The sequence below is a fragment of the Hippichthys cyanospilos genome, chromosome 9 (assembly GCF_059441005.1).
Source record: "Hippichthys cyanospilos isolate Australia breed blue-spotted pipefish chromosome 9, RoL_Hcya_1.0, whole genome shotgun sequence".
In the NCBI taxonomy this organism is placed as follows: Eukaryota; Metazoa; Chordata; class Actinopteri; order Syngnathiformes; family Syngnathidae; genus Hippichthys; species Hippichthys cyanospilos.
Genome location: NC_142377.1, coordinates 11,256,188 through 11,540,256, shown reverse-complemented (window position 1 = coordinate 11,540,256; position 284,069 = coordinate 11,256,188). Strand labels below are relative to the sequence as shown.

General features: G+C 40.5%; 21 protein-coding genes and 1 pseudogene across 39 annotated transcripts in view; 12 read left to right on the top strand and 10 right to left on the bottom strand.

Moving 5' to 3' along the window:
• Window positions 1-7,528, top strand: part of eps8l3a (EPS8 signaling adaptor L3a) — a 7,588-nt gene extending 60 nt beyond the window's left edge. The window contains exons 1-20 of one of the 2 annotated variants that reach the window (XM_088423949.1): window positions 1-29; window positions 508-586; window positions 808-881; window positions 965-1,029; window positions 1,718-1,876; window positions 1,983-2,132; window positions 2,906-2,946; window positions 3,012-3,094; window positions 3,172-3,320; window positions 3,934-4,039; window positions 4,122-4,195; window positions 4,270-4,344; window positions 4,491-4,636; window positions 5,682-5,832; window positions 5,912-5,976; window positions 6,100-6,196; window positions 6,284-6,391; window positions 6,666-6,751; window positions 6,945-7,080; window positions 7,164-7,528. The exon at window positions 1-29 is cut by the window's left edge and continues 60 nt beyond it. In XM_088423949.1, the coding sequence (XP_088280075.1) occupies window positions 522-586; window positions 808-881; window positions 965-1,029; window positions 1,718-1,876; window positions 1,983-2,132; window positions 2,906-2,946; window positions 3,012-3,094; window positions 3,172-3,320; window positions 3,934-4,039; window positions 4,122-4,195; window positions 4,270-4,344; window positions 4,491-4,636; window positions 5,682-5,832; window positions 5,912-5,976; window positions 6,100-6,196; window positions 6,284-6,391; window positions 6,666-6,751; window positions 6,945-7,080; window positions 7,164-7,175 (1,842 nt within the window). In that variant the 5' untranslated portion in view covers window positions 1-29; window positions 508-521 and the 3' untranslated portion in view covers window positions 7,176-7,528. Of the gene's footprint in view, window positions 30-476; window positions 587-807; window positions 882-964; window positions 1,030-1,717; window positions 1,877-1,982; window positions 2,133-2,905; window positions 2,947-3,011; window positions 3,095-3,171; window positions 3,321-3,933; window positions 4,040-4,121; window positions 4,196-4,269; window positions 4,345-4,490; window positions 4,637-5,681; window positions 5,833-5,911; window positions 5,977-6,099; window positions 6,197-6,283; window positions 6,392-6,665; window positions 6,752-6,944; window positions 7,081-7,163 lie in introns of those variants that run through there. The other variant, XM_088423948.1, reaches the window with a different exon arrangement.
• A 1,941-nt stretch (window positions 7,529-9,469) lies between these two features.
• Window positions 9,470-29,731, bottom strand: dstyk (dual serine/threonine and tyrosine protein kinase). Its single transcript, XM_088424479.1, has 14 exons — window positions 28,922-29,731; window positions 23,455-23,864; window positions 18,852-19,358; window positions 18,531-18,726; window positions 17,777-18,015; window positions 17,571-17,654; window positions 16,857-17,033; window positions 14,438-14,567; window positions 13,248-13,404; window positions 12,785-12,917; window positions 11,641-11,754; window positions 10,758-10,872; window positions 10,544-10,678; window positions 9,470-10,174 (listed from the first exon to the last, which is right to left on the bottom strand). The coding sequence occupies exons 1-14, from the start codon at window positions 29,148-29,150 to the stop codon at window positions 9,987-9,989; spliced, it is 2,814 nt and encodes a 937-aa protein (XP_088280605.1). The 5' UTR covers window positions 29,151-29,731; the 3' UTR covers window positions 9,470-9,986.
• A 1,829-nt stretch (window positions 29,732-31,560) lies between these two features.
• nuak2 (NUAK family, SNF1-like kinase, 2) lies at window positions 31,561-41,253 on the top strand. The gene is made up of 6 exons (XM_088424270.1): window positions 31,561-31,890; window positions 35,312-35,432; window positions 36,314-36,465; window positions 37,410-37,475; window positions 37,617-37,869; window positions 38,709-41,253. Exons 1-6 carry the CDS (start codon window positions 31,666-31,668, stop codon window positions 39,761-39,763), a joined length of 1,872 nt encoding a protein of 623 aa, XP_088280396.1. The 5' UTR covers window positions 31,561-31,665; the 3' UTR covers window positions 39,764-41,253.
• ccnd3 (cyclin D3) lies at window positions 37,445-47,223 on the bottom strand. Of its 7 annotated transcripts, XM_088424275.1 has the most exons (8): window positions 47,077-47,133; window positions 46,857-46,906; window positions 46,286-46,495; window positions 46,002-46,217; window positions 44,602-44,776; window positions 41,943-42,076; window positions 41,700-41,789; window positions 38,154-38,307 (listed from the first exon to the last, which is right to left on the bottom strand). In XM_088424275.1, exons 2-8 carry the CDS (start codon window positions 46,875-46,877, stop codon window positions 38,188-38,190), a joined length of 966 nt encoding a protein of 321 aa, XP_088280401.1. In that variant the 5' UTR covers window positions 46,878-46,906; window positions 47,077-47,133; the 3' UTR covers window positions 38,154-38,187. The 7 variants fall into 7 exon arrangements, with proteins under 7 accessions (XP_088280403.1, XP_088280401.1, XP_088280397.1 ...); XM_088424277.1 differs by lacking the exons at window positions 38,154-38,307; window positions 46,857-46,906 and adding an exon at window positions 37,445-37,836 and having other exon boundaries at window positions 47,077-47,223; XM_088424271.1 differs by lacking the exon at window positions 46,857-46,906 and having other exon boundaries at window positions 47,077-47,223.
• Window positions 47,224-47,329: 106 nt separating this feature from the next.
• Window positions 47,330-51,921, bottom strand: bysl (bystin like). The gene is made up of 7 exons (XM_088423614.1): window positions 51,525-51,921; window positions 50,309-50,468; window positions 50,038-50,176; window positions 49,774-49,907; window positions 49,543-49,703; window positions 48,258-48,360; window positions 47,330-48,004 (listed from the first exon to the last, which is right to left on the bottom strand). Exons 1-7 carry the CDS (start codon window positions 51,784-51,786, stop codon window positions 47,650-47,652), a joined length of 1,314 nt encoding a protein of 437 aa, XP_088279740.1. The 5' UTR covers window positions 51,787-51,921; the 3' UTR covers window positions 47,330-47,649.
• Window positions 51,922-52,119: 198 nt separating this feature from the next.
• Window positions 52,120-53,744, top strand: med20 (mediator complex subunit 20). The gene is made up of 4 exons (XM_088423886.1): window positions 52,120-52,222; window positions 52,667-52,812; window positions 52,991-53,244; window positions 53,332-53,744. The coding sequence occupies exons 1-4, from the start codon at window positions 52,131-52,133 to the stop codon at window positions 53,551-53,553; spliced, it is 714 nt and encodes a 237-aa protein (XP_088280012.1). The 5' UTR covers window positions 52,120-52,130; the 3' UTR covers window positions 53,554-53,744.
• A 902-nt stretch (window positions 53,745-54,646) lies between these two features.
• Window positions 54,647-64,419, top strand: usp49 (ubiquitin specific peptidase 49). The gene is made up of 7 exons (XM_088423424.1): window positions 54,647-54,756; window positions 56,277-56,391; window positions 58,287-59,756; window positions 60,891-61,098; window positions 61,696-61,804; window positions 62,033-62,238; window positions 62,309-64,419. Exons 3-7 carry the CDS (start codon window positions 58,356-58,358, stop codon window positions 62,410-62,412), a joined length of 2,028 nt encoding a protein of 675 aa, XP_088279550.1. The 5' UTR covers window positions 54,647-54,756; window positions 56,277-56,391; window positions 58,287-58,355; the 3' UTR covers window positions 62,413-64,419.
• Window positions 64,420-64,690: 271 nt separating this feature from the next.
• tmcc2 (transmembrane and coiled-coil domain family 2) lies at window positions 64,691-71,244 on the bottom strand. Its single transcript, XM_088422784.1, has 6 exons — window positions 71,012-71,244; window positions 70,699-70,831; window positions 68,511-68,918; window positions 67,099-67,715; window positions 66,559-66,694; window positions 64,691-66,403 (listed from the first exon to the last, which is right to left on the bottom strand). Exons 1-6 carry the CDS (start codon window positions 71,242-71,244, stop codon window positions 66,104-66,106), a joined length of 1,827 nt encoding a protein of 608 aa, XP_088278910.1. The 3' UTR covers window positions 64,691-66,103.
• Window positions 71,245-72,842: 1,598 nt separating this feature from the next.
• Window positions 72,843-77,410, bottom strand: cdkn1a (cyclin dependent kinase inhibitor 1A). Of its 2 annotated transcripts, none has more exons than XM_088422386.1 (3): window positions 77,262-77,410; window positions 74,768-75,209; window positions 72,843-74,264 (listed from the first exon to the last, which is right to left on the bottom strand). In XM_088422386.1, the coding sequence occupies exons 2-3, from the start codon at window positions 75,198-75,200 to the stop codon at window positions 74,209-74,211; spliced, it is 489 nt and encodes a 162-aa protein (XP_088278512.1). In that variant the 5' UTR covers window positions 75,201-75,209; window positions 77,262-77,410; the 3' UTR covers window positions 72,843-74,208. The 2 variants fall into 2 exon arrangements, with proteins under 2 accessions (XP_088278512.1, XP_088278511.1); XM_088422385.1 differs by lacking the exon at window positions 77,262-77,410 and adding an exon at window positions 75,388-75,424.
• A 2,987-nt stretch (window positions 77,411-80,397) lies between these two features.
• srsf3b (serine and arginine rich splicing factor 3b) lies at window positions 80,398-84,483 on the bottom strand. The gene is made up of 6 exons (XM_088422455.1): window positions 84,322-84,483; window positions 83,455-83,665; window positions 83,224-83,364; window positions 81,197-81,235; window positions 80,977-81,063; window positions 80,398-80,889 (listed from the first exon to the last, which is right to left on the bottom strand). Exons 2-6 carry the CDS (start codon window positions 83,655-83,657, stop codon window positions 80,862-80,864), a joined length of 498 nt encoding a protein of 165 aa, XP_088278581.1. The 5' UTR covers window positions 83,658-83,665; window positions 84,322-84,483; the 3' UTR covers window positions 80,398-80,861.
• A 374-nt stretch (window positions 84,484-84,857) lies between these two features.
• Window positions 84,858-94,767, top strand: LOC148418823 (S-adenosylhomocysteine hydrolase-like protein 1). 2 transcript variants are annotated; one of them, XM_088422453.1, is made up of 17 exons: window positions 84,858-85,355; window positions 87,186-87,297; window positions 87,454-87,597; window positions 88,091-88,191; window positions 88,397-88,499; window positions 89,154-89,248; window positions 89,327-89,433; window positions 89,528-89,644; window positions 90,327-90,390; window positions 90,540-90,628; window positions 90,780-90,850; window positions 90,934-91,028; window positions 91,130-91,228; window positions 91,327-91,395; window positions 91,968-92,046; window positions 92,188-92,308; window positions 92,445-94,767. In XM_088422453.1, the coding sequence occupies exons 1-17, from the start codon at window positions 85,176-85,178 to the stop codon at window positions 92,449-92,451; spliced, it is 1,653 nt and encodes a 550-aa protein (XP_088278579.1). In that variant the 5' UTR covers window positions 84,858-85,175; the 3' UTR covers window positions 92,452-94,767. The 2 variants fall into 2 exon arrangements, with proteins under 2 accessions (XP_088278579.1, XP_088278580.1); XM_088422454.1 differs by lacking the exon at window positions 92,445-94,767 and having other exon boundaries at window positions 92,188-92,312.
• A 29-nt stretch (window positions 94,768-94,796) lies between these two features.
• On the top strand, window positions 94,797-102,536 carry strip1 (striatin interacting protein 1). 2 transcript variants are annotated; one of them, XM_088422452.1, is made up of 20 exons: window positions 94,797-94,887; window positions 96,261-96,330; window positions 96,419-96,493; window positions 96,629-96,763; window positions 96,960-97,080; window positions 97,716-97,891; window positions 98,009-98,136; window positions 98,245-98,427; window positions 98,628-98,848; window positions 98,935-99,000; window positions 99,076-99,139; window positions 99,222-99,293; window positions 99,386-99,460; window positions 99,654-99,751; window positions 100,016-100,142; window positions 100,223-100,323; window positions 100,390-100,456; window positions 100,564-100,668; window positions 101,100-101,304; window positions 101,822-102,536. In XM_088422452.1, the coding sequence occupies exons 4-20, from the start codon at window positions 96,682-96,684 to the stop codon at window positions 102,067-102,069; spliced, it is 2,139 nt and encodes a 712-aa protein (XP_088278578.1). In that variant the 5' UTR covers window positions 94,797-94,887; window positions 96,261-96,330; window positions 96,419-96,493; window positions 96,629-96,681; the 3' UTR covers window positions 102,070-102,536. The 2 variants fall into 2 exon arrangements, with proteins under 2 accessions (XP_088278578.1, XP_088278577.1); XM_088422451.1 differs by lacking the exon at window positions 94,797-94,887 and adding an exon at window positions 95,349-95,471.
• A 1,226-nt stretch (window positions 102,537-103,762) lies between these two features.
• LOC148418821 (sodium-dependent neutral amino acid transporter SLC6A17-like) lies at window positions 103,763-117,138 on the bottom strand. Its single transcript, XM_088423347.1, has 12 exons — window positions 117,033-117,138; window positions 113,615-114,031; window positions 112,234-112,391; window positions 110,505-110,631; window positions 110,171-110,352; window positions 109,987-110,097; window positions 109,121-109,362; window positions 108,820-109,012; window positions 108,555-108,747; window positions 108,173-108,332; window positions 107,906-108,068; window positions 103,763-107,091 (listed from the first exon to the last, which is right to left on the bottom strand). The coding sequence occupies exons 2-12, from the start codon at window positions 113,895-113,897 to the stop codon at window positions 106,684-106,686; spliced, it is 2,220 nt and encodes a 739-aa protein (XP_088279473.1). The 5' UTR covers window positions 113,898-114,031; window positions 117,033-117,138; the 3' UTR covers window positions 103,763-106,683.
• A 5,292-nt stretch (window positions 117,139-122,430) lies between these two features.
• Window positions 122,431-128,620, top strand: LOC148418820 (RNA-binding protein 15 pseudogene; annotated as a pseudogene). The gene is made up of 2 exons (XR_015866687.1): window positions 122,431-126,775; window positions 127,742-128,620. The product of XR_015866687.1 is annotated as an RNA-binding protein 15 pseudogene (transcript).
• Window positions 128,621-130,356: 1,736 nt separating this feature from the next.
• LOC148418819 (amphoterin-induced protein 1-like) lies at window positions 130,357-135,487 on the bottom strand. The gene is made up of 2 exons (XM_088422444.1): window positions 135,294-135,487; window positions 130,357-133,983 (listed from the first exon to the last, which is right to left on the bottom strand). Exon 2 carries the CDS (start codon window positions 133,943-133,945, stop codon window positions 132,461-132,463), a length of 1,485 nt encoding a protein of 494 aa, XP_088278570.1. The 5' UTR covers window positions 133,946-133,983; window positions 135,294-135,487; the 3' UTR covers window positions 130,357-132,460.
• Window positions 135,488-141,253: 5,766 nt separating this feature from the next.
• Window positions 141,254-146,906, top strand: LOC148418818 (G protein-coupled receptor 61-like). 2 transcript variants are annotated; one of them, XM_088423706.1, is made up of 3 exons: window positions 141,254-141,376; window positions 143,174-144,289; window positions 144,503-146,906. In XM_088423706.1, the coding sequence occupies exons 2-3, from the start codon at window positions 143,388-143,390 to the stop codon at window positions 144,762-144,764; spliced, it is 1,164 nt and encodes a 387-aa protein (XP_088279832.1). In that variant the 5' UTR covers window positions 141,254-141,376; window positions 143,174-143,387; the 3' UTR covers window positions 144,765-146,906. The 2 variants fall into 2 exon arrangements, with proteins under 2 accessions (XP_088279832.1, XP_088279831.1); XM_088423705.1 differs by having other exon boundaries at window positions 143,174-146,906.
• A 3,938-nt stretch (window positions 146,907-150,844) lies between these two features.
• On the top strand, window positions 150,845-176,947 carry LOC148418817 (AMP deaminase 2-like). Of its 4 annotated transcripts, none has more exons than XM_088423357.1 (18): window positions 150,845-151,064; window positions 164,082-164,212; window positions 164,578-164,708; window positions 165,054-165,122; window positions 166,127-166,238; window positions 166,313-166,499; window positions 167,263-167,404; window positions 167,486-167,575; window positions 168,536-168,665; window positions 168,778-168,972; window positions 169,067-169,198; window positions 169,654-169,817; window positions 169,982-170,108; window positions 170,191-170,354; window positions 170,449-170,569; window positions 171,268-171,441; window positions 171,544-171,654; window positions 172,736-176,947. In XM_088423357.1, exons 1-18 carry the CDS (start codon window positions 151,016-151,018, stop codon window positions 172,949-172,951), a joined length of 2,445 nt encoding a protein of 814 aa, XP_088279483.1. In that variant the 5' UTR covers window positions 150,845-151,015; the 3' UTR covers window positions 172,952-176,947. The 4 variants fall into 4 exon arrangements, with proteins under 4 accessions (XP_088279483.1, XP_088279484.1, XP_088279482.1 ...); XM_088423356.1 differs by lacking the exon at window positions 150,845-151,064 and adding an exon at window positions 152,480-152,691; XM_088423359.1 differs by lacking the exon at window positions 150,845-151,064 and adding an exon at window positions 159,233-159,580.
• A 924-nt stretch (window positions 176,948-177,871) lies between these two features.
• Window positions 177,872-234,684, bottom strand: celsr2 (cadherin, EGF LAG seven-pass G-type receptor 2). Of its 2 annotated transcripts, none has more exons than XM_088424015.1 (34): window positions 231,150-234,684; window positions 211,203-211,907; window positions 205,832-206,054; window positions 201,800-201,915; window positions 200,569-200,657; window positions 195,282-195,439; window positions 194,762-194,925; window positions 194,400-194,525; window positions 193,099-193,265; window positions 191,900-192,079; window positions 191,713-191,826; window positions 191,015-191,171; window positions 190,790-190,931; window positions 190,580-190,700; window positions 189,232-189,415; window positions 189,038-189,139; window positions 188,797-188,891; window positions 188,157-188,366; window positions 187,896-188,079; window positions 186,711-187,023; window positions 186,438-186,605; window positions 186,226-186,349; window positions 185,206-185,406; window positions 184,959-185,133; window positions 184,636-184,748; window positions 184,480-184,559; window positions 184,284-184,410; window positions 184,071-184,181; window positions 183,778-183,908; window positions 182,648-182,736; window positions 182,415-182,579; window positions 182,194-182,349; window positions 181,657-181,897; window positions 177,872-180,130 (listed from the first exon to the last, which is right to left on the bottom strand). In XM_088424015.1, exons 1-34 carry the CDS (start codon window positions 234,682-234,684, stop codon window positions 180,106-180,108), a joined length of 8,991 nt encoding a protein of 2,996 aa, XP_088280141.1. In that variant the 3' UTR covers window positions 177,872-180,105. The 2 variants fall into 2 exon arrangements, with proteins under 2 accessions (XP_088280141.1, XP_088280142.1); XM_088424016.1 differs by having other exon boundaries at window positions 177,872-180,127.
• Window positions 234,685-236,633: 1,949 nt separating this feature from the next.
• On the bottom strand, window positions 236,634-246,571 carry capzb (capping actin protein of muscle Z-line subunit beta). Its single transcript, XM_088424109.1, has 9 exons — window positions 246,339-246,571; window positions 242,112-242,201; window positions 240,502-240,623; window positions 240,051-240,164; window positions 239,831-239,972; window positions 239,606-239,722; window positions 239,456-239,521; window positions 239,286-239,362; window positions 236,634-237,571 (listed from the first exon to the last, which is right to left on the bottom strand). The coding sequence occupies exons 1-9, from the start codon at window positions 246,339-246,341 to the stop codon at window positions 237,484-237,486; spliced, it is 819 nt and encodes a 272-aa protein (XP_088280235.1). The 5' UTR covers window positions 246,342-246,571; the 3' UTR covers window positions 236,634-237,483.
• A 726-nt stretch (window positions 246,572-247,297) lies between these two features.
• LOC148418814 (MICOS complex subunit Mic10-like) lies at window positions 247,298-251,538 on the top strand. Its single transcript, XM_088423697.1, has 4 exons — window positions 247,298-247,373; window positions 251,084-251,131; window positions 251,206-251,315; window positions 251,391-251,538. Exons 1-4 carry the CDS (start codon window positions 247,313-247,315, stop codon window positions 251,400-251,402), a joined length of 231 nt encoding a protein of 76 aa, XP_088279823.1. The 5' UTR covers window positions 247,298-247,312; the 3' UTR covers window positions 251,403-251,538.
• Window positions 251,539-253,118: 1,580 nt separating this feature from the next.
• nbl1 (NBL1, DAN family BMP antagonist) lies at window positions 253,119-262,090 on the top strand. Of its 3 annotated transcripts, XM_088423808.1 has the most exons (5): window positions 254,554-254,809; window positions 254,907-254,928; window positions 256,645-256,825; window positions 259,460-259,571; window positions 261,537-262,090. In XM_088423808.1, exons 3-5 carry the CDS (start codon window positions 256,653-256,655, stop codon window positions 261,807-261,809), a joined length of 558 nt encoding a protein of 185 aa, XP_088279934.1. In that variant the 5' UTR covers window positions 254,554-254,809; window positions 254,907-254,928; window positions 256,645-256,652; the 3' UTR covers window positions 261,810-262,090. The 3 variants fall into 3 exon arrangements, with proteins under 3 accessions (XP_088279935.1, XP_088279934.1, XP_088279933.1); XM_088423809.1 differs by lacking the exons at window positions 254,554-254,809; window positions 254,907-254,928 and adding an exon at window positions 253,119-253,258; XM_088423807.1 differs by lacking the exon at window positions 254,907-254,928 and having other exon boundaries at window positions 254,555-254,809.
• Window positions 262,091-266,516: 4,426 nt separating this feature from the next.
• tmem88bl (transmembrane protein 88b-like) lies at window positions 266,517-275,162 on the top strand. Its single transcript, XM_088423745.1, has 3 exons — window positions 266,517-266,721; window positions 268,352-268,646; window positions 273,203-275,162. Exons 2-3 carry the CDS (start codon window positions 268,353-268,355, stop codon window positions 273,428-273,430), a joined length of 522 nt encoding a protein of 173 aa, XP_088279871.1. The 5' UTR covers window positions 266,517-266,721; window position 268,352; the 3' UTR covers window positions 273,431-275,162.
• The last annotated feature ends 8,907 nt before the right edge of the window (window positions 275,163-284,069 follow it).

The following is a 284,069-nucleotide window of genomic DNA, read 5'->3' as shown; positions in this document are numbered from 1 at the left end:
GAGTACTTAAACTGAGTTAAACACTGAAGGTAAGAGCTTTAAATGTTAGTGATGTTGGTGGCTTCATATCTGTAGCTTTCTTTCTGTATTTGTAGAAATGTTATGGTAATTCAATCAAACAACATTTTGTGCGTGTGTGTGTGTTTGTAAGTCATTTTCACATGCAGCAATATGATGAAAATGAACTTTTGTGTGTTGCTTGGACATAATAGTTATTCATCCATCCACTCCAGTTATAGAAATCACCAAAACTCTACAGTATTTGTTTCCGACATGCTTACGTTTTTAAATGTACAATTTAGTATTTCACCCCCCAAAATTGTTTTTTTTGCCATGTTAGTGCCATTCAGCTGATAATCCTTTGACAGACTTGGATTTACAACATATTGAAAATGCAATTCTACCCTTTGATTTTGAATCCGTTAAAGTTGTTTCATAATAACAACTAAATATCGCGCAAAATGTTGTAAAGTTACCTCGTTTTATGACATTCATGTGACATGGCAGGTGTGTGTGTGAGGATGTTCAGGAGTGACAGCCCGCTGAGGAACGATACCAGCAGTTATGCAGGATCCATCCAGTCCAGGTATGTTTACCATCCTGTAGCAACCAGCCAACAGGGATGTAGTCAGATGTTTAAACACAAATATTTTGTTCCTTAAAGTCACAAGTTTTTGTTCCTCTCATAAAAAATTGGAGCACCAATAAATTCAATCAACCTTGTTCAGTATACTTATCGTAAGTATGGAGTATGAAAATGTTTTCCGCGGCCGGCCTCAAGTAATTTGCTCTTATTTGTTGGGGCAGTGGCTACTCGATCACAGATGAGGTGTCATCGCAAGCGTCGGCTGTTTCCAGGCCCAGTGCAAAGTCAATATACTGTAAGTAATCGCGGCGTACGATTCGAGCAATGATATCAAATGAGTTTTGTGAACCGATGCGCTGTTTGGTTATATTTCAACAGTGCAAAGGAAGGAGTATGCTGCCTCCATAAACAAGACTATAAAGAATTTCCATTACAGAGTGGAAGTAAGTGACTGAGTCATTTTTACACTCCAGACTCAATACTGGCCGTAAATCATGCAGCCTTTACATGTACTTGGACTATTATAGCAGTGTTAATGCAAGTGCAATGACATTTCCCAAGGCTGGTGATTTATATCTGATTTTCTAATTTACAACTTTAAGAACATAAAACACAGTTTACATTAAACGTTACCCTACCTTTACGCGACTGAAGGCTTATTATTGTTTTGCTCCAGAAAATTATTAAAATATAGCGTCCTGTTTCGGGGTTACAGTAGAGATCTGTTCACAAAAATACATAATTAACTTCATTATTAATAAATATTTGTCCCCCCAAAATTAATCAGCTTTAAGTGTCAGATCTGTTCTCAAAAAGAAACAATTATGAATAAATATTTGTCCACAGAAAAATATTAACTTTTGGGATCATATTAGAGATGTGTTCACAAAAATAAATCATTAAGTTGACAGGTAACGAGCGGTGGCACATGACAAGTTGGGTCCAACCATTCTAGTTTGGAGGAGAATCTGGCTTTTTACAATGAAATTGAATAACCTACTGAACATAAAATTTGTTCATTTTCCCATCACGAACTGTGTCTGTACATGACTTAGAATGGTCAAGAACATGCTGAAAAGGTAATAAACTCAAGCAAACCCCAAACATTAACGTTGTGTGGTTGTGTGTCAGCATCTACTCACATGCGACCTAGATGGCAAGGAGCTGCAAGGCCTCACAGACTGCGTGGAGAGACTCAACCTTCTCGACAAAATGGGTCGAGTGTGGGGCCAGAATATGCTGCTGGAGGTCAACGAATCTGACCTCCTGCTCACCGACACGGAGACCAAGGTCACTCGCGGCCGTTCCTACCGGACTTGTCATCATTTGGGCTGCGAGTAGCTTTGTGGCGACAAAAAAGGAATAAGAGTAACAGTACTGTTGGATGGTCTCCCAGGAGGTGCTGGAGTCCATTCATCTGTGTGACGTCATTGAGCTGACGGCCGTGTTGGACGCTTCGGCGTCAAACTCGCTCCTTGCAGTGACAGTCAAACCCAGCAGAAAAAATGTGATAAGCGTCTTCCTGTTCCACTGTGAGGATGTCAGGGTGAGAGGAGCCTGTCCAAGCATCTTTTAGAAGAATGATTATCAAAACATGTCCTACTAATGGTGTGTACTCAACTCTATGTAGATTTCACTTTAAAACAGGCTTTGATGTGTACAAAGTGCAGTTCATGCAATCACATTTGTCAGAGTAAGGGTTAAACCAGATAAAATAATAATAATAATTGCAAATATATTAAAATTAGAAAAAACAGTACAGCAGTATGCATTTTAGGTTTTCACTTGTCTTAAACTTTTGACTAAAATGAAGTGTTTACATTTTTAAAACTGAAGTGCAATTTTATGTTTCACAATTGAGTATTTGAAAAATGTCCACATTTTTTTAGTAACGTTATTGATCAAACTGCAGACTTCAGTGACAATAAGCAAGTTGCGCAACATATCTGTGTATACGTGAGATTCAAATTGGAAAAAAAAAAATTGAGCTAACACATGTGAGTGCTCGTTTTGAATGCTAAATCTCGAACAAAAGGTATATAACGAACTTTATACCTTAACACTTGCAGGCCTTGTTTAAAAAGCTTAAGCCTTAAGTGACCAAATGAGAGGTGCACTTTGTGCCATGTTTAACTGCTCTCATGAAATTTATAAGCTTGAACATGGGAAAAAAATACACCTGTGCAAAGTTTCAACAAGTTACCCGTAAACGCAGTTGTAAAATTTTGCTCATTTATCACACGAAACTCCCAGAATGTAAAAGATGGACTCAAGTTAACCATCAGCTCGACGCTACAGAAAGTCTCGTTTTGTTCACAGGCCGATTACGTTCAAAAGGGGATTTCACAGGCGCGTTTAAGGTAGGACCAACAATCAGTAAAAACCTGCCGAGTATACTTTGGATTTGACACCTTTGACTGGACAGTGCGTCAAATGAAGATGTGGAACCCCGACGGAAAGTTGAACCCAAAGAGAAAACCCCTGAGTGGGCCCCCCCTGATTACAATGGTGAGACTTTTACATGCTGCTTTGATAATGATAACAAGATTTTTTTTTTTGAAACCTGCTTTTGTTCACTTATTTAGAGGACACTCTCTCGGCTGTCACGCTGAAAGATGTTGATGATGAGGAGGAGGAGGAAGAGGATGAGCAGGAAGAAAAAGAGGAGGAGGCCTCCATCAGAGAAGAACCTTTGCAGCCCCCACGACCATACACAGAGTTGGACCGGAATGTGGTATGTAAACAAAAACGAGAATTATTAGTTCTATCATGAAATTATATGCATCAAAAGCATAATTGGTATCAGCACTTTGTATCGGCGATTGAGGCTTCAAGCTATCGAGAATTTTCATTTATGAGCACAACATTTTCTATCTAGTTTTATGTCGTTATTTTTCTTGCAATTTGTTTTAATTTTCATTCGGACCAGTCATAAAAAAAAGAAATGCAATTTTATTTTCAAAAAATCATCCTGTACTACATAGATTTTCATTTATGACCATATCCATTGCAGGTTCACCTCACTATCTTTTTGATATTTTTCATCCTTCTAAGTTGGACCAGTCAAAAAAAAAAAATATTCATTTTATGTATTGGTTACATTTTGGTGTTGACTTCCCGAAACCACCAGGTGGCACTAGCGGCTAACTTATGACATCGATGACTTTGACGACTGGCTTAGCCTGGACGCCCATGATCACCCATCATGCATAAGTTTTCAAAAGTTATAATACTCTAATTATGATGTAATAAATATTCCTAGTTCAATTTTATAAGTATATAAATATACAAACTCTATGTTACTGTTTTTTACTTACTTCAGCAGTCTTTCAACTCCTACATTCCAGGACATCTTGAATCACATCGTGAGCGACATTGAGATCTTCATGGGCAAGGTGGCAGCTGTAGCGGCCAAAAATGCAAAGAAAAAAAAGAAAAAGAAAAAAGGAAAAGGTTCGTAAATTACATGAGCAGTCCAGCTCGCTTGCATACTTAAATCCACCGAAACAACTTGCTTGTGTTTTGTTTTCATCAGAATCGTCCGGTATGCCCCCAACAGAAGAGTTTGCCGAATGTCTTCAGAAGATCAAGTGTGGTCTCAATCTTCTGGTATGTACCCTTCTTATTTATTTCCTGCAAAAACAGTTTTGATTTTCTTCATTGAATGCAACACGTGTCTTCAGGTGGAGCTGAAGGGAAAAATCGATAATCCCGGTGTGTCCGGATTTGTGCACGCCTTCTTCTCCGCATTAGCTTTCGTAAGTTAGACTCTAAATGGATGACAACTTTCAATTTAAAAATGTAAATCATTACACAAATGGCAAATGATCTCATCTTAAATCTCAAAGTTGCTCCGAGTGTGCAGGTATGTGTCATTTTGTGACCCGTGCCGTGCGCTCACCAGATCGTAAGTCATTGCTCTGAAGACTTGCCTCCGAGCATCGTGGCTCCCCTGCTGACTCCTCAGTGTATCTGCCTCCTGAGTGAGGAGGCGTCCGCCGAGGAGGACCAGCTGTGGCAGTCTTTGGGAGACGCGTGGAATATCCCAAGGTAGGTCACCTCATTGACCTACGATACAGTTTTCAAAAAATGATTGTTAAAGTCTGCATGTAACAGAATCTTACCTCTTACACGATGTTTGGTCAACAATTACAATAATGATTGTAAGGTTCACGCTTATTGGAAAATATAACTACTAACTTATATATAGTTTATTATAACGTAAAGAGTATCAGGCCCACACTCAAGGACCAAAAAAAAAGTTAAATGATGGGCTAATCAATTAAATAGTCCATTGCTTGTATGGTTTTGCTAAAGTGTAGCTTGAAAACATCCTCACCGGTTCTTAGCATTAGATCATATATATTCAATTTACAAATTTCCGTTTTTTGCTCTTCATTTTTTTATTCAAGTTGTAATATTGTAGCTTTTTGTTTTGCAATATTCTTACTTTGATGCCGAGGTGCAAAAAGCACACCCGATGGAGGGGACCCCCCCCCTTTGTACACCACTGTGTTTACAACTTTCTTAAAAAAAAAAAAAAAAAAGTTAGTTTAATTGATTAATACTGTACATGTTCATTTCATAACATTTGACTTTTTTGACATCTTATGACTTCCCTGTTGCAGTATGTTTTTTATTACTCTTTGTAAATGTCTTTCAAAAGTGGGAAAAAATGCACTTTTTTAAAGTTAATACATTTAGTGTATATAATTTGCTGCAACTTCGTTATAAAAGTATTTTCTCTTTCAACAAATATTACAACTTAATTTACATGAAATTGTAACTTTTTCCAAGTCATAACACTGAAACGTTTTCGAGCAGTAATCTAAAAAATGGCGACTGTTTCCACAGAACACAATGACTTGATTTTTTTCTTTATTTTAGTTCTAATTCCTGTAAATTAGTACTAATATATATATATATATATATATATATATATATATATATATATATATATATATATATATATATATATATATATATATATATATATATATAATTTGTTTGCTAGCTAGGACACAAAGTGGCTGCAATAATATGATATATGGCCAGGGTGTGGAAGGACTTGAAAGTGTTTCCTACTTTGGCGCAGCACCAAATGGCCCGAAGATGACGAGGACATCCCGACATACACTCTGGAGTTCTTTGATGGCTGGCAGCCTCCTGAGCTGAGGGAGGTCCCCGCAGCTGCCAATGAGACCCCAATGAGGGTGCAAGAGGTCCGACAGCCTTCGTCCAGCGCGGTGAGTCAGAGCCTCTCTTAGTGGACTACAAAAATGGATTAAAGAAAACATCAATTGGTCATTTGCTGTCTGTGTGTAGACAACCACCAAGAAGACACCATCACCTCCTGCACCTGTAACACAGCATGCAAGGATACCTGCAAAGTACACATGCAAGCTTACCATTATACTCTACATTGTACAGTTTGTAAATTCTCAAAGGAGTGTTTTTAAACAGTTTTTTTTAAATATGCTTCCACTCAAATTGTTTTTTTTTTTCTGTCCCAGGTTGCGGGAGAAGAAGCTGCGTCGTATGCGAGTCACGCATGACTTCATCGCAAGGAACAACAGAGAGCTGACCATCAGGAAAGGCGAAGTTGTGGAGGTAAAACATTCTCCCATCTCTTGTAAACAAAAAAAATTGTTGACATGATAAAGATGAAATGAAAAGTACGCTTGGTCTATTTTGTAGTTGCTGGACGTGTCCAAGCAGTGGTGGAAAGTGAGAAACAATAGAGGAGAAGAAGGTTTCGTCCCCAACAATGTCCTCACGGAAAATGAGGAACAAGCTGAAGACATGGTGACTTTCTGCTATTAAAAAAAAAGAAAAAAAAATACATAAAAAAAAACTTCAAGTAACTTATAGTTTGTGCTCAACAGACTGAATATTTAAAATGAAATCCTCAATATTTTCTTTTACTTTCTTCACCGCCAGCCCGGTTAAAACGGATTTTTGACATCGAATGAATGACAAATAAATCCACCCTCATCCTCATATAATGTCAGCATAATTACTCCAATATCTATACATGAAATGACCTCTTTAAAGTTATATTTTCTCTCTTCGTCATCAGCCTATTGGAAGTTCTCCTGTCTTGAGCAAAAAGTCCAAACCAGTCGAGGTGAAGGCCTGGCTTGAACACATGGGTTTTAGCAAGATGTGAGTACAGTTCTACAACACTAGACCTGCATGGTCGAACAAGCACCGCCGTCAATATGACACAAAGCAGTTCTGCATTGTGACTGAATTAGCTGAATGTATCTCAACTCACATTGCATTTAAATCTGCATTGATTTCCAGGTTCAGACACATGATTGTCATGTTTTTTCTTCTTCTTCCTCTGCGCTTGCAGCACGGTGCGCTGTCTGGGCGTGCTGAGCGGCTCGATGCTGCTGAGCATGACCCGAGAGGAACTGAAGACGGTGTGTCCAGAAGAAGGCGGGAGGGTCTTCTTCCAATTACAAGCGGTCCGTTCCGCCGCCCTGGCTGTAAGTGGCAACTGGTCCATCTGTTTCCATGGAGACCAACTACAAGACAAATACTTACTTTTGTGTTTCCTTCACAACTGTAGGCTGCAAATTGAGCTAGAGGGTTGTCATGGGAGAGAACATCACAGCAGTTGGAGGTGGTACACAGTCAACTCAAAACACACAAATGTCTGTAATCTTTACACTGGCACTTTTCACATTGGATATGTCACATGTCATATATTTGTACATTAAAAAATGACTTGGATTTTTACCTCATTGTACACTCGCCGGACTTTTAAAATGCGACATTTTAAATACAGTGTAATAAAGCTAGCATTTGATTGACACTGTCAGATGCATCAATTTAACAACATGTATTTTTATCAGTCTGCGGTGCAATTTTTCCATCCATTCGATTTCTGTTCTGCTTATCCTCTCTAGGATTGTTGGTGAACTGGCGTGTATGATATTTGACTATTACTGTATATTTTTAAGAGCAAAATATGACTTCGAGTATGGGAGAATGCAAACACCAACTCCATTAATGAATAAATATTCACATTGTACAAACAAGTTACCAATGACGGATTCAAACTCTATTAATAAATATTCATATTGCAAGAACAAGTGCTCACGGGTTGTTGCTCTTCCACCTACATCCTGTAGATGTCGGTATAGCGTTTATTTCAAACAGGTGATTGAAACACTTCATGAATACCGCTGCTATTTTTCTTTAATCATTCTTGTGAAATCGGAGCACCTGTCTCCCAATGACATTCAGATACTTAGTTAACACAAGGAAAATACGACCAAACTTTGTTTCTCTCGACCTTCTTTTTATCGTTGCTGCTCCAGTAGCATACAAGAAAAAACAGGCAGAAGCAGGTTAGCAGCAGAAGAGGAAAGGGGAAACAAATTACAATTATATTTTGTTTCACCACTTGTTGTAAATAAACCCGTAAAAAGTTCATATAGAAGCGAATTTTCGTTTTTCAATATCCAATTTTTAAACTACAAACGGGCTTGTTTCTCTTCAAGGGAAACAGCAACACTGTCTCCTAGCGGATGAAGAAGGGAGCGCTTTGTCAACTGTTAACAGAAGCGAACAAGCGAGTGTTCCAGGCATGTGTGCGACCCTCTGCGAGACATAATAGTCAATCTTCTCGTTAAGGACATGAAAGTCAGACATTCATGCCTCAGCTCATTTTCTCGCAGCTTGCCAAGAGGCCAGTGGAAGCAATTGGATATACACAATACGATGCGATTAGGCTCACAATGACCTTGAATCGCCATGCGTTTGTCAGCATCAGCTGCCCTCTATTTTCAAAGGCTCGCTTTTGTGCTCATCAAAGCATTCCTACAAATTAACATGATGAACCAATAAGAGGAACTAATTCGCCTATTTACCAGCTGACGCTTTGGACATTCGAAACCAGACGCTCTGACCTTAACAGTAAATAATAATGCTAATTGATGATTGACATGGCGTGAGATTATTTCATTTTAAAATAGTTATAATACGATTCTGGCTGCCGTTTGTATAGCATACTCGAGTTTGTAATGGTTTAGCTATTGTTCAACATTGTCAGGTAATATACATTAAAATCTGCATGTGTGCGTAAACAATTCATGGACAGGAATCAAATGCTTTTTTCCCAGGTTCCCCTGGTTTAAATTAACTATTTTAAATGGACTAGTGTGCCATTGTGACTAGTGTGATTGAAACTGATGAAACATGACTCATATATCATAAAAACCTGATGGACATGATGAATATATGTATATTGAATTCATTTTTTTACCCTATAAATAACTTATGACGATTTCGTTAAATGTCGAAATTAATATTTTCAAAATATCTTAGATCTACACTTATATGTTCGCAATATTAGAGGGTCTCTACATTTCTTTTCTCTGCGAGCAAGGGTTCCTGAACCCAAAAACGTTTCTTTCAAACTACGATATAACCAAAGGCCACCAGGAGGCACTCACGCTTGCTCTGCAGAGTCGTGCAGACCACAGATGTCATTTCTCTCTAATAGTTTATATTAACCTAAAATATGATCAAAACCTGTTTTAACTGCAACAGCGTTTATGGCTAATATTATTTTTTGTTTTGTTTTTGCTGAGGGCAAATGTTAAAAACGATTGACAATATTCCTCACTTTAAAAGTACCAGACTGCATTCGTTATTAAATTGCTTCCTCTGCAGAGAGGTTTCAACTTTGATCTCAAGGTCAGGTTCTCATGGACTTGGCTCAAGCCACCTTCAACACCGACAACATATATAGCTGCTTCTTACGTCTTCAAAAACAGTTTTTTGTTTTTTTTTGCTACACAACCATTTACATTAACAAATGAGAAATAGTGTAAGATCTCAACAGAACGGGAAAAGGACGAAAGGGGGTAGCTTGAAGTATCTTCATTTGTTCCAGTGGAAAACTTGAACAAAGAAAAAGTCTGTTGAATGTCATGTGACACATGACAGAAAGACAGTAAAAGTATTTCAATAGCAATAGCTCCTGACTTGTAACAGATCCTTTTATTTAAAAAAAAGGTGTTTTTGTAGATGCAGACATTAAATACAATCTAAAATGTATATTTTTATATATTTTTTTGCTCACAATACTTGTAACGAACGACATTTAAAAGTTGCATCTAGTAACGTTTTCTGTGAATGAGTGGCCGTTAGCATGAAGTCAAAATGTAGGACTTCTATACAAATAAACAATAAAACAAACTTCTCTGCAAACATCCGTATCCCCTCATAAATTACATTAATCCCACGTGAATAAGAAGGATAACGTCATGAGTCACAAATTGTGGCCATCGAGCATCCGTTCATAAATATGACAAAAATCACTTTGAACGACCGACGGCGAGCCCTGTGGTGGTGTGCGTGTTAGTTTTTGTCGGGAGCGTTTTCAGTTCGAGTCCTCAAGGCTACTGCTTTTCTGCTCCGAGTCGTAGTTGCACAGACGGACCATGATGCTTTGCAGGCCGGGCTCTACGATGCCCAGCAGGGGCCTTTGGGAAGGGTCTCCGTTCCAGCAGGCCTCCATCAGCTGCCAGCACTCCTCGTCAAATGAGGACAACCGTTCGGGTCGTGCACCTGGAGGCCACACGGGTATGTGTGAATGACCGAAACAGTTTTGGGAGGGGAATAACTTTTGAACTTTAAAAAGTTTTAAATTAAGTTCCCATCGATCGCAAAGCCATTAATAATGATGTACAAAATGTTTAATATCTATTATTTATGTCATTACTGTAAGTTTTCAAAATTGTGTTTTTTTTGTTGTTGTTTTTTTTAGGGGAGCTTGAACAAATTATTGGCATTTCCTTTCATTTCTTTGGGTAAAGCAGATATATTTTTTAATGTATTTATTTTTCTTTATTTTTTGAAGTTATAAGCAAGGTCACCGAATAAATGGAAAGTGGCATCACTGTATCAATCTAAAGCATCTGTCTAGCGCTTGATCACCTTTTTTGACATTATTCCAGAGTTGGTCCTTGCTGGAGCATTTTTCGAAGGCTTCCGGGAGTTTAACGGAACCGGTGCAAAGGTACCAGAAGAGGATCCCAAAAGCATAGACGTCGACAGAGTTGTCATACTTTCCTGTGAGGAGGCATCATCATCAGAAGAGGCATGCGTTTGTATACGTATCTTCACAAGCGGTGTGACGACAGAGCAGTACCTGTAAACAGCTCCGGTGCCATGTGGATGGGGGTTCCGACGATGCTGCCGGACATCATGGCCTCTGGTTTACAGAAGCCCAAGTCCGTGATCTTGGCACGGTTCTGTTTGTCCAGCTACAATGTGGAAAGAAGGGTGGGAAGAACAGTAAACCCAAAGAGCGCTGTCATGCGGAAGCTGCAGTCGATTAGTCTCACAATTTTCCATTGTCAAAACGCATAGGTGAAAGGACTTTTTGCCAGTATTGACTCAGCAAAATTGCGAGATTAACTTGGATTGGGCACCATGTGACCAAGAAAATGGCGTACAGTGACTGGGAGACAATGGAAAAAAGACCGGTTGTCAACGATCACATCTCTGCCCCCTGCTGGCAAGTATGGCTATGGGCATGCTGTCTCAACAAAAAGATTTACCAAGCCATAATAAGCGGTGTTAATACAGGGTATTCCAGAAGTCCTTATGTCTACTGAACTGTAAATGGTAGTAAGATGAATCACGTACCATTTTAAAGGTAAATCTAGTACATTTTTATGTTACATTAATGATTTTCTCCTAATGACATTTACAACCACAAAAGGAATTTTTCATCCTTGAATATCTTCTGATGTGTGCTGTGTGACCAGTGCCACTCATGTTGAACACCTTTGAACATGGGGGGTGTCCATAGTGATACCACCAGATTATTATAATATTAATAATAAAAAATAAATGAGGGAACACTGTAGATCAGAAAATAATCGCATCACAGTGTAGTTGAAAAAAAAAAAAAAAGTGAATCTGAGTCCAAATATCCACGGTTTATCAGATCAAGCCCAACAAATACTTGAATGATTCTGATACGATCGTCTGTGCTCAAAAAAGGCAAGCCAAATGTTTGTACTTACCAGAACATTTTTGAGCTTGATGTCTCTGTGCAAAAGGCCCTGGCTGTGCAGGAAGCGGATCCCCTCCACAACATCCAGAGCGATCTGCAGTCGCTCCTTCAGTGACAAACCGGCCTGACGTTAACCAAACAATGTGGACACAAAAGGAAAGTTCATTTAGTCAAGTTGACCGACGACCATTGCGCTGCCTGAAGAATCATGTGTTTTCATGCCTCGCTGTTCTGTACGATCTGCATAGACAGAAAAAAGGGGATTTTCTGCCTTTGGGGATGAAATCAATCACAAAGGCAGAAGGGCAGAGACAGATTCCTTGTGGTCTGTTGCAATTATCACATACTGTTGTTGCATCCAAATAATTGTTCAAGAAAATACTTCCGTAATGCAACTGAAATATGAAAAGGCAGTATTGTGAATTCAAGCTCATGAGTTTCAATTTTTCAATTGACTACTGGAATCTAATTTTCCACTGGAATCTATCACTCACAGGTTAATAAAATGGTACTGATTCAGAGTTTATCTGGTAACATACAAGAAAGACTGAACAAGAAAGATTTTGTTGTTCCTTAGACTCCTTAAAAAGAAATCTTTGAAAATCAAGTGGCGCTGCCTGTGGTTCTGTACTAAAAAATTCAAAACGCTGGGCTTGGGTCATGTGATATGCTTGCTTAAAAAAAAAAAAAAAAAAAAAAAGCCTGCAAGCAAGCAAAAACAATGAAAAAACTGATATCATTGGAGGGATTCTCCAAAAAGAGAAGGCCAAATTGTAAGAGAAGAGGAGCCAAAAACTTCCAGGAACATCAATGAAAAGAAAGCTGCATTTCAGAGTCTATCAATGCAGTCCTACTTAAAATACATGTGATTGTCACGCAGCAAGCCCACTTTGTAAGGTTTGGAAAGGCTTCCAAACAAGGTCATCACTGAATACCTAACTTGACATTGACTGTCTCCTATTAAGATGAGCCAGACTGGGCTCCCTCTAGCAATTACATTTTGATGGCTGTTCACAATCAGATTAGTGATTGTTGACCTAACTCCTATGTCCCGCTTCCTTAAGTCCCAAGTAGAAGGCAAAGGCTGCGGGTTTTCTAATGCAGCAGCAGCAGCAGCAGCAGCAGCAGCAGCAGCAGCAGCAGCAGCATATCACCTTGAGGCCGGTGTAGAGGTCTCTGTGCAGCCGCTCCATGATGAGCAGCACGGCAATGCTGGAGCCTTCCCCGTACGTGTGGTCGATAACGGAGCCGTGCAGGTCGACGAGCCGCTCGTGCTTGGGCAGCGACCTGAGCATAAAGCGTCATCTGTTGTCAGCGACTCGTGCCGCGAGACTTGTGCGCGGTCCAGCTGGCGGCGGGACTCGCATTCTTCTGCTTGGTGACACTTTACGCAAGCGCCTACTGAGAAGACGCTTGGTGCAATACAGTGTGTTCGTAGGAAAGCATCAACAACTCAAAATCTGAATTCTTGGAAACAGCAGAGTTGGAAGGGTACTGATCACATGATATGAATGAAGAGCTGTTTTTGTTGACAGCTCAGCTCGGGGGGTAGGGGAATTAGAACAACATTTTGGACTGGCAGACCTTCAACAATGCCCTCTGCTGTTACAAACTGACCTTGTATAGTGAAACTCCAAAGCCAGATCGTTCCAGTGTTTATCGTCCGGCGGCACCACAGACTTTAGGGCGCATGGATAGCGACCCCCCCAACTGTCGCACAAGTATACAACTCCGTACTGGCCGCGGCCCAGCTCACGGCCTATTTTTGGTTTACCTGTAAGACAACATTCATCTATCACAAAAAAAAAAACCTTCGAAGTTTGGAAAGGAACGGTGAAGGGATACTTTACATATGAAGTCATTTTAAGCAGCATAAAGTATATATATACAGTAAGTTACTCGATAGATAAATAATTTATGTCCCAGATTCCCACAAGATACCCAAAATAAATGAAATCTGTGAAGTAGAGGTTGATAGTTTTAATTGTCTTTTTGTCAATTTTAAATGTTTGTGGACCATTATACATTTTTATTTGATTTTTGTATTTATTTTTCTCTTGCTTTTCATTTATTCCACATATTTTCATTCATTCTCATGTAGATTTGTTTTTTAATGCATTATATTGTTTTATTTTGTGTAAAAGCCATCACCATCACTTCATACACTTTTATCATTAACATTTTCTCACATTTTCCTCTGTTTAAAAAAACGCAAATGTTTTAACTGATTAAAAAAATTGAACATGAAACTGCTGTTCATACTTTTAAAAAACATTTTCCATTCGCTGTTGACTTTTCTGGGGTTGTTCATGTCTGCAAGATGAGCTGTGATTGGCTGAGCACAGGGCACATGTGAAAGCGAGTGTCAGAATTTGCTTTTTTAAAGATATTAACTGAATGTGAGAAATAATGTTGTTAGCAAATTAATTATGAACAAAATATTAACTTTACTGCTGAAAACTGATAAATACGTTTACTGTCACTTTAGGTTTATCTTGTGGATATCTTCAGGATATCGTTGAAAGTTCAAAATAGGTCAAATTAATAATCAATGAAATCTCTAGAACACTCCTTGTTCTGTGGGAGTCATGTATCTTAATGCCTCCTCAAGTTTGAAAGCCCGGTTGTTTTTTTGAATGTTTGTTTAGACACGGAACTAAGACTACAACTATTTTTGAAAAATCTGTACAAAAAGTAATAAAATGATAACAAAAACTAACACACTTGCTTTGAAACCTCATCAAAACTAACGCAAATAACAAGAAACAAAAGTAAAAACAAAATTTGACGATGATAACCCCGCTCACCGTGCAGCAGCACATCTCGGAGAGAGCGACTTTCCAGTGACAGGCGGGCCAGACGAGGGGCGTGGTCCTTCCTTACACGCAGCCACAGGTCCTCGGTGCGCTCCAGTCGTCCCGTGTGGCCTTCCTCCAACTGCAAGCGGACGCACACAAAATGCCTCATGGTTAATATTCTGAGGTCTATGTTAGTTATTACAACTTCTATGAAACAACTCTCCCGGTTTCTGTAACAAAATCTTGCCACATATGTTTGCCTTACTGCTCAGTTCCTTTTATGGGACAAATTCATTTCAACTCAATCACTGCCAATGACAGCTATAGATGTCAAAGGTGTATTTTTTCTGAACTGTCAGTGAATATGTTAATTACTTGTCTTTATATGTCATTAGCGTCTATCATAATGCATATTACAGTAAATAACCAACCTATTTTGCCGTTCCATGGAGGAACATTTAACTCATTCACTGCCAATGACGGTGAACAACGTCACAGGTCAATTTTTACTGAGCTGGCGGTAAATAAGTTAATAACCACGGCCCTCCACTGCTCACTGGCAAGCAGCATTTGACCTCCTTGATGTTGTTGCCATTCGTCAAATTAATAAATGTGGCATCTCTCGCCAACACAAACTTACATTGACCAATGTTATTTTTCTAAGAGGACAGCCACCATCAATCAATGTTTGTCCAAACATCTCTTTTTATAAATTCCCTCCTACGAGTCGGCTCTCTCGTCCATCTTGCGGCAGACCCTCAGTGGTCATGAGAGCAATCTTGAAGCTAAGTTCACACCACTGGAATTGCAGCAGTGTTTGCACAACTTCAAAACTTCAACTGCATGTAATCGTTCTTTAATGTTCTTTTGACACCTTCACCACCTGCTGTGCAAATATAATGGAAAAAAACAAAACCGCCACCCCTGTAAACTTACTGTAGTAATATGTACAATACAGATGATTTTAAAACCTATCTGAAAGAGTCATTTAAAAGTAAGGTACAATTCCTTTTTAAAAGTGGATTTTTAAAAAAAAAAATTCTATTGGAATTGTTAGCAAAAAGTATATGCGCAGTGCTAATCAATACTGACACTCTAGTCCAGACCAACACGAAGGCTTCCCTTGTTCTTTGCTAAACTCACATGTCGTAGCTCAGTTGCAAAGTTGCAAAGCAGCACTTCACTGAGATTTACTACACCTCCATGATAGCATGCGGCACATGACATACCTAAGCACCTTCCTATTTGTGGCCAACTTTTTTTTTGTTGTTTTGCTCTTGCTAACAGTGACATGATGACAATATCAGTAAATCATTTTAAATAGATTTGCCAGGAATCCCATTGATAAAAAAAAAAAAAAAAGCGCAAAAAGTCCATTTGTAAAACGTGTGTTTGAGCATCGTGGGGTTGTTAAAAAGCCACACGAGCTTTCATGTGATAAAAGAAAGAGAAACTTTGTACAAACTATTTTGTCTGGCCATTGAAGAGTTAGATGCAGTCATTCAAGCAATAATCAATTCGAGCTTCACTAACCACGAGTGATGAAAGATGTACTGAGACGTATGGGGATGCTGCGCAGCGGCTCCTTTATCAGTTACGAGGATCTTCCGAATAGCTCTGCGTGAAACTGCTTAATCAGCAGAGAATTGGCGTAAGGCCTCCAAAATGGAATCCGTGACAGCGTTAATCTCTATTATGAGTATAGCGTAACAATCTAAAATGAACACGTGATTTTGTGTATGCTTTAAAGATGCAATGTCTAGATTTAATCTACTTGCACATCAGAAGGTCTGAGGCGGTTTTGCCTTCCAGGAAAGAATGGCATCGCTATGTCCAGATTCATAGAAAGGCTTCACGGCAATAATAGGTAATGTAATTGAACTGATATCACAGTATGACAAAGTGTGAGGTTTCATGACCTTTTACTGTGGCAAACACAAATTTGTATCACTTTTTTCACCCAGTTAAAGGGGGAAATCAAGCACAAAAAAAAAATTCTCAACAATAATCATGGATGGGACGAGATCTGGTGCGACGAGATCCCCGGAGATTAAGATGCCACGAGATTTCAGATACTGGTTCAGTCTGCTCCCTTCTTTTATTGAAGATAATGCCGTAACAACCTAGGCTAAAACGCGCTGCACGATGGCCTCTATTGCATTTGTGGAATATGAATTAAGTAGCAAAAACCAGCCTTTTTTTTTATCCATCTCAGAGGTGTACATTTTGTAACTTGCAGTCGACTAAAAACGACAGGGCTCGGGTAACAATCAATCATTGCTCAGCTTGCGTACGTCTGACCAAATTCCTAAAACAGATAGGCCATGCAAGTTTGTTTTGCTTTCCCAGAATGCTGGTTGAAAATATGGTTAGTGATTTGGTGTATTTGAAGTAATCGTTGTAACAAAAGAAACATGGACATGTTAACCTGTCGCAGGGATGCCGCAAAGGCCTCATGGGAGCTGTTGAGCCGGGTTCTGAACTGGGAGCAGATGCTTCGGGCCAGTTTGGCGGCGCTGAGACTTTCGATGGCATCCTGGGCCACTTTGCGCTTCCATTCGTGCGAGATGGCAGGTGGGTTCACAAACGTTATCCTGTGGATGATCTGGGAAAGGCATATGATCACTGAGGAGTGATGCTGGGAAAGGTTGACTGTCGAATAAGTCAACTTTAACACAAAGAAGACTACAAACATAAAGTATAAAGCAAACATTTAATCATAAAGGCTCATTACTGTAACCTACTTTTTTTTCCCCCCATTCTCGTATAGCTAACACAGACACGGCATTTATTGCTTTCATTATAAGGCTAATAGAAGGCTTTCAATTTTTTTGTGGCTCCAGACAGATGTTTTTGTTGTTTTGTTTGTTTTTTTTGCTTCAATATGGATATTTCAAGATTTCAGGTTGACAATCCCTGGTACAGAACATATTAAATGAGTCGTATAAACTACAATTGACTTTCGGTCTTAGTGGATTATTAAAAAAAAAAAAAAAAAACTAAGGTTCAACTGTAGTAGATTATTTTTTAAAAATTGGGGTGGATTACTTGATATTTGAAAAAGGTTTGATATTGACAGCCCTAAACAGGAGGCACTAATAGTCGAGTGATGACAAACGTGGAGTGGTCTTGAAGGATTTACCTGTTTGATTTGCTCCCAGACAAGTCGTGTGACGGACGATCCTGAATGAAAGGTGACCTCAACGTGGTAGGCGGCGTTTAATAACTACAATACAGAATGGGTACATTAACATTGAGGGAAACTCACACAGATAGTTGCAATCATACTTAGTTCAGTTTATTGCGTGTTTGCTTTTTCTTCTGTGTGATATACTACTTGCCGCGCACCTGTTTGAGGTGATTGGAAGTGATGTTGTGCGCAGATGAGTCGATGTGGGACTTCTCCAGACTGCTGAGACAACGTTCCAGGGTTCCAACAAAACTTTCTCTCAAATAGTCCACAGAGCTGATGAGCTTGTTGGCTACGGCTTGATTCAAGCGCAGCACAATCAGCTCTTGGATCTGGTGGATGCAGGACTTGATTTCTTTTGAGGTAACCGGCTCGCCATTGGTTGTGACTATTATGTCTACAGTAAAAGGAAAAAGCAGCACTTTTAAGTAAGCGATTACTTAGGTTGAACATCTGAGCAGCAGTCGCCCAAATGCATTCAAAGTGGATACTTACTTCAATACCATTCAAGTCTGATTATTGTATTTGGAACAATCCCCATACTATGTTACTAAGTTAATTGGTTACTTTAGTACTTTATTAACTACTAATGTACCTGAAGTGTTTGCTTAATGTATAAAATAACTGGTTACTTCAGTGCTCACTTCATTTAGTACCAGCCAAAAATTGAAAATTTTTGAAAAAGGGGGCCTGAAATTGAATGTCTTGTGCGGATAATATGTATTTGAAATTGAATGAGTTGAAGATGGCTGTACTGGACCTTGCCCGTCACAAAAAAAACAAAAAAAAAAAATGGACAATTGTCTAAACATGGGCAAATTTTAGAGAAACAAACTGATACTATAAGTTTTTTTTTTTCTAAAATAAAGACAAGCGGCCTTTTCATAGCTTGTCTGGTGCAAAATTACTCACCCGTAAACTCCAAGTTGGCAGCATCCTCAAGCAATTGCTCTTTCATGCTACTAAGTGTCTCCACAATCATTTCCTTCATCTCCTCCTGTTTGCGGTTAGCGATGGCCATGAGCGAGGTGAACAATTCCCCCTCTTTCTCACGGGTGTATTCCAGCCTGCGGGGGGTTATCTGCAGGTCTCGCTGCATGTCGAAGGCCTTGAGGGCGTGAGGAAGAGCAAAAAGTGCAAATGCCGCTTACGGTTTATTTCCTGTGCATGTTTAGGAGCGCTTGAAGGAGCACAACTACCAGCCATGTGTTTTTAAGGCAGAACTTAACTGACCTGGTTGATGAAAAGATCGAGACAGCGACAGTGGAGCCCGTTGAGCAGGCTGGCCGCTTCCACCTGTTGGTTTTGAAGCACCTGCCTCGTAAAAGGCACCAGGAGCCTGTGTAGTCTATCGAAAGTTTCACCAAGCGTGCTTTGAGGCTTGGCACCCGGGGCGGCCATTTGTGTGGGGGCCCCGCACGAGCAATTTCCCGTTGGGCTACTGAGAAAACCGAGGGAGAGTAGCTGCTTATGAAGGGCGCTCTTCTCTCGCTCCCTCTCCTTCTCTGCTCGGCGTATAGGCTCCGGCGAGGCTGCGGGCATCGTGTCGGGGAGGCGGATAAAACAGATGGGAAAGGAAAGCATCTCTTTGACTTTCCAAAGCTCGGCCACCTGCTCCGTGTTTAAGGAGTCCTCTTTGATGGCATAGAGTATGATAGGAATCACATTGCGAGTGCAGTCTTCTAAGGCCTCCTCCATGGGCTGGACGCTTGCACAAGGCACTACCATGACCTTTGCCTCCTGATGGGGGAAAAAAACATTTCAGGCTCATTCATGTTTGCAACTAAGACAAAAGCTGTAAAAGCACAGACATTGTACAAGCGCCTCCAAAATACTATAATACAAATACAGTCACACTTTTTTTTTTTCATACATTGGCTCGTCCTGTGACTTATATTAAGGTGCGATTCGTATTTAGGGTGATCTGATTGAATCCATGCTATCTGTATCGACCCCGATCCAGGCCAAAATAACTGGATTGGTATGGGATTGTATTTGAGAACCAGTCCAAGCCTATCCTTAACTTCATTTTACGTGACAAGCTAGCCAGCAACTCTTTCAGTCAATCTGATAAGTAAAGTAACATTAAAGTACAAACAAAAATGAATGAAATGAATGAAAACTGTATGCTGCAATGTCATGACACACCCACATTACACTTTTCCATTTTCTGTCTTAGCTCTCTGTTGTTTAATGACTCACCGTTTGACATTCAGCAGCCATTTGAGAGACACGTCTGACAAAGCTGATGTAGACAAACATGCAGCTAGAGAACAAGATAATCTCCTTTGCGAGGGAGTTGAGAACACATGAGGATAGTGAATGCACGGTATAATTGGCTTTTGAAAGCGTACAGTATGAATACAATTTAATCACATTAACCCAAATGGTAAATATGCATTAAGATAACAGCTACCCAGAAGCAGCCACGCTTAAACATAACATTTCAACAGGTAAAATGGCATACATTTTTAGAACGGCACTTTTTCCCCAATGTTGTTCTTTTTGTTCATTCGTGTCTTTTGTTCCTCAAATGATAGAACTTTTGTCAAACTAAAAATAAAAGTGTATTGAAAATGTCCCTTTTAATTGTATGTTATTTCTATATATCTATATATGACAAAATAAACAATGAATTTTGAAAACATTTGCGATTAATGGATTACGTCGGCCCTTAGCCTTTCCACGTTGAATCCATGTTCAACTTGTGGGAAGGAATTGACTAAGTACTGTAGATTGACTAACCCTTGGATAAATAAAAAACAAAAACAAGCTTGGGAGCGAGGTCATGATGGTAAAGAGGCAGACATAGCAACACAAAGGAGACAGTCAGTCCCATCACCAAGAAACACGAACTGAGCTGCCTTTCTGGAACAAAGATAGCCTGCAAGCATCCAGATCAATACAGTGTTTGAATCTTTTTAACTCAGTTTCAACAAAGACCATGCATGAAAAAGACAGTGTGATTGGCCTTTTTTTCAGTGCTGGGGGGGAGAGAAATTAAATAAATACATCTACGAGCTAAACTAAATTATCAATGTAAGCCTGGTAAAGCTTGCACCTTCACACAAAATGCTCTCGTCAACACATTGCTAATCAATAGAAAGTTAATTATTTCCTGGCCAAGAAAAGGAGGGTATTAATTTTTATTTCCATTTGTATTCTTTTTATTTATTTATATATCTATTACAATATGACCCAGTAAGATAACATTGCACTTTTTTTTTTTTTTGCCTGATTGTTAAAGTTGCAGGCATTCGTTAACAAGTTGTCTATCTTGTGTGAATTGGTGGAGCCCTGCCAGGCTTTGTACCTTTCAAAGAAATACGAGGACACGTTTGGACCCTTTGACCTTTGGATGGCAAAATAGAGCCACGTCGGGACGAGGAGGACTAATTAGCGAGTGCCTGCTCATCTGCAGGGGACTGCGACTGTGGCACCAGTATGTGAATACCACAGTTAGCAGAGAGATTCTGTGCCTTCACAACAGCCACCCAAACACGCTAATCTCTCTTTCATTGAGCAGAAACCTCAGGCTGATTTAGTCCCTAAGAAGGAACATGTGCTCATTAACTGGCGCGTGAAAATCTTCCACACCTTCTTAAAAGCAAACATCTAGGCATTTCCATCAGCACTGGCTGACAACGTTCATCAACTTCAAACGCACACAGCTAAAATCAGAATACGCTGTGCTAAATCTCTGATAACGGATTGCGAGCAATGGAAAAAAAAAAAAAGTTGTGACCCAAATAAGGAATCCTGTATTTTAAGCAACATGTGATTATGAAAAATATTCCAGCACTGAATTTCAACTTCTTTTCATTGTTTGGCCTCTAAGGCAATCGTGAAGAAAACATTTTTCCAGATGCCAAGAACTATGTTGTATCTATGGCAACTATTTTTCCAAGCAAAGGGGTTTGGGAATTTATTTTTTTTTTTCTACACGAACTAGTCATGTGAATCGCACCAGACCAGCAGCATTACGTAAGAGGGTTAGGCGGTTGGGCTGCCCTGGGCAGTCACCAGGCCTGGTGTCTTGAAGTTTGACATGAGGGGGCTGGAGTGACAAAAATATCCCGCATCACACGTGACTGAGCACTGTCCATTCTGTAATCAATTAATTCCACTCAGCTCATTTGGATTTTCAGCTTGATCACCGCAGGTTTGTAAAACTCTGAGCCATTCCAAACTGAACTCACATAATTTCACCAGTTAGCCAAAACTACAAGACAATTCATGCATTCCTGGAACACAAAAACAAGTCAAATGTATGGGTATACATTGTGGAAATTCGAATGGCTTCTTTCTGTCAAAAAAAAAAAGTGTGACGTGTGTGTATTGGTGACTGTGATATGTCTTAATTGGAATAGTTCTAAAATTACATGGTTCAAATTCAAACCTAAAACATGAATTTGTGAAAAATATGTCTCTTTAAGTCAAGTGGAAAATGAGGTCGGGTCACCATCACGCCTGACGTCATGTGAGATGTCAGCTTATCTTGTGAGACCTTGGCAAAAAGACGACTTTACGACGAGTTTTTTTTTTCTTTTTTTAGCTTTGTTTGAAATTAGGCATAGAGAAAAATTGCAATGGTGGCCGCAGAGCTAGAAATTGAATCGGTTGCATTGTTGGAAAGTTGTGAACAAAATGATGACTGCAATTACTGCAATTAATACAACCGGCAGTTGTCAAAGGGTACTATAATACTGCATTTGTGTAAAAAAAAAAAAAAAAAAAAAGAAGGCAGAAACTCTCAGATACCAAAAATGTCTCCTTAATGTGGGGGTGGTCAATAGTGGCCACAGCGTGACAAGGGATGGCCATGGCCAACCCTGGTCACCACATTGCGCCGCCCATGGTGAGGCAAGACTAGTCTCCCCTAACAAAGGAAAAATACAAACTTGAAATTTCTCCAACAGATCAGAAAATGGGTTGTGGTCCTATGAAACCAATGTTTAACCTTTAAAGCTACCTTCAGCACAAACAGTATTGTTCTTCACCCCAAAAAAAAAAAAAACCAACGAAAAAAAACCACATCATCTATCTTAAAGGATGTGTATGCCTGCTTTATACTTTGGGGAATTTCCCTCAGAAAACCGAGCACTTGAACAAAGGTGCGAAGACTTTATAGAGTGTATCCCACGACCAGCTGTTTAAGAGTGATCACAGGTTAGTGAGAAAAGACTCACCTTCCAAGCACATGGTGTAATCCTTCCCCCTTTCTTGTTCATCATGTCTCATCAGTGAGTATATATGAGTTCTTTTCCTACTGTGGTTTGCTCAATTTTCCTGCACAGTCCACTGTGCATTCTTGATTTTTATTTCCAAGTTGACTCGTGTGAATCTTTTTTTATTTTAATTTTGAGTTTGGCTTTATCACACAGACGTAAACATACATTACAGTTAATGTTCAAATACTGCCAACAGGGTTAAGATTTTATAATGCCGAGAGTCATAACCCTAAAAAGGTTATGTTTAATTAAATTACATTTACATGAAAAAAAAATTAAAACTAGAACTAATTGGAAAAGGAAGAGCATCACAGAATGGATTATGGTTATGTTTAGGGGGTTCCACTTGACACCAAAATACGTTTGATGTAAAATGCATGCATAAAATGTTTCACTCTTCAAACATCAATTGAATTTCATCCACTGTTTGCAAAGTGAAAAATTCCAAACATTCCTCAAATCCCGACTCACTCGAGATGAATAAAAGCTTGCGTGGTCGTGCGCAAACCTAATGATATATTTTTTGAGGCTAGTTCATTTGACTTCGCAGTCAAGGAAGCGACTGTTGCTACCTGATGTAGACGGAGTTGGAAAAAACAACTTACCTGAAGTAAAGGGTGATGCAACGTGATCTCCAGCTCAGCTAGCCTATGGGCTGGATCCTCGCATTCCTCGTGGATTTCCAAGTCTTCACGGGGCACCGTATCCCAACGGCCCCGGTTGGCAGCCAACTGGTGCACTAGCTCATACTGTCCGGGCAGCGCCAGACTGAGTCGCGTCTGTCTCCCGTGGGTGAAACACAACTTGCGCCTTTTGCACGAAGCGCCCTGGACGCCTCCACAAGGCTCGCCGGCCTCAGGGCCCAGCGGTAGCAGTCTCTCCCCGAGCAGGCAGTTGAGCAGCTGGTAGCGGGCAGTGCAGTTCTGGCCCAGGACCAAAATGTATGGGGCAGCGCCCACGGTGTTTCGAAGGAACTCTTCTTCATGGCTGGGGAAAGCGATGCAGCTCAACTGCCCTGTGGGGAGAGACAAAATAACAAGGTTAATGAGCCCATAATCAATAAAGTTTTGGCACCATGTGTCTTATTATCCAATTGTGGGATTCTGTGTCACTATTAGAAAGAACAGACCATTAAGTATTAATACAATGGTGCCCTGTTTTCCTTTAATTTGATCAGACCTGGAACTTGAAACGACTGTATATCAAACCATCTTTTCTAAGTTTTATGTTATGAGGAGTTTGGGGGCCGATCAGCGAGTTTTAAGAAAATATACAATAGATTTTTTTTTTTTTTTGCTGGGGATAAAGAATATATTTCTGTGACTGTATAATGATAATCTGTCTATGTGTGTTACCACAACATCTGTGTTCAAGTACCCGTTGCTTAAATAACAAAAACCACCAAAACATTGATGCTGGTTTTGTTAGCATTTTGTTGCGTTTTGCTTGTGCTAGCATTGATTTTTGATGACATTCCTTAGAAGAAGAAGAAGAAGAAGAAGAAGAAGAAAAAAGTCTGACTAAAAGACAGAGCAGATCAGGCACAGTCTCACTGAACAGGTCCATTCTGAGGGAACTTCAACATATAGGACACACAAGATTATAAGACGCACCAGGTTATAAAGCAAATAACTGCACATTAAGAGAAAAGATGTTAAATGAATAGGAAATCAGGGTAACTAAAATTCCACATCTATACATAACATCCATACACACTGATTATAAAGAACACTGTCAAATGTTGAGAAAATAAATGAATTTATTTAAGTGTGCCTTATAGTCCCCCTAAAAATACAGTGACAGATAATTAATAAGTTGATGTCCTGGTGTGTATCCAGCTTCGCTGTATCGAGTGTAAAAACGGGATGAATACCACGTGACCACGTGATGTTACTAGGGATTTTTTCACAATCCCTGTGCAAATGAAGCAATATATAGACAGATAAAATTGGATTTTTGCTCGGATCAAGGTCATTATACAAGGCTATCCAGCATACTGACTGTGCGTCAGTGTGACTCAGCACTTAACCGTTACATAAGGAACAGAAGAAAGTGGCACAAGACTACAAATTTTTCTTCTCACCTCCATATCGACACATTACTCGTTTTTGGGACCGGTATGCATCCCTGGATTTACCGCAGCACAGAAATGCTTCAAAGTGGGAAGCGCATATTGCAAATTTAAGCTCCATAAACTGCAAGGAAGCAGGCGGACTAATTAGTAGAACAATCGCTTGGCATCATGTGATCCAAATTTATGTCGAGATATGTAAGGCCGGATGAATCTAGTGCTGTAGAAAGTGAGGACACGTGTTCTGCTGCTCCCATGAAAGGGAGCATTATCCCATGCTTTCTGTTGAGTATGACTCATCTAATGTTCAGCACTGCTCAGCCCAAGCTGAAGAAAGTTTTGTTGATCTGTTGGATGAGCATGATATCACCGAGGCTTTCGTCTTTAAACGCAGGCACAGCTTTTGCCGCTCGCAGAGAAAAGGGGGGAAGATATCATTCACTATGCATTTAAAAACAATCATCTATCTGAGTCAATATCTCAAAATACATCGCCTCGGGAGGAATGACTAAACTGGTCACAACAGAGCTCACATGTGTAATCTAATAGGCAAAAAAATAATCATTTGTAATTGTCCTCGTTAGGGGTTGTGGTCAAGCCAGGGCCTATTCCAGCAGACTGTCTGAAGGCAGGAAAGACCCTGAATTGTTGGCTAGCCAAACACGGGGCAAATACAGACAAACAATCATTACACTCATATTGATGAACCGATAAATCAAAACTGCAGTTGAACAGAAAATTTAAAAAAAGAAAACGTCATATGAAATCATAATTTGTATAGGTAAATAAATAACAATAATCACATGATGTCATGTCACTTCGGTTTACTTTGCCAGAAAACACATGAAGTGATGACAAAAAAAATGATGACATGAAAAACAGGATACCTCGCATGATAAGAGAGGATGGACAGGAATATACTGTAATTCGCAAAGATTACAAATCATCATCTGTTCTTTACTTGCTTGCTGTTTCATGAGAAAGACTGCATTGACATTTAATCTGTAAAACTCCAGCCGATTGTTATTTTGAAAATATCTAATATATGTAACACATTAAGGGGTCACCGACCTTTTTGAAAGCTACTTCTTTGGTAAAGAGTAATACACTACGAAGGGCTAACCGTTTATGTGAAGACACCGATCATGTTAATGAGTTTCACAATCATTAAGTAACAGCTGTAGTAAATATATAAATCCAGTGGAATATGTGTATTATGAATGTAATAGATGTATAATTGTTTGTAAAATTAATTAGAAAATCACCAACGTTCTATCTCTTATAAGTTATTTGCAGAACGGGCCTGCAGGATACTCATTTGATCCTCGCGGGCACCACGTCGGTGAACCCTGTAATACATTATCGGCATTAGGGAAAGACGTACTGGGCGGAAGTTTGTTTACGATGGCAGCTATCTGCTATCACGGAAAATGACTGATTACAAAATCTGACTTAAAGGCAAATTCATTCGTATCTTTGAATGCTCTTATGTAGAGGAGTGTCTGTCCACTTATAAATAATGATTCAGCCTGAACAAAAATCTGCGGTGGTTACTCTCAATGAGTCAGCCCGTGTTGCCCTCAAAATGTCTTTTCTGGAAATTGCGTGACATAGTGTGGACCAGTGACCAGAAATTATGATGAGCTCACAAATTTACAGTATTTAGTGCAAAATCTGGACCAGTTTAGTTGAACTCTAAACAATTATATTGATGCATTGTGTTTAATTGATTACAGTACATGAACATGCCTGAAACCCAGCACATTTCGATATTAATAAAAGATTTTAAAAAATCTAGTCCAGCGCCCAAAAACATTTAAAAAAGAAAAAATGTTTTCTAATATTTTAGACATGCAACAATGATGAAAGATGAAATCGATTCTAAAACCAACAGAAACTTTGTTTAATTTAAAGATGTCCAAATCCTTCGAATTCCAGCCACTCAAAAGTGATCATTCTCATATTTCATTATTCCAAGAGAAACTTTGTTTAAAATCGTACAAATCCTTTGAATTCCAGCCTCTTAAAAGTGATCTTCCTCTGATTTCTTTTTTCCTTCATGGCAGCAAAATGCTTAACTTAGTGATATTTCAAAATAGAAAATTGCAAAAAACTGCTTTACTTTACAAAACAATGGTCAACATTGACTGTTTTCTGACCAAACCAGTAACTTGAATCATAATTTATTTGTGTTTGTGCATGTTCTGCACAGTGAGTTTGCAATTGCCTGTTCTTGAATAAAGGGAAAGATATTAAAATGTTTTTAATTAATCAATTAATACAAAATAAGAGCATATTCATAAATTGATCAAATAACTATCGGTGGTATCCCTTATAGAATGTAAAGAATTAATACATTTTAGACTTTTTTGTCTTCAATTCAATGGACTGTGCTGCCTGTTTTTGGTGTGCTTGCCTTGACATGTTTTTTTTTTTGTATGTGAACTGTTTCGGTGCATTTTTTTAAAGCATTTTGGGTGTTTTCATATTTTTCTCCCCCAATAAATCTCAAAAGAAGTCAATTATACACGGACACTCGTATGGTCCCTTCCTTGCTATATTGTCTGTCTGCATGTAATGTCCCACCATTTGTGTTCAGAAATCCATTGCTTACAGAGTTATGATTGTGCAATGCCAACTATATGTTAGCCCATTTTCAGGTGTTTTGCAATGTTTGCTAACATTAAGCTTAACTGACTGATGGCAAAGCTACGTGGCTATTTTAAACAAAGGTGTCATTCTCTTTGTTTTGTTTAGTTTGATGGACAGTAAGCTTAAACTGGGTGTGGCTATTACTAGCTTTAAGCCTCTTTTTTGGAAGAACGCTTCACGAGCTGCTAAACTGCTGCTTGTTATGATGTGAGTGGAATTCACCACCATCATTCAGCACTCGTATATTTGCTCAGAGGTAAAGCTAAAATTTGTCTGAATGGTTGTGAATATCTTATAATGATTCGAAGGAGAGTCACTCATATCTCAAGGCTATTCTGTTGCATAGATGTATGCAGGTGAGTATAACAGATGGGGTGTGCCAAAAAAAAAATCGATTCACATAAAGAATCAATCCTTGAATTCCCCGTTGGTGGAATTCAAGCCTGCACAGCAGGACATGACAAAAAAAGCAATACAGTATATGAAAGCAAAGATGTGCGCCCATACAGTGTAATGAAAAATGGTACAGACAAGCGGAGCAAAGTGACACTATAGCATCCCAAAACATTTTCAACTGAGACAACTGCAACAAGCTTTACAAAGAGATTGAAAGAAAAGTCACCAGTGCATGACCAAAAAACGACTAGAGTGCACACAGAGTATTTTTGCATTTTGAAAACTCAATTGATGCACTAAAGCCACACAGACACTGATGTGAATGCCATGTTTCACTCCGTTGCTAATGAAAGGGGGATCTGGTGATCGTGATTGATAATGTTTGCTATACGTTCACAGGAACAGATTAACAATCTGCCACACATTTGATGCTTTTCCCATACTCTCAATTTAGCTCATCATATGAAAACGTTTCTTTTCAGATCTTGTTTGTCATGAACATACAGAGAATTATTACAGGGTGAATATTAATGTATGTATTTTAAATTTTCCATAGTAAAATATATGAAGATAAATTACATTAGGCACATTTGATTTGATTTCTTATGAAATGTTTTTTTATGGTAGCAAAATTTCTAGCCAGAAAGTGAAACGTCTTGTATACTGAAGACGCACTTCTTGCCGTGTGGCTGCCTTGCCCCGTTCGTGACATCTTTCAATGGCGTCAGAATTGAATCGAAAACCGTTTCGAATCGAAAATCTATTCTGAATCGAATCGTAGACCCCAAAATCGGAATCTAGTTGTGACACAAAGATTTCCATCTCTAATACACAGTTATCACTTTTTTAATCAATTAAGTGGAATTTGATCAACTACTAGATGTAAGTCATCAATAACGTAGAAGTATGTGCGTGTTTGCAAGGATGCTGAAGATGGCAGGATGTTGACCCACCTGCCTCGAAAGAAGCCGACTCAGAGCTCATGGCTGATGCACATGCGTTGCTGTAATTCTGTCTGATCTCCCGGAAGAATGCATTGGTCTCCTTGAGATTCTTCTTGAGCAGAGCCGAGTGTTTGTTGTAGCTGCTGAATATCCGCGTGAGCTCCCGAGTTAGCGGGGTGCTTTTTTGCTGCAAGTTCCCCTCCATGGCCAACTTGTGTGCTCCTAGCTTGTGCGACATCGCAGCGAGAACGAGAGCTAGCTTTACCGACTTGATCAGTCTTCACGTGTGCATTCTGTCTCGGTTCTCTGGGTGCCAGTGAAATGTGTTTGTAAAAGATAAGGTGGGGAAAACGTCGAGAAATTTGCTAGATGATGCGCTCCCGCATGGTAATCCCCGCCTGGGTTCGCGTTTTGCGTTGTTAGCCGGTTGGCATCACCTCTTCGCCCTCGCCTTGGCCGGGCACCACACTCATTGCCGTTGAAGTCCTGTAAGCGCGTCCTGGAACAAGTCGACAGCCATAAAGCTGGAGGATAACCGCCTCTGTCTCCGGACCACCGCCGTCCAACTGCTGAAGAAAAAACGTGGGAGTCTTCCTGGTGACGTTTCGGGGAGAGAATAGCCTTCCTAAACTACCGCCGACAAAAGGGCACCAATGTAGAGTTTATCGACACCGCCGCGAAATTAAAAGTCGGTTTAGTGTCTCTCGATGACGATGAGGAAGCAAGGTGGTCTGATGTGGTTGCAGGAAGGGGGAGCAAGGTCTGCGGCAAGCCACAAGCCAACAAATCACAGCAAAACAGAAAATCCGTCAGACTGAAGTTATGGAAAGTAGAGGGTGGGTCCCGGTAACGAGAAGCACCATGGGACGTGTAGTTTCTTCAATTATATACAAATACGATGTAATTAGGACTATTTCGATCGCCCTTCGACAGATGATTGCATTCCCAATACCTCCAAATACGGCTGTCTATTTTGGAACTCAAAAGAATCACAAAAGAATTGGTACACACAGCAACACACGTTGCTAATGCTCGTTTTAACATTAAACGCGTATAGCTTTGACAACAAACTTTCAGTTCCGCCATTGTGTCAAATTTCCATGTGCTGTTTAGCTCTCTCTATTGGCAGACTGGCCAAATTACAAAAACAACACCAACATGAGTAACGATAAATACAGTGATGCCAAAATTAAATAAACGACTAGAATCACTAGACCTTTAAATAATAACTTCATTGCGTCTTTAAAATAACTAAAATTGGATTAAAACATTTATGTATTTCATTGTAAATGAAAACAATGTTATTTCAGATGTAGATAAAATTACAGATTGTGTTTTTAAGCGTTTAAATACAATTTAATTGAAAGTAAATGTAAAGTTCACATTATACGTATTCATTATAACTGGTGTAAACGAGTATGTATTTAATTGTTTAAATAAAATTAGAACTACATGCACGTGTTTTGGTGTCTTAAATAATAACACATTATTGTATTTACTGTATTTCATTATAATTAGACGGTCAACAGGGTTTGTCAAAATCATCACGTACAGTATTTCCAAATTACGTACTTATGCCTATAAAGAACAATGATTTGCTCTTCCGCTAGATGGCAGAAGGTACCCGCCTGGTGAATTTCATACATCTGAATACAGTGCTGTATTCATATTACTTTATATTAGACTGAACAGGCCCACATCTCAGACTAATCCATTGTAAATACATTGAGAAAATATTGTTATTATTATTAGTATTGTTATTATTATTATTATGATTATTATTATAGTACTGTAAACTATGGGGAGGTTTGTGGCGAATTGTTTCTCGTGTAAAATAGGTGCTTTGGGTGTCAGGTTTGTTAAAAAAAAGAGAGTCGAGCTAACAAAATAACGAGGCTTAGATGTTTTGATGATTAGATTTTAAAAGTTGCTTTAGTGGACTAGTGTAAGGGCTCTCTTGTGGTCCAAAAAACAATTACTGAATGAACCTATGCACGTTGTTGTTTTTAGTCGTACCTTTGCTTTTTCGAAACTTCTATATGCAAGAATCCATGCAGTTTTTCTTCACCTATTTTACGTGTCAGCACAAAAAGCCAGGCATCTAGCCTGGTTTGTGACGAACACCAGCTTGCTATACTAGCGAATTTTGAATATTGATCGTTGTGCTGCATGAAAAACAAAGTATCTTGTAAGGTGGTGCTTTGTTGGAGTTAAACGTTTGAGAACCCGTTTTGATTTGGGCTACGACTTCACTTTCTCGCACTTTTTCCTCCCTTCGTAATGATAACACCCATCAACCTGTTTTTTTTTTTTTAACCGATTTGTTTGTAGCGGGTGTTGAGTTTGTCGCTCACAAGTATCAGTGCGCTTGAATTATGATTGACGCACCCCGGGCGTTCAATACCTATGTCTAGAATTATGTCATTTATAGAACGTCACTCCAGAAAAACATGGACATTACGTTAAAAACTACTAGAAATACAAGAAAACGTGTCAATTAAAAACACGGCGAAAAATGAAAACCTTTTATTATTGAAGTTTTATAATTAACGCTTGATCGGTATTGCCTGGTATAATAATCAAGTGCTTCTTCCGGTACTAGCCCCGCCCCTCTTCTCTATGATGTGAAATGAAAGAGCATGCGCCTCCCAACCGACTGAGGTGTACCTGTTGGTGGTAGTTTCTCCGCTTTCAAGTTTCGCTTTCTGCCTCAACACTCGTCTCTGCAGTCTTCGCGTTTAAATCCGTTCAGGATGGAGGGCTCCAGCGTTGGCCGACTCTCGTCAAGCTCTTGGCCGCCAGTCGAGACACTTTCAGCCGAAGCGAAAGCTCCGCTCCCACCGGTGCAGGTGAAGAAACAAGCCGTGAAGCGACACCACCACAAACACAACCTGAAACACCGCTACGAGTTCCTGGAGACGCTCGGGAAAGGGACATATGGCAAAGTGAAGAAAGCCAAGGAGAGATCAGGCAGACTGGTGAGGCTCTCCTCATTTTTTTTAATGTATTCTCAAATGTGTGATTAGTTTGAGCTTATTGACAACTTGCACCCGCTCAGACATAAAAATGCTATTTGTGGGACAGCCGTTTGCACAAGGCGCTTTCTTTTTAACTGCCCTTGGAATAAAAGTCACAAACAGCTTTATTTTACATAAATCCACAAAGAGAATATTGTGTGAATGTTGTGTATTTTTAGGCATCTTGTCCTTCCCAGTATGTCACAATCTGATGGTAATTCTGTCCCACGGTGTGACCAACAGACTCTGAAACGTGTGAAGAATGTGTTGGTATCACAAAAGACTCCACAAAAAGAGATTGAATGCTGCTTGTTAAAGTGTCAGTGCACACAAAGCTTTCTCGTCTCCTAAACTCCCCAGTGCCTTGTAATCAACTAGCAAAGGCATTTGGGAGAGTGAGGCACTTCAAAAAAATTAAGTGGTGCGTTTGTTTCTTTGCAGAATTAAGTCACATTTGGCCATTCGGAAAAATAACAAAAAAGGAATTCAAAACAAGTCACAATTTCTGATTCTATAGGTCATTAGAAATCATGGGATGTCATCCTCCATGGGCCATTAAAAGTGTATGAAAAAATATGGCACGAACATAAACATGTAATTACTTAGGGTGGTGCTCACTTAACAATGAACATCAGTGTCAGATGAAAAATATTATTCAAAAACGAGGCTTCAAGCTAAGTTCACCATCAAACTAAACCCCAAAAACAAAGAGAATGACGCATTGTGCGTTTTAAAACATCAAACAACTTTGCCAAGAGGAATTCCCCCACTGGCTTATGGCTAACAGAATGGAAAAATGCCTTAGATCAGTTAACAATAACTATCTATAGTCGAGATGTTATAACCCTATAAAGGTTATTTGAACACAAACTCTGAGCAACACATGCGAATTGATGATATAACAATACACATATACATACATGCATATTCTTTATCCTCTGCAAAAACTGCACTCCTAAGTAATCTTGAAAATGGTTAATCTTAAATAGTGATGATGTATAATATTCTTGAGACCCTTTCCGTTGAAATTTTCAGGACTGTGTTTTACTATATTGTTTTATTAGCCATGTTGGAAGAAATGTTTGTGGGCTCTTAAAACATTTTGTTTTGTTTATTTGTTTTCACGTTTGATTGCATTTTTTTTTCACTCTCTATGGCAGCGCTGCTTAGTATTGCATATATCAGTGCATCTTCCATTTTGAAAGCCTTTTGTCTCCACCTTTTCAGTTTGCTTTTTAAGATACGGCTGGAATGCAAAGGGTTTTCCACCTTTGCCTTTTTCCAGATACGCTCTCTACTTCATCATATGCATGACCTAAATGTTTCATGGGAGTTTCTCTCTCAGAGAAGTTCATGTTTTGTTTTATCGCCAGCGCTCTTGTTTATGAGTTTGACGAGAAAGTGCAATCAAAGATGGAATTTCCCTTCTTGCGTCTGCGCTCGTCTCGTCTCGTCACGTCACGTCACAGTACATGTTGAGTCGTGTCCCCACACACACGCACACCGCAGGATGTGAGTTGGTGTCTTGTGTATCACCCCTGCCGACGTCTTGCTGAGCCTGCTGTCATAATACTGATAAGACCAACCAAGTGGCCGCTGGAAATGTGCTCCAAGCAAGGTGTTACCTAAAGAGTTGTAAATACAACATTCCTCTGCTTTGTTTGTATTTACCTGCCTTACTACTGATAGCACAAAAGCGCCTCAGCGTTTGTAATTTGACACAGGGAGACACACGAGAAAAAAAGCGATATCTTTGACTTGAACCATACATGTCATGAGTGCATCATCCTAAAACAGGAAACAGGATGACACATCACAGACTTCTGTCGAGGCATAACAATCCTTATTTGGATCAGCCCCAACAAATGAACTGGCACTAATTTGGTATTTCACATATCCAGAAAAACAGATCAAGGAGTAACTCATTCTTTGATCGTTTCCCTTTAAAAGAACAAAAAACAAATACTTTTGTTTTGTTTTTTTTAGTTAATGTAGAAAGTGGCCTGTTATTGGCTGTCCCCCAACGTTTTGCCAAAAATAATCTGACATAGGGTCAGATGAATGTTTAGGTGTTAGTACATAGACACTTGCGGGACAATGTGTGCAAACAAAAATACCATTCAGAAGAATTGAAGTTCCAAATTCAATACCTATATTTTTCTGGGGGGATAGACTGATAATCTGTGGTCTGGCCACTATTCAGGAATTTGATGATAATCAGCATTTTTGTTTAGAAGCCAATGACTAGAATAGATCGACGTAAAAACTGTGTTAACATTAGGAAATATTTATTTTAATTTCCAGTTGACTTCATCAGATTCTGTTGACCATTATGCACCTTCTGTTATTGTTTGAAATGTAATGAATGTTTAACAAAACAAGTTTTGAGGAACTTTCTTTAGTGTGGGGAAAAAATACAGAGAGCTATTTACTTTTTATTTAAACCTTTCAAGACATCCTGCAATTTTGTGGACAATTAAATAATTAATTGTGTAAAAGTCCCAACGTCAATCAGAACTACCTCCTGAGAAGGCCGAGGGTGGCATGAAATGGTTGTCAACTTTGTGGGTGGTAGCGCAGTCGCACTCTGGTTGTGTTTGCGCAGGAGCCCAAAGATTTTTTGGCTGTGGGTGCCGAGTGCGTAGAACAAACTGACGGTGACAAAGGGTGCACACACTAAGATAGCCTCACAGGGGTGTGAAGTCATCATGAGTCCAGCAGTCCCGTCTGACAGCTAATCAAACAAACGCCGGAAACCTGAGTTTGCAGAAGTCAGGAAAGGGAGTAGAAGCAGCGTGAGCCCCACAATGACGCACACCGCGCGTCCAGACCAGACGGTGAATCACGGCTGGTTTGCCGGGTGAAAATGACATGACACGACTCCACTTTGTCCGCTTGTGTCTCGGATAACCCGGGGGATTCGCAAATGAGAAGGCGACCCCGAACACCATCTGGTGCCTCATGATGACGCTTCCTAACCTTGAGGGCTGAGCGGCGAGGAATGCCCGGCATTCCAGATCCCACACATGGATACAGGCTTGTCAAAAGCCTTTTATTTTCAAGACCTGATTTAGTATTTGCTAAGAGTCTGTACGGAGGCTGAGCATTGATTAAATGAGTCTTTACACAGGACAGTACTTGATGCATCATGACCACAGCAGCTTGTCTGTTCAGTAATCAGGTTATTTTATTTTGTTTCCTTTCGAATTGTTCTCATGAGTTGGATTAGCTCTAAACACATCACGCTCCTCTGTAGACAAGATCTCGTGCTACTCTGCCTTGTGTCTTGTCTATATGGTGCTTCATTAACCAGATGGACATCTCGTAAAGAATATTTGTGTCTGTTTCAAACATCTTATTGTCATTTTCGTGCTTCTTAAAGGTTGCCATTAAGTCCATCAGAAAGGAGAAAATCAAGGATGAGCAAGACCTGGTTCACATTCGCAGAGAAATTGAGATCATGTCATCACTGTGTCATCCACACATCATCACCATATATGAAGGTATGCGCACAGTTCATTGTATTGAGCGTAGTTCCTTTATTAGATCGCATGTGAAGAGCAGAACGTGATACTCGTAAACAGAGCTATCTACATCAGTGTCGGATTGTTTGGATTTGGAGTGTGCTCACGCAAGTCTTTTGTGGAAACCGATGCTCTCGTTACATAAGTGCTGACTCCACGTTGCATCACAACAGCGGCCTTGTGGGCGGCACACATGGCCTCGTGTCTTCCAGCGCCCCTAATCAAGATCGCCTCAATGCTCACTTGTCAAAACACATAGGATTTATTCCAATTTGTTGGGATGTAAAAATAGGGACAACAACAATCCAATGAGATGTCAAAACCTTTTAGTTTACAAAAATAAATGCAAGAGATATTCGTAGTGAAGTAATTGCAATTTGGGGGAAAAAGGTGACCAAGTTGGGTTTATCGTCTTTTAGATTCGGTGGACTGATAGATCTGCAGCAAAGCTCCACAGGATCATGTTTGTGCAGTTGTTTTCTTCACGAATCGTTCTTGCAGCTGCAGTGTGCCAATGGTGGTCAGAACGATAGATTGTGAAAACGCATTAGCATATATATTTTTTTATTTATTTAATGGAATGATTGATAGTGACGGTCCTAATTGCAAATTATTCAGGTGACAAAAAATCTTAAGTGTCTTGGGACTTAGGGACTCAGGACTTGACTTGAGACAGGATGAGGTTTTATACATATATTTCACGTTTTTATGAAATAATACCCATGAGAAAGAGGTTAGCAAATACCACCTATAGCAAGAACTGTTACACGAATACTTTTCTGGCTGAAGCCATTTTTCAAGTAGTTCTCAGTTTAGATACGTACAAAATCCTGATGCATGGTTTAATCTGTTCTTTTTAGTCTTTGAGAACAAAGACAAAATTGTGATCGTGATGGAATATGCCAGCCGCGGGGACTTGTACGACTACATCTGCGATAGGAGGCACCTGTCCGAGCGGGAGTCCAGGCACTTCTTCAGACAGATTGTCTCTGCTGTGCACTACTGCCATCAGGTAAGGATGACATATTTAATGTGATTTGGACTTAGCAGACATTTGCATTACCCCATATCCATTCCAAGCACTTCCTAATGGTTCATAGTATGTGTACACGAATGACACAGAGCTCCCCTCGGACAAGTTACTCAGCTCGTGTTCCTTTCAGGGCACCAGAATCCCCCGCTGTTGCATAATGAACATTATTAACTGTCAGATGACTGATTGGAACAGGGATGTTGTGAGAACAATGCAGAGAAAAATGAACATGGCTGTAGAGAGCAAGAGAAGGCGGCGTCAGGGCTCAGGGCCAGTGGTCCCAACACACACATTCACGGTCACTAATGAGGGCGTGATGGAACAGAACAAGCACACTCGCACACAATCGGCCCACTCCAGCCGTCCAAACGCTTCAGCAGAGGTGCTTTAGATGTGGGCTAGATAATATTTACATAGTAAATTACCCTGTCATGTTCCATGCTCACCACCAGTTTTGATTTTATTGACCCCTGATATAAAGGGCCCATTGTAAACTGTTGGGATACATTTGGCCCAACTTTGAATCATAAAAAAAATACAGACAATAGAGCGTTATACCAAATTCACCCAACTTTGAATCCTAAAAACTACAGACAATAGATCTTTCTACCAAATTCACATTGCACTCCAGAGATCATGTCCCTGGCCATGAGTCCATTCCATTTAAGGAGTGGATGACCTGCATTTTTTTCAAGGCAAACATTGGTAGAAGGCATGCCCCCCGCAGAGTCAAGGACAATGAAGCATAGCTGACGCACCAGGAAAAGAAGAAAGAATGTGTTCCAACCCAGAGGGGGAAAAAAAATCCTTTTATGTAGTGTAGACAAACCTACCAGAAAATGACAAGAAATTGTTAAATATATGGAATTGCTTTGATAAAATGTTCTGAAAATAATTCATATGAACTATTTCTTTTCTTCCAGAATGGGATAGTTCACAGAGATCTGAAACTGGAGAATATTTTACTAGATGGCAACGGCAATGTCAAGGTATACAGCTTTGTAACTTAATATACAATTGTTTTAAACAATAAAAAAATGTCATCGGTTTTAATTGACCAACTACGTTCTAGGTAGTTAGTAAAAGACTGAAAGTTAGATAAATATATGTATCTCACGCTTTTGTTCCAGATTGCAGACTTTGGCCTGTCAAACCTTTATCACAGAGACGAGTACCTCCAGACATTCTGTGGTAGCCCATTGTACGCGTCCCCAGAGATTGTGAATGGCCGTCCGTATCGTGGGCCGGAGGTGGACACGTGGTCTCTTGGGGTGCTGTTGTATACTATGGTTCACGGCACCATGCCTTTTGATGGAAACAACCACAAGGCACTCGTCCAGCAGATCAGCACTGGAAATTACCGGAAACCAAACAAACCCTCGGGTGAGCGTTTCAGCATTTCTTGCAGCGAGCGCTGTACCACAGACAAGGAGTTTATGCATTTCTATTTTAAGTAGAAATGTTTGGAAAAATAGGTTTTCCAATAAATTTAGTTCAGAAACCACACATCTAATCTGATTTGAATACATTTTATGTACGCAGGGTGTCAGAAAATGCTCTGGGACTGAGGTCACAAAAGCTAGATTTCAAATCCAAACTACATTTTTTTCCTTTGAAGTTATCTTTCAGTCAGTGCACAATGTTTTCTCGAGGATGTGCCACAGTTCGGTCATTATAGCCATCTTGATGTTGTCCAGGTCTTCAAAATGGGTCAGCTTGAATGACCCATTTGAACCTGCAAATGTGGTTGACTGGAAAATCCTGTAGTTTGCCTTTTGAAGTATTTTTTATTTGTAAGGCCAGTCCTGGAACCTTGTATTCCTACAAATAGCAAATCCAATTCATTGGTTTTAAATTCTGTGACATAACTGAAGGGTTTTCCTTTTGAATTAAGAACAAATTAGATGGAATATTAAGCAATTAATTGATGAAATGTACTTCAGTGAGTCATTTATTTTAAGGTCTTTACAGATCCACATAATAATTTGATAATAATTTACCAGTAGATGAGCCAGAAATAAAACTGATGTTACAAGAGTAATCTTCTGAAGTTGCTGAATAAGATGCCCCAAAGTTTTTTTGTTTTTTTGTTTGTTTTTTTTTTCAAACCTAAAAATGCCAAGTTCCTAAATATTTCTCAGGGGTATGTCATTGAAAAAAAGGTTGTGGGCCACTGCTGTGGTCAAATCTAAACTTTGTTTACTCCTCCTATTCTCAATCAGATGCCTGTGGCCTTATCCGTTGGATGCTAATGGTAAATCCTGAGCGCAGAGCTACAGTGGAGGAGATAGCGGGACACTGGTGGCTTAACTGGGGCTACCAGCAGTCCCTCCTGGCAGAGACAAAGGCCAGCCAAGTTGAGGAAACCGCTTCAACGACCTCGCCGTCCCCGCAGCACCCGGCCGGGCTAGCCAGCGTCGCCAGCTGGTTACGGCGAACATCAAGGCCTTTGCTGGAAAATGGTTCCAAAATGCGCTGCCTGCTCCGCTCGCAAGGTAGTGGCGGGGGCGATGTGGTGCGCCAACGCTCTCTGCGGAGGTCACGGAAGGAGAATAATGTCTCACAGCCCATCCACGAAGGCGGGGCAGACACTCGGCCTTCCAAAGGGATTTTAAAAAGACGAAACAGTGTGAAACAACATAAGGTGATGACCGAGAACCCTGTTGACGGTCCAGCTGAGCAGCAGAACATTTTGGGTTTGTCCAATCCAGCCAGTGACCCACCTAATGCCATGCTACCTCGCAAAGGTATCCTCAAGAAACCCACAGAGCAGGAATCTGGCTATTACTCCTCCTCTCCCGAAAACAGTGACTCTGGCTGGGTCCCGCAATCGAAAGCTTGCCCCTCAGCATCAACCCACAGGAAAGGCATTCTCAAGAGAAACGGAAAGTTCTCCTCAGGTGGGCTCCAGGAATTCGGCTCATTGGATCAGCTGACCGTTTCGTTACCCAGCAGGGGCGCCCGGGTGAGATCAAGTGGCGCCATCAGCGAGGACAGCATTCTGTCCTCGGAGTCATTCGACCAGCTAGATCTTCCAGACCGCGTAGGACTTCCAGCACGCACAGAAAAAGCTGGCAGGCCCACCATGAGAGGATGTGTGTCTGCTGACAACCTGCTGGACATTCAAGAAGAAGGCATCCTCGGAGATGGGCTGCAGAGGCAGTGGAACTGCTTTGAGGCCGGAGTGGCAGACAGCGCCTTCTCCATTACGGACTGTGATAATGTCACTGAGGCTTACAAGCAAGCCTTGATGATTCACGGCCCTGCTCCGAGCTGAATACCAAGATGGCGTTGTCGCTAACATTTGCCAAAAGCCATTCTGACAAAAACATCAGCGCACATCATCTTAATGCTCAACATCAGGATTTGCGCATTATAAAAGGGAAAAGGGAGTGATGCTTTATGGCTTGGTTTGGTTTCAAACGTGATTGTTTTAAAAAGTCAAGGTGGAGTCTCGGGTGATCGAAAAGTCACCCCAAAACCAAAAACCCTTGAATTTAAGTTATTGTAGAACACTACTCATTTGAGGACATGTGAGCCTGTTAGATAACGAGATGCTTTTTTTTTTTTTTTTCACCCAGACATTGAGAAAAGTATTTATGACTTCATGGCACTTTTATCATTTAACGTCATTGTCAGTCAGGTTTATCTTGAGTACTGCCTCTATCACGCGCTGCAGCTTTTACTGCATTTCATGATCCAAGCAGACTTCAATATTTCATGATGCCAAAGAGTGAGCTTCAGCAGTGGATCCTTTTGTTTGTAATTAAAACTGCACAAATGCTCAGGGCAGATTATTTACGATCTATGTTTTCTTTTTTGAAATGATGTGGTCCAAGATTGACATGAAAAACAACTTGACACACTGACGCATCACTAGTGTAACCTGTTCAACCTGCTGTAACACCCAAATCTACACTGGTGCACGTGCACAGGTAGCCACTGTCTTTCAACAGGTGACGTTTTTTTCATCACAATCCGGGAAAAACAGCATTTGTTTGACAAACAGTGCGCTTTATTAGCAGAATGTTAATATGTAACTGCTGAAATAAATGATGGCTCATGGTGCTTGGGTGTCTTTTGGTTTAAGGAAATATTGCAGGAAATTAGCTGAAGTCAGATAAGTCCCTTTTTTTTCCCCCTAACTAGTTTGCATGTCAATGCTGTTTACAAATACAGTAAACAGACATGTGCACACTGGAATATGCTAATGAAGTGCTTGTTTATAATTTGACAATTATACTTTGCTTTTGTTCCATGACATTCAACGGTGATTAAAGGTAACTTCTTTTGTTGTTTCTTATTTCACATGGAATTCCAGACATTACTTTCTAAATCACAACAACGAATAATATTTCAAAGTGGCAAGTTGTAAAAATGTAGCTGATAGAAATTACTTAATTGATTGCATTGTAAGAAGAAATGACGCCCAAAATCCAACCAGTAGTCTCTCTTGAAACTGGAATGTTGATATGATAAATGTTTGTCTCTGAACCTGACCAAGAATGTAAAGCAGATGTGAATGTGTTCATAGTTCATGCAAAGCTGAAATTTTCAAAATTGCAGCTCGTTTTTGTCATTTCAAGAATTGAAGGAGCAGTGTTCATTAAAGCAAGTGTTCATATTTTTTTGGTACAATTTCATGTGCATTCAGGTATTTCAATACCTTTGGTTGCAATTTTTTTTCAATGTGCCAAAGTTATATTGTCTTGTAATGACAGCCTTGTGACTGGGATAAGGGCATCAATAAAAATGTTTTAAAAAAATTAAAAAGTGCTGCCTCATGTTATTTCATGCGGTCCTTTTATGTCAGTATTAACACAATTATGGTAACAATGAAGCTGAGACACTTAATATTTGAACAGTTTTTTTTTGGCAATATAAAGAATTTAAAACTACATATTACTGCCAGTTTTGAGTAAACTTTAGCTCGTAGTAAGATGCAAAATAGAAAGTGCAACAATAACTTGTGTTTGAACGTACCAACAGGATGATCATTCGAAAACAGAAAAAAACATTGAATCACATTTTTGCTCTGATGCAAGTCACCTAAGTGATCAACTCGACAATAATTTGCAATGTGAGCAAAAACACATTGAGGTGTGCAAGATTCACACTTGACTGTGGCGGCAGGGAGGAGTTTCCAACTGGCTTTCACCAGGCGTCACTGACGTCAATAAAAGACGGTCAACATCAGCGTGAGTCGGACTGACCTCTGATCTGCAAACAGCGGCTTGGAAAGGGGAAGGCAGGATGAGCTCCACCGCTCTCTCAAGCTGTCTGTAGCACAGGATAATGGAGCCCTGCGGCCCATGTGGACCACAAAAGAAAGGTTCAACAGCAGGCCACGGACAAAGTGAACAGCGATTGATAAGACATTGCGCAATGTTGCAGATCAGTCCTGATAACTGAGTTTCTACTGTAGTTGAAAGTGAAACTGTAAACACAATGCTTACCCGATCAATGACCAAGAGATTGGCCAAAAACTGGAACAGTGAGTCAGGCGAGTCCACCAAATTCAGTTTCAGTGCTGCAAGGCTCACACAGGCACAAGCAAGCGTGGAGGGCAAAAACTCAGAAGATTTCATCTCTAAGAAATAAGAAATTTAAAAAAAAAAAAAAACATATAACAAAGTGTTTGGTATAACTGGCAACATACAAACAATCCTCAGCAGAATTTATTAGGAAGGTTTATTGCTCACAATAGCAATGTGTCAAAAGTCAAATGTTTCTATAAAATACCTTTGACATAAATTCACACACAAAAAAAAGCACACAAAAAGAACATATTGGAATTTTGAACTGGTGGATATTTTTAACTGAACCTTGCCAGCCAATCGGAGAAATTGGTTCTCAAGAGTAGGTGACGAAACGGAAAAGGTGAGATTAACGTTGAGAAATAATGAAGTTATACCAGTTTGGTCTAAATGATTTTCCGCATGCAATATAATACAAAAGTGCTCCCTAAAAATAACATTTTTCTCTCAATCAAAAGGCTGGTTTTCCAGAGTTATTCATCCAATGTTTCAAAGTTCTTTTCACGTTGGACTCAGGTTGGGGTGTCCTTTCCCAACACACTTTGCATCTTGATAGATTTTCATTTTTTAAAACCTCAATCATGTTGCTACTTTCCTCCAGTTTACTCCCATGTTTACAGACATCCATAGACATTTTCTCTGGGTACGTAATGCAGAAGTCAAATTCAAGAATGCAGAAGTACAATTTCAGAATGCAGAAGTCCTTTGTTTTGTATGCATGGAGATGACAACAATGAAATTGTCTTAATCTCAATATCCATTCAGCATGCAACATAGACTGACCATTAGTTTTCAAACTATTTTTTTTAATAAACAATAGTTTCTACTTTTGGCATTTTCTGTTTCATTCCTCTCTCAATACAGGTCATTAACTGTGATTCAGATTACTGCAGTCGCTTAATTCTATTATAGCTCCCCAAATAACATTAAGTGCAGTAAGAAGAGGAGGACACAAAGATAGTAGATAGTAGACCGTTTTGTCGACACACCCTGATGGAGAAAAAAGCTCTTTAAAAGCCGTCCTTTATGAAAACATGACAATCTGACATATTATCTTCAACGCCTCAGGGAGGAAAAGTGCCGAGACACCAAGTCTACCATTCTAAGCTTCCTCGCACACCTCTGTGAATGGGTCGCAAAGTCAGGGGGTTGTCATAACTTTTTGCGGGGTTTTGTATGTCACAGAGGGTCCAAACGTTGTGGCAACTGTTGCCTGTGGCAGCGCCACAGAGCTTCGTGAGAAGCGTGGGCTGAATAGGGGGACAGCGGTCATTCACGGCACACAATACTGAATTACACAAACTCAGCTCTCTGTCTCCTAAATGAACTGCTGACACAACACAATCAAACTTATAGCTGCGTTGTGTCCGCTGTTGCCAATGGCCAAAGTCATTTTATTTCCACAGTGAACAGTCGATTTGGAAATGGCTACAAGGACAGAGAGCACACACCTGCGGAAAATCTTAGAGATGCGCTCCAGTTGAACTTGATCTGGATTCGTGACTAAAATGTCATAAATTGTAGAAAATGTTAAATGGGTTACTTATCGTTTGCTGGCATACCAAGCAAGGCAAGCAGGTAAATATTAAATATACTGTCTACTAAACATGTGACAAAGAAATGTGGATAAAGACTTTCAGTATAATAAAATACTTTTGATCTGGATTTTATAATCTCCACATTAATTTAATTGAAGCTATATTGGATTGTTTTATATATTTTTTTTCCCACTACACAACTTTCCAATGTGATCAGATGGCTTGACTCAAAATCTTGTTTTACTATATGGTACCTTACATGGCTTGCAACAGCCTTACATTGCTTTTGGTTTGGGGCGGTTGATTGCTTCTAAATAGTTTTAGCTCATTACAGTAGTTAGTTGCGGGTACCACACCTAATTAGTTGCATCCATTGGAATGAGGCACGTTAAAGGGAAAGTCAAGTCATACATTTTCCTTACAAAATGCGTAATATGTTCTATGCCCCCCCCCCGGGAAAAACATGGCATTCTGAATAATACTAAAGTTGATCACAGATAACAACCAATCCCAGCTCACCTGTTTGGGAACTTAATTCATTTTCCATAAACGCAACATTAATCTGAATACCTTGTTCAGACTAGTGGGGCTGAAATTTGAAAACTCATTGAACGGAAATGTTTGACTTGACTTTCCCTTTAAGTGTGTTGTCGACTTGTAGCACTACTTTAAAATTGACTCATTAATTTGGCACTGGTTCACTGGCTCTGTTAGGCACCGGGGTAACACACCAGCAGCAGCGTTAAGAGAGAATTGTAGCTATTTGGTGCTCTTTATTGGGGACTGGAGTCTTGTAGTAGTCAACCTAACTTAAAATTAAGGCATGGTCCACCCTTCCACAAAGTTAAATATTTACCAAAGTAAGTAAGAAAACAAAGGGAGATTAAGATAGCCTTGCAGGATGTAACGGTAAAAAGTCCTCAATTGCAAGAGGTAAAATGTCAAGCAATAAAAAAATATTAGTTGGCACTGTGATCTTATCAGCACACAATTCATATTGACATTTTCCGGATTTTATGTAACTCGGTTATGCAACTCACCGATGGCTGCCAGTGCGACGTAGGAGTGAACATGTCGGCGCACGTTGGGAAGGTGCCGGGCCGAGAGAAAGGAGAGTGCATGAAGAATCGGCTCCAGGAAGTCAGACGGCAGCACGGGGGCCAGACGCCAGCTTAACCTGGATACCACCAACACCTCCAACTGCTGCAACACACACTTTTTTTAGTTATGGTTTTAGTTATGGTGTACTTGTACACAACTAACTCTAAATGTATGATTATGTGATTAATAAAGACTTCAAATTCATTTCTGTCCATGAACCATCAACAAATGCCAGTTGTGCCCTGTTTAACTAAAGAGCGTTATTCAAGAGATCCTTTCAGAGAGTCAAAGGATGAACGATCCAATTGATCGAGAGAAGAAAAAAAAACATTGGAGTAATGTTTGTACAGCTCAAATATGTTTTTCTGCTGTGTTAGCCTATTAACCTTCAGACCCTGTCGTGACAAGTTGGGAAAGAGTGTTGAGTAAACGATCTACCTACTATTTTGGTGAAAACAGGTCATGAATAAGTCATTCCATTTTTATAGAGTAGTATTCAAAAAAGTGTGTTTCTAACAATATGATTACATTGTTCAGCTAGGATGTTTGATATTTAAAAAAGACAAATAAAAACAAGGGTCATTTTTGCTATATTTAGTTTAAGTTAGTTTTCTTGATGTAAGTTTTAGTTATTTTTCATCCTTTGAAAACTTTTATTTTTTATTTTCTCATTAATACTTTTTTTTTTTCCAATTTTTGGTTAACTATATTAACCTTGGGTGTCAAACCTACCATTAAAAAATGCGAACTTACAGCTCATACTTCCATTTTCAATGATTACATCTTTAGGACTCTTTAGTAGCATAGATTGCTCATCTATATACCGCGCATACCTTAATATGACACTCTTTTGCCATGATATTGTTATCGTATCATAGTAAACACACATAAGAATTTTAGGCTTGATTATTTGGCAGCTGACTCCAATCATAATATCATATCTAGCACATACTGTATCTATCATCATGTCTAGCTGTGAGGCAAATTGTAGGCACTCACTGATGTTTCAGCTAAAGTGAGCCAAGCTATAATCTGTCAAAGGGTCATTAAGGGAAACAGTCTCACAGTTATGCGAGGAGGACTTTATTAAGTGTAGGGATCGTACTTGTTTACGACAGCCGCTTTTTCATCGTGACGTGTTTCTGAGACAACTTTTTAGCCATCTCCTGAGCACGGTTAGAAAAATTAGAACATTTCTAACAGCTCAAATTAACTGATTATAGAGTAACACAGGAACAAAGTCAGTCTATCACTCTTTCCATTTTAAGTGTAGAATATGGATGTTGATCGATGTAAGCCTGAATGAACGAGTGGTTGTATTTCCGGGAAACACATTTACCATGATTTCTGGCAATGAAATGGAAAAGTCAGAGTAGATGCAGAGCTTGCTGGCAGTCAGAGGAACAGTCTCTCTCATCTTGGATGCCAGGAACATGGTGACGGCAGCCAAAAGCTGCAGTGTAGAGTCTTGCACAACATAGCGGCTTAGATAAGAGTCCAGGTAGCGGACCGCCAGTGGGAACACCTCCTCCTCACATTTCTGCTCCTCACATACCTGGAAGAAAACTTTATTGACGCCACAGAATTTGTTTTCAACTCATACATAGAAAATATTTGGGATACCTGGAACATCCATATGACCAGTATCCTCCTCTTGTAGGGCTGGATGTCCTGCTGGTTGCCTGGCAAGTGAGAAGACACCATGGAAGTGGTGCCCGTCTCCAGGGCTCTCAGGTTCCGAATGGCTCGGGAGTCACCGACGAATATCAGGTCACAGCCAGCACGCACAACCACGTCATAATCATCCACCAGTTCAGGGACACAATATTTCTCCTTGAATAAAGTTCCATTATGAGAAAACCGTCAGTTTTCCCAAAACTTAGAATCGTTTTAAAGGTAGTTGGTAAACTAAAATATTTTTTTTTAACTACATGAAAATATGAATCAGCATATCTCCTTTAAACTTAACTTTTACACATCTCTTAAAAAGTTGTCATCTGGGCGAAAATTAGCAAAATTATGTCTAAACAGCCATTTAGCTCTTAGCGTGTTTGAGTTTCCTATAGTAATTTAACGATAAATACTTGCACAACTCAAATTTTTAATCCCTTAAAAACCCACGGGTCGCGTGGAAATAAAAATATAAATGAAATACAGGCAGTTGGGAAGTATATTTGGAAAGGGCATAACTCACCGTGCTAACAGGCGTCGACATTTTAGCACGTTAACTCAAGCATTCAAATGCTGCTCAGTGCACAAACAAGTGGTTCAAATTTAGCTCAAATAAATGAATGTTCCTAAGTAAAACTCTAGTAATTAATTATAATATTTAAACCTCTCAATTAATGCATCTCAATTAATAGTCTTGCTTGTAATGAAGACGTCTGTTCTGAGGTTCCATATTTGAATCTCACCTCGTGCCTAATTGTGTGGTCGTGAAACTCTAGATTGTCCATAGAGCTGAATAGTTGTCTGTATGTGTCTCGCAGTTGACTGCTAAATAGTCCACGGTGTACCCTGCCTCTTGCCCGCAGTCATGTGCATCAAAAATGAGGACAAGGATGATTGAAAAATGTTCTCATCCATACACAGTCCTCATATGGTAGTTTGTTTTTTAATTTTTGGAAATGATAAAATATACACAGTTGATAAATAAGACAATGTACATTCTCAATTTTTAAGGATTGATAGCTTTTAATACAAATTCCTGTATTCTATTGTAATCATCATGAAATACATATACAGAATTTCTTTGCTGACACTGCAACTTCTGGGGGAAAAAAAAACCTTTGCATTTGACAATATAAATTAGCACTGATGTACGTTTTAAATTCCAAACAGTCAGAGTCAACACTGCTTAACATACTGTGTTCAACTGATTTTTAATGCAGAAAATTATTAGTATGTTTCCCGTGCTAAAAAAAAAAAAAAAAAAAAAAAAAAAACACAAGATACTTTCACGGAAGAAAACTCCAGAAACATAATTCTTAGTCCATATCAATGGTAGCCGGGATCCCAATTTCAATATCCCGTGACTCAGAGTTCTGAAGTTCTCTACGAATCTCTGCTGAGATCTGAGGGTGCGTTTGTATCTTGAGCATCTCCAGCAGTGCCGCCTTCTGTTCGGAGGCCAAGTCAGGCTTGTAGCGCTGAGCTAGCGTGAGTAAACTCTGATGCCAGAGAACAGGAAGTACTCGTTGTTCGTTGCGGAAAGACAGGAAGTGAGCCACCAAGGCATCGAGCACACGGAAAGGCAGGGCGTATTTTTTGTCGAGCAACAGTCGCAGGAAAATGCTATTGGCGCCGTTGTACTCCATCTCTGCCAATTTAAGCATGGTGGCGCTGAAAGGTATATTAAAAAAAAAAATCATGTTACGCAATCTTTCACCGCAACCAAAAAAATAATCATTTTTGGGTCATTATACTCGACAGTAGTGAGGCTTGTGTAATATTGTGTAATAAAGTATCTATCTATCTATCTATCTATCTATCTATCTATCTATCTATCTATCTATCTATCTATCTATTATGTCGTGTGATACCGTAGTGGACACTAGGGCAGTTATGAACAAGTCCAAGGAAAGCCAATGCTTACCTGGAGTGGAGCACAGGAACAGAACACTTGGTGAGTATGCTTCCGATGATGATTGCCTCTCTAAGAGTACATGTCCCAGATTCACACAGAGGTATCAGTATACCTATGAGACATAGTAAGATCAAATACACTTCAAATACATTGCATGCATTTTGCATTTTAAGAAAATACACAATTAAGACACATTCCAGAAATATGGCTAATTATGAACGTTAAAAAAAAAAGTCATAAAATGATAAGTTTCTTTTATGCCATGGCAATAAATTCCAACGGCTGGGTCAACGAACAGCCACGTAGAACACAAGGGTTCCAATTTGTACAGTGTTGATGGGGTTTATAGACCTCAGAGCATAGACATTCTGGACTCATGCCATCTCTAATACTTATTCATGCTTTTCCCATGATTACTGTAAATTCAAATTTTATATGGTGAATGCTTTTATAAACCTAATGTAATTTAAAAAGACGATGGTATGGTTCTGGAGTTGTTTACATTAAATTACAAACATGAAAGCATAAAGACTGTTTTTGAATGTAATTGAGTCAATATCCTAACATATTTTTCGAACTCAAGTAAATGAATCAAATCTCTTGAAGAAAATTAAACCCATTCCCGCTTGCCACATACCTGTTTTTGTACTTAACACTGCCATCGCGTGGACATACATTACAATGACGGTTTCAAAATATGGGTCAATGAAAAATTCCACATATTAAATTATGGCATAAACTATAGGATTTCCGCGATGTAAACAATTATTTGAACTTTGTGTGTGAAAAATTAATTCATATAAGAGGTAATTCTGTATTTTTTAAACCCAGTTTGAACTACACTGCTGAGGAAGCTGGATACCATTATTGTAACTATTTTAACTCCGAACATACAGTAAATACAAGTTAATTTTTAATATATATTTGAGAACAACTTTGCAGGCATAGATAATCACGTAAATGAAAATAATATATTTATAAAAAAAGTCATGTTTTCAAGTGATATAGAAATAGAATTCATATCCAAAAACCCACATTAACAGAGAGATTCTGCTTTGAATGAAACCTTCACAACTGCACAACAGAGGACTTGTACTTATATTTTGGTAAACTCAATTAGCAAGATAAGAAAGAAACAATTGATAGGTTTGGTGCAGTACATGTACACCACTAGAGAACTGGAATATACAAACATACAGCATCTTAATAAAACTATATTAACTCTGAAAAAAAAAGACTGACATTTTGGAACCGAAGAAAATGTTATTAGCATGGCCTTGAGCAAACATCTCACCTTTAAACCATGCCCCTGGTTTGAACAAGGCCTTCTTGAGAGCACTATAAAGATGAAAGTTGAGTCTCTTATACTCCGCAATATCATCTCGGACTCTGGGCAACAGCACCAAGTTGTAGAATCTTTGGGCCATTCGCTCCTTTAGGTTGGAGGAGAATATTCTAAAACAAAAGCAAATAATCATGCTGAAACCTGTTCTTTTGGATAAAACCCTCAATCATGTCAACTGACCTCGTTGCTTGATACATAGCGGCTGCCGTCCATGTCTCGGGCTCAGTCAAATAGAGGATCTGCTCCCAGTTTGAAAGCGCTGGTATTATTTTGAAAGCCTTTGGCAACTTTCCACTGCGATATTTTGACAGGACCTGAAGTAAAATCAACACAAGACAGACAGCCAAAGATGTTTAGATGAGATTAAATTCTAGCTTCTTTTCTTATTAACTCTTACTGAATTTGTGGGTCTATGTGAAAGTGTATAATTTTAAAACAATTCACCTTATTAACACCTCTGTACACTTCTACTATCCTAGGGTCAAGTTGTTGCATTGGACAGCCAGATACTTCTGACATCACAGTTCCCACTTCAGTCTGTTTTTCTGTTATCTTCTCCATAATGATGTCAGCTAGGGTTCGTCTGCAATGCATTATAAATAAATAAATAAATAAATAAATAAATAAATACACACACACACACACACACACACACACACAGAATATTTGGGTATGATGATGTACATTTGAAGATAAGATTGTGCATAGGTCTTGCCTCATTGGGGGGTTTTTATTCATGAACATCTCAATGGCCTTCTCATCATCGGGGTCGACCACAACTTCTGCGTCATACACAGCGCCAGCGTCACCTTTACCAACGGTCGCTCCCAGCGCTGGCCACTCCTCATCTGAATCTGCATCCTGAGACGAGGAACCTGAAAAGTAATTCAGAATATTGTATTGGTTATGTTTGGTGAACATGTCCACATCATTGACTTGCGTAAAGAACCTTGCCGTCATGATTAACAGACCTTTTGAACTGGATAAACAAATCAGAGCAGTGATGAAAGCAAGCTCTTTTTAGCTGTGATTGATTGTCAAAGTGAAAACCTGCTTGCCCCCAGACAAGCTAGAAAAAAAAACAAATTGATGCATTTATCACAGCACGTTTGGACTACTGCAACCCGGTATATAACAGCCTGAATGCGTCATCCATCAAATAATTGCTTGCAACAAGTTCAAAATGCCGTTGCTCGTCTTCTGACAGAGAAAAGACATTAGATCACATTACTCATGCATTGCAGTCACTTCACTGTCTTGCTGTGTCTTATAGGATTAATTTCAAAACGATATTGTTTATGTTAATTTCTCTAAATGGTCTGACTCCTTTATATTTTTCTGAAACTCTTTTATGTTCCTTGATGCTCACAGTCCTGTGACCAGTTTTTACTAATCTGTTCCAGATTTACCTGATTAATGAGCTATAACATATTACAAGTTATTACAAAATATTAAGAAGTTCAATGGGGACACAAACGTTATTTTAATAACAGCGTGACTAGTGTTCGCTATCTTTGTGAAATTTTCTAGAACATAGAATGATCATTCCAAATGCGTCTATACTGCTCCAATAATAAATAAATAAATGGATATTTTGGAAATGACCTGTTCTACTAGCCACACTACTTTTCCCAAAGAAAATCTTCCATCTTCGATAGTGAGACAAAAGTTCCTTGTCTAGAATGCTTCAACCGATTTTCCAAATTCTTGGTACGTTAAACACAGGATTAAGTGTCCTTTCCAAACACTTTGCTTACTGACCTATCACTCTGTCATTTTGTAATCGCGTGTCACGTTCCTATTTTACGTCCAACCATGTTAAATGCAAGAAAGACTAAAAAAAAAAAACTCAATATGCACTTGACGCACCTCCCAACTATTAAAAAAAACTGTTACTTATACTGTTTTGATTTATTAGCAATGCTTATTACCGAGAACGGTGACGGGTGCTTTCTTTTTAGGTAGCAGGCCATATTCGCTCTGGAGCTCTTCTTGTTGAATCCTGGCTTGTTGTAAGATCTTTCTGGACAGACGTTCGTCCACGTACTTGTCTTCACTCTCGATCCGATCGTCCCGAAGCTTCACTCGGCCTTTTTTGGCTCGAACCGTGTCGCCTTGTAACATCTGGTCAACCAGCGTTTCCGACTGCACTCGATTGTCACCTCCTCCTTTAGATTTTCTCACTTTCGGCATGGCTGCTGTTTGTTGAATTTGTAACAAAAAAAGTTCATATACTTGTACACGAATGAACCTTGGTGAAAATCGTGTAAACGGTGTAAACAGAAGTTAGCTAAACACGTGCCAGGGTATTTTAGAGAGGAAGCAACGTCACATTACGTCATAACCGTTTTTTTTTTAATTATTTTGTCTATTGTCTTGTGAAACTATATCTTTCATACTAAATGTATTATCACAGGTACTGCGTCGATAAATAAAAATATACTATCAACAGTACTGCGGCGATGTGCGTAAACGTTACTTTATTTTTTGTTTTTTAGTTTGACTTGTTTTTACCGGAAGACCACATTTCAACGCCAATGCAAAAGACGAAGAAGAACTTCACCCGGATGTATTCGACCTACTACGAAAACGGCGTCTTGCGACAAATAATAACAATGGGCGTCACTTGGTGAGGTTTTATGTTTATTTTGTAAAAACCTATGGTTGGAATCGTCATTTTTTAAAATATGTTCCGTATTAACGCACCGATATTACTTTGTTCCACATTATCGTTTTGTCCAGTCACTAATGTTGCTATGCAGTGATTCCAAACCTTTATTGGGCCAATTAGGCGCGTGTTTTACATGACAAATGTTCACAGTACATTAGCGTACAAAATGTAGCAAAGGTTTGTATCTTTCTTTAATAAAAAAGAAGTTTTTATTTTCGTGTTCGTGTTGTTGTGAGCATGCCACGACCTATTCTTTTGTACGTATATGATCAGGTGGTTACACAGGTATCTAGTGGGGTCTTTTAAATGTATGACTTATTAATTACAGTTAATAACTAATAATTTCAGATTAACTCAATTAATGATCACAGTTGTCCGTGTAAAACAATGTTTGTGACTCAGTGTGTGCCAGGTGCCCGTGGCGGAGGGTAAGAGTGTGCAGCAGACTGTGGACATGGTGCACAAGAAACTAGAGCAGCTGGGAGCTGTGAAACAGGGCAGCTTCTGTGTGGACTGTGAGACATACCATGCGACTGGAAGTGTCAGTGGTAATACTTATTTCATTTTGTGACACATTCCAGTTCAAACATGCAAAATGTGCAACAAGGACAGCTCCTTCTTTTTTGTTCTGTACTGCCAACAGCAAGCAAGACCAGCCTAAGAGGAGCAAAAGTTTTATAATGCTGAATGTTAGTCAATCCTGATAGTTTCACCTCTGTGTTCCAGGTCAGTCTTCCAAGCTCTTATACGTGATGCACAACTCAGAAACTCCACTAAGTTGCCTTGCTCTGTTCGAGAATGGGCCCTGCCTGGTAGCTGATGCAAATTTTGACGTTCTCATGGTGAAGCTGAAAAGCCACTTTCAGAATGCAAAGGGCCACAAGGTGGAGTGTCGGGGGTCGCGATATCGCTACTGTGACTTCCTGATCAAAGTTGGCACAGTGACGATGAGCTCAAGTGCCAGGGGAATATCAGTAGAAGTATGAGCACACTGTCAAGTGTTGAAAAAAAATATAAAAAAATAAAAACACCTCACTTTGTTGTAAGCACACTCACTCTCTTTGCAGGTGGAATACTGTCCCTGTGTGGTTCCAGGGGACTGCTGGAATCTAATGAAGGAGTTTATGCAGTCATTTCTGGGCCCCAGCGTCCCAGAGCTGCCATCTGCATTTGCTGCTAAGCCTGAAGGCATTTTTGCACCGGCTGACTGCGTTGACACCATGACACAGTACCTGGAGTTGTTCAACAAACTGCGTAAACTGCAAATTCAAGGAAGTAACGTCCGTTGAATCGACGCTTTATTTTCCTACTCCTGATAATATTCATCAATTCTGGTCCTGTGGATCAAGATGCGCTCCAGGCATCCAAGAAAGCTTGGCCACTTCATCATGTATTAACCTGTCAGATACTGATTTATTGTAAAAAAAAAAAAAATACTTTTTCTAAAAGTCTGAAGAACAAAATAAAAAATATCTGTTTATTCAACTATCCTTTTATGGTGTTCACACACACATGTCACTAAGGTATGAGAAAAAGAACAAAAGACAAATCGATGAAGGATAAGTTTTGCATGATTATTCTTGATGGTGTTAGCCTCAACTTGAGCATGTCTTCCTCACCATCTTTGCACTTGAACAACAGATCTCCAAACTTCTTAACATGCTGCGAACTAGGCATTGTACCTAGAGGGTCAGACGTCCAGCTACTTTTGTAGGCTTTCAAAAATAACCCATCTGAAACAATAACAGATGTAATTTGCATATATGAAGAAACACAAAAACAAAGAAGATTGTTACAACTTATGACTATTTTAATTATTTTATAGCAGGTGGTTATTTTCCAAGCACCCTTGTAGGTCTGAAAGAAAGTGCATCTTTTCAAAGCTTTTTAAGATATGGGGGATGGGTGGGCGCAGGCCTACTTGTGCCTGGATGTTTATTTAACATTTGTGAAAGAAAATGTTTGTAAATTCTGTTCATATTGTTGTTTTTTGTTGGCTTGTGGCCATATGTTCTCAAATGGGGGAACAAAAATAAGAAACTTGGTTCCAGTGTGGATATTTGCCCAACAATATTCAAAACATAAGTCTTCGCTGTGATTAATGGTCGTTAGAGGATTTGTTTTCATGTAGATATAATTACAGCCCAGGATGTTGCAGCTTCTTGAATGGAGCATATCTTAAAAACGTGTCATGAAATGAAAAGAACCGCATGGTGACACCGAGGTCAGGCTCCTCCTCGTCCAATTTGGGGCTCGGGGCCTGGGTTATTGTTCCATGTGGCCTGGGTGGGTGGACCGACGGCCGGTCCATCCTGCTGCCTGTTGTTCCGACACTCGGCCAATGGGAGGCCGGATACCGCTCATCCTTGGTCCAATGAGAGCGCCGGGGTCCGGGCTCGCAACGAGAGTTGGGTTGTTCAATCTGAGTGAGGACAACAACCAGAATTTTTTTCTCCTTCTGTGGTGTGCCGGATGGATGCGTTCTGGCGATGGTAACGTTTCCCCCGCTATGTACATTTTATCCCGTTACTCGCGATTGGCGAACAAAGCGTCACTCTCCGCTGCGGATGTCAGCGGGGAGTTTGTACTCAGCGGTGCAGTGCGTTAGCTAAGCGGGTAAATGAGCGTCGGCGACCGACAACAGCAGCTAGGTCAACTTCAATTAACACGGGGGCAAGGCGAACTACACTTCCACGTTCTTAACAACAACCCCGTGACTCTGCGACTCGCGCATGTTCATCTCCGACAAAACGCCCTCGGAGACGCCGCCGCGGCTGCTCATTGCCAGGCGAGCGGCGCCGCTGCGTCCCCTTCTTGGCCAGGTTAGCACGGAGCGAGCGCGAGCTAACTTGGTGGCCGCGCCGCCCCAACAAAGTTGCTGGATGTTCTGAAAAAGAGAGGGAGAGGGGCTCTTCTTCTTCACGCCCCTTTGTTCTGCCTCGACGCGGAGGTGGAGGCGGCGAGGTAGCCTAGCATGGCGTTTACGAGTCGGCTGGAAAGAACCGCTCGAACAATCGGGATTAAAACCACGGCAGGCGTGCGGACAATCAGATAACGCGCAGTACAGTAAAACAGAACGATTAACGACTGCCGTCCAAAAAATCCGTCGTTTTATTCCACTGGCAGTGTAGTAAAATTCTACATATCAGTTTCTGGCTCAACAGATGTGATTATGTGCTTTAAACGAGCACATTATCATGACCAGTCATCACCATTAAGCTTTGTATTTTCATCTAGTTTGGATGACAATGAGATGGAGCTTTTTTTTCAACAATCCATTCTAAGGTTACCCTAATTTTATTTCAGAATTTTATCAAAACAACAACATCAAACATTTTCATCTGTATGATTTGCACCAAAGTATGCCCGAGGCTGTTTGGGTCATCTTTTGTATAACCGAAATGTGTTGTCCAAAGCATTCGATAGTATCTAATCTGAGGTGCATCAAGTGGTTTTATGTGCATTTGCAGAGCAAAGTCAGCAGCTGTCTCATTTGCTTTATGTAGTTGACAAATGTGAATTTTCAGATTTTTTTTTCGTCACTTTGCATAAAAAGCACATCATTCAATATTTCATCTGGTTTAGATTGTTAGCTGAAAACCAAACATATTTCGAGTAACATTCTTCCCCCAAATCACTCTTATTTGAGAAGAAACTGTGATTTCTCTTTCTTTTGTCCTCAATTCTTGTTCATCTCCCCTTGCTGAAGAAGTCGACGCTGACCTTTTCCTTGTGTAAAGTTGAATTGCACTTTCTACAATAGCGCCACTAATGTGACCCTTTAAGTGGCCACATGATAAGCCGCATGGAGTTCCACCTAGTTTGTTCAAATCCTGCTCGAGGCACAGAGATTAAACTCAGGATTCTTGAAGAACACAGACACTCCAATAGGAAGCGTGACATGTATTTGACGGCAGGGGTGAGGGGATTTGAACGCAGAGGACACCTTTTAAGTTTGTGTGCATTTCAAATTCTATAACGCCTACTCACTTTTGATTTGTATCTCCCTCAGAATGTTCTAGTGGGTGCTGCTGACGACAGTGGATATGGATGATACAGAACATTGCTGTTCTCTTTGAAATCTGTGATGTTTTGCCTGAAATCTGACCAAGCCAACTATTTGTACAGTAAGCACAAATTTTCTTCCACTATATCCAGACACAGATTTGATAAATTCAAGAGCTTTACCAAGATTTACAGCAATGACTACAAATTGAGAGCTACAAAGTATAGTACAGTATAGTAGCGTAAATATGAACAGTCATGAATAATGTACTGTATATTATGTACAGAATGGTAACATTCACTAGTGCAGTGTTCACTGTGGAGAGTTGATAAAGTTATAGGGGATGGTTTAAAAGATGATGATCTAAATCGTTATTTCTGGCTGCAAGTCTTTTCAATAACGAGCTTTAAACTGCTTGAAGGTGTCACAGAGAGAATAACAACGATTGTCCTTGACGAATAGAAGTTTGCTCAGATATTTTTGGCCTTCTTAATTATTATTATTTCTTTGTCAATAGACGAATGGAAGCAAATAATCAAGAGATTCTTCATTTGCAAGGGAATTACTCATTCGCTGCCGGCCCAGTAAAAATGGATCTTTGTTGTCTATAGCCATCAAAGGCTGTGAATTAGTTAAATGTTCTTCTGTGAAATGGCAGATTATGGGCAGTAATGTTTGCGTACAGCCAGTAATCTCTTTTTTAATGCTTCGATTTATGCAAGGGACATATAGTGACTGGTAGAATAATGAAATCATCCATGCCAGCCATGTAAAATGGATCTTTGACTTCTATAGGTACCAGTTGTAGTGAATGAGTTATCTGTACTCCTTCTACATTGGTAATACGGCAGAAAAAGTTTTTCAAAGCCCCCTTTTGAGCCTGGTTTATTTACATTTAGTGGTTTCTCCCTCTCTTATCAAAGCGCCACGTTCAGAAATAGAAAACAATTTAAATTAATTAAGGTGACAGACTAATTTCGTTTTGTGCACTCAACTGTTACTGTATGCAGCTCTGCCTCTTCCCTTGATGCAAAAACATTAACTAGTCAGCGTCAAGCTCTACTGTAAACGTCAATGTGCAGGATAATAAAATTGATTATTCGGCTCGTCTGTAAAACCCTTAAGTGTTGTGGCTTCATTTTCAGAAACTTTTAAGTATTTTATTATATGACTGTCAATCACAGTCATTCCCAGGTGTGGGTTGCTCATTATTATTTTATTACAAGCGGTATCTCATTTACATTTAATTCCAGCTCATCTAACCTGCCATTGTGAAGTACTGATAAAAGTGAAGGTTGTTTGTCTTGAGGCTGACAAAAAGACAGCAATAATATCAAATTTTCAGCTTGCAGAGCTTTGTTGACCCCCTGTGAATTAATTAAAGATTGAGGATGGTACAGCAGAGGAAAAATCTGATAGGTGTTTGTGGTACGCTCAGTGTGTGGGCCTTTTAAGCTCAAGCTCGTCAAACGGAAACGTATGCGTAAGTGTGCGTGTGAGTGGCAGCTGGTTTTTATCAGATTTATTTAAATGACGGTACATCATCAAATACAAGTGCAGCCGGTAGTGGAACCTCAAATGTTGAAGGCCACGCTTTTGGGGAAGATAAACAAATCAAAAAGTCGAAACGAAGACTGCAATCATGCAACCTGGTTTAGGTCGGCTTGGTTACGATCCATTTCCCTATGACCCTGAACAGGATAAGTGGTAAAGAAAATGGATGAATCAATAAACGTCCGTACTTTATGACTAATTTACAACAATGTTCAAATGTTACCTAAAGTGGTCGAGCCAAACATTTTCTTCTCAACAATGTTCAATGTTCTCAAAAATAGTCTTATCTGGGCATTATGATAAGTCATGAACATCCAAAAAGATCTACTTTTCAAGCTTTCGAGCAGAGAACCTCCCCGCCCTGTTTGTGTGTGTGAATGTTTGTGTGTGTCCGCGTGCGCGTGGTGGGGTTAAAATGTGAGAACAACTGATCTAAAGAAACGGTGTGATTCCAACCTGCAGAATGACCTGCTGCTCGGCTGGAGGACGTGCCTCCTACCTCTGAGGGGCCCCCCATGTTCATGTGGAGAGATGGATCGCTGTAAGCACGTGGTGCGCCTTCGTCTGGGCCAGGATCACTCCATCCTCAATCCACAGAAATGGCACTGCGTGGACTGCAGCACCACGGATTCAGTGTGGGCTTGCCTCAAGTGCTCCCACGTGGCCTGCGGACGCTTCATGGAGGAGCACTCGCTCAAACATTTTCAGGAGTCCCATCACCCACTGGCCATGGAAGTGCGGGAGCTGGATGTATTCTGCTTCGCCTGCGGAGACTATGTACTCAATGACAACGCTGAAGGAGACCTCAAGCTCCTCCGAGGGGCCCTCTCTACTGTCCGGAGTCCCGGGACGCGCTCGCTGCGCTCCTCGGCTTGGCGAGCGTACACTCACCGGAGCGGGGAGAGCGGGCCGCAGCCTGCCATGCAGGTGGCCTTGCGTCACAGGAGAAAAACCCTCCTCAAAAAAATGCTTCAGAGGTGGACGAGCAGACATCAAGAGCTGCAGATGGAACGCCAAGAGAAGCTGGAGGAGGCAAAAAGACAAAAGAAAGAGGTAAAAAGGAGACTGTTGGAAGAGCTGGTGAGCGTGCCCCCCAGAAAAAGTGCCCGACTTCTTACTCAGGGGCCGCGTTCAACCATCACACTCATTCCTTGTAAGTTTCGAGACCCTCCGGAACGCCTACCTCCTCCTCCTGCTCCCCCCAAGAAGCCTTCTCTCCTCGCCTTGTCACGAAAACCCCCACAGAACGGCAGAGCTGCAAAACTGAGGCGGTACTACTCTGCCCACTCGGCGAGCCGCCGACGGCTCGCTCCAGGGGTCACCGGCCTGCGAAACTTGGGGAACACATGCTACATGAACTCCATCTTGCAAGTGCTGAGTCACCTTCAGAAATTCAGGGAGTGTTTTCTCACTTTGGACCTGTGTGAGACTGAGGAGCTGTTGGCCAAGACCAACCACTCGCAAGAGATGAAGGCGGTAGCCGGAAGCGTGGTCAGCGGCGCTAACGTGCCGCTGACCTCTTGTCCCTTAGGACGAGTGGGAAATCTGACAGTGGGCGAAAAAGAAAGCACCCCGCCGGCTCCGCAGACTGCAGAGTTGGTTCAGCCCAAGGAGACTCGTTGCTCCACCCGCCAGCAGATGTCTCTGTGCCACGAGCTTCATACTCTTTTCAGGGTTATGTGGTCGGGCCGCTGGTCTTTGGTGTCCCCCTTCGCCATGCTGCACTCCGTGTGGAACCTCATCCCGGCTTTCCGCGGCTACGACCAGCAGGATGCGCAGGAGTTCCTGTGCGAGTTGCTGGACAAGGTGCAGCAGGAGCTGGACACCGAGGCCTCCAAACGGCGGATTGTCATCCCCATCACCAAAAGGAAGCTCTCCAAACAAGTGCTCAAGGTGCTCAACACCATCTTTCATGGGCAGCTACTCAGCCAGGTGAGTGTGGCGACAAGTACAAGGAAAGTCATACCTCCTCATTTTTTAACCGGCTTTCGTTTTAACTCATTCAATGCCAGCTATTTTCAGACTCCTTTACCCTAATATTTGATTTTCAAATAAGTACTGTAATTAAGTGCTTGGGATTTTATGACCAGCCCAGTAAAAATTGCATTTTGAAGTCTGTCATGCCAGCGAATGAGTTGAATGTGACGTTGGCATTTGATCTTCCCGTGACCTAAATTTTGGTCTGTAAAAATCACTATGACTTTGTCGAGAGTTGACTGTAGAGTTGAGATACAAATTAAACATTATTCTGTATGATTGTAAAGGCAGAGTTTGTGACAACTGTTGTTTTGGATCCAGTTTTGGGCTGTTGGGCCAGCAAAACTTTGACCTGATCCAAACCTTTTCTTCTACTTCTGGAAATTGCTTTGATTTCTTTTGTACCTACCTACCAGTCTGATCTCTGCATTTTGTTTCCACTGTTTCCACTATGTATCCAGTATATAGAAATGTAAAAGGAAAAATGTAGAACTAGATATCATTCTATGTAGTCTTGTTGATGTTGTAATCAGTATGTAACTTAAACGACATTTATTAATGGGATACTCCTCACAGCACCATTTTATGTCTGTTCAACTAGCAACATGCAGTATGAAACAATCTGTTGGAGAATATGAATACATTTAATATTTAGCATCTCTGTGAGTGTGATGAATATTTATTTTGAACTGGCCCGGAATATGTAAATGGGATCGGTGAGTGCTTTTCTGTTACATTTTTGTGTTATATTGATGTTGTGACATGATAGTGGTGTTATGCAAAAATAGCTGAGGTCGATTGTCACCATTGAAGGCCCAAGTACCAAATCCTCAGCTCACCACTGCTTAGATTTCAAAATATTGTTCAGAAGTACCCAACAAAGTGTCCAGCAAGATGTCCATTATGTACAAAAAGTGAGGCTTTACAAAACGAGGGTGTTACCGTAGTTATTCGAGAAAGTAAAATTTTGGAAACAATGTCTCTGTTATTATGTGATTGCTTGTGACATCTTAAACCTTTTCTAAAAAGCCAGACTGTCCTGCATTTCATGACTTAAAAGCAAGCTCTCTTTTTCTCATTTCTTACTAGGTGACGTGTCTTTCCTGCAAGCACAAGTCAAACACAGTCGAGCCATTCTGGGACTTGTCTTTGGAGTTTCCCGAGCGCTACCACAGCGTCAATAAAGGTTCTGGCTCCACGGCCTACCAGCGCAGCTGCACCCTCACCGAAATGCTGTCCAAGTTCACCGAGATGGAAGCGCTTGAGGGCAGCATTTATGCTTGCAACCACTGCAACAGTGAGTGCGGCCTTTGGATTTGAACTCACATATACTACTCCTATGATAACTTTTCAGGAAGTGAAGCTTGGCATTCATATCCATTTTCTAACAGAATTATTATACATGTGGTTATTGTACAAACCTAACTGTTGCCTGAGTTCCATTTACACTGCAGATCCAAGTTCTTATTTAGGATTTGAAGCTTTATACAATATACAAAATTATTAAGATAATTTTGTGAATTGGTGCTATATTTACACAATAGGCTGCATCTATAGAGTATTTTGTGCATTCAGATATCCTACAGAAAATTCTTACTGAATATTGAGTATTCGAATAAAAATTAGCAGCACACTGTCTCCAAATGTATCAGCATAAATTTTGTTCTATAAGACAAATTTGCCGGCTGAAACAGCACATTTGACTCAGCAGGGTTTGTTTAAAAAGTGATCAGAAAGAACAGCATCCGTGTCAGGCTTTCAGCATAATTTTTTTTTTTCAACCAATGTATTCGAATTAATGAGGACTCGTTTCAGCCCTACATCATACTTTATTTCTTTAGTTTTCTTATTTGCATACAATAATTTGCAATCTCTTTCTCATGTCATTTGTCAGAGAGAAGAAGGAAAACATCCCACAAGCCTTTAGTTCTTTCAGAAGCCCACAAGCAGCTTCTGATCTACCGTTTACCTCAGGTTCTGCGGCTGCACCTCAAGCGCTTCAGGCAAGTGCCTTTGTATACCACCGAGACGTAATAACTCTTTCAACATTGTGTATTCTTTCATGTATATCAATAGCCAACAAATAAGCGACTCTACAGCTGTACCTCCCATTCACAGGGCTCTACCGTTCAAGCTTATGCTTACATTGAGAGTATACAGCTTACCACGCTACCTTGACCAAGAACGGAATACCGATGACTTTGTAACAAAGCTCCGTGTCGGGCTTACAGGTGGTCGGGGAGGAACCATCGGGAGAAAATTGGCGTCCACGTGGCCTTCGACCAGGTTCTGAACATCAAACCCTACTGCTGCACGGGCTCAGGTCACTCTGTCCACAGAGGGGGCTACACCTACGACCTGTCGGCTGTGGTGATGCACCACGGCAAAGGCTTTGGCTCAGGGCACTACACCGCATACTGCTACAACACAGAAGGAGGTGAGGATGCCGGATGTCCGCCTTGTCACGGACGTAACGTCAAATCTAACCGGTTTTGTATGCTCTTCAGGTTTCTGGGTCCACTGCAATGACTCTGAGATGAAGGTTTGCAGTGTGGAAGAAGTGTGCAACACTCAGGCCTACATTCTCTTCTACACACAGAGGTCTGCTTAGGGACTTCTCTCTGTCAGCCTGAGCTTCTTTTATGAGATAGTTGAGCACCCAGATGACACCAAACACTCACTTGAAATTTGCAATTGGGACTTACCGTTTACATTATGTTCATGGCGGCCACGGCAAGCATGTTTCAGGTCACCGAGGACCTGAGACATGCCTGTGGGGCAGCCCATACAGTAATTGCTTCAGAGCCAGCTAGACTGGGTTGCCGTGGCCATTGGGAACATGTAAACATACCAAAGCAGGAACTGACAAATAGAACCGTTACATGAGGAAAAGCTTTCTGTCTTTTGAATCGAATTACCAACAAATTGTATGAGGAGTTATCAGGGCCACACTCCAAAAGAAAACAATATAATAATACAATAATAAAGTCATACAATTACAAGAAGTTGTAAAGCAAAGCTTAAAGTTGTTGTTACGTCCGACTTCACTCATTGAAGGCTGCCACAGCGAGTCACTCTAATGATTTGTAATCCTAGAATGAAGTCATAATTTCACAAGTTTACGTCCATGTTGGAATTTTAAATGGCCTTTACTTATTCGCTTGATTCTTACAACCTTCCAAAATCTGCTTATTGGACGTATTAAATTGTCCTTAGGTGTAATTGGGTGCGTGAATTGTGGTTCGTCTTTGTGTGCCCTGCAATTGCCTTGCAAACTGTTCAGTGTGTCCCCCAAGGACTTCCTGAAGTCAGCTGGGATAGGCACCTGCAAGCCTGCAACCCTTGTGAGGATAAGCAGCTTTAGAAAATGGATGGATATGTTTTTTACTGCCAAAAATTGGCATTGACATATAAAAAAAACATACTGGTCAGGCTCTACTTAAAACTACATTTAAAAACGTTTTATCATGTTCCAATTGGATTTGAATGATTATTTGATCTTGACTCTGTATTTTTGTTCCACTGTGGCTCTAATCATAATAAATTAAATACAGTTAAGATCATTTGATAATTAACCACTGGGTTTCACAAAGATACTTTTTCATAAATGAAGCTACAGGTCAGTCCGCCTGTGGGACCAGCAGACTGTGCGTGCAGGTTTGATTTTGTCCTGCTGAACATCCAGTAATGTGTTTGCATTTAAGAATAAAAAAGAAATGTATTGTGTGAGATCAGAGCAGGCACACTCAGCTCAAACTGCATTTTAAATTGAGCATAGTACAACACAGATTACCTGGATTTCAGGACTTTTTGTTATTGTTCTGTTTTATCCCTAGAGCTGTTTTATTTTGTAGCTTTACGTTCAGCAAGAGGGGGATCAACTGTCCCCCAAAATGAGCCAGCTTACTTGAAAGAAGATTCAGAGATGTAAAGACTGTGTTGCATCTGGTTCAGATTTTTATTTTTTATGGTTTTTTAAATTGTAAAATGTCACTTTTCCAACTCCTCTTGCATAGGCTTACATCATGATATTGTCTCCTGGCTTGTATGTTCATTTTGTGTTGGGCTGACTGAGAAGTGATGGAGGCTATTGGGGGGGTGCGTTGGTCCTAGCTTTGTTCATCTTTTTTATTTTCTTGCTCCTGTCTTGTTTGTACATGGCAGCTCCCAACAACCTCCTCTCTTTTTTTGAGTCCATGTGTTGACGAGGCCCGCGATTGGAAGCAAGCCACTGCAGAAGTGATGAATGTTTTTATTTTGTTTTAAGAGACATTTGGTACCTTACGTTTTAGCACCTGAAAGCAATATATTGTAAATCTTAAGCCTTGAGGGGAATTTAAGATTAAATCAGGAAAATGTTTTTTTTTTTTTATTTCTACTCTGCTGTTTTTATCAAAGTCTTTACAATTTGCTAGCTAATCAATAACAAACAATTGTGTTTGATACGAGTCCAAACCACATTACATTTGTCAACTCCAAGTCAGAAACAATCCTAAAGACGATGAATGTCCTACTGTTTAGAGGTCAGGTGAGTTATGTTGTGTACTGTAAGAATACGTCATCAATGTAATGCTCATATGGGTTTGCCTGACAGTTATTAAAAACATAAACCAATGAATTGCTTGTGTGAATTTTAGCCAAAGGTGATTTTTTTTTTTTTTTTTTAATTCACCTTTAAAGATTTGAACCTCAAAGAAATGCAGTCTAGAAAAGACTCAACTAACGACAGAGGATTAGTTGTAAATAATCCTCCGGATCACTCCTCTTATGAACCCTTTTCTCTGAATGAGAACTTCCGTTATCCTTATTAAACCTTGTAGTCTCAGCATAGGCACAAGTGTATTTCACACGTTTTGTAATAAAACAGCAATATTTATTTGTTAATGTTTTTTTTTTTTTTTTTTTTTTTGCAAACTGGATAGAAACATTGACACAAATTGACATGCCAGTTCATTTGACACTGTGGGCAGAAGCAGATCTACAACAGTGGTCATGAAGTATCTCAGCTATGGAAGGAAAATAGTTTACAAGGTGATAAAACATTTTAGCAGTTAAACGCTTTGTTCAATGGCAGCTAGGGGAAAACAGCCAGAAATGTGTTGAAATAGCCTCCCTGCTACAAACTAGGAATGACACCGATTTAACAAATGAACATTTCATTAGGTAAACCCGTATTATCAAATTAGGAAAAAATGTATTTGCAATTATCAGTAATATTTTCCTCTCAGTTCTTGTGCAATTGTTTGTACAGGTGTACCTAATAAAGTGTCCAGTGGATGTGTATCCGGCATAGAGTGAAATCCATATTGTCATTTGAAATGTCAATTGGTGCCAGTGCACACATGCATGATGAGCACGTAGACATTCATGAGAAAAAAAAAATCCTCCCAAATGAGCTTCACACTGAAGGTCAGCCTCAATAGTTTTGTCCTGCTAAGTATATACGTAATAGTACATACATCCAAAAGGAAGCTTTAGAAAAAAGATGAGGATGTTTTTGGTGGCAGCAGTGTAAATAAATGATTGGTCATCCACACCAAAAGGTCGGGGATGTAGAAGCTTGGCAAGATGTTATTTTGTCCATGTTTCCATGTGTGGTTTGTTCTGACAGTCCAGAAGAACGAAGAGCAGCTCACATTCTCTTGCAGGTCCTACTTAACCTTTGTGCGCTCCTCTGGCAATTTTGCACAATTTTCTGGTTTTGTTCTGATTTGGTGAGACTTGAGACAAGTTCTCAATCCCCCAAATCCAGTGGCCATGTTTCGCATTCGCCAGTCACGTCCAAACTCATGTTGAATGGGAGTCAGCCTGCCATCAAGTTAAGTGCCTCTGATAATCCCCCAATAAAGTTAAGCCGTTCTATTAAGCTTTTCCTGACTTTATTTTCTAAACACTGATAGATTTTTTCAATGCGGCTGAATGCTAATAGGACCAAATCCAAAACAGGTGAGCCGTGATTGGGAGATAACTGAGCCCTAAGGCACCGTGATTTCGTTTTCAGTCTACAGCAAGTGACAAAATGGCCGCCCGCTGAAACGGATAAAAATTGATCAATTTTGCTGCTTAATTTCTATTCCACAAATGCAATGTTAATCAGAATATTGTGTTTAGACTAGAGGAGGCGGCTACACTATATTATTGTAAATAAATTATGGGTCTACCCTTTTAAGCAAATCTCAAGGTGTTTGATTTTTAAAATGAAGCGGAAGAAGAATGCCCTAAAGGATTCCAAAGAGGGCACAAGGGTTACAAATAAAACCTAGCAGATAGACACTCTGCTCTGGTTTCTCACTCAGGACATCTCAGCTGGGTAGAAGCCAAAGCTCCACAAAGTCCCAGTGCTTCCACAAAACGAAAAGCATCACGGTGAGCAAGACGGTGGCACCCACCCGCGCCCGAGTCTTCATCAGCGGTGTGATGAAATTTGCCAGCGTGGACACAAACACCAACAGCACGGCCATGAGCGCCAAGATGACGTTGATGAGCTTGCCTAAGAGCGCTCGGGCATTGGCATTCTCAACGCCCTCAAGCTGGACCACCTGCTGCTGCTGCTGCTGCAGTTCCATCTTGGTGATACGAGTCAGGCATGACTCCACTGCCTCCTGCCAGCGCATACAAACGCATGCAAAAATACAAACGATCAGCACACATGCAGTTTTGCCCTCATGAGAGCTTCAGTAAAAAGGCATCAACATTTGCTTTTTCTTCCATCACCCACTGATTCTCCATCAATATTCATCCATCCATCCACACTTACCTGAATGTCTCTTGCTCTCTCATAGGACTGATAGGCCACTTTCTCCTCCATGCTAGCCAGTTCCTGTTTGAGATTGGTCATTTCGTTCTGATGAAGCTCCGTCAAGTCACTCAGCTGCTCCTCTAGTCGTTCATACCTGAATTAAAACAAAAACGTAATTGCCAAAGTATCTTTTAAATATGATTTTAGTGGACGTCAGGATTCGAAATTTCTTTACTTTTCTTTTGAACGAAAAAAGCACTTTGGTAGAAAACCGATCTACCATATTTCAAAGTATGGCAAAAGGGGGCAATTATTTACTTAATTGTGCCGAGCTTTTCAGGAGTGAGGTATTTATTTATTTTATATTCTTTTTTAAGCACGGAAATTGTTAGAGACGCTATTTGAGAAGTTTAGTATGAATGTTCCATATGGCATTTTCATGATGGGTTTCAATACAAAAAAGGCGATAAATTATTCCTATTCTATCCAGGGTTGTCTTTCTTAAAAGTAAGGTTCAAAGGCATTTTTGGGAGTGGGTAGGGGATGGTGTGTGTGTACCTGTATCTCTCCTCTTGCAGGCACTGTGACATGTAGGAGTAGTCACTCTGCAGTTGGCCCTTCATATCCTCAATGGTGTCCTCCATGTGCGCCTGGCTCGCTTTGATCTCCTGCAAGCCCTCCAGGAGGGAGTCCCACGAGCTGTGCATGTGATGATGGTGGTGATGGTGCCCGTCCATCCTGGGACTCCCCATCGTGGGCCCCAACATGCCGCCTCCTCCTCCACCCGCCCCTCCCGAGTTGCTCCCCGGGGCCGAGCCGGAAGTGGCGCTGGAGCACTCGTCGTCACTGCCGTACTTTGGGCTCGAAACCAAAGTCGCGCTGCCGCTGAGCGCGCGGGGAGTCGGGGTGTCGTCAGAGTGGCCCACTCCGTCCTCAAGCGTGTCCTTGAGGTGCGCGATGTTATCGGCGCTGCCGAACTTGTTCCTGATGAGAGAGGCGAACTCTCTGGGTTTAGAGACCACGGCGGTGTGAGTCAGTGCTGACACACCACCTTTGACCCCTTCCACTACGCCTCCTCCGAAACCGCTTATCCCTGCACGGACGTTGGCCCCCACGTCTTTTAGTCCTTGCTGCATGTCCCGCAGGACATCCTTGGGCTGCCGGGCCGGTCCATTCTTGACCGAAAAAGAACAGCACAGGAAAGAAGTCTCAAATGTTGGTCTCAAGTGGTAAACATTATGATGATGGACAATGGAAACAAATCCTGGTTTCAAATATAGTCAAGGCTAGGTTAAGTAGGAGGATAAAGAATATATGCCTGTGAGTAGTTTTATTATCTGTCTACATGTGTTGATGCACCGTTTGTGTTCAAATACGAATTGCTTAGAGTGTTATAACGCCGGCAGATAGATGCTATCTGCTAGCTTGTTTATAGTGTTTTCCACTAGGTGTTAACCTTACGCTAGCAAACTTAGAGAGACAAAGTTCTCTGGTTGTTTTTAAAACACACAGTATGTTTATTCTTTTTCAGTGTGTTTACTTAAGTCCACAGACTCACGTCGATTAGACGTGTTGAGCGCAAATGTGGTGAAGCAGGCTGTGATGCTGCACACAAATGGAATAAGCTGCCAATAGTCCTGAACATAAATGCATTTAAATCAGGTTAAAAAGACTCTTGCTTTGCTTTTTCCAGCAATAGCTGTGATTAAGTTTGTCTTTTTTAAAACCTGACAGTATTTTCATATTTTAATAATGTTAGCATTAAACAGCCTTAAGCCCCTTTTTGAAGAATTGTTTTCTATGCGCCAAGCTGTTCTGGAGTTTCGCTTGACTGTATGTAAAGCATATTGATTTGAAATTCCCTAATGAGACAGTACTTAAGAAAATGGATGACTGGATAGATGTCACGGGTGTCTGCTGTTGTGACCCTTGACCTTACATTTGATTATTTGTGTGAAATGCCAACTCACCTGCTCTATCTCCTTTAGCTTCTTGTGATAGTGCTCGAGCTTCTTGTGCAAGTGTGCAATGGTCTGTGCGGACTTTTGGTTCTTCTTCTCAAACACCTGCTTGATCCTGGAGGCCTGCTGCTTGTCGGCATTGTGGGCCAACTTCAGGTACTCGGCCACATTGTCATCGCGGGCCTCTTGCTCCACTCGGATCTGCTCGGTCACCTTTAGAATCTTCTGCTGCAGGTGCTCCAGAGCGGCACGCGTGCGCTGGGGCTCGCCACAAGCCGCCCCGCCCTCTGCACCGCTGCCGGCAGCCACGCCGATGGAAGCTGAGCCCGCCACACCTTCTGAACTGATGTTGCTGTCAGAGCCTCCATGGCTGGCGGTGGAAGGGAGGCTGAGAGTTGTCACCTCGCTCTTGTCAAGCTGGGAAGACGACAAGGAGATAAAGAGAGTTACACTGATGTTTAATCATCTTTCTCCACTGAAATAAATGGAGTGCTATTGATCCACAGGGATTATGGCAGCAGCAGTAGGAAAAAGAGAGAAAAAATGATAGAGCCATCGATTTTTTCTTCAGCCGCTGATCCTCACGAAGGTTGCTGGCTTGCTGGTGCTAATCCCAGCCATCTTTGGGCAGTAGGCAGGGGAGACCCTGGTGCAATTGCTAGCCAATCGCAGGGCCCACAGTGACGAATAACCATTTATACTAACGATCGGAAATTACACAATTTGGAGGGACCAATATACATTCCATGCATGTTTTTTGAATGTGGGAGGAGACCGGAGTACCCGGAGGAGACCCACGAGAGCACCGGGAAAACATGCAAACACAAGGGGGCCAGGGTGAGCTGGAATGAACCTGGGACCTCTGCACTGTGTGGGGGATGTGCTAACCACTCCTCCGCTGTGCCGCCCAAAAATAGATCATTACAATAAAAAAGGAATAAATACATTCGAGTGGATTTGGTAAATAAAGTTTTTAGTAAAGAAGTGGTAAAACACTGAAGACTTATAACGTTCACATCCCTGTGTCTCGCACTTTCTGTTCTTTTCCATGTTTGTGTTTTTTAAAACCAAAACACTTCCAGACATTTGCTGTCAAGCTTGCAGATTTCAATGATTCCGCCACGATGTTTTGATACTTTCGTCTCGCGCGGAATCCATTCTTTATTTTATGAATTGAAAAGGAAAACTGATTCAATATCGATGGTTCTATTAATCACAGTTCACCTGTTTTCTAAGTTTGGTCATGCAAAGTTTGTAAGCTGTTATCCAATTGGTCATTACCTGAGCCCTGAACAACCGTGATGTCGTTTTCAGTTGACAAGGGACAAAATGGCTGACCCATGCATCGGATAAAAATGAATGGAATTTGCTGCTTATATATGTTCCACAAATGCAATATTATTCAGAGTTCCATGTTTAGACAGGTGGAGATGCATAGAACATATTATTGTAAATAAAATTGGGGGGGTTGAGTTAACCTTCAATAAACTCGAAGAATATGCCAGTAACTCTTATATTCTTCAATGTTTCTGTATGTAAAAAGTTGAGACACCCCCGGGTTACATAGAACCACCAAGAAGACATACATATTTTTGGTCAAGACTTGATTGATACAAGAGGGGGGATTCCCTGGACGGGTATATGGGCGGCCAGGCAGATGGCGCCTATTCTTATGCCCGCCTGCTTTCACCAACCCGACGTCAAAACAGTGTAATCAGAGCCTGCAAACATGAGCTCAGAGAGACACATGACACCGAACGTCTCGGATGCCGTGCTCTAATTTCTCTGGACGGGTCAGTGGGAGGATTTATCAGCGTTTGACTGGCATGGCGACGTGATACTGATGGATCCAAAGGCTCCCAGGGGCTATTAGCTAACAGGCTCCCTGCCCCCCTCCTTTTAATGTAGGTTACAAACACGTTGCGATGACGATGAGAAAAACAGACGAGCGCCAGTAGGAGAAAGTGAGATGCAGAGGATGCTGCTTGACTCCGAAGACACACCGATGCAGCAAAAGGATGAAGCCGAGGCATTACTGTCTTTTCCTAGCGCAAGCAAAAGGATGGAAGTGACACCCGGCGTGAAAACAAGAGGACGCAAGATCGGCAGGGCCGGGACATGACAGGGGTGGATGAGGACATGAGGATGAGGATGAGTCACGAGTAGGCGAGGAATCGAATACGAAACGTTACCATACTGCTTTAATCCAATTTGTGCCGTTTGCGTTCCAGGCCCATTCTCCTGCTGCCCCCCTCCTCCTCCTCTCCTCACCTCCTCTTCCTCCCCCTGAACCCCCCACCCCGCCCCGCTCCACCTGGAGTATCTTCACCCTCAGCCGACGCCCGGCTGACGATCACCTCAGCGTGTCCTATGCGGCTCCATTGTTGCCGGCGTCGACATCTGCATCCTTCTCGCCTCCTCTCTCTATTTCTCCCTCCCTCTGCCGCTCTGATCTAGTTTTCTCTCTCTGTCCCCTCCCCTCCCATCCCCTCTTTCAGTGCAAATGCTGCCTGTCCTGCCCTGTAATGGAGGTGGGAGCAAAGGAGCAGATGATGGCGGGGGTGGGGGTGGGAAAGAGCTTAGCGCAGGCGTAGCGCCGCCACTGTTGGAGGAAAGGTGTGGGAGGGGCAGAGGGAGCACAGAGCCTGTGGCGAGCTTCGGAGGGGGGCTGCTGCAGGAGCAGGCCCTCCAGTAGAAAGCCAAACAATCTGGGCCATGATTGCCAAGATGGTAATCGGATCATTGTACAAGTTGCGTTTAAGAAAATAGTATTATAGGAAAAAAAGGTTTTTTCGAGGGGAGGGAGGTATTAAAAGACCTGTGCCATGGTATTTTTAAACTTCATCCCCATCCATCATCTTGACCCCTTATCCTCACGAGGGTCGCTAGAGCCTAACCCAGTCGAGTGAATCGAGGACCCAAACCAGGCATTTTACAGACATTAATATGAAAAAAAAAAAAAGTGTTAAGTGACAGCACTCACTGAGAAACCAGTATTCAATGAATTATTTAGTACTGACGTTAATTGTTTGAATGTGCGTTCCCAAACACACATTTTCTACCAGCATTTTCGACATGAAAACATTGCAATTGATAAATGAAACGTTACTGTTTACTTGGCTGAATTGTGTAAAATTTTAAAAGCTCTCCTCCTCAACTCTGGAAACCAAGCGAAACTAAAAGATGTGGATAAGGTCATTGTGTATTCTCTTGCTAGGTGGTTCAAGGGCTTGCTCTCGTCATCAGGCTTCTCGTAAATCATGTTAATCTACTTGGGTGAGGTTGGTGCTGAGAGCAGGGAATAACAAAGGAATGCTTAGAAATGCGTCAAGGTAGGGAAATAACACTTGGGGGGTGTATAGGGTAAGAAATCAACATCGTAACATGGTAAAAATCTCGAAAAAATTTAACTCCCATGATACAGCCCCTTTAATCTTGATGTACAAGCTGTTTGAGTATTGTATTTAACTTTATGATTGCAATATCTGTTAAATAAAGCACAATAAAAATTAATGGTGGTTTTCAACTCGCTTTATTTTCTAAAAGATGAACAAATAAACTGAAAAAATTCATATGGAGTGCATGCTACCTTAAGAACTTTAAAGACAATGTATCCCAGTGGGAAGCCATTACTTTTCAACCATTGGATTGTATCTTTGAAAAGATTAAAAAAAGTCCCCCTTGCTGTCGAGCAAAGACACAAGTGTGATGACACGGTCATTATAAAAATTCTCTGTTTAAAATAGAAGTTGGATTGACAGAAATCAGGTCAAGTGGTAAACTTCAAAAGCAGAGAAATACTGTACTTGTAGCTCATTTGGAAGGGTTAGCAGTTGCCATGGTGACACTCAGTATTATTTTGCACAGGGGACCGTGATTCATGATGATTTAGTTTAGAGACACAGGTTGTCTCTGTGTGCCCTGCAATTGGCTGGCAACCAGTTGTGGGTGTCCCCCACCTGCTGCCCGAAATCAACTGGGATAGGCCCTAGCAAGCCCGCGAGCCTTGTGAGGATAAGCAGCTCTAAAAAAATTGATGGATGGATTAATTATTGACAAAATATTAACTCTTATTGGCTAAAATGTCCAGATAAGTTGAAATATTAGTTGTACAAGATGGGGTCGGAGAGCGCAGATTTTTTTTTTTCTTTTTATTAGAGTGTTGCAATCAAGTAAAACATTTTTTTATCAAATTAAACATAAATTCAATTATAAACGAATGAACCAGCAGTTAGTATAAACTAATTGTGCGACTGCAGTGGTTCAATTTTTTTTTTTGCACTCAACAATCACCCTTCGGATGAAAAATATTTAATGCAACTAGAAATGAAAACAGACACATTTATTTCAGGTGTTTTATTACAATTTTGAATTCCTTAACAGAAATCAACACAAGGTACAGTACAATAAATAAAGGATAGAATTTTCATTTGTAGCTTTACACATAAAACAGTATGCCGTCGGACCTGTGCACGAGCGCTAATAAACAGGAAGTGCAGTCAACATGTGGGCTCATCATCATCTCAAAGTTATCGGTTTGTGAGCTTTAGCATGACTTTTTTCCCACGCCCATTCAAATTAGCCCTAGCAGCAGGACTGGCAACAGAAGACAGACATAAATAAAAGTGAAGACAAATACCATTTGTTTTCTAATGCACTGAATAAAAATTAGTGTATGAATTGCACACATTGGCGCAATAGGAGAGGATTTGGCACTTCATTGTAGCTTAGTAAATAATATGCGGACTTAGGTTGTGAACACGCTTGTGATTGTCGAGTAGCGAGAGACGTGCCAAGAAAATACAATACAGAATGTGTGTGTCCAGTACATGCATGTGCAATAGCGCAATGGGTTTACGATTAGGCTACTTTACAGTGATAGTCTATTAGACAACTCTAGATCTATTTCACCATATAATCATTCTTAATTTGTGTTGCTCTACAATATCTGGTATGGTATATATTCAAGCGGGGATGTTTATTTTTAAAAAAAAGGAATGAGAAAGCAGAAAATAGAACATGCTCGTGACACATCTAATCTGAGCAAAGCAAATGCGCAAAGAGCACATTAGAACGCTTTAAGCATCTTTCCTGCATCACTCAGCAGCAGGATATATAAAGTATAATACAAAGTAAGTGCTTTTTGGGGTAGAAAAAAAAATGACAAAAATGAACATTAAGATGACTTCTTCCAATCATAATGAAGAACAACAACAATGTAAAAAAAAACAGTAAAAATAAGTGGATTCCAGAGAGGAGGATCTAAAAGGCCTTCCATCAGTCATTCCTTAATTTCGCCGAAGCAGATTACGGTTACCTGGCGTCTGTGTTTCAAGTAATGCTCATCTTACTTCTTTCTACTTCCGAACAGATCGCACGTAACGGAACGCGCAGAAGGAATAATTCAGTCGACACGTTGCACATCCGCTTGATCTTAATGAGTATAAATCCACCAGTGAAAAGATTAACCATAATCTCCGCAGATCAAATGGTAATATCTTCACATCCCCACCCCCTCTTTACAATGAATACAGTACCCAGATTAAATTTAAAAACACAACGACTGAGGTCCCTTATGTTGTCTCCCTAGGAGCTAACTGTGCAGTCTGTGCCCAAGCTAGCAATCCTGAGCGTTTTGTGAGGTTCTGTTGGAATATTGGCACACTTTCAGGAACGCTGCATGGATGGAGGAAAAAAAAAAGGAAGATCACTCGCCAGATTTAAGCGGCATTTCCATGGCTCTTCTCTTGGGCTGATAGAAATCTGTTGGAGAGAGGATGGAGGAGGAAAATTAGAAGGCAAAGCTTGGCAATTCTAACTGCAGAGAGGCATCGGCCTTTTTGTTGGCCCATTTGTTGATATATTTTATTTTACATTTATACTATTTAGATTTCATGAGGACTATGGTCATTGAAATGCCATTAATGCGTTTCTTCCATTTAAGAAAAAGTGTTTTTTAAAAAGCAAAAAACTCTCATATTACAATTTGACATTACAATTGAATGAATAGACCTTGTGCTTAATGTTCTGGTGTGTACATTTTGGCCTGAGTACAGTACAGTATATTAGATCTACATGGAGCCGGTTCTGATTCTTCAGAAGAATGCAGTGCTATTCGTCATTTTTCACAAAGTACGCTTTTTTTTACGCTTACAGTAAACGTCAACATAAAATCTGATGACTGATCATTTTTAATTGTCAGCTGATGCGTTTGTTTCCAGTCACCACTAAATAATTAGAGCGGATGCCACGTGTTGAAAATGTACCTGTAATGTTAGTTTGTTTCCTCTTGAGTCCTGCATTTTCCTTCTTCCTTGGCGTTTTCTCCACTTTGATATGACATCTCTCCGACTTGTGTTCAGGGACGTTCTCCTTCTCATTTTCTGGCGACCCCGCCCTGACTCTTTTGGGACTGACCGTCACCTCCGCTGGCCTTTGACCGGCCGCCTTGCCCACCATACAGGATCTGTACAGCACAGGCATGCTGGCACTCGGGACTTTCTCCCAGTGGAAGTCGCCGCCGGCCAGAGGTTGGTTGGATATGAAGTCGAAACTCCAGCGCCGGGACGACTCTTCCAGGTCTTTCCTCAGGGCGGCCTGGTAGTCCACCCACAGCTGCGCCCTGTCAACTGGGCCGAACAGGTTCCGCCGTGTGGGGCCTTTCCCCAGAGAGCTCAGGATCCGCTTGACGTTTGCCATCACTCTACACTGAAAAGCCAAGCATGGTGTAAATGTATTTGCTTCATAAACAAACTCAAAACTACACTAAACTTAAACAGCCATTTGAAACAAAAACGAAATTCTTAAAGAGGAACATTATAGCTTTCTAAATTTAAAACAAAGCAAAATCATACCTGAATCTTTAAAGTTCAAAAAGATATCTTACCATTGTTCTAAACTTCCCCACTGAGTACAACAGAGCATCTGAGATTGGTGTTAAACTGGGAGTCTATTTATAACGCCCAGACGTGACTCACAGGTTTCTAGGCCCTCCCACATTAGTGGGACTTGAACATGCCCAGACATAATCTCACTGGAGACATGTGAGGGCAAATCCTCAGGCAAAAATTGCTTGACTGCAGATGAAAAGAGCCACCACTAGGAGGTACTCTAAGGCCATCTGCCTTGAAGAAAGTGGAACGGTACACTGGCGAAGTTCTAACATGGGGGCGTTTTGGGTCAGTAAATTGAGGGAATAAAGCAACATGGTGATGACGGACATGATAAACTATTCGTCGAGGGGGGTCACTGGCATGTTAGTTTTACACTAAAAGCTTCACAGGAAGGAATCTACTGCATCTTGGAAGAATAATGAGCCATTACACTCATCCAGGAAGGGTTGGGCAGGTCTTACGGGCAATTTAGAAACTCCAATTCACATGACTTGACTGTTTTTTTGTTTTTTGTTTGTTTGATTGTTTTTTTTATGCGGGAGGAAGCATAAACACCCAGAGAGCTGAAATTCGAACACATAACCTCCCACAACTCTTGGACTCAAATATCAAAAGATCTCAACGTTGGCCGTTTGTTGTGTAACGAATTCTTCTTATTATTATTATTGTTATTGTTATGGTTGAAGGGCTTCGCTTTTGAATTAAAATCATTATTTTATACTTTTGGATACTTGCTATACAGTCAAGTAGAACATGTGCATTACTCAATTTGGCCACATGGTGGAGTCAAACTAGACTGGTGCAATGTGGCATTTTTCCAGGAATTGGGGCCCATTCGTTTGAAACTCTGAGGAGAACATGCATGTACTGCATTGTCACGTGTTTTGAACTAAACATGTTGAAGCTGACTCTGAACTAGTATAACAATATATGGATTATTGCATTGACTGCACTCAAGAATTCTTGTCTCACTCACCTATCTTTTGGGACTTTCCCAAGAGTACTTCATTCAAATTATTGTTCCTGTACAATACATCTATCACTATGCCAAAAAGCAATTGGATATTCATTCCTTTGTGATCCAGCAATTCAAAAAGGCATTCAAGTGGTTTAAGTAATTAAAAAAAAAAATTAAACTGGGAATAACATTTGAAATTTGAACTTTTGACTCCCCTAAGTCACACTGCCACCACCCACCCACTTATTACATAACTGGCAAGATAATACTTGTGAAAATTGATGTTTTAATGAGTTCATTTAATAATTACTACTGAATGTGTTAGTAAAATTATTATATGATAATTTCCACACCAGTTTGAAGAGAATGTGAAATGTTTGGGTGATTGGTACTACATTCAAAATGATATTTCCCCCCATTGCATGTCTCCATAAAGCGGAAATGGCGTGAGAAGACCGCTTGATGGGCGGACCGGAAAGTGTGATTCAAGGCTGTGGCGGGAGAGTCACAGCCCGCCCACTTACTATGCCGGTACACGTGAGTCCTAAACTCGTGTCGGCCGGCTATGAGTTGTCAACTAAACTCGGCAACTCCCTTCGTCAAACAACAACAACGGAAAGTAAAGTTTTTTGTGTATTTTTCTGAGAAGTCAAACACAAAAGTACTTTATAATGTACTACTAATATATATATATATATATATATATATATATATATATATATATATATATATATATATATATATATATATATATATATATATATATATATTACAACTACTATGTCACTCAACCAGTGGAACAAAAACACTTATACTGTACATATGCCATTATGTGAACTCGGCAGCTTTTAAAGTCAAAAAAATATCTCAAATATCTACAGCAAACTTAAAAAAAATGCATTTACTTACATTGTCAGTCTACAGTCAACCAAATGGAGCCTGGTTCTGCGGTACTTGAAGTCTTTTCGCGTTAGCCTCGAAAATAGGATGCCCAACTTTGTGAGGACACCTACAGAGTTTCAAGATGGCTTTATAGCTTCTCAAGTTTTCTCACACTGGTGGACTGTCAGAGGGTTTATGAAGTCCAGTGGGTGGGGATCCCTGTTTCTCGTGCAGGAAGGTGTGGCCTATGGGCTCCCACACGTGGATCGAGCCCGGTAAACACATGAGCACACGTGACACTTGGATCAGTGACTGGAGGAAATTCCAGCACAGCAGAGGCCTTCAGTGTTCATGCAAGGTCTGCATGTAAGGTCGTTTGGTTGGCATTTTCTCCTGAATGTGTGGCAACAATTTGAAATACAAAGTAAATGATGCACATTTATGCACGTTTAAGTGTACAAACACGATGATTTAGCTCGTGAGATAGGAAATAGGACATGCCACATTGTGTTGGTCAAACCTCTTCACATATTCTCCTGCATCTCCAAAATGTCATCGTAGTCCTTGTGTTTGTCCAAATATTCACTTTCAAATGTATTTCAACTAAATATTTGCATTAATTAAGGGTTGAATGTGTGAGTGGAGAAGTCGATACAACTCGGCACTGACGTGATGTTTGTTGAGCTCAAGTCAGTAATTTTATTAAGATGTCTTAAGATGGTATTCTGATTAACATTGTGTTTGTGAAAATGAATTAAGCAGGCAAAATCCACTCGTTTTTATCCATCTCAGGTGGCAGCCCTTTTGCTACTTTAAATGAATTAAATCCCTACAATAAGAATGTACAAAACTTACAAAGGATCCAAAGAAATGACCATAATAAAGTAAATAAAATCATGTTCTTTGAAGTGCAAATCAAGAATTCAAGGATGTAGGATGTAGATTGATATAATCAGATACTGTTTTTTTAGCTGAATTTGGGCCGATATCTATACAGGGTCAGATCAGCCTATCATTTTTATCTCTATGGGATCATATACATTGGTAAATCATTAAGAGTTAAACTTTTGATGTTTGTGCAAGAATCGCTGAAAAAAAGTTCAAATCTGAATTACAAAAAAACAATAAAACGAAGGTACAGCTAGACATAGTCTAAATATTGAGTTAAAATCTGCTACATTTGATACCATCATTTAGAATGTTAACTTTTCAAGTACAGTGGACCTACACCTTTTAATGATCGTATTTAAATTTTACTTTACTAAAACTAATTGTTGGGAGGTTAAAATGCACTGGGTTAAAAAAAAAATCCATCATTGACTGCAGATGATGAAATGGATCCTGACTTTTCTACGTGTCCCCTCTGCGTGGACGTCACGTGATCTCCATCGGATACTATTCACGTTACATAACAGTGGGTGGATAGTATACCTTAACTAACATTACTGTGTGGATTCCCGCGAGTTTCTCAAGCGCGAGAGCCGCCCCCGTGGAGACCCGTGAGTCACGGCCCACGATGATGTCACTCGGGTTTGAGCCATTCATAGAACGCTCTGCGCAAGTCTTTGGAGAGGCGCGCAATTTTGAGAGACCGGCCCTGAATACCCGTGTGTGTGTGTGTGTGTGTGCGTGTTCTGGCACTTCACGTGGGATGTATGCGTGAAACCACCATCCGTGGGACTGAGAGGGGTGGAACCAAAAAAATGCGATTGGACTGTAGATTGAGCGGCAGTGGAAAAGCGGCCCGTGGGGAGGGCCATTGCGATCACAGGGCAAGAGGAAATTCGCTATACAATATCATTGAATGAACTCTTCCTTAGGCACATCATGTGATTGCTTTCTCAGATTGCTTTCCCATTATATTGATACTTTGTAATAGTCTTTTTTGCTGGAGAAAAAAAAAGTATGGGCAGCAAATTAACTCTGCTGTACATGTTTGTGTAGAAAAAAAAAAGTGTAAAGTTGCATTGTAACTGTCTGGACCCCCTTTGTGTAAATTTGTATTATTTAAAAAGGACACCAATACATTTTGTCTGAACCTTGACCACTATTAGTCCTTTCAACGTCTTAGGAGGCCCATAGCTGTGTATATATAAAACAAGCTCCTCACAATAAAGTTCAAATAAAAGTTCTCAAAAGTAGTCAAAAAGGCCAAAGCCCAAATAAAGCCTGTTCATACTTTTTTCTAGCTTCAGTGTTCGTTTCTTGTTTAGTAAATCTTTTCATCAAGACCCCAGTCCTTCCCTTTTTCCGCTTAGCCAGGTCTGCTTTTATCAGGTAGTTTAAGCAGCAACACCTGCTGAGGTCGTGATGCATGCTGGGCGATGTAGTTCCTGGAATGTCAGACTTTTTGGGGTGTGGCATTGGCTCTTGAAAGGGGAAGGAGTGTCCCTCCACCTCACGTTTCCTTGTGAAGCCACAATGTTTGTGTGTGTGTGTGTGTGTATATATATATATATATATATATTATATACAGTATATATAAACCATCAGGCAGTTAATGTAACAAGTTCTAAAAGTGTACACAACGTACAAGTGTGCATACACTTTTATACCTGCCAAAATCTCTGTTAAGAATTGAATATTTAAACTAATCTCAAATGGAAGCCAGCATAAATCTGCCACCTTTTCAAGTGTCTCCAATTGACCCCAAAGAAAGTTCATTTACCAGAAGTAAAATAGCCAAAGAAAATGGCTACCATAAGAATGCTTCACAGTAGGGTAGGTTCATTTGGTGGTCAATTTTGACCTTAATGTTCTTGAGTTGTACAAGGAAGAGGCCAAATTAATTTTAGGAAGAAATTTTGAAATGATCACTTGTTATACTCATTGTATGTGTTTAACCAGATATATAGCTTGTAAATGACCTACCTCTTACACATGTGAAGAACTCCTGTAAGTGACTTCATCATCTACATAAGAACACTTATTTGGATGTCTCATCTATTTCTAGGGAACGAGTTAAAGAGGTTACAAAGGACGCCCAGATTATATCCATCAACCTATGCGCACAGCGAAATGTGTGCGCGAGAAGGAATAATCAAGATGCAAGGAAGTGCTTACCTTCTGTGATAGGTTGCCCTAAAGCACTCTAGAGGAAGTAACGTTTGTTTTAAATGACTGTATCTTGACTAAACCAAGACAGAGGAAAAGCATTGTATACTTGTTTTAAACAACCAGTATTTTTAATTGAGAGACAAGTTCACGTAGTATCAAAGTACAGAAAATGAAAAACTGATTCAGGTATCCAGATTCATTCCATCCTTGTTGATCACATAGCCACATATGGATGGAAACCTTTACGTATGAAAGTAACAAGATACACATCAGTTGGCCTTCTAAATCACATCTAGGAAGTTACTTATAACGAATCATATTTCTTCCTTAATTGAATAGACACAATGAAAATGAACTCTCACTATGGGTCAAACTACACATATTTGTTTATAAAAACAAAGAAAAGATTACTGGTGGAATGCTGGGCGGTGCACTTTCAGGACTTGTATGAGACTTTACACCTGTGCACACCCAATGGCGACTAAAACTTGACGGATAAAAAAAACAAAACCAACGACCATCACGTGAAAGCAAAGCACAACAGTTTTCGTCATCCCTCATCCTGTTCTTCTACTTTCGGTCATTTGATCTGGAGCGACTGTGGGAAGAGAAACAAATGTGCAATTCAGTAAATGGCCGCAGAGTACATTTGCATTCATCTCGCTAAACATTCAAAACTACCTACCTCCTTGACCGAGAGAAGGACCTTGATAGTTTGTGGTTCCTGTCCCGAGAGAGGGAACGCTCCCTCCTCCTGTCTCTGGAGAAGGACCTGCGTAAAATAAACATCCAATTAAAAATTGGAATTGCGCCACATAGGACATAGACAGGGTGATTGTAAAGGTAGAGAGGCCACAGATAATTTTGGAAAGATGGGCATGATCGATGACGTAAACGTGACATACCTGCTGCGGCTACGACTGAAGCTCCTCCTGCGCGGAGATCTGTGTGGGCAAAAATGAGGAAATGTTAAGAACTTCAACTGACGCATCCACCATCGCTAGACCTTTACACACAATTCATGTTAGTTTGTGGGACCCCCATCAGAACTGCGGTAAATATATGGGTTTATAAACTATCAACCACTATCATTGGGTCATACGCCAATAGACCCCTCAGGTCTCACCTAACCCACGGTACAAAGTCTGGTCAACATCTACACCTAAGACGTGCAAATGAAGCCAAAGCCTGAAGACGAGCCAACTAACACCAACAGCCCCGAGGTGAAGATGACATACTTGCACCGTGGACTGTCACTTTTGTCGGATTAACATCTACCTGATCCACTGCATTTTTCACCAAGACCTTAGGGATACATTAAAGGGTAGCCAAGTTAACAGGTTTCCGGTACAATTGAGTTAATAACTATGCTCAAACCGCCATGTAGAAAAGCAGTCAGAATCTCTCGACAAGTTCCAGACATTTGATGGTGGGCCCATCATCTTTGGAAACAAGGAATTACAGCAATGGGTGAGGACAAAATGACACTTATGTACATGTAAAAAAAAAAAAAAAGAAAAAAAAGGGGGGAAAAGAACAACCTTTGTAAACCAGCTGTCTCGTCACTTTTAAAACTGTTATCAGAGTACTGAATGAAGCAGGAAAACTTACTAGCATTTTTGGTTTTCAACAAGCTAGATATGACGAAAGGAAGGCAGACTGTCGGCCGGGTAGGAAGAATTGGCAGAATAGGCCTGGCCAGATGCTGCGAGGTGATAAGGTGGCAGGCAGGTGGGGGCCGGCTGCTGCTTTTTTCCTGCTTTAATTGGTTAGCCGAAGGCTGCTGCTGGTAGGTTGTCGACATTTGGGAAACGCGATACGCTGATTGGAATGTGAGGTGGGCCGCTGCCGTTTGGGTTAAGGTTGAAGGAGGAGGTGGCTGAGAAGAGCATGATGAGGAACCAATGGCCTGGTGCAACCTGACGACTGGCCATGCTTGGGTCATGTGACAGCACCACTCAAGCTGATTGAGGCACGATGGTCAGCAGTCACATGATGCTGAAAGAGGACTAGTTGATTGACTCTGAGGGTGGTGAGAAGAGGCATGGTGGTGGCTCTGCAACGGGTTTCATTCTTATTAATATATATGAAAAATAAAAAGCATCCTCAAACAAAAAGGAAAAGCATCACATTTGGCACTCTTACCCCTTCCCAGTTTTAACAACATGTCTTATTTCAGACAATAAATGCGGAAATCTCTTGAGACAATTGCACACTCTGTACTTAAAGCGCACAATGTTTTTTTTTTTTAACGAAAATATTGCTATAGACTGTGCCGTCCCCGCAAAGTGATCACTAATTACCTTTAAAACAAATTCAAAGTAAAATACATTTAAAACGAATTTAAAGTAAAATCATAAATCAAATGTTTTTAAATAATACATTTAAAGTGATGTTTGATCTGCATTTATTTCACCATTTTTTCTCTCTATCAGACTAGTTATTCTCTATGGCATCTATTTTGATATGTTTTTTTTTTTTTTTAATCTGGAAAGATTCATTGGTTTTTACATAAGTGCAAACGGGAAATGCACCAGCTGTGCATTATTTGTTTTAGTCTGACTTTTTGGAGGTTCTGCCGCATAGTGATTATCAGTAACACCACTAAAATGAACATAATTCTTGGTCTAAAAAATTAGCAGACCAATACATACAGTGTGTGATCTATACACTTTGCAGGGACTAAATGACAGGCACTTCCACTTTAACCAAATTTAATGGTACTTAATAATGTTGTTTTACTGTCCCTATCGAATGTCAGTCAAACCGATACCTTGGGCCTTACACAAAGAAACCACTAAGAATGCATAAAAAGACAACACAGGCTCCAATTTGTAAGGTATAGCGTGAATGAAAGTGCAGTGCAATTGCCGGGATTACGTTACAAATGTAGACTATGGTCCTCCAATGTCAAAAACATCCTGTAGGTCACCTTCGCCTTGCTGGTGGACTGCGCCGCCTGTAATCATCTCGGTCTCGGGGGCGCCTGCTCCAAGATGGCGGGGCACCACGGGTGCGACTGCGTTTCTCCCCATTGGACAGCTCTACTCGCACACGGCAACCACACAATGTTCTAGGCAAAACAAAAGACATAAAATGTGACGATTAGTGCCCACACGTTTGCCGTGATTGCGTTCCACGTTCAGCTGTGCTCATGTCCTACCTTCCATCAAGCTCTCGCACTGCATCAGTGGCATCTCTGGGGTCTTCAAATTCTACAAAAGCAAAGCCTGGGGGGTTCCTCGCCACCCACACACTGCGGAGAGGCCCATAGTAGCTGAATGACCTTTCTAACTCTGTCTTATTTCCATTGTTGCCCAGATTTCCAACATAGACCTTGCAGTCAAGTGGACACTCGCGATGCATGACTGGATCTGTAAAGGGAACAAAGGAGTTGTTTAAAACTTATGAGCACGATCATTTTTGTGGTTAATTTACCCCTAAATCTAGTTTATCCGACCACAAAACGGGTTTAAATAAAATCAAGCGAGAAAAGCGAAACAATATTTATAATAAAAAGCAATCTCTGAACCAGTCACAAACAACAATTAATGAGTGGATAATGCATTAAAATATATCTTATGCTAGATTACTTCAAAATATACGTTAAAGTATCTTACAAACAAAAATGTAAGGGCCCATTATTAATCACATAACGTCGTGTAGAGGCGATCAGGGAGGGCCCGGGCCTATTTTTTCTATTACCGTTACGCTAACCTTAGGGCGAAAGTCCGTTGTTCCAACTCTCGTTAAACAAAACATCCACGTGCGAAATATCAACCAACTACAAAACGGACAAAAAATTGGCACCAATGCATCTCACGCATTATAGAATTGATGGGTGGTATTTTTCATCGAATCGAAGCTAAACGCTAGCACGGGGCAACTAAAATGGCCGTCGCCTGTTTCAAGGCCTCAGTCTGCGTTCGACTCCCAACAATAGATCGCATCTTTACTTCGACTTATTTAACCAGGAAATTGTGCACGGTTAGAATCGTATTTATAATATGCTGATACAAAAGACCCATACCTATTTGGTGTTGGTTAGGAGTTTGAGTTGGCCACCGCTTCGTTGGAACGTGATGTTCACTTTCGTTGGTCGAAGGAAAATGGCGTGTTATCTTCTTCCAGAACCCAGTTCGGAGGGCGGGGCAATGTTCTTCTTCCGCTGTCACAATCCCGGCAGTGTAAAGGCTTCATGGCGTGTTATTGCCGTTGGTTATTGAAGTCCCAATTGTATCGCAAATGAATTTAAAAGAAATACATTCTCGAATAAAGGTTTATATTATGTATAAACTACACCCTTGCCTTTAGAATAATCCGGTGGTTCTCATTCAGTGAACATTTTATTTCCTTGCAATTTAATTGTTAAAAAATGGGAGGGATTGAGTCATTTTAATTATTCCTCGGTTTTGTTTATAATTTTGGCGTCCCCGTTTTAGCATTCGCCAAGTTGAAACGTCAAGATACTGAGAATTCCAAAATTCCCGCACTCTTGGGCTGTATTGAACGCTGCTTGTCGGAGGAGACGCCCCCTGGGCCCGCTAGTCACCACCCACAAACTCACTCAGCTGGGGCAGCAGGTGACAGTTTGAGTCGGGCAGAGGAACAACGCAACCCCACACATGCTAACAACATAACAGCGACAGCCACAGCGCCAGAAAAAGCAAGCAAGCAAAAAAAAAAAATCGACTTTTCTTTCCATACTTGACATTGCGTCTTTTGAGAATCCATTTCCTCTCGTTAGTGCCTCGTTGCCTGCCAGCATTTGCTCGGACATCGATGCCATTTGTTTCTGACGTTGACAAGCAGAGAAGACGAAGGACTTAGCGACACGACGTCTACCGAAGACTTACGTTCCTGTCCTGGTACCGACTTGCAACAATGTCAGAGCCGACCGTGGAGGTGAAGTTGGAGGTGAAGCAGGCGAGCAAAGAGGTAAAAGAAAGCGAAAACGTGGCCGAGAAATACTCTGTCATGACGGTGAGCAAGAACACCGAAATGAACATGGAAGAGCTGTCGTCCGCCTTCAGTGCCGTGCCAACTCACAAGCCGGTTAAAAAGGTAACGACCGTCCCAAGTTCCGAAACACATTGGGGATTGTTACTGCGGTATTTTGCAACCTATTTCAGGCAATAATCGTTTAATGAGCGTTTAACACCCAGATAAGCTAAACTCTTCAACTGGATTTCTCTCCCTTTAACTAAGCCTTGTAATTAGGTCCTGCTACACCTTAAGCCTATAAATAATACAATGAAATATCTACTTACTTAACAGGTTTTTTTTCTAAAGATATGAACTTTATATTGTTTCTAAGTATACTCCACCAATCCACTATTAGTTAAAGTAACCTTTTTTTAAATTATTATTATTTTTTTTTTACCAAGCTACACCACAGCCTGCAAACTGAGTAAAAGCCATTACATTTTATTGACATGCCATATCTATCTCTTGGTCCTGTATTTTTGGCTGCTCGACTTAATATATTTCCTGTGACTCAAAGCAGGACACTCACTATGGAGACAGTTATTCTGACACCTCACAGCAAGAAAAGTGCAGATAAACCCACGTTTTCAAAGTTAGTACAAGAAGAGCAGTGCACAGGCATGCCAGATAATTGATGGGTATCAGTAGTGAAGTTGTAAATGCATGGTAAACAATTTTATGAAGCAAACACGGTGCCCGTTTGTTCCGCATCATCAAAGATTAAGGAAAAATGTCACTCAAAAGCCTTTAAAAAGGAAACAATATATTTTGGGGTGAAGCTGGAATGTTGGGTAGGAATACGTTTTCACAAGGTTTTTGTCATAAATCTGTGTTCAATCTTGTTTTGGAGTTATACTTTCACATCCCTTTTTCTTTTGGGGAGTGACACAAATGCATTGCATTGCTGATCCTGGAACACAATGATTTTCTATATATTTTTTGACAGAATCAATTTTTTTTCAATCAGGGTCTGAATTATCTCGACTAAATCTGAGGGAAATGCTTTGGATTGAATTAAATTGTATAGGAATAGCAGAATTTGTCTGAATGTTTGCTTTCTCCTATTTCTGTAGTACGTCAGTTTGTTCTTTTTTTCTCCTTCTCAGTGCAGCATTGGCCAAAGGCACAATTTTTTCATCATTTAAATTAGATGAGGGGCTCAATGGGGATTATATGCAAATGCTTGAAAGATCATGATGCAAAACGTTATAATTGTTGGAAAAGTAACATTGACAGTATTTATTAGATTGGTGATAACAACAACACATTATTTTATTGTCATAAAAATATGACTTTGCAGTAAAAAAAACTGCTTGCAGTATAGAAAATGAAGATCACAAATCAGTTAAGGAGTTTTAAACGGTGCCATAGCTTTAAATAGCTCTATATTACAATATATTCGTTCTGAGGGTAACAAAACCCTGGATTGAAATTTGACTGTCAGCAATTATGTGGTGAATCATACTGGTGTCTTCTCAGACATATCTAAAGGAAACCACTTCCTTTTGTTCTTTGTTGCCACAGTATACTGTTTACACTGGTATGCAGAGACTTTAGTGGTAGTGCCTAGAAACCAGAGATGGCACAACTTGAGAGTTGAAGCTGAATGACTGGGGTAGCATCTCACTCAGTCCTCACTTGACTGGTCATAAGAAACTTTATACTGTTGTTCAGAATGTTGCGCCATGGTGTGAGTATTCCAGTGTCTACTGAGTTTCGGAGAGGTAATTTATGATGTGGGCCGATGTGCAATACTCTGCTATGTACTAACAAAAAGTTAATAGCACACTCAATGAGCCTTGGTATCTTCTAAAGTAGTGCATGACCCTTGGAATCAGGAATCACAGATGCTTTGAACTTTCTTTTTTTTTTTTAATTTTGATGCATCAATTTATATTTGACCTTCAGCAAATCCAGTTTGTGGAGGACAAGCAGGAATTCAGTCGGTTCCCCACCAAGGCTGGCCGTCGATCCCTGTCCCGCTCCATTTCCCAGTCGTCCACGGATAGCTACAGCTCAGGTAAGAAGCTGTGTCAGTCCACCCCTTTATCTAAATTTAGTCCTAAGCCAGACAGTAATGTCCTTTTTTTGGAATTGTTCACTTTTATGCCTCGTGTTTTTTTTTTTCAATTTAGCTGCATCTGTCCTTTTTTGAAATCTTTGTTGTATTTCCCAGCTGCGTCCTACACTGACAGTTCAGATGATGAAACTTCACCACGGGACAAAACACAGGTCAACTCCAAGGGCAGCAGTGACTTCTGTGTCAAGAACATTAAACAAGCTGAGTTTGGAAGACGTGAGATTGAGATTGCGGAACAAGGTAAAACAACATGTCATTTCAGTTAAATTTCTCCATAGCCTTATTGCTTGTGTAAAGCAGTCCACATCAATCCTATGAATGAATGCTGAATTTATTTAAATTTTTCAGTTAAACAGGTCGTGAACATTTAGATTGAAATGGTAAAAATATATAAATAAATGAATAAATTCAGAAGATCGCAACAACATTTATGTTTCATTGGTATGAGGATTGTGAGAAGGTCTTTGGAAAAAAACTCATCCTTTGGTGAGCGGTCACTCAACCAGCCTAAATTCAAGAACACCTGGAGTAGACTGCTTCATACTGGGAGGTGTTTCTTATAATAGCAAAATAGAGAAAGGAAATGCTTTGGTTCTCATTAGATATGCAGGTACAGCCAGAGTCTTTTTCTATCCAGTCCCACACTTTGTTCCAAAAGCGCATACTGTATGTGCATCTGCCTACAATACTGTTCTATCGCTCCCACTCATCCCTCTTAACGTTCTGTTCTCAGACATGTCAGCACTGATCGCTCTCAGGAAGAGAGCACAAAGTGAGAAACCTTTGGCAGGTGCCAAAATTGTGGGCTGCACTCACATCACTGCACAGACCGCAGTAAGATGTTTGTTTTTCAAGGAATAGTTTGATCATTAATCAAAATAGGAATTTTGCTAATACATAGTTGACCTATGCAGCGTTTGTTAACATAGTACCAGATAATGAGTTCAGGATCTGGTATACATCTGGAATAAAATGAGAGCTGCAAATATCATTATTGTCATCACTTAACTCTTTTTTTTTTTTTTTTTTGTGATTTCAGGTGCTGATCGAGACTTTGGTGGCTCTTGGGGCACAATGTCGCTGGACTGCCTGCAACATTTACTCGACACAAAATGAAGTGGCTGCTGCACTGTCAGAGATAGGTAAAACACTAAAGTAGATGAAGCACATTAAAGGTCACTGCTGTGGTGCCATAAATACTTTGGCTTGGATACAGTACAAATAGCCAGGGTCCCACATTATTACTTAGTAGATAAAGTGTTTTTGTGGACTTTTGTACCACTGAACCTTTTTTTTAAATGAACGAATGAATCGTTTCATGTTAAGATACTGTGATGGGAACCCTGGATCTTCATGGGAACATTAAGCATCAGGCGGTTGCTATGTTTTGGTCCAAGTGTGTAATTTATTTCACTACAGATCATTTGTGATCTGTTAATGGTTTGCTACAGAGTAGTAGCAAGCCAGAATGAGGACATATGAATCTAGGGGTAGCGGGATCGGCATGCTGTTTGGGGAGTTACAACTCCAGCACAGTTTTGATGTTGTTTTTTGTCTTATTTTTCTTTTAAAAAAAGTGAAGTCTTACAAAAGCCCTTTAGACCATTGTTGTCCTATTCAATGGTAATTTCAGAAATGCAGTCCAGTAGCTCTCTAAATTAATGCTATAATAATGACCCCATACTGCATTTTTCTGCATACTTTTTTTTTTTTTTTTGCTTAATTAACCCAATGCCATACAATCATTAGGTTTTAATTGTGGGGAATCTGGAAATCAACCATGTGGTCCATTTCAGGTGTGGCTGTTTTTGCCTGGAAAGGGGAGTCTGAGGATGATTTCTGGTGGTGTATTGACCGCTGTGTTAACACTGAGGGATGGCAGCCTAACATGGTATCATAACATTTGAGGCTATCGTAGAACATTTCCAGTATATGGTTCGACTGAGAAATAAATGTTGTTCTCTACTAGATCCTGGATGATGGAGGTGACCTGACACACTGGATGTACAAGAAATACCCAAATGTATTCAAGAAGATCCGTGGCATTGTAGAGGAGAGCGTCACTGGGGTTCACAGGTTATCTATTGCTAATATAAATAAACAACTGCAGCACTCAAACACAGCAGGACTGTCCAATGTGAGGTCAACAGACTGGGTCTCCTCTTTTCAGGCTGTATCAGCTCTCCAAAGCGGGAAAACTGTGCGTTCCCGCGATGAACGTAAATGATTCTGTGACAAAGCAGAAGTTTGATAACCTTTATTGCTGCAGAGAATCCATCTTGGATGGGTGAGTGAGTGATAAGTCAGTCCTTGTAAGCTGATTGAGATTGTCACATCCAAACAATTGCTCAGAATATTTATTTGGCAGCTCTATAGATACATCTGATGCTATGTGCAATCACTTATCACTTCTAAGAAAACATGTGATGTCAGCCATTGAAACTATAACCGCTCAGTTAATTCTCACCAAGACTGCTCATGAATAGTTCAGGACTCTTGCACTATCCTTCTACAGCGCTGTGTGTGATGGGTCAATGCTTTCCAACTATCGTACGGCCAGCTCTTGCCATTTACCGCTTCTCTCTGATTAATAATCGGCCAGACAGACTCTTGACTTGTAGCAAATGTTCCATCATCAAATGGCACACAGCAGAGTGCCAAAGCCAAACAATCCTGATTGAAGTCAGCCTTCATGGTTACCATCTGCCTTCTTATGACAGAATTGCTTTTTTTTACATGGTCTTTATTTAGATGCTGGTAAATGTTAACAATATGATAAAATTCAGTTTTAGGGCCACATTATCCAAGAACAAAGTTATGATTATAAAAAACGTAGACAAATTAATTAGAAGTACATTCAGCGCTAGAAGACTGATCAGTGGAATGCTGACTCAGCTGATTTAGATTCACTGACAGACAGTTTGCCACCTCCACACAATGTGTTAATTATCTGCCACTGTGTCTTTAAGCTTGAAGAGAACCACAGATGTCATGTTTGGAGGCAAGCAGGTGGTTGTATGTGGCTACGGTGAGGTGAGATGCTTCATTTAATACATTTCTGATTCTCCGTCACACATTGACAATATTGAGGTTTGCCCATATCTTAAGTGCTATCATTTTTAAAGTGCTGTTGAAATATATCTGAAGAATTTGGTGTGTAGTACATGCTTTTGTCATTGTAGGTTGGAAAAGGTTGTTGTGCTGCATTGAAAGCTCTTGGGGCTATTGTCTACATTACAGAGATCGATCCTATTTGTGCTTTACAAGCCTGGTGAGCAAAGCAGAACTTGTCTGTTTGTGTGTTAAGACTTTCAGGAAAAGAAAATCACAAATCAAGTCAAGCTATCCAAAATTATTAATGTAATACGTAAACTGCATTTGTCATTGGGCTGGTGCATTGTCTTTTTATTGCGTGTCAACAGCATGGATGGATTCCGAGTGGTCAAGCTGAACGAGGTCATTCGGCATGTTGATATTACCATCACATGCACTGGTAACTCCACTCAACACCCCCCTCTCACCGAGGCTTCGAGCCAAGTAGACCGTGTACGCTCACTCTGGTGGACTTTTCCGCAGGAAACAAGAATGTGGTGACCAGAGAGCAGCTGGACCGCATGAAAAACGGTTCTATTGTTTGCAACATGGGCCACTCCAACACTGAGATTGATGTGGTAAATACCTCTGTAAAAATGGAGCATTTCTTTCTACCTCAATATTTATTTGAACTGTCACACACAATAGCACCGTGTTAATCTGATCGAAACTCCTCCAGGCAAGCCTTCGCACCCCCGAGCTGACATGGGAGAGGGTGCGTTCACAAGTCGATCATGTCATTTGGCCTGACGGCAAGAGAGTCATTCTGCTGGCTGAAGTGAGTGGACATGCAATATATACATGCATCACTCTTCTTTATATTGTGTCACTATTTGAAGGAAACGATACGGACTTTAAATCTTACTGCTTTTTTAGGGACGCCTCCTCAATCTCAGCTGCTCCACTGTTCCTACCTTTGTCCTATCCATCACAGCCACAACTCAGGTAACCACACTGTTTCAAAGCCTTTATCTTGAATTAAGTCCTGTCAAAAGATTAAAAGTGAGACATTAATTCCTTAGGATCTCCAATTAATTGCTCTAACTCTCACATAAAAAAAAAGAGAAAAACCCTCAACCAGATGTTTTTTTGTGTAGATACAATGTGTTACTGTTGTAGACCCAATAATTCATGGTCATTTATTTTCTCATTTTCTTCATTTTAAGTGATGCAGTCGTAATCCTATTTTAGACTCATCTTAAGTACTGGCTGCAACCTTTAGTTTCAATCATCAAGAGGAATGGTGCTGTTTTGTTTTGTCGGTGTCTAAATAATTCGAAAAAAAATATAAAAATCGTAAACTGAACTCTTGTCACATTGAAACTGAGTCCAAAAAGGATAAAAACGTTCTTTAAACCTTAGTATGTGCATCACAAACTTTTTTTTTTTTTTTTTATAAAACCACAGGCTCTGATTCTGAATCTGAAATGCACAACAGCAGCACTATAGAAGGAAACAGATATGTAACATGATCATTCTGATATTAGTTTTAGATTCCAATTTCTCTTTTTTTTCAGGCCCTGGCCCTGATAGAGTTGTACAATGCTCCAGAGGGACGATACAAGCAAGATGTTTACCTGCTTCCAAAGAAAATGGGTAACTGTACTATGGTGTAGAGTACATCACAAATAAATTACCGTAAAGCAGTGTTGTTTCTAGTTTCAAAGAAAAACGTGATACTTTGTGACAGATTAGGATTATATTTTAATCTTTAAATCATTTTGACCTGTGGTTCAGATGAATACGTGGCCAGCTTGCATCTGGCAACCTTTGATGCCCACCTGACGGAACTCAGCGATGAGCAGGCGAAATATTTGGGCCTGAATAAGAATGGTCCTTTCAAACCCAACTATTACAGGTAATTGTTGAATATCTTTCGAAAGAAATATGATTTGAAATTGCTTTCCGATTTAATGGCAGCTCCTCAAATGTACAAATCATTAACTTTTCAATCAGGCTTTTTTCCCAAGTGAATTTGTGTTTGGTCTACACAGATATTAGCCTGCCACAAGCTACACCCCAGCACACCCATGTGTTGACGACCGCCAAGACACAAGACCTCTTGGTGTATCATCTACTTTGTTTTCTACACACAAAGATTTTGGCGTATGTTCATCTTAATCTCATCGATTTTGTTTCACAGAAAAGCTTGTGATAGTATACATGAATACACAAATGTATTTTAAGATTATGGTGCATCAGTATTTTGCATCAAAATTAATTGTTTTAGATGGTTGTGCCAAATAACTGTAAGGGAAGAGTTACAGTTTAAAAAAAATGACTGTTCAGTTTATGTGATGAAAAGAAATGAATTAAACAAATCTCTGGGAAGTGAAGTTTCATAACCTTGTGCAAGGAAATCTCTGAAAACTTTTAAACTGACTGATACCTTTAATTGGTCATCAACCTTGTGGTTGAGATAAATGGCGACTGTCGATGGCAGGTGAAATCTTGCTTAATAAAAAGCCATAGATCTATGGACCAAATCAAAGTTTTGGTTCATAAATATTATCCAACTCATTTCATCTGGCGAGCACTGTAATTGTACTGCGCATGCTCGATCTAGTCTCTAGTAGCATGTATGCATATAAATGAGCCATAACGTCTAAGATGTTGTTTTCAAAATGCAATGGCACTTAATACCGTCCCAAGTTTGATTACTTAGGTGGTACTGCTGACCGAATACATTCCTCTTGCCTCTGTAGTGTCAAGGGAACAATCACTGCATGTGAGTTAACTAAACATAGTACTTTATGATCCTGAAAGACGCTCGGTTTGTTTTGGAAGTAGAATGATAAGATGATTCATGAACCTCAGAGCAGTCACAGCAATGTCTATCATGGAGGTCACCAAACTTTTCGAAACTGTTTGTCTACTACTCGTGGTCCGTGGGGGTCACCAGGCGACCGCGTGCGCCACGTTGGTGACCTCTGAGCTATCGCATCAATGTCATTCTAGGGATGTTTCCAAATAGGTGAAATTAAGTAGTCCACTGTGAATCCATTCTGTTGCAACTGATGTAAATTCTATACTGCATGCTCTGCAAAGTCTAGAACAGTGTTTGTACTGTATACACGGCCACCATAAGCTCGGAACAGTGGCACTATCAAGACACAACACAAACATGCTGTACACGTACACAAAATACAGTATGTGTTGATTTGTCTATAGATTTAGGCAACATTCTTTTTCCACCCAATTTTTAAACGTCTGAAACAATAACCAGCTGGTTCATTTTTATTAGAGACGGTATAGTTCGTTGTTCACTGCTTTCTCGTGACATTTTTTTTCCGTTCCACCTGCGAATATTTGTGAGGCTTGCAATTGCACCTATTATACTATTATTCTTCTACTTGCTCTTGTGCTTGAAATTTAAGGACCATGACAAATGTTTTATTTAAGTCTTGCTTTATGTATTCCAACATGTGTTGATCTCTCATATGTTAGAGCCACATAATTGTACCAAATGTTAAAATCTACTCATTTGACCTTTTAACAAAACCATGACGTATTCCTGCATTGAAAATATTAGGAAATTGAAATGTTTCTTTTAATTTCCAGAATTTTATTTAAAAATTGCCTTGCGTGGTCTACTGTCAAATTTGCATTTGAAAGAGTATATGAACCAAAGGTAGCTTATCAATGAGGACATCATTGTCATGAAGCTGGGTGCCGTAACCATGGTTACTGGCCAGCTGACAGTGCCTTGTGACTCACTTAGTACACTTTGTATCAGCACTACATGCATGTGTTTTTGCAAGTATTGCTGATGCTCCAAATGGTTGTTTTGCTATGCAGTTTTCTTCTGTCAAAATGATTGAATCCTTCAGCGGCGGAGATATGTTACTCATGTATTCATCACAATAATTTTAAGTGACTACACAGTATATTTTTCTCCCATCATACAGCCCTTGTAATGTACCTCTCTATAATCGTAGTGTTTTTCCATGTATTCACAATCAGGATTTACACTGATATTTTCCCTATAGAACTTAAAGTACCTGCTGTAGTAGATTCACCTTGCTTTGATTAATTATAACTATATTTGTACTTGGGTTGTCGAATAACAGGACACACAAATGTTTTATTTGTTTTGCTGATGGTTGTCAACTGGATCATTTATGCACACCACTGATTTTTACAGTTGTACAATTTGTTCGTAGTTTTTGGTGTGGACAGAGTTAGGGATACGAGTCATTAGCTTTAGAGGAGGCTTTGAGCACCACAACTAGTTTTGAGACTCAATCACAACAGTATACTGTATGCTGTGGCAAATCCATGTGCACGGTTCCCTTTAATAAACTGTTGGTAACGTAACACATGTCTGGCAAGTCATTTCATAAGAGGCAACTAACGTGTTGTAAGATGATTCCTATTATTCCATGTTCAAAAACTGCAGTAAATGAGACGAGCAATAAAAAGGTGGCCCAGAAATAGGTACAGTATACTTTTTTTGGACGTATTTGAAGACGCAGAGTGGAAGTTAATAAGCAAAATTTGCCTTGTAATTGCAGTATATTGTTAATGTTTCAGCAAAATATTTCTGTAGTTTGTTTTGAAAGGACATACAAAATAATTTCTTGTTTTTTGAGGGGTTCTGAGACTTAAATCGGGAATGTTTGAGCACCTTAAAAATGGACGCGAATCGCCCATGCTGTGTGAAAAAAAAACAAAAACCTTATTCTGGTTTACTCGGTTGTGTAATAAATATATTCTCTGTTCAAAATTGTATTTGAATACAGTATGTTTTAATGATATACGTACATAACATTCAAGTATAATACCAAGCATTACATTTAGAGTGTGTTGTGGTCGCGTCTGGAAAAAAGTACAACGCAGTTCACGTTCTTCGGACGCTCAGTTTTTGATGAGATCTCGTCTCGCGAGAAGATGCTGTGGCCTCGCAAAAAATGGAGGTCGGAGGAAACGGCGCTGGGCTAGTTGTAAACAATAAACAGAGAGCTATGCTGCCAAACAAGAGTAAGGGCGATTTCACACGCAACCAGAGAAAAGATTCGGAGGTGAGGTTACACATTTACGAACAGTTTAAATGACCACGTCTGTTGTAGTTTTCACAAAAGAATACGGACGTACAAGGCCAGTTTTTTGCTGCATACTACATCCTTAGCTAGCTCTGTTAGTTACTCTAATAGCTTCTACAATTGTTAACATTACGGCCTTTGAAGCCTACCGAAAACATTTCCCAGTTTTCGTCTAATGTCATTGCTGATTTAAGTGTTCTGTCACTGACAATGATATAATGCCCGACGGTGTTATATCCTAGCTTAGGCTAACAGGCTACTACTGTACGCTAGGAAGAGATACGATGTGAAGACGTTCAGCTGTCACGAATCCGCACCTGTTGAAAATCAGTCATAATAACTTGAGTAGGAATTCAATTTTTGACTTTTCAGTCAAAACGAAATTATTTAAAATAGGGGAAGCGATCAACGCATGTCCAATGCCATCCACTTCTATGGCTTTCTGTCACTTTTGCGGTCTCTCAGCATCTGTGCTGCAACCCACTGATGCCTCTGTGGCCACATCACTATATGAACAGACTTTTTAAAGCCTTACAATGGCAAGGTCTTTTTGGTCCAATGTTAGATGTCATATATTGTCTAAATTTGAACTGTATAGTGATGAGTTTTCTTTAAATACCAATTCTAAATGAACCAGGAACTTTATTGGTTGACAACAACTAGTTTTAAGCACTGATCAGGAATTGTCCACCTCAGTAATTAACTACAGTCTACCTGTCCATTATCTTCTAAAGCATGAATGGTATGAATGTTTCTTTTTGTACTTAGGGCCTGTCTGATTCTTCAGACCTTGAGTTTGAATATGCCGATACAGACAAGTGGGCTGCAGAGCTGTCAGGTAAGAATACATTTTTTTCGACTTTTGCTTTTGAGGCCCTAGGGGGTGTCATATCTTAATGTTTTTCACTCTATACTGTGTTTTCTAGAGCTGTATAGTTATACTGAAGGGCCAGAGTTCTCCCTCAATAAAAAATGCTTTGAGGAGGAATTCAGAACACATGGTATGTGGTCAAGTATCGGCTTGAGAAAATTCAGTTTCATTACATTAATGATTTAATTACATTAGATTTCATTACATAAATTAAACGATTCGAATATATGTATGCCTCAATTGTCTGTGTGCCATGTTCACTCAGTGGGGGATAAGAAGTGGACAGAGCTTGATGCACCTCATCACAGGGCCCATGCTATGCGTATGCTGGACGGCCTGGAGGTGACCGCTCGTGAGAAAAGGCTGAAAGTTGCTCGAGCCATTCTTTACATGGTGCAAGGTCAGTTGTTAATAGCTCTAATATGTACATATGTATCTGGTGAAAGGTCAGCCATGAGTGGCTTTTATCAAATCTTAATTTTATATACATATATATATATATATATATATATATATATATATATATATATATATATATATATATATATATATCCATCTACCCATCTATCAATAAATCATTCAAACAATCAATTCAGGAACCTTTGGTGAGTGTAGTTCTGAAGCCGAAGTGCAGCATTGGATGAGATACAACACCTTCCTGCTGCTGGAAGTTGGAACATTTTCGGCTTTGGTGGAACTGCTCAACATGGAAATTGAGTAGGTCATTTTCTTATCATTTCCGTCATGTCAGCCTCTTGATAACAACTTGTTACGAACTGCAAATAGTCCAAATATAATACTGCATTGTCCACACTACTGACATTTTCAAGAAATCAGCTAAATATGGGCGCGCACCTGCCACACACATGTCTCAACAAGGACGTTTTAACTGAGAATGATGGGGGGATCATTCATGTAGGCGGACTGTTATTTTTTAGTTATTCATGAATATCACACTTGAAAATCAAGTTAGAGTACAAGTAAATTTAATAAATACATTACCTTGCTCTATAATTCATTGATCAGATAACAACAAATACATGATACACAATGTATTTTTTCATTTATAAATTTGGTGAAAGAGGTATACTCTGGTGACTAGTGATCTAGAATATTACTATTAAAATAAATAAATAAATAAATAAAGACCACAGCGTGTGGCAAAATATTTGCGTGGTCCGTCTTTTTCCTAAAAAATCACGATCAGTTCTGGGCTGCTCTGTACTGTCATAGGATAATTAACCACTTCAAGTAGATCTTGAAAGACCTTTTGAGACTTGACATTCTTATGACTTACAATTATTACTCCAAAAAATAAATGATCACAAATGTACTTCTTTGTTCTCCCTCAGCAATAGTGCCGCATGTAGTAGTGCTGTCAGAAAACCAGCCATCTCTCTTGCTGATAGCACAGATCTTCGGGTACTGCTCAACATCATGTACCTGATGGTAGAAACCATTCAGCAGGACGACCCAGCCGACATGGCTGAATGGAGAGTTATCAGGGAAACCTTTAGAGCGGAACTTGGTGGGTTTTAATAAGAAACGATATGCTGCTATAGCATCCTATGAAATATAGAGCTTCCGAATCTTATGATATTACATTTTTAATTGATGGACATATTGTGTTTGTTTTGAATTTCAGGTTCTCCTTTATACAACAACGAGCCCATTGCGGTCATGCTCTTTGGGATGGTTACCAAGTTCTGCAGTGGCCATGCACCTCATTTCCCTATGAAGAAAGTGTTACTGTTGTTGTGGAAGAGCATACTGGTGAGGCACGTGGCCTTCTGTATGATATGACAGTAGCCACATATTTTTCCATTCGTTACTTGGAGAGTTACAAGCGAGGCATGGAAGTACACCTCTTTTTTTATTCAGTTCACACTTGGAGGGTTCGAGCAGCTCCAAACCATAAAGGTTCACAAGCGTGAGAAGCTGGGTCTTCCTCCTTTGCCAGAAGACAGCATTCGGGTTGTGCGCAGTATGAGAGCCGCTTCCCCTCCCGCCTCCGCCTCTGACCTGATAGAGCAACAACAAAAACGGGCGCGGCGTGAATACAAGGTACCCGTTGTTGTCGGAATTGGTGCAATGTGGAAAAAAAAAACAAACAAACAATAACAAAACTTTAAACTTGCAACCTGTGTAATATTTTTATCAAACCACATCTCATGCAGGAATATACCGATCATAAAAAAGGATTTAGAGATGCCAATTGTATGAAAGTCCACACTTAGGAGCTCACCTATTTTCTCTGCATACAGGCACTGATTAAACAGGACAACCTTGATGCATTCAATGAAAAGGACCCTTACAAGGCCGACGACACCCGAGAGGATGAGGACGACAGCGACGACAACGACAACTCGATCGAGGCAGAGACCTTCCCGTTGGAAAGGGACGAGGTGATGCCTCCGCCTATTCCTCATCCTCCATCAGAAAGGGTGTCCTTCCCCAAAGGATTGCCGTGGGCCCCCAAAGTCAGGTACTTCATATCATATTCTCCTTCAGGCAATTTCCCCCCAAAAATCACAGATTACCCACTAATAGCCATTTTGTTCTTTTTAATAGAGAAAAGGACATAGAAAATTTCCTTGAATCAAGCAGAAGTAAATTTATAGGTTACACACTTGGCTGGTAAGGGCAATAAGATTTTTTTCCCACGTACTCAAATAACTGCAAACCAACCATCTTTCCGTGTTCATCTGACAGTGACACAGACACGGTTGTCGGTTTACCCAGACCTATTCATGAGAGCATCAAAACACTAAAGCAGGTATTGCAGCTCTTTATTCCGAAACCCTCCTCGAATCTTGAATTCTTTGTCTCCCAATATTTTGACATGACCTTCTTTTCAGCACAAATACATTTCCATCGCTGAGATTCAGATTGCAAAGGAGGAGGAGTTTCAGAAAACCCCTCTGTCAGGGGTGAGTTCATTTTGGGGAAAAAAAACAAACTTTTAAACCGCTGGACGATAACATATTGCTCATTATATTTGTTTGTGCTTCTTGGTTTTTAGGGAGAAGAAGAAGTGGACATGTGTGCCACTGAGCTGCTCTATCAGGGAATTCTACCCACATTACCTCAGTACATGGTCAGTGCTCAGCTGACATCAACACATTTGTCACCATTTTTCCTATATTTTCTTAATAGCATCTTTGTAAAGGCAGTTACTCAGCACTAAACGATGGAAACTCTCTGGCCACCTCATACGACTACACGCTACCACTTGGTCGAATGCCATGACATAATGCGTAATTGACATTTCTCCTCTTGCTGGCATTCAGATTGCCCTGTTAAAGATTCTCCTTGCGGCTGCTCCGACCTCCAAGGCCAAAACAGATTCCATCAACATCCTGGCTGACGTGCTGCCGGAGGAGATGCCGTAAGTGATGCATCTTTTTTCCTGCTGCTCTTGCTCAGAAGATGGAAGCGCTTCTAATTTTAGTTGCATTTTATTTCTGGATCTGGAAGATAATCTCCCTGAAAAATGTTAAGAATAATTTGTTTATTTTGCGCCAGAGATTGGTTTATTTATGTATTTTTTTTAAATCTCCGAACCAAACCATGTAAAGAAAAAAATTGTAATTGGTCAAAAATGTCAAAACATGTTTCACCGCACATTGATAAGAGATTGGTCCTATTTCAGGACCACCGTGTTACAGAGCATGAAACTTGGTGTTGACGTCAATCGACACAAGGAGATCATCGTGAAGGCCATTTCCGCCATCCTGCTGCTGCTCCTCAAGCATTTCAAACTTAACCACATCTACCAGGTACAGTAAACATCACTTACACTGCCATGCAATTTGAAGTCGTTAGCTCCATATCACAAAAGACTTTTGTGTGTTCTCAGTTTGAGTACATGGCACAACATCTGGTGTTTGCCAACTGCATCCCCCTCATTTTGAAGTTCTTCAATCAGAACATCATGTCCTACATCACGGCTAAGAACAGGTACGTCCTTTTACAACATAGTATCACAAACTGTTATGGAATGTAATCCCACTTTTGTTTTTGCAGCATTTCTGTGCTTGACTTTCCGTACTGTGTGGTGCACGAACTCCCGGAATTAACAGCGGAGAGTTTGGCAAGTGTTGCATGTCATCTTTTTTTTTTTTTTCTGGCCTTTGTTTACTCGAGTCAAATGAAGTCTTTCGCTCGTCAGCATTTCATACTGATGACCTGTTTTTGCAGGAAGCGGGCGACAACAACCAGTTTTGCTGGAGAAACCTGTTTTCTTGCATTAACTTGCTGAGGATCCTCAATAAACTGACCAAGTGGAAGCACTCAAGAACGATGGTAAAGAGACACTCGCGCGATCTTCAAGTAATTTGATCCCTTCTCATGCTTACTACCATAATTATATTGTCTCATGCTGCAGTTAGTGTGGTTGCAGACATGCACTTTAACAAAACTCACATCAAAATGGACCCAACATATCCCTCAAAGAATGACCGTGAGGCTTTAAAGATGAACATAATCATAGATACTTTGCTTCATTGTAGACTCCTGTAGCGTGGCTTTTTTGACCCTTACAAGGAAATGAAGCCCAACTTGCCACATAGACCACAGTGCTTCACCTTTCTGTAGATTTTTAGATTTATGAACATTTGTACTGCAACACTGTAATTTTAAGCCATCTTTACCAAGTGAATATACGTACATGCAAAAGTCAATATGCCTCAAGTATAATGGCAAGTCAGACACGCAAACAAATTCATGTCTATCAGATGTTGGTGGTGTTCAAGTCTGCCCCCATCCTGAAGAGGGCGCTAAAAGTGAAGCAAGCCATGATGCAGCTCTATGTCCTCAAGCTGCTCAAAGTGCAAACCAAATATCTTGGGCGCCAGTGGCGGAAAAGCAACATGAAGACCATGTCGGCCATCTACCAGAAGGTCCGACATCGACTTAATGACGACTGGGCCTATGGAAACGGTGAGATTAAAATGGCGCCTCGGAATTGTTGGTGCGCTTTTGTTAAGTTTTTTTTTCTGTAGACAGTGCACTGTTGTTGTTGTTTTTTATTCTGTAGACATTTAATTGGGCTTCTATTATAATTATTAATGGATTGTGCTTCTATTATAATTATCAACGAGGGCTACAGAATTGATTGAATTTAAATTGCGATCGCGATACTGACTGCCACGATTAATTGAGCTGATCCTTTGCGATATTAACATTTAAAAGCCGGCTACACTACATGTCAAATCAATCACTTTGTCATCCTAATCTTTACAGTGCTAGCTGTCAATTGAGACCCATTTTGGAAAATCCAATGAGCAAAAACATTGGAATAAATTCAGTTTGAAACGACCGAAAATGACATTTGGCTGCTAATTGAAATTTGCTAAAAAGTAAATGTGCTTGGTTCTAAGTAGGCCTCATTTGTTGCATTGGTTTGCTTTGAGGCTTACATGAATTGTAGCCATAATTTTTCCTCCACCGCGGACAGATCTGGACGCTCGTCCCTGGGATTTTCAGGCCGAGGAGTGTGCCCTGCGTGCCAACATCGAACGCTTTAACAGTCGCCGCTACGACAAGAATCAAAGCAACCCGGACTTCCTTCCCGTGGACAACTGCCTGCAAAGTGTGCTGGGGCAGCGGGTGGACCTGCCCGAAGATTTCCAAATGAACTATGACCTCTGGCTGGAACGAGAGGTCTTCTCCAAACCCATTTCATGGGAAGAGCTGCTCCAGTGAGACATGGGCAACATCGTCCATCTTTTATCAAGGAGCGGACTCTTTTTGAGTGTGGCGGTCAGGCGCTCGTTGTACAGGTGTTTTGAATGGATTTGGTCACTTTCCCCACTGAGCAAAGCTGGAAAAAAAGTCGTTCATCTGTGTAGTCACCAACAAATTATTTAATCTAATGCCTTGAAGAGTTAGTAATAAGTCATTATAATGAGTTTAATAGCTAGTATTGATTTTGTATTTTAGTTCTGTTGGATGCCACCACTGATGCAAGTGTACAAATGCAGCTGTTTGTGGACCTTTACTTTTACAGCCTCTCTCCCCTTTGACCACGTTTCACCACATCACTACACATTTTAAATACATTTAGGGGAAATAAATACAAGTTTTATCTGTACAACTCAGGCCGGGGAGTGCGGGCTGTTTTTAAGTCTTTTACAACATTTTAATAAATGTAACATTCCGTGTTCATCGTACGAGCTTTCATTTTATTAGACTGATGAGATTATTTTAGCACGTTCATTTACACGAAATAAAAAAAAAGTTTTTGTCTTTTGCGGCACCAAAATGTTTACAAATTATTTTCGTTTTATTTACTTTTTTTTTTTTTTTTTTTTACAATTCTTGAGTACTTGCTTTGTCTGTACAGAGACGATCACACACCTAGAAAAAACACCTTGCACATTTTCACTTAAATTTTATATACACCCAAATACTCTGCTTTTTGAAAATGTATTGCTTTTCATAGACTACATCACTTAAAGAAACGACAAAAAATAATAAAAGGTCTCCAGAACAAATTCTCTGTCTATCCACTTGTCATAGCATATCACTTTTATTTTACTTTACATAGACGTCAGTATTCTAATATCTTACTGTCAGCTTTGACCTATTAATAATTCAATGAAAATTTTAATGCATTCTTTGGTATGCATTTATTTATTTATAAGTCTAATTATGCATTATGCATTTACAGTACTGTAAAATGACAAATGTGCATTAGTGTTTTCTAGTACAAGAAACCGGAAGAATCGGGAACAGGAAGTTACACGATATGAATCCGTTGTATGAATCTATTGTGCAATCGAGGAAATGTAGATTCCTCATTGCGTCCCTCACCGTGCGCAAGAACATTAACCTCTCTGTAAAAAATGGAATTTGGTGTGAAGTTTGCACTTCACGAGCGCTCCTTCATGTGTGTGCCTCTTAAAGCCACTAGAGGGCGGTGTTGAATTACGGTACTAATAAAATACAGAACGGTAGCAATCTTCAATTCCACATGATTTTACAATTGCAAGTTATTTTATGACATTTTTTTTGTCAAGCGCTTTGCTGTATCACGAATTGACTCTGGCTGCTCAATTGATTGTGTCTCTCTTCTTTGGAGAAATATGGATTCTGATATGCATTCTGTCAACACTAGATCGTGTGACTGCTAGAAGTCCTCCAATATTAAAAAAAAAAAATTCTTTCAATTAAATGGCAAGACTGGTTGTCATTTTCATGCGAAGCAGATTGATCGTAATGAATGAAGTAACTCTTAATTTTTCAGACAACTAATCAGTAAAGTAAGTTACTTTTTCACAGGTTACCGGCAGAACTTTTTATAAAGGAATAGACTGGAAATCATCCTTGAGAAGTAAAAGTACAAAACTGGAAATGTACCTTGTAACAAAAGTAATACAAAATAAGCAACACAACATTGAGCGGTCCTTAAACCTCTTTTATTATCATATTCCTCAATATTTTCAGTGAAACCACACTTTCTTTGCTCAGTAATGTTTATCTTAATACAATCATCATCAATGAGGAGAATGGAACTAAGGGGAAGTATGCTCAGCAAGACCCTGCAGCTACAGGAAATCTTTTTTATAAAGTGCACAAACACACACTCACCGGAGCATATGTAAATCAGGAATATCAATTAAGCTATAATTTTACCCCATCATATCATTTTCCCCCCTGTGCCACATTTATTCAGCCATTTTGTTAATGCCTGTGCACAGACGTCTGAGGACAACATACAGTAGAACATACTAACACATTTGTATCTCTTTGTGCATTCATAACATTCATTTTTCTATGATGCAAACACATACTGATAGACGGTGATCAATATTCTAAACAAAATGCCATCGCAGTCGTATATTCCACACTTTCAAAGTCTATTGAAAACGGGAGGCAAAATAAGTTTTGCTTAGCCACACAAAAGTACCCCATGAGACTAGCTTTGCTATAAGCACACATTGGAAGATAAACAATAAATGGAAGCAAATAAATACAATCTTTGCCTTCCTTGGCGCTTTCTCTGAGAAAGAAAAAGTCAAGTTGGGCCTCAGTGTGACAGACATCACTTCCACCAGCCAACAACATGTACACAAACTACAAAATAGACTTTAAATGTATAATTAAGATGAAAATATACACCATATATAAGATATTATTCATCACATCTACATATGCCGCAAATATACAGGAATATAAATATAATCCTTTTAATAATAGCACAGCACAGCTTTGAATACACTGACTTAAGAAAATAAATGTTTCTGTAACAGAAGCTTCAATGTGCTTGTTTACAATCATCAATTATATGCAAATGCAATGTGTGCAGAAATGAAATAGCCGGCTTTAATCATTCACATTTGACATTTGTGAGCTACATAGTGACAAATGTAATACGTTAACAACAGATTGGACTTGTCGCTCCAAGTGTTGCAATTTTGTGTGCATTGGATCAACGTTTGATTACATTTTGAATATAATTTGTGCTATGCTAACTGCCTTTTGTGTGTCTGAGCAGAGTACTGATTGTGCTACAGGTCAAAGGTTGGGCTAAATAATTTTTTGTGCATTAAGTGATTTAAAAAGCAAGATTACTGCTTTGAGAACATCATTCGTGCATTGGAGTGCACAGTTAACTCGGAAATCTTTTGTGCTTTTGTTGCACGGAGTAAATTTAAACATTTCAAGTGTTATGATGTGTGCTTGTAATTCTTTGGTGTATAAAATGGTATTCATAAATTCCTGATATATTAATGATATGATAATGATATGATAACACGAACTACTTTATTGTACATTATATTACAGGTGGTCCCTGCCTCCGCATTGAGCATTAGACCGGACACAGGAAAGTGATAAAAATACTGAAGTTCATCAAATAGTGGCCTCCACTCCATTTGAATATATGAATGTTGATCCTCAAATAATTGCCATAACAAAAAATACAAAGTATTGCGTAAAACAGTACAAGTCTCAAGTGACTGATCTTTTTTGTTACTATCAAAATGAATAATACTTTTAAAATGAACACTTACGAGTCATGTATGATATTGAAAAAGATGAAACGAGACTTTACATTGATGTGATCAGCTTGATTGTGGTCAGCTTATTTTTTTTATTCTTTTTTTAATGAAAAATCGGTGATCGGCTGTAATGTCGTAATTTGCGGCGCAATCACTAAAATCATTGATCGTTTCTGCGAATTGTGTGTTGTATGAATGTTTTGTGGTACAACATTACGTCCTTTATTTGTACTGGTTTATTTTATTTGTTGCTGTAAAGCAATGTTTTTCAACCTTATTTGAACCAAGGCACACTTTGGAGGCACAAAACCAGCCAATTTTTAAAAAAATTTGCAACCTAACTTAATATAGTCATTCTAAGCAAACTTGTGACAAGAATCAAATAAACATTATTTAACGACCCTTACGATCTTGTCTCAAAGTATTGTGCTGTCACCTATTGGCAAAATGTATTCATTACGTGATTACGCTGCAACAAACTACTGTACTTTCGCTTAGTTTATGGTTTAAAAAAATGAAATTGGATAATTTAGTAATTTAGTATCTAAAGTCGATAATTTTCTTAGTTATTTTCTTAGTTCAATTATTTTTTTTTAACTCTTCTTAATTCACTAGGCATATTTAGCCAAACACTTGGAAAAAAAGGAAACATACAAGTACATGGGATTGAATGTCTGGACTTGAAAAAAAAAAATAAAGTAAAATTTGTCTTTGGAATCAAATGACTGATAGTATACTGTACTGTATGCTCTTACACTATAGAGTGAAGGTTCAACAATTATCATTATAACTAACTTTTTAAAACAGGACAAAACAAAAAAGGAGATAAAGTAAATGTTTATGTAAATTGATGCAAGATCATAATTACCTCGGTGTTTATGTGTATGCAATACTATAGCATTTGTGCTTGGTGATATACCTCGAGAATTTTCGAATGTAAAATCTGTGCTGGGTGGCCACTATTTGAGGAAGTACAGTTATTATGAGAATACTATAGTTTATGATACACGATGAGAGCTTAGCAAATATATACAATGAATTTTCATCTGATCAGAGGTGCTAGAACCTACACACACACTGACTTCACTGCATTGATAATCTTGTCTGTGTTGCAACACAAAGTCAAGACAGCCTGTCTGTTTGGTACTAGTGAGTGATGCGATTATTTCTGAGGTTCCTTGTGCTAAGGCAAAGGAAATGACATCCTAAGTGCATGAATTCAGTGATTTGCAGCTATATAAATAATGCTTTTTTGGAGGGCAGTGGTGGGGATTTTTGTGCCCCTCTGGTGGTAAACTGAGCTAATGAATGACAGTCAAAAGTCAGAGTCAGGTGTGGCCGGAGTGGTCGGAGTGGTCGGTGTGGTTGGGCTGATGGCGGCATTTTGGTAGCCTGTACCATAGCAGCTTTTAGGAGATAACGAGTTGGGGTCCAGCGGTTTGTTTCCACCGGGAGCCAGGTAGGCTTTACGTGCCGCCAGTGTTGCAGGCGCTTCGCCGGGTTTGGCGCCCAGGATGAACCTGGACTCGTCCTGCTCCTCCAGGTTAGAGATGTCCTTCATCATGCTCTTCCGGTAGGAGACGGAGAGCTTGTTGGAGCCGTCCGACATCAGATTGAAGTGACGGGCAATGAAGACGATGGGGAGGGGGAGCATGGCCAACACGATGAGCGCGAAGCACATGACTAATGCCCACGGGGGGTAGCTCTGGAAGCGCTCCTGAGCCTACGCACACAGATTAACGTACAAGCGTGAGTCATTTTCTGGCTTAGGAGAAGAATTACAATTGAAATGTATCCATTCTCGTAAGCCGAGAAGAATTGATCACAAGCCTGCCTACTTACAGTGGCTATAAACAGTTTACAATCCCTTGTTCAAATGCCAGTGTATTCATATATATATGTTTACACACACACGCACAAGTCATCACTTTGCATTCTAACAGCCTGTTAATAGTCGGTCTTATTCTGTCGCAAAGGAAGGCACTTTTTCTTAAAACTAAACCACTGCTCGTCATTCTACATCAGGTCATGGCATTATATAACAGCGTTTTGGCAACAACTCTCCATGTGGCTGTAAGGGGGGGTGGGGTGTGCGTGGATGCATGATTGAATAACAGGGAGAGTTTCTTTCTTTCTTTCTTTCTGCCAAAATATGGCATTTCAACAAGAGTGTGTAGACTTTTAATTTCCACTATATCCAGCGACATACAAATTGATCAACCATCTAGTTCACAGGTGTAAAACTCCATTCCTCGAGGGCTTTTCAAACTTTCTCTCTCAAACACACGTGATTCAAATGATTATGATCATTTTCAAGCTCCCAAAGAGCTTGTTCATATGATGATCATTTGAATCAGGTTTGTTTGGGAGAGAAAACCGGAAAACAAGCAGGATACCGGCCCTCAAGGACTGGAGTTCGACACCTATAATCTCGGTAGTTCATCGCATGGTTGCGTGTAGGTGGAATCTCTGCGTAAATGCATGTAACTAACAGCCGATCCTCAACAACGGCTATCATAAAAAAAGACATGACTGACCAATTCTTGCACCCACGCGTTGTATCCAGGCGGGCTGATAGCCATCTCTATGACAGAGGCCGAGATGAGCACAATGAGGCAGATCGGGGAGACGTACTTCCACAAGTAGAAGTAAATGATGTTGGGCCGAAATCCCAACATGTCTTCCAAATCCTGCATGAATCTGTCGGCAACAGAGGAGCAGAAACATTAAACGGTACATGAAGAATCCTGCCTCTGGAAACAATCCCCCACTCACCTACCTACACTCATCTGCAGTTGATGTACCTTTTAGTGCCATAAATCCAAGCCACCGATATATTTTCCAGGATGACCACCACAGTGAGAGGCAGGCCGGCGGAATAGTCGTCAAACATGGTGACAAAGTAATTCCCCGAGCGCTGAACAAACAGCAAGCCGCACAGGAAGGCCACAATGCAGCAGCACACTGGAGGAGTGAAGAAAAAAAAAGGTTAGAAAGGACACAAAAGGGGACACTTAACTGGGCATAATATTAGACACAGCTGCACAATGTCAAGAGCAGTAATAAAAATTCTGTCTCGATAAAGCTAAATTGTTAAGTTTTAATGAATATCGCCAAACCCGAGAAATCGTGTTACTCTTATCTCAAGGCGCAAGTGTGTAACTGTCAAATAAATGACTTATTTACCTGTAAAAAGCTCCTTCTGGACCTTGTAGGCATCAAGAACAGGCGTGGTAATGCCGGTCATGGTGCCGATCATGCTACCCAGTCCGAGGTTGATGAGCATGAAGAAGAACATGACGGACCAGAACGGCGAAGCGGGGAAATGTGTCATGGCTTCTGTGAAAGCGATAAACGCCAAACCGGTGCCCTGAACAGCCTGTAAAGAAACGGTTGAGATATTGAGTTTGTGACATGCTGTGCGTCCACATCTGGACCTGTTTTGGCTCACTTTGTTGAGCTCATCCTCCAGGATGCAAGGATCCAGATCCAACTGAGAGAAGCTGCCTTCTTTCACCGTCTTGATGACCTGATACATCTCAGCGTAGTCGGAGGTGGTGAGGTGAGAGAAGTTGACGTGCGGGGGGATCAGATCATGACTCAGCATATTTGAGTTGAGGTATCCCACAATCTTCTCAGCGTTTCTATGTAGACCACATTTTGTACACTTAGTGAAAAGAGAAATCAAAACACAATAGCTACTGGAGCAATGTACACACAATGTAAACAAGAAAAAAAGCTCCAGAACGTACTCCACCACACATTTCTCATTCATGATATTGGCTTTGAAGCCCAGAACGGCAAACACCACCAGCGTAGCCAGGATGGACGTCAGGAAGTTGATGAAGGAGACGAGCACGGCGTCAAAGTGGCAGTTGTTGTCTATCTTGTTGTAGCTGGAAAATGCTATGACGCCCCCGAAGCCCAGACCCAAGGCGAAGAACACCTGAGTGGCCGCCTCTCTCCACACCTGGGGCTCCAACATCTTTTCCAGCTGGGAGATGCAATGATATGATTTAGCATCAGGTAATTTTCCAGATGAGAACGCAAATTGCAATGTTAATTCCATAGGTCTCAAACTCCAGTCCTCGAGGGCCGCAAACCTACATGTTTTCCATACTGCGCTCTTAAACACACCTGATTCAAATGATTAGGATCATTTTCAAGCTCCCGCAGAGCTTGCTGATGAGCTAATTATTTGATTCAGGTGAGTTAGTGACAGAAGCATCAAAAACATGCAGGATTGGGACCCTCGAGGACTGGAGTTTTAGACCTATGAAATTACCCAATTAAAAGTCAAAAAGGTTTCTAGGTGTTTTTAGGGTGTGAGTATTTTGTCTAGATTAGGTTTTTGGTTGCGTTTGTTTTTTTTTGTTTGTGTGTGTTTTCACTGTCAAGAATTGGGTGAATGTGAGAGTTTATTCTGGTGAGTGTAAGGTTTTTGATAAAAAAGAGAATATTTTGGTGTGAGTAAAATAGTCTTTGCTGCTTGTGAGAGTTTTTTCATGTACAAATTTCTTTGGTGAGTGTGTGTTTTAGTGAGAGTTTATTGGTGCATGTGAGAGGTAAATGTTCATCTTGTCCTATGCAACATTTGATACAGTTCCCCTGAGCTCACCTTTGGAGTGAACATGTGAGCGATGCCATCCACGGATCCCTTCAGCATCAACCCTCTGACCAGGAAGCAGAAGAGCACCACGTAGGGGAAAAGCGAACTGAAGTACATCACCTGTGAGACACGATTAACAGCCTGTTGTAGCATAACAATGTCCCTCACGTCTCCTGCTTTTGCTTTGTCCTACCTTCCCAGAAGAAGCGATCCCTTTTATGACGGCGAGGCATACGATGATCCATGCGGCTAGTAGGGATAAAGTCATTTTCACGTTGAGGCCACCGCTCTCTGCGATGGTGCTGGTCGTGTTTAACGTCTGGCGGTACCAAAAGTAGGTAGTGGCCGAACTCTTCTCGCACTCTGGCTCCACGACTACATTTTTGGAAGGACAAAAACAGATGGAATTAAAGACTTTGCGGCAAAGGCAGGTTCTCACTGGTGCCGATATTGGTACTACCTGCAAAGTGGGCAAACTTCTGTGTTCCAAGAATTTCAAAAAATTGATATAGTGTACAATAACTCACTGGCAAGTGTCCCATTCTTCCTGATTGGACACTCGCTCCATGGCAGAGGATACTGGAAGGACTGGAAAAAGTAGAAGATGCTCCAGCCTATAATCACGTTATAGTAGAGCCCCACAAAGCCGCACACCTGGAATGGACAGATTGATAAGAAATTTTGGCCACTGTTGTCTATTTTGCCTCACACAAATGCACAAGTGCATCATAAATGTGTGAGGAATTTTGTTAGATCCGGATCCAAACGTGTGCATTTACAAAAGGGCGGTTTGCGCCAATGTGGGTGTGAACACGGCCGCTTCATTTACCGCCTATAAAAGTCACTTTCTTTTCTGTCAGCAAATTGGCATCCTGCTAGGCTTATCCTCAAGGGCTCACCCATGGAATGCCCGGCATGGCGCATCGGTCGGCAAAATAGTCAACCAGGCTCACCTGCACATTTATTCACACTCTGTTTATTCGAATAGAGCCTGCCCTGCACTGGTCTGCACCGACAGAGGCACAACGAGCCTCATGTTGCCACCAGTCATGCAAGACATTCCGAGGCTACATCGGGCTGGAGGGAGGCGTGAATAATTAACATGCTCTCCTTTCAACTCAGATACTCTCAGAGATATTTTTAGCTACATCTGCACCAGTCGTGCGACTCGACAAAAAGGCTTCCTTTCACTGCCGAACATGTCAATACCTCCCATGTACTCAGGAAGTTGTTCTGATGGAGTAACTTCTTTCTGTGTGCATAGCAGCACTGTACTTCGTTGCTATGCTTTTGAAGCCTGGATTATTTTATAACAGTAGTGCCTTGAGATACAGGTTTGAAACACTTCCTTTAAAGTACTTGTACCTCAAATCATCTTCTCCCATTCTAATAATTGTAAATGCCTCCACCAAGCAAAACTGTTGTGTTGTTTTTAATGAAAGAAATATCACTATGATGTAGTACATCATCAAATTTAGTATAATCATAAAATTCAAGAAGAATTCAACTGTGCATCAAAAGTTGATGCAACAAAGCCCTTTCGTTGTGCTCCTTTTGATGTGCTCACCTTGGCCACAGAGGCAGTTATACAGACAACCCTAACCCTAACCCTATGAAGAATTGTAGTTCTACTACAATTATTTCCGGAAGTGACTCAATACGGTGTTGTAATGTTTGCATTTTTTTGCAGAGAATTACAGTTATACTGTATGCTTTTGTTTATTGTATTGTGTCTAATTGTGTTGCTCCACCATTTGTGTTCACATATCCATTGCTTCTAAAACCCCAACTATCGATGCTAATCGTAGCATGTCCATTGCATTTTGCAATGTTTTTAGTATCAAGTCAAACAGATGTTTCCAAGTCAAAGCTGTGGATGTCTCAATTACGCATTGTGTAATTTGCTTTGTTTTAAAGTTAATTTGACAAAAGTCTTCAACTAATAGTGGCTTTATTAATTTTGTCCACTATTAATTTACCAAACTGCTGCTTATTTTGAAGTGAATTGACTTGACTTCCGCGCCCATCCCTCAACATTGACAGAACTCATAAGTTGGTCATACGTATCTCATGGCACTATTGCATGGTGCAATTTATTGCTGTTATATGGATTGTATGAAAAATGCTAATTTGATATCGGAGACCATGTGGAATTGTGGCAAATAAATATTAAAGTAGATATCTTTTCAATTAATTCAAGTCTTTTGAAGAGAAGGAGGAAGAGATACGGAAAATAATGGAGGCGCATAGTTCTACCAGCAAACTGGACATCCCGATCCCGCCTAGACGTGGGCAGACATAGTTCCACACTCCAATGCTCCCGCGTCGGATCTTCTGTCCCACAGCAAGTTCCAGGAAAAAGAGCGGGATGCCGATGACAAGCAGGAGAATGAAGTACGGGACGAGATAAGCGCCTGAGAAACACAGAGGCTTTATGACTTACATGAAATAAGACACGCAGCATAATAAAGTCGATTTACAGAAGACATTTTACTCTAATTGACATCATGATGGGCAATTTTCTTCAATTTTTCTACAGCGAGAAAAATTCACCCAAATCCCCCTCCTCAATTAGTGTTTCAATCCCTAGTCTAAATTTGTCCCTTTGCGGCTTAATCCGCTGAGATATAATCAGGATGGGCTGAAATCGCGTCAACATCCGGAATGCAACGATTTATGGCTGTAAATATGAACTGCATTAAAAATAGCTCACATAGAAGTGGATGGTTATTGGAGAATAGATGAAAAGGATGGATGGAGAAGAGAGGGAGCAAGACGAAGAGTTGGAAGTAAAAAAAGAAATGACATAAGTGCTCGAAACATTAATTGACATGCACTGACTTTAAATAAAGAAAAAAATCAAAATGAAGTAAATAATTCAAAATCCCAAACTATTATAACGCAGCTGTGTATGCATCTAGTTACATACATCCCAGTCTACAATCATCTTTGTATTGATTATGTTTTTCTGTTTGTCTCAGAATGGTTTTACACAGCCTGCTTTGCCAGGAGTTGAATCGATAGCGCAGCTAAATTTAGACAACTGGTTTTTATTCACACTGCAGTCAGCACACTCCAGGCTGCTGTGAAGTAGTGACTGGAAAATATAGGTATGGGCCAATAGAGTGGGACCACTTGGTGAAAATGAAAATTTGTTTTAGTGATTTCTTTCTTCGTTGTACATTTTTCATTAATTTTTTTCATTGTACATATGAACGTTTGCAGCCTGAAATGTAGTTTGATTCTGTATTTCATGCTTGGAATTTGTAGACTAACTTGTAAATGAGCCAATATGGGTTCCCTGTCTTCAACATTGTTTCTTGTTTTTCATTCTTTTCTCGCCCTACAGTAAATTTTGTGTTTTCACCAAGTCGTCCCCTCATACTGTCCCATACCTGTAATTCAAAGCAGTGTGCAAAATACCAATACAAAATATGCATATGGGAGGCAGGCGTTCCCTTATTTTTGCCCCCTTGGGTTTACTATCCCAATGCTTCTATCTACGCTGTCGCATCTGAGGCTTTGAATGAATGTGTATCAATTTAACAGCCGGAGTTTTGCGTGTTGATTTTAGTTATAATATTACTTTTTCTTCACTATAATAATCATTTGTCACCCAAAACACAAGCCAACTCACCTCCTCCGTTCTTTTGGCACAGGTAGGGGAAGCGCCACACGTTCCCCAGGCCCACAGAAAAGCCCACCTGCGCCAGGATGTACTGCAACTTGCTGTTCCAGGCCGGGCGCCCGTCATTCTCCGGCACCTCTATCTGCGGCGCTTTCTTTCCGGCCGCGGCGCCGACGTTTAGAGAACTGTTCTTGTAGTCCAGAGGCTCCTCGTGCGCGAGCAGGTCAGCCACCGACTCTGTGACGTGCTCATGGCTTTGCTCGCGCTGTGTCACCTTGCTGTTTTTAGGCATCGGGGAGGCCGAGGGTTGGGAGGGGGACGTCGGGGGGGACTGGTGGGAATTGGTAAAGACGGAGGCTTAAAGAGCTTTTAAAGCAGACGCTGAAGATTGACAGACTCCTTCGTCCTTTGTTTGGACCTCTTGTCCTGTATTTGAAAAAAGCAAACACACAAAAAAAACAGAACACATCAACTAATTGTACTCATTCAATCCCAAAGACATATTTTTACGTATCTAGCCGGATGAATAAAAGACAGTAGAGGGACAGAAGAGGATGGGAGCAGAGCAAAAATTTAAGGAGACACTTTGCTTCTTTAGCCATTTTTAGTTCATATTTTGATAGCAAAAATATTTTTCATGTACAATTAATATCTTTAAAAACACATTTTAGCTGACAGATGTCGACTGAAAATGATATCAAGTGCTCAAGGCGCAGGCAATGACCATTCACGGCTCACATGTTTTCTTTTTCTGGTCATATAACTTTCGCAAGCTGAGCAATGAGTGATTGTTACCTGAGGTATTACTTTCAGATGACAGCAAAATGTGTTCTTAATGGTATTAATCCTGGTTGCCAGCCAATCGAAGGGCACGGAAAGATGAACAAACATTCACTCTGACAAATGCACCTAAGGACAATTTATAGTATCCAATTCAACTACAATAGATGCTTTTGAATGTGGGAAGAAACCAGTGTAGTTTGCTAGGAGACCAGAGCAACCGGGGAAAACCCACACAGGCACGGGGAGAACATGCAAACTCCATGCAGGAAGGCCGGAGACGGAAGCAAATCCACAACCTCTGAACTGTGAAGAGGCTTGGCTAAACTTCTTCCACCATGACACCCTCCCTTTAGACACCCCCCTCCCCCAAAATAATGAATGGACATTGACACTGTCAGTAAAAGACAATGATCCATGTGAGAACTTGAAAGGTTCCCTGTCTGCTTGTGATCCATAAATAACACTTGAAAAAGTCCACAAGCATGCCATCATAAAGGCAAAACAAGTCATCCTGCATTTCATGGCTCTCACAAAAATTCCCAATCGTGCAAATTGCAAATTTAATTTCCCTGTTCTGCGAGCTTAACTTTAGCGAAGCTTCCCTCCCACCCCCTGTAAATCCCCTAATCCCCTCAAGCCTGGTAGACATCCCTTCTCGCTCACCCACCCCTCTGGCAGGGAGATGCTGCCACATTGCAACCTAATGGAGGACAGGAACACGAGGCATTGGATATGCCCACCAAATCCGCAAGGGAACCCACAATCCAAAGTCCAAAAGAGTCAATTGTGGATACAGGAAATTTCCACCTCATCATATCCATCCTGACTGTTTTAATTCATCAAACACTCCAAGCCCCTTCGTGCTTGACCGGGGCATACTTTCTGCTTCGGTTTTAATTCTGTTGTCATTTTATTGCATCTCAACATCTGCATGCATGACTCGTCTGCATGTCAGCAGGAGACCGTGATGTAATAATCCACAGCCATTCACAAGTCTGCGTAATCCGACATGCATTAACAGCAAAGCCTTCATCCTGTCTTGTCATTCAATCCCGCACTACAGCACATGAGACGTGTACAGGCTGCGACATCCCAGATGAAAACATCAACTTTGCCATCCAATAATCCACATGATGATTCCCCTCTGATGGTCTGACGAGTCCTATTTGTGCACAGTAATTTTGTTTCCATGGAAGGAAAATGACTTTCAGTTGTCCTTTTTAGTGCTGTCAAATTTAAAGGACCCCATCGGTCATCATGTCCCGTGAACATCTGACAGATGTTGTCCTAATTAGCCTTTTATGGATCGTTATTTTGGATTCTGTTCACAGTGCTATAATGTCTGAGAGATGGAACCTAGTGCACTGTAGGAAAGTCATATGTATGAGTGTTACCAAGATGGTTTAGCAGACAATTGTAAGAAAAGAACAGAATAGATACTGTTTTTGTGTTTTATGCTGATTTTATTAGGACAACCACTGTTTTTTTCAAGGGACAACTACTCAAAATAGGTTTCAGAGTGGAATAATTGCAATATATTGTAATGGGGCCTTTGGTAGCTCAATAATTCATAACCATTGATTTTAATGGAGTTTTTTTGTGGAACAAGGAAACTTCAACAAAAAAATAGCACTAGAACCACTTGGGGCCACAAATTGTCCCTGTTATAAAAGTGTTTAAATAGCATACAATATTTTTATGTTTTAGCTTTCAATGCAAATTGTTTTCAATGATATCAGATTTAAATATAGATTTAAACGTTGTCATTTTTTATAGCTCTTTTTCATGATTTATGGAGGTATTTTATCACAACAGCCACTGTTTTTTCAAGGAACAAACACAAACATTTACTGTATTTTTTACCTCAAATCAAGTAAATCAAGTATCAAAGTTGAATATTTCAGATCCGCATATGTTACACCCCCGTCTTGCATTATCAAATGGTAAGATTGTTTTATTGTTGTCACGTGACTTAAAAGGTCCATGGAAGAACACATATTTTCTGACAATTATTATTCTTTACTATGAACAAAGATTAGCCAACATGTAAGAACAGCCTATTCGACCTTGAAGGGTCCATGATAACAGATTTGGACTTATTTGGCACAATTAGGAAAAAGTGTAACAGCAATATTTAATGATGTGGGAAGAGTTTTAAGAATTTTATTTGAACAATGACTGAAGACGGTGATACTTCTCTTGTCATAAAAATCAATAGTCCCTCATTAATAATTCACTTTTCATGCTGGTTACATTCTAGGTCTTGCAAGGTCACAAACGCAAACATTAATTTAGAACAAAACCACGCATTTGAACAAAAACTACACCTTCTACTACACACCTTCAAAAGTGTTTTTGAATTGAATACCAAGCAAATATACCCTAGTAGCCCAACATCTCACTGAGTACTCCATGCATGCATCCGATCCGCATTCAAATCTAAACATAAACAACACACTTATTTTCCCTTTAGAAAACAGAAATCCCAAATGACAATGTGTTCAAACTGGAAGATCAGACACAACTTTTACTTAATCTGATAAGAAATTACTTCAACGCTTAAGTGCTGAGAATGATGTGTGATGATGATTCAAAAAAAAAAATACACACACACACACACACACACACACACATAATGGCTTACCGTGAGTCTTTTACCGAGATCAGAAATATCCACGCATTTGTATTAAACTGCCGAAAGAAAGCAGCATGGGAAGCACATCCACTGTGTGCGTGCCTGAGTGGGGCGGGTGGATGACTGAGGAGGAGTGGGGGGGTGTTAGGGGAATGGGGGCGGGACGCAGCATCACGCAGGGTGGGACAGGGGCGCGCTGTGACGCACGCAACTTACGGCATTGTCCACGCAAATGACAAACGATCAACTGCCATTCATTTGTGGTCGGATGGGGACGGTTGGATGCTGGAGGGGGGGCTGCAGGGGAGTGGGCTGTCAAGGTCACTCCTACTTGAGGACATGATGGAGTGACGCAGCTTTCGTCTTATCGTCTGTTTGAAGTGAAAATGAGCCTGAGAGATTCTCACATGGATGCTGTAGCGGAATCACACAAATAACACCAACAACCTTTCACACCGCAGAACATAAAGATATTTCTGTTTTAAGACACTTCGAAATCGTTATGTGCTAATGCCCTTCATTTGTCACCTGTCCGATCGCACTGTTGTAAAATGTTAATCTCGCCTGTAAGTGCTCAGTCGAGTCTTATCATCTCTTTTGTATGCTCAATGTCTGATATTGAATCGCTGTAACAAACTGAGGCTGTTTTTTTTTTTTTGCGTCAGTGTCTTGCAACTGAATTGTCTTTGTCTTCTAGGTCATTTTTTTCTATAGAGATGCAGGACAAGAGCAAACAGCTACCATAAATCATGCACCGTCTTGGAAAAGAAAACAACAGCAACTCGGCCTTGACACCAAGATATAGAGAATACATCTCTGTTCAAATGCCATCATCATTATCATTTTTCATGTGGGAAATGAGGTGCAAAACATGAATACAAAATAAAACATCTCTATCACAATGTAAAAAAAAAGTGTAATTCAACTGGGTAAAAAAAAATCATCTTTGGTTATAATCTTATAAGATGAAGCACTGTCTGTTTCTCATAACAGCGCTTAGTTTTTCTGTATGACTTTGTAATGTATTGTACAAAAACAATAACAATAATACAGAGAAATCAAAGCGTTATTAGTGTTACATTTATTATTTAATAAATTTGAATGTATGTGTAGCACCTTAAAAGCTATGGTTGTTGAGTTGAGTATGTAAAAAAAATTAAAACTTGACAAAGTGACAACTCACATAATTTGGGACATTTCTACAAATTTATAATGAATGAAAAAATGTTGCGGTTTCTTGACAAAACATCTGACTGTTTTACAATACTTTCCCATATTGCGCAGGTGTCAAACTCCAGTCCTAGAGGGCCGGTAACCTGCATGTTTTCGAACAATCTCTCTCAAACACGCATTATTCAAATGATTAGGATCATCTTCAAGCCCCTGCAAAGCTTGTTAATAAGCCAATCATTTGTTGGAAAAAAGTGGAACACATGCTGGTTGCCGGCCCTCGAGGACTGGAGTTTGACCCCTATGCTATTGCGTTTATTTAATTTGACATCAGACATAAATCACATAATTGAAAACTGTACCTCAGTGTGTCATTTGATTTTTTCCCCTTTAACAGTGCAGGGTTCCAGCCTTGTCTGTTTCTCCTTCTCGCCCTTACTAGGTGACACCTTCCTCTTCTGGCCGACTTCTGGGAACAGTTGCCACAGCAACAGTAGGGTCATATGACACTCATCGCTGTGCATCACTTCATCTGTGGGGTAGAAATAAAGAGAAAGCTTTCATGAGGTTGCAAACTGAACACATACAGTAGTAAGCAACTATAATTAGTAAACAAGTCACGTATGGTGCCAGTTACTTTGATAATGTTATGAATGTAAAAAAAGTATTTTTTTTCTTAATGGGACCGTGTGTTGCATTTAGCAAAACAAATCTTCATTTTAAAAATCCACAATGAACTTCAGTAATATGCAAAAAAGGTATCACATCATCATTTTTTAAAATTGTAATCATGAGTCTATTCATCTGTAATTATGTTACATAGGTGGAGCCTGCCTAACAGAGGCATGACATTCTTTGTGCTACAGATTCTCTCAGGGATGCACTTTGTGAACATATGAAATGGCAGTAGGCTTGCAAAGAGACAATGGCATATACATGCTTCAAAGTTGTTACAATGTCTTAGTTCACACTTAAATGGCGCTAAATTCTACACGCTGTCACTTTAAGGTTGTGTTCAGGTCAGACCAGTGTTGATTTCATTGTTTCGTTCATTCAGTCTGACTTCATATACACTGATGAATTAATATATGGAATGGACTTTAGGAGGATAGTGAACTACAAAGTACTTGCATGGAACACAAGCCAAGATTTGAACCTCCAAACTGCTTGCTGTCAGGCAGAAATGTGGATCACTTGCACTCATGCAGTACCTTTGGTTCTGCAAATGAAAGTCACACCCAACATTCTTCAGACTCACTGAGATTTTAATTCCATAATTAATGTTAGCATGTTGACATTTAGTGTGCAAACCATCCATCTGAATGTAAGAAAAGGTCAATGATCTTGGTCAGATGATTTCTATGTCGCATCCAAAGTATATTCACAATGTTAATTCGAAATGTAGGCAACGCTTGTGGAGTAGAGGTACATTTTCCTCACAGTTGATAGGTTTTAGTTTTGAAAGCATGATAGTGGCAACAATTTGCTTTGTTGCCTTTTTCCGCTGGAAAGCACGCTGGAAAGTTGCAGATAACACAGCCACATGCCAGTTACAGGAGGGTGTGTATACATGCGCAACCATATGATCGCTTCCTTCATTGAAAGAATTTGAGAAAAAAAAAAAAAACAATTGCCAGGTTAGTCCCATTAATGGTGGAAAACATGTTGTAATCATGCTTTTCTTCATCATAAACCCTGAGATTTGAACAGAGGGTGTGTAGACTTTTTAATGGCCACTCTAGCCTCTTGTGCACCGCGATTAATTGTCTTCCAGTTCAGGGTGTGCCTCGTTTCTTGTCCCAGCTCACCTGCCACAAGAGAGTGGATAAACACTATTGAAGAACATCAATCTGATGCTTTCACGTTTTAATGATCCCTTATTTTCTTGTCTGACACTCCGGAGGGACAGCCTAACTCGGTCTGTTCTCATCGAGCTGACGTCAGCACTCCTCCGCTGCTAAGCCGTTCACCTTGGTCCGCCATGTGATGTGTTTTTTTTTTGTGTGCCTTCCTTCACACTCACTGATACTCACGTGAGCTCATGCATTGTGCATCTGCACCGCCATATCCGCCCAGTACTTTTCCTTTACTCCAGTCTCATTTAAATTCCTCCCTCCCTCCCTCGCGCTATCCTTGCTGTGTTTCTCCTCTTGTGTTTGCATTGTCTGGGTCAGTCTCAGCTGCTAAAAATAAGCCTCGAGCCTGAGCTGTGATATTATCACATATCAGATCCATTATTCTCAGGATTAACACTCAGACAAACATAATTACAGCTATTGAATTTGCACAGATTATTGATTTGGTTGCTGCAGTTGTTTTTTTAAATGTTTCTTTCCCACACATGCAGTTTTACCATTAATCTTTCCCATTGTGTTTTACCCATGTGTTCTAGCAGGAATGGGCTTGCTGCTTCTGTACAGGTGTTCAGACCAAAGAGAAAGTGTGTCAGGTGCCGTCATGACACACAGACTGCAGTGCCTTGACAAAGCCGGCCGTAGGAAGATGGTATATGCCCTCCAACAGTTGTTATTTTTTAATTACCTAATAGCTACACAACAATAGACTCTCTCTTGAGTCTTCATTTTACGTTGTTGTGATGATAATTTAACAATGCAAAATGTACGTACTCCATTATTTGTTGTTTTATTAATTGAAATTTCACAATTTCATACATGAATGATGAGTGTATTTGAGATACACTAAGACACATTATAATGCTGGTGGCAGATTGCCTCTCCCACAAGAACATGTGATCCACCATAGAGGAACTTCACCAGATGGTCTCTCAAAGAGGGGCCAGCCCAGGCCAGCTCACAGGGTTGAGGGCAAAGCTGCCGTTCCCATTTTTCGGACACTATAATCCTCTGAGACTATCCTGTAGCAAATGATACTGCACGGTTGTCATTGTGATGCAACAAGTAACTGGGTCAGTTTATCATTTTGAGAAAAATAAATAAAAGTAAAAAAACAAAACTGGGATTTAATTGAACAGATCATTTATAATGGGGGGGTGGCAGTTTTTTTTTTTTAATATAAAAATAAAACTGTACACATTTCACACCCTGCTGTGGCGCAAACTGTAATCCTTGTGTGGGAGTGCCCTACATACATGCCTCTGCATTTGAACCTGTTAAAAAACACTGTAAAACCAACACATCAGCAGTATCTACTAAGTGACCACACAGCATAATATATTGAGCGAAACTACTAGCATGCTTATTAAAAATTAGCGACAAGCACATTTAAAAGTAGTAGTCAAAGTAGAAGTAAGAAGAACATATATTTTGAAAAAAGTTTGATATTATAATTCAGAAGAAGCCAGGCTGGTTGAATTGATAAAGTTGAATAAAAAAAAAAAGTTTGTAGCGTTTCATACATATGTAAAACAGACTGAATTCGAATTTTGCAATTCCACTATTTTAATTGGGAGGACCATTGTTCCAAAAATAAAACAGATATGACAAGATGTGTACGGTATATGCAAATGTATATATGGAATAACTGTTTTTTAAATGCTATAAGGACTGATCAGTCATACAAAATAATGCATCAATTAAAGATCACTTTCTTTCAAAGGACTAACTTAGTAGGATTCATTTTATAACTCAGGTGTCAAACGATGCTGCTCTCTAGCGGTAATTGTAGTTGCAACAACCACAAATAAGCAACGTACCGTACTTTTGTTTGTTTGTTGCTTGGTTGAGTAAAAACGATTACTTGTTGATTGTGAGTTAGAAAAATACATGCAAGAGCAAATGCATTATTTGTTGTTATTTTATTGTCATACGGGAAAAAGGCCGAGAGGTAGTTTCAGATCGTATACCTAAAAAAACGAAATTCAAGTGAGTTTTATTCATAACTTCAGTGCCCTATCACCAGCCCCTAAAATTCCTTGAAATACATAGTATATTTGCGCAAATATTTGCCCATTTGGTCTAAATAATTTTAACAAAGCGCGAGAGCCAGTAAGGAAAATAAATGTCGCTCTGCGGCTGATGCTTGCTGCTAAATATTTATTTGAATTCCTTGAACCGTAACAAAGAAAAGTCGTAACGTTTGCCTCGTGTCACAATCGTTATCTTTGTGCAATTTTCAAATATCCTTTCGGGGCGAAGTCGCAGCCGCACCCTTGTTTGTGATAGGCTGACGCACTTCCTCTTGCTTTGAGCGACGTCCCCACCAAGCCAATCAGAAAGCTCGACAGACACAAAGGCGTGACTTCCGGTACATTGGAAGAGTATTCCAACATGGCGCTCGCGTATCTCGAGTGAGGAGTCTCCTTCGGCCTAGTTTCAAGTTGTAAAAGTTTCGTTGGATTTCTGTTAGTAAGACGCCATTTTGTGTTTCACCTTGTGTATACTGGCGTTTGGAAATGAAGGAGAAAGACCGCTCGCCGGTGAGGAAACGCTCACGGGTGCCTGACGATGGCAAAGAGCGAAGAGGAAGCCTTGCTAGCAGGAGGGCCGGAGAGCTGCTGAGCGTCGCCAGCAACAACGGCAACAGCTACGTCCCCGTCGGCGCCTCCTCCCGGAGAAGCTTACCCGGTGACAAAAGAGACAGTTATTCGGACATTCGGACCGGCAATGGCTACGACTACGGAGCTCCACCTGGAACCCACGGTGGCCCCGTCCTCGCGTCACGCAGCGACCCGCGATCCCCGGAAAGTGAGTACAAGACTCTTAAAATTAGCGAGCTGGGCTCGCAGCTCACCGACGAAGATATCGAAGACGGACTCTTCCACGAGTTTAAGCGATTTGGAAACGTGAGTGTGAAAATGAGTCGGGAAAACGACGAGAGGGTGGCGTTCGTCAACTTCCGGAAGCCCGAGGACGCCCGGGCAGCCAAGCACGCTCGCGGACGACTGGTGCTCTTCGATCGGCCTCTCAAAGTCGAGGCGGTGTACATGAACCGTCGCAGGAGCCGCTCCCCGCTTTCCAAAGACAATTTCGCACCGGGGCACAGACACGTGCCCCCTCAGAGACAGCTCTCCCCCTCTGGTTTGGGCTACAGAGACTTCCGGTTACAGCAAATGGCGCTGGGCCCCCTCCCTCCTCCCCCCCTGCCTCACCTCACGGATGTCGAAAGAGATGCATATTACTCCCTATACGACGGCAGGAATCACGCCGCATTCCTTCCAGAATTCCACAATGACAATTTGTCCGATGGCGAGCAGAGGGCAAACAGGACGTTGTTTCTCGGCAACCTGGACGTTGGCCTGACTGAAAGCGACCTGCGGCGAGCGTTCGACCGTTTCGGCGTTATAACCGAAGTGGACATCAAACGTGCGGCGCGCGGACAGAACAGCAATTTTGGATTTGTCAAGTTTGAGAATCTCGACATGGCCCACCGAGCTAAAGTCGCCATGTCGGGGAAGGTGCTGGGTCACAACCAGGTCAAAATCGGATATGGCAAACCGACGCCCACCACCAGACTGTGGGTGGGAGGCCTCGGTTCGTGGGTCTCCCTCGCCACCTTGGCAAAAGAGTTTGACCGCTTTGGAACCATCAGGACTATCGACTACAGAAAAGGCGAGGCGTGGGCGTACATTCAGTACGAGAGCCTGGACGCGGCGCAGGCCGCGTGCTCGCACATGCGAGGCTTCCCCCTTGGTGGTCCCGATAGAAGGCTCCGAGTGGACTTTGCAGACACTGAGCACCATTACAAGCAGCAACAGCAGTACAGTCAGCTCCCTCTGCCGCTCCCACGCTTCGACTTGGTCCCGCCGCCGTTCGATCACCGCTTCACAGACTCGTTGAGAGAGCGATCGCCGCTGCTGCCGGCGCCCCGCTTCCGGGACCGGGATCTTTCCTCACCCGCCGACTGGTCGGGCGCGGGCGCCCACGAAAGGATGCGAGGGTCGAGTTTCCCGCCCGTGACTCACCTGGAGAGACATTCCCGTGAGCACTGGCCAGTGGACCGTGAGTGGGAGTTGCAAAGAGGAGACGTGAGCCGCCGCAGACGTCACTTGGAGCACGGGTGGCGTCCCGATCGCTCTCCGGGCAACAACGGCGCGCCGCGCGCCGGCAGCCCCGCAGATGGTGGCGGCGATAGCGACGGCGAGCACTTGCCTCGTTCTGGTCGAGTCTCCCCGACTCGAGGTCGCCCAAACAGTCAGGACCGAAGAAGAAGAACTCTCAGTCCGCCCGCTGTTACCTCATGCTCTGACAAGGAGCGCAAACGCAAACCCGGTGACAAACCAAACAGTCCGGCGGGAAAGGAGGACATCTTGGAGCGTCCGTCCAACCAGAAGCTGAGTCAGGTGTGGCGAGGTGTCCTCCTCCTGAAGAACAGCAGCTTCCCCACTGCGCTGCACCTTCTGGACGGCGATGCGGTGATGGTCTCCAAGCTGCTCCAGGGAGGCCCCGGCGGCACCCAGGCCTCTCAACTGAAGATCAGTCAGCGCCTGCGAATGGACCGGCCCAAGCTGGAAGAGGTCTCCCGCCGCATCAAAGCCGCCGGCCCGAGCGGCCACTCGGTCCTGCTCGCCATGCCCGACAAACCCGAGGACGGCGCGGCTCCGGACGGCAAAGACTCGACGGAGCGGCCGCTGAAAAACCTGGTGTCCTACCTGAAGCAGAAGGAGGCGGCCGGCATCGTCAGCCTCCCTGTCGGGGGCGCCCGTGACAAGGAGCACAGCGGTGTGCTCCACGCTTTCCCGCCATGTGAGTTCTCAATGCAGTTTATGGATGAGTCTGCAAAAGCTTTTGCTAAATCAGATGATGACTACATGGTCATGGTCATTATTAGAGGAGCATCATGAGGGGGGGGAAAAAAACAACAGCTAGAGCTTCATAAACTGTGTATGTCGTGTGCTTTGTAGAAGAGGTTGCCTAAAGTGTTTCACTCTTAATTTTTAATCCAGGGGAAGTCAAGTCCAAATATTTCTTTACAATAAGGATAAACATGAGATTCAGATTAATAGTGTATTTGTTGAACATCAATTAAGCAGCATATGTATTTTTATGCGAGAGGTACTGGCATTCCCAAACTTAGCCGTGATTGGTCCTTACTTCACTACCGAACAATTGTGATGTTTTTGTGGTGGATCTTGTGTCCTAATTCATATTTAAAAAATGCAATGAAAATTTTGACTTGACTTTCCATTTAACAACTTCAAGTCACTGATTTGAAATAATTTCTTCTTTAAAAGGATACAGAAATTGCTCCTTCTGACTTTGTGATTAATCTAATTTAAGCGCAGAGCTTTGGGGGGTTGAGTCCTACAGAGAAAGTCTTAATCATATTTTTTTAAGTCAAGCTGATATATGGACCCCCACAAAAATGTGACCATACATAATAGTGTTAAATTTGAATGCCTTTGCTAGAGACACGTCACAGTGATAGTGTGACAAGTAGCCAATCCCGAGTAGAAATTTGCAGGAATGCTTCAACTTGTTTTTCTTTTTTTGCTAGAAATTGTGTCATAGCATATTTGTGAACTGCCTCATCTAATAATTTACTTTCTTAATGTCAACCCTAAGAGTCAACATTTTACACTGTAAATCAACAGTGAATAGTGTGAACGTTTTGTTTTTAGTTTTGCACTTTGTCAGAAAACCTTTTCATTTGTTGGGCTAAAACTACCTAGAAACACATGACAGAATCAATCCAATAATGCCAGATTGTCCTTTTTGGGGGGGGTGGTAACCAACACCAGACTGTATTGGATCCCAAGGAAAAAAGAAAAAAAAAAACACACATCTGGAGTGTGATTGAAACAATGTTGCTTGTTACCTGGATCAGACTCCTTTGATGAGTCTAGATCAGAAGGGGGAAGACGCGCTCAGCTCTCCTCACTCCAGATGGGACTTGTCATTGTTTCTCGCCATGTCAACTTTTATTGTTTTCAAATGGAACGCATGTGTGCCGTGTACTCAGGATATCTGGACACGCACACGGAGAGCGGCCGTGCTCATGGGAAGTAAACAAAGTGCACTTCGCAGATTGTGTCTCAATAAATTTGCTCATTCGTGGGAACCTCAAGGAAAGACTACCTTTGTGACCTTTTCTGTTCTCGGATTTGTCGATCCGGCTCGAAAGTCTCACACGGGCCTTTGACAGTGGGAAGCGTCCCAGCAACCAGGAGAGGAAGCGTTGAGTTCCCAGGAAAAAGAAGCACTCGATTCAGTGCGTCGATTACGATTGATTGACCTCTTTTGCAATGTGCTTTCCAGTCCATCTGCACGGCCTGTTGTCGGCCTCGGGTCTCGTCTGGACCGCTGCTGCGGTTTCCGTCCGCACGGAGGCATGTTTGTTAGCGTTGTTTGCACTCTCGCATGAAGAACCTGGTGTGACACTTGACACATGCATCTTGTCTACACCAGAGAGCAGCGTCGCCTTTATCTGACATTAACTGGAATGGATCGAAAGCAGCAATGCATATGAGACCTTTATCTTTATTACCGAGGTGATGAGTTACATAATATTCTTGTTACAAAATATCCCAATGGCATTGACGACGATTCAAGATCAGGATGTCAGACATTCATAGTCCTCATCTTCATCACATGGGACCAGACTGACTCGCAGCGACTCAAGAATTCCCGATGCTGTCATTTGGGCACGTCTGCTTCTTTACAGAGGTAAAAATGCATACACTCAGCATTATTAGGCTATTAGCATCATTTTTTGTGAGTTTTTTTTTTAAGGAAGTCACTTGCTCCACTTTAGTCTTTCTGAATTGTCTGTGATGATTGACAAATTTACAAAGTTGTAAACTAGGCTATTATGCTGGTATCTTACTTCTTAACAGTCACTAGTAGTTAAATTGGGTACTCAGGAGATTCACAAAAAAAAAAAAAACAGTCCTTATGAATTAAATAATGCTCAGTGTTTGCTTTGATAGCCATTTCACAATGTCTTTGTTCACCTGGCTGTAGTTTGCGGTGGTGTCATTGAGCCTCATTGTATGTGGCGAAATTTTCTCGTATCCCGTTTGAATGAAATACAGTTAGACTACAATTAGGTTACATAAATACTTTGTATAAACACTCGAGCGTTAGTGAATGCGTTTCATTTTGCGTATTTGAAAGGGACAATGCACTTTGATAATCGCTGGTACTAAACCTGCATAAAACGTGAGAAAAGTTGCATCCTGATAATTAACATTTGTAAACAGCAGGAAACAAAAACAGACATCTAATTTCTGACGCAGCCTCGTTTAATCAAACGTATAAAATGCTAAAGTTCAAGTGGTAAATTGTATGACATATTTAAAAGTGCTGCAGTTCCTAATTTAGTTTTCTCCTGTCCCTTGAAGACGACCAAAACATGGTGTAGAAAGGCCTATTTTGAAAATGCACACTTTTATTAAAATTGCCAAGGGTGAATGGCGTAAACGGTAAATTAACCAGGCCTCATGTGTGTCAGATATTTAAAAAGTAAATAAAACCTATGAAACATAACATGTAGAAATATCTATTGGTAGAAGATGCTATTTTTAAAAAGTTTGTATTTGATCGTTTAGCATGCACTATAGTGAATGTTCGAGGGACTACCAGAATGAATCGCTATTTTTGTAAAGTTGAAATGCTTTCTCCTCTCCACAGTTGACACTTTATCAGCCACAGAAGAGCCTTGGCGATCTGAAGGAATTTCTTAGTGGAGGTAAGCCAGTCACTTGAGTGTTGAACTTTTTTGTTGTTGTCTTCTTCCCTTTCCAGTGTTGTGTGATAGCAAAACAGATGATGATAGCAGATGAGATGACATCAGCAGTCCGCTTAAGGTAAGTGAAGTTGAGAGTTGTGTATACCTGTGCCTGAGATTCGTTACACTTATATTGTACTGTATTAGGTTTTTTTTTTTAGTTAAAAACAAATGTAACCAGAGGTCATCTGTAAGCCATGCTTTAAAACTAATTGCCACGCTGCCTGTTGTAAAGTTTGCCAAGCACTTGATTTCTTTTTAAAAGTTATTTGCTTTCTCATGCAGACACTAACATATTAGAAGTGCCTGAGATAGCTCATTTTTTGAGTCTAATTAGGTCGCCATGTGCACTTGAATCCTCAGAGTAAAGCATGTATTTTTATTGATCTGGACCTGTGTATGGCTATCAATTGTTTGAACATGTTATTTCGGTGGGCGTAGTTGTGTTTGTGAGTGTTGCAGGTGATCACATCATGAAAATGTGACAGCAAATGTGTTTTAGTCAACTGTGATGACGCTGTGGCCATGCGCTGGTGAGTACAACTTAAAAGTGTATAAATTCCGGTTGCGCCCTGCAATTGACTGGCAGTTCAGGGCGTTCCCTCCCTACTGCCCGGAGTGAGCTGGGATAGGCACCAGTAAGCCCGCGACCCTTGTGAGGATAAGCGCCTCTAGAAAAGAGGTGAGTGGATGGGTGGATGAAAAAAACGGTTGCATTTGTATTTCTGTTCTCAGTTGTGCTTTTCATTTGTTAAATAAAGTCAGTTGTTGCAGAAAAATCACATTAGCCTAGCCCTTTTTTTTCCTCCCAAAACTTTTTTAAACGTATTTGATCACGTGACAAAATAGCCCGCAATGATTTTTGCTGACCTTAATCTGAGCGCTGTGTTTTTGTTCCAACTCCACTGATTGTCTCCAGTCCAAACAAACTCCTTTTTAGGTTGCGTAAGAAGAGACAAAATCTGAAAATGTTTATGATTCATCTTCGTGGTATTAAGCACTTCAACCTCGCACTCTGCTGAACACTGTGAATTGAAAACGTCGCTGAAATGTCCGAATTAATGCACTAATTCCAAAAAAATCATTTGAATCCCTAAAACTCCCAGATGTAGACTTTAGCTGCACTTAATATGTTCGCCACTAGATGACAGCAAAATCACTCGAACGTTTCATATACCATTGAGGACACCTTTCATGCGAGAGTCTCGGGAGGGGTTTAGAGGAAAAGATGAGTCATCTTATTTAAAATTCAAGACTCAAAAAGAACTAAGCCTAGATCATTTAATGAGACCAGATGCCGATTTGAGACTTCATACTCTATAATGTATGACCTGTGAGGGTCCTCATTTTTGATAGATCTGAATCATTATTTCAATTGAAACAAAATGCTAGTGACTTTAATGTGAACGAGGTGCCTTGTCCTTTTCACATTGTCGACTGTGGTGCAAACAGTGACTGTGTACTCCCCTTTGGGTAAACATGGTAACATTAGAATGCAGCAAGACACAGGCTGCTTCAATCATTAATCCAGCAGCTGCTGAGGTTTCACACACGGGGATGACCACTAACAATTTGCCACACAGTCACGTTTATAATGTGACGGTTTGATGGTGCGAAGATGTATAGATGTAAGATCCGGCGATTTACGGTTCAAATAAGGCTGCATACACAGTAGAAAATGAACAGAGGGATACTTAAACTGAGCATTTTGCACTCCAGCCATCTGCTTGCTCTCCTGTTTCACTCTCAAGTAATCAAGACAGTCTGGAGTAGTGTAATATAGTAACATGAACCAGTAAGCGTCCACGCCACTTAGCAGATTGAAGGCTGATCTACACACGCGTCAGGTCAGCTCTGCTGTCCAACATGACACTTTTTGTTTTGTTTTGATTTGAACTCTGCAAGTGTGTCAACATGAGTCTGCAGAATGTTCCAGTTGGGACATAAACACACACCTGGTTAAAAAAAAAAAGGGGGGGAAACTGAATTGTTCCAGTTTATAAGGTGTGTCAGGAAAATTTCCGGACTAGTGTCACAAAATGTGTTTTTGAACAAAAACATAACATGATTTCCGGTGTGGGCCAAGAAATTAACAAGCAAAAGAAGTTTTGATCAGTGTAAGGTGGACCACATTGAGATGGCCCAGATGACTAGCAAAGAGTAAGTCAAGAAGAGATGGTGAAGAAGGCTGGGAATTTGTGTCGTATCGATTACATCGAAGGGTATAAGTGGTTGTTTGAGCTGAAATATTATTTGTTAACATTAACAGTCCTAAAACCTCTCAGATACCTCACAGATGCAAAGGCAGTAAGAAGATTTTTCTCCATTTTCATCAATTCCTGTGCCACCAGATGTCCCACTATTTTTGTCTTTAGAGGTCAGAGGACATTAAAGTGGCCTCTAAAGTGTGTGTGTTTCCCACATAAGACTCACCCTATGATGCATGACTGTAACTTGCATAGTGAGGCCAAGTCATGCTGCAACACAAAATGGCATTCCACGCACTGTCCTATACTTGTCCAACATATCTTGGTTTATTGAATTCAGACGCTCAATGGCAATGTTATGGTTTTTCAGGATTTATTTGAGTAAGTTCAGTATGGTAAGAGTAGGAACCACGTTTCTAAGTCGAGTCTTGAGCTAAACAAAGACACCTTGTTCATATAAAGTAAATACAGTACCGGTAATTGAAACAAGACATATATGCAAAGAGACAAACATCCGTTAACATAACTGCGGTCTTACATTGGTAGACTTGACGACATTAACATTAAAAGGCAACAAAAGCAGAGACATTTCATGCTTGGAGTATTTTTCAACATCCTACACGGTGTTACCACCGCTGTAATGCATCGAGGATAATGAACAGTGGAGTGGGTTTGAAGTGATCAGTGGGAGTGAAAGGCAATAATGTTCCCTAGATAAAACACAGTGTGGAGCTCTTCGACAGGAATATTGCCAGTGACCTCTTAAATATTCTATGTGCTCCTTGCCAAGCCTGCCCCCTGTCACTGCTTCTATTTATACGAGCCGCCATAGAACCTCTAGCCTTAGCCACAAGGTCGCATAATATTGCAGGCATTAAATCAGCATTAAATTGAGCTGATGATGTCATCTTTCTTAGCGTATAGCGTTTCACGGCTATAGTAAAACAAGGTATTTTCAGGTTTGGAGTACAGATCCTCGGTATCGGTTATTTACAGTACTCGTGTTGTGTTTTGGCTTGTAATATTGACGTATTTGTCACATAAAATATACATGTAATCCCCACACAACATACATTCAGTAGATTTATTTAGACCTTTAATAAAAGGTTGCTACATAATGAGTATTGAAGCATAATCACCATCCTCTTCTTAGTGCTTAGACATTGATGGTGTCTGAGAGTTCAACCCAGTTTTAAAAATAAGCACCATGAGTGTTGAAATGCTACAAAGGAGTATTAGGGCCACACTGAAAAAAAAAGTTCATTATTATGACAATCAAGTTGTAATGACATTATGAAAAGAAATAAATCTGAACTCAAAAGTCTTGAAATGAGCATCCACTATTATTAGGGATGGTCCGATACAATCTACTGGAACAGTATCGAGTCAGATCCTGGTCGAAATGCCCGGCTCATTTTCAGACCGTTTCGATCAGAACTAGTTTTATCCAATCCATAAACCTAAATTACATCATCATATGTTCCTCAGTGAACCTGAAGTTTTTACATGTCTGTGTCAAGCAAATTACACCCACAGATCTATGAACAAATCTTAGAGTGAAAAAAAAAAAGGATGATATAGGTTCGGTATCAGATGATTCTCAAAAACTGCACTGGTATCGGATGAGAAAAAATAGTATCAAACCAACCCCAACTATTATCAGCTCTCTATAGTTTGTCATGGTATATAACTTTTGCTTTTCATTGTGGTTCTAATGGCAAGTGCAAGTAAGGCAAATTAATAAAAGATCAATTTATGCTACAACTTTTTTCTGGCATATGATGTGGAACGTTATGAGACCTTATTCATTCTATGCATCTAACTTCAAAGGTGCTGTAACAAATTCAAATGTTCTCAAACGCATTAAGAAATCAGGGAATACGTGCTAATAATTCTTAAAAATGCAAAACTATGATCTGAACGTTATTCCAGTTCATAAAGCATCATTCACATCATAACGCTGGTTGGGGGGAAAAAGATGTGCAAAATGTTATCTGGGCAAAAAGTGCCTACTTTGAAGAATCAAAGTACAGTATATTGATAAACAGGACAGACAGGATTTGTGTCAGGTTTTACTCATCTATTTTGTGATTGCTTCTGCTGTATCAGTGAGCGATGTGACCGAGGCTGCTTGTGTGGTGACCGCACTAATGTTATTGTGGCTGTCTGGTTTACTCAGGGTAGGGCATTAATGCGCAGAACCTTTCAAATCCACTCATTTGTGTCCCCTGAGCAAAGAACACTTCCTGGATGCCATTAACAGCTCAGTGTGGCTTAGAAGCATGTTCACGTTGCCTGGAATATACAGAGACATCACTCTACCAACAAACTGAGGAAGTCAAAGTATGTCCTTGTTGGGTCATTTGGGTTCATGCATGCACAGTGGTTTTGCAGCCTCTCTTTCCTAAGAAACGTTTACACCATCATGGGCGTGTCTGAGCTCACAGAGGTGGCAGATGTCTTTCTCTTCTTGCTTCCCACCTTCCAATCGTCACCTTTTGGGTTCAATCTTCCGTTCTGCTCCAACGGGTCCTTGGCGTCGTACGGGAAGTCTTTGCCGCCCTCGTTGCCTCTTTCCGATCCTGTCTCTTCGTGGGTTTGGGCGATGCTGACGGTGGAGGAGCGGCGGCTGCCCATTGGGTCGTTCTTTTCCAGGTTGTGACCTGGACAACAGGCGCAGCGGCAAGGCGTGAGGTAGAGGTAGATGAACACCATCACTATGCTTATCAGGCACGCTATGAGGGTGGTATAGGCAGTCTTCAGGTTTTCCAAGCTGGCGTTGCTGGTGGTGTTAAAGACCACCACGGTGATGTAGAGGGTTTCATTGAGGGTGCCTCCGGTGGCGTAGCACGTGTACACACCCGAGTCGTCTTCCTTCAAAGGTCCGAGTTGAAGGTTTCCGTCCGGAAGAATCACCGTGCTTTTGTTTGCCGAAGACACCGGGACGTTTCCAGGCAGGACCCAGTTCTTCACAACGTCTCTCTGCTTGGTGTCACAGTCCAGCACTACAAACTGTTCCAGATAAGCTTGGCGGTCCAGTATTTTGGCCGCGCTGCAGTTCAGATAAGCTTTGTCTAGTTCAAGCGTGAGCACTTTTCTTCTGGGCTGACCCGCAAGGATGCAGGTATGCTCATCCTTAAAGTCCACGACAGAGTTGAGATCTTTGAGGTACCACAGTGCAACCACGTCATAAAGATCGCAGCTGCACGGAAGGGAGTTGTTGTGAAAGTACAGGCCGTTTTTGATCCACGCCGGCAGAGCTTGAAGCTCATGGAATGTCAACGCTTTGATCCGATTGGAGGAGACGTCCAGCAGCGTGAGGGTCTCGATGCGGCTCCGCTCCTTCACCAGCTCCAAGGGGAAACGCGAGATCAGATTCTGGCTCAGGTAGAGTTTCTGCAGGTTGACCAGACCCGAGAAAGCGGCCGAGCGATCGATCTGCGAAATGCTGTTCTTGTAAAGCAGCAGCACTTCCAAGTTTTCCAGAGGTTCAAACATGTACTCATCCAACTGGCGGAGCTGGTTGGAAGACAAGTCCAGGTAACGCAGCTTCGTCACGTACACAAACGCCTCAGAGGACAGGAAGGACAGCCCGTTGTGGCTGAGCACTAGCGTATGGAGACGGCCCAGCATGACGGGCGTCCACTCGGCTCGCAGTCTGCCGATGGAGTTGAAGCTCAAGTCCAACACCGACGTGTATTTGGGAAGAGGGGTGGGAGGGTTGCTGAGACTCCCGTTGGAACAGCTGATGATGTTGCTGGCACACACACATGTCTTTTGGCAGTCCAGTGGACCTCCGATCAATTGTCCACTGGCATGCAACGACAAAAGCAAAGCTCCAACCAGGAAAATGATGCTCCTCCTCACCGCCGTCTGATGAGGTATGTACGATCTCCACATTATGTCAGCAGTCTTCACAGTGAAGGAGAATCATGGACCTGTGGATAGAATTGATTATTTACTGATGGGTCCTGAATTATAAGGCATCCGCATTGGCCTGGAATGGACTGGCTGTTTGGAATTCTCTCAAAATTCTGAATGCTCACCATAATTGTATTTTAGTCTATTTTGTTCTGTTCCCTTGTTCATCCATTTTCTTTTATACATGACCTCAACGAGGTCAAAGGTGAATGTAAGTGTATCCCGGCTGATATTGGAGGAAAAGTGCAGCATACACTAGGTGCTTCCAAACAAATGAGCACATTAATGGTATTAGTAATTCATTCAATCCCAAAGACGTACTTTTACGTCTATGCGTAGTCCAGACATTTAATTCCAGGTGCTTATTTCCGATATTTATTGATTGATTGATTCTGTTTCAAATAATAAAGAACGATCTGAAAAATGAATAAGTTAATACTGATTTATGTGAAGACATATAGCTAATGTTAATAAATGTACAACATTCTCAGGAAATAATAAGTAAAAAGTTATTATTTTGTCTGAAATTTATTTGATGACTGTGATTGTTTTTTTCATTAACAGTTATTACCTTTAAAAACAGATTTTCCTCCTGCTGTCGACTGGAAATGTCATCACATGTGCTCATGGAAACGACCAGTCACAGCTCACCTGTTTTCTGGGTTTGGTCATGTTACGTTTGCGTACTGAGCCTTGATTAGTTGTTACTTAAGCCTTGGCCTCATGTGATGTTATTTTCAGTTGACAGCAAGTGTCGAAATGTGTTTTTAAAGGTATGACATATACATGAAAAATACATTTTGTTTTCGTATTAACTACACCCAAAATATTAACTTTTGAATGCTTAAAATGGCTAAATAAGTTTAGTATCCCTCAATGACTTTGAATCTGAACTGTTAACTAAGAGTTCACCACTTAAGCCAGAACATTCTACAAGTACCCCAGCACCCCCTTGTTTGTTGACGTTATCTTACTGGGACCTTGTTTTGAACCTTTTAAAAAATGCACGAAAATTCCAACCTGTCCTATACAAATAGCAATGAAACCCGTCTTTTATCTTCTATTAATCACAATTGCTGCAGTGATTTCATAATCTCATGCCCTCATAGGAGATAACACGCACAATGTACAATGATTGCAGTCAGCTTTGCAGCAAAATCTGGTGTGCGTTGCATTGCAGGTAAAAGCCCAAAAGTTCTGGGGACTCGACAAAAAAAAAAAAAAAACAGCATTGAAAAAAAACAAATTCTTATGTTCACTTCTGTCATCCCGTCCTTTTTGACTAGGAAAAAAAATGAAAAATGTGTTCGACCGGCGTGGGATTTACCATGTGTTGTTTCCTTGCAGCAAGCAGACCAAAAAAAAAAGTCAAGGCTCCTTTGTCAGTCTTGCGTCCAATCTCCGGCGAGTCGCTCCTGTACCGGATCGACCCGTTGCTCTCTTTCTGCCCCCTTGCAGCGAGCACATCACAAAACAGCGAGTAGCACCGCGCGGCAGCCTGTCCGCAGTCTTGATCGCACAAGAGCCAAGGCACCATGTGATACAAGTTGATGCAATGGGTGTCACGTCATCGCTCAATTCTTGCTTGCGTTCTCTCTCTTCACCTCTCCCCACCACAGCACGTTCATGCAGTGCACTTCGCAGCCATGCCGCAGTCGAACTACTAATTGATTTGGGGTTCAAATGGCTATAAATAAATAAAATAAACCGGTTCTTGTTCGCGGTTACAAATGGTACGCAACTGAGGTGCTTTTTGTGGTCAATATTTATGACCAAAAAAAAACAACCAAACACTTGGTTTTATGGCTCATTATGAAAGCAGTGATGGAATTAATGCCGATTCTCGACTTGAGAAAAATTAAAAATCACACTAGACTTTAATTCATCAAGGTTTTCAGCCAATCTCTAAAGAGAGAGTTTTTCTTTAATTATTTAAAAAAAATCACCAATTCGAATGGGGCAATCTATCCAATCTGTTTAAAATTGAAACAGATTAAACTTTAACAGTTCAAACAGATGAAACTTTAAACAACATATTTGTTGTACACAGCAGTTAAGCGTACTTAGCCTCGATCATTACCCGGGACTTTAAAACAAGCCCAAATGAAGTTGCTTCTTTCTTTGTTAAAATTCTCTCTTGCACTACACTATAACCCCCCCCCCCTCCCCTAACAATTTACTAAGTTGTTGTTACAAACAACCAGTGATTAAAGTGGGGAAAGAAAAATATGTATCGGTTCTCTCCATATTGACTCTTCTCAGGTAAATTAAACAGTGAGTAACAGTCGACCATTGATCATTAGGACCAACCTGGGCCATGAATAGCCATAATTTGTGTATAAGTCCCTCCTATTGCAATGCATTGTGAAAAACATAGCAACACAGAAAATTATTTTCCCCCAAATTCTGATAGACATTCAATACATGCATAATCTCCCCTCAAAAATCCTTTTTTTTTTAATATAGGGGAACATTTTATACCAAAACGTTTTGTTATAGTATAGCCGAATAGCATAGAAAAATCTCTCGCAGGGAAATGTTGATTATGGGTGGCAAATTTACATTACTTTACTACTACATTACTACCGGTTATGACACTGTAAAAACGGGACTCCGAACTGAGGACCCCCAGTGCTCTATTTTTCTTTTTTTTTCAGTATGCGTCAGCTTTGCAAGAGGGAGAAATGTGTGTGCTTGTGCACAGTTTTCTAGAAAGCATTAAAAAGTGCGGGGTATGGGGAGGCCTAAATCGCCTTGCGCTGCCGTTACGTTGCCGGCAATGATGTCAGCGTAATGATGAAGCCCTGTCGTTTGGTCCAGCTCGTTCCTGTGGTGAAGGACAGGCCAAGTGTGTGCGTGTGCGTACGCTGGACGTGATGTGCATGCAGCTGTGTGCGGCAGAGCTATGAGTTTGCAGAATGTAAATGCGGGAAATAGCTTGTTTTAAAGGAGGCATATTGAAAATGTCTGCATTGTGGTTTAATGGTTTGCATGTCTGCCTCACAATTAAAAGATGCGGGTTCTAATCTGGACCCTGGAATTCCTGTGAGAATTTGCATGGGGTTTCTTGGCTACTTTCTCTATGGATTTGGATAGGCTCCAGCTCATCCATGACCCTAATGAGGCTATAAAAACTGGACGGATGTGACAGGAGTCTTGCACTGGGTTAGAGTCATGTAGGGTGACACTAGAATCAAGTAAACAGGTTTGTGCATGGTGCAATATCAGCACCTTTTGTGTTGTGTATTAACCATGCAGAGTATAGGCTCTGCTCCCTTCGAACCCAACGTTGGGTTAGCCATGTCACCCAATTTAGGTTAGTTGTCACCCAGTTGTTTGAACCGTGGATGCAGATTACTTGGATCGAGCGTTTCCATTATAGCTCATTAAATTGTGCTGGTCTGAATACACGACCTTGACAGGTGTTACTACCTCAGCATCTTATACAAAACTGATGTGACATTGAAATGCTGCTCAGCTTGTTAGTGTGCTATGTCATCAATACCAAGGTTGAAATCAAAAGGCAGCTGTAGGCGCACCTGGGAGGTATTTGAATGTGTTGCCAGTGAGAGACTGAGTGCTTGTTAATGTGACAGCCGCTTGAATGACAGCCAACCTCTGAAGCCTCACGGTAATTAGAATGGAGGGAAGTCTCATCATGACAGTGTTGGACACACTGCAAAATATAGTACGAGGATCTTTAAATTAAAAGATCATGTTGTCTTTCACACAGTTAGAGAACGTTAGCATATTTAGGCAAACTTAACGCGACACATATTCAGCATAAAGCTTTCTTTGCTCAACATGACAGACAACTGAATTATTTTGTTTGAGAACTTGCTTCATTTAAAAGTGTCCATATATTCTCCTATTTTTATAGTCTCCTACTTGTATAGTCCTCCATTTAAGCAGACTAATGATCTTTGTCTTGAATCAAAATAAAACATTTGCTTTTACTTTGGAAAAAAAAAAGATTTTCAACATTTTTGTCCATTTTTCTGACGTTTTAAGGACCAAAAAATAACAGAAATTTAGTATATATATATATATATATATATATATATATATATATATATATATATATATATATATATATATATATATATATATATATATATATATATATATATATATATATATATGTATATGTATGTATGTATGTATGTATGTATGTATGTATGTATGTTCAATTTAGCCCACTTACAACCTCTGATAGAGTTCTCTGCGAGATGGAAATGTGACTAACTCTGCACCCACATTAACATTAATTGCATCCCCATTTGTTGAGCATGACTACATCCAGAGTCTCAACCATAACCATGCAGTAGGTGTTATGTTGCAAATGGACTCAAGTGTGCGCCCGCCCCACCTACCATTAACAGCGTAATGTATTTAGCATCAGGGCATCGATCATTTTTGCAATGCCCATGGAAGGCATTATGGTTGTCTCTATACAGGAAAGTGATTATAGCTCCACACTCATATTAAAACTTAATCTCACTCGTTGCTAAACCATGTTTTTATGTGAAACAGTGACTGATGTTTGTTTGTGCATAGTTATCCTTTCATTTCATATCTATAGTTGTGATTTGAGCACAGACCATAGCGTGTTCTACTGCATACTTCAGTCGATTTAGTCAGCGGCCTTGCAGAAGGACATTACGCTGTCAGGCGATTTATGCTCTTCTCTGAATTATAGACCAGCTGGTTCATGTGGGTTAAGGTAATATCAAATGAGGTTGTGTTGTCAAGGCTTCTCTCAGGAAGAAGCTTTCACAACTTGGAAAATCTCTACTTTTGTCCATCGCCTTTTTGTCTTTGACTTGTCGATTGAGTCACCCTATTGTGTATGTTTATTAGTATTGTTGTATTTCATAGGTTAAATTGCATAAGACTGGTTCTAAAATTTTGGTTACATTATTTAAGACGCGGTGGCAAGGTCAGCACATACAGAGGTGATGAATTCGACTTCAGCTCAAGCCTTTCTCTGTGGGGTTTGCATTCTCCCCGTGCCTGCGTTGGTTCCTCTAATTTCCTCCCACTTTCCAAAATAACATGCATGATAGGTGTATTGGACACGCCAAATTGCCCTTCGGTGTGATTGTGAGTGTGAATGGTTGTTTGTCTTTGTGTGCCCTGTGATAGTCTGACAACCAGTCCAGGGTGTCCCATGTCTGCTGCCCTAAAATTGCTGGGATTGGCACCAGCAAGCCTGCGACCCTAATGAGAATAAGCGTCAATAGGAAATGGATGAATGGAAATAGAAAACTAAACATATTGTCTTAAAGGGGCCGTAACAGGATATTTGAATACTTTCCATTGTGTAATATGTGCATATAAATTACGTTTGGTACATTGGGGATTCATTCTTTTTATTCAATATGAGTTTTTTTGGTACCGATATTTCTACCCAGTGCTTTATGCGCAATACACAGCAAACACTGCCCTCTTGTGGCAATTTTTGGGAATCCCTCAAACTCACCACAGATTTATAAAGACCTTTTTTGCCATTGTTCATTGTTGTAACTTGTTAGTTTTGCAAGTCTTCTATTTTACAAAACGGCAACTTCAAAAATTAAATAAAACATAATCATCACGCGATTCTAGTGTGACGAAGTCATGACATTAATGGGCGCATGAACCGAGTCTATCATTTCTTGTTTCAGTGAATTTTGCTGCATTACAAACCTACAAGCTGGAGTCTCCAAGGCAACATTCACCGTCTACTCTTTATCCCCGGGAACTTCACACCAACACATTTTTACATTCTAACATACTTTAACATGTGACATGCCCCCTGCTTATCAAACAATAAGCAGGTCAATATTATTCCACTCGGGGCACCTTTTCCGCGCCGGTGCTGGCTTTTTGTTTGTGTAGGCGTCAATAAATCCGTTTGGATAAAAATGCAATGGTATGAGCTCACGCGTGAGTGCAGCTGATAACGATGCTGCACGTTGTGATTGGCAGCGGCGGCACTTTGGGCTTCGAGCGGCGTCATTTTGCTATTTCTGAGTGTGAACGTGGAGTCTATTTTCACGGTTGCCGCGGAAACCATTGTATTTGTGGTGGCAATGATAGGTGCTGCCAGGCGGGTGAGGAATCTGCTATTTTTGTCATGAGTCAACAGTGCGCGCCTCGCACTGGCTCACGTGCTGGACACACAGGCACACACAACATGCTTGGACAAATTAAACGTGCATGCAATTAATCAGTGGTTCTATCCTCCACCTCCATCCACGAGCTGAGTTTTAACATAAAATAACCATTTTTTTTAGGTAGGGGGGCCATTCAAGACTGCATGACTGTTTCATTGTTGGGTTAATAATCAATAAAACAAAGTTAGATGTTGAGTAAACTATTCAGCTTTTCTTGCAGAATAATATTATTACATAGTATTAATTGGTATATATATATATATATATATATATATATATATATATATATATATATATATATATATAATATATATATATATATGTATATATATATAATATATATATATATGTGTATATATATATATATATATGTATATATATATATATATATATACACACACAAACAAACAAACAAACAAGCAGTTGGTAGGAGTTTAGTTATATCAATATTGGGCCAGAGTTCATTGTCCCTCTGCTGTAGACAGAGCAATGAGATGGACTGTATATGAAAAGGATCACCCTGGCAACAGGAGCCCCACTTTGAGAAGCTCGGATGATGGAGGCTGAAGGCCGGCCTCATCACTTGCCTTACCTTCTCAATAAATCTTGTGCTGAAGGCCGCACCAATCCATGAAACCAGTCAAATCACCAGTGAATGAATAAAGAGAGAGGATTGTGAGAAAATTGTACATACATACACACACATACCATGTACTGTATTACCTCTCTCTTTGTATATATATTAGCATTGTGTTTGCATTCAATTATATGACGGCAGTGTTGTCTTGTTGCCTTCTATGTTTGGATTTGACTGACACACATTGGGGTTTTTACGGATATCCTGCTATTAATGCTAGTGCATCAGTATACACTTTAATTTGGAACCAAAGTTTTGTACTGTAGTTACTATATGTACACGTAATAACAATACTCTGTTGTTCACCGTTGAACACGAACGTGACAGACTTTAGGACCCTGTGAAGACCCAACACATATCCTCCAAAGAGAGAGGAGGGGGGAGCAAAGAGAGTGGGCTGCCTGCCTGGTGTCTTTGCACACATTCCCATCAGCATCTTCTGGATGGAACCACGTCTGTAGTCAAACCAGGATGCACAAAACAGATGAAGGGCCGAGAAGGCGAGCGACAGGGGCCGCGGTCATCGCAGGTACATGACGCCACTTGAGTGGAAGATGCAACACATATTCTTCCTTCAAATCCAAAGCAGCAGTGTGAGGACATATTCTCATTCAGGTACATCATGCTCTATGCCCCCCCCCCCCCCCTCCCTCCTCCCCATTTGCTTTACACCCCGACTCTCGTTTGTTTCCATTCTTTTATTAAAATTGTGCTGGCAAATGAAACAACTAAATGTGTGATGACAGATATAACGCATTGCTTTACACAGTGGGTGTAATGTATTAATGATTAACATACAAATGAGTGGGAGGTAAGACATGACTAAACCTGGCAGGAGGGTAAAACTGAATTGGGGCTCCCTGTTGTTTGATTTAGACACATAGAGCTGCTGGGGGCAATCATTCAGGGATTAATTCATAATTTAACTCCCAGTGTATAATCATAAACCATCCAATTTTTTTCTTTATCCCACTTCAGTCAATCCAAATGCATCTTTGCACTCACTTTGTTTGTAGACAGATCTGTATGGGCATGCAATGGAAAGTCCTTCGAATACAAAGTACACACTAACCAGACACTTCGTTAGGCACTACTGTATCTAATACCATTCAATACATTAGATGGAGGAAAAAGATCCTGCCTTTACCACCATGAAAATGTTCAGTTCTGATTACGGATCATTTAAGTGTATAGTACAATTATTATTTTGGGTGTAGTTTGTAGTTGTTTGTGCACTGTAAACATTGAGCTGTTACTAATATTTTGGTTCTTATCTTAGAAAACTATAATGAGAATATGTACGACAGAAATAAGGCATCCTACTAGTGAAAAAATTGCATTGGATCTCATTGGACTGTGCTAATGTTTTCATGAGTCATAAGAGATAAAAAGAAATTCTCAGCTTTCAAAAACATTCAACCAGAGGACCTTATGAATTTATATTCACCAAAAAAAAGTGCCTTCAGTAATTTACTTTCCTTAAAGATGCAATTCTAACCTTCTGTTACCTTCTGTCGTATTTAAGACTGGTCCCAAGTGCTGGCTTCACACTTTATTTTCAACCACCAAGGTGAACAGTGCCACGTTTCTCGTGAAATCTGCTAAACGATTAGAAATAAAATTAAAATAAAACATCATACGTCCTGTTTGTCGCAGACTTTCTCACATGCGAAGTGTCCCAAAAAGCTTTGTTTTGACTCAATACATAGGCATCTTTGTTGGTGTCATTAGCGGTGGCTGCAGTCACAGCTGTGTGCTTTGCATTTATGTGGTAGGCTAAACTTGAGCTGTTTCTCTAGTAAGCAAGCTCTTTCTTACAAAGATTGGATACCACTCTACATTTATCAAAGGTCAGATTGGGCATTTTTTTAAGTTAAATTCAACAATCATTGGACCTAAACCCCCACAAGTTCTTCGATTTTTACTTCGTTGTGCACCTAAACTTGCCATAATGCTAATAGTTGAACTAGTTTGCAGTTTTTATGGGATCCTGGAAAGTGAAGATTTTGGAGATCCATGGAGTCGGCCTGACGCAGCGACATTGAGTTTCGTACAACCCAATTACAGATACAATATATGCTCAAAGCGGTGGTTTTCAGCCTTCAGCCAACTGTGCATTTGGCGAACGACTGTTTAACTCATGTTACCATATCTAATAAGACTGCCGTATCTGCATTTTCAATTTGTTGTCTGAGGCTCACTAATATAGCTGTTTTTCTGCAATACCTAAGATCATTTAAGGTGACTATGCGGGTGTTGCGTGATTCAACCGGGATTGCGTAATTCATTCTCTGCCATTCTGTCGCTAAAATGAGTTCTCTTGTCATAGTTAGTTCAAATGAGGATTGACTTGATGATCCCAGAGAGAGTGAACAGGGTAAACTCACAGTTTATTATGTTCTCTTTCATCAGGGGTGCTTGTGACTGCGAGCAAAAGTGAGGAGGATTTTGTAAATGAAAAAGCTTGTTGAAAACCTCCCCCGACCATCGGACCAGCATCAAAAGTCCAACAGGGCACTCCCTCGCTAATTCCCCAGTCTCTGTCCTCTGGCCGTACTTCCTGGCTGTGAAGGATGGGTGATGGGCCAGTGAGGGACCCTGCCTGCCCGCCTCGTCCCACCCTCCAATGGAGCCAGCGTGGAACTCCTCCCACCTGCCAAACATGTCTACCTCAGCTCTGGCTGAGGGCTGGCCTCCGTCCCAGTGGCTAGCCCTGGCGGCCATGCTGCTCATGGATCTGTTGGCTGTGGTGGGCAACGTGGCCGTCATGGCGGTCATCGCCAAAGTCCCGCAGCTCCACAAGTTTGCCTTTGTCTTCCACCTATGCTTGGTGGACCTGCTGGCGGCCTTGGTGCTGATGCCCCTCGGCATGCTCTCCAGTCGAGCCTTCTTCGGGGAGGCCCTGTGCCGGAGTTACCTCTTCCTCAGCGTGTTCCTGGTCAGCGCCGCCATCCTCTCCATCTCGGTCATCAACGTGGAGCGCTATTATTATATCATACACCCCATGCGCTACGAGGTGAAGATGACCGTGGGCCTGGTAGCGTCAGTCCTGGTGGGGATTTGGGTCAAAGCTTTGGCCATGTCCGTTTTGCCGCTGCTTGCCTGGATCCTGCAGGGTGCCAGGACTCCCCTCCTGGAGGGTAGCGGGGGAAGCGGGGGCGTCCCGTCTCCGCCCGCTCAGGGTCAGAGGCGCTGCTCGCTGCACTGGACCGGGGGCGGATCCAACCGTCTGGCCTTCATGGTCCTCTTCACGCTGCTTTACTTCCTGTGTCCGCTGCTGGTCATTTTCGTGGTGTACTGCAACATGTTCAAAGTGGCTCGGGTCGCAGCGATGCACCACGGGCCACTACCCACCTGGACCGACACGCCTCGCCGCCAGAGATCCGAGTCGCTCAGTAGCCGCTCCACGATGGTTACCAGCTCCGGGACGGGGACCGGGACCGGGAGGGAGACCCCGGCGCGGCCCTTCGGAGGAGGGAAGGCGGCAGCTGTGTTGGCGGCGGTCGGCGGCCAATTTCTGTGTTGCTGGTTGCCCTACTTTTCTTTCCACCTGTATTCCGCACTGGCTGCCAGCCCTCCGGCTGCTCTGGCGTCTCTGGAGGAGGCGGTCACCTGGATCGGCTACTTCTGCTTCACCTCCAACCCCTTCTTCTACGGCTGTCTCAACAGGCAGATCCGGGAGGAGCTGGGCAAACATCTGCCGTGCCTGTTTCGCCGAGCGGGGTTTGAGGTGGAGGAGAGGCTGCCCAGCCGCGAAGGTTCCATCGAGGAAAATTTCCTCCAGTTTCTTCAGGGCACCGGCTGCAACCTGGATCCTCAGAACTCGCATAGTACCTCCAGTCCCAAGGGGGAATCCTGCCGCCCTGCGACTCAATCGCAACCATCTGAGCCAGGACATTCGCTGCCTGTTGATTTTAGGATACCTGGACAAATTGCCGAGGACACCTACGAGTTTATTGAGACTGACCAAGCGAAAAACAACCACATAGATTCAGACACTTGACTTTTTTGTTGTTTTTTTTTTTTTTTTACATCTTTATCATTAACGGTACAGTGTATCAGCACTTCTCAGTTTTAGCATACTGGAACTTATTACAACTACTCCACAAGACTAAAAAAAGGAAGAAAAAAATGTTAATTTCACCGACATTTGCTAGTTCCTAACGGGAGTGCTGACCACATGAGGTGCATTTAAATGCATTTGGAAATTTACGACTCAGGCTGAGTTTATTATGTATTTATATGTTTATTGTTATTGTCTATTATAGATTTATTTAATCAACTTAATGATCTGCTGTTTGCCACTGCTAATTTATCAAGAAACAGTAAGGGGATAATAAGAGGAGTATGGGCACTGGTTTCAGGTATAACTGAATTGTTGTATGGTAAAAATGCCACAAAATTATGTTCAGATGAGCACGAATACAAGATTCACGTTCTGCCTATTCGTACAACGATTGTAATGTCCAGTTTTGATTTTCACAAAGAGTTTTGCCTCATCAGGCTGCAACTAAGGATTGTTTTAAAAATCGTTGATTTTTTTTATTTATTTCTGATTTTTATCTTTTAAATAAAAAAGCAAGACATTTTTTTTCCAGATGACTGGCAGAAAACAAATCTACATGATTTGTTACTGGTTTGGTTCGTAACAAACAGAAAATGAAATTAGTACACAAATCTCTTTGTGTTGATACATCACAACAACAATCACTTTGCTTTTACACATGACTATCTGAAAAAATTTTCAGTCGAGAGGCTGAAATTTCGAGCAATCGGACAATCTTAGGTCTCTGAATGATTAATCAATAATCAAAAATATTTATTGATGAATTTGATAATCATTAGTTGTTGATTAATTATTTCACCTCAAAATTAGGCATGCTCGAGTTGGACATTGGTGAATTTGTATCTCATAGAAACAAAGGTTTTTGTTAATAATTTTTTGTCATTGTGTTGGATTAGATTATATGTATCGAAAGCACTAGCACTCAAAAAGCGTCAATCAAAACTGAGCATTATCTTTGCAAAGGCAAATGTTTTGAAACAAATGAGTTCTCCTCAAAGTCCCTGTAAAGTGACAGTCAACTGTCAATCAAATAGCCCTACTGTGACCTGGAAAAAGTGGGTCATGGCAGCAAGGCGCTCCAAAGTGCTCAGTATGGCATGGCCCACACGCTGTCTGTTACGTTGGATGTATTTGTTTCTTTTCTCTTCTCACACTTCTGCCTTCTCTCCATGACACGTGCGCACTCATGGCCGACACAAGACAATGTAAAGTCGGTCTGGAATGAGTGGATGCAGAAAAAATATCTCCGGTCAATCTCAGTAACAATACTTAATACTCTGCATGACAGTAAAACACGCCAGGAACGCAGTGACAAGGCCAACTTTTGAATAAAAATGAGTTTACCAAATAATATATAGACATGAAGGCTTTGGTATGCTTTTATTTTGAAGTTGTTCTTAGCAGCATGTCGCGGGATAAAACCATGACTTGTGTTTCTACTGCAACTGTTGCTCCATACTCCCTTTAGAAACAACGGCATTTTCCTGAAATATCTGAAATAACAGTGACATAATAACTCCTGTTGCCAGTGTTTACCAGGCTCTGTTATAGGTGATTTTAGCATCAACTAGCTGCTAGCTAGCAGTGCTTGAGAGCTCCCCATTGGCTGGTATGATACACATAAACGACTCAGCACACTTCGATGCTGAAAGCCTGACAAGAGCTCCTGTTCGTTCTGATTACTTTTTAGCAAAAAAAAAAGTGCTCTTTCAGCTGGCAAATTAATCTCTCGTACCAAAATTTATGAGGGAGAAATTTGTCTAAAATCGAATGTTTCTAGAGAGGAACGTAGTGCGCTGCTAAGCACAGTTTTATTTAAGAAAAGATGAATGTTGATCATCAGAAATGTATAATAGTTGATCACACTTAATTTAGTGGAAACGTGTTGTGTGGTCTTCTGTGTTTATAATTGTTTTACACCAAGAGAAAAAAATCAATTTCTTATTTACATCCAATACTCTGTAGTATATCCGGATATCAAAAAGAATTGACAGTTGCAGCCCTACTCCCAAGTAGACAAACCAGCAGACTGTCCAAAGAGAAGAAGTGTTTAAAAATAATAAATAAATAAAAAAAACAGCCTAAAAAGTCCTTTTTAACTGGGCTGGCAGTGAGTGAGCTCACTGCCAGCCCAGTTAAAAAGGACTTTTCATTTTTTCTAGCTGTCCAGTTAAAATAGATCTCTGACGTCGATAGTCGTCAATGTCAGTGAATGAGTTAATGCATAATTCTCGGGCTTTTCACATTTCAAAAATGATCTTCAAACATGTTTAACGTCTTTCGAAACAAATCTGTGAATTCACTTTACAGGGTCTTTATCTTTTGCAAGTGTACGCGTTGTAGCCAGTTATTGTCTCGATTTTATCGTCCTTTGCCTTATCGGTTTTGATCTCAATTGTGTGAAAATATATTTCAAGAAATTAGTTAGCCTTGATTTAAAAGTTGTAAAAGGTTCATTTTAAATAATTAGGCTGTATCGGTGCTGAACTTTCAGCCGTGCACAGTGAATGATCTTATCGAGAAAATCTTATTTATCTCACCTTACGCTGGTATCAAACTAGATATCAAGCTGAGATGTTTGCCTTTGATCACCAGCTTTGTCTGGATGGATGACTCATTTTTTCTGCTGTGATCTTCTGCCTTTGGAAATCACAAATGAATACTCCACTTTGTAGTACAAATGTAGTATTTTATTCTCTCGCTGACGTGTTTGACAGTTGGGCTTTCATCAATCGCGAAGCCTCTCTAAATTCTTCAAATCAGCCTGGCACACGCATGGTGTTGGTGTAACCCACTTCTCATGGAGTTTACTTGTTTTTGTTTGTTTCCTGTCGGCGAGCCAGTTGTGTATGGACTAAGCGCTGACTTTAGAACTCATCTTGCTTGTTGAGGAAGTTAATCTATCCTCTCTTGATGCTTAGCGTTTGATCAGTATGTTTGTCAATTATGTGTTTGGTAGACTTGTGTGTTTTTATGTATACCGCACCGCTTTACACAAACTCTTTGATTTTTTTTTTTTTTTTTTTTTTTAAATGTGAGTATTAAGTACATGTTTTGAAATTGATTGCAAGGAGCCTGGAATGTTTTTGACCAGCCGCTGCCTTTTTGTGAGTCGGGAAATGTATTTACTTTCTTTCCCTTGCCTCATCAGGTTTTATATACAGTATAGTACATGGCAAATCTTGAATATGATAACTACATGCAGAAATGATCAAAATAGCAGGTGCTTTACTAACGTGGATACAGGGTCACTAGGATGTTCTGTCGTTTTGGGGTGAGAGAGCTCAAATCAGAAATGAGCTTAATTATTATGTATAAACAAAATTCGGAATGATATGGAGGGTTTACAATATGGATTTTTTTTTTATATTGTCTTTAAAATGAAAGAATGGCTTGCACGTGTGTAGAAGATACACAGTTAGAAATTGATTGAGCGCTACGGTTGTAATAAAGAGTTTCTATGTTTTTAAAAGAACACTTATGTGTTGAGTCCATTTTGTGAGGGTTCAATCAAACAAACAGAACTCATTTTAATTTTCATTTCATCCATTATTATTAAACAAAGAAAGACATCATAGAAGAAGGTACACATACACCATTATAAAATTTTAAAATATATTTTAAAATATATTTTAAAATATTAAAAAAATGAAAAATGTTCCACTTTGACCACACATGTATTTGTTCATAAGTAGTAGGACTCTCACAGTCAATGTCTGAGGAATTATTCAAAGCACTAAGCTAAGCATATGGTACATTTGTAACCGATTTGTAATGATGGTAACCGTTTGTAAACCTGCAAAACGTGTTCTTTGATGAAAACCTTGCGATCGGACCACATTGTTACCAGAGGTTTCCCACAATACTTTTTCCTGCTCAACATTTTGACCATGAGTCCGGTATATTGCATTCTTTGTAGTTTTTAATTGTTTTCACTTTTAACCTTTGCGCAGTATTTTGTCCAATTGTTCTATATTATTTTATATATTTTTTCCATTATATTTAATAAAACTTTGACTCCCACCCCTTTACTGGGTCATCAAAGGACAACAATTTCCGACGGTCCACGGACTATTTAGTCTATACTTAATTTGATGACATTTCTTTTCATGCAATTCTTTTGAAATGTATAATTAACACCTTTAAAAACACATTTTGCCATTAAGTAGGTACTAATCAATCACTGCTCAGCTTGCAAATGTCACATGACATCTTTTCAGTCGACAACTAATGGAAAAAGGGGTTCTTAAAGGTATTGCCTATACAGTGAAAATAATCAAATTAATTATCGACACAATATAATTTTTGTTACTGCTCCAAATGTCTAACTCAGTTTAATATTCCGTTTAATATTAAATGAAATGCGCCAGTATTCTAGAACCAGGCCAAAAAAAAAAGGGGGTTAATTGAGGTTAATTTTGCAGTACCTTACGTTTACATGACTCGCACAGCTTCTCACATGTAAAAAAAAAATGTTGCGACATTTCACAAAATGACACAGCTTCTGTGTTCTAAAATGGTGCATGGTGGAGCGTGGCCATCCTCACACCCCAACGATGGACATCAGTCAACTCGCCCCCAGATCCGCCAGGCTCCGCCATCCCCATGGCAATTATTACCTCGTGACATTTCTTGGTGCTTCTGTGGGTGGTGGGAGGAGCCTGTTCTGTTGGAAGCCCTTATCTGTGTCTCTTCTCCAAATATATTACAGATGAAACCAGATACCTCCTGACATTTGTTTAGGTTATTTTAGCACAATCTGGGGCTGATTGTGTGAGTATTTATTCAGTTAGTTGTCTTTCATTGCCTCCTCCTACCTCATTTAATTAAACACAACATAAAATCGTCCAGAGAATGACTATAAATTATTTAAAATTACTCTATGAAAGGGTTTACCTGTACTTAAACTGTTGAAATTGTGCCATATAGGTTGATAACCAAAACAGAACAAAGTTATAGGAAAACGCATGCATTTATGACTTGTCCTTGAAGCCAATATTGCGACAACCTGTTAAAAAGAGAAGTCTGAATTCGTTCTGCAGTAGTTGTAAAAAGGAAAAGAGTCAAGTTTTTGAAATAGTGGTTTCTAATGACTGCTTGTAGGAGGGTAAAGGCCATTGAAGCTGAAGTGCCATTATGCAAGAAGGCCCTGGAAAGTGTGGGGGCGGATGAGATGTGTGAAAAGGTAAGATAGAAGATTAATTCGTCTAAGATATTATACCATAGCAAAGATATTTTATAAACTCGCGTACAAGCTAATTTAAGAGCATCTTAAAGGTGTATTATAGGCCGAGGCTGAGTTAGACAAAAATCAGGCATGTGCATTGATGTATGTTGGCATCGATGAACATGAACATTTTTGTTGATGATCCAAATTTGCATTGTTTGACTTTGGTGGAGATGTGCACTCTTGACACAAAACCGGTTTGATTTGGATGTTCACTCCAACAGAATTGCTATGTTATGCTTCTGCATTAGCGTTATATTTCGCAACTTTTACTTTTACTCCACTTCCTAAAGAAAATATTCATCACTATTTTATATATTAATGTTAAGACATTTTTATTTTGTTACAACAATCGTGAATAACTACCCAAGGAAATCCCATCATTGGTGAGCCATTTTTGTAGAATCGGGCCACAATGTTAATAAATGATAACTTCTCGTTTCAAAGGTTCATAAAAGTGATGGACTTCAGTCTTCAGTGCAATGTCAGCATGTTATTGCGTATAAAACTAAACTAAATTATGTTTATGTTTTTTTTATTTCACAACAAAACAAAACAAACACACAAACCTCAGCCAACTTGTGGACTAACATGTCACTAAAAAGGAAGTGACTTGTGGGAGAAAATGATTTGTGGGTAAACTCACAGCCGCAGACTAACAATAAAGACCAACGGTTGGATGGCTCCAGCTGAAGTTTAACTACGCAAATGCTGACGTTATAAAGACGAGGTAAAAAAAAAAAAAAAATCAGCTTGTATAATATTTTAACACATGCCGGGTAGCGTGCGGTCGTGAACCGAGGAAAAACAAAGAATCAAAGCTAAACTATAGCGGCTAGTTAGCTCAGCCTTTGAGCATTTAGGGAAGTGACTCTTCCGGATGCTAAGTTTAAGCGTTTTAATCAAATAGATAAACTATTGTTTCGTTGTCTTTTGACAGGCAACACAACTTCCTGTTCTAATGAGCCGTTTTTCGAATTTCGATGCATCCGCAACCATGTCAGCTGGCGGTAAGTCACGTCAACGATTTCTAATATTATTATATTCGCCGTTGGTAATAACATGGTTTTTTTTTTTTTTTTTGCTTGTCAGATTCGGCTTCGAAATTAATTTAATGGTTTCTTTTTCTTTCTTTTTTATAGTTTAAGTATGATGTCACGTGACTTCCATGCATAAACGCTCATTCGTGATACACTTTGTTGGGTTTGGTGAAGATGAAATATTCAAGACAAAACTGAGAGGTTTTCCTTAAATATGACCATTAATTTATTACTGTACTCTGTGCTAAATGGCACAGCGTGTACCTTGGGCTATTTCTTCTATTGACTCATTATATTGAGTTAGTGAGTGTCCATTGGGAGAGAGTTTTTTTTTTTTCTCCCCTGGTTGGAGATTGACTAGCTTCTGCAAACATGTGTTTGGATTCCCATGAGCTTTACTCTCAAGTAGTCATATGCATGGTGATATACTGTTCCAATATAAAACTTCTTACCGCATACAGGAACAAAGAAAAAGAGAAAGTAACTTTTTATAAAAAATAATACACCTAGGGCAATGATTGGGTATTCCAAATTGTCCTTACTTGTGCTTGGGGGTGTGAATGGGTGTTTGTCTCTGTAAGCCCTGCAATTGGCTACCAACCAGTTCAGCATATACTCTGCCTGCTGCCCAAAGACAGCTGGGATTGGCACCAGCAAGCAAACGGCCCTTGTGAGTTAGAAAACGATATGGAGGGTTTAACAAACAGTCTGTCATCTTTTTGAAAAGGCTTGAACCTACAAAATGTTTTTTGTGCATGTTCACCTTGGTCAGGAATTGAGAACATGTCTCAGCTGGGAAGTTTGACAATGAAGCATACAGTATATCAGGCTTTGATAGATTAATATTTTAGTATATGGGGCACAGCGAGTATCTAATTGTCCAAAAGTTTTTTTTAACAACATGTTGTAACTGTGTGGGGTACGTATTTATTGCTTGGCCTATATTCAAAACCAAAAAAAAAAAAAAACAAATTTAATTCAGATACACATAAAATCATGTGTATCTGAATTATGAGTTTCACTTCTAGCTGCATAAATCATTGCCGTCACCAGGTGGTGATGTTGGCTACTCATTCTTCATTCTAAAAATGAGAAGTTTTTATCTTTAATAAATGAGATTTATGCCAAGACTGGTTAAAAAAATCAATTACAGTATGGAGAGGTTAATAATTTGCCATAATGCAAGTCTGTCATGTTAGCTCTTGCGTCTGATTCGCCCTACATTAGCTTCTTGAAGCTTATGCTAGAGGAACCAGAGAGGATGGCCCTCATCAGGAGTGGGACGAAGCTTGCTTTTAGTGTTGTTCTTGACCTGCGGCTTGGCTGGGAGGAGGCGGAGCCAACTCTGCAGAGGAGCCTGTCACAGTCTTGTGTGGGTCCTGCTGCCTGATCGCCCCAACGTGAGAGGGAGCTATAGCATTGGTGCCGCTCCTCCTCCCTTCTCTCTGCTGGCCGCCGCGCAGCCGTAACTGGCTTGACTCGAGCCGCATGAGTGCAGGCAGCAAGATGTCAGCATCCTCCTCCACCGCCGACAGCTCAGGGAAGCACAAGCCCCCGTTCCACAAGAGGGGGAGCCTGCAAAACACCACCAGTTCTGGTGAGTGTCGATGGGGTTCCTTAGAAACAGTGAGACTAGCTAAAAAAAAATTGATAGTCTCTTTGAAGAGTGAACTCTGTGTGCTGAAGTAGAATGCTTTCATTGTCAACAGTCAGGGTATGGTGTTATTAAAAGTTTATTTGAAGATGTAAAACTGTAGAAAATAGTTGTAAGTTAATGTAAATTTCAAATGAGCTGTACAAAGTACGTTTTACTTAGTTCAATAATGGAAATTGACTTACAACAGTGGTAGACAGTGGTGACAGTTTTATCATTTGGGCATGGCTAAGCGTCATCCTTATCTCTGCTTGCACTTTGTTTTTGCACAGTTGTGCAACCCTTCTATCTAATCAGTTTACCTCTGAAGGGACATTTTCTGTGTGTGTTACAAAAGCCAATATAGCAAGTATGTTTCCTGACATTAAATACCAACATTTCTTTACTACGTTACCTATTTCTTTTTTTAAGTTCTCATGCAACTGTTATTTCTAGATTATTAGCACTTGACATTACAGTGGGGAAGTGACTAGTATGTTCCACAGTCCAAAGGTTTGAGATTTTAATTTGTTGTTTTCCCAAAGTCATCAAGGAGAACTCTTATCGTTTTTCTTGTGGTATCTCCAAAATTTGTGCAAATCAAAATGTAAAAAAAAAAAAAAAGAAGGGGGGGGGGACAAAATACACACACACACACACAGATTTTGTCTTTCAAGAGCTGTAGAGCTTAGTTTAACAATCTTCATAGTGTTAACTTTATGTGTAGCGTTTTTTTTTTTTTTTTTTTTACTTTTTAAGACCTAATCAAAGGCAGCAACAGGCCCAGTAAAGGCTCTTGGGGCATGTATTGTGCATTGTGAAGATAAACATGTAGAAGAGACTAAAGTCCCCAGATGCAGGGGTCTACAGCTAATAAACACTTGCCCAATTTTCTAGAGAGCTAGCAACCAACTGGGTAGGTGCCTCTTCTTCTTATTATTATTTTTATTATTGTATTTATTATTTTTTATGATAATTTATTTTTCATTTGGTATTAAGGTTTTTACCACTCATGTAAAAAATAACATTAAATGGTAGCGCTAGCCTCTAGTAATTGACTGTCTATCGGCTCTATGCCAGTTTTTTAAATATACATTCGTCTTTATTATAATTTTTTAACCATTCAAGTAACAATTAATGGTAAATGCTAGTGCTAGCACGTAGATATCTGGAACTAACCGGCATGCCGGTGTATGCCTATTTTTGCTCTTTTATTCTTAAAAATATGACATTGGTTGTAAGTTTTTTAATCACTCATGTAACAGTAATTGTTAAAAGTGAAGGGGCTGTATTTATTTTGAACTAAAATATTATTTGAATCATTGCCTATACAGTGAATAAAAGTGAATAAAAGAGTTTTTTTTTATTTGCAACCATGAACTAATGATAAAATACATTATTTTTACTGCATAGAATACAAGGTAACATACTGTACATGCTTTGAGATTAGTTAATGTGATGAGATTATTATAGATCAAGTGGCGGCTTGACTACCTGCTGAATACTGGAAGTAAAGCAGAAATAAGACCCGCAATTAATCTTTGAAGCAATTATACGTGACTATTGATTTGATTATGCAATTACACTCTCGCACTAGTGTGCTATGACCAAGTGTGAATATTGTGAGTTTTTATGTGTCCTGCGTTAGTTACCATACCATATTTGCTGAGGAAACCCATCTTTGCTGCAGTAATAAATAAGTTAGAGGTCTCTGCAGCCATTTTCGTGCTCTCAATTAGTCGCTCGGCTGAACCGACTGAATGCCCGGTCAGTCATAGGAGCCACATGCAGACCATCTAAAATGTACCATAGCATCTTCTGCACAGTCTCTTGAAGCAGTTGTGTTTGAGTTGTTTCAAGTATAAAAATAAACTCAACTCCACAGCAACAGCCTTTGGCGCAGTCTTGATAGTTTTCCAAATAAATTTTCCATCTTGGATGCCCTGGTGCATCCAAAATGGTTCTGAGTTTTTTTTTTTTTTTGGGGGGGGGGACGCAAATGTGGATTATCCTGTCAGTTTCTCCATCTGCTGGGGGCCTCTTCCCACTGGACCCCTTCAGCATCACATGAAGCAGAATATGTAATGTAGCACTGTAGCTTTGCAGGCTGGGCTACATGTTGTGATATATAGATGCTATTAAAGCGTCTGCCACAGAGCTGGAATTGACTTCTATCCTCGGCTTGAATGACTGCTTTGTGCCTCTTTGGGACTTGTACAGTCTAATGACAACCAAAATCAGATATGCTAAAAGAAAACAAAAAAAAATATCAAACAAACAAAAAAAATTCAAGGGTTGTATTGTCATATGTCTTATTATACCCCTGCATGAAATTCTTATTCTTATTTTACTAAGTTAAATAGAAAATCATTTAGTAGTGCAGACAAGGCAGATCAATTATGAAAAACTTCAGTCCTTACTTGACTGAAATCATGTTGCGTAGGTTCCATAACCCAAAAAATGGTGGGCGACGATAATGCCCATTAAATTGGGTCCCCGCATTTTGCCTACTACTGACATGCTTCTTTCTTACTTTTTTTTTTTTTACAGCAGCACCATCTGTTGGTTTTGGCGGTCACTGCCTTTCTTGACTCCCTGAACCCAAAATTCTGTGGGAGTTAAGATGCTTTTGCATAGTCCAACTAATATGCTAACAGGGCTAGCTTAAATACTTATCTTTGTCCAAGCTGAATTTTTGGCACAGCTCTTATGAAAGCAGCTGTAAGCCGCTAATGCAAGTGCCAGCCAAGTATTGTTGCTGTTGGCAACATTGCTGTTACTTTATCTGACCTTTTTACATCATCTACGTCTTTTTGCGAACATCCACCTTCACTGTCATCTTTTGTTTGCTCTTTTTATGGATTATCTTGGAATTTTCTTCAGGCAATAATGAATATAATGTGACTGTCACGTGAAAATATGAAATACTTTGTAATGTATGTTGAGAATAGTTGACTTAAGTATTAGTGCAGTGATCGTGGAAAAGAAGATAAAACACAATTTTTAACACATCAGTATTTTTATTGCTATATTTACTCTGAGTTTTTAGTAGAATTTTTTTTGCAGATTCAAAATGAAATTAATTTCAGTTTTTCTATTCTAATAGAAAACTGCCATGTAACACTGGTGCTAATATTTATTGTACATAAATTCATGTGCTAATATTTATTGTACATAAATTCATACCATATCTTTTTTCCTTAAATAAATATACGTCGTAAAATTTGTTGATAAGATCATTTTGTGGTCCATAAGATCATTTTGTGGTCCTGACATTCAAAAGAAACAGATTGTAATATGCAAGTAATGATTTGATGGGAACTGCAAAGAACAATTGTCCTGGATGTCACTACACACTAGCTAGTCGCAGTGTTTAAAAAAAAAAGAAAAAAAGTAATACATAGTGTCACACAAAGGGTGGCCCATGACTAGTGTTAATCTGCATAAATGACACCTATTTCAATGCACCAGGAGGAAACAAGTGCTATTTTATTCATTCGAATTTTTTAAACTTACATTTATGTTTATCAAAATTGGCGTTGGTCTAAAAAACACACACAAAAAAAACTACTCACAATAAGGCCAAGTATTGGCTTGAAGTACAGTATGAGTACTCACACATCCCTAATTTTGACAAAATGTGAGAACAAGTAAGCAAAAGGGAAAAGACCCAATAAAAAATTAGCAGTGTGGCAGACTATATGCAATACAATTTCTTCTTCTCCTTTTGGCTTTTCCTTTCTGGGGTCACCACAGCGAACAAACTTTTATCTCACACCAGCTGCCTTGATATCGTCTTTCACTTCATCTATAAAACTTACAATACTTCAGTATGGACATTTAAGATACTAGACTAGTCTTTTTTTCTTTTTATCTTAAAATCTGCTTTTGTGATCCATCGATGTCACAGAACTCTATGAAATACGTTTTGAATGTTTTATTGCCGTGTTTGCCGTGTACTTCGTGTTTGTGCGGAAAATTCAACGCCTTTCTGCTGCTATGTATACCTTGTGTATAGCAGAAGGCGACTGTGGTGGAAAAGGGATTTTGTTAGGGCCTCAGAAGCCATCACCCTAACAGGTGGGACAGATAGTACAAGGTCAAGCAGATACTCTGGACAGTCCATAGCAAGTGTAATCTCCCCCACGGGCCCAAATACACTCACCTTCAGACATGCAAAAATATCTGATGGACAAACCTTTAGCCAAAGGAATGTTGTGACGGCAGTCATCAGAATTGTGCAATTACAGTATGCCGTATACTCCTTTATTTACTGTATTTACTACTTGATTCACAGCTTGATAATACATTGGAAAGAATGCCCCCTGCTGGATCACATGGTGTACTAAGCAAACAAGCTCACTTGCCCAGTACAGTATTGTCATCGCATAAACCAGTTCATGTCAACAGGGATGATTTACAGTCTTTATGAATATGATGACGGATTGCATTGCCCTGCTTAAGTACAGCTAAGCTCGATGCTTTGCTTTGACCCCACCGCAGGCCGCTTCCTTCTGTAATGTCTCAGAGATCCGTTTTCATTTAACTCCATGTGGTTTGATCCCAAATGAAGGCATGTCGGTTGAAGTTTGACCTTTTATTATCTCTTCACCTCAGCAGGCAAAAGAAACTCACTGTCACCATGTTTATTGCAAACACATCCTACTTCACTCATGCGAATTTATGGTTTAATGTACCTAGATTCAGTGCAATCTTAGTCTGCATACTGTACACACTTGCCTTATGAGGATGTACTTTATATTTTATTGTGATGGTGATTTCTTTACAATATTATCTCTTTACGGTTGTGGAATATGAATTTCAAAACCCACCAATTTTATCCATCTCAAAGAACGGCCATTTTGTCGACTGAAAATGACATCACAGTTGCTCGGGTACGGCCAGTGATGCCTTACCTGTTTTCTCCATTTGATCATGTGTTCTTCGCAAGCTGCGTCACAAAAAAGGCTAATAGGTGAATTTAAAAATGGGAACCATGAATCAGCAGTGGTTCGCTGTATATAATTCATTAATATGTATACACTTCATTAATATTCACTCAGGTAAATTAAGTGCAATTAGTCCAGAAAATGTTGCAAGTAAAACCTCTCTGAAGCAACATGCTTTTTATTGTTTCCACCTTTGGACTTGTTGTCCCCATAATGTATGTACCTTGACATATGTCATATAACATGATTACAATATTCATATATTGTGAAAGCGGCACTGACATGGAGCAGGAGATATGTGAAATACTGTTGTTTCTTCGGTAATGTTTGGTCCTCAGTGTTCATCTGCACTGCTAGAATCCATTTGTATGTGTCAAATAGTCTGTATTTGTGTGAGGAGTTGTAGAGAAGATAAGGGGTTTTTGGACCCCTTCTGTTGCATTCATAGAGTTGGATATGAGGAGTCAATGTGTGTTATTTTGCGGTGAATACACATGGGAAACTTGTGTTAGGTTCCTGATTAGCTCCCTCCTGGAATGCATGTTTTTGTGCTTTGTACTGGGAAACAAAGGGCACAGCTACTCCTATGTGCCAATAATTGACTTTCCCAAACAAAACTGAGCCCTGGCACATATTTTACTCATGGCACACCAAGTGGTGGATAGACTGGTTAATCATACCTCCTGTTAATGAGAGAAGGGGTTCTCAGATTGGGGTACATGAAGGCATTTCAGGAGATAAGTAAGAATTAAGCAGGGTTTTCTGATGGTCTAATGTAATGCTTTTTAATTCAGTGATAGGAACAATACATTTTTTTAAATCAAGAGAAAATTAATTGGACCATGAAGCTATTTATTGCTAAACCGTGTTATACTGACTCATTTGAAAACTATTGCATGCCCCATTATTTTGTTAAATCTTACACTAATGATTTAATTTTCTGGCACAAAAACTGAAAAACAACAAATAAAAGTGTTCAATGAATCAGGCACACGTTTTCTTTTTTTTTTTTTTTTTTGTGGGGTCAGCCAAAGTGCCCAGAGTAAACTTACACAAAGACAGATCAACACCCGCAAAGCCATGATGAATATTTTAAATGTCAGAAAAATTAAAGAAGGAACGAATGAATCAAAACATTTCAAGTATTTATTATGCGTTAAAACATCACCTTTGCCTTTAAGTGAATCAAAACAAGGTGGGGTGGAACAAAAATATACCAGTGATATTTCCATGTTAGATACTTTTTTGCAACCAACACAAAAACATCATAATCATTATTTCCCCTCTATGTAAGAAATAAAAAGCTGTGCAATCTTATGTAATCTTCAGACAAGTTTGTTTACAAGGAAGAGGAAGAGGGAGGTATGTAGAAGAGTGGGCGTGGCCACAAGGCAAAGGCCTCCTCCATTTTAAAGCACAATGGAGGTGAGGTGGTTCGGCCCAGTCCCTCCCCCCCATTCTTTTTGCCACGTGGTATGTTCCAGCCCAGTATTTAAATCCGGTTGCTTCAAGCCTGCCCTGCTAATTCGCTGCAAAACCGGTGAAATCCAGGAAGCAGCTAAGGCACACAGAGTGAAAGAGAGAGAGAGAGATCGAGGGGCTCAGCCAGAAAATAGGGGAGGGGGGGACCAGATCGACACTGTACTGACAGCACAACGGGATACGCCAAAAAGAAGGGACATTTCTGCGATCGTGGCAGTAGAGCAGCTCACACTGGAGGAGGGAGAATATCCTGCCTCCTCTCTTCTCTTTTGCTGTCATTCTGTCTTGTGTACCGGTCCAGCGGGGGAGGGTACAATTGACTGTCCCAGGCCTAGTTTAAATGTCCCAGCATCCCGCAGGAGCTCAGACCAGGCCACTGCGACAGTAACACTGTGAAAGCGAGGCAAGACAGTACACGGGAGGTATTGTAACTTCTACTCATTCATGATGCCTGCTGTGTTGACTTGAATTCTGTTCTACAAGTTTCAGCACCCTCTTTATGGTCGACAACGAGGGTTTTTATCATTCAAGGAATGTTACACAAGCCTCGGATGAGGTGTTGGGAAACTCTTGTTAGTGTGTAATATGCTGACTGCCTGTTTTCTGGATGGGGAAGGACATAAGAAAGAGGCGGCTACGTCATGCATTTGCTAGGCTGCTGCTCTGTTGCTATGATGCTGATTTTAGCAAAGCTCGATGGGCTTCTGTTTCTTGCAGTGGCTGGTCATTCAGGGCATCTGCTCTGCTGCTCTAGTTCCCCCCCAGTGGCTTAATCACTTCAGAGCATAATGAGTACAAGAGTATGCAGTCAGTTATTTCCTTTTTATGTGCTGACATTACTATCATTAGCGAGGAGACAGATTAGTGTTTTGTGGGGCACTGGTTTTTTTTTTGTGTGTGTGTTCTCGTCTTGTGATTTTATGTCGTTCTGTGATGGCAAATGACAGACTGGTCTGTGGTCTAATATTTCCTCAAAGAGACTGTCACATTAACTGTGACACTGCTCCCTGCCAAACTCCTCTCACAGTGAACAAAATGACGCCCTGACTACCGACAAATCCAGTTTGCAAACAGAGGTTACCCTGGCAAACGTCCATTTGTTCGCCTCGAAGGTAATGTTCAAGATGAGGACCCAAAGTGGAGGTTTATTCTCATCTTTGGTTGCTAAGGAGCATCGGTGTCTTTCTTTGGCCTCTTAGGTGAAGTAAAAGCAGGGAAATTGCAATCAGAAATAGTTAGCAACCTATATGTTTTTTTTTGTTTTTTTTCAGGGCTGATACCATTACAGATTATTAGTTGTCAAGTAGGCCGATAATCAATATTTTGAGCCGGTAATCATTTTCAGTATTATAGCATCAAAATTAAAAAGAAAATAAAGAAACCTCCAACTGAGTTTTTATTTTTTTGTCTGAAATGAAAATCCTAACAAAAAAGCCAAGTTTATCAGTATGTCTTATAGTTAAATGAAAACTTCATCAAGCCCATTGCTTGCTTTCTACAGTAAGACCAAGTTTTTAGTTTCAGAAATGTTAAATTTTCACATTTTTTTGTTGTAATTTCAACCAAAAACGGAAGGTGCAGAGTGATGCTATGGAAAATATAAATAATGTCCTGAAGTAATCACAATTTCAAAGTGATGTTAACAGACGTCGGACTTTTGAAAAACTTAGATGCAATATTCATCAACGTGACAAATATTGGCGCAGATAATCATCCAGCCGATATTCGGTCTTTCGCTAAACATAAACAAACCATATTCCCAATGCCAAATAGTCTAAATTAACCCTTTCTGGGAAAATGTTCTTTTATCCTGATGAATCTTTAAATAAATCCTTAAAAATCCAATTGTAGGATTAATATATATACCCTACCCCACCTTTGGGTTTATTAGAATTCATGAAGAGTACTTTGCAGATTAAGTTATGATAAAGGTTATAATTAAAGTTATTGTTCCGAATGAAATGGTAGAACAGGCTAAGTGACAGTCCGAAAGGGTGTGTCATTCAAGAACAAAGGTTTTCACCAAACATGTATGGCATCGCATGTGCGGGAAAAACATACCTGTCATGGTATTTGTTCTTGGCCTTGTGTCACTTGGTGGCATAGCTCATAAAATGCTGTGGGCGCTCGTGTCCTAGCATGACTCCGTTTGCCTCGTTGCGTGCTCGGGTTAAAGGCTACCGATGACACATGAATGCGATTCACTGTGCCATTGAGCAACATGTTACACCTTTGATAACGGTTGTAACATACACTAATACACCAATCATGACTTGAGTGGAAAAGCAAGATAAGTGAGACCTCATATTTAAAGTGTCATTGCATATTTTAGCTTAAGAATGCGTGACAAACAGTCAGGCCGGTAAATGTGCGGGTTACTAGTTCCATTCAACCAATCAGATCAAAGTTACTTTTTTGATGTCACCATTTGTTTTTTTGCTACATATACAGTACTAAGCTACAAAACATAGGTTGCTAGACAATAAAAGAAGAAACTCATATTAGTACTCTGTAGTACCCCTTATTACTTACTAGAGGCACTCGTTGAAACAACTCGACAAGATATGATATAGTGAAATGCATTATGGGAGTCTTCAAGTTAACGTTCACATCTAGCCAGGTCAAATAACCACAACTAAGACTGATGTCCACAATGCTTTATTGCCCCTCCTTGCGGAACGCTGTGACAGCCAAAGACATTTCAAGTATTTACAATTACTAAAACAGAACTAATCGACATAGTATATCAACAAAGAAAAAGATTACATGCTAGGTGCACCTTGAAAACCAAAGTAGATAAACTGAAGAAATAAAGTCCACCAAATGTTTATATTGCACGTCTATTTAGTGACATCCTTCTCTTGCTTTGTCTCTCTCTCTCTCTCTCTCTCTTGATTGTTCATCATTATTGTTTCCAAATAATAATTTCACCACTATTACTCAGAAAAAAGTAAGTGCCATGCCACATAAAATAAATACACAATCATAAAATAATACATTAAAATAAAGGTTAGATGTTAACGTTGTCATGGTAACGAATCGAGACAACTACTAGTGCAAGCTATACTGAGTGATATGGCGTTTTCAAGATGCAAAGGTGGACCCGAGTGCAAAATAATGTGATTGGCTCATCCCTAGTGTCAAGTAAGGCTGCCTTTATTTTAGAAATAATTTAAAATGTATATTTGTTAAGTCTAGAAAAAACCTCATAACATTTATTTTCTTTTAAATTTACAACAAGTAGCAAATTTGCTTATTACTTAGAAAGGATGCTATTGTGAACAAAAACTGTTGTTTAAGTTAAGAAGAGCTAAGCCAGATTTGACCACAAACTAAGCATTAGTGTTAGACTCATAGACTTTTTCAAATGTGTGTTTTCAACTTTTATATCATCGCTTGAGAAAACGCAACTGCTAAAAGTGGCTGACAAGACCGTTCAGGTTTATGAGTGTTATGTTGGTGGAGCTGGAGCAGCATGTCCAAAAATACACTCTCAAAAACAAACAAAATTTTTGAGGTGAGAAACTTCCCCAACCCCTAGCAACACGTTTACACAAAGACTAAAGAAACGCCTGTTAGGCCTACGCAATGGCTGTAGCATGGGGAGGAAACGAAAACATTCAAGTCACTTGAACTGCTCTGTTGAGGTGGCCCAAACTCAACTGATGCCAAGGACGTCCTACATGAGTTGTTTACTGACCAGGCCACATCTTTGTCCACACAGAACTTGTCAACTCTAGGATTTGAAAAACAGGCGAGGCTAGTTTAGTTGTTCATGACGACTACAAAAAACATGTTTTGTGTGTGTGGGGGGGCTGTTGCTGGGATGGATATCCCCCTTGGTCTAGTCACATGATGTGACAGAGAGAAATATTTTCAGGGTTGCTGGATTAAGAGTCATCTGTGGTTGGAAGGCTTGGGGATTACTGCATGCTAAACTGAGGAGGACTCTGTGTGTGTTGACATGTTTTACGGTGTCACTGTCTCACTACTCATCACTTCGATCATAGTGAGTGAACGCCTTGTTGGCTACATAACAAGTTCATGTGTAGGTATACATCAGAGGAGAGGGTTTCTTAGTTTGTTCCCTTTAAACCGTGACAGAAATTATGCGGCGTTCTCTCATTTTCTTCCAGTTTGTTTATATTCGTCTGGAGTGGATGCTGTCATCTGTTAGCAGCAGGTCTAGATAGCGGAAAATTCCCTTGTCAGGTGCATGTGAAGTACAATGCTTTTGAGCTGGGTACATTCTGTTTTTTAAGTGCAGTTTAAGTATCGCAGCAGGTCTTAATCCCTTTAAAAGGCCCTTTTTGAGTTTCTGTAGAAAGTTACATTATGTTCTCTGGGTAATTGCACGTTTGAGTTCACAAATTGATCGCTGCCTACTTCTGCGTACAGCCAGATTCAAATGAACAATTGTTGCTTAAAAAACTTTTATACAAGTTTAAAAAAAATCTTTCTTTTGTGTCCATGAGTACAGTTGTTTATTTGTCTGCTGTTGAGTTAAGCACTGCTCTGCGATTGGCTGGCAACCAGTTCAGGGTTGCCCACTACCCTCGTGAGGATAAGCGACTCCAGAAAATGGATGGATGAGTTTAAGCACAATGTCTCACTTTCAGCTGTTTCAACTTCAGACTGAAGCGATTAAAGAGATAGATGTCATTGTTTGGGATTTAGCGATTATGGTTCATGTGTATCACTATCTACGCTCCATGAGCTCACCCAGTTTTATTCGCTCACTGACCAAAACATCGGACACGCATCATGTGATCCAGCACAATAGTACCATCAAAACGATGCTTTTACAAAGACCATACTCCTCATGCGTTGTGAATAATTTAACTACCGGTATATTAAACAAGCTCTTGCACCGGCTATTTATTGTGATTTGAACAGTGACCAGTGTTTCTGCTGTGCCTACAGATCTGTGTGGTGTATCTGGGTCCAAAACCCTGAAGGCTCAACGCTCTCTCCCAGGACCCCCCCTTTCTCTGAAACACTTCCCGGTTGACCTACGCACCTCCATGGAAGAGAAATACAAAGAAATTGCAGAGGTGAGAGTCCCGATAATAACTTTTTGAAAATAATGCTGCATAATGTTGCTTTCTTTTAAAATTTATTTATTTTATTATATATTTTTAAGTCACAATTTGCAAGCAGAAAGACAGATTGCCAAAGAGCAGAAACTGAACTTAGATATTGGTGTTTTCAGAAGGAAATTGAAAATCACTACGTTATGCACATATTGCGAAATTCTGCGTCTAGATGACACTTTAGCTCCTTGAACCCACACAGATCTTCAACTCTCAGCAACATTGACTTTGCTAATGATGAATGATTTAGCCTTGGCAGAGGTCTTCCTTCGTGTTTGTTTTTTCTCCGACACGTTGACGACTGTGTCTTTTGATGCTGACGCCAGGAGCTGTTCACACGCAGCATGGCAGAAAGCGAGATGCGCAGCGCCCCCTACGAGTTCCCGGAGGACAGCCCCATCGAGCAGCTGGAGGAGCGCCGGCACCGTCTCGAGAGGCAGATCAGCCAGGACATTAAGTGAGGAACTTAAAACATGTCTACAAAAGCTTTAGATTGCATTTTCCCCCAACAAGTGTTAGCTTTCACTCGTGCTGCTTGCCTGGACACACACACACACACACACCACTCAAGAAAGTGGGCCGACGCTATCAGCATCTGCACCACTAATCCCAAGATTTTCATGATCACGTCTCAGACTGTAACCTTGAATACTCCAATTCTAAAATGCTTGAGGCAGTCTGTGTGCGTATGCGTGTGTCCATAGTGCATATAGAATTATTCACTGTCTGTTAATGGGCTTAACCTCTAATCTGCCCCGCCCTCCCCTCCACGCTTCCCTGCGCTGCTGCTTCTCACGCCAAGGCTTGAGCCCGAGATCTTGCTCCGCGCCAAACAGGACTTCATGAAAATCGACAGTGCCACAGACCTCGAGTGAGTGTGCGCTGCTTCACCTTGTGATTTGCCCTTTGATTTCAATATACTGTACTGGCTACTCTCAGCCATTGTGGTGCGGCACGTTAGTGTATGAGGAGACATCAGGTGTGCCTTCTGAGCTCAGCCAACTTAATGTAAACGCTCTGAAAATTAATTACTATAAATAATGTACATTATCTTTGTCCATCAATGCTCTAAATAAATGGTTGGTAACGTGAAGGGATTTTTAATATTTGAACATGGTATCATTCAAATATAATTTAAAGCCACAGTTTTCTTTTCAAACTATGAACAAGTGAATTAAACCATAAAACAACTTACTGCTCAATTATGATATCGTGACACAAAATGTTGTATGACTTTATTTCTATGGCATTTTTTCATGTTTAAAAAAAATATATATCTGTGCCATTCGTATCTGATTCATTAAACCTTCGAAAACCAATCGTAGTGTTATCTCTAGTCATGTTTTATTAGGCAGTTCCAAAAAATAGATCAGGGAACATCATTTGTTTTATTTCTGACTCGACTACCAGAAAATTGCAGCATTAATGACTGCACGTTTGCATCAAACTTAACAAAACAAAGACAAACACTGTTTTGCAAATGAGGGTCGCTATAACATAATTTAGCAGTAAGTTGCTTCATGTTCCAATTAATTTGCTCTTAATTTGAAAAGAAAATGTTGCTGTCCTGCCATTAAATGGCATTAAATCAGATTTGCTCAAACCTGCAAAAGTCTTGTTAATATCTCAAGTACCTGCAAATGAGAACCACTGCAGGTCTAAACAAAATGAAAGATAAAATGAACTTTATTGTCCCCAGGGGGAAATTTGTCTTGGGCAAAAGTGCTTTGACCGCAACAGTGTTAATTAAACAAGACATACATATAAAAAACACACATATAAAAACACCATCAGCATTGCAGCGTGGTACAATCAATGCATTCATTTATACAATACGTGTTGTGGCTCACTACTGCCCTTCCTGCCACTATTAAGGATAATGAAGGAGAAGAATGTAGATGCCGTTGATAATGGCATTAAGGAGCGGGAAATGCCAATGGAGCGAGAATATCAGCGGGTTTCAATATCTGGAGAGGAAAAATGTGGGGTAAGGAAGTCGTCGTTGGCTTTCTCTAGCTACCCCCGAGCTCATGAATACATAATTCTTGAATATCTCTTTAGGTGCCCTTTACTGACCTTGTTGATGCTGCCAAGTGTGTGGTGAAGGCTTTGTTCATTCGTGAGAAGTACATCAATAGATCTTTGCAGTCCTTTTGCAAGACCACGGCTCACGCCTTGCAGGACCTTGGCTTCAAGCCGCTGGACTTGGGAATCTATGACAAATTCCCCGAGACCCCCGTCGATGCCGGTAAGACATGCACCCGCCAACTGTGATGGAGGAAACAATGTTTCTGTCACATGTTGTCATATTTGGTGATTTGAACGCCTGCTGCTTTGATTGCTCCGCGGCATTGTTTTGATATGCTCATTAGATGGATGAACATCACGCCTAAACAGATGCATTTGTGTTAGTGAGGATAAAGTCAAAACGCTATGTTGACTTCGATGCATCACATAGATCAGTTAGGTTAGCGTTTCAGTTTTAGGGTCCTAATTCCTCCATGGAGCTTGCTTGGCATTTCATTCTGGAATGTGTGCCATCATGGGAAAAATCGGGTCATTCAAAATGTCATCTGACTTCATTTTTATCTCAATCTGGACTCATCAGACCACATGACCACGGGTGGCTGTGGTTGTTTAGTTCCAGTCTTTGTGCTCCTCAACAAATTGAAGCATTAACCCCCCCCCCCCCTCCCCTTGTTGATTTAAAGCTTGGGTGATCTCCCAATCTGATCTTTCAACATTTCTGTTCAACCTGCAAATGTTTTGGTTAGTTATTGTACAATTCTGAATTATTTTATGGGGGTGTTTTGAATGTAATAATCTCCTGTGGAACAAAAGGAAAGAGATCCCAAAATAGGTTTGTTTTTGCATAATTAGATCATTTGAATTAGTTGCTTTGACTATCCTCTTTGAGCAAGTTCTGTGATAGAATGTTGAACACCGTATTCAGCAGCTGAAATGATGCAACTAAACCTTTCCTTTTTCTTTTTTTCTTTTTTTTTGTACAGATGCCCCCGTCCACCCACCCGTTTCGGAGACACATCCTTATGACAATCTGGACCCTAAAAGTCTGCCTTCAGATACGGGATATGATTGCAAGATGATAGACGGTGTTATGCATGTTTATACCAAGAAGAACACCATAGAGAAGTATGTGTCTTGTTTGCGGAGAACATTTTTTTCAACAGTAATGGTGTAATCAAACTTTGATTGTCATGTCTGTATTTGCAGAAATAACCTATTAGACCTGCCCTATCCTGACCTGAAAGAATACATCGCTGACATGAATGTAATGATGGCCCTCATCATTAACGGCCCTGTGTAAGTATTGGTAAATTCATTTATTTGGTGCAGTTCGGTTCCAGGCTTTTTTGTATTTTTTTGGTTTTTTTAATGGATTTCCATGGACTGTTTTTGAACTTTCGTATTGTTTTGTTTTATTTTATTTGCTTCTACTGAATATAAGGTATATTCATTCTTGCAGAGGTGGTCCAGACTCTTGAGTGACAATTAACATATCGGTTATTCCATATTATGCCTGGGTAAGAAATGAAACCGATTCAATCAATTGGGCAATTCAAAAATGGACAATTTGAAATAGCCGATAACTAAATTGTGAAATAGAGTGGCTAGATGTATGCCTACAAGAATTACTAATGACCTCATTGTGTTTTGTACAAAATTTTTGAATAAGCCAAAGCTTCTTAGGTAGATGTTTGTTGGGTTTATTACTTGGATTGTAATTCCAATCATCCAAAATGACTGAAAAATATTTTTTGAGATTTTTTTTTTTAGATAATTTTTGGGCCATGTCCCCCAGCCCTACTTCATACAATTAAAAAAAAAAAAATAAACATGTTCAAATAGTCTATGTAAAAAAAATAGATGATTTTCAACACATACACCTCTTTTAATGCTCAATATAGCATGTTTTTCAGGCTTTTTAGAATGCACTGCATAAGTAAAAATGTATATACATTCCATCTGTTAATTTGTATTGTAATAGTTATATTTTCATTTTAAATTTTGGCAAACATGCAATCTCATAAGTGGACATTTTTCAGTTTTATTGTATTTTTCATATGTAATCACTCTGAGTCTTATTTTGTAATATTACTGCATAACAGAGGATTAAATCAAATCTAGTTACTGTATATTAAGTAACTTATTTACATTATTTGTATTTATCTCTTAACTCAATTTTGGTTAAGATGTTTTTGCCTCATGTTGTACCCTGTGAATGTATTGGCATTTTTAACACCCCTCATCGTGTCCTACCAGGAAATCGTTTTGCTACCGGCGCCTACAGTATTTAAGCTCAAAATACCAAATGCACATCCTCCTAAATGAGATGAAGGAGCTGGCAGCCCAGAAGAAAGTTCCTCACAGAGACTTTTACAACATACGCAAAGTAAGATCCACCAAACTGTGCAGTTACAATAACCAAACTTGACCCAAATGACTAATGTTAAAATTCATAAATTATCATTTGAATATTGAAATTCTGACACGTGTCATTCCAGGTTGACACACACATACACGCATCGTCCTGCATGAACCAGAAGCACCTGCTCCGCTTTATCAAGAGGGCCATGAAAAAATATCCAGAGGAAATTGTTCACATTGAGCGCGGCCGAGGTCAGACCCTCAAGGAAGTGTTTGAGACTATGAACCTGACGGCCTTTGACCTGAGCGTGGACACGCTTGACGTACACGCGGTGAGAAAGTGAAGCAGGAAAAAACAAATATTAAATTGTAAAGGAATAATCATGTATGCCGGGTGAATAACTTTTTTATTGTTTTCATTTTCAGGACCGCAACACGTTCCATCGTTTTGACAAGTTCAATGCTAAATATAACCCCATCGGAGAGTCCATCCTCAGAGAAATTTTCATCAAGACTGACAATCATGTTGAGGGAAAATACTTTGCACACATAGTGAAGGTTTGGAAGAAGCCTTTTTTGGTCTCATTTACTAAAGCTTTTCTCATTCAAAACTGGGCTCAAATTTGATGCCGCCACAAACAAATGTGAATGCTAATATAATAGTCAAAATTGCAGGCTGTGCCGAGGAAAATCTGTATATAATTTACATCTATTGAAATGCGTTGGCAGAAAACATGCTATTTTATTAATTATATAGTTTTTAAGTTCATAGGCTGATTAGTTGGTAATCAGTGTTTTGTTCTGCCAAAAAATGACACGGCTAGAAAAAAAAAAAACATTGTCGGTCAGGCCTGAGTGGCAACCACTTTTACAGTATACCCGTTGCCCATAGGAGTTGCAGTTAATTAGCATGATCATGTAATTTAGCATCCGCTATTTGGGATTTCGATATATTGGGTCCAAGTACATGAAATCAACAACTTTTAGAATCATTTGTTATTTTGCTCATGCAGGAGGTTATGTCTGACCTTGAAGAGAGCAAGTACCAGAACTCGGAACTCCGGTTGTCCATCTACGGTCGTTCCAAAGATGAATGGAACAAGTTGGCCAAGTGGGCTGTCAAACACCGCGTGTATTCAGATAACGTGCGTTGGCTAATCCAGGTGCCCCGCCTTTTGTAAGTAAAACTCCCAATTTTGCGAAAACACATTCACAACTGAATTACATACTGTTTTTTTTTTTTTTTTTTATATTTAGTGCTGATAACTAATATGTTTTAGTAGTGGAATGTTTTTTTTTTTTTTTTTTAAACAAATTCTCACAAGCATCCTTTTTCCACAGTGACGTCTATCACACCAAGAAGCAACTGGCTAATTTCCAGGAGATGCTGGAGAACATCTTCCAGCCACTGTTTGAAGTCACCATCAACCCCCAAAAGCATCCCGAGCTGCATCTCTTCCTAGAGCATGTGAGTGGCCGCTGCCATTTTTTTTTCGCCACGACCCGCACATGTCCCGACTGAATGCTACGGGCCGCTCCTCGTCGTACAGGTTGTGGGCTTTGACAGCGTGGATGATGAGTCCAAACCCGAGCACCACATTTTCAATCTGGACAGCCCTCTGCCAGCCAACTGGAGCGAGGAGGACAACCCACCTTACTCTTACTACCTCTACTACACCTACGCCAACATGACTGTGCTCAACCACCTGCGCAGGTGACATTCTGCCCCCACGTTGCAATCAAACCGCAGACAACCTACTCTTAAAAACCAGCATCTAAATATAGTTTTAAACATCTCTCTACAACAGGAGGCGAGGCTTTCATACGTTTGTGCTGCGACCTCACTGTGGGGAAGCCGGTCCAATCCACCACCTGGTATCAGGTTTTATGCTATCGGAGAATATCTCCCATGGTCTGCTGCTTAGAAAGGTCAGCAATGCGCTTGTCTCGTGGTACACTGAACATACGACAATAAGGCATTCTATTCAATTCTAACAATATACTGGCATCCTATGTCAATGCTACCACAGTGAAATGCAGAAATGCAATTTTCTGTTTAGTTGATTCACTATTAAGGCAGGGGGAAAAAAAAAGTCCACCGAATTGGGAAACTTGGAATAAAAAATAGGTCCACCAAAAATGTCCGCTTTGAAGAACCACCAAAATCATGTTTGCGCCACCGGTTTTCCACATGGATGTTTCTTGCAGACGCAGGCAGTGTGTCAATGGAGGCCACAGTGATAGAAACCTTCAAAAAAAGAGTATCACAAGTTTAGGATCATTATTCAATTAAAACAAGACTGGTAAAAATAATGTACTACTATTGCTAAGTGGACCCGGCACACCACAGCTAACCCTGCTTCAAAACATCCATATCTGGAGGGCCCCTCTCAATAACTCCAACCAAAAATTTTGTTAATCCTGTTTTTTTTTTTCAAGCAACAATATTCATGGGTTAATTTGACCTACTCTGCCTATCTCATAACAATGCTATTGAAAAAATGAAACAGCAGAGCCCAGCAGTTAAATCCATTCTTGTAATTCTAGATTTTCCAAACAGTTCAATTTGACCCGTTTAAGCAAAGCATAAGACTCGCACTAACAGACGTCTGTTTTTTTCCCTTCAGGCCCCTGTGCTGCAGTATTTATACTACCTGGCCCAGATCGGCATCGCCATGTCCCCTCTGAGCAACAACAGCTTGTTCTTGAGCTACCACCGCAATCCCCTGCCAGAGTACCTGTCTAGAGGCCTCATGGTGTCCCTGTCCACGGACGACCCCCTCCAGTTCCACTTCACCAAGGTCAGCCCGAGGACGCTTCATCTGGCCAATGAGAACAGTCAGCGGTAATAGATGGGCAGAAGTGTCAAGCAGTGTGCTTGTGTGTATATATTTATATTCCAGGAGCCTCTCATGGAGGAGTACAGTATTGCCACACAAGTGTGGAAGCTGAGTTCTTGTGACATGTGCGAGCTGGCAAGAAACAGTGTTCTCATGAGTGGCTTTTCGCATAAGGTAAATTGCTCTCTTGGTGGATTTGTTTGACGCGTTCAAAATTGTGCAATACAATATGTCTGCACTCTACTCAATATTGCCCCTTTCACACCAAACAGTCAGGAATTCGAATCCCTGGTCGCAGGGTTCCAGGTCCGAAGTTCCTGGTCTGTGGCCCACGAGTTTGGGTTCATGCCGAGGGACAATGGATGTAGTAAATTATTCAAATCGTGATGTGAAAGGGGGGCACCTTTCCTCCCCAGCAAGTGGGTCGCGTACTAGCGGCTGAGCCCAAAATAACACACCACCTAGTTCAACCAACCAATCCGCTTTATTTAGCAAAACACGGTAACTATTATGGCTAATAGCAAATAAATTCAACATGAATTGAAATGGTTGGAAAGATATGGGGGTATGTGTGTGAGATGCTCTTATAAATATGGTTAAAAATGTCTCATACCACAGGTAGATAGGTTTAGTGGGTTTAAAATTGTGTCATATCTTCACTCTTTTTTCCCTACTTTTTTTGCCATTCAAAATTTTCTACACATCTTGACTGATTCGAACAAATCTAACTTTAATAAGTTTTAAAATTCACGCTTCCCGGACAGTTATTTTCTCATTCTCAACTCAGTTTCCTCATAATTTGACATTTTTCACCCTAGAATGCCCCATTCATTCCCAAGATTCTCTCAAGATTCGCAGTGCATTTGCCCCTTTGACCGCAATACTTAATAGGACCCCCCCACCCCACCCCAAAACAAATCCAATATTCCTTATATTTCCCTATTGGTCATTTTTTCTTCGCATGATTCCACATATGGAATCATATATGTTCAATATCATTCCAAGCGGTTCAAAATCATTCTATTATATTCAATATTTCCAAAGCTTTTCACATGACTCCAGAAGCTTCCATAATTTTTCCATTCAGCTTTCAGAATTCCCACACAATTTCCCCAAGCTTCCTCTAATTACTCATATGAGTACAATCACATTGAAAAAAAAAAATCCATGATTTCTCCTCCTCATCACGACAAAAAGGAGCACACCTGAATCCCAAATCAAATCGTGTATGACAGCGACCTTGTTGCCTCTCCAGGCCAAAAGCTACTGGCTGGGCCCCAGCTACTACAAAGAGGGCCCCGAGAGCAACGACATCCGCCGCACCAACCTGCCCGACATCCGGGTGGCGTACCGCAGCGAGACGCTGGCCGAGGAGCTGCATCTCATCACGCACGCCGTTCGCACCGAAGAGCTGGAGACCATCAGCGAGGAGGACACCCTCTGCATGGCCTCCCTCGCCGGATGCCGCTGAACCCTCAGTAAAAAGCACACCGGCCGTCTTTCACGTCACGTGACCCCAAAGCCTGCCGTAAGGAACCAGCCCCGCCTGCGCACTACAAACCCTCACACATTTTCACCGTCGTCACGAAGGTCAGCTGGGGTACTGACATCCATCCGTTTAGCTATCCATCCATTGAGCCATCCATCCACGTGTACCCACTGTGACATTTTAAGGCGGAGTCGTCTACGATATGTCGTCCGACGCACCGCACAAGCAAACGTTTGCGGCTCAAAGCACAGCGATTATTAATCCCTCACGCTTCTGTCAAGAATTCCGCAAACATTCCACTGGGAGAGAGATATAACGAGGAATGAAAGGCGTTGTTGTGCTTGTGGGACGGCAACCATAAATGAAAAGTGCATCCAAGCAGGAGGCCAGCTTCTTTACCTCACTGTGGCCATGAAGAATGCTCCCTCTCGTTCCGTATTGGCCTGTTTTGTTTGTTTGTGTTTCTTCAAAATGATTCTAAATATAATTCCTTGGCATGCGTCGCACTGTACATATATGCCAAATGTTCACAGTGCCTTGCCCATTATTCTTCATGCAGCATAATACGCATCTAGAATTGATTGCTCAAACAAGTGGAACGGAAAGCGCTTGGGAGCATGCACCCAAGTGAAAGGGAATTTTTTTTTTCCCCCTTATATTTGCATGCCTGCATGCTGATCAAACGAGGCGTTTGCGGAAAGCTTCAATGTAAGGCCTTGTGCCCGTCAACCAGCATAGAGTGTACTGTTCAAAAGGTTGGGGCTCAATTAAAAGAACATGATTGGTCCTAAATTAACCAGACAACTCTTAGATCTTATGTTTTCAAAAGCAGTTTTAAATGAGTGCGATACACCTCCAAAAGGGCATGGCGTCTGCTAGCCAGAGGCTGAGCTGCACTGTTATTGTTTACAAATTGAACTAGTTGGCAAAAGTGTTTGTAGCGGTCTTAGCTAAAAACAAAACAAATTTGTAAGTGACACCCAACTTTTGAATGGCATATTTAGTTTTTTCATCTACTCATTGATCATTTATGTGCACACCATGCTGGGTCATGGTTAGGACTAGTGCTTGGATCTTGTAGCAATTGAAACTTGACTTCATGCTCTTAATTACTTGTTTCACCCGTTGAATGACCTATATAACCTCATCTCTACTATTATGTCAGGCCACCAAGTTTCCACCATAACAGGTACAATGGTGCCTTGAAACACGAGTAACCACATTGCTTCTGCACAGAACACAATCTTAAGCTAACTAATAGCATCTCTCTGGTGATGATAAACATCTGGAAACAAACGTTGCTTCATGTGTCCAAATGTAGAAGTGTTGAGCCTACCAGAAAGTGTAAAAGGGAGGTTTTACCATTGGTTATACCACAACTCTGCAAGATGTAAAACCCTGGCTTTGTTCCTTTGAAGGAGGAGGAGGACATGACTAGCAAGAATAAAACCTAAGGGCTCGGCCGGAACGTGGATATTAAAATCTTCACCGATACTTGTAAATGAGTCTGCCAAAATAACAAAAATGACTCCGCCAGCTCCTGTTTCCAAGTAGACCATTTTCCGCCAATTAAATGTGCCTTTCCGCCGCTTTAGAATGAATGCCCCCTTAGCTCTGCATTCCTTGGGCCCGCTCCTCACCACATACATAGTGGGTTTCACAAGGCCGCCAAATAAGGCGTGAAAAGTATATTACAGCTGTTAGAAAACGCTGTTTGCATGGCTGTATTATACTGCGCCCTAGTGGTCAAGTCACGCACTCCAGACGGAGTTAGAATTAATCAGTTCGCACAAACCAATAAATATGAGTTTTGATTTGAAGGTTTTGAGTTAAAAACACAGGCTAATTATATTCATATCTCAAGTCACAACTGAACAATGTTCCCCCATTTTTCGCGGAGGCTCGGGACTAAGGAATTACCTGCAAATGATGCCCCTGTTAAATAGGCTAGTGATATCGCACCACAAGAGGGCGATACAGTCACTCACTTCAACACAGTTGTTTGGCATCACAAAACGGCACTAAAGCAAACGTTGTTTACACACAATGTTGGCAAGAGCACTAAAATGGTGAAAAAAGGTTAGTTTACCAACATGTGTCCAACTTATGGTCCGGGGGGCATTTGTGGTCCATCAATTTTAAATGGGACCTGCGCCATATGCTAAAAATAACCATTTAGAACTAAATTAGTAATAAAATTTCTCTGCATAAGTGTGGTGATTAAGACATTTCTTAACAAACAAAAAATATTTTTGCTTTGCTATGAATAATACAGATGGGATTAATCTCTTACCAGCCAAAAATCATAAAATCCTGAACTATTTGTCATATGAAACATTGTTTGATCAAAGGCAGTAAAAAACAAAAATATATAAACGTTTGGCTGGAAATGGAAAATAAAAGTGCGGGGGAAGTGTGTGTGTGTGTGTGTGTGGGGGGGGGGTGTTGTTGTTTAGGCACCCCCGCTGGACACTGCATTTCGAATAGTGGCCTTCACTCTAATAGACATGATGCTTCAGTAGACAAGCACATCACAGCAGACTGCTGGAACGTCCGTTTAATACGCTCAGTATGAATCAAAACGAGTAATTATTGTCTTTGCAGAAGCAAAGTGTACAAAAAGACATGACAGTTTTTCCTACCCGCTGCATTTCTCCCCATTTGGTCATTTAGCTGCATCCCTAAGCTAATAAGATGCACTACAAATGTGCTGTGAATGTTCTACAGAAGTATGAAACTGTTAGCCTTCTATACAAAGTGTATTTTTCAAAAGGTGAATTAGTGATTTTTCTATTCATTATAATCTTAATTCTGATAGTTGTTGCATCGCTTGGTCATTGTGAAGCTGTTTCAGTTATCGCTCGTTTTTTTTTTATGACCTCGGAGACACGTTTCCTCAGTGACGTATACAGCCAGCAGAGGGCGACAAAATTACGTTTTCCCTACCTCCGTTGAGAGGTCCTCGTTTTAAGTGGCATCATAACGTGTGTGTTTGCAAACCAGTTGTCAGCTCAAGCGCAAATTTTCATTTATAAAAAGACGTCCCCAAAAGTCAGTGAACACAAGTTGATGATGTTCCCGCTGTCGTCTAGTGAAAGAGTATTTTCATATTTTGTCAGTCATTAGTCAGTCTTTTGCTAGGATACATAGTTGAAAAAAGCTACATTAAATGAATAGTTTGAGTAATCAAGTATATTAGGTTAATCTACCATGGCACACCTGATTAAGGCATCGCTGCATTACACCAATAAAAAATAAATACTGTACAATAACTATAGAAATAATATGAAATTATTTTTGAACAGTATTTTTGACTCTAGAAGGTCCTATTTTGTGGTATCGAATGCAGGTTTGGTTTTCTAGTTAGCTGAAGACACTCAAGCTGTAGGTGGCGCCATTGGTGTTAATTGTGTTGCATTGTGCAATGTCATGTTCTACACTATGTGGCATTTACACTAAAATGTGTATCAACTTGAGTAGAAAGTACCTTAGGCTCATTTAGATTTGACTAGTTTTTTAGGGAAACAAAAATGTGTTCCGTGTCTGACAAAGCCCTCCAAGTGTTAACCACAATTCACTTTGTAATGAACAGGTTTTTGTTTAAAGAGAAAAATGAAATGTATGTCTTTCACATTTGATTGTCAGTCCACATTGTTTTAAATATTTTCTAGATGCCGAATACTGATTTGGTTGATGATTGATCTCTGCATGACTTTGTTTCAATTCCCAATCACAATGTAGCTCGTCCTACCTCACAAGGCCTAATCCTAGAATTCCATTTTTTCTTTTCACATTGCATGAATGACAGCAAATGTTAAAGTAGGTTTGATGCTTTTTGTTTTGTTAATCAAGTGTTCATTCCTGCCTATTAGCTATCGATCTTAAAGGGCGATTATCAGCACCCAACAGATTAACACGTCTTTGAAGAGAGTTAACATGTCTGAGCAGTTAAAATAAAGCACGTTTACTCATGATGTACCCTGTGACTGGTTTTTATTTGTTTTGCTTACAAATATTTTTCAAATTGGTGATTGCATTTTTTTCATTAACAAGTTATCACAAAAACGCATGACTTCTTTTTGGTGAGTTTTCAATTTCTTGTGTCATGTAAGTACATGGGTGCCATCCAGTGTCCAAAATGAGACACATCACCAGCTTTTGTGACCTGCTTTAAAAAAAAAAAAAAATACTTGTGTACTGCGGCATACGGTATTTAAAAAAAACAAACAAAAAAACGTATTTTTTTTCATAGTGGTTGAAAAAGAAAACAAAACAGAACTCTAGTTTCTTTCCCTCCAAAACAATCTACCTTTACTATCTAAGACAGGCATGTCCAAACCCGGTCCTCAAGGGTCACCTACCCTGCAATTTTTTTCATGTTTCGTCATCCAATGCAGCTGATTCAAATGATCAGGTTTGTTGTCAGGCTTCCGCCGAGCTTGCTGATGAGCTGATCATTTGAATCAGGTGTATTAGGATGACAAAAATCTCCAAAACATGCCGGATAGGCGGCTCTCGAGAACTGGGTTTGGACATGCCTGATCTAAGGTACTACCTATGGTCGTTTTTATTAGAAAAAAAAATACAAATGGCATGGCATTAAAAACAAAAATACATGCTATCAAAGGCCTTTTTCAAAAGAGAAAATTTGTGTTCGTAATAAAATAAAACCCTATTACACAGATTAAAAATAGGGCTACTACTGTATATGTCATTTTTTTCATATACAGTATATATATATGTGTGTGTGTGTGTGTGTGAGAAATGGTAAAGGCTTGATGAATTTATTGAAAGGTTGTCACATTTACCTATGCATAAGAGATAGTTTTTTAAACAAAAATTTTAAGGCATATCCCCTTTTTTTCCAAAACCAAAAAAAACTACCAAATACAAAACAACAGATTGTTTGCAAACAAAGTATATTTGTGTGGAGTGGCAGCATCTCAAGTCTGCAAGTTATTTTAATGGCATTGCAGTGAAAACATTTTAAGTCCACATTGCAAATTGTTGATACAAGGAGACATATATCCCTACGATGATATCAAGTTTACATATTTACTTTCATTTACAGTCCACACTGTACAGTGAAAACAGACTACACCGCCATCGCTCATGGATTTGAAATATTTTACAAAAGACTAATGCGCCACAGTTACTCTAGGAAAAACAAAGCTGTTAATTCATGGACGGAAATGTGTCTTCGTCTTGGATGAAAAACAAAAAGAGAGCTTCTAGTCCAGAAAAATGTGCTCCTGTTGATTTTCAAAATGATGAAAACAGTATCAAAAGTTCAGTTTTTTTTCCAGGAGTACATACACATGCCGGTGTGTTTTTTGCTCACATGAACCATTGTGGAATGCACACAAGCCGGTAACAATTATTTTTACTTGATTGTTGCTTCTACTTGGACACACACACACACACACACACACACACACACAAACACACACCGTGTTCCCTTGCCTCTTTGCGCTTCACTTTTTGCGGCACATACATTGACACTCAGAGCGCGGACCAATCGTTTTAACCGAATGTTCCCCGAACATCTGCAGGCCTACGCACACAAGAAACATGACAACTTTATTTGTTCCACAGATGTACACTGTAAAAAAAAATAATAAAGAATAAAAAAAAAATCGGAAGAAAATCAGGGCAGCAAATGAAACAAAAAGTGCATTTTTTTCAAATTCAAGTATGTAAACAAAACTATTTAAAGAGAAATACATATGTTCCGTCAGTGTGCACCAGCCTGAGCTTTGGCACACACACATTCACACGCACGCACTCTCTCAAACATATAAAAAGAGCAATTACGAATTAGAGTGGGCTAACTCCATTTTTAAAAACATTCTAAGTGCAGAAAAGAATAATGAAAATGCAACTCTTTCAGAAGGAAACAGATCTAGACTTTAACTAAAAAGTTGCCATCCATGAAACGTCATTTTTACTTTCTGATTTCTTCATGCATAAACTGGACCATCTCCCGTTTCCATATTGGCCACATTCATGAAACAAGAATCCGAAAGTCAATACTCAGAGTATATGTAGTGCTTTTTGTACAATATTTGTATAATATTGTTTTATTTTATAATATTGTTTTAACATTACTTTTTTTTTATAACATTTATATAGTATATAGCAAAAATTATTGATCATTTTCATTCAAGTTACTGATCGAGGTAGATCCAATACCCCAAAGCTTTCACAATTTTGGTCAAATCAAATATAGCGGCGCCTCGAGATAGAAGTTTAATTTGCTCTGTTAGCAAACATAGATAAAATCAACATGTGCATCTTTCCTTATTGAAAAGAATGACACTGCAAATGTGTTTTCAATGAGGCAAAAACAACAGAAACCCCCAGCGGTGCTTGTATTTGAGAACCACTGCCCTATAATATTATGGGTCATAAAAACAGTAATTATATCATTAAATAATATTGAATATAAAAAGAGTTATCACACTTTGCATCAATCAAAGGGTCACTGTTCTAAACTCTATTTAACTGTTGTGATAAATACAAGTAGCACATGGATGTCTTTTCAGAGTAAGAATTCTCCAAAGAGGATAAAGAATATATGACTGTGAGTTCTGTTACAGTGACTGTCTAAATGTGTCAGTCTAACATTAGTTTCTCCATTATGGGCATTAGCAGACACACGTTTAAGTAACATGTATGTTTTCAATACGCATTGTATAATTATACTACAGTACTTTTATGTTTACTCTGATGGAGCCTTTTTTTTTTTAAATAAATGGCTTGCTATTTGCTAATACTGCTCTTATTGTAAAATGAGGTAACTGCCACCATTTCTCAAGTCAAATGGAAAAAAAAAAAATCAAATGGTAGATTGTATGTATACATACTGTACCAAAACAAACTCAGTGATCATTGCCATAATAAATCACCAATATGTAAATCCCACAGGTGTTTTTGTCACCGATAAACTTTAAATCCTGCAAAATGACAAAACTGGAGTTAGCCCACTCTAGTTCACAGTACTGTACAATGCTTATACGCACACACTTCCCATCCTTCAAAATATTTGTTTTTTTTCCTCTTTTTAAAGGGGACGTCCCAGCGACGGAGGAAGGAGGCTCTATGACCCGCAAAGACACACCCCTCGGTCAGCACGCTCACATGGCGGTGTTGCAGTGGCTGCTGGGAGAAAAAACAACAAAACAAAACAAAAACAAAACGGTGGAGGAAGAGCAGCAACACAAAACAAAAGCAAACAAAAGAAGGATGAAACACATCCAAAACCAACAATTGGTGCGTGTGTGTGTGAATGAACTAAAATGAAGAATCAATCAAAAGATTCTGATCAGTCTGAATGAGGATCAGCGCTTCAGGGGAGAAAATTAAAGAATAAAAATCTTGATATGGTATTTTGGAAAGGCAAGGGAAACAGAGAAAGGGAGATTGTTGTCATTACTTGGATGCTGCTCTCATTTTCAAGCACAACATCTTAAAATGATTTTAAATTCCAAATTCTGTTACCAGATATTTTAGCCATTTTTTTTATAGCCAATGTCAATTACTTTCACAAAACAATACTTGAAATTTTGAAGACTCAAGATTTGTGTGTCATTGTGATTCTTAGACCTGACTTAAATGAATGAGACTGTGATCGCAATGTGCAAAATGGTCTACGGGTGACAACTGATCACTGATTAGCTGTTAGCTTTAGTGAATCAGGGCAAGAGATAGAAGTCGACCACAAAAGCAAAGCAAGTGCAAATAAACTGACATTATCTAGTAAATGAAGCTCAGAAAAATATGACCCTTTACTTTGATCTGTAGCTGCTTGTTTATGAGTCTAATGGCTATTGTTATGAAAGTGTGAGAAACCTTTACTGTGACTGGTATGATCTATATGGGCAGAACACAATTTTTATGTTTGTGTGTGTGTGTTTGTTTTTTTGACTGATTCCAATGTTTGGCAGAATAAAATTTCCATAATGGTTTATTCAGGTGAAAAATTGTAAAATGTAGGTACTGATAAATATAACGTTTGCTACAGGCAGAACATTGGACTGCTTTACAACAGTTTTCTCTTATATTTGATTTTAAACCATATAACAGAGAAAATTTGCCTGATAATTTTTTTTTTTTTTTTTGAATAGTAAAAATTAGGGGCGTAGCCAAAAATTTTACAGTTGGGTGGCACAATTTTTTTTTCAATAGTATGCCCCTTCACCCTTGATTTTTGCTATTTAAAAAAAAAAAGTAATAAAAAATCACTTTAAAAAAACAATTAAAAACAATAAAATCAATAATTTTCAAGCAAAATGTCTCTGTTATATGGTTTAAAATCAAACATAAAAGGACACTATCGTCAAACGTTTTGCCTATAATGTTTTAATTTTGTTGTTGTAATTGATAAGGGACTCAAAAAAAAAAAGAAATAATATTCAGTACATGCATTTTACAATTTGTCACCAGAATAACCCTTTATGGAAACTTATTCTGCCAAATATTGGAACCAGTCAAAAAACAAAAACAAAAACAAACCACACACACACACACACACAAATAAAAATTGGGCTCCTGTCCATATAAATGTATCAAAATGTTGAACATGAGGCTGAGGACAATACTCACTGAAGACAATGACACCAATTGTAGTCAGACAGAGATAAAACACTTAAACATAACACTCAGCTGTTTCTGATACGATTACTTACTCTGATCCCGACGAGTCACCGTCCACCGTTCCCGCCTTGATGCTCACGGCGATGCCGTTCAACTGCTCAGGCAGGCCGGCCTTAGCGGCGCCGGCCAGGCGCTCGCTACAGGACGAGCCGTGAGGGGACGCCGAGCCGTGAGGGGACGCCGAGCCCGGAGCGCCGTCGCACAGTTCGTTGTGGATGCGGTTGAATCCGTTCCTCTCTATGATCGGGGACAGCTGCTTCTTCTTCAGGATGCCTGTGCGTCACACAATAAATTCATGCAAGAGCGTCCGCTTCAAACAAATAAAAGAATGGTATTGATTCTAAATCAATGCTGTATGGTAGTTAAGAAAAGTCCAAGTGTCAAGCATTGACTCTTGAAGAATACAGATCATTTTACAGGAATAATAATAATCCCGTGCATGTTCACAAAGTCATGTATTTTTCTGTGTAACCTTCAGCGTGTCATAAAACGGCACCATAGATAGCTAACGGATGACCCGGTATACGCACAACCGTCCACGTGGACCTGAAACTGTTTCAGGCACTTACCTTTGTGTGGGTAGGCGTGAAGGTTGGGCATGGGAGGTAGTAGCACCGTGGTCGCGTCATGCGCGCGCTCATCCGACGACTCGGGATTCATCTTGAGCCTGTCAGCATCTGCGGCCTCTCCATCACTCGCTGCTGCAGGCCAGGGCAATCTACTGTCTGCACACAAACACAAAGCACATCGTATTCAGGTGTATGTCGCGTTTTGACCAGTTGGATCGTACCTTGCGCTTGTGGTCGTTTGGCTCCATTGGACGCAAGGTTTTCCCAGCATTCCTCGGGAGGCAGGGGACCTTCCTCGTCCTCACTGTCAGAGGAGTGTGTGGAGGCGTAGGAGCCGCTCTGGTCGTCCTCCAGGGACAGGTCGCTGTCTGAGTCGCTGTCATGGTCTGCAGACAGGCCAGAGTGAGACATCGTCGGGTAAAAAGGGTGGGGCCTGGGGGATTCTGCTGTTTACCCTCATCCGCACGTTCATTGGTTTCATGGAAGAGCGACGTGTGGTCATTGAGGGCGATGTGCGCCTGGCTTGTGCTCAGGCCGTCGTCCCTAAAGAGAAACGAGCTGTAAATGTGCTTCGCATCTAAAGAATAATACAGTATTCCCTCGCTATTTCGCGCTTCATCTTTCATGCCCGCGGTGCTTCGTGTTTTTTTTTTTTTTAATTAAAAAACAGATGACTTGACTGTAAATGCACTCCTCTGACGTCAACCTCAAGTGAAGCCCGTAGCTGACCAAACATGAAAACACGGAAGCAGAGATTACACTTGAAATTTCAATTTATTACAACAGCATTTGTAACATCTTCCAAAAGCTCTCTTTCATCCTCACCATACTCCGCTTGTTGTAACTAGTGTGAGAGTCACTCTGTGGTAACTACTGGACGTAATTCTACAAGACGCATGATTGACTCCCAGCGCAACATCGACCGATGAGGGCAGGAGCTGTAATCTGATCCTGCCCAGGAGTCGTAATTCACTCCTGCCCTCATTGGTCGATGTTGCGCCAGGAGCCAATGTCTTGTCGAGTGTCCGTGACCTGATTGTCTGGCCCGTCTTCTTCAAGGTATTGACAGTTGAGGACAGTACTTGGAGCATTCACCAAGTGAAGATCGCACGGGAGTGAGAACGCGGCAGAAGGAGGGCGGTGAGGAGGAAAGAAAGAGTTGGGAAGCTTTTGTAATAAATTGGAATTTCGAGTGTAAACTTTGCTTCCCTATTCTTATGTTCGGTCAGCTACCGACTCCTCTCTAGGTTGACGTCCAAGGGCTGTTACTATGAGGGCAACTCCGGCCCGCCGTGTTTTCCGACGACGGCCAAAGGATGGAAACAGGAAGGGAAATCAGTACAGTTGCTGCAAAAGGTTTAATAATTAAAGATTTAAGTAAATATCTGTAGCGCAATATTCTTCGTCTCAAACATGGAAAGTACAAATTTTCACATTTGAAAAACTCAGGTACCCACATACCCAAGGGAGTGGGAAACGGTCCAATTTTGTGGTTTTCAATTTTCACAGAGGGTTTTCAGTCCCTATCAACCGCGAAAAACGAGGGAACACTATACCTCTTCATGCCAGCTTTTGGGTTCTTACCTGAGGACGAAAGGCACGTAGCTGTGCTGACTCTTGACACTCTGCATGGTTCCGTTTAACGACACGCTGGACTCTCCGAAGGGAAGGTGGTACAACTTGCCGTCCATATAGTTGGCATTGCATTTGTAGCTCTGGAGGAGCAGAGTTGATAGCTTTTAGTGCTCTAAGCTTCTGCCGTGCATGCCGTTGTCTAATTTGGATCAATGTCTCTAACCCAGTTCTTAAACAGGGAAAATATTCAGAGAGGTCTGGAGCCTGACTTGTGACTGTGCAAGTTCATGATGAGGACTCACGGATGATTTGGATTTGATCATATGATCAGGATGTTTGTGTCCACAGCAGTACTTCATGGCATTTCTTGCTTCTTTATTGAACACAATGCGGAAAAAGAAGATGAAGGGACCCTAGATGATGACAAAGGCAATGTTTAAGCACATGATACTTCAACTATGATTAATAATAATAAAAAACAGTAAGAACATCAAGATCTGATTAGAGCTGCGCACCTGCAAACAGTTGAAGCCAGCAAACAAGTAATGGAAAACGATAATGTCACTGTTGACGGAGAGCAAAGCCAGAAAGCAAGTGACGGAGACCAGGAAGAGGACGCCACCGGCTGTCTTCAGGCCTGACCTGCACGAGACAAAATACTTCAGAAGGAGTGATTATTACGTCCAGTCAGTAGACTGGTCTGTCACTCACACGCGAGGCTCCTTCTCCAAGCTTTGGCGTCTCAGTGAGCAAGATGCTTTGGACGACAGGATGTACAGGAAGACGTTCATCTGCGCACACAAACACCAAACTGCATTGCCGCTCCATATTCTGGTCGGTAAAATTAAAGAATCCAGCGGGACTCACCGACACCACCATGGCGATGGGTCCCGCAAAGCTCCAGATTAGCGTGTCATATATGGAGAGCCAGCAGAAGTCTGGGTTGCCGTAGCCTTCGGGATCCAAACCGACGGCCAACCCTGCCGACCAAACCCAGTCTCAAAATTGTCGGGTTAAAAGTAACCCAAACTGGGTGAACTAACTAACCCATTGTTGAGACCAAAAGGGACCAAACCAATTCTGGGGAATTTCTTCCGAGTGCATTGAGTTGAGATTTTGATCCAAAAAGACTAAATGAGGTAAAATGACTAAGAAATGGGTGTCATGTGGTCAAAATTAAAATAATATACCTGTGATGAAGGCAGGTACTCCCCAGCCAATCAGATAGTAGAACCTCATAGGCCCATAGTTGATGTCTCGAACTTCACTGATCATTCGGTAGACGTGCAGACCCTCCAGGAAAAGCCACGAGAACGTGCACAGGTAGAAGAAGTGCAGCAGGATGGCGATGACCGTGCACAAAAACTGCGGCAGAAGAAGCAGAATTTTAAAACCCAGCCAAAGGTTTGAGTGGAGGGGGAAAAAAAAGTTGCTGACTGGATTGTCAGCCTGGTTGATCCCCAGGATGAAGACGAGCTCGGAGAGGAAGAGGGCGGTGGCCCCGTTGTTCATGATGCTGGTCTTGTTGCACTGCATGCCTCTCAGACACAGGAGGAAGACGGCGGTGAGGAAGAGGAAGCCCAGGCTGACTCCAACGGTGCTCCACGAAAGAATTTTAATGGGCAGGATTTCGCCATTCTGATAAAGAGAAAATTCAGCCTTTATTACTTCGGCGGAGCATACTGAAAACCACCTTGACTAGGATGAAATCAAAGCAGCAAAAGTCACCATGTAAAAACCTATTACATTCTAGAGGAAACAACAAAAAAAGTTGGACGTCCTCAACTGTTTGTGTTTTCGGTGGCAAAGCTACTAGCCTCTGCTAGTAAAATACAGCTGCTTACAGAAAATTATTCCCACAGTTTGTCAGCTATCTGAGAAAATTATAAACTTATCATTGAACATCGGTCTATTTTCCCTGACGTTTGGATTTTTTTTTTTCATAAGAATCGGCATTGAATTTTCAAATGTGAAACTCATCCTCGAAATATTCACAAAAAATGCTGCAACTCGTTAATTACATAAAAAAAACAACAACACCGCGCAGACATCAATATGTCTAAAATTCATGGGTTTGATAACATGGAAACACAAAATTCATTCATTAATGAACGAATGAGTATCAGAGATGTCTGGCTGAACAGCTTAGAAAAGGAGTGTGCATATTTATATGTTTAAATAAGAGTGTGAGTGCCAACATGGAAACTGTGTGTGTATATACAGTACATGCAAACGTACGTGTGCAAATTTTATTCAATATGAAAATGAGCGTTGATTCTTGAGAGTGTATTTCCAAAATTCCAAATTCCAATGACAAGGTTTATCTGTGAAGCCGCCCCTAATCCCACTGCAGCGAAAACACAAGCAGTTACATTTACAAACTCTACAGTGGCAAGCTGAAGTAAGTAACTCGAAAGCTTTATTTAGCTCTCCTCATGAGCTCATTTGCATTTTTACCTCTCTCCTGGAGATGTCCATGAGTACAGCGAAGCTTGTCATGTGATAACACTGACAGCTTATGTGAGTGTTGTTTCGAAAGACCACCTCGCACCCCTTTGCTGACCAACCGCCTTTTCCAGCTCTGGTATATAAAACACGACCATCAAACATGACAATAACTCCACCTCATTTTCCATTTTTTCGTGCGCGTGTGTGAGGGTGAACTCAACAGCATGGTGTGGTTCCAGAAGACACAGATGGGTTTGGAGCGCTCCTCCGTGGCCACCAGCCGGAACTGCACAGTGATGGGTTTGTCCAGCGGGTGCTGCAGCAGCTCATCGTTGTCGTGCACGGTGATGCTCACCACGGGGGTGTTGATTACCGGACGCTTAGGCACACTGCGAGAAAAATCAAATACATGTATCCGTTTTCCGGAGTGTTTGCTGTCATTCGTGAGCGACCTTCAATGACCTCCACATGCATATTCAAGAAATTATTGTTACCGAAGACTTCTCTTGTCAGGGTCGTAGCTCTCCGGCAGCAGGGATGCCAGGCTGTGGAAGATGATCACGCTGGCGACGGCGTCCGGCTGGTCGTCGCCGGGGTGGCGGCGCTTCCTGCCGGCCGAGCGGTTCCTCGATTCTGGGACGACGTCCAGGTTCCTGTGGCCCTTGGTGTCCGCGGGGGGCTGGAAGACCGAGTCGGGCAGAGTGACGGTGGTCTCCAGGTCGGCGGGGCGAGGGCCCCTCAGGGACTGGTACCGAGGCAGTTTGGCGCCGGCAAAATTCATCTTTTTCAAACGGTCCACTGAGATAACTGCGGAGGATAAAATTAAGTAAAATTATGTTAAATTCTTCATTTTACTGCTACCGCTGGCTTTTTCCTGGATTGTTTTATTTATGTTTTGATTTCTGTCCTTATTTCTTTTTTCTTCTATAATAATAATAATAATAATAATAATAATTATTATTATTATTAGTAGTAGTAGTAGTAGTAGTAGTAATAGTAGTTGTAGTCGTAGTAGTATGATGTAAGAATTCAATTAATACATTATTTCAAATATTACTTCTGTTTTGAAATATGAATGAATGCAAGTAAAAAATAATCATATTCATCTTTCTACAGTATGAACCACGACCAAACAAATACATGTGACTTGAAAATGGCTGGGTTGATGTCAGTATCCGTGGCAATTGGCCAATAGGGGACGCTAAAGCACCGTCATAGCAATCACCAAGATGCCATGTGAGGATAAATAAATCAAATGGAAGAATGGAATAAAAATTTGAAATATATGCAAATCCATTTTGGATTAGCAAGATATATACAGTCCTATACAGTTCACGATGAAATGAAATGATTCGTTTATCTTTGTTTTCGGATATTGTGACATATCTTTAAAATTAGGTGTGAAAATTGTATCCATTAACTATCACTGTTGTACTTTGTAGTATGGGGGACAACATTTCTGATCCCACCTTTACTCCCTTACGAAAACATATAAGCTAAGTTGTCTGCCATCTTATTTTAGCACAAGCCTATCCAATTAAACCAAAACCTCAATGTATAATCCAGATTTGATTGTGTTTTTATGAAAACTACTTGCAAGAGGAGATTGAAAAAAATAATCGTATATTAAATTGCAACAGCAAAATTGAATCCCAGTGAGGTTATTTTTAAAGTCCCACCGATATGCGGTGTGACGATGGTAAAGGGGCTGAGGTAAGTTTTCCTCATGTTCTGCGCCAGAGTGTTGGCGTATTCCTCGTAGCGGCGCAGCAGTGCCGCCGTGCCGCCCTCCGTGTGCTGGATCAACTCCCAGTGCGGACGCGTGTCTGGAGACAGGATGGCGCTGCCCACGCGGACCAGGTTCTGCGGGCCGAGAGCCAGGCGGGACCAGTCACCTCGCTGATGATTTGAAGCGTTTTTTTTTTTTCTTTGTCGGTTACCTCGGTAAAGTGGACATCCTGCGTGGCCGTGAGGTTGAATCCCTGTTGCTTGCTCTCATGCTGCAGCAACCTCTGTGTGAGTCCGTAGGCCACTTTCACGTCGCTGCCGTAGTATTTCTCTGTATGCAAAGTGGCGTTGGCCAACATGGCCGCCGTCTGTAGGACGAGGCTTGAGTCCAGCAGTGATGCATTGTTTGAAATCTTTTCAGACTGGGAGATGATGAGGAGATCAATCAAAATGCGTTTTTTTTACAGCTATCAACAGGATTATATTCCAGTTTTTTGTCACCATTTTGATTTCTCCATAATGTCGACTACCTTTCAAAGGGATTTTAATAGGTGCGAATTATTCACTATGATGCTGACAGCCTGACAGTTGCCTTCTGTACTGTCACCTTTGAACAAACTAGGCTAAGTCATGCGGTTATCACTGTTTCATTAACCATTTTCCATGGTGAGAGAATTATCAAAAATCCCAGATTTTATACATGTGAAATAAAGAAATGCTGATTGCCACAAAAAATATACTTTTGATCATTCATAATCAAGTGTAAATGTGTATAATTCCCCGTGTACAGGACACAGTTTTTTTCCCCCAAAATGAAACCTTTAGGCGCAAGAAGAGAACGAAAGCACACACCAGAGCTCTCAGCTGTCTGAAGGTGACCGACGTGCAGTTGAAGAGATTAGGAGGCAGCCAGCCCCTGTGCTCGTCACAATGGCGAATAGCCGTGCCTGGGAAGGAAAAGCAGGAGGAGCAAGAGGAGATGTTATTACACGAGGTGGGAAATAGACTGCGGCTTAAAAAAAGGCTCGGGGCGACCTCCGTGCATTGCCATTATTTTATGGTAATCGCAACATAAGCTGAAAAGACGTTCTACCCAGAGTTCCCTTGGGGCAGGGGACTGCTGCAGGAAGCCCAAACTTGGTCCTGGGCCACCAGATTCCAGCCTGGATGGCCTGAGGGCAGCTGTCATAAATGACTGGCAGGGGGGGGTGAAATGTAAAAAATATTTAAGGTGCGCATCAGAAATGGAGATGAACATGAGTAGGAACCGTGACGGGCCGTTGTTACCTTCGCAGCCGTTAGGAGAAACCTCGGCGAAGGGGTTGTCGCAGTGATCGCACTGGCGTCCAATCACGCCTGCTTTGCACTGGCACTGACCGCTCTCGCGCTCACATGTTCTGGAGAACGATCCCACCGGGTAACAGTCACACAGCAGGCATGTGTCGCTGCCTTCGGGACGGTAGTGATTGTCCTGCATGGGGCACAGATTTAGATTACGAAATGATACATCTCACGATGATGTAACCACGTGTGTATTCAATGACAATCCGATTTCAAATCATTTTCCTAATCAAAGGGGGATTCAATCTAAACATTTTCCATTTGATCTATGCAGGTCCACTAGTTCAAACGCAGCATTCTGATTAATATTGGGCTTGAGGGGTATGTATTAAGCAGCAAATTCCCCAATTTTTATCCATCTCAGGTGGAGCGGCCATTTCGTCAACTGACAATGCCATCGCAGTTTCTCAGGGCTCAGCTAACAACCAGTCCTGCCTTCGCTTGCGAATGCCATGTAGCTATAAACCCAACTCAGAAAACAGGTGAGACTTGATGTGGTTTTCAGTTAATATCAAATTACAAAATGTTTGGGCCCTGAATGGGTGAATCTGAATTCCATATATAGACTAATTGGGAATCATAGAACTCATAATTGTAAAAAAAAAAAAAAAAAGACTTGACTTCTACTTAATGAATGGAAATTCCATTATGACCAGTATTTTTACTTGTTGTGGTGGCACCTTGGCCACAAGGGGGCAATGTAGTAGACAACACAAGAAAGTTTCACAACTAAGTCAATTATTTTTCCAGAGGATAAAGAATATATGCCTGCGTTAATAGTTATACTGTCTATTTACATGTTTTGTGTTTAAATTTCCAATGCTTAAAGTTATAAGATTGCAACATAGATGCAATTCTTTAACTAATCTATGCTGTTGTATGTGTATTACCCATAATGTATCATACGTAGGGCAACATTTTACAGTGGTCCCTTGCTATATCACCTATCACATCCTCTGTGCATTGCAGATATTTCTTTCATAAAAAAAAAAAAAAAAGATATATTGCGGAGAGATATGCTGAACATTCCCTGCATGCCAGACAGACGAGTTAACAGTAATTGCACATGCCACGGGCACTCCTCGGACGTGGAACTACACATATTTACTTAAATTATATTTATATTTATATTTACTTAAATTTTAAATAATTGAACCTTAGACAATAACTGTACTGACATCCCTTCCCGTTTCCATCACTTGGCTGTAGTTTCACGGAGAGCCACAGTTGGCGTAACTTTCTTGTGGTTCGGCCATCTTTTTGAATGACTCTCCACACGAGCAATGACACGTACCTTACAGCGACACTCTCCACTTGTCTTGTTGCAGTCCGAATCAAACCCGCGCTCAGTGGGACAGTTACATGGCCCGCAGGTCTTGTGACCCCACCAACCTCGAGGACAGGGCAAGTCGGTCCTGCAGGCACACACACACACACACACACATGCTTGAAAATTTCCCGCATAAATACTGTATGACCTGATGTTAATGTGGCGTTTATGTACTTTTTCTCGCAGTAATGGCCAAAATAGTTGTGTGGACAGTCACATGTGTAACCACGAGAGGAGCTGGTCTTCCTAGTGCACGTGGACTCGTGCTCACACAGGTTGAGAGTGCATGCGTCTGTGCAGTTGGTGCCATAGAAACCTGCGAACAGGTTAAATGACGTAATCCTGTACTGGGTGATAAAAATAGATCATCCCCAAAATATTTTGTGAAATGATGCTGACCAGCGCGGCACGTGCACGAGTAGCTGTCCCAGTTGTCGCTGCAGTAGCTGTTGGCGGGACACGGGCTGGAGCTGCAGGGGTCGGGCACGTTGCAGCCCACCTCCACGTTCACCTTCCGGGCCTGACTCAGACTCAGAGCCCCCCCCACTCGCAGACCCTGTAGAAATAGCAAAACATTGTTGCTAACAGAAGCTGCACAATTAAGTGTGACCATGCTCAGCTTAATGTGTGATGAAGTGAAAGCAAGAATGTCTTTGTAAAGTACTAAAGTAAAGAAATACTTTAGTTAGCACCAAAGGTAATCAATTTTTTAAAGCAATAACATTTAAGTCCCATTTTTGGGCTATTCTTTAGCCCAACAATTTTGAAAAAAAAAATGGAAAAAGTACCAGAAAGTACCAGGAAAAGGAGCAGTTACATAATGGGAAGAGTATTGAGATATTTTTATTCTATTTCTTTTGACTCAGTATGAGTCATGAGTCTTTTTAGTGTTTTATTTTTGCGTTATTAATTTTTTATTTTAGCTATCTTTTACTAATTCTGTATCCATGTGCAGCACTTTGTGTGAAACATTAGTTGTTTTACAGTGCTTTATAAATACTGTATAGTTGGGAAGAGGTGAGCAAAAGGCCTTCTGCGAAGCATTCCCACTAGATTGTACTGATTTCAAATCCGTTTTATTTTGAGAGCAGTCTCACTTGTATGCAGCCTCGGAATCCATGTTGAATTTTCCCGTCAGGTGTGGCTAAACCTCCAACACTTACAGCCTTCAGCTTGGACTCCTGCAACTCCCCGTCTACCTGCATACTTGCCTGAAATACACCAAGCACATTCAGCGCCGGACTGCTGAGATTGTCATGAATAAATATCGCCGCGTTTTCTCACCAGGTAGAGTCCATGGTCGACTGATAGAACGGCTTTATGGTGACCCGCCGGGCCGCCCAAACTGCTTATATCCAGTTGCAAATGATGCCACTCGCCGTCGTTTACCAGCACCTCCTCCACGCGGGACAGCGTGGAGTCCTCCCCCCTGTGCAGGCCCATCAGCACACTGCCGCCACGCAGCTGCAAACGGAGAAAGGTGAAGAAAAGGACAAAGGCAGCAGGGAGGGGAGTGAATCAATAATAGAAGCACACAGAGCAGAATATTAAGTAAAAGCTCAAATACATTCACATTTGTCGTGAGAAAAGACATGGTGAAAATGAAAACTTGAAGGGAGTTTCATCTTAAGGCAAAAAAAAAAAGAATGGATATATTCAGTAATATAGACAGCTTTAGACATCAAAAATCATTTCGAATGGGTTCGCCGTGAACGCTTTAATCTGTGTATTCACATATATGTTTAGACCAGGGGTGTCAACCTCATTTCGGCTCAAAAGCCAAATTAAGGAAAATCTATCTATCAGGCCACATAAAATGGGACTTGAATTTAACACTTTTGACGCTTTTGAGCCTTTCAAACTTCATTTGTATTGGTCCATCCAAAAAAAAAAAAACATAAATATCCTCTTTTGGATCATAGATGAGAACTTAATTATGAATAAATATTTGTCCACAAAAATAATCAACCTAGTGGCAGACATCTCAAAAATAAAATCATTATTAACAGATATTTAACCATGTGGAAAACATGGCCGGTGAACTATTGCTTATGGAGGTTTGCTGGTACAAACACCTTTATGATTCGGCTGAACAGGACTACCGTGACCTAAATACCATAAACAACTCCTGGAGAGCATGTCCACTGGAAAGAAATGGGAGAATATCGGCTGATCAAGCTGATCTAAAGTTCTGAGAAAGGCGTGCCGGCTAGATTCCGCACATCTCCTTTCCCCGCGAAGCCTTCATGCGTCACACAAAAGGAAGATTTATAATGAAGCTAATTATATACAGTGTGTGCATTTAGTCATTTGTTTCTTGCCCGATTAAAGCATCTGAATGATATGTAATTCCATGACCCTTAGGAATAAACTGAGATTTCTATGTTTTGCAACATGCAGGCAGAAACTTGCATCCGATGCTACGAGCAGATAAGAAGAGTGTGTTGGCTTGTGTTTCAATTCTACACGGGGCTCGATCCCACCTGCAGAGTGAGATTGTGACGCAGGCCAGAGGCGATGTGCAGCAGCATGGCACCCGCCTGACGGGTGCGCAGCATCAGCTCCACATGCCAGGGGACGGAGGTCGCCGTCGCTAGGTTGTTCCACTGCAACAGGCTGTTGCCCAGGAAACGCTGCGGGTTGGACATTACTGTGGAGAACAAATCATTGGGAATTTTCTAAAGTACCCAAAGTCAAAAAAACAAATCAAATGGAAATTGCTGTAAATCCTAAATCAATCCTTGCTCTAAATGGCAGTGGTGTATTAGGTGAAACAAAATGGGACACTGGAGAACACGGGAACAGAATCCGGACGAACCACACGTGTCTGAAGGCCTCAAAGCCCAATTTTTCACTGCTCAGCTAGATTTGAGTCGCCCATTTGACACTCAGAACTGACACTGATGTTGTGGGAAATCGTCTACAACAACTGATAAAAACTAAAAATCACAAATTTGATTTCTGGGGCTGCTTATCTTCATGATGGTTGCTGGCGTGCCGGTAGTAGGCAGGAGGACACCCTCAACTGGTTGCCAGCCAATTGCACAGATACAGAGCATTCCATGGTGCCGCTATAAAATTTGCACTGTGTTTTATTCATGAGTTGGAGTGGGGTTTCAAACTAGGGGTAGGGTTTCAAAGTTGGGTCTCACACTGGGATTAAGGTTTCCAAATCAGGGTTTCAAACTCAGATTAGGGTTTCAGTGCAAGGTTTTAAATTTAGGTTACGGTTTCAAAGTAGGGTTTTAAACTAAGTTTAGTCTTTCAAAGTAAGGATTCATACCTGGGTTGGACTTTCAAAGTAGGGTTTCAAACTGGAGTTAAGGTCTCAAGCTCCGATTTCAAACTCAAGTTACAGTTTCACTCTAGGGTTTCAGACTTAGGTTAGGGTTTTAATACAGGGTCTTAGACTAGGGTTGGGGGTGTAGGGTAAGGTTTCAAACAAGGATTTCAAGCCTGTTAGGGTTTCCTAATGAAGTTTCAAACTAGGGTTAATGTTTCAAAGTAAGGGTTAAGCTTTCAAAATATGGTTTCAAACTGGGCTTAGAGTTTCAAATTAGGCTTTAGGATTTGAAGGTGAGGTTCCAATGTAAGGGTATAAAATAAGATTATGGTTTGAAACTAGGGCTACGGTTTCAAACTAAGGTCAGACTTTCAACGTAGGTTTTCAAACTCAGATTAGGATTTCATGCTCAGGTTTCTAGGTATGTAGGGTTTTAGATGAGGTTTGGGTTCCAAAGTAGGGTTACAAATCACGGACAGACACATCCACCTGCTGCCTGACCTCTTTCACAGTTTCTTCCTCCGAACGCGAGTGGGCAGTTGCAGCTGAAGGAGCCCCACAGGTTGACGCACGTCCCTCCATTCAGACATGGGTTGTTGTTGCAAAAGTGTCTTTTGGCAGAACATCCTGGGAATGTGAGAAAAAAAAATAAAAAAGATTCATCTTCATGCTGGATGTGTCCCTATCTCATTATTTCATCACAGCTGCAAAGAAGGGAAGGTAGTCATTTCCATTTGATTCCTCTCCCCTACTGTGCTCATTATAATCAGTGTTTGCTCTCTCTCACTTGGCAGCTCTCACGCACACACGCCGACTACAAATCTGGACCCAAGCCGTCTGAGCTTTTGAGCGTATCCGCGTACCGGGCAGCGTTCCGTTGTTAGCGATGAAACCGGCCATGTCGACGCGCTGGTTGTCCACACGCAGGTTCTTCATGCAGCCCACAAATTGGTGGTTACGGACGGGAAAGTCCTCTGGGAGTTTGGGGACCCCTCCGAGGAGAAGCGGGCCGGTCAGGTCCAGTGATCTGATGGCACGGAACACATATACATTCAATATACTGCACATGTTCGCGTCGACTGTTGCCTCTTAAAAACATCATCAGCACTCATTACGAGTGAAACACATAAAAAATTCATAACAGAAATGAAATGTTACTATTAGTGCCTGAAGATAAAGGCAGAAAAGTAGTAAACATCCTGGAAAAAGTAACACCCTGGAGATTTGGAGCTTCATTTCATGAATTTACTCTTAATGAGCCCACTGCAAAGAAAGTAACGTACTAAATTATAATTAAGTCAATAAACAAAGACGTGAGAGAATCCCATTGCGAGAACTTTAATTATAACACCACTGTAGGAGAATTTCTTCAAATATTCTTACTTTTTGCTCCCCGACTGGCTTCCCTGTGCGGAACAGGTGTAGTTCCCAATCACGTGACCGAACCTCAGGGCAACAGGGTTGTCGCAGTTGTCCACAGTCACTACCACCACCTTTTGGTCGGAGGGACCCTGCGGCAGGCCGGCCTGGTTTACGATGGGCTGTTGGAGAGTGGAGACACCAACAAAAAAAAAAGACTTCTGTGAGGCTAAACATAAAACAAGAAAATCTCACCTTTAATACAACAAGAGAACTTTATCATAAAGTATTAGCTTAATGCTATCATATTGGGAAAGGGCTAACAAAAATTAGTGCATGTTTTAAGCAGCAGATCATTTGAACACAAAAGGCGCATCAACACATATAGATGCCCAAAAGTGGCAGAATGCTGTTTTACAATCATTACTAACTACTTAACACATTCAATGCAATCCATTTTGTATTTTGTGACCCTCCTTACCCAAACACTCGAAAATAAATAAATAGGGATTGAATGTCTAGAAAAATACATAAAAATACATCGTTGGGATTGAATGAGTTATTTGTGACTTTTAAGTAAGTTATGCACAAACTTCGAATGTTTCGGTTTTTTTTTATTCATGATGTTATATGAAATTATTATAAATTATTGAAATTATTATAATCGGTGATAATGTTTTATTTTTCTTATTTTATTATTATCTTATCATTTTCTTTGTTTTACTGGAGCGGCTAAAATACTGTATTTTAATGGCATTTGATTTATTATTTGTTCATGCAAACTTTTTGTCTGTTCAAGTGGAAAATAGCTTGTTCAGATTGACAGATTAAAGTATAAACGGAAGCAAAAGTAGAATCACACGGCTATTTTAAGGCATTGCTGTATTTTGGGTGACTAAGCTATCACAAATAGCAGCATTGTTAGGAAAATATTGTATTGTTCTGGCGCACCGAGGAAAGGATTATTCTGTAAATCAGCAGAGACTCCGGCCAGTGCGAAGCTGAGCGCAGCTTTTTGAACCAGATTATACAGTTTAGCTTTGAAACCGGGAAAGATCAGTCGAATGATCTTTTGCCTTGAGCCTGTTTCGGACTCCCGTTCAGCCTCGAAAATCTACTTATTACGGCAGCCGTTGTGCATTTTGATAATTTATAGAACAATACAACAGATAACGGCAGCGTATGGCCCGATAATGCAAACACGCACAAATGGCCGGCTCTCGGCAGGACGCCATTCGTATCAACAAAGGGTCGTCTTATTGTCTGAGGAGGCAATTGCGGGGAGGCGGGGCTCGGGGACTGTGGGGCCTGTGAATGATGATCCTATCAATAAAGGTCAAAACCTCTTTTCAAACTGGGCAGTTTCTCTGAGGTCATATCAACCCCAAACGCAGGTTCAAGCTGTTGCTGCAAACTGAGAGCGAGGAAATGACAGAGCCCCCCCCCACTTGCCCAAATCCCCAAAGCCCTACCCGGCATCCCCGCCGTGCAGCTGACCGCTCGGCCGGCGGGAGATGACGCGGCGCTGCGCTGTCATCTGGTCAGACGGGATTTAGCTGAGATGAGTCGCACAAGCGATTTTAACTTGCTTGCCGGAAGCTTGTGGAAGCACACACAATTGTCTTGTTTTGATTATCTCACTGGAACCAAAATAAATCAAATTTCAATCACTTATAGACTTCTTTGGTTTCCGCTATCATCTCCTGATTCGCTGTCGTTCCTTCTTTAGCCAAGCGATTTAGACAACAAAGAACATAAAAGTAAGTTTCTCTTTGTTTAAAAACACATATTTTAGATTTCTCCTCCTTGCATAGGAGGAGAATTTTTTTTCTTTTGGCTGTTTTCTGGCAACGGAGTAAACAGGAGAATGCACTGACAATAATTGTTCTAATTTGTTGCGGTGATGCCCACCAAGCATTTTACTGACAGCTGTTTCTAATGTTGCCCTTTGAGTGGGATGCCACTCAATAAAACAACCAAAATATACGGTAGACTAGAGAGAGGTGTTCGTTCGTGTCCTACAGCTATTTTCGTCTTTGCAACAGAACATTAAAGATGTGTTAAATTAATGTTAATTGTAGCAATGGGGACAGAAATTGACTTGTGGTTTACCCCTACTTGTGACAATTTATGATGCAATGCAGTTGTAGACCACATCAAACTACCCAGTTGTTTCCATATTGTACATCTGAAACTTTTTATAACCCTGTATTGTGGCTTCAGAGATTTATTTCAAAAATATGTTTGGAGATAATTGCTGGAAACCAAAAACGACTGGGAAGTATGTTGTGTAATGTCGAAATGTGAAGGCATTTTGTTATAGTTTCTACGTGGCTAAACTGGTAAAAACTTGAGCATCTTCGTTCGGATTAATTAGTTAATTAATCTTACGCCACGTGCAGTTGTCTAGGTAGCAATTCATATTCCCCAAAAATGCATGAGGAGAGAAAAAAAACCCGTCAGAAATCTTAGCGAGAGGACAGAGGTTAAGCACTGCCGTGACTGAATGGAGAGCTGCCACAAAAACCTTATGAAAGCAGGATGTGGTAGCATCCATTTTTTGAGGTCATAGTAGTGTTTGACACTACTAAGAGCAGAAAAATTAGATAGGTGTAGAGCTAGTCAGGGGTGGCCCTGGCCACCACGTAGCTCCGCCTTGTTTCCACTGGATGCCATTGAGTAAGTGAGTGTGTTCCACTTCCAAAACGTCTTCATACATTCAGTCCTTTCAAGTCACAACGATTCATCCTCAGCTTGTTAAGTCAACTGGTTCTTTATTTTTTTCAGCAGCACAGGCCGGTGTTACAAATTTGTCGATGATGAAAAAGGCAAACACGCCATTTGAATCGGCCAATGGTGAAATCATCCGACATGCTCTGTTTTTCTCCACGGTTGTTGCCCCCCCACCAACCCGCCACCGCCACCTTGGCCTCTCTAGTGAAAGGTCCGGAACAGGCAGCGCTCCAGATTGGACGCTCCTTCGTTGACCTCTGCTGTCATCAGTCACGGCTGTTGACTCGCCAATAATGACTGACTGTCAGGATGACATTCGACCACACAAAGGTCCGTCCTGTCAACGCCGATCGGAATGTACATATTTGCTCACGTCCGACCGGCCGTCCATGACAGGGGGATTATGGGAATATGACTTTCTTGGCACAAAAGGGGGTTACAGGAGGTGAGCAAAAGGAGCATGAGAGAAGTCACACACGCATATGTGATCGAAGATTGACTGGAAAAACCATAGCAACAAGAGAGTTGGGCCCTGAAGCGCAGCGTCGCCGTTCAAAGCCCGAGTCAATACTTCTCGCCGCTTTTCTTCCGTTGCTCTCCGGCTCTCCCGAGAACACAGAGTGAAGAACCTTCCCCGGGGCCGCATCATTCACTGCCGGCGGTCCCAAAGGAAGCGGAGCCACGCACAAAGACTGCGGTCATTGCCATTCTCCGCAGCCCCCGCTACCATGAAAGCCACATTTCAATCGCAAACGCGCCCCTCCCCGCCAGCCACTCTGAGCCACCCCCCGCTGATAGGGACGGGTCACCGTGGGATACCTCCAGGAGGGAGGAGCCACGTTTATACCTCAGCCAGTCGCAGGGCGAGGGAATAATGGTCAGAAGGGTTGGGTGATGTCTAGTTCTCCCAAAGTTCGGGAATCAATCTTCATTTTTCTTCTTAACAAGACGTTTTGGGGAATGAGTCCAAATTTGCAGGGACAGTTAAGAGATGTTTTTTTTTCTATTCCTACTGCTCAAGGCAAGGTTCATTTATCTGGAGTTCGGGTCTATTTATTCAGCGGTCCTCAACCACTGTGTCTTGGTACTTCAGCCGCGGAATGACCGACTTTTATACATTTTGATGACCAACGTAAAATATTTCCTGGTCTCCGAGATTAATTTGCTGGTTGAAAAAGCATATTAGTGTCAGAATAGTTTGTTAAAAAGTGAGCAGTAGGAACAGCAACTGTCAGGCTGTAAGCATCAAAGTGTGCAGTCATCATAGCCATAACGTAAAATAAATAAATGGATAGAGCATTCGAATGATAAATAAAAAGAGCATTCGAGCGCTGCTAGCTAGCGGCTAAATTATGATAGAGACAGCTAGAATGGAAGCCAAGCGACCGATAAACACTAGCAACAGGTCCGGTAAGCCAATGTCAGCGTAGTTACGTCATTTATAAGCATCCTGAATTGGCAATTAAACGTTGTGTTCTGAAATCGTTGTGCTCCAAATTTCATTTAGAGTTGGGATCAACACTTGCAGTGGAATGACTAGTAAACAACTTAAACTTAAAAAAAAAAAAAAAAAAATCTACCTCAATCAATTACTTATTAAATCAGTCGGGTTTGTGCAGCTGTGCAAACATTTTTGGGATAGATTGCAGTCAGACCACACACACAACCCAAAATCTTGAAAAAAATCTTTCCAGAAGAATGGAAGCTGTTAAAGTCATAAATGTAAATACGTATCGATATGCTTGCTAATAATTGTATTTTTATTATATATATTATTAATAATTGTATTTCTTTCTTGTTTAAAAATAAAACAACATTCAATTAGGCTATATTAGGCATTTGACATTTTATATATATTTTTTTTTTCCCCACAGCGACATCGGCTCTTTCCATAGAACCTAAATAAAGACATGGGAATGTTTTTACGGCGTAACAATTTTCAGCTTTTGTAACAAGTTGACTAAAGAGTCCATAATGGGCCGGTGGCCAAAGGACAAGTTCCCCCACCCCCTTCATCACTTTTGTGGGCACAGTCATGCTATCATAGACATTGAATAGAAAATGCGAACTGCGAGGGGGGTGCATCTTTATAATGCAAAGTGGCTTCCTCAATGAACTAAAATTTGACATTCCGTCTGGGAAAGCACAGACAGACAACAGGTCCGCACATTCCTCACTGATTGAGATGTTGACTGGAGAAATGTTGGTCACAATATCTCAAATCCAATCTGAGCACGACTGCAAAAATACCACCCCCACAAAAAAAAAAAACTCCTCTATCCTTTGGCAGCTTTCCAGATTATCATCTTGTCAGCAGCCATTGTTTAGTGACACTGATGAGAAAGACCAACAAAATCACTCCACTGTCTGCTTCACTCCGAGGCATGCCACTTATTTATGCAACCTTCAATAGTATAAACCCGGCCAGATGGACATTTTGCTGTAGATGAACCAGAATTCCGCTTGTTAACTTCTGTCTATGTTGTTTGTGTTTTTTATCTAATGTTTTGTCAGCTCTTTGTTGTGCCATAACTAAAAGAACAGAAGTGGGCTTAAAATCAGTCACGTTAGAAGATACCTTGTTGTAGTAGTGGATCTCCACCATATGCCACTGGCCGTCACTCACACCGCCGACTATAAAAGGTGAAACGGTGGTCTTGGTTTCACCTGTGGAAGCAATCAAGCTCAATAAAAAGGGATTGTTGCATAATAGTCGACACAAAAAGAGTCGGAGATATTCAGCTTTCAGGTGGCATTTCAGGATGAAAATAAAGTGCACTAGCGTATTGTTTCAGTACTTTTTGCCCAACTTGCTCTCTAACAGGTATTTAATCCATGTATGGGCTGATAAATTTGCTGGTTCAATTAGAATTGGTATTTAAAAAAAATCGTGGTTCTTGACATTGTTATTGGTGCCTTTTTCGGACCCAAGACCCAAAAATGTATACAGACAGTTGACTTTCTTCTAAAACCATTACACCCCCCCCTCCCCATAAATATATAAATACTGTAAATAAAATAACATTTTTTGCTGTAATTAACATGTGTTTTTGGTCATGTTGTGCCTTAAACGATGTCCTCATGCCGCAGTTTCTGTTTTAAAAAGATATGTTTTCAATGTAAAGGTAAATTAAAATGTATTTTTACATGTGGCTAGATTGAATTACAGTATTTGTAGATATAAATATACATTATATTAATGGAAGCAGAGGCTTTCACTTATTTATTACATAATTCATTGTGTGTTCCCAATACCACCTCCACCAATACTCTATTGTCATTTTGTCTATTACATGAAAAAAAAAATATTCCAAAGAACCACATTTCCTTTATGTTAACCAGTGATGTAGTGGGGATTTTTTAAGTGGGTGTACGCGATTCTGGGATGTTCTATATATACATGCAGAACATCAATCATAGGCTACAACACCAGTTGAACTAACGTTAAATGTGATGTTTTACTACTCCAAAATAATCACAGGCCAACGTTATTAAGCATAACTCGAACCGAAATAAAAATTGAACGTGGCGTCGGGAAAAGCGGGTGGATGGCGTACCCCCGCGTACCATGCCCACTACACCCCTGATGTTAACGTTCCTGACTAATTATGATGATTCTGATTCGAAATTAGACATATTGACGTAATGAACAGGCATATGCCTTCAAAGTCGTTAAGAAAGTCTAATTAAGTTCACTCGTTGAAGTTCTAGCGCATTTTTGGTTCACCCTGAAATGCAACCTAAAAATCAAAACGTTTTGTGAGTCTAGTAAAAGTATACAGCTTGTAAGAAATCCCAAACATTGTTACCTGCAGAGAAGGTGACTTGAATCTGTTCATTGATGATCTCCATGGCAATGAAGTCATGTTTCTCATTGAATCGGCCGTTGTACAGCAATAAACCGTTAGGCTCTTTTGTGGCAAATCTGGGGTAGAAAATTTTTTTAATAGTTATGTATCGATATTTTTTTTAATTACGTTGCCCACTGTTGCTGATTGGAGAAATGTAAATGACATTTTATTATCAACTGCTTATTATACAAACTACTACAGTCAGAAGACTAGAAACACTGAGATGAATTCAAATCTGTAATTAACCTTTACAGAGACAATATGCATTACAAATAACCGATAACAAACGACAAGATTAAAGAGCACAATGTGAGCGGCAGAGAGGTGGCCCAAGACACACAGAGAAAGTGTGCCATGAATAACGATTGGCACATTAAACACCGCAGAAAGGAGAAAATCTAGGGCGACGTCAAAGTAACCGAGTGGGTCCGACTTGGCTGTGGGCAAGTACGAGGATGTGGGGGGATGCATTATTAGTGCACAGCAGAAGAAGCAGAAAGGAGGAAGTCAACGTAACGAATTATTGAGCAGATGTTTGCATCTTGATCACTTGGACGGACAAGGATGTGAAAGGTAAATAACTAAGCAAAATTAATTTCAACAGTTCAAGACTAAATTCATACAATCCACACTGTATGGGGGCCCGACTGATTATTTGGCTGATATTAGGTCTTTTAAAACTGATTTATTAGTATTATTATCTCACAAAGGAAAATTACACTCTGTCAGGTCAAATCTGGACTGAAGAGATACAGCTGCTCAATAGAGTAGAATTACTGGCATTATTATCCGTATCATGCAGCGACTGTAACTTATTAGGTCAAATAGGAAATTTGGGTTCCGATCCTGAACGCGGCCTATAGTATCTTCTCGTGATGTCATGCCCAACTGCCACCGTCAATGGACGCTCTAAGACAACATGCGCAACTGCCTGCCCTCTTTTGTACTCTTCCAACCCTCAGACCCAAATGTATGTGATGCTATTGGTGCACTATTCTTTAAGGGGGGAGGAGCCGGAGGGCGCGACAAAGCCCGCTTACTCAGAAAAGCGAAATCATCACCGCCGAGGAATAAGATGTCCATAAAAATGACAGTGACGGAATTCAGAAAACGCCCTAATAAATTCACAAAGCACTCATTCTGACTTTCACACTGCAGCCGCTTCTTGTCTTTGGCGTATCAATTTAAAAGGCTCCACTACCTTGACCCCGCCCCAAGGCCCTCGGAACTATGAGATTAATCAGCCGGAAGTAACCACGCACATCACTTTGTGTCGCTTTACGTGCTCATCAGTTAAAAAAACAACCAGCCTGCCCTTATGTGGGGGAAGCATGTCACGCGATGCGAACATGCTGCAATGCAGAAGATGTGTGCACTGGCAAGGAATAAAGAATATAGAGGGCACCTTTACTCATTAGGGCATGTATGTACACTATATGCTATATACGAGTAAACTGTACTGTATAAAACATACGAGTGCCAGAAACAATGCAGATTACAAGTAAATTAGTCAATTGATTAAAACATTTATCGTTAATTTGTTTCTATCTAATGCATTTAAATGGGTGTCAGTTATGCACAGATTTTCACTGGCCTGATACCTGGTCTTCACAAATAGCGGGGAAAATTTAAACAGATCTTTTAAAAAAAAAAAAAAAAGATTCCCAGAATGCATCATGTGGCCCAACGTTTTTAATTAAATGTTACAAGGCCATTAATCCTTGTTATATGTTTTTATATTACCAATTGTTTAATTTGTGTCATATTTAATACATTTGTTTGATTATGTATATATTTATTTCATTTTTTAAATGAAATGACTTTAGGTTGAGACTTTAGGTTGGGTGTCAAGTAGGTGTATCTAAGTTAACAACTTTTTTGCATTGCTCACCTAACCACTGTTTGCAAAAATTAATTTAATTAATGAATTTGTTTTGAATGGTAGGTACACAGAATAACTTTATCAACAATTTTCAAGGTAAATAATTGACCATACGAGGTTATGCTATACATTTATGAATAATAAATAAGGGCAGTATTGATACTAATACACAACTGCTGTGAAATATTCTATAAAAATATAGATTTTTTTTCCGCTTAATTCATAGCTCACAAATGCAAAATTAATCAGAATAGTGTGTTTAGACAAGTGTGACCGCATTGAACATAATACGGTAAAAAAACATTTTTTGTTGACGACTGCTTTAAATCCAAACAGTTTTGATTGAATAAAACTTTTGTAAAATCCAAGAGCTAAACACGATGTGTGATCTAACCTTTAGCCTTGCGTAAACAAGATTCAAATTCGATCTGTCCATCATTTTGAGTAGTTCCTGTTTGAAAGCTGATCGGCGTCAGTTCAAGTGTCACCGCCGCTTGTTGTGTTTCATCTGCCTCGGGCTCGGAGTATCGGCACCTTTTTACGACGCTGCTTGGTTTTTCAAACTGGTTGGTGCGGTTCTCCATCAAAAAGACGGTCATTTGAGCTGGGCTTAAAAGAGGGCCGGGCCTATAAGGATCACAAGGGGGATATTCTTTTCACCTATAGACATTGTGAGCGTCAACACCTGTCAGGCAGGTGGAGTGATGCAAGCATGATCGTTGCCATTTTCCCTCCGTCCATTTTCCAGAGACGCTTATCCTCACACAGGCTTGCTGGTGCCTATCCCAGCTGTCTATGGGCAGTAGGAGTGAAACACCCTGGACTGGTTGCCAGCCAACTGCTGGCTTTGAACTTGGGACTCTGAACTGTGAGGCAGACGTTCCACCACTGTCCTACCGAGCCGCCCATCTCGCCAACATCTGCTGTGCTTGGAAAACGACACGGCATGCTTTTATTGGCCACTAAATTTTATGACGGATGGATTTTACAGAAGAAAAAGCCAAAAGCAAAGTTCTAAAGAAATTGCATTAACATTCACCTCCACAGGGATTGTAGGATCTCAACTGCATAAAAATATACATTTCCTGCACAAATGTAATGTGCTCTTATGGTTAGCAGTGGTTCTGCATTTATTTTTAGGATAGGTGCTAAGATGTGACACTGCAGTGGCTTGACAGAGGAGAACTGATGTTCAATGAGAGTTTTGTGGAGGTGGATGAGTACTGAGTCACGTTGCACAAAGAGCAATGGAGGTGATAAGGGTAATACAAGTAATATAGAGTACATGTTACAGGTGATGTGGATATAAATGTTAGTCTTCGTGCATGTGGGTGATGCGAGTGATGAATGCAAGAGAGGTTTTGCAGGTCTGCCTGAAATGTTAGTAAGTATGGGACAGCGCTTCTACGTGCTGAAATGTATATTCAATATTAAGTATGTGCCCAAAAAATTATTATTGCTCAAAAAGTGCTGCGAAAGCTAATTTCAAAATAAACGGATAACACATGGACGTCAATGCAATGGCCGTAGTATGCTTTTATTTTTAATTTGGCCTTTGCGGCGGTGGTTTGCTACCAGATAGCTTTACTCCCTCCTGTGACTCAGTTTTTATTGCCATCAAATCACATCTCAAACAACATCGACAAACCGCCATTAAAATCTGACACAAATGGTGATTACGAATGCTAGGAAAACGCTGGTCTATCACAAGTCGGTACGGCATAAGTCTTTTCAAGTGCCCATAGCTACTGTGATGTCATTTTCGGTCAACAGCAAAAGGCAAAATGACTGCCATGTGAGATGAACTTGTATATAACAGTTAAATTAAAATAACTACTCGAATAAACGTTTGAAAACTATTCTTTAAGATCAAACGTATTAAACTAAAGTTACATACAATTGTAGAGCATTTAACAAAAGAATCAAAAGAAAAGTTGAAGCCAATGTTCAGTTTGAACATTTAATTCAGTGATTCTTTCACATACCAGCAGAGGGAGCACCACACATAAACCAGTAGCCTCCTCAAAATGTGGGTCATGTGACTATTTGCGGCAACCGCTAACGCTCGTCGTATGTTACAGGTGAAACAGGTGATTTTTGCAGCTTACGTGAGCGAGACTGTGAAGTGGAAGCGTTGACGGAGACCCTTGAAAGTCAGGAAGGAGTTTGGAGGGAAGTTGCGCGTGGTCATCTCGCAGTAAGGCTTCTCGTAGCCACCCGACGGGCACTCGCACTTGAAGCCGCCCACCAGGAGGTTCACGCAAACGCCGGCGTTCTTGCAGACCCCTGCGGCACAGCGGCCGGAGCGCGACGACAGTTCGCAGCGCTCTCCTGGAACATCGGGAAAATGAAATATTCATCATGAGCCATACCAAAACAAGATCAAAAACTGTGTGCGGGTAAATCAACGTTCGATTGGAAACCTCCATAAAATGTAAATCAATTGCATTATAATACACTGATTCAAATAAATGAAGTTATGCTAACCTAACAAAATAGCTAAAGCTGTCATCTACAGTATTTACTGTGTCCACATTGAGAAACTATTTCTCCTTCACACTGATGACATGCTCTTTCCAAAATGGTGTCCAGGTGAGTGGGACAGCAGGGTGTGGAGCTTGGAGTGACAAATTCTCACCATCTCCTAATTAATAATTCAAATAAGTCAATGTAAGCGACGACCACGTGTGAGCGCTTGCTGCAGGCATAAATCATTAAGGTGGCGATTTGCACAGACACCTCGAAGATAGGCGGAAGATGCAAGGCGCCCTTTAATGTTTACTTGCAGCATGCATAAATCATCAATGTGAATGGAAGAGGAGCTCATGTTAAATTATGTATTTAAAAAATGTCATTTTGTTTTTTCCCAAAGCACCATAAAGTTAATCCTAGAATATTTAACATAAGTAAACTCATTAAACATTGACAACCCACGTATATATTTAAGCATAATAAAATCAAGGGCAGAAGAAAATATTTAAAAAATCTATATGTTACCTCAGAAGAAAAACCACAGTGGATTTTGTTAAAAATAAAAAAATAATAAAATAAAAAAATAAAATGATCGACTTGACAATGACTAGGTATTCACGAGACTCAGCTGGAGTTCTCACGTCTCAAGATCACTACATTTCTGAAAAAGAGGTACAAAAATGGCCCGCACAGAAAAAAGCGGTGTCGAATTGACCTCATTTCATTTCATTACGTGGTTGTGCACAATAGAATCATCTGACATTTTTTAAGTAGATGTATGCTCTAAATAACATTTATCTGGATCCAGATGTTTTTATGTTACGCAACCTTTTGATCCTTGAATATTTAACAAAAGGAAACTTCTAGTCAAGTCAATATTTAGGCATCTTACAATGCATCTGGAAAGTATTCACTATACTTCATTTTTTCTGTATTTTGTTATTTTACAGCTTTATTCCCATCTGTATTAAATCATTTTCTACCCTCAAAATTGTACAGACAATACACCATTACGACATTAACATTCATTTGACATTTTGACCATAGTTGGACGAACCCTGATTAGGCATCAACGTATTTGTTTTTTGCCATATTAACTTAGAACTTAAAAACTTGAGACTTAACACTTGCATGTAAGTGAAAAAAACTATGCCTTGGATTCACGAGATAAAGATGCAGGAGAGGCAATTTCCTCAGAGACACAAACACAAGTGGGGCGTTGTCAGGCTGCTAGGTAACAGGAGCACTGACGTCCCTACGGAAAAAGCACCGGGCTCAACTTTTAATTACACGCTTGATACCTGTAATGAGGTCGGTGTCGGGACGTGTGGTCCATGACCGCCATGAGGAACCTTTGACCCTCTCTCCAACAAGTGATTACCGGGAGTTTGTTTTTGTACAAAACCCTGTTCATTGTAGGGTATATGCTTCAACTAATAACTGCTGTTAATGCATAGCTGTGAACTCAAAGTCATTCCAGTTTTTCAAGAATCATCCAACTCATGAAGATGAATGATAAAATATCAAGATCTGCAAAGCAGTTACACGGGCAAAACAATGTGGGCATTGTTAGGGATGGGATGAGCTCTAGCAAGATTAGAATCCCACAGGATTTCTTGTCCCTGCACAGCACGAGATTTTTATTCTTGTGGGCTGTTTGTTGGCAGTGGACTACACAGGAGAATGCACTGCTTGTTATTGCTCTGCGTGAGACTAAAACACACCGCCAAATATGGTGAGACTTCAAAACAAACAATACCGTATCAAATCATGTATGTTTGTTTCGAAACAAAGGCTTTTATTTTGAAATTGTTCCCGGAAGCGCTTGGCCTGACTCTTTCTATGGCACAAACCATTGAGTTGGGATTCTCCAAACAAACACACAAAACATTTTTCTGAAAATCACATTCAATCACCAACTCGGGGTGCTTAAATATGATCTTATTATAATCAGATTGATTTATAAAGGCAGTTGAATGGGTGTAAATGACTGCGTGATTTAATGGTGACAGCCTGACACAGCCTTGCTGTTCCTAGTGTTTCCTTTTTAACTCAAACGTGTGTTTTGTGGTTCTGACGGTGTTTTTTCTTGACCAATAGTTACAAGGAGAGATGTCTAACATCTCAGTTTATATTTACCGTATTTTCCGCACTATAAGGCGCACCTAAAAGCCTTAATTTTTTTCAAAAGCTGATGGTGCGCCTTATAATCGGGTGTGCCTTATTTATGGATCAATATAGAGATTGGGATTCGTAGATGGGGAATGAAGTGACAAAGTAAGCTTTACCCGTTTCTTTTGTGTGTTCACAGTTGAACAAGGTTCCTCATATTGACATTGAGTTATTATGCTATTGAGAGTTTAGTTATTATTTGAGTTATTATTGTTATTACTTTGAGTATTACTATATTGTGATTGAAAACACTTTCAAAATGTCATTACTTGAGGGTGCGCCTCATAATCCGGTGCGCCTTATATGTGGAGAAAGTTTTAAAATATGTTTAATAATTGAGGGTGCGCTTTATAATCCGGTGCACTTTATAGTGCGGAAAATACGGTACTTTAAAAATGCTGATTGATTGTGTTGAAAGGTGATGAATTTTGGCCGTCCATAAGTAAGTGGAAATGTGTAAATCAGTGTGTTAATATTTGTTTTTGTCTAATAAGTTTTGTCTAATAATTGAATTAATCCATTTAATTTAATCAATACCAAAACACTCTCTAGCTGCATCGCTACTAGAGGGGAAATAGAGGGTTGTCTGATGACTTTCACCTGTGGTGATATTTTGGTTTCCCAGATGAAGAAAAAGATGGTCAAATATTGATAAATAAGTAAACACAGCAAAAAATAAATAAAAATCATGCCATGTACAGTTGTTAGAAAATTCTCAGCTGCAGCTGAAAAATGAATGAATGAATTATTAGGCAGGATTAGTAATATTTTTTTGCATTTTTCTCGCAGCGATACATTAAAGTGCTTGTCATTGTTTGGCAGCAGTGTGAGGTGCTTTTGAAAAGAAGATTTGTTCCGAACCCGTTCAAAGGCCATAAAATGAATTTTGGATGAAAGTCTGCATGCAAAGCGGCATGACAAATACAAGCGGGGTGCCAGCATGCTGCGAAAAAAGTGGGGGTGTTCTCTCACAACTCGCTATGTTCTTGTTTGTACGCTCAGTTGCGTGATTGGGATTCAAACTAAGAGCAGCATTTTTTTAATTTATTTTTTTAACCATTGCAAATTTGCAGTTCCATCTCTGCAAGTGTGTAAATGTTGTCAGTCGTTCGGAAGTGAAGTAAGAGTCTTCAGATTCAAAATTAAAGAAAAAAAACAGACCTGGAAAACTAGACCTAGAAAATTAGACCTGTAAAGGTTGACCTGTTAGAAAACTAGAAAGACAGCTTGATGTTGAACATGTTACTAGGAACCGAGATTTTTAAATACTGTCTGACATCAAACTTATATGATGCCGTAAAACAAAATAAGGGCCATAGAAGCTGATACGTCACGGAAACGTCTTGGACACTTGTAACTAACACAGATTTTTTTTTTTTTTAATAGTTGTAACATTTAATTGTGGCCTGTAATTATATTTGCTTTGCTGTGTAAATAAAAGGTGAATATCCCACCACTGTCTTCAGTAATTACAAAATTTGGATGCTCAAAATCTTCCATTCTTTCCCTCTGAAGAGAGTTGGGAAAAAAAAAAAAAACATTTTTTTTTCCATTGCTACCATCTGGCAAACGCCTACGGTCCAACAGATCCAAACCACACACACGCAGTCACACATCCATGCACCATCAACGCTGAACTATTCCTCAGATTGTTCATCCAGATTTAATTGCAGCACTTAGCTATGTGAACCATGCGAGGTGAGCGCTTTGATCAACACAACCTGGAATTGTGAGGGAAAAATACACTGAATAAAACCTGCATGCATAACTGTGACAGTATGACAGCTCCCCCCCCCCCCTGCCACACACACACACTCCTCCTCCCATAACTCGTGAATATAACCAAGTCTGCTGCTTGCAGGGGAAACGAGTGAAAATCAACCCGCTTTCACCCACCCACATGACAAGTCCCGTTAAAAGCGCCAGCAGTTCGGCCCCGACACCCACGGCCGTGCACGAGAAGATGGAAGTGCCACTCAACCCGCTGATGGGGCCCACACGTTTGGACACTATTTCAGGTGCTGTAACGTATTCAGCAGGTGAAGAAAAACATTGGAATGTTGAAAAAAATCATTTACATAAAATAGTAGCATTTTCTTTTTCATCTTGTTGAAAGATGGTGCACTATATTCTCAAGCTTTTTCTTTCAACCTTTTGAAGCATGATCGTGTAACTAGATTACATGGCAAGCCAATGAAAAACCTGCAGCGGGCCTCCTTCAAGCTGTCAATGCAGCAAAATGACTTTTTGAGACAAGGTTGTCTAATTTTGTGGATGGTGATCAATCCATGGCGGAGAGGCAGCAGATTTGCGAAAGGGAGGTCATGAAATTCATAGTCTCAAAATGTTCTGATTTGTGGCATGTGTAGGTCATTAATCAGCTTTTGTTTTCAGAAGATTGATGAATGTCATTTCCCCAAGTTTTTTTTTTATAAAAGTGCATATTGCAAGTAATAAAACTTGCAAATACACGATAATGTTATCATCCAGCTCAAAATCAAACAAATAACTGACTTGTATGCGGCTGTGTTGTTTACAGTGTTGTCGTCAAAGAATCCAGACAATCCTTCATTTGAACTGCTTTTCCTCATGAACTATCATCAGGTCAATATCATTTTCTATGGCCCCTTTAAAATACTAATGTGCATTAACGGTCAGAAAGTGTTCTGAAAGAGGAGGAACGACATTGTCAAATGAATATGGTGTCTCCATGTCAAATGGTTCTCCAATCACAAATTGTTTTGACATAAATCTCTAGGGATACGCAGGGGTTCGCCAATTTCTATAATCAAAAAAGCCAGTTCCTGATCGATACTTTGTAAAAAGCTCTCTCACCTGTATAGTCGTCCAAGCACTCACAGGTGAAGCCTCCTTCTCTACTCCGACACACGCCGTGAACGCCACAAGGTTTGGAGTAGCACAGGTCGATCTCCGTCTCACAGTAGTCTCCAGTAAAACCGGCGGGACAGCGGCAGCGCAGTCCGGCTATGGGGTGGATGGGCCTGAACAGGATGGTGTCGGACGCCACGAACGGCGCCAGGCTGTCGAACTTGAGCACGGACACGCACTTCATGTAGTTCTCGCAGGGTTCGCGCAGACAGATGTTGTCGTCAAACGGCAGAACTTCCTGGGAGGAGATCTGAGCCAGAAGGCTGCGGTTGAGGTACAGCCTCTCCTGAAGCTCCTCGGAGCCGAAAAACTCCACCCCGCCGCCTTGGGACCCTCTCTTGGCGGCGTCTTCCCCGCGCTCGCCAAGGCCGGCGGGATGCTGGGGGACGTCGCCCGGCACGGCCACGGACAGGCTGACATTCAGGATGCGAGCGCTGACGTCGGTGTCGTCCTGAATGTTAAAGATGACCACATCTTCGGGGGCTGCGGAGAGCACGCGGGCCACGCCGTCCAGGAACTGAGCGAGCAGCAGGGACAGGAAGTGCTCTTGAGACGTGTTGGCGAGCCTCAGTGTGATGCTGTTGGACAACATCTCATCTGTGATGATGGTGACCTGAAGAAGGCACTGGGCCGACACGGAGTGGACGCCATCTAACCACACACACAAAGTACACAAAAGGTTTGTTAGTCAACCTGTCACAACAGTGTTTACAATTAAAACTGCTTTTTAGATTTTTGCTTTCAAGTGACTACAATCTGCCACAGTATAAACAACTATTCTAATATAAATGGTGCAGCAACATCTGTAAAACGTTGGTTGTATACTAAAACCTACCCAATATTGGCAGTTCACCATTTAAGAATTCACGTATCCACTATTTTTTTATCCTTGGTAGAAACTAGAGAAAATCTATGCAGCATGTGAATGTACACTCATTCGTACAAGACATTATTCAAATTCAAATCCTCCATTTTTAACGACAATGCAGTAAAATTGGAAACCATTCAAACCCTATACAGTAGGCCAGGGGTGTCCAAAACGTTTTCAAAGAGGGCCAAATTTGGTAAGGTGAAAGCATGTGGGGGCCAACCATTCCGTCTGACGTTCTTTTAACCAATAACATTAAGTCCAAATGAACTCTTTTTTTTTTTTTTTTCCACAGTGCTGCTCTGAAATCAATCATGTTCACACAGTGTTCTTTGGATTTTTTTTTTTTTTCGTTTTTAGCGCACGTCATTCCTTCTCTTTCATGCCCATCCTTCACCTTTTAACATCCGCATCCTGTCTTCTATCACGTCCTCCTTTTTTGTATAAAAGCAGTTTGTGGCAGGAGAGGTCTTCTGTCAGTCAAGCGGAGTGCTCATCAATCAATCAATCAAATTTTTATTCGTATAGCCCTAAATCACCGAAGTCTCAAAGGGCTTCACAGATGAAAAGAGGCCATGTGGAGACATCTTTCGAAAAAAGAAGTCGTACAGAGACAACTTTTCAGTGTAAGGTACACAACAGCATCCCCTGTCAAAGCTCCCAGAAGGGAAGGAAAAAAAAAAAAAATCATCAATGTCACTCAGCATCATTGACTGATTTTGGAACTCGGCGCACCGCCATGGACGCAGTGAATCATAAAACGCCCGATAATTTATGGTCATGAAAATACAGTAGCTTTTTTGCACACATGTATTTTATACTGTGGTCAACAACGCAGTAGGGCCACATATTGACGATTTGAAAGCAGAAGCCGGTGAAAATTTGAACACGGGCCGCAATTCACCCGTGGGCCGGACTTTGGACTTGTCTGCAGTGGGGAAAAAGGAAAACCGTTTAGGGGTGGGTTGTCAATTCCAGTTTTAACGTTTTCACTATCCTCCATAAACAACTATCCATCTATTTGAAAGGCACTGCAGTGTTCCACCCAAACAAAGTTTATCTTAACACCGCCCCCATGTCAATGTTCACTCAAGCGGATGAAACCAAACCAGAGTTCATCTGCAGGCTGACCCGGACCACCTCTTCAAGTTTCAAATGATATTGTTCACACTTGACCGAATGAACCGCGCCGTTAAAGCGATCGCATTAAGAAAGCTCCAAGCGCACCTGCCAAGTGTGAACACAGCCTACAATCGGAGGACGATTGCATGAAACGCTCGTGTCAAATTCTCAGTTCAAAAGAAGAGTTTATCTCCTGCTATGCGTTTCATACCTGACAATAGACAGTACCAAGAAAGAACAAGCTTATGTTTTCTTTCAATACATCCCAACTCCTAATCAAGAATTTTACGCCTGTTCAGTGCAAAACTCCTCCTTTCTTTGTGCGGAAGGAGAAATGCTTCTTCATTTTACATGCCAAGTCTCCAGTTCAACAGTTGAAGCCTTTCTCAGCCCGGCTAATCACTTGTCTTGTGTACGCTTTGTTCCCATGCCTCATCATGTAAACGCTCACCTTCACTACCTCCGATTGGTTGTCTTTCGCCGCTGACATGCTTTTCGAGTTTCTCATGAGACTACGTGGTAACTTACAATAGTCATTTCCCACGCTGTGAAGCTCAATTTTAGGCTCTGTACAGTGTAGTTTAAATAGTGTTCTAAAAATCATATATGCAAATAAATAAGTACATCTTACAAAAGCATTACCGTTGGTCAAAATTTAGTGAGAATACTCTGTTTTGTGATTCCCCTGGTATTGACGCTAGGAAAAAAAAATACATATTTGGATATACCAGATATTATTTTAGGTATTTGGAAATTTGGTATTTGGAAATCAATACTCTGGCCCAACTGACTGATCGAGCGGCTGATAAAATCGGCCTTTCTATAAAGAGCCAGAATTTGACAATTATTTAAACTTTTTGTTAAACAAAAATCTGTGTAAAATTGACACCTAATCAAGAGCATTGTGAGGAAACAAATGCCATTTTATGTTTTATAATTCTTCATATTAATCCGCCAATTAATCAAATTGTCTGTCCGTATTTTATGCAAAATAAAACAATAGGAAATGTTGGAAATAGCCTGTAAACAAATGTATAAACTCTCTTGAATTCATAAGCGTTTCACCAGCCCTTCTCTCACTTTGTGGGAGTCACGCCATGATTCAAAATCTGGATGTTTTTTAGATGATAACAAAGGACAACAGTTATGTTAGATACATTAATGCAAAAGTGCTTGGTTTGAGTGTACCTAGCGTGCAGATTTATATCCAACAATTACATTGCTTAGTCAGACTAAAAAATTAATAAATAAAAAAAAATAATAATAAAAAATAATAATAAAATACTATTTTGACAGACGAAGTTTGGTAACTCAGGCAAGATTTCATTAAAAAAAAAAAAAAAAATGGAAATGCGAGAATTTGTCGCAAAAGTGCTAATGTGCTTGATGTTTACCGTTTTTTCGAGATAACATTGATGGGATATTTCATGATAGGGCATGTCTAAGGTCCGCAGGCGGCAAACACAAAATGAGCTCAATCGACTCAAACGTGTGGTGCAAACAGGCCTACAGCCTCCCTCTGACAAACAATCAATGGGCCGCTTTGTTTGAGGAGCCTGGACGGCGGCCAGAGGGCAGAACCTGTGTGCACAACTCGCGCAAACAAACAGAAAACTTCCCAAAGTTACCAGATCGCCGTTTGGCATCAGGCGACTTGAAAAGTGGGATGCCAGCTGGGAGGGGGAGTGACGAGGAAGAAGATGAGGAGGAACGGCGGCGGGAGGGGTTTTCATGGAGGAAGCAAAACAGAAGCATGTTTGACACGGTTCTAATCCCTCTGTTTTCAGTCAAGAGCCTTCGACGCAACTATAATACGTGACCCATGCGGAGGAAGTACAGAAACAAGCGGGACTAATTCACACTGTACTGTCAACGCACACGCCTGTGGACACAAGACAATACTTGCATATGAATAAGGGCAGATAAAACAAACAAAACACAAACTTTAATTGAAGAATGCGCTACAGTTGAAACATGATTGCGTAATGTTTTTTACATTACCACATTTCCACATTTTCTACATGTGAAAAAACATGTATTAAAAATGTGACATTTAACAAACAAAAGGTTCCCATTGTAAATTTCAATTTTTTGTTTTTAGCACTCAGCATCCATTACAACCTGTTGAGCCTGGAAGAGGGCTCCTCCCACCTATGGTCCATTCTGAGGGTTTCTTATTTCCCAAATTTTGGAGTTTTTCCTTCCCCTTATGGGAGCTTTGTTCAGGGGATGCTGTTGTGTATTTATGATGTTCTCTTCACCTGTAGAGCCGTGGTGATTGAGGCTATACAAATATACTTGACTTTACAAATAAACTTGACTAATTCAAATGACCACGACGACTATTTTCAACATTTCAAGAACTTCTAAATTTTTTTCCACTCAAATTTGAGAACCCTTCTTAAAAAAAAAAAGTGAGGCTTTTTTATCTTTCCCTGGAGAATCGCTTATTTTGAAGTTGTTCCCATTACGCTGACAGTGACATAAGGTACTTGTTGCGAGTGTTTGGCGGTGGCTCAGTCTTCGTTATGTACATTTAGCATAAGCCGGCTAGCTAGCAGCACTTGAGGAATCTGTATAGGGTTGCATGCTCGAAGTAAATGACTACAAGGTTTGATGTTGCCATTCCTACTGATCACTTTCCAACAAATCATGCATGCTGTTTAAGCTAGCAAATTTGTCTCTTAGGCCCTAATAATGGGGAGAGATTTTTCAAAAACCTAATGTTTTAGAGGGGAACATATGAATGTGCTGCTACGGATAATTTAAATGTAAGGGAAAAACATTGATCATCATAATGAAGTGCGAATGTGTTATTTGGTCTTCTGCAATGCAGCTATCTATATGCTAATAAAAGAAAAGCAGCAGAAAATGCTCATGAGGAGTCCCATAGCCTAAGCTGGCGTAGTTTAATGGCAAATCTGGCAAATTCAATTCTGAGTAAAACAGATGATTGAGTGCAAGAAACTGTCATATGCTGCACAAATGGAAAAAAATGCCATTTCCACAAGTAGCTACAATCTGTCCCTCAGCATCTGACGTCTCCATTATGACGATTGCAGGTTTCAGGCAGATTGAGAGACTATTTCAATTGCTGAGCTGCTCTGCAAATGAGCATACAGTAATTTACACTCATTAGACACTTTATTAGATACACCCGAACAATCAAATAAGACGCTGTAAAACTGTTTACAGAATTAAGGCTCACATGAAAAAATAAACACCTCAGTGTTCCCAAATATCGAGTCCGCAAAATTATTTTTTTTATGCAGCTCTTGCTTCTGCACCAGTGCGCACACAGTAAAAAGCTCTAAAAACTAGAAACATCACAAGGTCATAGTGTTAAAGCACATAACATCAGTAACTGAGGACGCTGAGCAAAGCAACAAAAGTCGAACCGCCTCCGCCAGTTTTCACCCATTTCATCCATTCATGTCCATTATGGCCGCATTTCTTCAGCGACAGTAGCCAGATAAACAGCTCTGAGTAAAGAGGCGCTTTTAAAGGCTCGCGCGAGTATGAGGACAGACATGGCCTTAATTATGTCCTCTGCCAACTCGCATTCTTGGATGGGAACTCGGGCACAGCTCCAGGCGTGGATGCAACGCTGGGAAAGTGAGCACGAGGAGAATCTCCTCTGAAAGGAAGCAGACCATCCTTCAAATGGGTCATTCTCCATGGAAGGATTCTCCGCGCAGGAAGAGGGAGGGGAGGCAGGGCCTTTTTGGGCCAAATGAGGGGCATTTAGGTCCCAGACCTGGAGTGTGACGCTGCTTTCGCTTCGGACCCTTGTGGGCCTCTGGGAGCCTTTCGGCTAGGAAGTGGCGCCAGGGAAAAGATTAAACACACACTGCGGTTATGGGTTGGCCCATGGCGGAACACAGGAGCAAGTGTATTAATGTATACACTGACAGATGAAAGAAAGGGTGGTTAGTGGACATTAAAACTGAAGAAAATATAAAGGCAGCGGTTCTCAAATGGGGTTACGTGAAACCACTTCAGGTTATAGATGAGATTTTAACAACCTATTAAGTAATATAGAAGTCATTTTTTCTCAGAGGATAAAGAATATATGCCAGTGCAGAATACTCATACTGTCAGCCTTCCTGTGTTGCTGCACTATTTATGTTCAAATATTCATCGCTGAAAGCAATGGTTCTCAGATGGGGTATGTACGTGGAAGTTTAGACAGGATTTCTGCAGGTATTTTATGCCATGAAAGTCTCAGTTTAGACAGCAACAATTCATGCTGAATTCTGTTAAAGTGACTCCTTTGTAGATTATTGATTGCCTTTATTTTGTTTTGTTTTATACAGATGCTCTTATTCATTAGTTTTTTTTTAAGTAGACGAGTCAGAAATAAAACATGATGCTGCGCAATCTATTTTATGGAGTTTCTTTAAGAAGTACGCCTAGAGAGACCACTCCAAATACTGTTCCAAAATCTAATAACTATGACACCGATTGCACAGCACTCGGTTTTTGGTCTTTTTCTTTTTAATTTTTGATTTCATCTCCACAATGGTGTGCAAAGCTTAAAGAGTAAAGATTCACAAATGCAAACATTAGCAAAGACATTTGGTATTCATCTAATTTACCAATTTACATCGGAAAAAATGATCATTTCAATCACTTTTTGCATTTGCCTTTATTGTGTGTATCTTTAGAAATGTTAAACGTGTTTTTTTACCACGTTAAAAGGCATGTCACTGCAGTGTTGCTAGGACAACAAATGAGACTTTTGCAGAGTGGTGTATCAAAACATATATGCAGTATATTCTTCTGGTTAGCGCAGTTATTTTTGTGTCTTTAGGAGGTCTTAATGGAAGCGATAATTGCCTGCTGAGGGACAAGCAGGTGAAAGAGAGAGAAAAGAAAAGGAGTGGACCAGCCTAATTAGACCACAAAGTTACCATCCCATCTCCCAGCGGATTCCCAGAAAATGTCAACGAAGTCATGGTGGATGAAGAGCAGAAAGGCACTGTGACCAAATTGTGTAGGAAAGAGACATCAACAGCCACCATGCACCATTGTAACCCACAGCCATCTTTTCAAGCTGCCTCTTCTAAGACGAAGTCAATTATTAAAAGCTTGAATTCTTAAAAAAAAAAAAAAAAAGTTTTCAGCAATGTTCGGATTGAAGGAGATGAAAGGTTACTGCATCTTCAGGTCACAGTCAGAATATATTGTCACAATTTTAGTGTTTTTATATTGTTGCCCATTTTTCCAGAGATTTCAACGCTTATAATCCAGAGGCATGTCCACATCCCAGCAAAGGCTTCAATGCATTTACTTGCCATTTGATTGTTATTTCTTTTTTGTAATATCTCAAGATGATGAACGAGATACTTTTGTGAGGAATAAATCTTCAAGTTAGGTTAAAAAAATGTCTCACTCTGTAGTGAATCTACAGAATATGTACAGTCTTGTTTAATGTTTTGATTTTCACTTGTGAAAAAGAAAAACCAAGTATTTTCTACAATAAACTGTGGTGCAAACCAGTAGAATGGCATTCATCATGATGACGCTGGATTGCTGATAAATAATCGCACTCTGAAGGCTCTCTAATGCCCCAGTCCACCGTATGACTAATGGTGAAGATGTCACATTTAACACTATTAGTGTCTGCGCAGGAGGATCGCACTGAGGAGAAGCTCCAGGTAAGAATGTAATAACACTAATGAGACATGTAGTACGCAAGGCACGCTGCAAATGTTCCCTACACCAAAAGCGCACTGAGCCCATGTCTCCTGAATGACATTGTGACTTAAAAGTCAATCAAGCGAGATGAGGTCTAGACTAATGTATGCAAGCACGTAACTCACAAGCTAGCTGAAGCTCTTGGCGATTGGCCAAAGTCTTGGCGAGACAGCAAACACGCAACAGTGTTGACCTGCGACAACAGTCCCTTTGGGGTCTTTTTTTTTATTTCATTGCAACTAAATACTTGAAGCAGCCTCTAATGCCACACATGTATTACTTAGCGGGAGTGCTCTGTGGCCTTACAGACATCTCTTAATGGACGGTGCACATGTGACATGTTTATGGCTACTTTGGGAGGAAACCTTACAGGTGGGGGGCTTGTCGGCGTTAAGCTAAATTGTAAATCTGGCCAAGAGTTGTTGCTTTACTGTAAACAGTACAAGCACCATGACAAAGTGACCGACACGTCGAATTTAAGCAAATTGCGCTCGGGAAAAATGAATAATTTTACTCTTTCTTCTGCTTTGAAATGATGATGACTCATTTCTGGAGAGGGGAATTAATTTTTCTAGTCTGCGACAGCAGCCCAGAGAGCTTGCAGCGGCGCGACTGAGCTAATCCCCACCTCCACAGCAGCAGCAGCAGAGGGCGGATGTTCAATTAAAACCAAAGAGCAGGAGAGAACATTTCTGCTCTGAACCATCGCTAATGGGGGCAGATGTAGGTTAAAGATCGAATGAGTGGAAGATAATCAAGATGTCAGAGTTCTGCATCCCTATGACAAACGGAGGAGCTGTTTTTACTTGTCAGTTGCAGCTTCTTTAATGGATGTTTTTCGTCGAAAGCACACACTTTTGAAAACGGAAACGGATACTTTCAAAAACAAGACGTGAAAATGGTAGTCAGTAAAAATGTGGCACATGTGTGTTAGATGTTTCAGTGTGTGTCAGGGTCAAAAGGTAAATGCTGGAAAAAAGGCACTTTAGTAGTGATTACATTTCCTAACCTGATCACATTATTCACCAGATTCTTATTTTAGCTCACATTCATATTCTTATCAAACATGAATATTGCCATATAATGGCTTGGCGTGCATATGACTGTTTTTTTCTACCATTTTTACAAGACTATGTGAACGTCGACTTGTGTTGACGTCACCTAAATGTGAAACTTTCTAAAAATGGGGTTTTGGTTCTTTTCAACAAAAATGCCAAAAGTGGTTTAAACGAGAGGCCAAAACAACACAAATGTAATCCATCCTCAGCATTCACAGTAAAATGTTGCTGGGCAGCGGCCCGCATGAATGAACCGGGCTGAAAGGTGAATGAAGAGAAGCTGCACGGGGAGGACAACAGGGGCTATAAAAATGGGTGGAGGCTGGCTTTTCATTTCATTTCACTTGGACCCTGCCCCCTCTCAAGGCCCTCCTTTTGACCCCCCAGGAGACCAGCAACGGCTGATGCGGACACTTTACCTCTATCACCATGTTCACTAGCTTCTGCAATAAATACTCCTGTCCATTTACTTCAAATAAATTGTGACCGTCAGGAAGCATCAGGTAACAAGAAAAGTCCGCAACCTGTCATCCATTAACGCTCATTTTCAGGGGGGCTAAGAAATCAAGATATTGCTGGCTTTAATGGAAATTGAGTATTAATTACGGAGGGATTTAAAAACATGATTTTCAGATTCATGAATATACCCACAATTTTCACAGTGCTTCTTCTTGATATTATATTTGTATTTATCATGGCTTAGCATTTGGAAAAGTTCAATACTGCGTTTGAGTTTTCAGACATGTTTTTGTCGATTAGCGGGAATGATAATTTCTTTTTAAGACAAACGTGGCGCAAAATATTCACACATGCAGGTCCTCAGTTATTCACATATAAAGGACCATTTCCCCTCCGTCCGCGAAGAATGATAATAAATAAATACGCCTAGCGATACCAAGACAAATGTACTTACTAAGTTTAATCAAAAAGACTTGGATGCTATAATACTTTGTTTTAAATCTTATCTTATCTTAATTTCAGGTATATGCAGGTTTAAATAGCGGTGGTTACATGTACACTTTAAGTACATTTGCACCCTTAAATGAAACCTGAGAAATTTCCGAGGTAGATGCGCATTCACTGCCTTTGTCAACACTCATAAATGTCAGCATCGCAGTGGGACAGTGGCTTAACAACATAGTTTGGAAAAGTGGTTGTGCAGAAAATACATTTTTACCATCACAACATTGCTAAAAGCGTAAGACATAACCTCGGTGCTCATGATGAAAAGATTTGTCAACAACTGAGCCATAGCAGCACTTTTACAAAGACAAGTTGTTGTTGGCCAGCAGCCCCACAAGTTGATCTGCGCACAAACAGCTCAGGTGAAACAAAAAAAGCTTTTATCCTCAGGAGAGGGAGCAGACAGGCAGCATGTTCTGACTCCTACGCAGCAGATTTGCTGTTGTCTCTATCTGAGCGATGTTAAAGCTGTTAAACAACGTGCCGTTAACACTGCATACTACATGCTTGTGCAGGAGGAAAAAGAGGTTGAAACGCTACAAATTTGTGTCTGACCTTGTATTTGTTTTTATCTGCAGACAAATCCAGCCTCCGAAAAAGAAACAGGCCAAGATCAACGATAATGACAAAGACTAGCGAAAGGCAAGTCAATACTGACACAAGCTTGCGCAGCTCAATGTCAACCCAAGGAGTTCAATTCTGAGGAATCAGCGCACAAACGTTCTCTTGAGCTGTTTGGCCATTCGTATTCATTTAAGGAGCCTTCCAAAAGGTCCCCTGACGACACTTTTCTGCTGCATTGCAAAAAAACGCCAGATTCCACAAATTGTCTCCCCGCCCCCTTCCAGCGTGGCGGCTCAGGAAAGGCATGTGACCTCTCGCAATCACAACATTTGCATATCAAACAAAACTGCTGCCAGCGCAATAGTGATGAGACATGAGCATGCAGAGATGTGGTCCGGCATCAGACCTAAGCAGGGTCACTTTATAACCGGATAGCTGGAATACTTGCCACAAGATGAAGAGGTAGCAGCATAATCAATTGATTTTTTCTCAAAAATAAAGGCCAAAAGTATGGGCGCGTCCTATAAACATTCAATTAAAAATTTGAATATACTTAACAAAATAAAGAGATCAAATGAATTGCAAATGAGTCACTAAAAGACAATTGAGCAATCAGATGCTTCGTGTTTCAATTTTTTTGCACTTAATATAAAAATGAAAATATAATGTTCCTATCAATGCATTAAAAAGCATTATATTAGATTTGCTCATACCTTCAGAAATTACGTTGCTATCTCGCGTATCCCCTTTTGTTCCTGACATGCAAGCTAGGTTTGGTTAAAGTTTTAGTTTCTAGGGTTTTGTTTTGTTTTTTTAAAGAATAGTTTTCTGTTTATTAGGCATTTCTCAGCAATGAAAAAGTAGAACACTTTTTTTTGGAATACAAAGGGTGTTTATAACCCACAGAACAACAACAACAACAAAAAATGTAATAGACTAACCAGCAATGAATCAGGGGTCTACTGTTCTTTAATGTATATCAAGTGCCAAAACACATGTAACTTAGCTCGCTAAAATTTGCAAGTAGCATTTAATTCCAACACCGGCAATCCAGAAGTGTGATCAAAGTGAAAACTACGACCTGCATCCACAGCCACATTGCCAGCAAACTGTGAAATCCCAATCACACCAGTGTAGTGGCTCACAGGGGAACCATCTGTTTGACTACTGTGACGCCCTCCTGTCACTATCAATACAAGGCCCTGGTGAGACAGTAGAAACTCGCCGCATGTCAGAGATCACCGCAGCTCGCAGTCACACCTCACGTCTAACAGTTTAACGTTGACAGTTTACACTCTGCAGCCAGAGCATATGAAACCAGGTCACTGTGAAATCTCAATCTGGTTCCATGCTAAATGGGAGCAATGCAGCGTGAAGGTAACAGGCCGTTAAATAATCGGATGCTGTCACATTCGGGATGCCGGAGATGTTGCGCCGCCTGCTCAGTTCAGTCGAGGTCTGCATGCTGAGAGTAGAATAGAAGTACTTTAGATGGGCACAAGTCACGGGACAACTGCGGGTGAACGTGAAAGAAAAATGGAATGGGTCCCACCCTTGTGGATAAGACACGACAACGCTTCAGAGAGTCTTGGGCAGAAAATAAGATTACATTGCCCTATGGGCTCGGGTAATGACAAATCACATTTCACCTTCAGGATTTGGTCATGTGACAATCAGTACACAACGCAATAATAATCAAAATGCGTGTTTGGACTAGCAGATTAGATTTGTCATAAAGGTTTCATCAATAGGTATTCGTCCATTTTATCAGAGTTTGTCGTGATGCTTCAGTTGCTACGGTTCTTTACTATGCTTTCCGACAGTATTTAAGTTCTAGATCGCTGTCAGTAACTCGCGGTTCCGGAGGCACACTTGGCTCTTTGGCGCCGCCCTAGTGGCTAGCTGGAGCTTTTTCAAAAATGTATGGAAATGGAAAAAGATGAAGGAATATATTTTTTTGTTTGTTTTTATAAGATTTACAAACATGGCACAAACATTCTTAACTTTTTCAAAAGCTGTAAAAATGATTAAAGTAAATATTAAATTTTAACAATTTTGTCAGCAAAAATTTGCATCATAGCCTGCAATGTGTGTGTTTGTCTGCTACTTAGTCATTTTGATGGTAGACTAATATAGCTATTATAGACATTTATAGCTTTTTTGCAGCTCCAGACATTTGTTTTTTGTTTTTTGCTTCAACATGTCTTTTTCAACAGTTATTGGATGCCAACCCCTGCTACAGGTTCTCAGTGATATGTTGTCAGAACATCAAGCTCTCAAGCTCCCAAGCTGTCATGACAAGCTGTCTTCCTAGATTCTTTTAGTCACGTTTTCAAGTTTCAAGTTTAGTTTCCGAGTCTAGTCACTGATGCTCTCTGTGGTTACGTTGGATTTTTTGTGGATAAAGACATTGTGTGTTTTTCTTTTTTGCACATTTTGAAGATTTGCAAAATTGGTTATAGAATCAATATCTGTTTAGATATGTAGATTTAAAAAACAACTTTTATATTGCAATATAATTGAAACATTCGATTTTCTTTTAAATATTCATATCCGTGTAAGATAATGAGTAGCGCAGGCCGAGCCGATTGTGTACTGTGTTGTCTCTGATGAGTCATCCATTAGGAGAAAAGTGTCACCATTAAACTGTACACTACAGTAAGCAGTGACCCCATGAAACTCAAACAAGTGGACACAAAGACAAAGTTGACGCCCAGACCGACAGAGGCCACTCCCATTGTCTGCGAGGAAGATGAGTACAAAGCGGGACAACCCTGAGATAAATTGGGCCTCACCCCACCATTGCTAATCCCAAACAGCTCCTGTCTCCTAGATGATGTCACCACCTCACCCCCCTTCCTGGACCCTCATAACGCAGTCAAGTGGAGAGAAACAAGCGGATGTCCCGCTCCGAAGTAAAAAGCCAGAAGCAAGACACGGGATACCCTCTGAGTGCATCAAAAGACAGCAGCAATGTTTTATCAACAAGAGGTCTCGGGTGCTTTTGGGCTTCTGAATTCTGCCACATGCAGGTGTAAATTGTGGGTGAAAAAAAAAAAAAGAAACTCACTAAGAGATGGTTTATATCTGAGGTCAGGTGTCGGCCACTTCGCCGCACGCCCTATAAAAACGTCTACACCCGACGGGACAGGTCAGCGTGTCCCGGAGAACTGCATCCCCAAAGAAAACCTGACATGCTTCACTGCCAAAGAGGGAGACGGGGACAGTTACTCTTTAGAACTTTATGTGCCAACCCCTCCCCCGCATCTTCGCCCCACAAAAGGGGACCTTACCCCTCATCCCCACCCACCAGGAATTTCTCAGGCATTGCTGGGTTCACCATGACAACTGGGCGATTAACAAAGCATTTCTCTTAGGCATTCTTCCTTTCACAGACCAGGGAGGGGGGCGCTGGGGGCGGGTGGGGGATGCACAACAGTCAAAAAAGACGGGAGAGACTGAGAGGGAGGGACAGGGGAGTTTGAAATGATGGGAGGGAAAAAGTGGAGTTTGAAATGGGTGCGAGGCATATAGACCCAAATAGGAACAGCATGGCAAAAGGTGACTTGTTGACAAAAACATGGGTGCGACTTAGTTTTTTTTTTTTATGTTTTTTTTCTCAGCAGTGGTTGTCAAATGGGGGAACTTGAAAGCACTTCAGAAGTTATGTGGAGTTTTAAGAGGGTTTCTGCAGATATTAGCAAATCTAATTTGATGCTTTTTAATGTCGTGACAAAAACTGCATTGTACTTTTTCTTTTCAAATTAAGAGTAAATCCATTGGAACATGAAGCAACCTATTACAAAATTGTAATATAGTGAGTCCTTTGCAAGTCCTTTGCATTAGTGACACAGTTCCATAGTTTAATAAACCTGACACGCTTGGCACAGAACTGTTTCAGGTTTTTTGTTTCGTTTGTTTTCATCCAAAAATGTTTTTGCGTTGGTTAGGAGGTACTCGGCATACATCATATAATTAAATAATCAACACCTAATCAATATTCAAATTAATCAATAATTGTTTTTGATAATCCATTAATCAAAAATCAAAAATCAATATTTTACTAACCAATCTTGACACTGTAATTATCAGTCATGCTAATGTGAGGTTGGCTTTTGTGCATATAGATGGATTACTAATGAAGATGGTGTGTACAATCTCTGGTATGTTCATCATTTGGCTCCGCCCCATTTCGATTTTTCTTAGGCTTATGCCATTTTTGGCCCCAAAAAATTCTGAATATTTCATTTCAACTGATGTAAATAATACACGCATTTTTGCTATTCGCTGGCTAGCCTGGGCCCTATGTCCCGTAAACAGCCAAGGTCATTTGCAAAAACATTTTTGGTCAGGATTTACATGCCACTCCACATCTTGTACTGGATCTCATCGAATTGTGCAAGTGTCAGACTGAACAAAAACGTATCCTGTAACCTTGGCTCATCCGCTTCCACTTCAGCTGTACACTTGAAACTTGAAAGTGCTCCTCTCCCGCCCGTCACTGACCACAGAAAAAAACCTCTTGTCCGGCTTGTAAGTGAAGAATCTGCTCAGCGGCATGTGAGTCGAATGAAACTGCCTTCATTAACTAACTAAGGGGGTGGGGGGGTGCTTGTCAAGTCACAATCTCTGCAGCGACATGTGCAACAAGATGCCATCTTGGGTTTGGAATTGAATTAAAACAAAGGACAAAGTGTGTCCTTGTTGCATATTAAAGCAAATGTATAAATTATTTGCAACAAAGGCGGTTCAACTAATCAGGTCACACAAGCAGGCCGTGTCACGCGTACGTAACAATGGAAACGCGATTCACGCACACACCACTGTATTTCTTGTACAGCAACGTTAGCTGGGCTTAAGGATGCAATGAAAGGACAATAGAGAAGAAAATGCGGCATCTAATACAAGCAGCTATTAATGCAGGTTCACGCACGCCTGAGAACGGTTCATCAGCCTCAAGTACGTCAACACTGATGTGACACATCCCAGGAAAGAGACGCAGAAGCAAATTTAATCCCACGGATGACAAGAGGAGTCTCGGCCGTGACCAGAATTTGTCTTTATCGCGTATCAAAGAAGAAAATCTGTGGATTTATTTGACGTCAAATTGTATTACGGGCCTCATCGCATGGAGTCAGGCCGCAGCTAATCCGACGACAAAACTGACTCACTTAATTATACGCTGATTACTAATTTATGATAGCTCACAGCACAAAAACAAATTGTCTTCATGACACAGTCAATGATCCAATCATGTTTTCATCTAGTCTTGTTTATTTTACTGAAGTTGTCTATGGCGAGTAAATCATTCAAAGCTGGCGAGCAAATTGAATGCGTATCATTTTGAAAATGATTGCAAATCGACTTTGATTGAGTCTGCTCAGTTCTCTATAATGGCTGATTAATTTATGAATATAGGTCAATTACTTTGGAGGGGGTTGGGATCATTTGAAACATTATTAATAAATTATAGCCTGTAAAGTGATGTAAGACCAATGGGTCTCAATTGGGGGTACGCAGAGGCCCTTTAGGGGGTATGTGAGATTTAACAGGGTTTCTGCAGGTATCAGCAAATCTAACGCTTAATACATTTTAATGCAATGACGGGAAGAGCATTTATTTTTAAATTAAGAGCAAATGAATTGGAACATGAATCAACCCATTAGCAAATTGTGACTTCTTTGCAAAACGGTGTTTGTCTTTCTTGTTTAAAATTTTATACAGATGTGCATTATGGTTGGTAGGACAATTTTGGGGCAGATTGGCCAGAAATAAAAGTGTTGATAAAGAAACTGTCTTATGGATTTGCTGAACAAAATACACCTAGAGATATTTTTTTTTCAGGAAAAAAAGCATCGAAAAAAGGTTGATAACCACAGACAAGCTGATTCCCAAATATTCGGGTGAGTAGTTTAAAAAAATCCATATTAATACGATAGCATTTTTTTCCTTCCCAATGTATTTCATTAGGCATCAAATATATATTGGGTTTCACTCTTTACGGGCTTGCCTGGTACCTACTTCAAATACCAGGGGTCAGCAGTAAATATATAATTCAAAATTAAAACTTTCCTGTTTGTTTTACATTATAATGCATTTCCTGTTGCAATTAATTAAGTTATATAGATAGTAAATCATCGTATTTGTGTTACTAGTACTTGAATGGCTGCCATTTTAACACATTCATGCCTAATTTATGTTTCACCTATGTGTGTGTTTTTTATTTTCAATTCTAAACTGACTTTAGAATTGAATTGAATTTTTACAATTTTTGAGACAATTTGTGGGAGAAAAAACGAAACAGGATTTGACTTTAAATAGGGCACATGCTCCTTACTTGGGGCATTTTATTTAGATGAGATTGCAAGGGAAGCATCTCATTTAAATATCAATTTCTACCGCTTGCTCAAGCTTTTGTCGTTTAGTGAAAGTGACGAAATTACAAACCTTTTAGACAGCGAGCACAGAATCCTTCAAAGCGGGTCAAATAGCAGTGAAATCACTGCCGAGAAGCTGCTGTCAACTCAAAGTTGACTTGAAAGTCTTATTAGCCGAATGCAGCTTCATTCAAACCATTTCACTGCTGGAGAGCGGCGCTCAGAAGCACTGTTAATCACAGTCCAACTACAAACAAAAGAACCCATCACAAATCGTCGATCATAAGGGGCCTCTTAAACTGCAGCATGAAGAGGATGATAATGGGGAAGACTTGGGAGGTCCCTGGAGGGGGAAGCCTTTGAAAATTGGGGTCAGCAGCAACTAAACGGGGAGACTTTCTCTTCATGCGTCTTTATTTTGTGAAGCTCTAATCAAGCTTCCTGTTCATGCACAACTTCAACCCCCTCTGCCTTTAGCACGGCGTGCTGACATATATATGCAGTCCAGCAGGTGTGGGACTCAGGGGAGGGGGGGGGGGGACAGACTCTAATTGGTCAGTTGTGGATTCCCAGCTGTCGCGCCCTGACCACAGCCTGCTATGACTTTTAGATCCCGCTTGTCAATCGACCGCTCACTATTATTCTCCAGTCGCGCAACATCTTCAATCAATTAAATTGACAAGCCACGCTAACCACTCAATGCTCAGTACGTGTTGGTTTTGCAGATTCAGAAAACTGAGATTTGAATATTGCCAACATTAGACTCATTAGACCGTTTCAACCTAATTGGGTCCAAACCCAAAGAGTTCAAATTGTCCTGATAGATGCTGGGTAATTTAAACAGAGTTCAAAAAACAGCCCATACTGATTCGTTAAAGCTACAAGAAATGGGATATCAAGTTTGGAGGATAGCTGTGCTTGTAATAAATATTAATGGCGTACCCCAAATTTTTGATGAGAAGAAGCAACTTTCACTGTCATCACGGCAGGTCACAAGCATGACACGGTATGTTTGGCACAGTTTTTACACCAGATGCTCTTCAGGCCTGCTCTTCATGTAAACGGCTTATTTCAACCCGCGTAGCCTCCTCCTCGCTGTTGTTGTTTGTTTATTTTTAAGAAATCGCATAGATACGAATCCAACTCAGTGTGGTTTCATTCACTTATAAGCATGTCAAGTCGCTAAATTCCGTCCAATCAGAAAGAACTTCCACCTCTGACGTCACCAGTATCTGCATCCGGAAAAAGAGTAGCGCAGTGATGCGAATCTCCGGTTTAAGCTGGTTACACGTAACCACAAAACCGGAGGCTTGGGCAAATCTCCACTTTGGTCGGAGGCTTTGAAACATTCAGTTTTGATGGAAAAAAAAAAGCCTGGCCATGTATAGAAAAGAGGGGAAACCGGCAACATTTACTGCGAGTTTGCAAGAACCCCGGCTACGTTTAGACAAGGCCTAAGTCTGCCTACAAAAGTAACCTAGTCGCCTCAAAATTCACTGCTACCCAGCAGGTAGGTGAGGACAACAGCCCAGAATTTTTTGTCTGTCCCAAAAATAGAATCAATTAATATGGAATGACTATTTATTATATATTGTCCTGATTGGGTCTCAGAGGAGCTGGACCCTATGCAGGCTGACAGGAGATTGACGGTGCCCTTGACTTGTCACAAATCAGTCACCATATGCAAATGAATTAATTTAAACTAAAAAGCAGCATTGAATGTGCTTCGTTAGTCCTAGTCTACCATATTATCAATATTTGAATCTGGATGGACACTGGTGCCGCTACTGGTACTGTTCTGACTGCGCGTCAATTACCAACTTATCTAGTCAGCTCAGACAAATCCCCAAAATGCCCATCACATTTAATCCACATCAGCACTCAATTTAACCTTCATGTCCAATCTTTTAATTGAGTTCCCTGTTGTGTTTTCTCTTTGCTTCTGCCAAGGTCAGAGAAAAGGCGGATTTACAGCAACGCACACTGCGGCACTCTGTGAGTATAAGTCCTGTTCACCTACGCTTTCAGACCGGGGAAAACTCTCATTTGTGCTGGCATGTAAAACTGAAGCTTTTAACAAGAAACAAGAGCATAGAGTACCAAGAATATTTGATCAACATCTTAAACCTGACTGAGAAAATATCAACATGTGGTGAGCATATGTGAGCAAAAGGAACCTACTTTGAAGAATCAAATTCATCAAAGAGAATGTATTAATATTTTTTGTTTCCCAAATGATTCCATCAATATTTATCCATAATTTCTTTGACTTAAGGTTGTTTCCAAACTTTCCAGTGTGCTACGCGCCACCTTGCCAGTACTGATGGCATGAGCCAAAACCATTAAGTCACTACCGTTTAGCTGCTGTCGTTAAACACAGTTGCCTTTCATCAACACACTGCGTGAGAATACAGTTGCTTTTAAATCTCCCTGATAAATGAGTTTCAACAAACACACACACCAGTTGAACAATAAAACAGTTAAAAGGACATAAACTCTCAGCTGTCACTCTAAACAAGTTCCAGAAACAGGCCATAATTGAATTAGTCTTTTCTTTGTATTTGGGAGCAGGATATAATGGACAATTATGGCTCAGGATCAGTGTGCCCACTGGAGTGTGGATCCCGCAGGATACGGACAAGCTCAGTCCTGGCAGCTATTTAAATCTTCACGAAAAGACGGCTGCAAATCTAGCTGGTGTAAATAAGAGAGTTCCGTAATGAGGGTCCGAGTAATTACAGAATCTGTGAACCATCAAACAATTATCATCCAAAACTGGATGTGAATGCTCTCAAATTAAGAGCAAATCAATTGAAACATAAAGCAACTTATTGCTTAATTGTCTTATGGTGACTTCATTGAAAGAAAGGATGTTTTCATTTTGTTTTGCCATAATTGAAGCAATTTTCAAGCAGACAAGCTAGAAATAAATTCATCTAACTTCTGGAGTTGATAAAGACAATACACCACTACAAATATATTTCCTAGGTCATTCAATAAACCAGACTGCGATTGAAAAAACACTGCACTGGTTAGGGGGTACAAAGCTGAAAAAATATTTCACAAGGAGTACATCTTTAGCTGAGAAGCATTGACGTGGAGAATGCAAATCCTCCCTCATGAATAATTCCATCACACAAGCACAAGCACAAGAAGTCACACTTAATCCATTGCTCACTTCCATTATCAGGTGAAGTGAAGTGAAAATGGAAATGGAGTAGGAACAATGTCATTATCTCACCTGACACTGAGATTCTCATGGAGGCCTCCAGGGGACGGTTGTTATCCAGAGACTGGCTCAGCTGTATCTCCCCAGTTGTTTGGTTCAGGAGCACAAGGTTCAGTTCATTGCCCACCTCAAAGCGGTAATGGAGCCGGTCCGACACATCTGGGTCGTGGGCGGGGATGCGGCCGATCACTCCGGCAGGGAAGCTGATGGATTTTTCCGTCACATAGTTGTTGAAGATGATCCGGAAGTTTTTTAAGACGGGCACGTTGTCGTTTTTGTCGACGAGTTTGATGTGGACGGTGGCGCGGCTGACAAGGGGGGCGGAGGTGGCCTGTACCACTATGATGTACTCGGACTTCATTTCGTAGTCCAGGTCAATTAGAGACGTCAGTTCTCCCGAGAAGATATCAAGCTGGAACATCTCCGGGATGTTTCCTTCCACTATCTGGTACATAATCTGCGCGTTACTGCCTTCATCCGGGTCTGTCGCCGATATGAGCGCAACCACAAGGCCAATAGGAGTGTTTTCGTCCACCATAATGTCAAACTCATCTTTCTCAAACACGGGAGGATTGTCATTCACGTCCAGAATCGTCACTTGGATGTTTATTGGCGTTTTCAAAGCTGGGATACCTTTATCCACAGCAAAGGCCTGAAGACTGTAGACGGGAACATTCTCTCGATCTAATCTACGCAGGGTACGAACAATACCTGACGTGGATTCAATGATGAAGTCTCCATCACCATCCTCACCACCCTGGAAGGTGTAGAAGACCCGGCCATTGAGGCCAGAGTCTCTGTCGGTGGCGGACACTTGGACCACGCTGGTGAACACCGGCACGTCTTCCATCACGGAGCCCAAGTAGTTGTCTCGGAGGAAACGAGGCGAATTGTCGTTCACGTCGTTCACTAGAATCTCGAGATAAGTGGTGTCCGACTTTTGCGGGATGCCGTTGTCTCGGGCGGTGATGGCCAACGTGTAGGACACCTGGTCCTCGTAGTCCAGCTCCATCTGCGTGGTGACGGCCCCCGTGTCAGGATCGATGTCAAACTGAGGGATGCTGTCGTCCATAAAATAAGTGATGCGGGCGTTCTCTCCCGTGTCTTCGTCCGTGGCGCTTATGAGGACAACCGTGGTGCCTGTCGGTTTGTCCTCATTGATGTTGACCGTGTAATGGGAGCTCTGAAATACGGGTCTGTGCGTGTTGGCATCGGTAACGTTGACAAACACTTTAGCCGTGTCAAAAAGTGTACCGTCACTCGCAGTCACAGTCAAGACGTACTGCCGTTCTAGCTTATAGTCCAAAGGCAGCGCCAGGGTGATAAGCCCACCTCCGCTCTGACTTGTGATGGAGAACCTGTTGCGAGTGTTTCCGCTGGATATCTGGTAGGTCACTACGCTGTTGATGTCCTGGTCCACAGCGGACACTGTCACCACGCTGGTCCCTACGGCCGCATCCTCATTCAGCCGCATGTAGTACGCCTTCTGGGTGAACTCTGGGTTGTTGTCGTTGACATCCAGAATGGTCATGCTGATGCTGGCCGAGGACGACATGGCAGGGTAGCCGTGATCTCGGGCCTCCACTCCAAAGTTGTAGAAATCCACACTCTCCCTATCCAGCTCCGCCGCCACCACGATCCACCCGGTGCTATTGTTGATGGTGAACGGGAAGTCTGGCATGGTTTCTGTGAGGCGATAGTCCAGCCTGGAGTTGTCACCAGAGTCTGCATCCACCGCTTGGATGTGGATGATGGAGTAGCCTAGTGGCACGTTTTCCAACACGGTGGCTTGAAATGGGGTGCTCACAAAAATTGGAGCATTGTCATTAACATCCAGCACCTGCACCGTGACCAAGCCACTGATGTTGGAAAGAGGGGGGCGGCCCCCGTCTTGAGCTCGGATTCTTAAGGTGTACTCTTTGCTTGCCTCGTAATCCAGATGGCTCACCAGGTCCATTTTACCAGTCTGGGCGTCAATGTAAAACTGCCCCCTGGAGTTGCCACTCATGATGCTGAAGTGGACCATAGCGTTGCTTCCCCTGTCCTGATCTGTGGCCGTCACCTGCAGGATCTCGTTGTTAGGGGCCAAGTCCTCAGGCACCTGGACCACATAGCGTTTCTCGCTAAACTGGGGAGCGTTGTCATTGTCATCCTCAACCACGATATAAACACTAGCTGTGGCACTGCGGGGACCGGGGTCACGACCTTGGTCGTTTGCCTGGACTAACAACATGTACGCATCCACCACCTCCCTGTCTACAAGGCCTTTGGTGCGGATGACACCAGACCTGGAGTCAATCTCAAACACGTCATTTGACCCGTTATTATTAAGGATTTGATAAAGGATATTACCGTTAATGGGCGCGTCGCCATCGGTGGCCCTCACCGTCAAGACCTCGTAGCCGATTTCTAGATTTTCCCTGATGCTTTCCTTATAGTCCTGCTGTTCAAAAACAGGATCGTGATCATTAGCGTCACTGACTGTGATAGTGAGCGTGGCCATGGCCGTGCGGCGCGGGGTTCCATGGTCCACTGCGGTCACGCGGAACACATGGGTTTCTTTCGTCTCACGGTCCAGCAACTCCACGGTGGACACGGCACCACTGGTCGGATCCACAGAAAAAAGGTTATTAGAGCGGCTGTCAAAAAGCGCCTCAATGAAATACTCCAACCGGCCCGCTTCACCCTCGTCTGCATCGACTGCTTTCAGAACAACAACAGAAGTCCCAGCCGGCTTGTTCTCTGCCACAGACACCTGGTACATCGGGGGCTGAAACTGAGGACTGCTATTGATGCTTCTCCTCCTCCGGCCCACAATCTCCGAGTTGGAGCGAGCTACTTTTTCAAGCAGCTTCTTGATATGACCCTGATGAAAGGGGCCCTGTCCCACTCGCCAGTGGATGAAGACGGGGTCCACTCGCGTTGTCCCGTCTCCTACCAGAACGTCGCAGAGCAGGTCCAACTCTAGGAGCGTGTCCTTGTTCCAGCACAGAGTCTCAGACACAAACAAGTCCCCATCAGAGAAGTAGAAGTGACCCCGACTGGTGACCCGGCAGCGGATGGGCTCTCCAGGTAGCAGCATCCTCACTGGAAATAACGCAAAACCCGCTTGGTGGCATTGCGCTTGCTTAACAAACAAACTGAGCACTTCCATGTCCCATTCTGCTTTCCTCGTGTGCGTTTTGGAGCAGTTTCTCCCGTGGACGTGGACATCATAGCGGCTGGTGAGGAGGTGCCGGTAGCCGGAACCCATGTAGTCCACGCAGTCCGACACTGTATACAGCGCAAATGGATTGGAGCGCAGCGAGGCGCACTTTATCCAGTCGGAAAGAAATATAGTTCCCGCGGCTGGGTCTGTGTCCAGGAAGCGCTCGGCGGCTTTGGGAACGAGCACCTGATCAAGGACGCACCGCGCGCGCTGCTCCACGCCAGCCAGCACCGTCTTCGGCCGGGCATCCTCGCTGAGGTGAACCGCGTAACTGGACACCAGCGGAACCAGCTCCCACCAGCAGCAAAGAAGGAAAAAATCCAATTGAACGAAGTGCATCGCTCCTCGATATGCGTCCAACGGTTCGAAGAGAGTTCAAAACGCGGAGCTCCTTAAACTTTCCACCAGTGACTTTTCTTTTGTTGCAGAGGAGCCATGCTCTCTTGCAGCGGGCGCACTTAATCACTCCGGGTGCTTTTTTTTCTTGTTTTCAGTTGTATTTTCAAGGTAAAGGTAAAGCCTTTGCAGGAGGGACTCGTAAACACGAACGCACACACAAACACATTGACACACACCGACGAGCTCACTCGTACAACCTGACCGCCTGCGCAACTCCGCTTGAATGGTGAAAATGGCTCCAACGACGCGCTCGGGTTCCTCATTAACATAAACCCGCGCGCGTGCGTGCGAGCGCGTGTATGCAAATATTGGGACAGTTGTGGGAAGGGGTCCACAAACCATGCCACCGGTGATAAATGAAACTTCCTCCCGGGGCTTCATTTTTTAAACGAGAACATTGGAAAGTCAACAGTGGCTCTCGTCAGGAAAGGTCATTTATTTCACTCATTCTCTAATCGAAGTTGGACATACTTTGCAAGGCTCTATTGTTCCTTCTTCAAATGCAGATGGAACCCAAATGGTGATCTCCCACAATGTGGAGTAGAATTAATGCGTGACAACACTTCCAAAAAAACACCCCTACTGCGGTTTACTCATTAATAGATGACATTCCTCAATGTTTGACTTACTTGTTACACACTGCACGGTCAGTTTGCTCACCCACTGCTTCATTTGTAACAATCTGTGAATGGAATCATCCGTTAATAGGCATAAAGCAAGAAATATATTTTGTGACTTGTTGGGGTGAAATGATACCTTCAAAGTGGGACTTCTTGGTTCTGAATCCGATCACTTTCGTCCTCATTAGTGAGGTCAGGAAAACATCTAACTACTACGATTAAAGGAGGGTATTTGCAACAATAACTTGGCCTGTGCTTCCTCTCGGCATTTTTGCCACATGTTCGCGATTGAAAATTACATCGCAGGTGTTCGGGTCACAATAATCATGGTTGACCTGTTTTATGAGTTTGCACTCGTGAGCTGAAACAATTGCATCGTGATGCTGAAAAGCACTTTTAAAAATGTTCACCTCATACAGGAATCATGTTTTCTTTTGAGTCACAAATTAAGAAATTGGCCGTGGGTTCTCACTGATCTGAATTCTCATTTGATTTGTTCTCCCCAGGTCATTGATCTGAACAATTAAAGTGGCCAGTAAAAAAAAAAAAGAGACCAAAATATTGTCTTCACAAATACAAAAAGCTATTTTGAATGAAACTCTCAAGAGGCATTAAATTTGACTGTTCCTCGTTTATAGATAAAAAAAAGTGTGTTACTGCCATCTAGCGGACAAACAACATGCTAATTGTCAATAAACGTGCCGTTGCCATGTTTACAGTACACGTTTGCAATCTAATGATAAACATAAAAATACAGATTTGACTGAGTGGAACCCTTGTCCCTAAAAAATAGAGGGTTGTGGTTTCATAGTTTTTCATCACGATGCCTTTGCCCTACCGTCCTTGAATTTTCGAATCAGATAAGAGCCGCTATCAAAGCTGAGATTCAATCTTGAGTTTACTCCACTCAGAACCCCTGACAGAATATTAATGTCACCTGTTTTTAGACCCTAAAAGAGATTGAATAGCATGTCTGAAACACGTCCATACAAGTGATTAAATGTGTAACATTTAACTCATTGGTGAAAGGGCAGTTTGCACATCCGCCTTACAGTTCAGAGCCTCGAGTTCAGCTCCAGCTTGCTCCGGCTTTCCTGTGTGGACTTGACATGTTCTCCCACAGCCCGCGTGGGTTCTCTCCAGCTCTCCAATTCTTCTCACACCCCAAAAAACATGCATGGCAGGTGTATTTGGATGGATGGAAAAATAATTAATCGATAGTGCTCATCATCCCTAATTAGCTCTCCTAATAAGTAGTCAAAAAAACAGTAGCTTTTTTTTCCTTTTATTGTTGCTGGAGGCTCTAATACAATATGAATCATAAGCTTTACAAAATTAAAACAAGAACAAAATACAAAGTTTCCCCTCCAAAATGGAAACAAAGGTTTCCACTGACACAAAAACTGTGACCCCCAACAAAGACATAGAAGGTGAGAAGAGTTAAGATACTGTAAAGAGGGGCAGGGGGTTAAACTGTCATGTTATACACATTGTGGCAAGGTGAGGGGGGAGGGGGTCATTATTATGGCGGCAAGTATTTCCACTGACTGCAGCTCCTCGCTCACACACGGGCTCACATGCATGCCGACAGATGACGAGTAAAAATCTTCCGACACAAGGCAAAAGCCTCCGTGTGAAGGGAAGACTAAAATGACATTTATCAATTTAGAAATAAATTGAGGGTGGGAGTAAGGGGGTGCAAGGAATAAACGTGATGTACATCATGATGACAATGACACACAGCCTGTGCATGTTTTGACTCCTCAACTGAGAGGAAATAAAGAACGTTCCATTCGAAATGACTGAGAACATTGCAGAGGGGAGGGATTAGTACTACCCTCGCACTGCACGATTATCGTTAACCGTCATAACGCTCGATATCGTACGTTTTATCACATGGAAGGGGAGTGTGAGTGAATGGCTTCAGAACATGGAAAGATACGTGAAAACAAAACGTGACAAGAAAAAGGGGGAGAGAAAAGCTAAGCACTTTCTCCTTTTTTTTATTTGTTTTTTGCCCCCTCACAAATAAACAATTGAGTGCTGCATGGAGGAGGCAGTGGTGAGGGAGATGAAAAAAAAAAGATGGCAGAGAGAAACGGACACAACAGTAGCATCTCTAGCTTTGGTTTTTCAGTTTGAGCGCCTTGAACAGTTCGCTTTGGAGAGCCTCCTGCTTTGACTTGTCAGCCAGAGATGTAACACTCCTGTGAGGGCGACACACACGACACGACAGTCCGTCAGTGTGAGCTTACCAAAAGACGAAAATTCCTGTAAGAATGTTAGTCAAGTGTCTAAGTATTGTTTCGCGTTCGCATGTTTCCACACTGCAAACACCTTGGCCAATCATTTGAAGATTGTTCCTCAGACGGCTTTAAATACACCAAAATGGAGTTAGAACATTGCATTTTAGATGAAGACGCCTTTTACTTCTTGACAGACACCAACTGTGACTAAACAAAGTTAATAAAGAAGAAATTCAATGCAATTATTTTTACGTGGTCAGCACACAAACTCATGGCAATTTACAATAACTAATATTATAATGAACGGCGGTCATTTTAGGCATTTCAAGGTTTTGACGCCAGAACTCAGCATCAGTCCTACTCAGCGTTTAGTATTTCCCACACACGTGCACACTCCTCATGCCAGGCGGTACCTCCGACCCTAGTCAATGAAGATCTGACGCTGGGTGAGGACCTGCGACAGCTCCCTCTGGAGCTGCCGGTACTTTTGGTTATCGGGCAAAGACTCAATAGATCTGGAGCATAGACAAGAGGTGGAGTGGGAGGGAGGTGTTTATAGGTTGGACAGGAAAGATGTCGAGAATGGAAAGCAATTTTTAAGAAAAAAAAATATTGAGAGGTCGAGATTGGGGAAGATGAGATGCTGTACATAGAAACACATATTTAAAAAAATTACGCAGGGATGCTAACAGCTTGATGGAAGCCCAGGAGGAGGATATCAGTGCAACTCCCAACATTATGAATTTCTAATCGATTCTTTCCGTTTTAAACGACAAACAAACCTAAGTACGAATATTGCCATTATCCTTGCAATGAAAATGTGTTTTATTTGAATCAAATATTGTTTGAAACACAACAAACCCTCTGTAAAATCGGGATGAATTGCAACTCAATACCAGTCTGTGTTGTATAAATGGTAAATTTCACAAGAAGAGGAAAGCAGCACTCTTGATACCAGTGTATGGACCTGTATGTAATAGTGCCAGTTGTTAATACAGCATGTCTGTGTTATCTTCATACAAACAAGACAAAAATCAAGTGAAGTTTGCATGTATTTGTCACATCTCCTAAACCAGTGGTTGTCAAAGTGGGATCCATGAAATAATTTGGGTGTTTTGGAATTGATTTAGTTTATCTTATAACAGTTAGATTTGTGCCCTGTTGGGCTTAGTCTTTGTTTTTGGCGCCGCCTCTGGCCTGCTGTTGATAGTGTATTGATAGTGCGCTGTCTGTATACCTAGATAGAAGCCATTGTAACATCTAGGTAGGACAGAACATTGGGTAAATAATTAAAAAAAATAAAAAAATCAACCAGTTTAATATATTTTTTTAAATTTAATAACTTTTAAATGTTATCAAAATGTGTTTTTGTTTGTTTTGTTTCCACAAACATTTGCAATGGCAGCTACACAAGGGCCCTTTGTTGTTTTGCTATGAGAGGGATCTTTTGACGTCTGTAATGTTGGGAGTTGTCCCGAGTTTGACTCCTCGAGTTTGACTCCAGGGCATACCAGGAAATCATGAGGGTAGCCACCTCTGTATATAAAACTTCCAGCAGATATTGTACAATGTAAGGAAAAAAAGTAAAGAGTATTACCAAAAGACGCAGCGGTTGCCGCTGACTGTTGTTGCTTTTCAAAGGAAACAAGAGTGCACACAGCCTTAAAATCCTTACCTAAGTCCGTTGACAATATCCTTGGTCTTCCCAAAGTAGATATCATTCAGTGTGGAGCGAATCTTGTTCTCCATTTCCTACAACAGGACATGTCAAGACATGCCAATGCTTAATGTGTATAAGCTTTGTGCAGGAGGTAAAAATGGATCAATCTCCTCTACGTTACTGACTTCAACAAGGCGGCCAATGTTGGCAATGTGGGGTGAGGACTCTCCAACAGTGTCGTCTTTTTCCGTCTGCAGAGAGAAAAAAAAAAGCGAGTTGATGCGTGGCAGCGCTCCAGCGGGTCTAGATGCTGAAGCTCAAGGTTGGCACCGTACTTGTCGCGTGAGGCTACCGCCCAAATTCATGGTGCCAGAGTCGCTCTTAGTCGTCTGAAGCCACAACATGACGGTGGAGGTGAGTTTATAGTGAGCGTTGCGTCCGCTGGACTTCTCCTGAACACGTCAGAAAAATAAAAAAGATCAAATGGTGTTTCTGAGATTTTCTCTCTTGTGTAATTCGGCAAATTTACAAAAACAGAACATTTGAGATTTGAATCGTACCTGCACCTCCACCACATGGATGGAGTCCCAACACCCTTTGATCTTTTTGGATCCATCTCCGGCCTTTTTGATGAGAATGACGCCGGCAAAGCCGTGGTCCAAATCCCACAAGTACACCGATGAGACCCCACCCTCAAAGTATCTACAGACAAATGTTGGCGTTGCAAGAGTGTCAATACGTGTTTGTTTTTGAGTGTGTGTTGACTTCATTTCAACTCACAGGTCTCTGTACTGGTCAAAGGCGTTGTTAGCTTCGACCTCCAGTTTTCTCAAACGAGATGAAGGCATGGCACCATCTTCAATGGGAGGGTCATACTTATTACTCCACGGGGACCTTAAGTACCAGAAAGTACAACACGATGAGTGTTGGGAGTACACCAAACTTTGTGAATCATAAGAAATAAGAATCGTGTAAATGTGTTTATTTAATTAAACATTTTTCTCTTGCTCATTGAAAAACAAAAAATCATAGTATAGGTAAAATATGTCCAAAATGTTTATTTTTAATATTGAGATCAGCATATCTGCATATGATGAAACAAAATATAAAGAGAGAAAAGCCCCTTTTAGCATGTTCATATCGCAGTCAAAATGCATTATGTAATGATGGTAATCTGCTGAGTTGAGACACTTAGTTATTTTTAAGTCTGTTTTGCAGTTTTTCTCTTTACCTGTAGGAGTCACCATCCCGATTGTAATCACAGAGCAGATAGTCTTTCCCCACCACCTTGTCACGGGCAATCTTCAGGGGCTGGTCGACTGAGGAGAGAAGGTCCTCACACAGACTGGGCACCTGGACACAAAAACAGAGAGACAAAGCTTAACAATGTTTTTTCTTTTTTTTTCTTTTAGCAAATCAACACAACGTGGCTGCATCTCAAAGAGAGAGCAAGGGCCAAACTGACAGTTAAAAAGGAAATGAAAACTCCCAGGATTCTGGTAACAAGATTACACACGAGAAAAGAATACCTCCATTTATGGCAAGAAATGGTCCAATGTCCGTTATTGACATTCCAGCTTCCCTTAATAAGTAGAGGGGGAATAAAATATCAGGAGGAAACATTATATCTTGGGGATAAGGGGGTACAAATTACTTCTCACAGACTGACATGAATCCTCCATGTCCACTGCATCATTGCACAAACACAAAAGAGGCCCTGTTTTACTTAAAAAGGATCCCACATTCCCAGTACCAAACACACATATGTACATAAGGGCACATACACACACCTGACACCAGGCTGGGTAAAAAAGGAAAGGGAGTGAGTGTTCACAGGAAAGAAATGTGACTTCCAAACTCCCGCTACAAGCTGGAGCCAAGATGGCGGAACTCTAAAGTTATGGGCATCTATGTTAGCTTAAAAAAAAGTGATTGGCAGCAACGATAATAATCGCTAACTAGCATACACAGAGGGACAGATGAGGGGAGAGCACTGATGCCAAGGGAGAGAAAGGTCAAAGGTGAAGGGCGAATAAGGTGAGCGGAGGCTGGAATGTAAGACAGAAAAAAAGCTGTCACATTGAAAGCGTGACTTTGTTTATTTTGGAATTATGTATTACCCTCGGTATGGGTTACTCTGGTAAAACGCACCCATACAATCTTATTTTCTCATGAAAAAAAATGCTGTTGAGTGTACATAGGGAAGGAGGAAGTGCAAGAAGTACTTGCTTGACAATGTTTTCCCTGACTTACATGCGTGACTTACATCCATCATCTTGCCATATGCTTACTGGGACTCAACGTCTGTAAGTATATACACCGTTCGTAATAATATATTGAGATATTATTTGCATAAATCCAGACACACTGTACACAGTGAGATCTTATTTGGAAAGCACAATGAGATGTGTCTATCGCCGCAAAACAATTTCCTGTGTGAAGCGAATCAAATATTGTACATATGACATCCACTGAGTCTTTCACAATATCCCTAACTTATCATGAACACTGTATGTTGATAATGTTTCTATACCGTAGAGATATTCGATATCCCTTTTTCAAATAGTATCGCTGAGGATCGCCTTAATTAATGGTGGCAGTCAATATCGTGATCCAAATTTGATTAATTGTGCAGCCCTATGTTTTTTGTTTTTAAAATTTGAGCATGCCTGTTTTCCGCTATTTGTTTTCTCACGTTTATAATATAGGTGGTCTAATCATTTGTAAGCACTATGACTTGCCACGCAATGAGAGTTTTGCAGTATTTGAAAACTTTGACCTGAGACTACTACTACTACACAGAAGGCAGATAAATCCACCAGGAAGAGCAGAGTAACTCACCAGATCAATGAGATCACTGAGGTTTTTCTCAATCTGTTGAGGCGGCAGACGCCTCATCAAGTCCAGGGCACAGTCTAACTGCTGTTCACTCTGAAAAGCACAATTGGCACAAGTCAAATTCATACTATTATAAGACACATTTACTCATCTAAAGTTAGTTAGCTTCATAGTAACTGATGTAATTCTCAGCAAAGAATGGTGAAGAACAACTACAATCTGTGCAAGTGTGGAAGCATGATTCCTGTAAAAGAAAAATTAACACACGCACTCTTTGCAGGCCAAGTGCTGCTTGCCCTGTTAGAGTGCACTCACAACATTTCTAGCTCAGCATGAATAGCACTCACATCTTGTCACGTGAGTATTTTCACAGTGAAAAATGAATTAGCAAATGGAGTCTTCCCAAGCTGTCCTTCAGTGTGGTCCGGGCTTCACTGTTGTTATTCAGAAAGTTGTGATAAAGGAAAAGGAGTAGGTGGGTTTTTTTTTTCTTTTTCTTTTTTTTTAAGCCGGACCATTTTTGGTGACTACGCAAAACAAAATAGTTGAACAAGACCCATCTAGTTTAATAAATACAGTGTATAATCCACTCCTTTTTAGGTCACATGAGACTTTTTTTTTCTAATGTGTTTGTTTACTTGGGACATGAATAAAGTTACCGATAAACTATTGGTCTGGCAGCTCTGCTTTCCTGTTTATCTCATCGAGTGGTGATTTCAGTGTAATCATACCAGTGGAGTCAATTTGATGACTGGGTTTTGTTTGTATTCTAGACTAAATTAATAAGGATTAATGTCCAAAGCACTCCAACAGGTGCTTAGATGGCATCTGACCACTTTAGCTCGCTAGATACAGGTGACCATTCTATTGTTCTTCTGCTCCTTCTGATGAGCATGTTTAGACAACCACACAGTAATAAAAGACAGTGAGACACACATGAAGGACCATTTCACAAATGACTCAGTAAGATGCAGCAATTAGTCATAATTTAGTTTTAACACAGTGACTATCTTTGCTATTTATTTTCCTACACGATCATGTTTTCATTCACACCTCCTTTCAATAACAATGGAACCTAATTTTGCGTCAAAATGCAATAAAGCTCAATTTAGTTAAAATACACTGAGTACTTGATCGTATAATGGAAGACTTGTTAGGATAATTAATTCTAAAATAATTTGATAGAGGCAGCCCGAAATCTGACATCAGAATGAAAAAGGGTCTCGTATGAGTGGAAATGAGAACATGAATACACAGAAAAGTCACTCCCGGAGGGATTCTCTTCCGATCTTTAAATATGCAGTGGAACTCAGGGCAGACCAGCCACAACACGAAACCCTGGGGAATGTGGAGGAAGACATACAGTACTGTAGGTTTCTATGTAAAAGTCAAAGCGCAAAAGACAACAGCGAAACTTCTGTCGATTACCACAGTTTAGGGGGGTTGAAAGACTTCTGAACTGATCATATAGTGTTTGTACTTGGTACCTCTTTTGTCACAAAATGATCAAATCAAAACACAAACCAAGTACGTTTTAATCGGTCTGCTGAAGTGAAATTATAATACATGATTCAATTTAACCTTTGAAAGTAGTGTCATTAAAAAAGTCACAGAAAACTTAATCACAGGTACAGAAGTAATGCTGATGCTGGCTGACCTGATTTTGGCAGTCATCCTGCATTCTTAGTTGTGTGTGTATGTGTGTGTGTGTGTGTGTGTGTGTGTGTGTGTTCCCACAAAATCAGGCTTGTTTCTGAAAATGAAGATTGATATATTCAAATTGTCCACAAATGGATTTTTTTTTTATTGCAATCTTTTTTGTACTGTTGCTATCCGTGTGTGTGATTTTTAATGTTAAATTATCGGAATGGGAAATCTGGTTTAGGATTTTTTATCAAATAAAAGATCAATTGCCATTTGGTGTGACCTAGCTGTGACAAAACGTTTTCTCGTGGACATTACACCTAAAATGCATTTGGACAAATACAATAGATTACATTTTGATGGTTTAACCGTTTTTCTCAATATAAAAAGGAACAAAAGCAACACTGTCGGACTTCCAAGTTGAATACGCTCTGTTAGCATTACTGGGCAGGCAGACTGGCTTTGCAAAAACAATCGTGATAATCTTTTTATCTTCAGACTTCATCTCTTCTCATATTTGATTTATATTTTACCCCAAATAAACGAGCATAAAAGTGGAGTTTTGTGTTGGTAACTCAACAATGTCATAGACTGCTTTGTCATGTATGCGAAGTGTCATCAGCAGTAGATGAACGTCATGAGAAATGATGAATTTGAGGAGCAATCTTAACATTACATTACAGTATATTTACATTAAATTCATAGAGTACATGATTACTCAAAAAAACATTTCAATATTTTTACCTTTTTAAACTTGAAACGAACTCTGTTGTGACACAACTTGTTTGAATCCATGCATGAAAGTAACTTAAACATACCTCGATACCAATCTCCACGACAAATACCCGGTTATGTGAAAACGCATACACATATATGTTGGTTCACCCGAAAAAAATCATTTTTGCAATGAAAGGTCTCATGCATTTTGCTAATAAAGATGCGCTACACTTCACTTTTTAATCACAGATTAATATGAAATTAAAACTAATCTTTACCTTAAAACAATAGATTTGATGTATGGTACTGGTATGGCTTAGCAGCACCTGGCCGGATCTCGCTTTGCAACTGAAAATGTGATTTTTTTTGTTGTGAAAATCCATGTGTTTCGAACTGGGATTCTTGTTTGGCTGTTACGCGACAATTGATTCCAAATTATTTTATTAAGTAGATAGAATTATTTTCTGCATGATAAATTATGTTGGTCACCAATGACCATTCATGGTTTGTTTGAGAGTTTCACATGAATTAAACTTAAAAATAGATATAGAAGTATGGCATTAAAAAAGACGAACTCATTTAATCGTCCAAATAATGAATTTACTTTCTTCCATACCAAAATATACTCATGCAGCTGGCCAATGGTCAAAGATGTCACAGAGGGAGGGCCTGACTTCTCTAAACATTTTGACCAAAGTTGACCCTTAACAAAACACTTGTTTCAAGCTAATGTCAAATTCACAGCAATGTTTCTTTTTGCCTCGTCTTAAAACTCTCTCACAGCTGATGCGTCAGGCTATCCCATGAGACACCTGCGTCTCTTTTGACATTGTGTTTAGCAGCGCTCCCGTATACGTGTAAACACTGGCTCAGAGCAACAACTTTGGGGTCATAGGTGGAGCTGGGCCAGCAAGATGGATGAAGTGTGGCTCGGGAGAGCGGGCGACTGGGGAGAAGAGACAGCTGCTTGTACCATTTCGGGCAGAGGACAATTTAGGACCATATGAAAGTGTAAACTTTGGGGAATGGTGGTGCAGTATTTAATTCACTGAATGCCCTGAAGAGGAAATTCACTATCGCCTGTAAATTTGTGTTGCACACAGCACAGACAGCCATATATATGCGCAAGCATGCAAGAAATCATGTCAAAAGTGAAAGGGGCGTGGGGTTGGTGCCTTGCTCAAAGACACCTCGACAGAAGTCAGCACACAGACTAGAATTTCCAAAGAAAGTAACTGACATTTTAGTTAGGATGCCCAGTATTAAGAAACACAGACACATAGATGATTTTTTTAAGTCTTGTTTTGGGAAGCTGGCTTTGACAAAAGTAATTTTAAAAACCAAAGTCAATCTGAGAAACGGATCAATTGGGAATGACAGCTTGTCATGGTGGCGAATGGGAGAGCAGTAGTTAGGTCTTAATATAACTACGGGCACCACCTTCGGCTATTTTAACTTGCGTGTACACGAGAAGAGAGCTGAGTTTTGAGCGTGTGTTAAATCGGGACTGCTCTCAAATCCACCTCACCAACTTGTGTCAAATCCAAAACATCCTGTACTAACTTTACGCCTACGGGGTACCAAGCTAAGCTAACAGCTATCTGGCTAACCAGATGCAGGAAGCTGCTATTCTATTGACAACGATTTAAATGTTTTTATTAACGATGCGTTTAAGTTTATAGTAGCGTTGGGCAACGCGTGTTTAAGTTACTGGCAACTTTTGGATAAACTCCAGCTCTTCCTCTCATGTTACTAGCAGCTAGCAGCTATCGCTAACGTTAGCTTAGCGACCATAGCCGTTAGTTAGCTACTAGCCCCAGCAAAAGTCTTCCTCCTCGCTCGCTCCAGCTACAACCGCGCGACCCTTACCATGTCTGCGGTGGTCTCAGCTGGGCAGGGGGGTTACTTTTCACCGGTGACTGTACGCCTTATAGCCTTCGAATGGTTTGTCAAACTGCTTCTCTCGCTTTCTTGTTGTTTTTTTTTTCTGTCCCCCGCGGAAGATGTTTTGTTCGCCTCTCCCTCAGTGAACCCAGCCCTGTCAGCGAAATTCACTTCCTCAACCGGTCTTACAGGAAGGAGAGGCTGCAGTCAGAAAACGGGCCTCGCTTGCATGTCCGGGTCACTTGGGGCTTTCTCCGCTCCAGCCAATAGCGACGAAGCAAGAAAGGCATTGCCAAGTATGGCAAGAGAGGAGTGGTGCACTTGGGCGCCCGTCTGCTGGGCGCTACATTCACACGCAGGCTGGAGCATACTATAAAAATGAAATATAATAATAATAGTAATAAAAATACAATAAATAATTGTATTGTATAAATACAACAATAATGACAATTGTGCATATATAAATATATATATATATATATATATATATATATATATATATATATATATATATATATATATATATATATATATATATATATATATATATATATATATATATATATATATATATATATACACACACACACACAACAGAATGTCTTGGATATAACAAAATAGGGAGCGTTGCTCAAATTGGTGTATATCCGTCCATTATTTTGACCACTTGATCTTGCACTTTTCGTCCATTGATCTTAACTGTTTATTCTTGCATCTATCTATCTATCTATCTATCTATCTATCTATCTATCTATCTATCTATCTATCTATCTATCTATCTATCTATCTATCTATCTATCTATCTATCTATCTATCTATCTATCTATTCATCCATCCATCCATCCATCCATCCATCCATCCATCCATCCATCCACACACTGTACTGTACTGTACTACACTGTGTTGGCCGCGTGAATATCTTATCCCTCGCGAGATTTGGAATTTTAAGAGCACTAAACATGGCGGAGGAATACGGACGGAAGTGGGATCGGTGCTTGGCAGACACCGCGCTGAAAACTGGTCAATTTTCGTTTTAAAATTTCGTAAACATGACTTCACTGTACAATGTTTAGTAGTGTGTATTGGTGGTCCAGGCAAATGTTTTGTGATCATTCGCTTGATCACTGTATCTGTTTTGTGTGTGTGAGACACTGCACTGAGGTCAACTTCATAATAGAAATGCGTTCCCATGAGGAGCTAAGTAAAGATCACAATTCAAGAAACCACAACTCTTTTAACTTACTATCATTCATTTTTTGCTTGCACATTAATCGTATTTTGCAGAGGATGAAGAGGAACCCTATTCTGATGGACTATAGTATGCTGTAGTAAAGTATTAATGACAGTCTTCATTTAACAAGTTACACAGAACAAGCCGAGACAATTTGCCTTGAAATAAACATTTTAAAGACTGACGTGGTTTTTCTTCGTTTTAGGGAGCGGGAAGCCTGATTGTGAAGTCTCCCTTGTTTCAAATGTCTGTTTAGTATATAATGCACATTCGTGACAACCTTGCACCGGAGACTAAGCACATATACGTAATTTGCGTGAAATCCAGCACTCAAATGGGGGTCTTCCTCCAAATCGCATTTTCTCGACTCAAGTGCCCTCACGGAGAACCACTGTGCAACCAATTTCATATATTATTGGGTGCAATTAAAACTTTGCCTCATTCAATTGTTCAAGGTCACAGCAAAGCCCAAACAGACACTCCCTAATCTAATATAAATCACTTGCATACTTCCTGTACACTAGAGACAATAGCATCTGGCTTGTAGCTGCCTTCAATGTGCACTTAGAGCTCTGGCTTGAAGGGAGTGCTGCTCTCAGTTGATTGCCTCCGCTGTGAATGTCTATGAAGGTCATAGTCATTATAATCACTCTTTTGTTTATACATTACAAGAATTGAATTATAGTGGGAGGGTTAGAACTAGACGGGCGGCCCGGTGACGCTGTGGTTAGCACGTCCACCTCACGGTTTAGCGACCCAAGTTCAAATCCACCTCATTCCGGCCTTCCTGTGTGGAGTTAGCATATTTCCCCTAGCCAGCGTGGGTTCTATCCGAGCACTCCGGTTTCCTCTCGCACTCCAAAGACATGCATGGCAGGTGAACTAGACATACTAAATTGTCCTTAGGTGTGATTGGGTGCATTAATTGGAGTTTGCTCTTTGTTCCCAGGAATTAGCTGGCAACCACTTCAGGTTGTCCCCGGCCCAATGCCCGAAGTCAGCTGGGATAGGCGCCAGCAAATCTGCTACCCTTGTGTGGATAAGCAGCTCTAGAAAATTGATTGATGGGTAGAACTAGAACCCATATTTTTTAACCGTTATATTTTTAACATTGTAATAATAATAGGTTGCGCCACTCTTGTTTGAGCAAGTGAGACAAGTTCAGCTTTGGCAGCAGCAACAGTTTTTCATTTATTTTCTTTGTTGTGCTTTTCTTTACTGGATGTTTTATTCAGTAATAGAACTTCATGCAATTTTAGAGGTCACAAATATATTGTGACCAAACTTGGAGGCTCCACTTTAAATGTTTTTGTGTTTGGACTTACATGTGCGCATGAGATGCAGTGTTCCACGTGAATGAGTATGTGTCAACACATTTATAGCAAATATCAGCATGTTTCCACAATGGTTTATGGCATCCTGTACAACAAAATAATACCACGTGTCTCATTAGAGCCAAATATCATCGTGCTATCCTATAAACATAATTGACCATGACATTTTTAACATCATGTTGCAATATCATATAAAAAAAAAATGCAACGTGCTTGGTAAAATTAGTGTTTTTTTTGTCTGCATAGTTTGATTTGAGACAACTAGACTTTGCTTCTTCATTTTATTTTTTTCTTACAAAAACTCAAATATATATATATATATATATATATATATATATATATATATATATATATATATATATATATATATATATATTAGGCAACTATTTCAAGAGAACAGGCTAACGATTTGTGAAAATTGGTAACTTACAGATTATTTGATTGGTCCTGAAAAAGAAAGGACGCACCAAAATAGATTGAATATTTTATTCTGGCAAAGCATCATGTTTAAACAGTAAAATAGTTAAAATTGTTCTTGTGTTCAATAAGAAATGAATAACACTTTTCAAAGGGAGTGTCACTCTATTCCCTTATCTTGAATACTATATATTCAAAGGATGAATCATTCATACTTCCTGGATGAGAGATGCTTTTCTAAACTTTCTCACCTCTGAAATGACTCCAGGTCAAACCTCCTGGACGTCCTGTTGTTTAACAGTCGGACTCATAAATGACGACAAACTAGTTTCTTGTAGCGCCAAGCGCTGCGACCAGCTTGACGGAGAACAAGCCGTGTGTGCACTTAGACAAATGGAAAATGGTGAAATACTTTGACTGGCAAACAATCCACTTGACTCTGCGTGACGCCACCATCGGCTCAATAAAATTCGCTTCTTGCCGGGAGGAAAACATCTGCATTCTTTGAGCTCACTCTCGCAAACTGCCAGCTGTGTGAAAGTTCCTCTCGTTGCCGAAGCAACTCCGTAGAATCTGTGCTGCTAATGCTGTTGGTTAAGATGTATGCGTGATGCGTTTTATGCTATTGACAAAAATATTGTCCGACACGGCTAGCGAAACGTTGCTACGTGCTACCAAAATGAAACGTTTGTTTTGTAACTTCGCTTGTTTGGTTTTGGGTCGTCTTGAATATCGCTTAACCGAATTAAAGATAAACGTCTTAGTGGTGGGATTTCAAGACGATAAACAAATATCTAACAATAGAACACTGTGGACCTGGCGAGAATTTTCAGGCCCGCGGCTTGTATACTTTTTGTTGCCGCACAAATCTTTTCATTATAGCCAGACGAAGACAAGCTGATTCAAAGAGACATGTTGATTTGCGCTCATATTTTCCAATGAGTATTGCTATGAAAATCAGCGCTTGGCACAAGAGCAAAGCGAGCAAGAGGTTGAACCAAACATGAAGCCTGAAGTAGAGCAAAACATTTGTATGAAAAGGATGCATATGGTTTAATGTCGATCGGGGCTGATAATGAAGATGAGCTTTTCTTGTTTGACTTTTCTAAAGCTGTGTAATCGAAAACAGTCCAAAGGGTTCTGGTTGAAGAACATTGGTCATGCTGCATAGCTCTCTGAATCCAATTAAGAGTCAAGAGGGGCCCAAATGGCTCTTTTTATATGTTTTCTGTGCTGGCTGGCCCGCCACTGGGTGCGGCGTGGCCTGCGCATTCCTCCTCAAGGTCCTCTCCGGTCCGAGACAAAACAAGCGGGGTGATTTTTGTGCCACTGCCCGACCCCTTTTCAAGGCTCCACTGCATGGGACCCGCACCGCAACACTGTATTTCTTAGCTACATGTGCAGCCTTGTGACCTGGCCTCTGCCTCAACTCCACACACCCCTTTGGCACCTTTTTACTGTTTTATGCTCTTGTTTCTACAGTGCAAATCTGCCTTCTCTTTCCTTACGGGCCAAGGAGAATCACATGTGAAGTGGATATCATTTCCTTCAAAAATCTTCGAAATATCCTCTCGATATATACATATATACAGTACCAAAGCCAATCGACTTTTTTTCAGATGTCTGTTCCGTATCCTCTGCGCCAGACACTTTGTGACTGGATGAAACATAAGCACACAACCTCAGTGTTTGAGTTGAATCACTGCAGTCAAGCTGTTAATGCCGTGTATTTTTCTTCCGTTTCGCAGTAACAGGCCTGGGCGTGGGGATGTTCTTCTCTGTCCTGCTCTTTAAACGTAAGTCATCAGTGTAAAGAGAAGCAGGCTCTCCTCATTTGACTGATGAATGAACGTTTTTGTTCTCTCCGCAGGACGCACATGGCCTGTCTCGTTGGGTGTAGGTTTGGGTTTAGGCATGGGCTACTCCAATTGCCAGAATGAATTCAGGTCGCCTTACTTTATTCATGGATGTGCGGTAAAGGTGGGAAAAGTGTTCTTGTTGAGGGCTGTTCACAACATGCACGCCTCAGGCTATATGATTTCTGTTTCCTCTCAGGACCAACAGTGAAGGATCAAGGAGGATGCAGATTCACCACAGAAGCATCTGTTTTGTGTTCGCCCTTTTAATGTTGCTCTACCACCTATGCCCACTTTTGCCCCGTTTAGGAGACTCAATATATATTTAATAAAGTGACTAAAGAGGATTCACTGCCTTTGTCTGTCTGGGATCAATGAATCGTTGTTTGGGTGTGGGAGGTAAAATTGTATGTTAATGAGCTTTGAGACTTAACCTCCTGCTGTTTGGGCATGAAAGCCAGGTTCAGCATCTGCAAGCTGCTTGGAGAGATGGAGAAGAAAGAGAAATATTATGAAAAAAAGGCAACGCGAACCGCTTGCTGAGGGTTAAGGATATTTGTCAACGTGTATAAAAACAAAAACAAAATACAAACAAATGCTACTTTTTTTTAATGTACCATTAACATAAGATGTACACGATTTAAATAAAACTAAAGTGTAATCTCAAAATGTGTTGACTTCCAAGTAATTTCAACACAAATTCCCTGAAGAAAACCTGTGAGTGAATTAATTTATTCATGCTGAAGCATTTGCTATCATGAAAGCAGTACTAATATGAATCTAGTGCTTGGTAAATATATCTGTAAGGTATAGACAATTAATTGTATACCTTTATTTCGGTGAGCAACCACATTGTTTCCATTTGTAGTTCTATGATATCATTACATCTTTCCTCTTTGTTGCCGCCACTGGTGACCTTGAGTGCTGTTCTAACACAAGCAGAAGGGGTGCTCAAACCTTTTTAACCCAAGATCTACTTTTCTAGCAGCCAACCTCCCACGATCACAATAACCTTCTGACCTATGACGGGCGGCCATAAAACTAATTAATAGCTAATTAATAACTTCCTCCTTTGCAGTGATATCGCTAACAAAGAGTAACATGACTCAGGCAGGATCCACATTTACCGGGCAGTAACTAATAGGGAAGTGCACTGAACTAAACGGTGTGAATGTGCTGCCTGCCAATCTTCTCCATTATAGTAAAGTAGTCAAATGTTGTGAGAAAGACAGTCATGGCTTCAAAATAAACTGTACTAGAACTATAAGTATGACACAAATAGCTTTTATTTTGAAGTTCCCCCTGGAAACGTGGTATAGTGACAACGGTCAACTTGATCATCTTTTCCTCAAAGAGTAGCTCCCAAACAACAAGATGGGTTTTTTTTCCCTCCACCCTCCCATTTAGTGCGATGTCATGCGGGCAACCAACAAGACTTTGGCAGGCAACCAGTCGATGGTGGTCGAAAATTGAGAGCTCCTGGTCGAAATCAACCTGTTTTCAATGATATGGCCCCTGTGATTTTTTTTTTCTTCAGCCAAATAGTCCCTAACCAACCTAAAGCATTTTTGTATGGAAAAAGAAAGGCTTAAAACAGTGCTGTGCTGTCCATATTCAATCAAATTTGGGACCACATGCATTTATATTTGTTTGACATAAAACAGTATGATGTAGCCTGTGACAACAATGAGTGTGACATTTCTGAGCTGAACTATCTCCCTAAAGATAAAGAAGATTCTCAAAGGACCTAGGATCCCAAATGAAATCGAGCCATGTCCCAATTGTTCTCAACATATATTTGAGGTTTCTGCGTATTGCTAGCCAAAGCATCACGAGGTCGGCAAAGCTTGTGTAACCTCTGGCGACGTATTGCTCTTCATCAAGATTGAGTGCATGTGCTTTGGACCACTCCTGCGTTTGCACACTTGTCCGATTGAAGAGGAAGAAGACGAAGAGCAAATGTTAGTGGGGACGTCGGTTGACGTTTAGCCCCCTGCTGAAGCAGAATGTGCGGAATGTAGAAGAAGGCCTTTTTTTGGAATGGAGCTTGGGTCTTATTGCTAACAGGTGAGTCCAACACTTTCTCATCATAGAAAATGGGTGCTTGATAAAGTGCCGGCTTTGCTTCTTCATTGTGTTTCTCACAGTTGAAGCCCACACATTCCAGCACACAAAAGAATGATGCTGTCAAAGGTCACTAACATCAACAGCAGTGCTTCGCAGAAAGCGCGTCAGATATTGAGGCTATCGCTCATCCCCTGTTCATTGAAATATGTGTTTGCTAATTAAACCGATAAGGCAGCTCATGGACTCCTGCCAGGCTCCACACCTGTGCAGCGCGGGAACTTGGGGCGATGGGTTAGATGAATGTTCAAAGCCACACTAGCCTATTATTCCAAGTACATGACGGTCATTTTCCTTACATTGCAAGTTGTTAGATCTTCGTTTACTTGTATCCACGGATTAGTAATAGCTATAAGTGTGAGATTTTGATAAGCAACATTAATTTGTGCTTGCCGTTATCCTAGCAGTGACTTAGCGGAGGGAATAGCCGTTTGCTTTTGGTTAAATATGACTCCTTTAAAGAAATGTCTGCTAGTTTGCAACATAGGAAGCGATGCCTGGGTCGCACTCCTGAGTATAACTCCATCATTTTTTCTTTCTGGGCAATGGATGAAGATTTAGAAACTTCCTGTAGATATATTGCCGCCATCTGTTAAAGATGGATGCCCCTTCCTGTAATACAGATACCCCATGGAATATTTTTGTAAATGTGCCCCCCCCCCTCCTTTTTTTTTTGCTGGTTCATTATTACATTCATCAAAAAAATGTAAAGATGAATTTACATCGCTCAAACAGTAATTCTCTTTGACAACTTAATTCAATCAGACCTGATTTTTTTTTATGATAGTTTTGTGTAAACTGTAATTAATATTAAAATAAATTACATTATTTAAAACAATGATTTTTTTTTTAATCTTGCTTGGAATGTAATTAGATTATTATATAAGTTTGCCAAATCAATTGTCCGTCGAGTTTGCGTGTGTTTTCATTATTTTCGCTATATTTCGTTTTGGCTCTCCGAAAGTTTCGTGTTGTTAAGTGTGACCATTCCGCGTTATCTGTGTAAATCCCCACCTGTTCTTCGCCTCGGCTTTAACTTTTAAAATAACTTTTTTCCCCCCTCAAACTGGACATGCAAGCCCTCACAGCAGGAGCTCCATCTGCCTGACAGAGGTCTTTTTTTTTTTTTTTTTTTACAACCACAGCTTGGAAAGCGCTTTCAGCGGCCTTTTAACGTGGGCTTGACTCTGGCTGGAAGAGGACGAAAAAAAGAAAGAAAACGAAGGGGAGGGAGGGGAGGGACGCTTCAGGCTGATGGAGCCTGACATGAGATAGAAGCGCTCGGCCCATCTCCTCATCCTCCTCCTTCCTTCCTCGAACCCCGGACATGTTGGTGCAGCTGCCGCTACCGCTGGACGATGTGACCGCTAAATGACTTAGCAGGCTCGGATGTACCACCATAGAGCAGAACACGCTCCTTATTTACCTTAAACAACAATCAAGACATTTTTTTTTATTATTATTTCTGGAGGACCGAGTTGACGCGCAACAACGGTAAGATTAGTGGAGTTAATTTTTCATATTAGCGACTTGTATATTCATCAGCAGGACTTGACCACAATTTTATTTCATTCCTTATTCGCTGACACAGTTCCACGCCGGAAAAGCCAAAGGTGTGAGTTTTTTTCTTCTCAAATCTTAAATATCAATACCATCATGTTAATTTTTGATGCGATTTAGCTTTTTGAGGCTTATGAGGCTTTACATTTAGATTTCATGATATTACTACGACCAACTATGTGCTGTGCAGCGAGAGTGGAACCTCCAAAGTCGAACAAACTAAGTCAACCATCCCTTAGAGTTAAAATCCTACTCAAGTGTCAATTAATTTCGTCAGATTTTTACATATTCACAATTTTTGGCTGGCGGGTGAGGCAAAGTTTTCTGTGTCTTTTTGTATTTTTTCACGCTTCTAAAGCTATTAGGTAAGAGGAGTGTGATGCGAACCATAGAATCAGAAATGGATCAAAATGGATCTTGCATAAACAAAATAATCTCGTTGCTTGGTAAAATATGAAAATATAATTGTTGATAGATGCACAAATTAATGTCACTAATCAGATGCTATCACATGGATTTAGCTGAATGCAAAATGGATAATCACGAACACAAGCGATAGTGTTGCTTCGATCAATTTCTTAAACTGTGTGCTACATATCGTACTGAGGAAAAAAATCCCCAGTATTATCTAAGTTTAGAATGTGAGGAATCAGAGAATAAAAATGTTCAAACTGTGCACAGTGTCTTAAGGATTTTCTATATTTTTAATTTTTTAATCCAGTGAACTGCATCTGGTAAGCACAGTTGAGTTGTATTTAACTTTAAAGTATATTGACTTTGATTTGAACTTTTTAGAACTTTTTCTTTACAAAAATGTGTTAACTAGGAACAATATTTAAGAACGTTAACAAGCATTCGGACACCTTTGATCCGAAAGTCACTTTTTTACCCCCATTTTCTTATGTTCAAAAATCGAGCTGATGTTCATACTGTGCATAATACAGTGGTTCTCAAAAATAAAATAAATGTACTTTTTTGCATTTAAACCTCTGCCCTGTTTATGAACACATTTGTGTATTACGCCACTGTATAATAGTGTTTGCCATAACCGTACTTGCAGAGCCAAGTATTTTTTTAGGTCGTAGATTGTGTAAAAGGTTTTAGAAATCCTGCTGTAGATCAAAGAAAGAATTTGTAATGTAAAGTACAATGTCATGTATACTTTTGTCACTGATCACATTGTGTTGCGCTTAGGATCTTCAGATGTAAATATCACATCGCGATACAGTGTTGTTGTTGGTTTAGAAAAAATGCTTTTAATGTTTTACAGATTTAATGCATGTTTTGCCAAAAGTATTTTTGATATTTGTCCTAATGTGGTTTTTTTTTTTTTACAGTACGCCACTGTTATGGTGTAAAACAATGTACGATGATCTTTTGTGAGCCCCTTCAAGAACAACTATGTACTCGTATTTTAAGCACATTTGAACTGGGTTTGCTACAGAGTACCAAAAGAGCGCAGCAGGAGAAACGTGTTAAAACTTTAGCTTGTAAAGGACTTGACAGGCTGAGGCATTTTTAAAGAGGGAGGTGAGGATATTGCTAGCGAGGTCAGAACGGCTTTCCTTCTTCCATCTCATGGTCTTTTTAGGGACAATGGGAGTGGAGTCCACCCTAATGTTCTCTCTGCAGCTGCTGATTTACATCATTTCGGAGCATGCTTGTGTCAGATGTTAAACATCATAAACAAGGCCAGGCATCTTCAGGAAGTTAGCAGCAGGTTTGTTTGGCGATAGTTGTTAACGCACTGCTGCGTTGCGCCTCTTTAGGTGCAGTCATGTGGCAGAGCCTTCCCATTTGCTGCGCCCTGTTTGCACTGTATGCGGCGGCACCGCCCGCACACATCAACCGCCTGGCGCTGTTCCCTGACAAGAGCGCCTGGTGCGAGGCCAAGAACATCACGCAGATAGTCGGGCACACTGGATGTCAGCCTCGCTCTATTCAAAACAGGTCAGGATCAGACCCCTCCCTCCTCTGTCTATCCTTGCTTCTATCTGATTTTTTCTTTTTAAAATGAGTCATCTCCCGAGGTCCCCCAAAACAAACAAAAAAATTCTACCCCCAAAAAAAGTCATGTGCATGTTTCTCATGTTGAAGGATTTCGTTTGTTGTTGTATTTTGCAAGCATTTTCATGGACTTTTATTGCTTCTCCGATTCTCCATATAAAACTGCTTCCAGTAGAAGTCAGCAAAATCCTATTGAAGAGTCATTTGTAGTATGTTAACCATTTACCACATGCAGTGACATTGTTTTATGAAAAATGGTGGGACACAAACTGCTGGTTTTAGGTAGGATACATACCAGGAAAACTAATATTCTCTCTTACTGTCTAACAAACACCATTTGCGAATCATTATAAAATGTCGCAACCGAATTTAAATTGCATCTATAAAACGTCTTTGTAACAAGTGGGAGCGTTTACACGCTCACAATTTTTGTTTCTCATATTCCATTAAAAAAAGTCCCCAAGTCTCATCAGGCAGTGAGATATGGATTCAAGGGCTTCAGTTTATCCAGAATTATGTCAGAACAATCATACATGTTATGAAAGATGTGTATGGCAAAACAATCACCCGTGTCATTAAAACTTTATGTGGCGCCTTCGGCTTCAAGGCTGGAAAACAGCAAACACATTGCTATTGGAACGTTATACAGCGTACATAAATACAAGAAATAGAAGAAGGTGTAAGTATTCTCAGTTATTTAGGCTTCAAACCTTTTAACGGCAAAGTCAACCCCCCAGTTTTCATTCATATTCTACAGCTGGCCGTTCAGCCAGTTTTTGTCAACTGAAAACGAAAACACGGTTCCTCTGGGTTCAGGTGATGACCAATCATGACACAGCTTGCAAATATCACATGCTTGCGATATATATATTCATCCATTTTCTAGAGCCTTTTACTCTCACAAAGGTCTCAGGCCCGCTGTTGCCATCCCAGCTGAGTTCGGGAAGTAGGCGGGGGACACCCTGAACTTGTTGCCAGTCAATTGCAGGGCACACAGAGACCAACAACCATTCATGCAACCAATAGGTCACTGAGCTGCCACTTTCAAACGTTTTACACCAAATTACCATCACAAACTAATTAGCTCCAAGCCACTTTGATGACATACCGGAAATTAGTCATTGATAGACTTCTCGTTAACATGTTTGATGAGCTTATTTCTGTCCACATTCATCTTTATGATTGTGATTTCAAAATATTTTAAACACAACACGTGATCGTGGTAGTGACAACAGTTTAGCGTTGACAGTGGTCAAAAAGTATTTCCTCTTCCGTTGGAGCAACCCCGAGGCAAAGGGCACACAGTACAGTAATTCCTATTTAGAGGCGTTACAAGTTTCTTGTGAAACAACAACATTTTTAGGCTTTAGGTCAAACTGCAACTTCAATAGATCGCTCATGCCTATTTGTCACATGCGACTGATGCGTTTTTGTCACGTATATTTCTGCTTCGCTTACCTTTCGAGTAAAAGTAAACCAGGTGGTGGGTTTGTTTTTAAACTCAAATGGCCCTTTGAACTAGGAGATATGAATCAGAAAAAAAGGACTGTGATTTAAAAGAAAAATCATTATCAGCTATTTTTGTTTATGTTTACGTTGAACGCTTTGAATTTGGAATTGGAACGATCCGAGTGGGATCATTCATATTTTCCATTATTTTTGAATTTAGCATTTGAGTCTGTGAGTTTGACTATTGTTAAGCGCTTAAATAGGCTTTTTGAGTTTGTTGCTGTGACTGTCAGGGATCTCTGTACACATCAGTGATCACTTACTTACTTGAGCACTTACTGGGAGGAAAATATCTATTTTCAACATTTAAAAATTCTTAATGCACCTTTGCATCAAATTGTTCATTAAGAACCCTCTCCCCCCTCCAAAAAAAAACAAACTGTGACATACTTTACATACATAGTCTTCTCCTACAATATTATTAATACAGCTAAATATTATTCTGAAAAGTCGTTACCACACTTATTTTTTTTTACCCTTTCCAGCGAGCACACATTTTACATTTCAAAAATCGACTGGCACAACACCATGGAAAAATGACACTACATACAGAAATTGGAAAATGTAATTGTGTGTCCATTATTTGGACAAATTCTTCCGCATTCTACTCGTGGTAATTTAGTCAAGGGACCGCACTTTCCTGGAAGTGTGATAACTAAGTTGGTAGCGCCAATTCAATTTTGACACAATGTCACCATCAGAGTGAAATTTCAGCTCCCTGGTGTCTTCATTCAGAGCTTTCGCTTTGATGTCAAATGCTTTTGATGTAAAGATCAAATTGGCCAAAACACTGCACAAACAGATAAACCAAGAGCAAAAAGAGTAAAAAAAAAAAAAAAATGTCAAAGATGATTCATGAGGCTTTATTTACCTTACCCATTATTACTGCCAGCTACATACAGTGGCAGGCAGAACAACGAAATACTCTTCCACTAGATAGCACAGATACCTGTGCCTTTCTTGGCTTCCAGACACATCATCAAATAATGATTCCAATATGTTACTTTTTTTTGGGTCCCACTTGTGTGTGAATGGGACAGGAGATAAGGGCCTGTGTCTTCCTTGCAGAGCTTGCCTGGGCCAGTGTTTCAGCTACAGCGTTCCCAACACTTTCCCACAGTCGACGGAGTCTCTGATTCACTGCGACTCCTGCATGCCTGCCCAGACTCAGTGGGAAGTGGTAAGAGTTACGGCATGTTTGTTAGCTCACATAGAGAGCTGACTTTTTGGTCCTCTCGGGCAAAAACACATCTTCCACACCAGCGTGTTCTTTGCATTCAAAAATGGTGCATTCGTTCCTGTGCTTGTTGACAATGTTAATCCTTGTTAGATGGTTGTCTCTAGCTTATTGCACCAGGAATCCAGTCTTGCGACAACAAAGGCTTTAGCATAAGCACTCAGACTAGGCGGGTGGGGGCACAGGTGAGGTCACCTCATTTTGCAGAGGAAAATTTAGAAAGCAGTAATCGCTTTGCTCCTCATATTGGGTGTACTGTATGTGTGTGTATGTGAGAGAGTGAGTCCAACTCAACTCACTTTTAATTATCCTCAAATGGATGTTTGTATTCGTGGTTATGATTATTGTTGCATGACTTTTAAACGGGGCTGGAAATAACAAAGTCAGATCTCTTGAAAGAGGATACCACTCGCAGTTGCCTTGGCGCTCGTACGAGATGTTGATGAAAGTGCTGAGCGATCATTTTCAATGCACAATGCAAACAGTGAGGGGACGTTGTGTGAGGTCCGCAGCGCCAGTTTAGCTTGTGCAACACCGAGATTCGCTGAGAATTTATACAAGGGAAGTTCCGAAGCGGAACGTGCCAAAAGAGGTCAAATTTGGTCTCCCATCAAATTATGCTACAAATATATGCCTTGAATGTCAAACAAAGCATGGAGTACAGAATGTTTAACATTGGCAAATCTCATTTTTAATGAGGGCAGATAGAACAGGCTGTTTGTGAATGGCGTATACAAAAAGAAAAGTCCACATTTCATTCTAAAAAGTTGTGATTTACCATTAAACTTTACATTTGTTGTAATACATAGATATTATGCTGTTTTGTAGCTCAATGGTTCTCAAATGTGGGTACGAATACCTTTGTGAGTATATGAAGGCAGTGTGTACATGGAATGTAATCAGGATTTCTGCTGGTATCATCAAATCCAATTTATTGCTGTGACACGAACAGTACATTTGTCTTTTCAAATTAAGAGTGAGTTAATTGGAACATAAAGCATTTTGTATTATGTCATTGTGACTCCTTAAAACATATTATGTTACCCAATCTACAAGTATGCATACAGGAGAATCCCCCCTACAGTTTATTAACTAACTAATAACACTAATAACAAATTATACTGTGCATGCAAACAGCAGAATATGTGAACTTGATAACAGAGGGAACAAAAACAGGATGGACTTTTTATGAGGGTATTTTATGAGCACTTGTGGGCTTTCACGTTCAAAACTTTTCCCATATTATTTTGACCGAAAAAAATATTCAACTCAAAGGAATAAAAACGACATCAAAAAAGAATTTCAGTGGTTTATTGGCATGCGCACACCAATGTGTTTGTGTGTACATATATTGAATTTGTTTTGACTTTTTTGCATTTAGTTTTATTAAGTTCAAGAGCAAGTGTTTTTTTCAGTTTTTAATCGCTACTTTTTTGAAAAGGCTTCGTTTGAGGGCTTTCTTTTTTTCTTTACTTTGGTATCAGTTTCAGTTTTATTGGAAGACATATGGAGTGCAAATGATTTTCAAATGATCCACTTTGTATACTTCAGCGGTTCTCAACCTTTTTTCAGTGATGTAATCTGCGTGAAATATCTTTCCCTCCAACGACCCGATAAGAAACTCAAAGTATTTTCATATGAAAAAAAAAAACAATCTTAAAACATGCCATCCGTGTCTGATTTATTAAACTTTGGAACTACATTATTAATGGTATATCTTGGCATATCTTATCAGCAATTCCAGAAGAGAGAGCATGCACGTCATTTGTTTAATTTCTGAAAGTTGCATCACTTATGACAATGTGTATCCAGACAAATCTTAACAAAATATACTGATATACACGATGGCTTTGTGTTGCATTCACCAATCACGTAATTGTAAGATAATGTGTGTTTATGGATGCCCAGGTGACACTCGAGTGCCCAGGAAATGAGGAGATTCCTCGCGTTGAGAAACTTGTGGAGAGAATCTTCCACTGCAGCTGCCAGGCGTGCAGCAAGGAAGGCGCCCAGGAGGGTGCCATGATGCAGTTGTATCCGACAGACAACAGCTTGGACCCCCCACCTTTACCCGACACCGTGAGCGACACTCATTCTCTTCCGCCGTCCCATTCAGACACACACTCCAAGCATGGCCACACACGCGCGGGCAATCACCCTCTTCTACACACGTCAGACTGAGGGTAAGGTTTAGTTCTCCTCTGTTTTGCATCCTTCTTAATAGGTAGTGTTGAAGAAGCACTTTGAAAATATGGATCCACTTTGTGTTAAAAGCTGCAAATGTATTTACAAGTTCATTGTATCCATTTTTCATAGCCATTAACAGAAGAACCTATAAATGCACTGCTTTTGTTTGAGGAAATGTGCGCATTTTTGTATCCCAACACAACCATAGTCTCTTCATGAAATGTGGCATCTACCTTTTATCTGTATTGAGCCAATAAATTCTATTGTCGCCATTACTTTTTTTTTATTCTATGTGCCTGCACACGCCTGCACTGAATCTAGCAGCGGATTTCTGTAAATAACCTATTTTGCTCTACTCCCCCACTTTGATTTCAGGCTTGAATTAACAACTGAACGTCACGTGAGTTCCCCACTAGAGGGCGCTCAAAATTAAGAAAAGCATTGGCCTATGGCGCTCAAGCAGAGGGAGCAAATTTGTATCCAAGGTTTCATTTGATTTTTAAAACTGACAGGCGGGTACGATCATTTGTTGATAGAGAAAAAAAAAATATGCCAAACATACAAATAATAACACACAACTTTGTATTTTTCAAATATAATGACTTAAATCACAAGAGGGACTTTCCTCTGAAGTCATTATTCAGTATGTAAAGAATATAGCTTACCTGCCGTGATTTGTCGTTACCTGTGCCCTGAGCAACTGTGATGTCAGTTTCAGTTGACAGGAAGTGGCAAAATGGCCTTCACCTGAAATGGATTAAAACAAATAGATTTTGCTGTTTCCGTATTCCACCATATCAGTACTAAGTCATGGATGGACCAGTGAAGCTGCATAGAGCACATTTTTGTACAGAAAATGCTTTACTTTACTTGTAATTTCAGTTCAATTGAAGGGAAAATTGATACGTATTTGGTGTGATCGAGGAAACTATAGAAGAGTAAAATCCATTTGCCACAGATACCTATTAAAAATTCATGTACTGCAATCTGCATGGTGCTTAAGAATGAAGTATTTTGGTGTCAGATTGATTTTAATGTGTTCAACTAGTGTCTGAAATGAGCGATTAAATGTTATGTAATTATTTATACGTGTGTGCAGTTTGCATGTTATCCCAGAGCCCACGTAGTTTCTCTCCGGGCATTCCTCCCACATTTCAAAAACATCCATGGCAGGTGTATTGGACATACTAAATTGTCCTTAGGTGTGATTGGGTGCATGAATGGTTTTTCGTCCCGGTGTGCCCTGCGATTCCCTGGCAACCAGTTTAGGGTGTCCTCGACCTACAGCCCGAAGCCTTCTTGGATAGACACCAGCAAGGTTGAGAACCTTGTGAAGATAAGCGGCTATAGAAAATGTAATGATGTATAATTATCTATGATTAGAAAAAAAAAAGAGGAGGTGCTGATGTTCCAACGTACGGCATACCAAAAGGTTACATGTGTGGGTTACCATGCATACCAGTTAAACATGCTGCTCGTCACCAGGAACACCGCATACTGCCTAAACGTGCGCCTAATCTTTCTTGAGGACCTCGATCTGTCCCCGTCATCTATTCCGGGATCTTCTTTTCCGTTTCTCATCAACTCTGTTCCCGGAGACGATTCTTTATCTTTCCCTTTTTCTTCGATGTAATTCCATTTGAGCAGGGACGGACAGACTGTGGGTCTGCGTTGCACGGCAAATTGATCGCCTCCTTATCTCGCCGCCACAAAGCTGACAGACATTGATGCGCACGTCACAGGTTATTGTATCAAAACCTGAGACACGGTGTGATATTGTGCTCTTCTGAATGTTTTCCCCCCTGTAGTGCGTCATGGCAACGGTAATCCTTGAGATATAGCTTTTCTTTGACACTGTCACTCATGGTAGAATCTGGCTAAAGGATTATGAAGACCTCTGAAGGGGTTTTGTACATTTAACCCTTGCGCAGTATTTTAACCATTTTTGGGTCATTTTCTTCCACATCTTTCTTGCGGTATTTTAGCCAAGGGATGGCACACTCCTGGTAGTGGTTGTGCTTTGTTGAACTTTGACATGTCACCATCTGAGTGAAATGTCAGCTCCCTAGTGTTATCTTCCTATGCTTTCCCCTTGATGTGATGTGCATTTGATGTTAGGATCAAAGGATTGGGCAAAATACTGCACAAGGTTTTAAACACGTTACTTTGGAGATATACACGTTTGGCCTGTGTTGGTGGCAACTGTTTGAGAAGGGATGAATCTGCATTTCCCCCCAAACGCAGTACTTGCACAAGGAGGCCGATGGGACCATATTTTTTGTGAGGTGATGGCTGTTTATTAAACTGGCGAGGAGAAAAGGTTTATCAGGCTTTTTGAGCGGGTCACTGGAGTGTAATTTTGGCCATGTTTCCAGGTCCAATTTAAAGGTGATGGGTTGTAAACACAAAAACAAAGCGGTTTTCCTGTGGGCGCTGAGCAACCATAAAATAAATGTAACAGAGTCGTCAAAAGTACTCACGATCGCTAGAAGAAAGTGGTAAATCGAGAATTTTGCGGAAAAAAAGAGAATTCTGAGAGTAAAATCAGAATTCTGTGAATAAAAAACTGTGAATTTTTACTCTATTTTTAATGTATGTGGACTTTTCTGAACAATAAAATGTTAAATAGATATAATTCTGACTTCATTCTCAAAATTCTGACTTCCAATATCAATTTTCACTTCAGTGAATATTGACTTCTCAAAATTCTTGTTTTATTCTACAGATTTCTACATTTGTAAAGTGTTAAATAGAGAATTATAAGGAAAGTTCTTATTTTAAAGTCTGAATTCTGAGTATAAGTCATAATTCTGAGATAAAATTGAAAACACTGCCAGTGCACCCCCCCCCCCCCCCCCCCCCCCCATGCTGACGCTTTTACAGGTGATTTTCTTTTGCTTGTATTTATATGCAAATTCACCTTTTTTTATTGATGGAAAACAAGAATAACGAATGCTTTGTTTGCTTCCAACTACCTTTAAAACTAAAGTCATCGGACTGGTTCTGAATTAAAACCAACGCAGACTCGAGTCCTTGCGGGCTCCAGACCCACAGCCGGTCTCTTATTTTTTTCCAAAGTTCTGGAAAAAGTTGTCAATTCACAGCTTTAGGAACAAGTGCAATAACCTCTTTGAAAAGCTTTCATCTGGTTTCCGCTGAGCCCACAGCGCGGAAACGGCTCTGGTCGGGGTGACAAATGACCTGCTGATGGCGGCAGATGGTGGTTCTCCATCATTACTGTTTTGCCTAACTTCAGAATTTGAACGCGATATCCCACTAAAGCGCCTGAACAGTACCAGTCGATTACCACACTCAGGCCGCACCTTGCCGCAAGAACTGCATACGTTCCCAGCAAAACCGCAAAGCCCGGAGAACTCCAAATATGGAACAGGATCCTGACCAGGCACTCACTTCAATGGCTTCCCATTACCCCATGGGGTGAATACAAACTCTTGCTGTTAACACATCTCGGTATCCATGGTAATGCACCCCCCTTATCCCACATCCGCACAACCTTCAGTCCAAAAATACTAAACGCCTCCAGTCCCCTCAAGACCAATCCAGAGACTGCCTGATTGGGTCTTCTGCTTGGCTGCTCCTCGCTGGTGGAATGCTCTCACAACCTCCTGAGGATATACGGAAAGTAACTCACAACCTACTTTTATCGAAACCTTCAATTCAAGGAATACTTTTTCATCTGTCCATTTGCACCAGAAAAAAGTGAATAATTGAATATATGTCTCTAATATATTAGTAAATTACGTTTATATACATTACCTTTAAAAATACATTTCACCACTAGCCGTCGACTGAAAAGGATATCACATTTTCAATTTGGATGTAACGGCAAATCATGGCTCACCAGTTTCTTGGGTTTTGGTGTGATAACTTAGCCAAGTTCTTATGACTGAAAATGAATAAATGAGTTAAGTATCCCTATAAAATTGGGGTTAATGTAATCATTACAACTGCCCCCTCCCTCCCCCATCATGGAAATGATGCTGCGTTCCCCACCCACTCCTCAAAGTGCATCTTTTGGAAACATGACAAGAGCATTGCAACTAGGTAAGCGGAAAATTGCTATCAATGCAACCAACCACCATCTGAGCCCATTTTGTAAATTAGCTGAACACAAACATCTCATTTGTGGAGCATTCAAAACAATTTGATTACAAATGTTGGGGCATCATTAGCTAAAATATGTTCTTGTTTAAATTTCATTCATAATAATTCGAAACCCAAGCTGTTCAACGTGTGTGTAAAGAGGAGTCTTAGATGTTTAAATCCATTCTACTCATGTTATTTATGTAATCGTGTCCTTGTAAATACCCCAAATTAAAATACATGATCAAATGACCTGGGGGCGGTAGCTGACTTTATTCCTGCACAATCAAATGCTGTTCATTGCATTTGTTTGTTTTTACAGCACTTATAGACAACAGACAATTTAGGACCACCGTGGATCATGTATACATAGTCATTTTCTCGGCCATTTGCATAGCCGTAATAAAATGTCTGGATCTTGAACCAAGCAAATATAAGAGAGGGAAAAACAGAAAAAAACCAACTGTATTTAGGATGGATCATTCACGTAATATACAATTTGCCGAGGAAAAAAAAAATCCATCTGGGGGGTAGTCAAATGCACACAAACCTCTTGGGAGCCTGAATGCGCACAATGCTCGTGCACGCGATCTTGGGTCGCGCGCCCCATGCTCCCGAAGTGTCCCTGCTCGCTCTCAGCGTCGCCTCAACTCGCAGGTGTTTTTTCTGCAGCACATCAATTGAAAAACGACTGTCAGCGCAAGTCTTATTTGTTGTTTTTGGGAGTCAGCTCTGCGTTTTTCACGCCCTCAAGACTTTAATAGCGTTGAGTGGACTCCCTGGATTTCGAACACACTTGCAGGTAAGCAGTATTTACTACTTCATTGTATCCGCACCTTATTGTTTACAATAGTGAGGAAATGTCGCTTAAGGGTTATAAAGTGCATTAGAATGAACCGCTACAAGCATGAATGCTTTAATATGCGTTTAAGGTCCCTAGCAGGTTGTACATATTCTGCACGTTAAAGATTAAAATGGATTGTCTGTATTAAACAGTCAAGATAAAACGATCACGGATTGAGCAATAGGATGGGCGCGCGTGCGTGTGCAGATATAGGATCCTTATTTGCATTTAATCTCAAAACTTTCAGACCATCAAGAATAGCATGAAAAGGGGATAGTGAAATTCATTTTATCAAGATTACCCCCCCACCCCCAAAAATGCAAGGTGTGTCACAGTTCACCAGTTCAGCCACCTCACTCCCAGCCTCACCTGCTCAGCCCTCCTGCTAATCAGCCCAAACACTAACACCTGCTGCCACTCACCCGCCTAGTATAAAGCCCGCTCACTTCCATCCACAACCTGCCAGATTGTCTCTATGCATCACGCCGAGCTTTCCAGCGACTCCTCCTGCCAGCCTGCCCGTTGCCTGACCCTGTTTGTTCCTGACCACCCGACTGCCCGCCGAATTGACCGAAGTATTGGTATTTCGACCCTGTCTGCCTCTGACCACCCGCTAGCCTGCCGTCTTAATCTGTCTGCCCGAGCCCTCCTCCTGTCCCGCTCCCTCAGCCCGGCTCCCAGCCAAGCCCCGCTCTCCCGACTCCGAGACCCCCTAGACTTCTTCGCCACGCTCTCGTCGGCTTCCACAAACCACCTGCACATTCTGTTTAATAAACTTTCTGCATTTGCCCTTACCAGTTGTGCGTGCGCTTGGGTCCTCTCTCCTCCCGTCGTCACAAGGTGGGGCCAGGGGCGGAGCTACTTGATGGGCAGTTGTGCTAAAATCATACCTTGTCACTCGCTGACTACCCACACAAATTTGGGGAAATGTTGATACTTGTGATTTTTCTGCTATATTTCTGCAGTGTTTTGACTCATGAATTTTGATGCCATACACTCTAAAAACAGTGGAGACAATAACAAATCAAGTAGCCTATGGGTAAAAAATGTAACCCAACTTGCTTCAACTTGACCCATTTTATGTACAAAAGACAATGTTGGGTGAAACTGATTATTTAAATTAAATCAAGCCATTATTGGGTTATTTTTTATATTGTAAAAACAGGTTGAAAAACACTCTTGGGTCTAAAAGGATCAAAAACGTTTGGGACATGGGGGCAAGTGTAAATAACCGTAAATATAACTTTAAGGTGTTACTAATTTCAACCTAATATTTTCGTTTAAAAGAATAACGCAAACAGTTTGAGCCATCCCTTTTTGGTTCACTAGCCCGTTTAGGTAAAAAAAAAAAAAAAAAAAATATATATATATATATATATATATATATATATATATATATATATATGAAAATGGGATTTTCAATCTTTGTGAAACTTATAGAACATTTTCTTTCTATGCTGTTTTTTATTATTTATTTTTTCAGAATATAACAAAATTTGGTAGTAAACAACATTTCTGGTCATTTCTCTGGATGCATCTTGCACATACTGCTGCCCTCTAGTCATAATTGACTGCATCTTCCTCTCAGAATGTGCGGCACAGATGTTGACCTGGATGACGGCGGCTCAGTCGGAGAGGAGAAGGATGAGGACTTGTGGCTGGGCGAACGGGTGACGATGCTGCCCCCGCCGGCGGCCCACAGCGGGGGTTCGGCGTGGGGTAGCCGAAGGGGCGAGGCAGGCTGCGTGTTCTGCGGGGCGGCGCTGGTCCTTTGGAACATGTTTGTTCTCCTGGCTGGGGTTGTGCTCCTGACGCTGGTCTTTTCCTTGGTGCTTCTGCCAGCTGTGGTGCTGCTCTATGCTGGATTCCTGTGCCATTCCAGGGTGAGTTGATTCCACTGTCCAGAAATACAGTAAGGAGAAACTCAAAGCACGCATCTGTTTTTTTTTTTTTTAATTGAAGTCAATGGAAAGGCTAATGTCAATTAATTTCCAAGTGCTCATGTCACAGATGTAGTCAGTCTTGCCTTTGTTAATAGAAAATTTGTTGTTCTTTATAAATGCACTTGGCGTGCCTCATCCAGCTGACAGATTCGAGCAAATACATTTCAATTTCCCTCATGTTAGGGAAGACTGTTGCACTTGTTTTATAATGCAAGGGAATTAGAGGAGCTCTTTTAGTTGGCTCCAGCTTGTTGGTTTTACTAACATAACAGTGCAAATTGTCCTATTTAAAAAAAAAAAAAAAATCAAAATACCAACACAAGGTCTAACCCGCCTCTGTGTGGAGTTTGAAAGTTTGCCTTGATGGAAATGAATTAGAGCTCCACAAGGCTCGTTTCTTGTCTTACGAAAAGTAATGGGACAGTGATTGTCTATGTAGAGTATTGTTGTTGTTTCCTAATGAGAATTCGGTCGCGTTTTTATTAAAGAAAAGACAAGTCCACCAGTACAATAGACAACTTAAGTAGATCATTTTTTGTCACCTTGGAAATAACAAAAATCTAACTTAATTACAAATGGATTTTTAAAAAGTCTTTTGCTTTATTCCCATACTTACATCACAGTGTACAATCATAAATGGGTTAAGATAATTATACATGCAGTTTTAAACAAAATAAAATAATTTCAAATGTAAAAAACAACCCTTAACAACCCCTCGTTATCTACAGAAGTATTAGTTAACATACAGTATATCAATATATCTAACTGTAGTGTATAGGAAGTTTCCATCACGTGGTTGAAAATTGCGGTCGATCATGTGGTTTTCACATCACGTGGTTGAAAATTGCGGTCGATCATGTGGTTTTCAGTTAATCAGGATCTGGGCAAAAAGAAGCATACAGCAACAAATATATGTGCCTTATATACATTTCTGTATGGACTTCTTAACCCGAGACCATTCTCATGTTATTTTTATCCATTTATTTGATTAAATATATGTATTATCCAAGTATTTGATCAGGACACTGTATTGTTAGTTCATTAACACCAGATAGTGTATATAAGTATAATGCAGTTTATGTAACACATATATCCGTTTGTATACTTAAATACATCTTTAGTCTTGATATACAGTACACCTACAGTACATAGAGTATATTCCCTTCATATGTACATGACATGCACCCATATTTATGTAATACACATAATAGAATAATAATCAAATATACAGAACCATGGCATACCAATACGATTCCATATGAAACAATAAAATAAATGATAATATATTAAGGCAGGGATTTGCATTCAGTCATGTTTCTTTATGCTTGACCTTTTGATTCTATTACCTCAGGTATTCCATTGTTCACCACCACAGGCAGACTTGCACATTTCTAGTCAAGTGAAAGTGCCTTACAGGTACAATGAGGTTTAGCATTCATCTGGACTGATATCCAGTCGCTCCCATTCTTTTATGTTGAAATTATAAATAATGCAGCTGTAAGCCAGTTCTGTAAGCAGCTATCATTAACAGAAAAAAATATTTTTTAAAACCTGCCAAGCCCCGAGGGACCAGCAGATTGAGTTCTGAATGGTTCTCGGTGTGACATCTTCCTGTGAAGATCTACAGTTATGTCCTTGATTTAGCCAACCCCATCCAGCATGCGACCATTACAGAGATAATATATCGTGACCGACTCTGCTCAAAATAATCAAGTGAACACATGATAATCGCATCACAACCCCAGGTAGATCACATATCTGGAATATCAACTTGTTCAGCAAGGAAGTAATAATGACTGTGAATCAAAAAGGTTAGCATAACCTGGATGACTGGAAATTTAATCAGATATTTTAAAAGGTGTGGTCAGTTTTCTCCTTTATGCAACTTGATTTTGTCAATCAAGAATAAATATCAAAATTTCCCAAATCCTCTGGAAAAATCCAATGCTAAATTGTTTGTTTTTTGTGTGTGTCAAGAATATGAAAACCTGTAGTAAGCATCAGCCCTTCCTGCTTGCAAATGAGTTGGCAATCGAACGAGTTGTGATGGTCTTAATTGTTGGCTCCACTTCCTGCCTCCTTATGCACAGCTTGGAATCGCTTTGTCACTCAGGTCTCAACTGTGAGCTATTCAAGCAGGCAATGTGCAATGTGAGAGGGAAAAACAGCAATCATCAACCGATTACCTATGGCTGGCATATAATCTTCACATCTCCGCTCTTTTAAGAACAAATACCAGTTTTATGTCATCTTTCTAAACACTTTTTCAAAGGTCTTCTATCCTTGAGTGATGCAACAAATAAAACTGATACGAATCATCTTGTAAAATATGCGGGTATTCATTTGCACAAAAAAACTTAGAGTCAATTTGAACCAACTTTTTAGGTTGTTTTGCACAAAAAGATGTGCAAGATGTTGTCATTTATTGTAAAACAACACAGAAAGTTGTGAGAAATTGACCCAAATATCAGATGTCATTTTTAGATTTACATTTGTTTTTTGTTTTTTTCTTGACCCAACTGCTTTTAGGGTGCATGGAGTCTCGCATCCATGGCTCACAAGCTTCTTTTTGCAAGCAAGCAGCACGCCAGTTGACTTTAACAAAACATGCCCCCTCAAACGTATTTGCATTTGTTACTGTCTTTAATAGCAGTTCTCAAAGGGGTGTACCATTATCAGGAGGTATGTAAGATTTTAACACAGATGAGAACAAATCCAATTTAATGCTGTGATAGAAATGGTACATTTTTTCATTTCAAATTAAGAGCAAAGTAAACGGAAGATGAAGCAACATTTTGCTTCATCCAAAAAGTTTCTGCACAGGTCAAAAAAATGTTCACTTTTGGTACAAATATCTTGCCAAAATGAAATACAATGCCTTTAGCAAGAAACACAACGTTTTTTGCTTCAATGTGTGTCAATGGAAGGCAACAAAAACAATTTAGTAGACAAGTAAGCGGACAAGCAAGACCTGATACAGTAAGATAATTTAAGGTTATAGTTAACAAAGAATAAGTTACATTAACATGCAATTGTTGGGCCCTATACAAAATGCTTAATAGCGAATCTCTGCGTGTTTATGTATGTGTGTGCTTGTGTTTGGATTTTCCCATCACCAACATTGATTGACAGCTCAGAGACTTGGTGCCATCTCGGTGACGCTTATTTTGTCTCACTTCATTGACCACATGACGTCCCTCCTTTACAAATAATAACAGAAATGCACCCACTTAAAAATCAATTCACGAGAGGGGTTCTGCAACTTGAGGCTCTAGGGTCGAAGGTCGCACTTTCATCTATCTGCTGTGTCTGTGACTTTTGAAAATAAATATGAAGTTTTTCATCAGGCAGGATTATGGTTCTTTTGTTACATTAAAATAAAACATCTTGTTGTTTGGCTTGTGCAGTTCATTGATTCTATAAAAGCCATATACTGAACTGTAATTGATTAAAAGGCCGTCATTATCAAACGGTTTTAGAACTGATCATCACATCAATTATTTTATTGACCATTTAATGGCCATCCGTTTTAGAATGTTTTAAATATTAGGCATTTGCTCAGAAGTAAACTCTCTAAGCATCTATTCCACTGAGTTGCAAACATTGAGGAGTGTCCTCAATGGTAAGTGGATTTATTTTTTTGATCTCTTTTGGGTGTGTTCAAGGTCATAAATGTTTCCCAAAATGTCGCCAGAGGTCACCAGACATTTCCCTGTTCATTTCGTGTCGCAAGGAATAACATTTGGTATCCTCAAGCTACGCTGGCGACCTTGAATGAACTCTGACAAGCTCAAAAGAGCTGCACCATTGCAACACTGGCCAATATATATATTTTTTGGAGGGGGATTCGGTCTTAAGTAGGATTTTCAGCAAGATACTAATTTAAATTTGTCTCTTATCATATTTATATTTAGGCTGGAATTGTAGTTTGTTGTAGACTACTGAACATAATCAGGAAACTTGTTGAAGAAAAAAATAAACAAAATAAAGGGAAACAATAAATTATTGGGTTTTTATTCATGCTGTTATTTGGGTTTATTTTTATAATTTGTGATGTTTTTTTTTTTAATTTATTTACATATTTTATGAGTGTTATTTGTGTCCCTAATGTCCAGAAAATAAGATTCAGTGATCATTTCTTAGTCCAAACATTACAGGGTGAACGTGTATTAAATTGCGAGACATTTTTTTTTCTCTCCAAGATTTCTGTTTATTTGGCATTGTTTAGTGACTGAAAAAAAAAACCAACATAAGAAAAATCTATGTTGTACTCAAACTTTTGCAAATTGACTCCCCTGATGTTTGATTTTGATCCAACACACAAAGGACTTGGGAATTCAGAGAATAATTACAGTAACATTTCAACAGTGTTAGATAAAACAATGGCTTTTTACAATTTCTCCTTTATCAATATAGTTTGTGATTGATTTGGTGATCATTTTGAAACCTGTAATTGAGTATTTAAGGTTGCCCGCTTCCCTCGCGTGTCGTCGCAGATCCTGGGCAGCTCGTCGGCCATCTGCAATTACCTTGACGACAACAGCTGCTCCGCTCTGATCATTCTTGGCTTTGTAATGATGTCGCCGCTCGTGGTGGTGGCGGCGGCCATCTTCTGCGGCTTGCTGCGAAGGTTTCGACTCCTGCTTTTCCTTCAGCCAATCAGCCGCGCACGCTACAGGGGGAGGCTGATGGACTGGGTGGGCAGCGTCCACGCCTGGGTCTGATTGCTGCATTAAGCCGGCCAATCAAAGGTCTGTCATGCTGAATCGAGCGTAGCTTTTTCTTACCTCTTATACTGTGCTGCCAAGAGCAGTCTTTCCCAGCCAAGGTAGATACTTGACATTAGAAAGGTACATTAATCAATCAAAATATCACAAAAACGCATACACAGCAGGTCCTTGACCGAGCTTAGAAAAAATGCAAAGTTTTTTTTAATAACTGTACTTTACAAAGTCATATAGTGTTAGAACAATTAAATAGAATGAGAAGAATTAAACACTTTGTGCCACAAGATCAAAATCAGTGCGGTTCCTTGTTTGTATGACTTGGCCACTAGGGGCAGTATAAAATACTTTTACATTATCTGTAAGTAACTCAGTAAGATGCAGTATTATTAGTCGTTTTTTGCAGAGGATAAAGAATATATGCCTGTGACTATTGTTATATTTTTTTTGGTTACATCACTTGTACTCAAAGATTTATTGTTTGCGTAATACCACCACAAAGATGCAGTTGCTTAGCCCGTCTTTGGCATTTCTTATTAGATGTTTGCATTAAGCGAAACAAAGTATGTTTGCTTACTTACAGTACACGTATTCAACCATTTTCAGCAGTAAAAAGCGATCACAGTGTTTTGTCACTGATGATAACCACATGATTTTTCATGAACAAAAAGAAACATACTTTGCCACTTGATGTTAACTGAAAATGACATCACATCACCTTCATATTTAAAAGCTAGCTTATACCCTTCCTATTCAAACAGAGGAAAATCGTGCTGTCACAGACACTCTGAAACTAGGAAGAAAAACATTTTAACTGACTCTTTCCAAAAAACATGAACAATAAGCTAAAATATAACACAGTAACAATGAGAAGTGTTGATGATGACAGAGTCTTAAAGTCTGGTAGGATGTAAGAAATTCTCCACACAAGCCAGGTTTAAACTTGGTATTACTATTTACTACATATGCTATAATCCCATAATTTTAGCGGCTCGTCCAACACTTGATGTACTTACTGTAAGTGTATTCATCCATGAAAATTGGTTGAAGAAGAAGTGGATGAGACTTGGTGGACCAAACTGGTTTTGTTTTGTTTGTTTTTTTGTGGGGGGGCTTTGCTCTAATTTTGTTGTTAAAATATTAAGATTTAACAAAATGTTGTGTTAATACCCCCAAAATGGACTAGAAACACCCACTCTACTTCTATAACCCTCTGAAAATGTTTTGGGGTTCTTGCGCTCTTCTTGAGATTTTTTTGTTCTTAATGTAGCATTTTTAGCATTATTGTATTGTAAAAGGGAGAAGGCTATGAATATGCCATAACAATTAGAATATAAACGTTGGCAGGCAATATGACAGTAAATTGGCTGTTTAGTGGGTGGTTAAGTAGAATTTGAATAGATTGTTTTGCTTCATTCTGCTGTGGAGTCAATTGCTTTACTGTATGCATGCCCAGCAACGTCCTCATCTGTGTGCACTTGCTTTGTTATTGTTATCTTGATGGTATGGAAGAAACAAAATGACTTCCCTTTTGCTGTGCACATACAGTAAAATACGTTAATTGTAAATTATTCTTAGTATTTTAGCACCGAGAAAGAAAATATAGCATACTGCTTGTGCCAAACAGCAATCAATACAAAAATTACTGTAGAGACTCTGGTGTATTTTTTCTTGTGTTGTGACCTTTTCCCCCAAAAAATGAAAAAATAAAAAGAAAGACAATTTACTGATTCGACTGCATTGAGTAATTGCTTGACATTCAACGTAGACAACACACACCCAAACAGGAAACCCTGGGTCCGATTAGAAAAAAGAGCATCCCAATATGTCCTCATCACTCTAATCATTGTTAACAATACACAAGCATGCAGAGAACAAGTGAGTTAATCAGCTAATCAGGATAAAATAGCTCAGGTCTATCGGGGAGACGTTTATGGGTTGCTTCATCACCTGAGCATTGTGCTTATTGACAAATACATCATTTGGAAAGATCACAGCAATTTACTAGGACCATGTGTATTCTCTCATCATTGTACACATGACATTCTCCAAATCTCAATTGATAAGAATATAATAGCAATAGTGTTGATTATAAATAATTAAAAAAATATTCAAATTATTATTACTACTTTTATTGTGAAAATGTCAGGCTGGATTTGAATATACCGTACGCCTCATCCTCGTGTTAGGAGTTCGCGGAGACTTGTTGTGCTATATCAAACAATGACAGCATAACTGACAAGTGGTTTCTAAGCATCCTTAATCAGCAATTGAATGATTCTTTAATGGCGGTGAGTTTATGTAGCAATGGAAAGATGAGTCAAGCTAATCGGAATGTAACCACCATTTCGAGGAAAAACTTCAAAATATAAGCTTGATAAGGCAATTGGACTTACATCCATATATAGTTTTGTGTGTTTGTTTTGAAATTTGTGTTATGTTACGTTACATTACGTTACGCTACGTTATGTTGTTGAGGCTTCAATGCCATGTTGGTGGTCATCATATAATTTTTCATGTGCCGGCGTTACTCAAGGACTATTTCCACGCATAGTTGCTAAAATTCACTCATATGTGGGACTTACATGACCCATGTGGGTTTTTCTCCTCTTCTGCTTGACAACTCCTGCAGTGAATATGCACCGTGAACAGAACATGCACCTTCACGAAAACTAACATGTGTTTTTTTCAGCAGGCAAGCCACGTGGGGCCTGAACCGTAGCAATTGCCGAACAAAACCTGGCACTCTTGAACACAAACAAAGTGACGTTCAAAAACCATTCAACTTTCAGCGGGCGCTTGATTCTCAGTTTAATAATTCCATGTGTTTACAAGAGGGTCAAAGTTCAAAATTGATGTCACAAAATGGCGAGGCAAACCCTCCTATTTGGAGCCTTGTGCTCAGTAAAGAAATTCAAAAGCTCTATCCATGAAGTATGTGTGCCATTGTATTTTCACACATTCCACTCAAAGGAGTCACCAAAATCAAAACTTCGCCACGGTCAAACTAGTTTTAGCACCTCTGAATAAAAAAAATTCAGCCTTTAAATAACACGGACAATTTAGCCGCCCACACATTTTTACTCAAACAATGGTCCAACTTGAAGTGATTGAGGTAATGGATGCTTCTGAATGCTCAAGTGTGTCAAGTGTGTATGGTACGTTAATATCAGGCTGAACAGATGGAACGCGTCACAGTCCGGCTAAGGCAATGGGACTATTCCGTTTAAAGAACAATGTTGAATGTGGATTGAATAATTGCATTGATTGAAAAACACTTAACAGCTGTGTGGCTTTAAGCTCCCTTGTTTTAAGGTATTTATATGTTCTCTTCATATCTATATTCACAATATGAACAACATATCAGGCTAGGAGAACAATATCTAAAAACAGTTGCAAAATAAAATATTGTCTACATTATATTAAGATTTAGCAATTAGCCCCCCCAAAAATCTGTCCTTGAGCTAAAGCAATTGCAAACTAACAATTTTATTGAGAGCCCCCTTGTATTAACCTATCCGTATTCCTGCTCCAATTGTTTCTTGTCCAGGTGTTCTTTGTTACCTAATTAGTTTGAGTGCATTTAGTTCCCTGTTGAGTTTCAATTATTGTCTGGATCATTCTTTAGTCATGTCATGTGTTCCTGCCATCTTATCTTTTGTGCAGTTTTCCTGCCTGTATTTTCCCCAGAGTCGTGTTTTCACTTAGCCTTTTTATAAAGGAAAAATTGCCTCCCACACTTACGCCTTGCCTCCAAGCTTCCCTGCACTTGGGTCAACAACCCCCACAACCTCATCATCTTTTAACCCACCCTCTCAGATGTCTATCAGTACTTTATTTTTAATGTATGCTCTGAATGCAAATGATGTCGTGCCATGCACAGTATTTCTATTTGGGCTAAAGAGGGTAAGTATAGCACGTTTCATTTCTGATTCCGAATGCAATCTGATGCCACCAGAGTAAAAATCAATTATACTCTGTCAACAAATTAATCTGGAATAACAAGATAAAGAAAAAGTCAAACAAAATAGCCCCTCAACGGATTATTTCAGGTTATTTTGTGTATTTTGTATGTGCATGTGTGTGTCTATAGCCTAACACTGCGCAACATGTAAGACTCCCAACAAGCTTCTTAAATAAACCTGTTTCTGTGCATGGGTGGCCAAGCAAATAAAATCTATTCAAGATGAGGGATAATGGTCGCCGCAAATTATGATTCGCACATCCTCTGCGCAGCAAAAAACTGTGGGTGATGAAGCACTCAAGTGCATAATTACTAGCAACCAGCGAGCCATGGCTCTCTGAGGAGAAAAAATTCCAGGGCAGGCTGAAGGTGTGGGGAAGCAAAAGACTTTTAATTAGTGAAACGAGCACCTCTTCTTTTTGTGGTTCATTTAAAGACATTCATCCATTTAGCCTTTGCCATGTCGGTCGGGTTTTGGACCAGACGTAGAAAGTGGAACGGATGGATGGAATGAGCCGGCCACATCCTGCATTAATTTGGCATCTGTCTCATTCACCTTGTCTCAAACTGTCACAAGAGGTGTATATGTGAATCAACAGACAGCAGCAGTATGGTTTCATGCCAAAATTTAGCACTACAAATGCAGTGTTTGCTTTGAGGATGTTGACAGAGAAGTACAGAGGGTAGACGACGCCACAGTGTATGTTTTAAAGACAAGCAGTCATAGAATATTTATGTTTTTAGATCATGGTTTTTGTGTCCCATATGTCAAAATTAAGCAATGTTAGGCACAATTTACAACACACCTAATGTACATACTCCTCACAATATTTTAGACAAATATTAAAGGTGCCATCACTTAAATATTTAAAGTATGGGATGGAGATTTTAAAATACACAAAAAAAAAAAAACATAAAAGAAGCAGCCTTTCAAACTGCTGTTTTTCATGCGCGTTCGTGAAAGAACTGCTCCCTTTTAAGAACCAAAAGTCCCATCACAACAATTTATGAGTTTGGAACTGAAATAATAAACTTGAATTTAAAATTATGAAGTACATTTAATTTTCTCTGAAACAATTTTTGATCCTCACTGAAAATGTAACTCTATATATTTTATAAATTTTATTTAGTACCAATACTTCAGACACCAAGTAGCACAATGAATTGTTCATAACGTACAGTATCTATTTGTGACCGTTAAGAAGGATGTTTAGAAATGAGAATCTGAAAGGGGACCTTGGCATATCGTCGAAAAGCAGGCTGTGCTCGTCATTTGTGTTACAGTTTAAGATGTCCTCTGTGTGAGGCACGGATCCAAGTCATCCCTTTGGAGGCTACCGAAATGACAAAGGAAAGTCACGCTATTAAAAATCCACATAATTTCAACAATAAATGTTCCCGACTCTGGATGAATGTGGATGGAGGTGCATTTCTTATCGTTGCTACAGTGCTATTCATTTCAAGTTGGTGGCACAATATATGACTTGCCTCATAACAACATTGTCTCATCTGCTTTCTGGTTCTCTGCCGCTTTATGATGCACTCATGCTGAATCTATAAGCCATTTACGGCTCTCAATTCATTTTCCTCTTGTGTACCGTCATACACATGCACACACACACACATTTTCAGACATTTGTTATACACACTACAATATTCTCTTGTCCACCTCTCGATCACCCATTTACATCCTCGTTGTTCCTAATTAGTTCTCCCCAGAGAAAAAAAAAGGATTTTATTGATTGTTTCCCTCAGCATCAACCACTCTGAATTCCTTTGCTTAATGTGGTAGCAACTTATTGTCATGATTGTGTCATCCTCAGGGGATCCTGCAGCAGAATTTCTGCAATAATCATTTAGTTTGGTGGGAAATTAACAGCACGGTCTCACTCAGAATGAGTTAGCTTGAGTGGTTTCCTGACATGGTAATGGAAGAGAATGGATTTTTAAAAAGATGGGCATCCGGAGCACATGATGTAATTATGCTACTAAATTTCATTTTATATCATATATACCTTTTATCACACACAACAAAAGTTAATGTGGTTGAGTAGCCACCCTAAAGTCATGATAGTTTATTTTAAGGCAAACTCAGTAAGCTGTTGTTTGAATTTACTAGAGTAAAATTAAATAAGGGACAAATAAAAAATAGTTAAACAATGCTTGAATATAATTATACGTACTTTTTTCTTTAACTCTTTCATGGCCAGACTAAGAAATACTCAGTTGACACAAGGGACACAATTTAGAAAATGGAAATAGGAAAATAGTCAATTTAAAAAAGAACAAAACAAATATTTTAGTTTTATGAACCTGAATAATAACCTAAACCTATTTTCTTTCCTGGTTGATTTACAGTAAAAAATATACACAGTACACATTTAATAAACTTAAATATTGTAATTTCACAAATATAAGACATACATTTTTTCCCAAAAATGAAAAGGATGGGTGCATCCTTTAAACAGTAACTTAAAGATGACGATAAGACTTAAATAAAGTGAACTGAATACATACTGATAATTTCTTTTATTTGCTTCTTTTTGGAAATGTGTTTATTATATGTTCAATAAATCAATCAATCAATCTATCAATCCAGTATTATGATTGATATTGTGTTTTTGGAATATGAATTAAGCAACAAAATCCTGCCATTATAAGCCATCTCAAGGGCGGCCATTTTGCATTTTCTGGCGGCTAAAAATGGCATTACATTTGCTCAGAACACTGGTAATGACAAATCACAGCTCAGCTTTAGAATGTCACATAACTAACCATGAGCCCTGAGCCACTTAGAAAAATGCCCAGCCCCTGAGATGAAAAAAAAGCAGGTGCTAAATTCATCCATCCATACATCCATAAGGGGTTTAAAAAACAAAAAAAAAAACTACATACGTTACTATTCTTAGCATTTATTCCACTGGTTGCAGTCTAATATTGCTCTCCAGATTTGACTCAAATCTGTCTGAAGATTCCTAATAAATAATTCATATTGGCTACTAAATTTAGTTTCCTTTGTTACTGTCTCATCCCATTCAGAGCCAATAAACCATCTTTACTCAGATAGATTATGGTATGGGACCCATTGGTTGTATTAAAAGAATTGTAAAGGGAAATCTACACACTCACTGGACAATTTGCTGGATACGCTGTCACACATTAACACACACTTACGAAAAGGAAAGCCAACTTCACACATCTGTGAACTCCCTGGACAACTTTACATCATGCGCCTGTGGAGGTCTGCTTGCAGGTTCTCATAAATGTACTCTGCACGTTTTGACCACCTCTATGAAGTTTGCCCTTGCTAGCATGTCAAGGAGTGCACAATTTTGAGCGCAATTTAAAGAGGAAGTTCTATTTGCCCCCTCTAATCGTTTGCCCCCCCAATCTAACCGCAGTATTCTGATTAATTCTGTGTTTTGCGGAATACAAATTAAAGGAATGACTGCAGTTGACTTGCTGTCAACTGAAAATGACATTGGATAATAATTAATTACCGCTCACCTATTTTCAGCATTAAGTCATGTGATGTTCACATGCATGACTGGTTGTTCTCAAGTCATATTTAACAAACACAATATTCATTAAAATACTGCGGTTAGACTTGTGAGGATTTAAAAATATATTGGGTTGGACTGACTTCCTCTTGAAAAGGAATGAGTTGGAAATTGGAGTTGGTGTAAAACTCCAAAAATACAAAAACAACATTCAACCCGCCTCTGCGCAGATATGGACTATCCACGTTTGTAATGCAAAATGAGTATTAGTATAATATTTCATTGTTCATTGACCACCTGTTTTTTTTTTTTTTTTTTTAACAAAGACCCTTTCAACTAACATACATGAGAACTTGTCTGTGTAGCTGCAATGACAACCTTGGCAGATAAGAGTCCAACATGTCTTGTAATCCATGGTTTTTGCCTCCCATCTCCTTTTAATTACTTCTACTCTGGGACTGGTTTTCATCTTGTAGGCATTTACTCCCAAAAGTCAATAAGAATCTTCACTTTCACTTGTCCCTACACACTCTCTTGCAGACCACTCAGCTGTTCTATTAAACATGTGTCTTTGAAGCTTCAAATAAAAGAAACCAGAAATGACCATTTGCTCTTCGAGACGATTTTGCAAATCTTACCAAAAATCCTAAAAATTCCACATAATGTGTAACAATGGATTCTTAATTAAAAAGTATGTTAGGTAGGTAGGTAGGTAGGTAGATGTGCAGAGATTCTCGTTTCTTGTCTAATCAACTTAAAATATATCTAATTGTTTTAAATAATTAATCTGTTGATATTTTGTCTATTAATTGATGAATTAGAATTTTAAAAACACATTTTAGATACCATCGCTTCACTCAAACTTGGGTCTTTGTTTTCAAATTGATAGTGCATAAAATGCATTCATACTTTTTTGAATGATTCATTTATTTTTGGTCAATAACGTGGGAAAATGTGGAAAAAGTGGATCATTATTTTCCCAAATGAAAATAGATGTTTGTAAATGTTTCATTTTGGGTCAACAAAATGGTAAACACAATTTCATGAAGGACTAAGCTAACATTTTTAGGATTTGACAAAAGGCCGATTTTGTCTATGGGCAAATAAAAAATTACATTTGATGATTGATTAGTTGTCATAGCACCGCTAAAATTGAGCTACATTTTTGGGCTTCAATTCATTGGACGTTGTGCTGTTCTCATTTGCCTCTGCCAACTGGGGGAGTCTATTACAGACTAAAAAACAGGCTCAAAAATATGCAGTCTCATTGCCGTTCATGTTTAGTTCGCCTACTTTCTGCATTTGTTTGTATTGTGTCACCAGCAAGCCACCACCGTATATATTGTAAGTCTTCAAATTAAGCTGTGAACACAGAAGTGTCGAGTCTCCCTCTCACTGTCACCCGACAGAGAAAAAAGGAGAAGACGCGAGCTCCCACTAAAAGACATCATAATCTTCTCTTTCTCTTCCAGCTTCTGCTTCATTACTCGCCCTTTAGTTCACGGCATAATAGCGGCGCTCATTGCGGGATACCGCTGGTCCATCCTATTTTCTCACATCAAAAATCCATTTCCAATGTTCCACTTCTATCTCATTACAACCTGTCGCCCGTGGCGTGAGCAGGAAAAGTGGAATTAAGGAGGGCTATTCATTAAAACTGCTTTCAACCTCTACAACAGTATTCTGGAAAGGACAGCGTGGCAACACATGAGGTCATTCAGGCCATTTCGCATTCAAAGTAATCAACAAATCATATTCACCAAAGGGCTACAGGGGCAACTTTCTTCTGATAATCTTCATCAGCTGTTTTGTTCCTCTACTGTGTGTGAAGATGAGTGTCATAAATCACATTCTCTTTGTCTAGCTCACTTATGTTCTCTAAAAAGAGATGGGTTAGAAAAAGTAACCCAACAGGGGTCAAAAAAAGACATAAAACAACTCAATTTTTGGCGTTGTTTTGAACAGAAAAACACAATCTTCTACATTGTTTTGTACAATAAAAACTTAATGTTGGGGAGAAAATAAAACGTTTTTGTGAGGTGCTTTGTGTGTTCACTTGCATATACTCGACCCAACATTGTGGTCTGGGCCCAATAATCAACAGTTCCATCAGTGATTTGCATGTTTAGGTTCTTTGAAATGCAAGGTACCTTCAAGTGAAGGGTTAAGGGTCAAGTGAAACCTACATCTATATATATATATATATATATATATATATATATATATATATATATATATATATATATATATATATATATATATATATATATATATATATATATATATATATATATATATGTGTGTGTGTGTGTGTGTGTGTGTGTATATGTGTGTACACATATACGCAAATTCTTGTACAAAAGAACAAGGGGTTTCCTTGTATGGGCCAAAACACTGGGTTAAAATATGTACCTAATAATTGGGTTGTTTTATTGGTTACTCATTTTGACCCTACCTTTTGGGCTGGATTAATAGCCCACCAAGTTGTGTCAGCATTTATATGAATCAGTTTGGGTTTTTGTTTTTTTTTTTACCCAAATTTTAGAATGTATGCATGTACATCGAAATAAGAAATCATATAATCCTAAAAAAAATCCCATTCCTTTTGACTAAACACAAAAAGTCAACCCACAAAATTAGTCAGAAAACCGGGTTGTTCTTATTTTGAACCATTTATTTGAGTTCGATGAATGACCCCAAAAATTTGTATCTGTCTCTTTTGAGAGTACAGTCTAAAAAAATGCAATAAAAAAAATAAATAAATAACCCGACTATGGGTCAAAAGAGGACCCATCCAATTTTGGGTCTATTTTGCCCAACTTTTTTTTTGTCCACAGACTGAGGTTAACTTAAATAAAATAACTTAAATAAATAACAAAAATATCTATTGGTCGCTTTTTCACCCATAAATGGCTTGTTTTTGAAAGAACACACGTAACACAATTAACAGCTTCAACATGACAGCTTTTGTCATTCTCTAAGAGGTCGCCCTTTTTTGAAAGTGTTTTTAGAGTTTAAGTTGTCAGTATTTACATGACGTCCATTGTTCATCAGTGGATCAGTCAGCCAATTGTCTCCTCTCGCCGACAAATGCCGACCTGAGGGCCTGAGGTGAGGACAAGTTGGAGTGATCCATGAGCACACAGTGGCGCTGAGCGGAATAGCAATGAACGTG

Coding starts and splice junctions, on each gene's coding strand:
- dstyk (XM_088424479.1), bottom strand. CDS start 29,150: ATGTCGCACAAGCTAGGAGCACACAAGTTGGCCATGGAGGGGAACTTG. Junction 14,568..16,856: donor TTGCGGCATCCCTGCGACAG/GTTAACATGTCC, acceptor GTCCGCTTGCAG/TTGGAGGAAGGCCACACGGG. Junction 13,405..14,437: donor CCGAGATGTGCTGCTGCACG/GTGAGCGGGGTT, acceptor GTTGTCTTACAG/GTAAACCAAAAATAGGCCGT.
- nuak2 (XM_088424270.1), top strand. CDS start 31,666: ATGGAGGGCTCCAGCGTTGGCCGACTCTCGTCAAGCTCTTGGCCGCCA. Junction 31,891..35,311: donor AGGAGAGATCAGGCAGACTG/GTGAGGCTCTCC, acceptor TGCTTCTTAAAG/GTTGCCATTAAGTCCATCAG. Junction 35,433..36,313: donor CATCATCACCATATATGAAG/GTATGCGCACAG, acceptor TGTTCTTTTTAG/TCTTTGAGAACAAAGACAAA.
- ccnd3 (XM_088424271.1), bottom strand. CDS start 47,118: ATGGACAATCTAGAGTTTCACGACCACACAATTAGGCACGAG. Junction 42,077..44,601: donor CGTCGCACTGGCAGCCATCG/GTGAGTTGCATA, acceptor CTTATTTCTTAG/AGATGAAATCTTCTGAGTTT. Junction 38,308..41,699: donor CCGCTGTTTGCAGATCAGAG/GTCAGTCCGACT, acceptor TGCTATTTGTAG/GAATACAAGGTTCCAGGACT.
- bysl (XM_088423614.1), bottom strand. CDS start 51,786: ATGCCGAAAGTGAGAAAATCTAAAGGAGGAGGTGACAATCGAGTGCAG. Junction 48,361..49,542: donor ACCAGGGGCATGGTTTAAAG/GTGAGATGTTTG, acceptor TATGTCTCATAG/GTATACTGATACCTCTGTGT. Junction 48,005..48,257: donor GTTCCTGTGCTCCACTCCAG/GTAAGCATTGGC, acceptor TATACCTTTCAG/CGCCACCATGCTTAAATTGG.
- med20 (XM_088423886.1), top strand. CDS start 52,131: ATGCAAAAGACGAAGAAGAACTTCACCCGGATGTATTCGACCTACTAC. Junction 52,223..52,666: donor ATAACAATGGGCGTCACTTG/GTGAGGTTTTAT, acceptor TTTGTGACTCAG/TGTGTGCCAGGTGCCCGTGG. Junction 53,245..53,331: donor CCAGGGGAATATCAGTAGAA/GTATGAGCACAC, acceptor CTCTCTTTGCAG/GTGGAATACTGTCCCTGTGT.
- usp49 (XM_088423424.1), top strand. CDS start 58,356: ATGGATCGCTGTAAGCACGTGGTGCGCCTTCGTCTGGGCCAGGATCAC. Junction 59,757..60,890: donor ATGGGCAGCTACTCAGCCAG/GTGAGTGTGGCG, acceptor ATTTCTTACTAG/GTGACGTGTCTTTCCTGCAA. Junction 61,099..61,695: donor TGCTTGCAACCACTGCAACA/GTGAGTGCGGCC, acceptor GTCATTTGTCAG/AGAGAAGAAGGAAAACATCC.
- tmcc2 (XM_088422784.1), bottom strand. CDS start 71,244: ATGATCCGATTACCATCTTGGCAATCATGGCCCAGATTGTTTGGCTTT. Junction 67,716..68,510: donor AGCTAAAGGAGATAGAGCAG/GTGAGTTGGCAT, acceptor TTTTCGGTCAAG/AATGGACCGGCCCGGCAGCC. Junction 66,695..67,098: donor CTGCAAGAGGAGAGATACAG/GTACACACACAC, acceptor GTTTTAATTCAG/GTATGAACGACTAGAGGAGC.
- cdkn1a (XM_088422385.1), bottom strand. Junction 74,265..74,767: donor GAAACAAACTAACATTACAG/GTACATTTTCAA, acceptor TCTCTCCAACAG/ATTTCTATCAGCCCAAGAGA.
- srsf3b (XM_088422455.1), bottom strand. CDS start 83,657: ATGCATCGCGAGTGTCCACTTGACTGCAAGGTCTATGTTGGAAATCTG. Junction 81,236..83,223: donor AGTCCACCAGCAAGGCGAAG/GTGACCTACAGG, acceptor TTGCCCACACAG/ATCTCCGCGCAGGAGGAGCT. Junction 80,890..80,976: donor TCCTTCTCTCGGTCAAGGAG/GTAGGTAGTTTT, acceptor CTCTTCCCACAG/TCGCTCCAGATCAAATGACC.
- LOC148418823 (XM_088422453.1), top strand. CDS start 85,176: ATGTCAGAGCCGACCGTGGAGGTGAAGTTGGAGGTGAAGCAGGCGAGC. Junction 88,192..88,396: donor ACATCACTGCACAGACCGCA/GTAAGATGTTTG, acceptor TTGTGATTTCAG/GTGCTGATCGAGACTTTGGT. Junction 91,229..91,326: donor GAGTCATTCTGCTGGCTGAA/GTGAGTGGACAT, acceptor CTGCTTTTTTAG/GGACGCCTCCTCAATCTCAG.
- strip1 (XM_088422451.1), top strand. CDS start 95,361: ATGGAGGTCGGAGGAAACGGCGCTGGGCTAGTTGTAAACAATAAACAG. Junction 98,428..98,627: donor GGGCGCGGCGTGAATACAAG/GTACCCGTTGTT, acceptor CTCTGCATACAG/GCACTGATTAAACAGGACAA. Junction 100,457..100,563: donor AATTAACAGCGGAGAGTTTG/GCAAGTGTTGCA, acceptor CTGTTTTTGCAG/GAAGCGGGCGACAACAACCA.
- LOC148418821 (XM_088423347.1), bottom strand. CDS start 113,897: ATGCCTAAAAACAGCAAGGTGACACAGCGCGAGCAAAGCCATGAGCAC. Junction 110,098..110,170: donor GGATCGCTTCTTCTGGGAAG/GTAGGACAAAGC, acceptor CGTGTCTCACAG/GTGATGTACTTCAGTTCGCT. Junction 107,092..107,905: donor ACGCGTGGGTGCAAGAATTG/GTCAGTCATGTC, acceptor CTGTGTGCGTAG/GCTCAGGAGCGCTTCCAGAG.
- LOC148418819 (XM_088422444.1), bottom strand. CDS start 133,945: ATGTGGAGATCGTACATACCTCATCAGACGGCGGTGAGGAGGAGCATC.
- LOC148418818 (XM_088423705.1), top strand. CDS start 143,388: ATGGAGCCAGCGTGGAACTCCTCCCACCTGCCAAACATGTCTACCTCA.
- LOC148418817 (XM_088423356.1), top strand. CDS start 152,583: ATGAGTGCAGGCAGCAAGATGTCAGCATCCTCCTCCACCGCCGACAGC. Junction 168,973..169,066: donor ACACGCTTGACGTACACGCG/GTGAGAAAGTGA, acceptor TTTCATTTTCAG/GACCGCAACACGTTCCATCG. Junction 169,199..169,653: donor ACTTTGCACACATAGTGAAG/GTTTGGAAGAAG, acceptor TTGCTCATGCAG/GAGGTTATGTCTGACCTTGA.
- celsr2 (XM_088424015.1), bottom strand. CDS start 234,684: ATGCACTTCGTTCAATTGGATTTTTTCCTTCTTTGCTGCTGGTGGGAG. Junction 190,932..191,014: donor CTCGTGCACGTGCCGCGCTG/GTCAGCATCATT, acceptor ACCTGTTCGCAG/GTTTCTATGGCACCAACTGC. Junction 183,909..184,070: donor TGATCAAATCCAAATCATCC/GTGAGTCCTCAT, acceptor CTGCTCCTCCAG/AGCTACAAATGCAATGCCAA.
- capzb (XM_088424109.1), bottom strand. Junction 240,624..242,111: donor TCAGTGATCTCATTGATCTG/GTGAGTTACTCT, acceptor TTTTGTGTCCAG/GTGCCCAGTCTGTGTGAGGA. Junction 239,522..239,605: donor GCGGTAGCCTCACGCGACAA/GTACGGTGCCAA, acceptor TTCTCTCTGCAG/ACGGAAAAAGACGACACTGT.
- LOC148418814 (XM_088423697.1), top strand. CDS start 247,313: ATGGCGGAGGAATACGGACGGAAGTGGGATCGGTGCTTGGCAGACACC. Junction 247,374..251,083: donor AGACACCGCGCTGAAAACTG/GTCAATTTTCGT, acceptor TCCGTTTCGCAG/TAACAGGCCTGGGCGTGGGG. Junction 251,132..251,205: donor CTCTGTCCTGCTCTTTAAAC/GTAAGTCATCAG, acceptor TTCTCTCCGCAG/GACGCACATGGCCTGTCTCG.
- nbl1 (XM_088423809.1), top strand. CDS start 256,653: ATGTGGCAGAGCCTTCCCATTTGCTGCGCCCTGTTTGCACTGTATGCG. Junction 256,826..259,459: donor CCTCGCTCTATTCAAAACAG/GTCAGGATCAGA, acceptor TCTTCCTTGCAG/AGCTTGCCTGGGCCAGTGTT. Junction 259,572..261,536: donor CCCAGACTCAGTGGGAAGTG/GTAAGAGTTACG, acceptor ATGGATGCCCAG/GTGACACTCGAGTGCCCAGG.
- tmem88bl (XM_088423745.1), top strand. CDS start 268,353: ATGTGCGGCACAGATGTTGACCTGGATGACGGCGGCTCAGTCGGAGAG. Junction 268,647..273,202: donor GATTCCTGTGCCATTCCAGG/GTGAGTTGATTC, acceptor GTGTCGTCGCAG/ATCCTGGGCAGCTCGTCGGC.